General features: G+C 41.3%; 3 pseudogenes; 1 reads left to right on the top strand and 2 right to left on the bottom strand.

Moving 5' to 3' along the window:
• Positions 1-9,643: 9,643 nt before the first annotated feature.
• LOC113196554 (constitutive coactivator of PPAR-gamma-like protein 1 pseudogene) lies at positions 9,644-23,017 on the bottom strand (annotated as a pseudogene).
• A 183-nt stretch (positions 23,018-23,200) lies between these two features.
• Positions 23,201-42,627, top strand: LOC113196553 (protein transport protein Sec61 subunit alpha-like; annotated as a pseudogene).
• Positions 42,628-43,343: 716 nt separating this feature from the next.
• LOC113196552 (ruvB-like 1) lies at positions 43,344-188,677 on the bottom strand (annotated as a pseudogene).
• Positions 188,678-229,042: the final 40,365 nt, after the last annotated feature.

Here is a 229,042-nt window from a genome sequence, read left to right as displayed (position 1 = left end):
CTGGGGACAAATTGCAGACATGGAGGCCCTAGAGTATGGCAGAGCCACTAGCTGGAAGCAGCCTGGGTCCCTGATCCCCACGTGGAGGACCCTGCTGCCAGACATGCACACCTACATGGGATCTGAGCAAGAAGTCCTCTTAGGTGGTGCTGAGCCACAGGTCGAGCAGTCACAGCAATCAGTGAGAAACCACCACATGCCATCACGTGGTCTGGTTGTATGTTGACATTCATAATCAGGCCCCTAATAAAAAGACTAAAACCTATCTGAGTCCAGCTCCTGCAGGGGTTTCAGGAGATGAATGGATGGTGAGGAGTCAGTGAAAGGCGGTGAAGAAACAACACAGACACAAAAGTGAAGGTGCTGAATCCCAATCTTTACTTGTGAAGTTAATCATATATACTTTTCATTTTGGCAGGCTCACAGTGTTTTGTGGTTACAACACAGGAATCATTATTCAAAGAAACAAAATGTTACATAGCTACAATTAGATAAGAATATGGGCTGGGGATGTGGCTCAAGCGGTCGTGCGCTCGCCTGGCATGCGTGCGGCCTGGGTTCGATCCTCAGCACCACATACCAACAAAGATGTTGTGTCCGCGGAGAACTAAAAACAAATAAATATTAAAAATTCTCTCTCTCTCTCTCTCCTCTCTCACTCTCTCTTTAAAAAAAAAAGAATGTATCTTAGCTTATGCATAAGCAAGCATTTTTACTTTCAGTTCACATTTTGCTTTGAGCTGTTTCTGCTTAGCTTTTAATAATAGTTAGTAATGTCGCAGACTAGTGGCCTACACCTTGACTATTCTTTCTTGACTTAGTGACTAGAACCGGTGCTGTGGTTATGGCAAGTGTTTAACTTGAAAGAGAGGCTACTAATTTTAATCAAACAAGAGTAAGAGCACAAACCATTGTGCACAGGAACAAGAACAAGTTACCTAGTACCAAGCACTAATCTGTCTTTTTAACATTAATTTTTCTTCTCTAGATTTTAATTTAATGTCTCAAAAACTTCCTTGACTGTTTTTCCTACGGGTTTTTTTTATTATTATTAAACATTAACAATTTACGTTCCACAGCTGAATCATTGCATTTGGAGCAAACAGATTTATTCTTTAGAAATAGTTGCATTAATTGGAAAAGTCATATTTTTTCCTTCATACTTAATGGTCATATGAGAAGTCGAAACTATACTTATCAACAGGAATACAAAAACAAACCAGCCCATTCCCAGAAACATACTGCACTCCTCCAAAGGATGGATGCCTTGTACCATCCACCTCAGTAGGGCCTTGCCTTTGCCTGAGTCAGGGGAAGGGTGCAGCAAAACCCTCTGCACACTTCCTTCTCAATGTAAATTGCTTTGTTATCAAGGAGGAAATAATGACAGAAAAACAACAATGAAGAACTACTGAGCCAATGGGAAGGATTTCTGATGCACCCCAGATGTAGAATGTGCATTATTAAATGGATTATACGGACCTCTTAGTAACAGTAATTTTGAGCTCCAATAGGCACTATCAGCTGTTAAACAGCAGGAAATTTTGATGATCTTGTTCTAATTTCTATTTATATTTATTCTAAATTGGACACCTGGGAGGTTGTTTATATAAGAGAGGGAAATTCACTAAGTAATCCTGCCAGCTCTGCTGCCATCTGTTGGGAAGGCAGCTGAGCTCAGCAGAGACAGGAAGACACCTGGTTGTAGCCAGACTGCCAGGTTATTTCTCAAAACTAATCACTTCATCCCCCCTTGAGAATCAAATTCACTGTGTGTCAAGTGGGGTGTTACTTCCTATCACCTGCCAAGGCCACTCCATGAGGCCAGCAATATGGCTCATTACTATGCAACTGAATGTACAGGAATTTCAGTCACTCGGGAAGCCCCTTGCCTTTGGACCTCTCACTAATTAAGATGAGACTTTCTTCATCAGCTCACTATGGAAATAAAAGATGATTCCTTCAACATGAAGAGCACTCAAACCATGTAAGTCTACACAAACCTGGAATTGAATGGCAGATATATTTGTTGGTGAGTTTACAGGTTGGCTAAACTTCAGGCCTGTCTGGATTTTGCATTTAAACAAGGTGCATGTTCACAAATGTCCTTCTGGTGGATGCATGCAAAAGAAACTGTGTGCATCCATGGAGTGGATTATCTGGCAATAAAGTAGAGCGAATGATGGACACCTACAATGACAAAGATAAATCTCAAATACATTGTGCTGAGCAGAAGAGGGTGACCTCAAAAAGCTGCCTAATGTATATTCCCCTTAGTACTGCTCTTGAAAACTTAAAGCTGCATGGGTGGAGAATGGGTCGGCTGTTGCAGGAGAGCAGGGCTGGGGAGGCTCTGGCTACAAAAAGTCAGAGCACAGAACAGGGGTGTGGGAATGGAGCTGCTGTGTTTTCTGATAGAGTTATACAACAGAAAGTGGATTTGAGTGAAGAATAAAGTGATTTTTAAGATGCTTCATCATCATGCTCTTCACTATCGTCCATGAAGATGACTTTATTCTCAACTTCCACATGAGGGTGGAACCAGCAACTCCAGGCTCACATTTTGCTTCCTTGAAGTCTAAGTGGAAGTCAACGGAAAACTTTCAGTTCCCCAAAGTCTCAGGGAAAACTACTATCAGGGCTTCTCATTGGCTCTGAGGGCCATGTGCCCAATCCCTGGGCTAATCTCTATGGTCAGGAAATGACTTCTTTTGATTGGCTCAGCCTTGATCATCTGCCTATCTTTGAACCATCACTATGGACAAAATTGGCCTTTTCTGATTGGCTCAGCCTGGATCATATGCCCATCCCTGAGTCAATCACTATGGTCAGGGAATTGTCTCTTCAGTTTGGCTCAACTGCAGTAATGGTCCATCCTCATTAGCCTGGAGATGGAGTCACTCTTGGCTGAAACTTTGGGAGGGGCCCCCAAAGCATCACCAAGGTGCTATTCTGACAAGGATAACAAGGAGGTTCAAGGTACCGAACAACACAAAGTCCACTGTCTCCGGCTGCTCCTGTTCATCCTATGTCCAGGCCTGTTTTCCAGGCAGTACTGCTCTTTCCAGGGGTGCGCGCTTTCTTCTCTTGTTCCTGTCTTTTCATTATGAGTAAACTGCTGAAGGAAGAATCCTGTGTCGTTTTTTCCCTCGCCGGCGAGGGGTCGCGACAGTTGGTGGCCAGAACGGGGAGGAATATTCCTCGAACCCAGGATCCAGAACTTTCAGCGGTAAGGGTGGTGCACCGGTAAGTTCCCAGGTAAAGTGGGAATCCGCAAGCAAATAGCGGGATGCTCCTCTGTGAATAAAGAGAGAGCGGGAAAAAATAATAAAATAGGACGCTCCTCTGCAAATAAAGAGAGAGCAGGAATAAGTCCCAGGTGAGTGGGATCCGCGATTAAAGCGGGGCAGCTCCTCTGTGAATAAAGAGAGAGTGGGAAAAAATAATAAAATAGGACGCTCCTCTGGAGATAAAGAGAGAGCGGGGCTTTTGTATTTTCATTTTCTACATAATTTTGAAAATATTATGGGTGTTACCTCTTCAAGCCCAATTTTTTTGGCCCTGGATGGGCTGCTGCGTTCAAAAGGACTTGGGGTGGAACAGAGTACTTTGTGGATGTTTTTAAGAGAAGCTGATATAGCGGCTCCTTGGTTTGTTTTTTCAGGGAGTCTTACAATACCCAGCTGGGACAAATTAGGGAGAGATCTGGATTTTGCTTATGAGCAAGGTACTTTGGAGAATGCTGTTATACCACTTTGGAAATTGGTTAGAGAATATATAGTAGACAGTAAATGCCAGGAAGCTGTGGGTGAGGGTCAGGCTGTTCTTGAACAACTACATGAGGAAAAATCTGAGGGGTCACATAGCGAAGTGGCAGAGAGTTTTAGGAGTAAGAGTAGTAAAAAGGCAAAAGAGCCTGAAAATAAAAATAGGAGAAGGCTCTATCCAGATTTGACCGAATTAAAAACACCTGAGGACACAAGCGGCTCGGAGAGTTCTGAGGACCTGGACGTATTGTTACAACAACTACGTAAAATAAAAATGAAAAGGAAAAAAAGGAAGACACAGAGCATGAAAGCCTACCATGAGAAGGGGGATAAATCTAATTTTGATAAATCTAATTTTGAAGAAGGGGTTGAGAGTTTAGAAGAAGATGCAGTGCCTGTTGCATCGCCCCCATATGTGAGGGGAGTCCAAAGCTCCGGGAGAACTTTTCATACACAGGTTTGGAGAACAGTTAATACAGACATGGGACTAGCATACCCGGTTTTTCAGGACGCTGATAGGGGAAGATACCATGAGCCTTTAGATTTTAAAATAATTAAAACCTTGACAGAATCTGTTCACACTTATGGTGTAGATGCTTCTTTCACTCTTACTCAGGTGGAGCGGCTTGCGCTGATTTGGTGCATTTGCTACAATTAAAGGGCTTGCTTGTTTCACCTGATAAAGTACAGACAGGAGACTCTATTGATTATCTTGGTGCTAGTATCTCTTGTAAAACTATTACACCCCAAAAGATAACTCTTAGGACTGATAATTTACATACGTTAAATGATTTTCAGAAATTATTGGGTGACATAAACTGGATTAGGGGTTACTTACATATTCCCAATGTTGAATTAAAATCCTTGTATGAAATTCTTAAAGGTGATTCAGATCTTACTTCCCCTCGACATCTTACTGAGGAAGCCAGGTCAGTGTTGCTTAAAGTGGAAAAGGCTATACAACATGCTAGCCTTTGCAGGCTTCAAGAGTTGCTTCTTTAGCTATGTTAGGGATACAACAAAGTATACAATTTTTTGGCTTTTCTCCAACGTCTGTGATTGTTCCTTATACGTTTCAACAAATTCAAGTTTTGTGTGCTAACCTGGATAATTGGGCTATATTATGATGTTCTTTTTCAGGAGAGATAGATAATCACTATCCTTCACATCCTCTTATTACATTTGTTAAGGAACATCCTATCATTTTCCCTAAAATCACTTCTTCTACGCCTATCCCAGGAGCTGCAAATATCTTTACAGATGGATCTAAAACTGGTATTGGAGCCTATGTGGTAAATGATCAACCTCCTATCCAACATCAGTTTGCTCCTGGCAATCCACAATGGGTGGAGCTGCAAATTGTCATAAAAGTATTTGAACAATGTCCGTTTCCTTTTAATTTAATCTCAGATTCTGTTTATGTAGTTCAAGCTTTAAGGGTGTTGGAAGTAGTGGGTCCCATACACACATCAGGAGTAATGTCTTCCCTTTTTCTTCATCTTCAAACATTGATTTGGAATCGCTCCGCCTGTTTTTACCCCTTGCATATTCGAGCCCACACAGGTTTACCGGGTGCTCTTTCTGCTGGCAATGCCCAAGCTGATCTTGCTACTCGTTCTTCTTGGGTCTTCCCTGTTTCCTCCTTGGATCAAGCTAGAAACTTTCATGGTAAGTTTCATGTTAATGCACGAGCACTCCAGAAGCGCTTTACTATCTCCCATGCTGATGCTCGGCAGATTGTATTGGATTGTCCTAATTGTATCATTTTGCATCATCCCTTTTCTGTAGGCGTAAATCCTCGTGGTTTGCGGCCTTTAACTGTATGGCAGATGGATGTCACTCATGTTCCCGACTTTGGCAAACTTAAATATGTCCATGTGTCTGTAGATACTTGTTCTGGCATTATCCATGCTTCTGCTTTGTCTGGTGAAAAGGCTGGAAATGTTATCACACATTGCTTGGAAGCCTGGGCAGCCTGGGGATTACCACAGACTATTAAGACGGACAATGGTCCAGCGAATACTGGACGCCAATTTTCTTCCTTTTGCAACCAAATGGGTGTCCAGCTTGTCCATGGTTTACCCTACAATCCACAAGGTCAGGGTATTGTAGAGCGCGCTCATAAGACTCTAAAAGAGATGTTAATAAAACAAAAAGGGGGAATTGGCTTAGGCCACACCCCGAAAGAGCGCCTCTCCCTGGCTCTATTCACTATTAATTTTTTGAATCTGGACATACAAGGGCGCTCTGCTGCGACTAGGCACTGTTCGCCCTCTGCCCCGAACTTTGGGCATGTTAAGTGGAAAGATGTACTTTCTGGACAATGGTGTGGGCCTGATCCCGTGCTGGCATGGGCACGAGGTGCTGTCTGTGTTTTCCCACAGGATCGAGCGGAACCGTTGTGGGTGCCCGAGCGCCTCGTGCGGAGAGTTCCTCAAGCCCCGTCAGGAGGGAGGAATGAAGATGAACAAGATGAGGTGCTTGATGCTTCTCCTGATGGTGATCGGACATGAGGTCATCTGGACTGCAGAACGACTCCTCTGGGCGGTGATAGAGACGTGGCCATATCCATTGCCCATTATTTCTCGGACTGGTGTGCTTTCATTTTTCTTCACTACTAATGACTCTGCCACCCTGGATTGGCCGACCTTGCCTATGGATACTGTAGCAGCTATTGATAACTTTTCTATTGTTTCATTATTTGACACATTGTGTTTCTCTGTACATGTTGATCTTTCCTCTGTGCATATCTTTCCTCCCTGCCTTTCTGCACTAGGATCTTTGCTAGCTAATCTTATGGTCCAACTACACCTGCCATTTGATGGTGATGGTCATGGGTCCTGTATTTGGAGGCGGTTGAGCATTTACCATAACAATGTCCTCTTGGCCACAACACCCTGAGCTGATCTTGTAGTACCCAGTGACGGGCAACTTCCACGCTTGCACTGCAACCTAAGCCAGGGGAATGGGGCCTCCCCAGAGACGGGTAAGCAGTGCAGGGACAGTGGACGACCTAAGACAGGGACTACTTGATTCCCCTTGACATGCAAGAGAGGTTGACTTGCTGGAAGCAGGCCTTCCCTGGCCCCCGGGGCCCAGCCCCCAATTCCTTGTTCTGCATGTCAAGGTGGCCAGCTCACAAGGCCACGACATATGTGCTCCACGGGAACGTCTTGACCTTTATCTAACAATAGCGGATGTTACAACCGAATTTCTCCCCTTCTCTGCTGTCCGTGCCTTTCTCTTGGGATGTTGCCAGCTTAATTTTGTCTGCATTACGAAGGCAGCCTCAGCTGTCCCCCTTCATTCACCATCGTCACAATACAGGATTCGAGGCAAGGCACTGCACTTGGGAGCTCTAGGTTTGAGTCCCAAGAAAAGCATGTCCTATTGTTTGTGGGTTTGATGTCGACGTCCCACCTCCATGAAAAAGGCATCAGTCGAAATGGTGGCTCGCCTGGGGAGGCGCCCCTCAGGAGTGTGCCATTATTTGCGGCTACTTTTGCACAATGGAGATAGGACCTCTAATTTTACCTGTTGCTTGTAAAACAGAAAGGGGGAACTGTTGGGAGCCGACGACCGCACCCTGAAAATGGCGCTGGCTTCCTGCTTCTGATGACTCAGCGGTTAGAGTTGTTAAACAACTCCTTGCTGGGCTGTGGGCTGGGCTCTGGCCTGCTTCCACTGCGCTGCACCTATTGGACTCTTCCACGTGGTGCTGATTCATTGGCAAGGCTGGGTACTTAAGCAAGGGCAGACCGACCGCTGCTGGGGCGCGCGCTTTCTTCTCTTGTTCCTGTCTTTTCATTATGAGTAAACTGCTGAAGGAAGAATCCTGTGTCGTTTTTTCCCTCGCCGGCGAGGGATCGCGACAATGAGTTAGGGCAGAACTCCCTTCAACTTACAGTAAGATCTTACTGAAGCCAGATTTAAAGATAGGTAGTTTGTGTAGTTAGGTAAATGGGGTCTAATATTGAGTAAAATAAAAAATGAAGGCCTTGTTGAGAATGGAGCTTGGGAAAGCAGAGCAACACTTGGGGAAATTGTAATGTTAATGTTCCCAAGGCCCAGAGCCCATTCTAAAGAAATGTTAATGAAGCAGCTCCCAGCAAATGGGGAGATGCTAATCAAAAGCAGGCCCAAGGCCCTTCTTGCCCAGATTACACCTCCAGCCCATCTGCCTGTACCCTTTTGGGCTTCTCCACCTACATTCTATCATTTCAAGATAACAGAACAAAGGACAGAAATTGGGGAAAGCTGAAATAAGACCTCAGCTGTAAAAGAGGGAAGACCTTTCCCCTTCCATGGATTCCACCTCTTGGGTCCCCTTCTTCCTTTGGGAGAAATCTCAATAAAGCTTCTACTTTCCACTCTAACCTTTCCTTGGCATGCTTCTCTGGTATTATACTTTAGTATTGGGGAAGCAAGGATTCCTCATGGGTAAAGAGCGGTACACTACTTAGCTCTTTGGGGCAGGGGTTGGGGATTTACACCTCATTTCTGATCATTAATGTGATGAAGAGCATCAGAAGTATATGAAAATGATAAGAAAATGATAAGAAGTGATTTCAAAGTACATTGTTTGGAAACATTAGCAAAAACAACAAAATGATAGAAGTATACCTGCTTGTACTAAATTCTTGATGGAAAAGTTTTCAAGAACAAGCAATTTGTTTCCTGTACAGAAGGGGGGGTAATTTTTTTTCTTTTTTGAGGTCAAAGGTTTTTATTTTTTTTCTTCACAGAATTTCATATTTTGCTAATCCGAAGGCATAAAACAGCAACAGAGAACAATAATGCATACAGCAGTGAATACACCAGGGTAATGTTAATATTTGAAAATGGCTAGATAATTTTGGGGGGATTTTAGAATAAATGCAACAGAGGTCAATAATCACAAAATTTTAATGTTAGAGCAAGTTCAGTCAATGACTAAATAGAGTTAACATCTTTTATAGGTCCATTACTGATTATTAGCATTTTTGTTTTGCAAATGGGCACATACTGGTAAGAATCAAGAAAGGACAATAACATGAATAATATTAACTACACACTTTAAAAATTATGAACCATGCAGAAGTTTAGCTCAAGTAGTATACTAATGGACTAGGTCTGATTCAAAACCGAATAGTTCATTGATCACAGATGCATGGTATTAATCAGGAAGTTTCAGAACAAATTATGTTGATTTTGAAAGGTCATTTGCATCTCAATGATTTCAACTTTATCTCCATTTAATTTTCCTGTAAAGTATGTATGATGTACTGTGTATTTACAAACAGCAGAATGGCAATATTACTCTATAATTTTTTTAGTTTTGATAGTTGCACTTTTTATTAACACAAAAGAACCACATCAACAATGATAAAATTTAAGTAAGAAAGAAAAACTGTGGTTGTGTCTTATTTCTTCATAATCATAAAAATCAAAGCCTTAAACAAAGCTTCATTGTGAAACAGTAATGCAAAATCAAAAATAATGGCATACATATAATGCCAAATGCTGAAATTTATACTTTAAGCTATATATAAAAACTGCCAAAATTTGTTTTCTTTATAGTTCAAGAAATACAACTGTAGGCTTTTGTTATAACCAGTTTAAACTTTGTGTGTACTTCATTTTAAATGCGGGAGTCAAATGACCTTCATTTTCTTTCTCTCTTTTTTGTTATATTGTAGCACTTTGACTACAACTGGTTAAGACTAAAAATATATTGTTTAAATCTCTGATATCAAAGAGGGATCTGAATTCCCAAAGTCTTCATTTTTCTTTTACGGAAAGGAAAAAAAGTGTACATAACTGCAGGCTCTCTTTCTCTCCAGATATTCCTAAATCCTTACCCTTCCAGCATCCTTCGCCCTCTATAAAAAATAAGTTTACTCTTCTTTATTTAAGACATCTGCCTCCAGAGCAGCCTCGCTGTGGCAGGTGCTATATTTACTTAGTTAATTTCAATGAGGATTTGTATTGCACAGTTTAGAGTCATTGTTCAAGGCACTTTCAGAGTGGCTGGGGGCCCTGGTGTCTCCCGCACTTTCATTCATCTGGGGAACTAGCTTCTCCTTGGCCATCACTCAATTTTCAGCCAGGGACCCGTGTGAAGACACAGCAGACGATTTTGATTCCCTGGACTTTGACTTCAGCTCTTTGGACACTTCTTAAGCTGAAGCAGCATAAGGAGGTGTGCCCTGAATTGCTCCCTGGCTTTTATAACTTCGGCCATAGTGCCTTCCACCTCTACAAAACCTCCATTTCCCTAGGGTGAAAATAACTCCTCTTGGATGCCCTCTTGCTGGTCCTCCCACAGAGACCACTTACAATGGGAAGGGCCTTCAGCTTCCATGGTCCTGCCTGCTTCCTGCCGGTGGCCAAACACAGTGCCAGGGATATCTACTTTCCCTCCCTGAGAAGGTATAGTTAGGACTCCACCCTGGGACTTGCTAGTCCTGCTGCTGTCACTGCCCGAGAAGGCTCCACAGTGTTCCCATGCTGCTGCCACCCAGAAGGCATGGTAAGGGCCTGTTGCAACCCTTTCCCCTTAGGGGCCGCCAAGGCCACAGACTCCTGCCAAGCCTCTGCTCCTGCCCTGAGGCGAGGTTTGAGGAGATTGCTCTTATAAACTGCCCATTCCTTCATGATCACTGGGGAGAATTCTGGTGGAAGTCTGTTTTTTTCTAAAAGCAAGTCTCTCAGTTTTATTTCTGCTTTCTGCCAAACTAAACAGGACTCTGTAAACATACTGATGAACTGGGCTATTGAGCAGGAAAGCCAGAAGCAGGTCTTTGTTGGCTTCATCTTCAATAGAAACAGCAACTTTGATTTCACCCTTCATCAGGATGTAGAAGATATAGGGGTACATCAGCCACTTCTTGTGCCTGTGCTCGGCCACTCAGCACCTCAGGTGTGATGGGGGACAGGGGAGGTGTGGTGATGTCCATGTGGTTCCTGGTGGGCATCGACAGGAGGCAGGAGATTGGCTGGACTGTTCCCATCTGGCTCCCTTTGCCTTCTACTAGCTGGCTTTCTGAAGAGGCAGTGGCGGAACCTTCTACCTTTGCACAACTTTCATCGTTGTCTGACGATGATGATGTAGAAGAGCCAGGGAAGCAGGCAGAATCCACGTGATTGGGGCTGCCACTCTGGGCTGGGTTGATGGGTGAGGACCGCTCATACACCAGCGTGTGCTTCCCCTCATGAGGAATGAAGCTGTAGTTGTTCTGCTCTGTCAGGTTCTTCCCGTTTGTGTCCAGTGTGAGGGCCGGCTATGTGAGGCTGTATGGGTATAGACCCTGGCCCTGAGCCCCACAGGGCTAGGCTATTTATTTTTATGTGGTATTGATGATATAACCCAACACCTTGCATGTGCTAGGCAAGCATTTTCCCACTGAGCCACAAACCAGCCTACATTTAATCTTATTTTAATAAAAGTTTTTTCTTTCTTTCTACCAATCCTCCTTTTTTTTATTTACCCTCCAATCTATGTAACTAGAAAGGCCTGAAAAATGATATTACCTTATATTAATTCTGTTGTTTGGGGCACTAGATTTTGGAAGATTCCCACCCTTTGCCAAGTTTTGCAGTATTCTTCTGTATACTTTCATTTCTTTATGAGAGCCTGTAACATTTTCATAAAACAATGCAATCAGTTTCCCAACATATAGCACTATTTTTGAAAGTTTTGGGGAATGACATGATGAGAAAAGCACCTGGCATAGTGTGGTTGTGTGAGGTCACACATGGTGTTCTTACCTAGAATGACCTTTTTTTTTTGCTCTTTAGCAAATTTCTACTCATCCTTCAATGCCTAGTTGAATGAGAATAATTCATATTTCCAGCCAGTACCTATGCCCAGCCAACTGCACCACTTCTTTGAAGGCTTAGAATCTGAACAGTGACAAAGTGACAGCAAAAAGGCTTACAGTGTGCTCATATAGCATCAGGGTCCAGGAAGGACTATAAAGGGGTTTTGTGCACTGGGATCATGTGGCAAAACCCAGCTCCTGGTTTGATTAAACTTTGCCATCAGTTTCCCTTGACCTCCTCAGTGTCATCTAGTGCATTTTTTTTTAAAGCACCCAGTTCAGTTTCTGCAGTTTGAAACCCAAGTCCCCAACAGCTTCCCTGTCTCTAGAGCACTGAGTCAGGCTATCAGAATTAACCATAGTTATACAGAAGTCATAATAAAGAGGCTTTTTTTTCTGAGACTGAACCTTGAGAAAGATGACCATGGTCAGACACCTATGTTCCCTCATTCTGAGATGCCCCAGGCTGGCTGGAGAAGAGATCACAGATGACTCTTGTTTGCCAAGTAGCAGTGCCCATCCTGTGCTGAAAGGATAAGAGAAATTGCTGAAGGCCACAGAGCTAAATAAAAGCAAAAGGCCATGCCCTTTGGAAACATGCTTTTTAAATTCTGTCTGGGCTCTTTCACATATAGGGAAGAGACCTCGTTAGTTGCTTGCCAGTGCCTCTTCTGTATCCATAATACACAGACAGTGCTGAAAACATTTTCACCTTTATGCAAATGAAGTATTATCATCAGCTATATTTTGTAAATGGATATTCTCTCATTTGGGTTAGCAGAGTGGTTCAAGGTGAACCATTGGAGATGTGGGGTCCAAACTTGACCACAGCCCAAAGGTAATTGTCCCTTAAACTCAGTGGTGTTACAACCATGGGCATCTCTGCAAGATACCTTTCATTATTTCAGATGGAGTTTTCTTTTTCTTTTTTTTTTAAGAGAGAGTGAGAGAGGAGAGAGAGAGAGAGAGAGAGAGAGAGAGAGAGAGAGAGAGAGAGAGAGAGAATTTTTAATATTTATTTTTTAGTTCTCGGCAGACACAACATTTTTTGTTGGTATGTGGTGCTGAGGATCGAACCTGGGCCGCACGCATGCCAGGCGAGCGCACTACCACTTGAGCCACATCCCCAGCCCTCAGATGGAGTTTTCAAGGAGCAGTTGAGAGGCCAGGCAACACAGGGTGGCTGGTGTAGGAGTGAACTTGTTGGAAAAGCATAGCTAACAAAGCTAACAAAGAAGAGCAGAATCATTTGGTATGCTATTAGAAATTGGTGGAATTGGGCCAAGCAAGACTTCTAAAGGTTCCAGAGCTAGAGGAAAAAACCTGCAATTCCAGATTGTTAAATAGGTCAGTGGAGTATGAGCCACATGGACAAAATGCAGAGGATCAAGTGGGTGAAGTGGACGTGGCTCTGCAGAACAGTGTAGGTAAGAGGCCAGATGATGAGTGGAGTCCATGAAAGAAAGTGGAGAGGACCAAGTGGGGCTTAAGTATTTGGCAGAGCTGGTGAGGCAGAGTTAGGCTGAGTGAGGGAATCCCAACCCATAAGAACAGTGGGTGGGGAGGAGTTTGCCCTGCCTTGGGGTGTGGGAAGAATTTTCTGCCAAGAAACAGGAGGGGGATAAGGGAATCATATCTGGAGGGAAGGTGGTTAGGGTGCTGCTGGGGTCCTAGAGCAGTTCCCAGAGAACCTCAGGGGAGCCGGTTGGGGTGCTGCTGGGGTCCTAGAGCAGTTCTGAGGGACCTCAGGGGAGGTGGTTGGGATTCTGCTGGGGTCCTAGAGCCATTCTCAGGGACCTCAGGGTAGGTGGTTCAGGTGCTGCTGGGGTTCTAGAGCAGCTCCCAGGGAACCTCAGGGGAGGTAATTGGGTGCTGACTGGGGTTCTAGAGCAGCTCCCAGGGACCTTACCAGGTGGGATCCAGTGCTGAGTTTGTCCTCGCTGGGGAGTATCTAGTGGTTCATGTTCAGAAAGTAACAGTAATTAACATGGATCAGTTTCCAATACTCTATGTGGAGCACATGTGGGGCTCATTTAACATTCACCATGGCAAGGAGGATGAGTGTCATCACCCACTATTCATGTACATGGATGCCAAGTCCCAGCAGCTCAGGGACACTGCCCAGGTCTCACTGGGAGTCAGCTGAACCCCAACCTGCTCCCAGTGCCTCTGCGATTCTCTCTGGCCCAACTGCCTCCTTCATCCTGCATGACTCCTGCTGTCCTGGGGGCTGGTGGATGGCGTGCTTAGTGCTTCTTAAGCCTGCACAGCAAACTCATAGCATTCATTCCTCCTCACCTGCCATGTTGTATTATTTACATAGCTGTTGTCCCCTAGATATTCTTGACACCTCCTCTGCGCATCATATGTATAATAACATGCATGCCAGGACCTGCCCTCTACCTGCCCCACACCTGCCCTGCCCACATCTGCCCTCTTTCTGCTCTGCGCCTGCATCCCACTCCAACATCGTAGGACTTCATGAAACAGCCCTGCACAAGTGTCCTTCAGCTGCCACACCAATGACCAGGGAGGTGGTGGTTAGAACAGTGGGGATCTGTGCTCTGGGCGTGGGGTGCCCAAGCTCACAGTGCAAATGCTGTAGGGTAAAGGTGCTCCAGCCTCTGCTCTTCATCTTCTCCATGACTCTGTGTCTTTTCCTGTTTTGTCTCAAAAAGACACAACTCCCTGGACTCAGCACCCACACTAAAACAAGAAGCCTCCTCTCAAGATCCTTAAGGAACCCCGGGGGTGGAGGACCCTCCTCTACACAAAGCCACATTCTGGGTGCTGTATGGATGTGGGGTTGGGGAGCCCTCCAGACACCACTGCATTTTCCTCTCAGAACTTTCCATTACAGTCTTAGCTGCTGGCAGAGCCGGGGCCTGGGCCTGGCCCCTGGGTGGCCAGCCATGCTCTGCCTCTCAGGGGCAGTGTCTGGGCTCTGGCCTGCCCTGCAGTCGGTTCACCTTCTGATCATGTTGCTTGGCTCCACAGGCTTCTCATCTTGTAGGTCAGATAATGAGACCTGTTGCTGTGCTGGAGGCATCAGCATGGTTCAGGCAAGACCTGAGGTAGTCTGTGCAGAGCCTGCTGGTGTGACCATGGCCCCCATGGATTTTGGTCCTGGAAGCTACAAAGACCCTTTAGAGCCCTGTGGGCCTTCAGCTGCTGCTGTCCTGTTCACACCTGACATGGTGTGCTCTGGTGTGGCCTGGTTTGGTCTTGGTGCCTTTGCATTTGGATCATGAATGTTGTTCCCAGGGGTCATGGGGCCATAAGCTAGTGGACACACTGACCTCACTCTCCTGCCTCTTGGCTACCAGTAGAGACGTGGCATCTGCTCTCCAAATATGAGCCATCTTTACTTCTGCTGGCTGAAGTGGACAGTTTCCTTCCTTGGCCACCCACACAAAAGCCTGTCAAGTGACACCTCAGCAGCATCTTTACATGGAAAATGGGAGCAGAAAGCATGGCTGCCACCCTGTGGGACGGGGGTGCCATGGATCTATGAGAGGCTTCAGGCTGAGTGGCCTGCAGCAGGAGGCCAGAGGCATCTTGGTGTTGGTTACTAAGTCCTTTTCCTACTGTTAAATGGGTCCTGGGAAAGTGTGTCCATGGTATTGGCCTGTGGCCCATGCAATCTTAGACTCACAGTCCATCCTGAGCTGTGACTTCCTTATTTCCTTGGGCTTTGTGCACAGCACTTGATCCCAAGCAGTTCTTAAGTGTCAGGGGATGTTGGAAACAGTGAGTGGGAGAAGGTGCTTGGCAGCCTTGAGGATCTGTGAGTCCTGGTCACAGGCTTCCTTAGCGGTCCCTACCCATAGCACACAGGGACCACTGTACTCACCCATTGGGAAGTTTGGAGTTCTTACCACCTGTGCACATTATAATAAAAGCCAACAGGATCCAGAAAGAGGGACAGCAGAGTCAGGGAAAGACTGTGAGTGTCTCCAGTGGATGTCATCTCTCCTGGCTGAGGTTTCTCAGGAAATGCCAGGAACAAGAGATGGCAGCCAAGCAGCTGAGAGTCTGGGGACAGACTTGTCAGAGAGAGAGGGGGATGCAGAAGAGGGGGCAGCAGGAGGAGGGGGGTAGAAAACGAGGGCATCTGGGGAGGGATCCATGTCAGGAAGGGGAGAGCAACAGGAGTGCAGGGCAGCAGGACAGGGAGCAGCAGGAGGGGACAACACTGCATTTCCTTTTTTTTTAGTTAGAGAGGCACACCCAGGTCCTCAGTCCCACTGCAGGGTTCCCTGGGCAGGCAGCAGCAGGAGCTTCACACCACCCTCACATCCCATCCTTCAGTGCCTCAAATTCTGCTACAAGAGCATTGCTCGCTTGGGCCATAAAGGGGTTAGGATTTTGACAAATCCTTTTAGACATTTTTTAAAGTTTTAGCCACATGGAATCATGATGAGTCATTTACCTGTCCCCACCCCACACTTTTTCCTTTTTTAAAAGATTGAGTTAGTATTCATGTAACATAAAATTAACAATTTCAAAGCCATCAATTCAGTGGCACTTAGCACATCACCCCAAAAAGAAATTTGGTACCCACTAGCTAAGCAGTACCTCAACATTACCCTGCTGTTTCTAGACCCTGGAGACCACTGACCTGCATTTCTGTCTCTATGGTTCACCTTCTGTATGAATTATACCACTCAATATGTTCACTTTCCCACACTTCATAGAATAGTGTTTTGATGGGCACTGTTGGAGCACGCATCTTTCTTCAGCCATTTGTACAGCTCAGTAATACTCCAAGGTCATGAATAGATCATGCTTTAGTTTTTCCTCAACAGTCAATGGGCATTTGAGTTCTTGCCACCTGTCCACATTATAAACAGCACTGGCCAGGTGGTGATGTACAGCTTTAATCCGGGTGGCTTGGGAGGCTGGGGAGGAAGATTGCAAGTTCATAGCCAGCCTTAGCAATTTAGCAAGTCCCCAAGCAATTTAGCAACCCCTGTCTCTAAACAAAATTTAAGAAGGGCTGGAGATGTGGCTCAGTGACTAAGTGCCCCTAGGTTCAATCACTGGTACCAAAACAAAACAAACAAACAAAAGTGCTGTTGTGCACGTTTGTATGTGTATTTTACTGAGTTCCTATATTCAATTCTTTGGAGTCTAAGCCTAGGGGAGGGAATGCTGGTTCTTGGAGTCATTTTATAAGAAATTAATTGTTATACATATCAGGGGATCTCTTGCATCCATAAGTACACCAACACAATTTGGTCCACTTCATTCCTGCCCTTACACTCCCTCCTCCCTGCTGCCACTCCCTCCTCTTCTGGTTTCTCATCTATGTTCTTGAGACCCTCCCCAGATTTTTTTTTTTTTTTTTGCTTTTTGCTTTCTAGTTTCCTCACAAGGGAAAGCATATGTGGGTCCTACAGTAGTTCTAGGTTAACATTTTGAGAAATTGGCAAACCATTTCCATAGCAGCTGTGCACTTTATATCCCCACCAGCAACATGTGAGGATCTGATCTCTCCAGGACCTCGCCACCTCCTTTATGTCATATTTTAACCAGTGAGTGAGTGTGGAGTGGTGGCTCACTGTGGTCTTGATTTGCATTTCCCAGGGACTGACAATGCTGAGCATCTTCTCATGCACCTGTTGGCCATCTGTATGTCTTCTTTGGAGAATTGTGTAGTCAAGACATTTGCCTATTTTTTAATTGCATGATTTGTCTTTTTGTTACTGATTTGAAAGAACTCTTTGCATATTCTGGATTTTAGACCTTATCAGACAGATGATCTGTATATCATTCCTCCCATGTCACTGTCTACTGTATCTTTACTTTTGCTCATCTTGTTTTAACCACCAGCACCTTGGACCGTGTGTGGTCTGATGATTAATCTTGAGGGGATCTTGGCTCCTCAGGTCTCAGCAGTGCTGGGCATGGCCTCCCTATGCCTGTCTTTGCTCTCTGACTCCTGCACATGGGCCTCGTCTGCCTTTGGTATTCCTTTTGTGTGTTCATGGGAAAGACTGGGAGAGCCTTTCTGATCATTCCCCATCACTGTTTGCTCAGTGCAGTGGCCTCCTGGGTCCCTGATGTGGCAGTTCCTGGCCTTGCCCAAGCCATGGTGACTCTTCCCCACTTGCAGGTGAGGGGCAGAGTCCATCTACTTCCCCACATGCCCATCACACCCCATGAATCACAGTGGGAGGAAGTGACCTGTTCAAACTCAGACTAAACTGAAAATTAATGGAAATGGCCAACGCTTTGGGCTCTGATTTTCAGGCACTCGTAAAAATAACAGCACACTTTGTTTTCAGAGGAAAGCCACTCACAGTGTTCTTCCTGTCTCCTGGGGGGAGGACAGTATGCCCACACTCCCCACTATGGGGTCATGTTGGCTTGCAGAGTTGACGTGAGATGTTTTCTTATACATGTTGTTTCCTACCTCACAGAATTAAGATGGCAGAAGGTCTGAAAATCATAGCCTTGAGAACCAGCAATGGAGACCAGTCAGCAGTGGACCACAGCAGCACCCAGATGATGGCCACCCTGGCCTGCTTGGGCCACCAGACACCCAGAGCAAGTGAATGCTGAGAGGCTCAAGGCACAAGGCAGTCAAGGGACTGGGTACTGTGTGGGAACACAGGGCTGGATGTGGCATCTAGACAGATGCAGCTTCAGTGAGGAGATGTGCTCTTCCCAGCCCAGTAGCCTGGCTTCTGAAGGGCTGTGGTGAAGAACACATGGGGCAGAGCTTGGTCCTTCTGCTCTTCATGCACAAAGGCCGAATAAGGTGGACGGTGTCCAGAGCCGCTTAGTTCACATTTACCATAGTGCAGGGTTTGATATCTAGTTTCAGATTATCTTTATTATTGTGGTTATTTTTGTTTTTAACTAAGGGTTGAAGAAGGTAGTGGGAAAATCAGAAATGACATAAGAGGCAAGAGGAAAGTGGACATTTTATGGCAGACAGAGGGAAGCTCTGGCTTTGGGTCATTGTTCCTTACCACCTAAATAGTCATTTTTCTGATGTCACACCTGGGGACTGGTGCATGTCTTTGGTCTTAAGCTTGGTCCCTGACACTGCTGGCTTGCAGCCTCTCTTCTCCTACTGGGGCTTGAGCCTCAGGTATGTGGGCTGTTCTCAGCTATACCTCAGAGATAGGTCCTCACTGATGATGTTGCATCGGGACACCTGGTGGGTGACAGGATACCTTGCCCGAAGTCTCAGCCCATGCCCCCTCCCATGTGTGGAGCAAGCATCTTCAGTGGTTATTCAGGTTAATGACTGCACAGCTGTGCAGCCACCATTGCGGCTCAGGCCTCACCCTGGGTGAGGCACCAGCTCCTCATCTGGACACACGAGCCCCTCGGGCAACTGTTCTGTCACACTGCATTGTCATAGTCTTTTCTCTTTCCTTTCTTTTCTGTTAGACTCTTTGAGGACCACAGGTACAGGAGCTTTAGTGGGTGTGTGGGTGGGGCAGACAGCCTGTTCCCTGGAGTGGCATGGTGTGGCTGCCTCTTCCTGGTGACCCTGACAGTATCAGCTGGAGTTTCCCTCTTCCTGCTCTTTCAGGGGCAAGAGGGGCTCAGATGAGTGCTGGTCAGAAGCCTGTTAGGAACCCCTGTCTGGGTGATCTGGACACCTCTCCCTTCAAACTCATTCCAGCAGCCTCAGGTGACCACAATGTGCCTGGAAATCTATGTCTATCTGCTGAGCACCCCCAAATTCTGGGCACCCCAAATCCAGAGCATCCCCAAATCCTGAACATATCCAAATACTGAGCACCCCAAGTCTTGAGCACACCAAATTCCTGAGTTGTTAATATTAGCTCAGGGGATTCAGTTGCAAGTAATAGATCATGTGCCCACAGATGGCTGCTACAAAAAAATTTGGTCATCTCACATCAAAGCAATTCATAGCTGGTTGATCCTGTTATTGACGACACAGTGGTACCACATGTCTGCTCAGTGTTTCTGTTCTTCTACTCCATTCCAGCCAGAGAACTTACCAACATCCTCTACCTTATCTCCTCTTGGTCACAAGATGGCTGCAGCTCTTCCAGGCATTGAAAACTCACCCAGAAATATTCACTGGTTGAAAAGGAGAAGGACTTGTCCTAAGTGTCTTCTTCTACGATCAGCCTCCAGGAGAGTCTTCCCTTCAGAGCTCATCAGTAAGCTGTGGGATCTCTGCCTTTGCCCAAGAAGCAGGTGCTCTTGGGAAGTACCTGTTGGGTCATATTTTGGGCTTTGTAGTGGGAGATGGTCTCTGCCATCAGGGAATGAAGAGGGGAGAGTGGCAAATAGGACTCTTCAGAGTTGGTGTCTGTCAAGGGCTGTGGCTTTATTCTGTTCTGCACAGTGTGTGATGCAGCTTTTCTTTACTGTGACCAAGATACCTGACCCCTACAGCTCTGAGGAAAGAAGGTTTACTTTGTCTGACCATTTCAGAGGCTTCAGTTCATGGTTGGTCAAATAGATTTCTCTGTGCCTGAGGTGAGGCAGAACATAATGGCTGGAGGGTGTGGTGGGGAGAGCTGCTCAGCCCCAGGCCTTGGGAGTGGAGAAGGCAGGAGCTGGGATGAGAGAACCTTCTCAGGCCACATCCCCAGTGATAACCTTCCTCCAACGGGGTCCCACTCCCAATAATCCATTCCCATCTTCAATCTGTCTGGTGCATTATTCCACTGAGGAGGTCAGCACCTGGGGATAGAGTCATTTCCTATGAGCTCCACCTCTAGTCATTGCTGCACTGGGGACTAAGCCTTTAGGTGCATGAGACTTTGGGGGACTTTCCAGACCCAAACCATAACACAGAGTACTGCTGTGTGTATTCCTCTCAGGTCTTGGTTTATCAGTTGGTTTTGTCCATTTGGTCCTGTAACAATGAAGGTCTTCAGGCAGGTTGAGTTCATGGTGGACGGGCACCAGGAGTGTTGGATTGGGGCTCCAACCTTCTCCTCAGAGCCTGTCCCCCTCTTCCCATGGTTGTATTCCTCTCAGGTGCTCTCCATCCTAGAGGAGGATGGTGGACACTGACTACATCTGCATCCATTTGCTGATGTGGTCACTCTGATAGAAGCTTTTCTTCCAAGACAGGCCCAGCACAGGTCCTGGTCATCCCTGGCCCTGGGGAATATAACTATGATCATGTGATCCTCTAAGCAACTGACATAGCCAGCCCTGAAGTCAGGGGTTCCCATCAACCTCAGCTGAAGGCCTTGAGATGGAAGGTGGGAGGGGGTCTGGGGGCCATGGACACTGCTGGGGACTTGAGTGAGAGTGAGCCAGACAGTCACCACAGTGTCTGTGGTTCTGATACCCCCAGAACATGCTGTGGGTGACATCTGGTTATGCATTCTGGGACACTGGGTAGGTGATGGTATCCAGGTTCCATTCAGAGGTAATTTTGTTAAAATATTTGGTCAAACAGTAATGTTTCAAATGCAGAGAACAACACAAGTTCTTGGAGGTGATTGTCACTGTTATTTTCTGAGAGCAGAGTCTGCAGTTCTTACAAGTGTCTGAGAAAGAGCTGTGTGATTGACAGCTCCTGGATTCTCCCTCCTCCCCAGGACTGAAGAAGGGCAGGGATTATGGCTGCGGTGTGATAATTTATGCTTATCTAGTATCCCTCTAGAATCCATTCCACAATGTAAATAAATAACTGCTTCTTTTTATGCCTTCTGTTGCATTGTGATATCAAATGAGGTGTGAAACACAGGCCTGTGGAGGGAACTTTCTGCTAACAGAAATGTGTGAATATATCTCAGCACATTGTCTGGCAGGAAGCTGTGATCCCTGGGTTGTGACAACCTTGAGTGGAACTAAGTTTTTAATAGAATATAATGTACAAACTGCCTGAAATCCTGTAATAAGAATTACACGTATTGTGTGGGGAGCCCCGAAGCACACAACTAGGAGGACAGTGTAGGTCTTAATTTAAAATATTGTAATGAATACTTATACTGAGGGAATGGGAGTAATAAAGATGAAACCAGAAGATAAAGAGTTGTGTTGCTAAAAGAGAAAAGATTAGAAAAAGAAGCAAATTGGAATGGTTCAGAAAAGATAAGCTGAAGCCAAGGGAACAAGACACAGGACATGGCTCTCTGCATGGAAGCCATGTGCCTTTGGCCAGTGGGGGCAAGCATTTCCCTGCCTTGTCTGGCTGTTGGTCCTAGACTTCAGGAGGTGAGCCACCAGGACCCTTAGTTCAAAGCCCTCCTCTTCTGAACACTGTGGTTGGGGCAGAGGGAGGCTCTGTTGTCCACAGGGAAGAGGGGAGCAAAGCCCAGGCTTTCTGCAGAGGACAGGCCCTCCCCATGCTGTTGCCCTGGTCCAACGTGTGCTGGGAACTGTGACCATGTTTGAAACATGGAATCCATCCCCAGCTCCCTTCTGGGATTTTTCTTTGCAGCTGTAGTCCAGACAACATGGTGACAGTTCGCTGGCTTCCATTACTGGAGCAAACACTTGAGACATCAACTTGAAGAGTGAAGGGGTTTGTTGGCATATAGTTTTAGAGGATTCAGACTGTGGTCAGGTTTGGGGGCTTGTGGTGAGTTAGCACCCTGTGTCAGGGAGCGTGGGGTAGACAAAATGTCCACTCACTCTTTCCCTGAACAAAGGAGAAAGAGGAGGGAGCTGACTTCATGCAGCCTCCCTCAAGGTCCATGATCTAGAGCCTTCTGCAAAGTCCCCAAAGGTTCCCCACCTCATCAACACCAGACTAGAAACCACATCATCACCTGGCCTCTGGGGACCACCCAGATCCAAACGGAATCAATCACTAATAAAAGAGGGGAGGCCCACCCTGTCAATCAATTTGACAAACCCAGTTGCTTTTTGATAATATTTAACCATTGGCCATGAAACCAAAACAGAGTGCTGATTAAGACAGCCAGCACATCATGGGTCATGGGGCATGAATCAGGCTGTGTCTCCCAGTGGGCTGACACTTCACACCTGAGCTGAGAAGAAGGAGGCAGCTGCCAGCCGGTCCTCACCAGGCCACGCAGCATCTCTGTAACTAGCCAGTGCAGGTGCCCCTCCTTGCCGCTGTTTGGTGTTAGCTTCTCCTCTTCTTCTGTTAAAGGGTTAACTGAAAAGTGAAAGAACACAGGGAAGGTTTAGTCTGTCTTTAAGGAACACCTTGTGTGATTCGGTCATCTATACCTTACTTTATGTAAAGATTTTGTTAAAATCACACACACACACAAACACATATATAGACAGACTTATTTAAAATCATATAAATCATATATATGATATATATATATATATATATATATATATATATATAGAGAGAGAGAGAGAGAGAGAGAGAGAGAGAGAGAGGAATCATTTTTAAAGTCTTTCAGGAGAACAACATTTCAAAAATTAGAAACCTGAGTTTTTGAAGTGGACACCTGTCATTATTCCCACTTGACAGCTGTTTGAGTGGAAGCCCAATTCAGCAACTCTCATAGTCCCACAGCCAGTTTGTGGTCAAAGCCATTGACTCCAAAGTCTGTGCTTGGACCACTGCCCGAGGCTCTGAAGATGCTTGTCAAGGGGTCCCTCCATGTGTCCCCATCCTGCAGTTCTCTGTCCCTCTAGATGGAATGCTCAGTAGCAGCAGCACCTACAGTGCCAGTGGCCATCTAGCACATGGACCTAGGCAACAGAGGCCCCTTCAAAGACAGGCCCACATTCTCATCTCCAGAACTTGTTAGCCTGATCTTTGATCAATGGGCCTTTGAAGAGGTGGTTGATGTGGGCTATAAGGTGGCCTTCACATAGGAACTGGCCCCTCCCTCCTTGACTGGACAGGGGAGGGAATTGGCACCATGTTCTGGGAAGGAATCCATTGTAACTTTCCATTCAGTGAGGAGCAGCCTTCTGTCTACAGAGGATCCTGAAAGCTCATCCTGAGATGTGGCCACAGACAGGCAGCTATGGGCCAGGTTCTGTGAACACTGCCATGTGTGGGTCGAAGGTAGCAATTGTTTCCTTGGTTGACAAAGGGGAATGGGCCATTTACTGTGTTCTTGAAATTATGCTGAGTTATGTGCTTCAAAATGAACTTTAATATGTGTTTGTTTTCCAAAGCACATAGCTCAGTCTATGAGATTCTACAAGTGGGCTTTGGCATTTGACAACAGCAGTGGTCTGGCTGAGACACAGCAAATCAGCTGGCAAGTGCTGTACCAAATCAAGGACTTCATGAGTGAGCTGGTCATTTCTGAGATCTTTATCATCCAGACAACCTTTGTGGGCATCGTCCCTCTTGCAATGGTGTGCAATTATGGCTTTAGGAGAAGAGGTACAGAGAAGTTTTCTTTGAATACTTTGATTACTCCAATGTGATGAAGCAGAATGTCATCTGTTATCTCCCATGCACTTGGTACATGTTGTTTAAACAAGAAAAATATGCTTAAATTGAATTTCACTTACCTGCTTTCCATAGTTCCTCCTGGAAACTATGTAGGTCTACTGTGTAAATCCCTTTTCATTTTTGGAGACTGTGGAATGGTTTCTTGGGGAGCCCTCATTCTTTATTGTCTCCATCTTTGCACATGTCAGGACCAAGTGCTGTGCTGAGGGAAGATAGTTTTATTGAAATGTATGGTAGGGTTTGTGTTGGGACAGAGTTCTGTGTACCCAGTTACCAGCCCCTCATCAATTGGCTTTGCTTTGAGAGTCCCCAGGTGGCCTGGGATTGGAAAACTTGGAAGTGCAGATTGACCAAAAGAATCTTGTTGGCAACTGCACAGATGAACTTAGACAGGATCCCAGAGCCCACTAAACTGCCTGTGGTTTTGCTTCATGGGGCAGAAGGCAGCTGGGGTTCTTTCCCTGTGTTAGGCTGAAACTCTGTCCACAACAAAGGCCCAGGAGCCACACTTGAGAATGGAGTCATGGATGATATTCCAGTTCATAAAAAGGAGGGTGCTGTGGGTCTGTGGGAGGGCCATGCACTCCATGCTCTTCTGTCCTGTAAATGATCAGGTACCTTCTGCACTGAGTTGAATTTACTGCTAGCACCTCACACACAGGTGTTCTGGGAAATCTGTGGCTGCTTTGGATCATTTGTCACTCAAGTTGGATATCAGAGTTGAGCCAATTGCAGATGAAAACCCTGTTCATTAATTAATCTACCATTACTCCCCCCATCTTGAGATCCTAGAATGTGACCTTTTCCTGGAACACATGTTCCCTGCCTCTCCCTGAGGTGGTTCCTTTCCTGCGCCTTGGCTGTAAGAGAGGCAACTTCCCTGACCACGCTGGTTTGTGCAGCCCTCAGCCCCTCCCTGATCTTCTGTTTCTGTCCATGTCTTCCTATTTCATGATCCTCACAGATGTCACCGCTGGCCATTGCTGGAAGATGAGATCCTGGTCAGTTTCATCCACCCCTGTCTCCGTGGCACCCATAGCAAGGCCTGGCACAGTTGATGGTTGTTTAATGAATTAATGGACCATGTGCTTGAATACAAGTTCCAGGGCATTTAGGTTTTGAAAATTATGTTATCCTGTCTGCAGTGATCCACATTTTGGTGTAGTAGAGGCATGACTTTGTAGGAAAGCAGCTGCTAAGGAACAGAGGTGGCTGGTGTGTGTTTCAGGCAGAGATGAGGCATCCTTGCACTCCTTCTCCCTGGGAGCTCCCCTGCAGATTCTCCAGCTCAACCTAGCTTGGGACACAGTTGGGGAATATCTTCACTCAAGTCCATGCCCTTTGTCCCATGCTTCATCTCCAGCCCTCAATTTCCTATTGGTACCAAAGCCTCCTGACACTTATGAGGGTGTAATTCAGCAGAGAGCTTCAAGCTCTCTTCTTGGGAATGCACCAGTTTCTAGTTTCTGGGAAAGCAAGATGTGTTTACCTGTCAGGACCTGGGACCAGAGCAGGAGTGGAGAACAGGGCTGGGAAAGTGCAGAACACAGGCTGAATCCAGCCTGGTGCCTGGTTTGTACATAAAGTTGTATTAAAATCCTGCAATGATAATTGTCAGTCTATGGCTGCTTGGATGGTGATGCTGATGAATTTGAGTATTTGCAACAGAGAGTATCTTTGGCTGAACTTCAATCTTAGCACCTTGTAATAATGTGTGAGGAGGTGAGTGAAGAGAGGGCTGCTGTCCTGTTGCTGTTAGGGAACATTGTTCTTGATTCTGAGCATTTCTCATGAGGAAACAAGACTTTGCCAAAAGCACTCCAGGCCTCTTTGACCAGTGGTGACATTGTCTTTCATCGGGCCACATGACTCACGTGCTGGGCTAAATGAGATATCATTCACAGGGTCAGGTCCCAGGGTGGTGACAGAGCAGAATTGGGGGGAAGAGGTGCCAACAACTTCATGGCTGTGAATGAAGGGCTGGGTGACAGTATGTGGCCTGTGGTCAAGATGCAGGTCAGCTGGACAGTCTTTTATAAGCATTGCCACTGTCTCCAGGGGGCTATCAGTTTCTTGGTGACTGGAGCAGAGGCCAGTGGATAGAGCTGGGTGCTGCCCCCATGGGTGGCTGCCTGCAGCTTGGGTGAGGTGCACGCTCTGTCACCAACCACATCATCCTGTTTCCTCCCTGCTGGTGCAGGCTGAGCATCTTGAGGCCACACAAGGCCATGATCCTGTTGTGTGCTCTCCGTCTAGTGGGCCATGAGCACCCCCACCTGGCTGATCTTCACTCAGGGGCACTCATGGTGTAGCCATCTGCAGTTGGAAAGTGCTGTGGAGGGAGGGCAGTGGTGTCAGGTGTGATCACACTCAGGACCCCAGTCATTTAGTGGAGTTTCCTGAGGATTAAGTAAGACATTACAGCAGTCTTTGTACACTGGCCTGCATATTGCATGCAGTTAATAATATTTAGTTTTTATTATTTTCATCCAATATTGTCATCACACTCATACCCACTCACAGGTAAAAGGAGCCATTTCAAACTGTCAAGGACAATGTATGTTCAGTGAGCTCACTTTACACATAGCCAGAAATAACCACTCTTCTTGGTGGAGCCACAAGCTTGAGCAGCTGGTTTCACACTTGCAGCAGAGTGGGTGCCACTTGGGTGCCACATAGGTGCCACACTGGTGCCCAGCTGAGCATCTTTCCAGGACGTGGCCGAAGTGAGGGTGCTTCCTGAGCCCACCTCTGTGGTGGCCCCAGCTGGAATTAGACACCATGCCTCTGCCCAGCATATGTTAAAAGACACCAGTGTGCAAGGCTGCCTCCTAGAGGGCCAGCTGGGGTCAGCCGAGTGCAAGAGAAGGGACAGGCCATCAAGGTGTTTTGTTCAGCCGAACGGCATCTTTGTTGAGAACCTTCATCGATTTCTAATTTCTGAAGGTGAAAAGAAGGAATCGACTCAGAGGAGGGAGTTCAGGAGAGAGAGAAGTGGGTGGTGGCAGTCAGAGGCAGCACCCAGAAGGATTTGGGCACTCATGTGCAGAGATGCGAGGACGTGTTCCTCAGGGCTGTGTCAATAGCAGTAATATTTATGACCCACCCACAAAACAGCCATCGTGGGGCACATCCATCAAGGGCTTCTACCCTGGGGGCATTCAGTTTTGTGGGCGATGAGGCCTGAGTGACAACTTTAGGAGCGATTATGTGAGGGACTCTAGGTTCTGTCTCACACCACCTTTAAGGTGGTGAATCATCAGGAGAGTTTGTCTGGAGAAAATGATTTTCTTAAAAACCAAAAGACTTATTTGACTGTTGGCAGGTGAATTAGGCTGTTTATCATGGCATGGAGCCGTGGCTGTGGGAGCTGTCCATGGGCACCGTGGCTTCTAGAAGCCTTCCTCAAGCCTTCTATTTCTGTTTAGAAATGACAGAGAGTTCCTGCCAACAAATAGCCTTGCCAGTCTCTGTGCTGGCCCTTGGGGGAGAGCCCTTTCCCATAGCTGGGGACCAGGGAGATGTCTGTGCTCACACTAAGACAAGCTGATCAGTTGCTGTCTGACTCACTCTCTGCTGAAACTGTGCCTTCAGCAGGTCTGCGTGGGTTGTCTCATCTGCAAAAGGGTCACATCGACTCCGCAGTGTTGTGTTACCAGTTATTGTGAAGGTGAGACACAGGAACATACCCACACAAATGACACATAATGCACATATGGGAAATGCTAATGCTATGTTTCCTTTTTATTTTTGCTTAAAGAGGAAAAACACAAGAACAGTGGTGGCATTCAGAATGCTTCCTAATGGGCAGCACTGGCTTGGACCAGCTGGAATAGGTGCAACTTGTAAATAATCACAATGGGCTCTGCCCTTTCCTGGGCCCACCAGCTGCACACCAGCTTCAAAGCATACAGCAAGTGCCCTCATGCCCCATGCTTGACTGGCTCACTGCAGAGCCCACAGAATTCAATTCTAAATTCCAGTGGTGAAGATGGCATTTTTAAAAATCTGCTTTGATTTTTTCTTTTCCCGGAAGGGAATCAAGGGTGACTGTCCCTAACATACCCACTAGATAGTGCTGACATGCCAGGTTGTGGCCACAGAAGTGCCCTTCTCCCCTCCCTCAGAGGGCTCCAGAACACCTGAGGCCAACTGCCTTTGCCTAGTCTCCCCTGAGAGTGAGCAGAAAGGCTCTCTTCTGTCACCCACCTGGTCCAGCCAGCACCTGGCACCTGGCAGGCTGGAAAGGTACTGCCTCCCTTCTCCACCCTACTGCAGGCCCCATGACTAAATGGATGCCTAGTGGACTTTTCCCCTCAAATGTCTTTAATATTTTTATTTCTAAGGATTGGTGCTCATTATAAAAAAATTAAGCTACATATGGAAATATCAAAATCCCAGCACCCCCAGTATGACTCTCATTCCAAATGGCTCATCTAAGTCAACACTGTGCAGAGACAGTTGGCTGGACAGAGAGTTGGGAGTGAACATCACACCCTATAGCCCTGAGCTCCTGCTCTGCATGCTAGGATTCCAAAGAATGTCAAGTCCCCCATTCTCTTCTACTTAAGAGGAGCCAAAAAATCTAATGTGAGATCCTTGCACTTCAAAAAGCATCAACCACCACAAGGTACTGATTTTTGATAGAAGAAAAACCATCTATATTTTGCCTAGGAGAATCTCAGTTTGCCTCAAAAAAAAAAAAAACAACAAAAAAACACATTGTACAAAAGTGAAGAATAAGAGAAAGTTTTCTCAAGCAAATGGAAACAAAAACTAAAAAAAAGTAGCTATTCTTATATCACAAAAATTACACCTTAATACCAAGTGATTCTCCTACCTTAGCCACCTGAAGTGCTGGGACTACAGGTGTTCACCACTACACCCAGCTGACTTTAGTTTTTAATGCAGTTGAAATTCAATCAAATTATGCAAAAGTTTTTTTAACTGTTCAATCATATACAGTTACCCCAATAACCAAAACGTTCATTTCTTCTGATTTTAATGTTATTGTTTTGATATATAAAGCTTTAAAATCAGATTTTTCTTATTTCAAGTGATTTATAGGTTAGTGTTATGATCCCTAAATAAGCACTGTTATTTATTTATAATATATTTAAAAATAAATGTGTATTTCTCTAAAGCATAGTATTAAGATGTATAAAGATTAATAAAATGATAATAATAATAATATGCAAAGAAAAAAGCAAACATAAAAGAGTAAATAGTATTTGTAAGGAGGGTAGATATTGTCACAGGTAAGAAACCTAAACCTCTTCAGACCTTTTAATTATTTGATTCTGCACATGCTATATCAATTAGATTTACATATTCATTTAATTTTCAACTCTCAAAAAGTTGTGGTACAAATCTACGTAGTACAAGATATCAAAAATAGAAGACAGTAAGAGAGGAAGAAAGGTCAGACAGCACAATTAGTAAACAATAACCAAAATGGCACTAGTAAATATTCACCTGCCAAGAACCATCTTATTGGGGTAAATTCTCCAGTAAAAAGACATAAAGTTCTATAATAGATAGAACAAAACAACATCTATATTTTGCCTAGAAGAATCTCATTTCACCTCTAAGAAAACACATAGCATAAAAGTGAGGAATAAGAGAAAGATATCTCAAGAAAATGGAAATAAAAATTAGGAGTAGCTTTACTTATATCGCAAAAAATAGACCTTAATACAAAACGTAAAAATAGACATAAGTCATTATATAATGACAAATGGTTTTAATTAAGCAAGAAACTATCATAAGTATAAATATAAAATCGCATAATACTATAACACATAGACATAAGACAGACACTACTTCATCTAAAGGGAGAGAGAGACTTCAATGCATATTAATAGAGGACTTCTAATAAGAGAGTTTAAAAAATGGATAAATCTTTCATCCAAAAACATCAAAAAAGAGACACAGGATTGTAAGTGTTTTGACCATAGAAATATAAGGACAGCATTCTTCTGGTGAGCAAACTCCCAGGAGGTAACAGGCACCCTGTTTCCTGTGTTTGGAATATTCTGCAGTTTCTTTCAGAAACCAGCAAGATAACTAATACATGTGCAAACCTAACTGTTGTGGCAGTGTATTGCATGAAGAAGCTCTTTGCTAGAATCTTATCAGCCTCTCCTTGACCTTAGGCACTTAGCTCCTGGGGGGCGGGGGGACTCTCTTTTTAGACAGCCACAGTGTTTTGCCAAGCTCTGCTGCACCTCAAGCTGTCCATATAATAGTAACTTTAAACAATGGACTTACTTGAGAGCCACACAAATCTCCTAACATTGCACATTGCAACCTTGCATAATGTTGCATAATGTTGCTTAATCTGTAGCCTAATGGCACAATGAACAATAATGTACTACCGATGCCAGTGACCAAACGTAAGCTACTACTATAAGTAAAGCTGGCAGCTTGGACAAGGAGAATTTCTGCCATTCTGTCATTCTGCCTCTGCACCTTGCTTCTGTCTCTTCTTTTTTCTTTACAAAGGATTTAAAGTACACTGCAGAGCAGGTGGATTTAACAGATCTTTTCAACAAAAACCAGAAGAAGACAAATTCTTCACAACAGTACCAACAACATTCTCCAGAATAGACAATAGGTTAAGTCATAAAACAAACCTTGACAAGTTTTAGAAGTTAAAAATCATTTCAAATAACTTTTTTTTTTCTGAACAAAATGTAATAAAACTGGAAATCTACAACAGGAGAAACTTTAGAAACATCCTGCATGTCTGCAAATGTAACAACAAGCTCTCAAATAGCCAAGAGACAATAAATAAATAGAATGGACATTTTTAAAAATTCTTGAGAAAAATGATGATAGAAACACAAAATAAAAAAACTCTATAGCATAGAGCAGAGGGAATTTTAAGAAGATTAGATCAGTACATACCTACATCAAAAAAGAAAACAACCAAGACTTCCACTTCAAGGAGGTAAAAAATCAACAACAAGCCAGACCCAAAACTAGTAGAAGAAAAAATACTAAACATCAGAGAAGAGGTAAATAAAATAAAGACTAAAATATTATTTTAAAAATATCAACAACAGAAAGAATTTATTTATCCCTAGGATTTAACTTAGAAGCAACTACTCACTGAGAGATGTCTCCAGCCCTAGTTTTTTTTTTTTTTTTTTTTTTTTTTTTTTTTTTTTTTTTTTTTTTTTTTTTTTTTTTTTTTTTATGGAGAGACAGGGTCACTTAGAGTGGCTCAGTGCCTTACTTTTGCTGAGGCTGGCTTTAAACTTGCCTTCCTCTTGCCTCACCTTGAGGATCTAAACTGTCCATGTCAATGGTTAAGAGGACAGCTTTGCCATTGAACTCACTTAAGCAGTGGGAAGTTCATGATTCTGTATCATATGAGGATTCCCAGACGTGACACCTACGGACATCTTCGCATTGGCTTTTTCCAAAGAAAGCATGAGACTCACCTTTCAGGACACTGCTTGGTGCATGGTTTGGCTTCTTCTCTTTTTGGGGGGAGGGTCCTGCTGGTGACTAAACCCAGAGCATCATGCATGCTAGGCAAATACTTCCCCATGGAGCTGTGCCCCCAGCCCTCCTTGGCTTTCCTTGGTGATCAGAGAAAGGGTCTGTGGGACTCCATTTTTATTGACTTATTGGGAAACTTCGTGTCCTCTGATTCTGACTCTTCTGCAGATTCAATTGAAGGAGAAGGTGCTGTGGATGGTCATCCCCCTCTTCATCTTCTTAGTCTGCTGTCAGGTCAATCCGGTCTCCTGTGCTGGCATTGGGGCAGGGGGGAGAAGGGGGACACTTGCACCAGTCCTTTGGTTTCTGCTTGTTTCCAGATCCTCTATTTGGTATTATAGCCTTAGATTCTGCGGAACCTTTCTACTGGATGTGAGGGTTTCTGGCCTCCAACAGAGGGAGGCTCAGACTCACTCTGCCTCTTTTCTGCTGGACCAGCACCATTTAGTTGAATGGCAGCCTTTCTGTGGAACTCAGAGAATGGGCAGCTCCATGGAAAAGTCTGGAAAATCTGCGTGTATCAAGTCAAACAGCCTGATCAACAGTGCTTTCAGCCTGGGCAAAAGCATCTTCTTTGGAGTTGGGTTTGAATGCAATACAAAACCTGGAAGAGCAAGATAAGTCTCTGCTTGAGAATTTCTGAAAACTTAAGAAAACTAGAGTGTTTGAAATCCCTGAAACGAAATGGTGAGTGCACCTAGAACATTCTCTAGAACTTTCCATTGGTTTCTCAGCTGCATCTTTTTCATACCTACAGGTGAAATATATGGATCAAAACCACAAGTGACAGTGGAGGGTCAACTCTAACCAGTCACCTGTGGGTCTGGAAATGATTTTCTTGTGTATGTTGATAGTGCATTTGATGGACACGGTTTAAAAATGGGGTTCCAATGAGGTTCCAGTCACTCAGAATCAGAGCTCATCTGAACATGATGGAAAGGGAAGGTTGATTCCCAACTAGATCCAATTGTGCCAGCCCCATCTGCAGATTCAGGGAAATGATTGGAATGTTCTCCAGTTTTATGAACTGATGAAGGATGGGCCTCTCTGACCTCTGTACAGCAAGAATAGATCTGTCCATGGGGATGGGAATGCAGCAGGCTGTTGAGGGGTATGTGACTTCCCAAACAGAATGACACATGGGCTTGACAGAGGGACTCAGTTGTGTTCTAATATTTGGTTTGGGGGGTTATTCTATAATTGCTGCCAGCAACCTGAAGCCCATCCAATGTGGAGAAGGGGTAGCATGCAATTCTGTAGGTTCATTTTATTAAATGATGTCTTGCTTTCCTGAGCTCACAGGGGCTTTGTGGCTGCCCCTTTCCTTAGGCACACTCATAGAGCTGGGTATCTCTGCAATTGTCACCTTGGGCCTCATCATGCAGCTCTTGGCTGCATCTTGCTGGCGCCAAGATGATTAAAGTGGGTGACACCCCAAAATACCAAGCCCTCTTCAACGGAGCCCGGAAGTGTAACAAAGATCATGGGTACAGTTCTGGTGTCTAGTTGAGAATTTGAATTGGCTCTAAAATTGGGGGCATTAAAACAGCCCAGTTTGGCCTGTGGGCTTGGCCTGCCAACCCTGTTGGTGCTCCATGGCCTGTTAGTGAGAGAGCACTTCTGGGAGGTGCTGGGTATGGGGGAAGGCCAGGCAGGGCAGGGGAGAGCAGGAATGCCCCAGAGGATGGACTTGAAGGATCAGGGCATGGAGGTCACCCCTTAACCAGCCATGATTTACGTACCTCACAAAGGAGGTACATCTACTTCAGAACTGTCATTAGAATTAAATCAAAGCCAGGTGCTGTGGAGTATGCCTGTAATTGCAGCAGCTCTGGAGGCTGAGGCAGGAGCATCACCAGTTGGAGGCCAGCCTCAGCAACTTAGTGAGGCCCCAAGGAAATCAGTGAGACCCTGTCTCTAAAAAAAATTAAAAATGGCTGGGGATGGGGCTCAGGGATGAAGTACCTCTGCTCAGTCCTCAGTACTAAAAAAAAAAAAAAAAAGGGGGGATTAAATTGAATAATCACTCTCACATGGTAGTTATTTACCAAGTGCTATTTTTCTTCTGCATTTAAAAGGATTTAATCAGCAAAAAGTTGATCCTCTCAGTCCAGCTCTGCTATTGATTAGTTTTTTGATGTGGAAGAAATTTAGATAATAGTCTGGAGTCTCAGTTTCTATATGCTGTTAAACTAGGTTAAGAGTATTGGCAGTATCAAATGATAAACAGCCCCAATAATGGGGACCAGCCTCAGAGTCAGCCAAGCCTAGCCTCTGTTAATGGTAATGTATTATTTAGAAAACAATATTTACAATTTTCTACTCTGCCTTCTTCCATACAGCATGTCTTAGAGATCTTAAGTTAGAAGGTAAAATAATTGAGTGAGAAATCCATCTAACTTAAATTTGTGAGTTTCAGACACAAATCAAGATTGTAGAATACATTTATGTATTAATGCATTAATCATTAATGAATTAAGTAATGCATTATTAAATATTAAGTAATAAATTTATTATTTAATGCCTTAAATTAATGCATTATTCTTCTAAAGCACTAATAGGTGGTTTTATTGTTTTAATTTTTATTTTGGACATTTTAACATATACTTGGCTTAGTGCAGTGGTGCACGCCTCTAATCCCAGCAGCTCGGGAAGCTGAGGCAGGAGGATTGTGAGTTCAAAGCCAACTTTATCAACAGCGAGGCTCTAAGCAGCTCAGTGAGACCCTGTCTCTAAATAAAAGACAAAATAGGCCTGTGGATGGCGCCCAGTGGTTGAGTGCCCCTGAGTTCAATCCCCGGTACCAAAAGCAAAACAAACAAACAAACAAAATTTGCATTATTTTTCTAAAGCCCAAATTGGGTGTTTTTTTTTTTCTCTTTCTCTCTTTGTTTTTAACATTAATTTTTTGCAGACCTGGAAATGGAACTCAGTGCCTCTACCACTGAGCTACAGCCCCAGAAGTTTTCTCCTTACCCTTGACAATTTTTTAAAATGTTTTTCCATCTTAAGAATTCAAGATAATTTTTAAAAAAAGAATTTAGGATGACTTGGCTGAGGTTTAGTAGAGCACTTGCCTACCTTCCACAAAGCCCTGGGTTCAATCCCTAAAGCCACAAAAAAAGACCAAAGGTGCTTTCACTAGATGGCCTCTGAGTTCTCATGCACTTTGACATGTGACAGTTGGACACTCCTCACCAAGTCCCCGGGGGCAGTGTCAGTATTTGTCATCTGTGTTCCTGCCTCACTCTGCTCAGGGTTTTCTTGGGATCCTAGTGTTAGGCATGATCATCACCTTTGGCCAGTCCAACGTGGATGTGATGACAGGCATGAAAAGGGACCCCTCAGAGACGGGGGCTGGGATCTGCCTGCTGATCACCACTCAGGTGAACCCCCACTCGCACCCCGCTTCCTAAGTGAACCCGCCATCCCTCTTCCTCCTCAGCAGTACTCAGCCAGAGCTGGAACCAGGCCAGGCTCAGTGCTGGGCTCAGGGCTAAACACTGGCCTGAGCATTGTGAGGTCCCAGGTTGGAGGCTGGGCACCGCCCCAAAAGAAATCAATCAAATAAAGACACTGCACCCATCTACAATGAGAAATATTGAAATCAATAAAGGCATGTTGTCCACCTGCAAACCCCAAAACAATTAAGAAACAAAAACAAAAATGTAGGGGCTGGGGCTGGGGCTCAGTGGTAGAGGCTAACCTGGCACGCGTGAGGCCTTGGGCTCCATCCTCAGCACTCCATAAAAATAAAATAAAGATGTTGTGTCCACCTCCAACTAAAAAATACATTTTAAAAAAAATTAGAGAATTGAAAGACCCTGGCTTTGGCTTCTGAATTCCCGTGAGGCAGATTGAGAAGGGTCTCTTATTTGGCCTTCATAGCAGAGAGCCCAGTCATTGAAGATGGAAGGAACTAGGGCCCTGAGGCCAGTAATGCAGAGTCCACTTTTATTAATTTATTTATTTTAATTCTGCAGTTCTTTGTGGTGGGCTTGATCGTCCTCCTTTAGGATGAACTTCTTTAGAAAGGGCATGGCCTGGGTTCTGGCTTCTCCCTCTCCATCTCAAGCAACATCTGTGAAACCATCCTGGGGAAGGCCTTCAACCCCACCACCATCAACACCGACCAAGGTAAGGGCCCTGCCTCCCATGCGGCACCTCTACAGGAAGTTTTCATGCATGCAGAGTATTCCTCTGGGGGAAAATGTCTGTTTCAGAAATATTTCTTCTGAATTTTCAGTGTGCAAAGTTTTAAAAATATAGCTGAGTGCAGAGGTTCAAGCCTGTCATCCCAGCAGCTCAGGAGGCTGAGGCAGGAGGATCACAAGTTGGAGGCCAGCCTCAGCAACTTAATGAGGCCCTAAGCAACTCAGTGAGACCCTATTTCTAAATAAAATATAAAAAGGGCTGGGGACAGGGCTCAGAGGTTAAGTGGTCCTGGGTTAAATCCCTAGTACCAAATAATAATAATAATAATAATAACAACAACAACAACACTTACATTCAAAATGATATCTAAACTTTCACGTCTTATAAGAATATTTCAAGGACAATTAACATGCCACAGAGTAATCCTGCCTCATATTTCTTAGCAGGAACCTGCACTGCAAGGATAAAGAAATGTTGATTTTCACCAATTGTCTTCTGGTGGACATTTCATTCCTTTCCCAGTCACAATTAGTATCAAAGTAAATATCCTCTGGCAATCATCTGCACATATTTTAGCAGTTGTTCTTAGTGAATAAGATTCTAAAAATGAAATTGCTACACCAAACCACTTGTTCAGAAAAGGAGCAGTTATTTCGGTGATTACAAGTTCAAGGACAGCCTTGGCAAATAAGTGAGACCCTGTCTCAAAAAGGGCTGGGGTAGAATGACCTTTCCTGGGTTCAATCCATAGTATTGCTAATTTGGGGCAGAAGGCACTCGGGATTGAACTCAGGGACAGTTAACCCCTGAGCCTCGTCCCCAACCCTCTTTTGTATTTTATTCAGAGACAGGGTCTCGCTGAGTTCTTAGAGCCCCAATTTGGCTGAGGTTAGCTTCCAATTTGCAATCCTCCTGCCTTAGCCTCCAGAGCCATTGGCATTACAGGCATGCACCATGACACTTGGTTTACAAATCTTAATAAAATAAAAATTGCAAAACTTGTGAGACTTCTTAGGAGAGGGAAATTAACTTTTTTTTTCTTATTTTTTTCTTTTGGCCTCTGAACCCTGAATCTGCTATTTGCTGGGAAGTCTCTCATGGAAAATATTTGTGTGCATTTTCGTGTTTTCTTGGAATTGACTGTGATGCTCGTTCTCGGCCTCCAGTGCCACGTCATCAAATTGAGGAAACTGCAGACGGGTCCCTACAGGGTGCCTGAGGAATCCCATGGGAAAGACTGAACCTCAGGAAGGAGGGTCAGGGACACTTACAGAACAGTAGGCAAAGTGACACCAGACTCTTCCTAGAATTTCAGAAAATCTAAGGTGAATTGAGCATCTGGGTTTCCAAAGCAGCTGGGCCCCAGCCGTGAAGGTGGGGGCGAAAGCTGGGTAGGAGTTGTGGTGTCTGCCAAGACCTCCTGCCTTTGGGGGGGCCTGCCTTCGAAAGGAGTGGGAGCAGTGATGGCCACTGGGGGCCAGTCAGTGAAGGCTTGGACTGCGGCAGCCAGCCAGAGGATCACTTTGCTCTGGAGCATGATGGTGAGTGAGGGGACAGTTTTGGAAGGAATGATTTGCTGTCCCTGGGAGACAGGTTGAAAAAATGGCTGGGGAAGTGGCATCCAGCCATTCAGCCTGAGCCAGCCAGTGTGACATCAGAGCGAGGGCCTTAGGACTTAGAGATGAAGGCCACAGAGAATTGAGACATGGAGGTGGCTGCCCTTGGCCACCTCTGAGACCTGGATGGGGCAGAGAGGCTACCTGGAGGGCTTTAAGTGGTGCTGTAAGGAGCCAAAATGGTGGAGCCATAGGGACACCCCCCAAGATGGGTAAGAAGAGGGTGGAGAAGGCACAGGTAGCTTGCAGTGGGAAGGGCCACCTGTTACCAGGAGTGCCACCATGGCTCAGCTTGCGACCAGGAAAGTAGGGTGTGGAAGGGCCCCTAGAGTGGAGAGTGCAGTTGGTCCTTCTTCCCTGAGGTGGGGGACAGTCCAGGCTGAGAGGGAGGTAGACAGTACAAACACAGCTCTTGCCCCCGGGTGACACTAGTGCATGAAACAACCCAGTTCCCAGAGATCAGCAGGTAGTGACTTGCAAGAAATGACCACGTTAAACATTCAGGGCCCTCACCCTGCCATTGCTGTCACCCACCTTTCATTCCAGACACTTGTCAGGCAGGTGCTGTTAAGCACCAGGCACTTCTGTGGGTGCTAAGAATACAAAGGAATATAATGTACCATAAGATGTGTGAGCATTAGTGTCATTCCAGGGCCCCGGGTCAGAGTAAAGCAGAGAAGGAAGATGGGGCGATTGGGGAAGAGTGTTATGGGTCTGTCTAGAGAACCTGGCAGGTGCAAAGGCCTTGGGGCAGAGATGAGATGATGGGTTTGAGCATTGGTGCGTGGCTCAGTGGAGCAAGTGAGAGGAGTTAAGAGAGGTCATTGGTGGCAAGAGGGAGCCAGGACAAGTCCCTGCTTTCTCCCTTGGGATTGCTGAACTTCCTCCTTTGCAGAATGCTCAAGCTTTCATGTCTCCAGATTCTTGACCACAGGGACATCAGCTGTTGTCCCACATAGCCAGTGGCAGCAGGGAGAGGGGCTGCAGAAGACCACCACCGGGATGCCAGGGGGCCAGGGAAACCTAGGACAGCGTTTCTGTCACAGATATTTCATCCATGTGGTCTACAGGACAGATGGTCCATCTCAGTGGCCGCCTAGAAGATGATGGAAGTCTTGCTGTCCCAACTCTGGGATGACATGAAAATGCTTTCCCAGGGAGAGACTGGGACATCTTAGTTCCCAGCCATTAGCCACTCTGCCCACAGATGCCACGTTTAGGGAAGCACCGACCTGGCAGCAGGGGCCATGGTGACAGTGTTTCCCACTGTGCTTTTGTCCTAAAGTCAGTCTTAGGCCATTTCTGAAGTGCTTGGACCTTGGCGCCCTATGCTGCAGTGTCCCTGGCTGGTCTGTTGCCTATTTCTCATGCCAGGCCCCTTTCTGCCTGTTGCTGAGGCTGAGGCAGGAGGATATCAACTTGGAGGCCAGCCTCAGCAACAGCAAGGCCTCAGCAACTCAACGAGATGCTATCTATGAATGAAATACAAATAGGCTGGGGGTGGGGTTCAGTTGGCCAGGGCCCCTGGGTTCCATCCCTGGTGCCAAAAAAATCCAGACCATGACCCCGTGACTGTGGGTGCTGTGAGTCCCCTGGCTGAGTCTCCTGGCTGATTCTATTCTCCTGCTTCTGCTTTGGCCAGGAGGAGGCCTAAGATCCAGCGGAGTCCAGCCCCTTGTGCTTCCCTTCACGTTTGTGTCCTCCTCTGCCAACAGGCATGTAATTGGAGGGCGCCATCTTGCACTGTTCCATCTCTGGGCCACGTGCACAGACAAAGTCTGAGCCCTTAGAGAGGCTTTCTCCCGCCAGGATCTCCCCGATCTCATGAACCTCATCGTCACCATCTTTATCTTTGCTGTGGTCATCCATTTCCAGGTGTGTCCAGCATAAGCACAGGAAGTCTGCATTTCTTTTTCTTTATATTTTGGTAGCAGGGATGGAACCCAGGGGCACTTAACCACTGAGCCCCATCTCCAGCCCTTTTTATATTTTATTTAGAGACAGAGTGTCTCTGAGTTGCTGAGGCTGGCCTCCAGTTTGCAGTCCTCCTGCCTCAGCCTTCAGAGCTGCTGGTGATGACAGGCCTGTGCCACTGTCTCTGGCTGCAGTATAAATGTTTTTTCTTTTTTTTCTGTTTAGATATGAATGGCTGTAGAGTGGACTTTAGTACATTTTGAAACCAGCTTTTCTGTTTTTTTTTTTTTTTTCTGTGTGTGCCCCAAGCACAGTGGGAGTGAGGGAAGGAGCAGGTGCTCTCCAGCACTTTCAGAAGTTGGGTCCCTAGAGCTGGTGCCACCTCTCATGTCTCTGGACCATAGTGGGCAGTGATGCAGTGAAGGGCACCCTGTTCTGTGTCCTCAGGGCTTCTGGGTGGACCTGCCCATCAAGACTGTGCACTACCAGGGCCAGTACCACACCTACCCCATCGAGCTCTTCTTCACCTCCAACGTCCCGATCATCCTGCAGTCTGCCCTGGTCCCCACCTCTACATTATCTCCCAGATGCTGTTGGCCCGCTTCAGCAGGCACCTGCTCGTCAGCCTGTTGGGCACCTGGTCTGTCAGTCAGATGTTCCCAATGAGCCTCTCCTGGCCACAGAGCGGGTGGCGCTGCTCAGCGTCTGTGCGTCTTGCTCCTGACCAAGTGTCTCACCCACAGATCTCCTCCCTTGTGTCCTTTCCTAAATTCTATGCAAGATGTTTTTTGTAATAGGGACTGAACCCAGGGGCCCTTGACCCCTGAGCCCTGTTCCACACTTATTTAGAGCCAGGGTCTCACTGAGCTGCTTAGGGTCTTTCTAAGTTGCCAAGGCTGGCCTCCAACTTGCCATCCTCCTGCCTCAGCCTCCTGAGCTGTGGGGTGACAGGCATGTGTCACTGTGCCCGGCTGCAATCATAGTCTTTGATCTGCTCTGGGTTCATCTTGAAGCTCAGGTTCAGTAGACACAGGGTCCCAGAGCTTCTGTTCCTTCTTCCCAGGACACGTCTTCTGGAAAACCCAACCACGCCTACCCAGTTGGTTGCCTGTGTTACTACCTATCTCCGCCAGAGTCCTTTGGCTCCATGTTGGAGGACCCTGTCCATGCGATAGTGTACCTTGTGTTCATGCTGGGCTCCTGCACCTTCTTCTCTAAGACCTGGGTCAAGGTCTCGGGCTCCTCTGCCAAGGACATAAGTATGAACGGATGTTCTTAAATTGTTACTCAGCTTGTTGCTTTGTCACAGTGGTGGTTTGTGACATGCAGATGGGCCACCCACCTTGGTGAGACAGTTCAGAGCATTAAGGACAGACGGACAGAACTCAGCCATCAGCAGCAGGTCTGAGAACCTGAAGTCAGAGTGGAAAATCACACCTTGTCTGATCTTCTCCTTATGGCACCTTGTTGGTCCAGGGACACTTAACCCCTGAGCCACCTCCCAGCCATTGTTAAATTTCAACTGGAGAAACGGTCTCGCTGAGCTGCTCAGGGCCTTGCTAAATGGCTAAGGCTAACCTCCAACTTGCGATCCTCCTGCCTCAGCCTCTCAAGCCGCTGGAATGACAGGGGTGCACCCCGGCCCTTAGGGCATTTTTAAAATCTGTGTAAAGATGTAGAGCTGCAAAAAGAGCCCTTTAAGTGTCCAGCAGCTCGAGACCTTTCCCTCTGAACCCACTTCTGAGCCCATCCTCTGCTCTGGGCATCATGCAGGTGGCTAAGTAGCTGAAGGAGCAGCAGATGGTGATTTGGGGCCAACAGGAGACATACATGATGCAGGAGCTCAACCCATGTGTGCAGTACCCGCCCCTAACTGGCAGGTGCAGCTCTCGGGCTTCAAGCACTGGTGGGCCTTAGGGTCTCCAGTGTCCATGGGTCTCATTCTCGGATCACAGGGTAGACAAGGTCCCTGTGTCATTGGATATTCATGAACCTGCTAAGTGCTGGATGCTGGGGCCATGGAAAATGATGTCTGCCACCCTCAGCAGGGAGCCAGAAGCAAACAGCCTGACGACCCAGCATGGGGCTCTGTAGGGACGGTGCTGGCAGCAGGGAAACCTTACCTCTGCTCATGCTGGTGGGATGCTGCCCTAGGCATCCAGGAGCAGGTGCCCAGGCTCTGAGCATAGAGTGGGCCTCCGGATGGACCTGAGCTGAAGCGCGGGGCTCTGTGGGGCATGCCTGGAGGCCAAGGCAGAAGGATGGCAAGGTGGAGGCCAACCTCAGCAACTTAGTGATGCCCTAAGCAACTCAGTGAGACCCTGTCTCTAAGTAAAATACCAAGCAAGGGCTGGGGACAGGGCTCAGGGGTGGAGCACCCCTTGGTTTAATCCCCAAGACTGAAAAAAGACAGATGGTGGATGTGGCTGAGAGGCCAGCAGAGCCGCAGAGGGCTGGTGGTGTTTGAAGTGGGGAGGTCAGTTCCAGCAGACAAGGCCACAGCAGAGAGGAGGCCAGAGACCAGCTGGGCTACGGCCAGGTGGCCTATGTGGCCATCACCTTGGGGCGGAAGGAGGGAGGGTGGGAGAGGCCCCAGGGTGCAGGTGCCCAGGGCAGAAGGAGTGCCCGCTGCAGCTGCGCCTAGTCCTGGATTTAGGGCTGCCCCCGGCCTCCCTGGTGCCCTCTTCCATTTTTTAACTCTTCGTCTGCCACTCAGCAGCAGCCACAGTGAGAAGGGCTGTGTCTACAAAGTCAGGTGGCTGGCCAGGTTGTCCTGTGGGTTCTCACTTGGTGACCTTTCCTGAAAGAAGCAACCAAGGTAAAAGCCACAGTTGCAAATTTTAGGTTGCTTTTGAGTCCTTGGTAGGGACAGTGGCCATTTTGAGAGACATATTCATCATTTGAGTCTTGTCCCCAGCCCCCCAGCCCCCTTACTGAGGACCAAACCGAGTGTCACTTGACCCCTAAGCCATGTCCCCAGCCCCTTTTATATTTTATTTACAGACAGGGTCTCGCTGAGCTGCTTAGGGCCTTGCAAATTAGCTGAGGCTGGCCTCCACCTTGTGATCCTCCTGCCTCAGTCTTCCGAGATACTGGGGTGACAGGTGTGGACCACTGCATCCAGCAGCCTTTCAGTTTGGAGTAGTAACAGTCCCCTAGCAGGGGCTAGGTTCCATAGCATTAGTGGGACGCACAGGTGTGTTAGCAGATGATGCTTCAGGGAGGTGGTGGGGCCTCCTGAGGTTCTTGTCATGGGCAAGTCTAGTGACCAGCTTGGGGCCTCTGTGATGGCGGAGGGCTGACCACTTGCCCTCCCCCAGGTTCATCCCCATGGCGGTGGCCTCTGTGGACCTGTGCCTTGGGGCCTCTCAGTCCTGGGTGCCTTCCTGGGCGCCATCGGCTTGGGGACAGAGATCCTATTGGCAGTCACCAACATCTCCCAGTCCTTTGAGATCTTTGTCAAGGAGCCGAGCGAGGTGGGCAGCATGGGCACCCTGCTCTTCTGAGAGCCACGCCTACCCGAGGACCAGGGAGGACGCCAGACAGTGCCTCAGAAGGCAGTGGTGGCCGGGGGCAGCGGTGCTGTGGCGCGTGGGGACGTCATCATCTGGCTGACATCTGCCCCTCCTCTCCACCATGGGGCGGCCACCCTCGGCGGGGCTCCTCTCCTCCTCTGGCTTTGGCAGCTGCAGCCATGACAGGGATGGGGAGCGCTGTTCCCATTTTCTGTCTGACTTTGGTTTTGGCCTCCCCTTCCCCCCTCAGTGATGGGTGCAGCCACCGTGTCGTCCCTGGTCCCCACAAAGGTGGCTTTTTGACTCTAGTTGGAAGCATAAAATATCTGTGTGTGGCCTTAGGGTGGTCCGGCATTGGATCGCACCTCCTCTGGGGACATGGACAGCGTCACCAGCATGTCTCCATCGCCACCAGCGGTGGCACTCTCTGGGTACAGACTGTTCCTGTGGGGGGCATTGGGTCCTCTGGGCTCAGGATGACACAGCTCCCTGCCCAGCCGTGGGCAGCTGCTCTCCCACCAAGTGTCCAGGTGGGCCTCATGCTGGGGCAGAGCCAAGACTGCCATCCCTGCCACCTCGTGGCCACCTTATGGCCAGGCAGCTTTGTCCTTGTCCAGGGGAGGCCAGAGTTGCCACCTCCACCCTCGCCTGGCCGAGCTTGGTGCCCTGGGGGACCACTCCGCCACATCCACGTGTCCAGACTCCAGTCAGCCGTGGTGCATCCTCACTGTGCAGCTGTCCCCGCACCCCTGGAAAGGGACATCTTCTGTCTCTCCCTGTGTTTCTAGAATGTTCTGACTGCACTTAGGGACCAAATGCTGGCGGGTATGGCTGAGAGGTGGTGGCGGAGCCACTGAGAATCGTGAGGAGGGGACAGTGCATCTCCGCTGTGGGTCGCCTGAGGCCCAGACGACCAGTCCGAGGTCCCCACCTGTCACCACTTGAAGTTCGGCTCCTCTAGGGAGGGAGGGGCTATCCCGCGCCTGGTGGCCAGCGCTGCATCTGCCGGATGTCCCCGGCCTCTGTGGCCCTGGCAGGTCGTGCAGCCGCGGGGCTGCTGGTTTGCACGGTGCCCAGGGGACAGTCACCTCAGCGGTCTCCCCGGTTGCCTGGAGGAACGCACTGTAGTCGGGCAGGATGTGCGGGAGCCCGGGACCCTGGCAGCTTTTCACCACCTTGTCCTGAGTGTGACAAGTTCCTGATTAGGGTGAAGAGTGCAGGCAGCAGGTGGCCAGAGCTGACCCTAGGCTGCCGAGAGCCGGTGCCCTGGGTATGGGATTCGCCCCTGCGGTGGAGACCCCTGCAACAGGGTTCGGGGTGCGGAGGACTGAACCTAGGGGGCTGGCCACCGCGCCACGTCCCAGCCCTTTTCGATTTTTAAGGCAGGGTCTCACTAAGTTCGGAGGCTGGCCTCAACCTCCATCTTGGGTTGACAGGCGCCCGGCTGGGATCTGGGGTTCTCCAATGGCTGGGGCAATGGGGAAAGTGGTCCACAAGGGACAAGGATGGTGATTGAGTCTGGCACAGGCAGGGGTGGAGTCGGGAATCCTGCTTGGTTGTCATGCGCTCCCGCCCCCGCCCCTGCTGAAGACCCTTGGGTTCTTGGATGAGCGGGGTGCAGGTGCCGAGCTCTAGGGGTCCTCCTGCGTGTCCCCAGACCCACAGCCACCCCGCATCCCCTGAATGCAGCACAGGGTCCCATGACTTCCCTCCCCACGGCCCCCGGAGTCCCCATGTATCATGCAAAGCTGATGGCGCCAATCTGCCTGCGGGGGCTTGACGGTGCTGGCGATGGCAGGTGATGGAGCAGGCAATTGGCGGGAGCCCATGCGTCCTTTTTATCACGCTGGCCCGGCTGCCTCTGCCCATTGACCTCGCTGGACAAGATCAGGGTTCAAGGAAGCTGGTCGCAGTGAAAGCCTCACGCATCACCCACCCCGCCACCAGCAGCCTCCTGCCCAGGGTCTTTCTCCCAGTGGGGACACTGGGTGGAGCAGGTAACTTCGCCTGGTCTGATCCTCTCGGCTATGAGGCCCTCTGCAGGCCTTGGGTTCTTACTCCCCAAATGGAGATTTTTCTTCTAAGAACCGGCCAGGGGGTTCTCCTTATTGACAGACTGTCAGGTTCTCTTCCTGGAGGGACCCAGATTGGGGGCTCCTCTCCATCCGGGCTGCTTGGGTGCCTGATCACACATCATCTCTCAAGTCCATGGGATATGGTCACACACCTCCAGCCCATCTTACAGATGAGGAAACTGAGGCTCAAGAACAGAAAGGAGCCAGGCTGGGTGGCAAATACCTGACATCCCAGCATTTTGGGAGGCTGAAGGGGGAGGATTGAAAGTTGGAGGCCAGCCTCAGCAACTTATAGAGGTCCTGAGCAACTCAGAGAGACCCTGGCTCTAAATAAAATATATAAAGGGTTGGGGATGGGGGTCAGTGGGTAAGGGACCCTGGGTTCAGTCAGTGGTGCCCATAAAAATCCCTTTCTGTCCTGGCTTTTCACTCCCACAGAGGTCCCTGGGAGCTGGCAGGAAGCTGGGATTGATGGGCCACCCAATCCTGCACTGGGAGGCACCCCAGAGCCTGGGCCCAGCTGTGACCAATTCAAACACTTCAGGGGACCAGCACCCCCCTTCATCTAAACATCACAACCATTTTTCAGGCTCGAGCTGAAATAGCGCAAAAAATGGGGGTGCTGTCATGGCCGCTAGGTGTTGTGTCAGCGCGATAAGATGTGACAAATCCCCTGCTCCCTCCCGGGCTGTGTCCCGCCTATAATGGAGGGAGACACTTCCCCCGTGGGCAAGGGATCGCTCAGAAAAACTGCCTCTGGGAGATGAATGTGACCATGAAGCCCAGCGGCCGGGGTGTCAGAGGAGATCCAGGCCACCCAACCTGCCCACCCAGGGTCATCTCTGCTCAGAGCCAGTTGGCCGCCTCCCCAACACCTGAGGAGCAGGAATGAGAAGACTACACACCCCTCTGGTCGCCGGGGCACCTCTATCCCAAACCACAACTGGGGACTGCTGTCACTGCGGCCTCTGGTCTGTTCCTGGGAAAGGTTGGGGCCTGGGTCAGAGGAGGGGCCTGGAGGAAACCTGCCCTTAGGGGTCAGATCTGAAGACACACAGTGACCTCCAAATACCCAGGACTCAAGTGAGGCCAGTTCCATGCACTGGAGGGGGTGTGGCCCAGGGCACTCTGGGCTCTCAGGGCCAGTCGGCTTTCATTTTTTGGGGGGGTATCAGGGATGAAACCCAGGGTCACTCAACCCTGAGCTCCATCCCCAGCCCTATTTCATATTATATTTAGAGACAAGGTCTCGCTGAGTTGTTTAGGACCTGGATAAATTGTTGAGGCTGGCCTCCAATTGCAATCCTCCTGCCTCAGCCTCTGGAGCTGCTGGGATGACAGGCCGGCCCCACTGCAAGGGCTTCTTGGAACTTTTTACAACCATGTAGGACCTGTGTTCTATGCCCAGTTGTAGTTGGCACCCAGTCACTACCTGCACCCACTGCCTTCCCGTTTTACCTGATGCCCCTTTTTTCTGTCCTAAAATCCTAGCCAGGGGCATTGGTGTCCCATCTCTAGAGGCTTCTCTGGGCTGTGACCTTTTCTTCGATGGCCCTTGTTCTTGGTGACCTCAACAGTTTGGGGGAGGACTAGTAAAGTGCTCTGCTTGTGTCCCTCAGCTGAGCTCATGGCCTGACTGGGACCCTGGGTGTGGGGAGTCCACCGTACCCTTGTGTCTTCAGAAGTGCTCGCTGTGGATGCATCCAGTTGGCATTTAGTGCCAACTCCTGGCTGCGTTGAGGGGATGCTTCAGAACGACATGTCCTTCCTCTCCTGTCCACCTGTGGAGGACGGTGTCCTGGGCTCAGTGGCTGCACATTTACCTCAGTGACTTGAAACCCACAGGTGGCCCAGCCCAGCCCCCTGTTGACCAAGTTCCTCTGATGTCAGCGTGACTCAGGGACATCACTCTGCACTGGGTGACAACCCAGAACAACTCTCTCTGGTTGCTCAGGCTGGTCCAGCTGGGCCGTTGAGAGCCTTCTGTTGGCTCCTGGTCCCTTCAGCATATCCCCATCACTGACCACCTCAGGGTTAGAGGGACACTGAGTGAGTGGGAGGGAGCAGCCCCTGACAGCTGGCCATTCCAGAAGTTTCCTCCCCAATAGGCCAGGCACAGTGTGCATGAGCACATGAGGCACTCTCCACATGGGCAGGACCTCAGATGCCAGGGTGTAGGGACATGGGACTGAGTGGACGAGGAGATGATGGGTAGAGGTGGAGGTAAATCTCGGGATTCACCCTGGCCCTGCTGTCCCCTGTGCCACAGTGAGCTTGTCCCAGGGCCTGACCTGAGAGATATCCCAACAGTGCACAGAGCGGGACATGGAGGCACCCTTCCTGGGGACAGTGCCCAGAACCCACACCTTTGGCCTTGAGCACAAGCCATGTTGGAAGAAATATATAAAACAATAGTAGATAATTAAGATATAGCCAGCTGGGTATTGTGGCACACACCTGTCATCCCAGTGGCTTGGGAGTCTTAGGCAGGAGGATCACAGGTTGGAGGCCGGCCTCAGCAAGGCCCTGAGCAACTCAGTGAGACCCTGTCTCTGAATTAAAATGTCCTTGGGTTTAATCCCAGTTATTCCTTGCCCTTCCCCCCAAAAAAAAAGTTTAAAAGAGGGAGATAGAGGGAGGGAGGGAGGGAGATGGAGGGGCAGCGGTGGTGTCTTCCAAATAACATTTAAGATTTTATTTAAAAATACCTCAGAGGAGGGAGGATTCCACCAAAGCAATCTCAAAAGTTATAATTTAAAACAAAAAAAAAAGCTCTTCAGACAGAACTAACCACACCACTGAGCTCACGGGAGAGGGGAGGCCCGGCCCAGGCCATGCACGCTGCCTTCCTGGGGACGCAGCCTCCATGGAGTGCCGTCCAGGTCCCTTCTTGGACTTGTCCTGATGGTCATCCATGATCTTGGCCTAGCATTTGGTGTTGTGAACAGCTCGCTGGTCTCCTCCATGGGCTCTTGCTCGATGCTGTCCTTCTTGGTGATTTTGGCCAGCAGGTTGGCTGGAATCAGCAGCTGCACCAAGGATCTGCAGTGGACAGGTGGGCCAGGAGTCCAGCCGGGCCCAGAGGGAGTCCCCCCAGGTTCTCGGGTGGCAGGACTCTGCCAGCTGGGCCCCCTCCAGGCTCTGGCTGGTTGTTGTGGAGCCAGCAATGAACAGAGCTTCCATGACTGGGAACATCACAGTCACAGCCCCATCAGGGAGGCCAGCAGTATAACATAAGTTCTGGTCCTCACATCTTAACCCTAGTCTAGAAATTCCTCAAACTGGGCACAGTGGCTTCCAAAGGGCTCTGGAGGCTGAGGCAGGAGGATGGCAAGTTGGAGGCCAGCCTCAGCAACTTATCGAGGTCCTGAGCAACTCAGCAAGATCCTATCTCTTAATAAAATGCAAAAGAAGGATGGGGATGGGGCTCAGTGGTAGGGTGCCTGCCTAGCGCTGGCGAGGCCCTGGATTTTCTCCTCAGCCCCATGTTACAATAAATCAACAAAATCAAGGCCCCGTGCATCTCCAGCTCAGAGAGGTTAAAAGTCAGTGAAGCCACCACCCAGCCAAGGCGGCTTCAGCTGTAGGCTCAGCTGGACCCCAGGGACACGTGGTGGGCAATGAAATGGGTCACAGGGCCTTGCAGACTATCGGGGACACCTTTCCTGGTCTGGAGAGTCCACTGTCCTCGTGCATCTGTACAGAAGCCAGGGCCCAGGGGAGGGGCTGGGCTGGCGAGGCCCCCATGGAGCCCAGGCTCTGGTTCTGTCCATCTCCTGTCCCAGAGGTGACCTCCTGCAGAGGGAGTGTCAGCTGTAGGACAAGGGGGACCTCTCTTGTCAATCTAACTTTCACAAGCCACCTCAGATTCTCAGCAGTCTAAGCCACCATGTCCCAGGACTTGTCACTCCTGGAAGCCCAGAGACAGCCTGAGCCCTGGGCAGCCTCCACCTGGGCCCGGGAGGCCACTGCCTCACCTCAGAATGGTCTTGGTGCGGATCTCCCTCAGGTGGTTGAGTGCCTCCTCACTGATGTGGATCCCCTCCATCTGGGCTCGGATCTTAATGATCCTTCAGAGGAGAAAAAACATGATCCACAGTGACCGGGCACCAGACACAGTGGCGCATGCTTGTAATCTCAGCTCAGGAGGCTGAGGCAGGAGAATTGAAAGGTGGAGGTCAGCCTCTGCAACTTAGCGAGGCCCTGAGCAACTCAATGAGAAACTGTCTCTAAATAAAATAGAAAAAAGGCTGGGGAGGGGGCTCAGGAGTTAAGTGACCCTGGGTTCAATCCCTGGTATGAAGAAAAAAAGTGACAGGGCCCAAATGTCCCCTTTATACAGTGCTCTAAAATGACACTGTTCAGCATCTCGTGTGGCTGGACTGGGGAGCAAGCAGGAGGCTGGCTGCACCCTCTAGGGGACCCGGGCCACCTGCATGGCCAGTGTCCTGCTCACTGACTAAAGAGTACCTAGTGTGCCCCTCTGTCCCTGCACCCTGGCCCCCAAGGTTCCAGCCTCCCTCCGCAGCCTGGGACTGAGAGGAGCCATTTTTATTTGCGAAGTGAATGTGACAGTCCAATAAATCAGAAGGTGTCCCCAGAATCCAGCAGCCTGCACAGCATCAGCAGGGCTGTGTCATCTGTCACAATGACATCTGTTGCCGGTCCCATGAGCGCTGGGTGATAAGGGCCGGTGGATGAAGTGGTCTGTGGTGTGGCCAAGATCACCTGGGCCTGGCGCCTCATCCACCATAGGATTGTTCACTCTGACAGCTTCGTGAACAAAGTCTCAAGGATCCCTGGCTCCAATTAATGCCATCAAAACACTCCAGGGGTGGATTCGCAGGGACCAGGGAAACCCAGTCCTCCCTGCAGCTTTCGGGAGAGGTGCTGGGACAGCGGTGTCCAAGCCCGCCCACCGGCTGTCCAGAGGGACAGAGCCAGGGATCCAGGGAGGCCGGGCATGCTGGTGCCTGCACACAGAAGAGGCCCTGAGAGGCCAGCAGGGTGGGGTCCAGGTGACCAGGCCAGCAGGCACCCTAGGAAGTTACCCTCTATACAGGCCACCACTGCTTCAAGGTGCCCCAGCAAAGCCCTTCAGCTGGGCTCAGAGAACAGGCCTGTCATTCCAGCATTTGGGAGGCCTGGGTAGGAGGATCACGAGTTCTAAGCCAGCCTCAGCAAAAGTGAGGTCCTGAGTAGCTCAGTGAGACCCTCTCTCTGAATCAAAGGCAGAACAGGGCTGGGGACGGGCTCCGAGTCAAAATCTCTGGTTCGGTCCCTGGTTGTTGTCAGGTCCCTGTTTTTTATTCTCTCCCTCAAACTTAACCAAAGGGGGTTAAAGGTGAGAACAGGCAAGACCCAGGGGAATGGAGGCTCTGGGACACTGGACAATGTCCCTGTAAACAACCCACCCTGCAGATGAGAGGACAGATCCTCTGGGTAATAGGAGCTGCCCAGGGTGGTGAGGGGCTGGAAGTGAAGGTGGGAGGGGAGGGCAGCAGGGGCACCTGCTTCATCTCCTGCGGGGGAGCAGAGCATGGTGCAGAGGATCATCCCTCGGTCCAGCAGGTCTAGGGGGATTCTGTGGGGAGAGGGGATGTCCTCGGTGCCCCTGTGAAGGCCAAGAGGAGTCCTGTCACCTACGCTTGTCTGAGACAAGACACTAGACACTGGGAACTGGGAAGGGGGCATTGACAGTCACAGAGAGCTAGGCGGTGACCCAAGGAAAGCAGAACTTGGGACAGGTAATAAATTGACCCTCAGGTGGCCCCAGAGAACCCCTATTTTGTTGATTTTGTTTGGTGCTGGGAGGCTCCACCAAGAAGCCCCTCAACCAGCCCTTTGTAATTTTTGTTTAGAGACAGGATCTCGCTGGGTTGCTTAGGGCATTGCTGAGGCTGGCTCCAACTCATGATCCTCCTGTCTCAGCCTCCTCAGCCTCCTCAGCCTCTGGAATTACAGGTGTGCACCACTGCTTCTGGCTGGACAATGATATCTTATCTGCTTTTTCTTTTTCAAAAGAAAAAGCAGATAAACTGCAATTCTTTGTTTTTTGTATGTGTATGTGATGCTGGATCTGGAACCCAGGGCCTTGGGCATGCTGGGCAAGCACTCTACCACTGAGCCACATACACCTCTAGCACAATCAACTGGGACTTTAAATCAAAATTCAAAACTTGTTTATGTCAAAGACCCTGTTCAAACACTGAGAAGACTACTCAAAGAATAAAAAAATACTCATGAATCACACATGTGAAAAAGTCTAGTATCCACAATATATAAAGAGCTCCTACAATTCAATAATAAAAAGATAACATAATAAAAAAAGGCCAAGGATACAACAGATATTTCTACAAAGATACACAAATAGCCAGTAAAACACAAAAAAATGCAGTCTCACTGGCCCTTGGCAAATGCAAATCAAGTGAGAGGCCACTGCACACCCACTAGGACATCTACGGTGGACAGTAACAGATGTCAAGTGGCACGTGGAAAAACCAAGACCCTCAGACATTCCTGGTAGGAGTGGTGCAATAAAGCCATCCTACTGGAAGTTCCTTGGAAGGTCAGAGGTGCCGTGTGACACAGCAGCTCCACTCCTCCACACATATCCAAAAGAAAGAAAGGGAAGTGCCCACATGTCTGCCGCAGCATCACTCCCATAGCCAAACCCCCCGACGGGCTCGGGCTGATGAGTGCACAGATCAATGAGCTGGTGAAGGCCTCACACAGTGGGTGCTCCTCAGCCACGGGGGATTCAAGGGCCTGGAGGACAGGGGTGAAACTTGTCAGTCACACCCCACACACAGTCACAGAAGACTAAGGGACAGAAAGCAGCCTCCCACTTCCTGAGGTCGGGGTGATGGACGGATGCAGCAGCAGAGGAGCTGTGGACGGCTGACGGGGATGGGGTTGGCAGCATTCTAACACCGACTGTGGTGATAGTTTTGCAGTTTTGTGGACACACTAAGCACTACTGGAGTTTTCCAGGGTGCAGGAGCTGCATCTCCAGAGGGCTGTTCAAAGCCCCACCTGGGACCGGCCACAGGCTCCCACTGGGACCAGGCCACACCACTGCCTACGGCCTGACGCCTGTGGCCTGGAGCTGGCCTGGCATGTGTGGTGCTGGGCTCTCTCCTTAGCCCCACACAGAAGTAAATGAGGAGGCCAAGGCCGCCACCTAAGACTTTTTTTTTTCTTTATGTCTTTCATATTTTTATTTTTCCATAATGAACATTCATACTTTCATATTAAACAAATAAAATTATTTTAAAGTATAGGTTAGAATGTAATAAACTATTTGATATTTTTATTGCAGTAGTTTAAAATTATTGTGGGTTCCTTTTGATTCTATAATCACTCTTTTTTTATCCCTATGACTTATTTTTATTTTTTTTAGTCATACATGACAGCAGAATGTATTTGACATATAATACATACGTGGAATGTACATACATCAATTATATTGTCTATTCTGCTGCCCTTCCTATTCTCCCTACTCCTCCCCTCCTCTCCTATCCTTTCTCTCTATCCAATCCAATGTGACACACTTTTTTTTCTTTTTCTCAACACAACATCATACATGTATTCTGTATGACAATGAGGTTCTCCTTCCATCTTTTGTGCAACTCCCCTTCTGCCTCTTTCCCTCCCACATCCCTTCCCTATTTAGTGGTAGTCTTCTTCTCATGCTCTTCCTCCCTATCCCATTTTGAGTCACACCCCTTATATCAGAGAAGATATTTGGCATTTGTTTTTTTTAGGGATTGGCTAACTTCACTTAGCATAATTTGCTCTAATGCCATCCATTTGCCTGCAAATGACATGATCTTGTTATTTTTTAGTGCTGAGTAATATTCCATTGTGTATAAATGCCACATTTTTTTATCCATTCATCTATTGAAGGGCATTTAGGTTGCTTCCACATTCTAGTTATTGTGAATTGTGCTGCTATAAACATTGATGTGACTGTGTCTCTCCAGTATACTCTTTTTAGGATTTTCGGGTATAGTCCGAGAAGGGGAATAGCTGGGTCAAATGGTGGTTCCATTCCCAGCTTTCCAAGGAATCTCCATACTGCTTTCCAAATTGGCTGTACCAATTTGCAGTCCCACCAGCAATGTATGAGTGTACCTTTTTCCCTGCATCCTCTCCATCACTTATTGTTATTTGACATCATAATGGCTGCCATTCTTATTGGAGTGAGATGGTATCTTAGTGTAGTTTTAATTTGCATTTCTTTGATTGCTAGAGACACCACCTAAGACTTTTTTAAAAGACTGGATGCTGCAGAGGCCTACGCCTGTCATCTCAGCAGCTTGGGAGGCTGAGGCAGAAGGATCGTAGCTGGAAGCCAGCCTCAGCAAAAGTGAGGTGCTAAATAAGCAGCTCAGTGAGACTCTGTCTCTAAATGCAGTGGGTGGGGGTGTTCCTTGAAGCCAGGTGCTGCTGGGGTGGACACATGCTGCTCTGGCCTGGGCAGGTCCCCAAGTCAGGACAGCACCACAGGCTCTCAACATGTCAAGACATTCCACTGCTCCTGAGGGCCCACGTGGAAAGCCAGTAGAAGAAGCCCTCAGCCAATGCCACCCCTTCTCCCCCTGTTCCTCGTGAGCCCCAGGAGCTGGATGGTCCCCTTGGGATCAGCCCATGGGCAGGGGTCAGGAGTCGCCCACAGTGTGCTCATGTCATAGAAACTCCTCAGCCCCCGCCCCAACCCCATCTTGCCCAGAGCCCTGGCTCCTGGCCCAGTCCAGCCCCGGCCATAGCCCAGCCTGCCTCTGGGCTGCGCGATCCCTGGACACCAGGTCACAGCACCTGCATCTGGGCTCTGGAGGCAGCAGCTATGTCCCTCAGTGCTGCTCCACTATGACCTTGGGACTGGGCACCAGAGTCCTGTTCTGGAGACCACATGGCTCCATCCCCACGGGCAGGTTCTTGAATCAGAGCCACCTTCCTGTGAAGCTTTCTCTGGGGTTCAGGATGAACATAGCAGCACCTTCTGAAGACAACTGCTGGCCAGGCCAGAGACCCTGGGGGGACTGTGAGCAGGGCTTCCCAGCAGGGGTGCCATGTATCCATGTGGATCCTTCGGCCAGCCAGGTGGGACCCAGTGAGGGGACCCAGTGTGAGGGACCAAGTGAGGGGCTCCTGCAGTATCAGGTGGGGGCTGCAGGGCTCCTAGTCCCCAGTGCCACCCAGGATGCCCCGAACTCCCCCAGCAGCTGGCCAGGCTGAAACCAGCTGCCCCCCAAGCTGCAGGAGGCACTTTTGCCCTGATCTTGTTCAGTCACATCAGGGGACTTGGGGGGACAACACAATGCTGCCCATGAGCCTGGGTTATTTGCTCAGATCCAAAGGGCAAGGGAGCAGCCAGTGGAGGGACCAGCAAATGGCCTGGTGCTGTGGTCCCCTAGCTCCTGAGACGGGGCTTCTCCATCGAGAGCCACTGAATTCCCCACTGTCCATCGCTCAGCAGCCAGTCTGGGCAAATGGGGCGTCACTTCTGGCTCTAGTCATCCTGAGACACTTGGACCACGGGGTCCTTTTCTAATTCCCACCCCGGCATGAATTCTCAGGGACTCATCCCCATGGCTCTCGGCTGCTGGCAGGAAAAAGGCCCTCCTGTCACCTGTTTTGAGCAGGCCCAGGCCCAGCTCCTGTTCAACCAGGAAGACAGAAAACCCTGAGGGTGTGACCTGCCCACTGAGGCCACTGGGTCTGAGGGGAGGCAGGGAGGCCTCCAGTGCAGGGGCCCAGGGAGGGCGCAGGAGCCAAGGAACTCACCCAGCTGTGGCACAGGTGGCAGGGCCACTGTACTAAAGATGTGTCCAAGGCATTCTGCACCAGGCCCCCTGTCCCCATGGCCTGGAGCAGCTATACTCAAAGGCTGCCTGAGGCCAGGCAGGGGCCAGAGGCACCACTGTATCTCAAAAAAGTTCTGGGAGAAAAGCACTACTCTCCTTACTGGTTTTGTTACTGCAGAGACCTGCGTTCTCCTCAGTGTTTAGAGCAGCTCAACTCACAGTAGCCTAGCGACAGAACCAGCCTAGGTGCCCCTCAGCAGATGGACGGATAAAGAATCTGTGGTCCCTATACACAGTGGAATATTACTCAGCCATAGAGAAGAATGAAATGATGGCATTTGAAGGTCAATGGATGGAGCTGGAGAGGATCATGCTGAGTAAGTAAGCCAATTCCAAAAACCAAAGGCTGAGTGTCCTCTCTGACATGCAGATGCTGACTCACAATAGGGGAGAAGAGAATAGAATTTCATTGGATGAGACAAAGGGAAGGGAGGGGAGGGACTAGGAGACACAGGGGAATGAATGGACAGCACTTTCCCATGTTCATATAGGAACACAACAAGGGACACCCCACAGCAGGGCCAGCCACAGGAATGAAAATCACACCCCGTGTAGGTGACATGGCAGGATGCACGCTGCTGTCATGGGGAGCAAAAAAGAACAAATTCAGAAACAAACCTGCGTTCCCACCTATGACAAGGGACAAGATGCGATGTCATTCAGTGTCCTCATTAAAGATGAAGCAGGCTCTGCTGGCCTCTGGGAGCTGACTCTCAGATCACCAGAGTGGCCCCACCTCCTCAGGCCTTTGCTCCCCACAGGAATGTCAAGCCTCAGAGGCCCTCGGAGACCCTGCCCATCAGGGACAGGGCAGCTGCGGCCTTCAGTCCCCCTGCTGTCTCCTCCCAGGGGCAATATGCACTCCCTTTGTCTCATCCTGACTTGTGATGTCATGGGTGGGGACAGACGCGGGGAGCAGGGACAGTCGGCAGCACCTACCTGATAACACAGTGGCCTCAGTTGGAGGCAAAAATCACCATGGGGGCAATGGAAGATTCCAGAGCTTGGTGCAGGGAGGTGAAGCCCCCGATGTCCAGCATGTGCACCTCATCCACAAACAGCACACTGGGGACCTGCTCAGCCATGCCCTGGTTGATGTACTTGTTCACCACCTTGTTGATCTCGCATCGGACAGGGTCCCAGCCAGTGGCGAAAATGTCACCTGCTCTCTTCTCCACACCTCAATTCCCTCCAGACCCAACCCTGCAGCCTGGTTCTCCTACTGGCTCTCTGACCCCAGGCTGGGTACTAGACCCATTCAAGGTTTGGTGTCATCATTTGAAAACAAGAATCATGCCAGGTGTGGTGGCTCACGCATATAACCCCAGCAGCCTGGGAGGTTGAGACAGGAGGATCGCAAATTGGAGGCCAGCCTCAGCAACTTAGTAAGGCTCTGAGCAACTCAGTTGAGACCCTGTCTCTGAATAAAATACAGAATAGGGCTGGGGACAGGGCTCAGGGGTCAAGAACCCCTGAGTTGAATACCTGTACCCTCATCTAAATAAAGGAAAACAGTCATCATGACCCCCAAATGACACAAAAAGCCTTCCATGGAGCTGTGCGGGGTGCAGTGTCCAGGACCTGCCCCATAGAGCCCCAAGCCTGATGCCAAGACACCCCACTTGAGAGCCCCAGGGAGATGCGACTTCATATGCAGATTCTCCTCTGCTACACTCAGTCTAGGAGCCCTTTTGGGGGCCCTGCGTGACAATGCTCAGGTTCATTAACTTTCCATCAAGTGCAGTTAGAATCCTCTCCCCAGGAAACCTGAGAAAAGAGGGTGAGAGCCAGCCCAGCCTCGGCCGCAGAACCATCAGCCCCTGCAGAATGGCAGACCCACCTCAGGTCCCAGCCCTCACCTTCCAAACCAGCGCCCCCTGTCATCTGGATGGAGCAGTTCCCAAAGAACCGGGATCTGAGGCCTGTCCTCACCCAGAGCCATGATGTGGGGCTGTCAAAACCAAGTTTAGAGACGGATCTGCTCTTGGTCACTCATGGAGGAGCTTAGGCTGCTGTGAAGCCTCAAGGCAACAGTGGATTCATGATGAGCTTACATTTTCAGGGAGTAAAGTGCTAATGGGCCTGAGAAGGACATAAAATTGGGGAAGAGACAGGCACAGTGGCACACGCCTGTCATCCCCAGCAGCTGGAGAGGCTGAGGCAGGAGGATCACAAGTTGGAGGCCAGCCTCAGCAACCTAACAAGGGCCTAAGCAACTCATCTAGGCCCTGTCTCTAAATAAAAAATAAAAGTGCTGGGATGGGGCTCAGTGGTTTAGGGCCCCCGAGTTCAATCACCAGCATCAAAAAAAAAAAAAAGTCCACAAAAGAAGCAAGGGAGACCTATTGCCTGGTATCAAAGTCGGCACCTTTCTGGGACCTCAAAGGAAGCAGATGCTGACCTCAGTGGGGCCAGAGCATACAGTGTGGCCACGACTTCTAAAGGGAGTGAAGACTCAGAACTGCACAGTGGGGGGTGCTCAGAGCAGGGAGCATGTAAGAGGCAGTGCCTCAACTCAGTTCCAGGCTCAGGCTTTGCCATGCATCCTCCCTGTGATCTCTGTCTTCTTTGGCTTCATCAACTGGCCCACATGGACAGGATGTCTTGTCGCCCCTGTAGGAGAGAGGACTTTCTAAAGCAGCTATCAAAGCCCATCCTCCTGCCTCCTGCAGGTCCCTGATGTCACTAAACTTGCAAGCCTGAGGTGGACAGGCCCAGCACAGCTCCCCTGGGAAGGATGAGGGGCTCCTGAACTCAGAGGGATCCACTCGAGGTTTCCCCTGACCTGCAAAAATCAAGTAGAGTCGTGCATGGTGGCACGTGTCTTTAAAAATCCTGGCAATTTGGGAGGCTGAGACAGGAGGACTGCAAGTTGGAGGCCAGCCTCAGAAACTTACTGAGGTCCTGAGCACCTCAGCAAGAGCCTGTCTCTAAATAAAATATAAAAAAGGGCTACAGACAGGGCTACATGGGTAAGCCCCTGGGGTTTAAGCTTCAGTAAAAACAAAACAAAAACCTCTGGCCAGGTAGAAAGAAACTGCAATCCCAAGAGTCTCTGGCCTCTCCTGGGCAAAGCTCCAAGGGACAAAAAGCAAAACCAAATTCCCAGCAGAAAGCCCATTCATGGTGAGAAGAAGGAGGCCCCCTTCAGGATAAAGAGCAAACCTGTCTCTCTGTCCAGGGGCCCAGAGCAGCGCCAGCTGGGAGCTAGAGGACTCGGGGCTCAGGCTCTGTAGAGGCTGGAGCCTCCATGAGGCTGTCTGAAGCCCTGTGAAGGCTCCCGCCAGGAACCCCCAGCCCGGGGTGGAGAGCAGCCCCCAGCAGGCTGGCAGGCGGCCAGGGGCAGACAATGCTCAGAGATCAGCGGTGACGGCATCTGGACATTGGGACAAAGGGGCTGAAGCTCATGTCGTGCTCATGGCTGAGCCTCCCAGAGGGCCTCCAGGAGTACAGCATGGCCCTGACCACTGGTTTCCAGGGCCTTGGGCATGCACTGAACCAGCAAGGCCTGTCCCTGGAGCCTGGCATGAGCCACGTCCAGGTCATGCAATGTCCAATCCTAGATGACCTCCTTTTTCTTGTGCACATCGCCCTTGGGCAGGGCATGTCCTCCTCGGCCTCCAGGGTGAACTCCGTGGTCTAGGAGTCGCACCTGCCCTGCCTCTGCCAGCAGACCATGGGGCACCAGAACCACACAGAGCTCAGTGACAGAAAGGTCCCTGCTGCCCACCGAGGGCCCCCAATGGTGCCCTCTGCCTGCACCCTGTGGCCTGGTGCCACGCTGGGCTCCCAGACCCGCCTGGGCAACACCTGAGACTTTCTAGAAGATTCTCTCCCCTTTCTTTTCACTCCTGATAAAAAAGCATCCAGGGGACTCACTGGAGCCTGGGGCCCAGGCTCTTCTAGGTGGTGATTTATGGGTGACAAGAGGCCTTAGGCTCATCCATGAACCAGGGAGGTGCAGCCACCATGAGATACAGCAACAGATAGAGGAGGAGCCACCTGGTGCAGTCCCCAGGCTCAGGACTCAGGGAGGGTTACCTGGGAGATAAAGGAAGATGGAAGATGCCACCTGGTTCAGCTGTAAGGGACTAAGGCTGTCTGATCCCTTTCCCCCACAGGGTTTGGGTCTTGAACACTCTGCCTGCTGAAGTCACCAGGAGAGGAAGAAAGAGAAAAGTCAAGGTGACTTAGTTAAAGGGACAGCTGCTGACCTTCCCCAACCCACCCCCGCTGGGCAAAGTGATGCTCTGATCACCCAGGTCACTCCCTGGAAGACCTTCAGGTGTGGCGCTCTCCCCAGAGAGCATACCTTCAGAGCCCCGCTGTTGGCCTCCATGTAGATGACATCCCTGCCCTCCACTCGCTTCTTCTGCAGACTTTCAAAAATGCTGGGGTTCAGCTAAAAGCAAACCAAACCAGACAAAGGGGGACTCAGACAACAGTGATGCATTTTCCAGTCCCTTCTGACCCTGAGGGAAGGCACCTTTCCATAAGAGACCTGAGGGGCCAGGCACAGCGGTGCACACCTGTCATGAGGCAGGAGGATCACCAAGTTGGAGCCCAGCCTCAGCAACTTAGCAAGGGAAGACTCTCTCTCAAAACAATACAAAGCAAAATAAAAAAGGGCAGGCTTCTGGCTCCCTGCTTAAGCACTATTGGTTCAGTTCACAGGACTAAACATGAGAGAGAGACGGACAGACAGACACCTGAGGTAGCCAGCAACCCTAGGAGTGGGTGGTATGAGGGTATGTGGCAGGGTACAAGAGCCTGGACTGGGGGCTTAGCACACCAGGAGGTGAACCTGAGGGTTACCATGTCTGCCTGCAGGAGACAAGAGAACGTCATCATTACTCTTCCTTGCCTTGCCTTCAGGGGTTGCAAAGTGGTAGGAGTATTCTCACAGGGACCCAGCTGCCTTTAGAGGGAACAAGTGTCCATGGCCACCGCCCATAGCACCCCCCAGTATCACCACTACAGCTCCAGGCCTTGGGTTAGGGTCACCAGAGCTTCCTGCTTAGCCACCTGTGGCTGCATTTAACATGGCCTGTGATTCCGGCTCTCTGGGCCTTGGTCTCCTCCTCTATGTGACAGAACCCAGAAGCATCCACAGAGAAGTCCAGCTCAGAAGGGGAAACACAAGTTGGAATCCCCCCAAACTGTCTGGATCAGGAGGCTGAGGAAGGAGGATCACCAAGGTGGAGGCCAGTCTAGACCACATAGCTAGGCCCTGGTGCTGGGGCACAGCTCAGTGGCAGAGCGCTAGTTCACTATGGCCAGGCCCTGGGATTGAGCCCCCGGACCACAAAAAAGCAAATCCCCCGGGGCTGTGCACACACATCTCAGGGTGACGATGCTCTACGGGGCCTTGCTCTTCCCCAGGGATGTGCACTGGGCAAGGAATCTGCATAACCCAGCTGGCAAACAGGTCCTGAGGCTGAGCTTCCAGGGCAGCTTCTACAGACAGCCACCCTGTGGAAATACACCTGAGCTTGTCCCAGACAGAGTCCAGAGTCAAAGGAGGGTGGCGGTGGGCACGACACAGACTAACACCCAGTGCAGGGCTCCCTTGGCAGGAGGGGGCCCCAAAAGGCCAATCCAGAAACAAAGTCAGTATGTGGTAGCCAAAGGCCAGGGAGAGGGACAGCAGGTGGCCATTCATGGGAATGAGGTCCCTTGGAAGGTCATGACAATGTTCTAGAATTAGATGGGGTGTTTAAACTATGTCATACATCAAAATCCTGTGGGCCACACCCACTTAAAATGGGTGGATCTTGTTCACAACTGCACCCCAACAGAGCTGCCAGGAGCTCGCCAGGGCCCAGCCTCTCTGTCCTCCTTGGGGCAATTTGCAAACAGGACCAGGGCTGGGGAGTCCCCAGGCCAAGATTCGTAAGCCTCCTTCAAACTCAGACACTTCAGAACTCCACACAACGCACCTGAGGTCCTTCTGTCCCAATATCTCATCCATGTGGGGAAACTGCCCATAAGGACTTGAGTTTCGGGGGGACTGGGGGTACCAGGGATTGGACTCAGGGGCCCTCGACCACCAAGCCCAATCCCCAGCCCTGTTTGGCATTTTATTTATAGTCAGGGTCTCACTGAGTTGCTTACGGCCTCTTTGGCTGAGGCTGGCTTTGAACTTGCAATGTTTCTGCCTCAGCCTCCTGAGCTGCTGATATCCTGAGCTGCTGGGATCAGAGGTGGGTACCACCTTTGTTTAGGAAGAAAATTTTCCTTTTCTCCGTTAGGCTCTTTTCTTTAAGAAGCTGGATGAAGCAGACCGATGAATGGCTCAAATGTCCACTGTGATCCTGTGTCCTCTCTCCTACGTGGAAGAGGACAATTTTTCTCCTTTCATCTCAGGCACTTTCATGTGGTTGATTTTCCAGATAAACTTGCTCAAGGTGTCATTCCTGAGAAGGGGCCACCTTCTCAGAACCTCATTAATCCAGGGTGGACAGGATGTGATGTGGGATTAAAGAGAGAGAGAAAGGTTTGCTGAGCCAAGCTCCTGAGATGAAGTTCCCATTAAAAAACAGAAAAAATGGCCCTTGGAAGAAGTGACATTTTCATGATCTCCATAAAGCAGTAACCAAGAAACCACCTCAGAGAATCAAAGAACCATCAAATTATAAAAGGGGGAAAGATGGAGAGATTCTATGGTGAATGGAGAGTGGTCTAGAGATGAGAAACTGAGCCCCAGAGAGTTCAGAGGACTCGCAGGGGTCACCCAGCACCAGAGGACTCCCAGTCACCCTGCCCCTCAGCCAGCACTGGACGCAGGATGACTTGGAGCCTCTTTCTGAGCCTGAGGCCTTGATCTGGAAAACAGGGGAAATGAGATTCATGGTGCCTGCACACACGGGTACACAGTTGTGAGGAGCCACAGGTAAAATACCTCCCCAAGCCCGCAGCAGGGGACCTGGCTATGCAGCAGGGGAGAGGTACAAAGTTAGTGTCAGTCAATCATAACAACAATGGATGAGTAAAAACATTATGAAAAAAAAAGAAAAAAGAAAACAAAATTATGTCCACTTTGACTTTTTGGGGAGGTGAAGGGGCAGGATTGGGAATTGAACCCAGGAGTGACTTATACCTGAGCCCTGTCCCCTGCCCCATTTTTTAAAATTTTATTTAGAAACAGGCTCTCCCTGAGATGCTCAGGGCCTTGACTAAGTTGATGAGGCTGACCTCCACCTTGTGATCCCCCTGCCTCAGCCTCCTGAGCAGCTGGGATGACAGGCATGCTTCACTGTGCCTGGCTGGCCAATGGGGGACGAGATGGCAGAAGCAATATTGTGACTTAACCACACAACTCCCAGGAGCAATGAGAAAAGAAACAGCTACCTCATGAAGTGTCCTTTTATACGATACCGTGTTATCCTGAGTTCCCATATGGCATCAACAGTGCAGAGGCCAAGGAAAGAGGGACACAGAGGTCACACCACCTACCCGGTGCCACAGTGCTAAGGACAGGGCTCAGGACGGACTCCCCGTGAGCTGCTTGGTGCCCTTGGCTGTCTTGAGCCCTATTATCATGTGGCTGATGGTCTTGCCATAGCTGTCCATGGGGTTCTCGGTCTCACAACGGTCAGCTCGGTCACCTCCCCCTCATAGACCTCCTTGACCTCCTTTATCTGCAGCCCTGGGAGGGATGGCTGATGGGGACACAGTGATAAGCGGGACCATCCTTCTTTCCACATCCATCTCCTCCCCACCATGACCCTTCTTACCTCAAACTGCCACAGCACAAGAACTGACAAGTCACCTTACAGTACAACCCAGAGACATCATGGGTGGAGAGCAACATTACAGAGATCGGTGGCCCAGGCCTGTCATCCAAGCTTGGGAGACCGAGGCAGGAGGATGGCAAGCTGGAGGCCAGCCTCAGCAACTCAGTGAGGCCCTGATCAACTCAGTGATACCCTGTCTCCAAATAAATTCAAAACAGGCCTGGGAGGTGGCTCCGTTGTTAGTGCCCTGGGTTCAATCCCTGATGCCCCCCCCCCTCAAAGAAGAAGAAGAAGAAGAAGAAGAAGAAGAAGAAGAAGAAGAAGAAGAAGAAGAGGAGGAGGAGGAGGAGGAGGAGGAGGAGGAGGAGGAGGAGGAGGAGGAGGAGGAGGAGGAGAAGGAGGATATGATGAGGGTCACTGCTCTCCTGACAAATGGGGAGGCCACAGAGGACTTCTGCTGGCAGGTGGCCATCAGGCTCCCTCTGAGCTGATATGGAAATGTCCCAAAGGCACAGACACATGGCCACAGCATCAGACACTCTGGCCACTTCCCACTGTTCCAGGGGTGCGTTATCTTATCACGCCATCCCTTGCCTTCTCTTCTCCAGAAACCCAACCAGGACAAGGACACTCAAGACAGGAAGCTAAGGGCCAGCTCTCCTTTGCCTGTGATCCACCTGAGAGCCTATAAATGGGGCTTTTGGAAAACACTCATAAGAGAAGCCACATTCTGTGGTTGATGAACCAAATTCCCAGCTCCTCAACCCCAAGACAAACTTCCCAAACAATGCCCAGAGCAGCTGTGTACACCTCGAGTCTCAGCAGTTCTGGAGGCTGAGGCTGGAGGATCATGGGTTAGAGACCAGCCTCCACAACACTGAGGTCCTGAGCAGCTCATGGAGACTGTGTCTCTAAATAAAATGCAAACTAGGGCTGGGACAGGGCTCAGGGTCAAGGGCCCCTGGGTTCAATTCCTGGTACAAAAAAAAAAAAAAAAAAGAAAGAAATTTCCATACAACATGAAGGTATCAGAAAACTCTCTCAAGCTTGGAAAATTCTGGGCTTTTAAGCCTACTTTGATTTTTTAAAATAGAACCTTTTCTATTCTGCAAAAAGAAAATTTCTCCAAATGGAATGTCTGCCCATACTCACTGTGAGGGGACAGTGACATGAAATTCCTCCAGGAGGGGAAGAAAGGCATTCCCATCTCTCAGCCACTCATATTTGTCTAGAAGTTTCTTGGTGGTTATAAGTAGATAGGGGAAGGCCCAGTGGACCATGGGCCCAGCTGGTGGCCAGGAGAGGGGCTGTGGGTACTGTCTCTGGCCACGAAAGCACAAAGGACATGGGTTTAATCTGCTGGCTTAGGTTTTTAAGTCCCTGACAGGGACCTTTATCACATCCAGAAAGCAGCACAGATGGGGAGAGATGACTCTCTCTCCCTCCGTCTGCAGCTTCGCAGGAATTCAAAGGTGCAAGGACAGAAGACTCCTGTCTGAGGGGAGGCCATGGCTTGCCCTTTCATTCTGTGGCAGAATCTAGAAATTTCTCCTCACCTGCTGCCATCAAAACCTCCTGCTGTGTCCCCGCACCCCCCAGGGGTGACTCCCATCAAATGTGCCTGGTCACCTCTACTTTTTCAAATTTTAAAGCATTTCAGTTCCCGCTGAGCCACTGAAACACAAGCAACTGCGTGAAGGCCAGTTTTATCAGGTTTTTGTCTCACAAAAATGTGTTTTTTATTTTTTTTTAAGTTGTACATGGACAAAATTCCTTTATTTATTTATTTATTTTTACTTTTTATGTGGTGCTGAGGATTGAACCCGGGGCCCCACACATGCTAGGTGGGTGTTCTACCACTGAGCCCCTGCCCCAGCGCAGAAAAATGGCATTTTTAAAATTTAAGTTCTTAAAAATTTTAATATTCAGTATTAATATTTTATTAATGTTTCAAATATGAATATTTGAAAGGTTGTCATATCTTACTGGTCACATTTTTTTTTTGCTTCTTTTTGGTACCAGGAGTGGCATTCAGGGGCCCTCAACCCCTGAGCCCCATCCCCAGCCCCTTTTATATTTTATTTAGAGACAAGGTCTCACTAAGTTGCTCAGGGTCTGGCTAAGTTGCTGAGGCTGGACTCCAACTTGCTATCCTCCAGCCTCAGCCTCCTGAGCTGTTGGAATATGGTTCATATGATTAATTAATCAGTTAAATAAAATCACTGGCACATGTTTAAACAAGAAAAAGTAAGCCAGGCACCATATCACACATCTGTAGCCATAGTTACTGAGCATACTGAGGTAAGAGGATGATTTGAACCCAGGAATTCCAGGACTGCCTGGGAAACATAGTGAGTCCCTGAAAAATAGGAGATGAAAAGGAAAAAGAAAAGGAGAAATGAAGAAAAAACAATAGAGAGAAAAATTTTAAACATAAAACCCAGGTGTGGTTGTACAAACGTATAATCCCAGCAGCTCAGGAGGCTAAGCCAGGAGGAACAAGAGTTGGAGACCAGCCTCGGCAACTGGGTGAGACCCTGTCTCTAAATAAAATATAAAATGTGCTGGGGATGGGGCTCAGGGGTAAGTGCCCCTGGGTTCAAACCCTGGTACCAAAAGATAAAAATAAAAAGCCTAAGTTCAATGTGACACAAAGCTTAGCTTCTGGACAGAAGTTCAGAATTAGAACTCTTCAGTTCAGCATTAGTGTCACACAGGGGTTGCGGGTGGCTTAGCGGCCATGGTCCCAAAAGAGAGAGAGAGAGAGAGAGAGAGAGAGAGAGAGAGAGAGAGAGAGAGAGACAGACATAGGGGGGGAGAGAAAGAGAGAGAGAGAGAGAGAGAGAGAGAGAGAGAGAGAGAGAGAGAGAGAGAGAAAGCAGAAAATTGAGATGAGGTCCCTGCTGACGTTGGCTCTGATCACCTTGCTGAGGTGTCTGTCACAAATCTCCACTGAAAGTGACTCTTTTATTCCTTCATTGACCACAGGTATGCCAGTCAGGGCAATTGAGGGCAAAGCATTCTTGTGAGAATTCTTTGGCATGGGAATTGGGGCTTTTCTCTACATTTGACTATTCACTCAGTCATTTGTTTACACAAAAATGGACTTAAGACTGTTCATTTAGACTCTTGGCCTCAATCCACCATAACTTCATTTGTTATTCAGTTGCCCAATTGTTTCAGCTTTGGCCAATGGGAGCATGTCCAGGTGCCTCCTGTGTTCCAGGGAGCAAGGTGCCTTACTCTGTGCTTTTCTCTTTAAGCTCTGCCATACACTGGGGAATACTGACACACTCCAGGACCAGTAGTGTATCTCCTGCTGCAGTCCTTTATCCAAGAAGCCCCATTCCTTTGATGTGAGGAGGCTTATAGGAACCAAGAGCTGGCTCTGGGATCCTCAGGCTCCTTGCTGTGCATTATCACTTCTAGGCCCAACACACTCTAACCCAAAAAGCAAATTCATTCACCACATTTTCAAAGTATACCCCATCTGGTGAGAAAAAGGCAGATCTGGCAGTCATGCTGTCCTCTCCTTCAGTCCTACAACTGGGTCCTTAAGGAAGCTTGCTCAATATTCACTTTCCCTTGTCCATTTCCAGTGTGCAGAGCCACAGGGCCAGGGTGGCACACAGCCACCACAGGAACAACCAGGGAGCAGTTGCATGTGGGCTCCTTTGTTGCTGCCAACTTTGCTAATGTCCAGCGACATGGAGGTCAATGCCTTTATTTCCTGGCCCTAGATGTTAGGCAGCCCTGTGGCATAGGGAAAACCTACATAAAAGAAACCCATCTAACTTTGATAGACTTCAGTATTTCTTAAATTTTGCAAACACAATCTTGGTTTTATTCATCTAGTATCAGTGAATATAACATGAATTACAGAGTATAATTTATTCAGCTATTTGATTTTATACACCCCTTTTGATAAAGATAGAACCCCTTTTCAACTAGTACCAAAACCATAAAATATTCAGAAGCATGAAAATATATTTTTTAATTGTGCAAGCTTTTTCACACATTAAACTCAGAACTTCAATTTGTTCTTAAACATGCTGGACTGCTAAAATTTGAAGGTATGTCACCTTAAAATTCACTTGTATGGACATGACTTTATTATACCCACTCTCTTTAAGGTAAGAAGATTAAAAAAGTAGATTTTGAATGAGTCAAGAACATAAAGATTTGGGCTGCACTGCACCCTGCACTCAAAGCAAGACAGTGAGGAATGTAAAGATTGAAGCTCAAGGGTAAGACATGGGACAAATCAAGAAAATCATCAAGGACAAGAGGAGTCACGAGACAAGAGCCATTCACGAGAAAGCAAGTGAAAAAAAAGTCTAAAGGCTTTACCTAGTAAATGGTTCATCTGAATAGAAAGCTAAATAAAAATATAACAGTGAATCCACTCTCATATATAACATTAATACACCAATAAAAATCTGAATACATTAAGAAAATCACAAAGGAAAGAAGGCAGGGAAGAAGGAAGAATGTATTTTAGACAAATGCAATAATCATCTCAAAAGGCAGGAACCATCCAAAAGCTCACTAGAATTTGGGAAAAGAAGGATTCCACTGCTTTGTATGGTGGGATAACCATTACCTTTCAATATGCCCATTTAAAAAAATAATTCGATTTTCTATTAAGTGTTTCTAAATCAGTACATTTTTTGTGATTATTTTTCTATTCATTATATGTATCTAAAATATACACAGTAGAAACACTATGCTTTATACTAAATACATCATGCATTTATCATTAATTTAATTCATAAAAATATTTTAAAAATTATTAGTTGTTGATGGATCTTTATTTTATTCATTTATATGCAATGTGGAGAATCAAACCCAGTGCTTCACACATGCTAGGGAAGTGCTCTATCACTGAGCCACAACCCTAGACCTTGTAAAAATAACTTGAATGGTTAAAAATATGCATCAACTTTCAATGTTGACCTTGAAAGTGAAATATATTTTGCTGGTAATATAGAGCTTATTTTGTTAATTTTTATAATATGTTTTTTAGTTTTTTAAATTGTAATTTTCACTTCCAATATGATAATGAAATCATTGGTTAAATATTGTGTTATGGCTTCTTTTTCTTTTATATTAGAAGATTGATTTTAGAAAATAGGATTCAAATTAAATAATACACAATAATCACAAATTTGTAGGATCAAAATTATGACAACTCTATCAGGATTACAAGCTGCTTTTAAAAAGCCAAACACAATTGGAATAGAAGTTTACTTAATAATTACGTGTAATTCTTGGGAGTGTCTTGGTAAAAGAAAGAAACTCATTTATTAGTGAAGCGAAGCAGGACTTAGAGGTTGGAGTGTTTGTCCTCACTGGTGACAAGGCAGCTTCACACTCTCCCTCAATTCCTGGTAAGGCATCAGATTTCCTTGGAGATGCAGCCAGGGTTACACTGCTCTGTGAGCTGACACCATCTGAGTTCACTTTGAAATGAAGAAACACAGAAGCAACAGCCATATGAGGTGGAGCCTCCTGGAGTTCTTGATAGTTTTCTCTGTCATATACTAATGCATTTATTATGAATAATTTGAAGTTTTTGAGGAACCATGATAGGAAATGTATTTACTATTGTTCCAGAGCTGTAATAATGTTTGAAAGCTCCCTACCCCTTGAATCCTCTTACTGAGTGACCATTTTTTTTTCAAAAAAATTCAAATTAATTCTTGATTCTCCTTTCCTTTAACTCAATCTCTATAATTATGACATCCTTTATTATTAGTAAAAAATTAAATTGGGTTGGGGTTGTGGCTCAGAGGTAAAGTGCTCGCCTAGCATGTGTGAGGCATTGGGTTCAATCTTCAACACCACATAAAGTAAAATAAAGACATTGTGACCACCTGTGACTAAAAAATGAAAATATTTTTAAAAGAATTAAATCTAATTGATTACAATTAAATCTAAATCTAATCATTTAAGCATATTACATAAAAGTTTTTAAAAAATCATTTTGTATTATATAACAAGAGATGGGAAAAAGGTATAGTATGGTTACAGCCAATTTATTATCCAGCAAAGACAAATTTCTTCTTCATTCATATTTCTGCTCAAATTCCTTTCAAAATCTTCAATACCTAATTTCTGGTTGTTATCCAAACTCATGAATATTTGTGAAAGACTGAAATATTTGTAAATGAATAGAAGAACTATTCAGAAATACAACCTCTATTGAGTGTTCTTCAAATAATTTTAAAAATATCTAGTCACATTTTTTAAGCCTCATCTTTGACTAAGTAATTATCTTCACCAAAAGGGAATAGCATTATACTTTCTAAAAAATGAAGAGGAAGAGGAGGGGGAGGAGAGGCAGGAGTGTGGACTTCAAAAATTTTGGAACTGGATTGAAAGAGAACATTGAAAAAGAGAAGAAATTATTGTTGAAATTTTCGATACCAATGTAAATAGAGTTTGCTAATAGGTACTATACGAATATAAGTTTTTAAGTGAAAATGTAAAGAGGAACAGAAAGACACGCAAATAATGAAAATCAGTTTGCGAGTTCACCAAATTACAGATACAAATACTTTTATGATACATTTTTCAATTACATTTTTGCTGGGTCTTTTTATGTTCTCTGTTAATATTTGAGAATCATGGTTGAAAATGTCAGCTTTTAGCTTAAGCATCCTAAATAAATAAATGATGTACAGTTTTATTTATTCTGTTATCAATTAAAGAAAACAATGGTCTTCCTTATGGGAAAACAGCCACCTTTCCTTGTGTTAAAGTGCACAGTTTTCCCTTTGTATTCATGAAAGGGTGGCTCCAAGCTCATCCCAACCCCCATACACAGAAAAACCTGCTGAATTTCAAGTTCCTTATGTACAATAGTGTTATATGTTTATATGACTTACTGCACATCCTCTTGTATGCTTTCAGTCATTTTTACATTCATCATAACATCCCAATACATTTTATTGGGATGTTATATTTTATTGGGATGTTCAATATTGTTTAGGAACTAGTGTCTAGAATAAAGGTATGTCCATGTATAGTAATGATTGCATTTATTTCCAGATATCTTCAAACTCATCATTGACTGAATCTACTCATATATAACATGAAGGTATTTAGGACTGAATGTACTTCAAACAACATATAGGATTATAATTATGATATTAAATGTTATAACTTCCTCCATAAATACAGTATTTTAATAATCCCAAGTTACTGTATCACATTTTTTTATCCTAAATCATACAATATTTTATTTATCTGATCAAATTACTATAGAGAATGTTATTAGTACATGGCCAAGACTGCTAGATGCTTTGTATATGATGCCACATATTAAAGTTGATGCTAACATCTAACACACACACAGTTAAAGACTAAACAGTTTCTTAGTAAAATTTTATTAATTGTTAATGATACAAATGTACAAACAGCTGTCAAGTTATACTTTTAATAAGAATCTTAATGAAGAATGCTCAGTGTCAGTTACAGCATAGAATAAATGAAGTCAGAAAAATTAAAAAAAATTACTAGAAAAAATGCAAAGAAATTAAGAACTTCATAGATGAGGAAGAACTTTTGGAAAAGAGGGACAGGAAGTACATTTCATTTAGAGGGAAAAGCAACCTTAAAGGCCTCGAGAGAAGATGAATAAGGATAGGTGTCAGAGATTGAAGTCAGTATACCTGCAATCAAGAGGTAGAGAAAATGTGTGGAGTTGAGGAGGCTGGAGAATACAGTAGGCAGGAGCCCAGTGAGGACACCATGCTAGTGTTCTCAAAGCAGGGCGATTATAGGATGAGAGTGAGATGAGGAAATATAGAATCACATAAATATTTCCACTTAAACAAACAAACAACAACAACAACAACAAAAAAAAAAAAACAGAGAGGAGAAAAGTTCCCCAACTCAGCAAAAGGAAGCTGTTGCAAAGCTGAGAGAGAGGTGCTGATGGTTCTGAAAAAGATAAAGAAAATACTGGCCTCTGGGGTGATTCAGGAAGTGAAAGTTTTGTTTTTTTTTTTTTGTTTAAAAAAACTTGTCATTATTTGGATATAGTATGTGAAAGGAAAAGTAAAATAAAAGCCAACCCTTTAGCTTTCAATTGACTGTTTGGATTGTGGAATATAATATTCAGTGACAGAGGGATTTGGAAATAATCATAAAAATTGGGGGAAATAGAAATAATCCTCCAAATGTGACCCTCTCTCTTTCTGTGTCTTTATCCCCCACCTTTCTCTCTCATTTGTAATCAAGAATTAAATCTACAATGATGCCACAGACACTATGGAAATTCACACTAACCCTACACAAATTTTAAAAAAAATTCTGTTTACTATATATGTCCCATTTTTGTTTTGGTTTTCACCTTAACATTTTTGAAATTGGGACATGTCTAACATCAGATAATCAACATTATTATCCTAATATTTGTTTTCTGTTGTATTCATTGTTTTCTTTTTCCCCTGCTTTTTTCCTGAAAAATTGACATCAAAGGATAAAATATCTTAAAAAATGAGTCAATTGCAAACCAAGAAAATATGTGATTCATCAAATCATTCAAATAAAAACTGATGGCAATAGAAATTTCCTACTATATTTTTAGATGCCATTTTGAAAAATAAATTTAATATTAACATCTACAGTATTACAAAATACATGTTATTGTAAGGTATGGTAATATTTGGAAAATTTAGAAAACTACCCATATGTTCATTACTGTACATTGTGTTTAGTAATATGTTTTAAAATATTTTAATCTCAAGAAAGTGGTTCTAAATTTATTCTACTATTCAGGTAATGTCCAACTTCTTTAAATTTTTCTGATACGTAATATTTCCCCAGAGGTTAGACCCAATACTTCTCTAATAACATACTTTTAGTGCAGACGTGGTCCTGTAGCTAGACTGTTTTGCTTTGCTTTTATTTCAATGTTCAGAATGCCTTTCATCTTGTGGAGTCATTTTCTTTAATATTATATTTTGACTAATGATTATAGAAAAGTTCTATGTGTCAGGCATCAACCTAAGAGTTTTCCATTAATTAGGTCATTTAAAATACAGCATCCCTATTTTTCTTACTCCTGCCTTATAGAACCAAGGCAGAGGGAGGTCAAGGAATGTTTTCATTTTTATGTAGATAATAATACCAGAGTCAAGTAAGAGAAAAGAAAAATAATCTCCTGTAGATGAAGCTTATTGCTTGACATATGCAGGAATTCTGATGTTCACTGATGTTTTCTCTAAATTTAGTAATTTGTGCAATATTCTTGAGCAGATTTTCTTCCACACCAATTCATGTCCCATTAACCAGCATCTTATCTTTCCAACTTTCTATCAGTATCAGTAGTCAGCCCAATAAACAATGCTTCATCTGCATTCTCCACAATACAGTTTTTCCAAAGTGAATTCAAACTTAATCAATGAAATCTCATCCTCACCCATTTTAAAACACAGGAGTAAGTAAAAGTAAATGAAACAATGTTTTAGATTTACAACTGCTCTCTGTTATCCAGTTTTGTCCCATGGCTTCAGTTGATATTCTTTGTATTTGCATTCTTAAGTTTCCAATGATTCATTAGCTTTGGAAATTGTTTAAATCTGCTTTCTTTCTTCTGTATTTAACATTTATGCTAGAATTGCTTCCAATTTTTATGAACATGTTGTATTCTATTTTTCTTGGCCTGCCTCTAACATTTATGTTTGCAGATCACTTTTTCTTTCCAAGACATACATTATCCTCTCACCTTTGTTCCCATAATGTTCACTGCTGTAATCCAAAGTGCCATCACTACTTTCTGCAATGGCTTTGTAACTAGTCTCCTTTACATTACATGAGATCACTGTTTTATAATTTTTTCTAAAATTGTAGGATAAAGTTCTTTATACCAAACATCTCAGAATGCCTCCTATTTCTTCAAAAGCCATTTGGATACATGTACCATTCTTAGTTTAAACTTAGCAAGTGTTCTGAGTTCCTCCTGCCTCTGGAAGGTGATTATGTTAATAAATCCTTTCCTAAAAGGTCTTCTAGCAACCTGCTGTTGTCATTTATACACTGAGAGAGAATTTCTAACTTTTCTCTCAAGAATGCATAGTAGATTTAGTGATTCACTTCTAAAGAACAGTAAGTAGTGAAAGAAGAGTGGATGGTTTATAAGATGGGTTATAAAAGGCAAAACATACCAATAGTCCACTTCTAAGTGCCTTCTTCCCATAGCCCCCAATTTGCACTAGAATTCCATTCTTTTACCTTAACGTCAAATATAACTCATGCTTTATTAATGTGAAAATAGATTAATGGTCTGTAAGTATAGTTTATGCAATTAACACATACAATCTACTAAAATATGATCACCAAAATAATGTAATGTATTTGTTACATTTCTAAGAAAAATCAGCCTTGAAAACTTAATTTAAAGTTAAATTTAAAATTTAAGTCAAATTTAATTCTTGCATTTCTCTGTCTCTCTCTCTCTCTCTCTCTCTCTCTCTCTCTCTCTCTCTCTGTTGTGTGTGTGTGTGTGTGTGTGTGTGTGTGAGTGTGTGTGTGTGTGTGTATTCTCAATTTCACAGGGCTGTGAATTAAACCCAAGTTTCACACATGCTAGACAGGCATTCTACCAAAGAGGTAAATATCCAGCCCTTTTAAAATCTTGATACAGGGTCTGAGCTTGAACTTGAACTTGCAAGGATCCTTCCTCAGCCTCCTGATAACTGGGATTAAAGGAATGTGCCCCCATGTACTGATTATGTCTAAGTTTTAAAAATTTGTTTTAATTAGTTAAATGTGTCTAATTATTGATGTTTTTTACTTTTAATAATTAATTTGTGAAATTATATATAAAAATAACCTCATTAATATTGATTTATATGAACAAGCACACTAAAAAGTCCCTGTAGTGAAAGTTGAATTTTCTGCTTCTCTTGGTGAGTGGGTTCCTAGTAAGTGGCAGGCCTCAGCATCCAAGGTGCTCTTGATAGGAGACTCTACTCACTGGCACTTCAGCAGACCACAGAAGCTCACCACCAACTTTTTTTTCCCAGGATTTCCAGCTTCTGAATTTAAAAGATGCAAACTACCTCCAAGCATTTCACAACAATTCTCCTGTTGAGTGTTCTCGGCTAGTGGTATGTATACTTCTTGGTTCAATGCTATTGGTTCATGTTCATGCTAATAAGGGTTTGGAAAAAGTAGCAACCCCATTGGTCCAAACTTAAAAATTGCTCATGGCCCCACCCCCCCCAGGAAATGATTTGATGAATAACATATTTTCTTAGTTTGCACATTGACTCATTTTTAAAGATATTTTATCTTTTGATGTCAATTTTTAAGGAAAAAAGCAGGGGAAAAAGAAAACAATGAATACAACAGAAAACAAATATTAGGATAATAATGTTGATTATCTGATGTTAGACATGTCCCAATTTCAAAAATGTTAAGGTGAAAACCAAAACAAAAATGGGACATATATAGTAAACAGAATATTTTTTTAAATTTATGTAGGGTTAGTGTGAATTTTATATTTTATAAACATCCACATGCAAAATTGGTATTAAGTTTAACATAAAATTTCACTCAAAAATTATGAAGACTAAGTTAGATTACCAACTCAAGTAGTGTATTTGCTCTCACAACTGTTTGGCTGCCAAACATAGGTTAAATAAATTTCTTTACTTAAACTCTTTGTATTGTAATGAAATAAACTCTGACTGCTTGAAAAGTCATGATCTACTAGAAATTTGCCTGTAAAATAATTTGTAAACATTAAATATAAGATTCTTTAAAATTGATATAAATTATTTTGTATGTACATTGTATAACATCAGTGTTGATTTTTAATGTTTATCATTATTTTCTGTGATTTGTCTAATACATATTTGGTGATTTTCATTAAATAATTGGGTACTTTCTCCAAGACTGAAATGTCAATATAAAGTGTACTTGATTGTATTAAAAATGTGTTGCAGGAATTGAGCAAGCAAAGAAAAACATAAAGGCTTTTTATGGTCTTTTTCTAAACCTAGTGTAGGTTCTGCCTATCTGTAGCTCTTTATTGGTGCTATAGATAAGATGGTGCTGCTATGTTAGTGAAAGATAAAATACAAAACATTTCACTTACTTCAAAACTTGAACAGAAAGGCTATTTTATTTTTTTTAATTTATGCATTTAAAGTCCAAGTTTGTTTTCTCTTTTTTAAAAATCCCTGAGTGACACTTGAAATATCTCAACAATTTTCATACTTCCTGATGATGGACTATTTGTGGCAGTTTTAAGAAAAATCTATTTTATAGGTAGCATAAAACATTTTTAAGATTGTGTCTCTAGCACAACTTGTGATACAGGAGAAGAAGAGTATCTTAAAGACAAAAGACTTAGGATTATACAGACCTTACTGGGTAGATATAATCTTCTTTCAACTTCAGATTTGAATACTTGCAGTGTGGTATATCATAAATGGGGGTTTTTAAAGAGATTTTCTTACTAGAAATCAAATCCTTGGTGACACACATTTGTATCAGTCTTTTCAACAGTGGGTTGAAGTTCAGCCGTAGCCTGAGGGAGAATTTCCTGATCTTTGTAAACTGCAATAGTAAAGACTCTGTTCTTGACAGGTGCAAACCATAAAAATTATCCTGTCATTTTTCCTGAATTAATAAAGCTTAAAGACCAATCATATCTAAGTTGTTTTCTGGTGTTTTAATATTTACCATTTTAAAATAGAAAATGGTTCCTTTGGGCAAATTTTATGGGGTTAATGCATTGTCAGATTCTAAGAACTCACTTAAATAAACAAGATTAGCACTAGCAATCTTATTTTTTTTCACAAGCAGTAATTCTGACAATAATAATAGTATGTCTATCAGTTAGGTAAGAACTAGCCAGTGCAGTACCACTGTGAATTCTAGCAAGAAAGATAATGTGAGATGTTTTGGTTTTATGTTTCTCAAGCTAAAAGACAAAGGAGTGTTAGTGAACTAGACTTGGACTCCTTTAGCCCTGGTACTTGTGTTCAGTGAGCTTCCAGTATACAATTATTTGGTTTAATGTCTAATTATATTTTCATATAAGTGCCAATAGCACAGTATTTTATAGTAATTGCTTTCAATTATTTCATCAATAAAGCGAAGTGTCTAGATATCCTGGGAAAAAAATTTCTATACTTTATAAATTCTTGTTTGTGGGTGATTCAAAAGATAGACATTATAAAACTGTGTTTTCTAATTTTTACATTTTATTCTCATAATTTTGTCTTTTTTCAGAAGAACTTAAATTATCACTATTTGCAGATGATATGATTCTATACCTAGCAGACCCAAAAGGGTCCACAAAGAAGCTATTAGAGCTAATAAATGAATTCAGCAAAGTGGCAGGATATAAGATCAACATGCATAAATCAAAGGCATTCCTGTATATGAGCGACAAATCCTCTGAAACGGAAATGAGGACAACTACTCCATTCACAATATCCCCCCAAAAAATAAAATACTTGGGAATCAACCTAACAAAAGAGGTGAAAGATTTATACAATGAAAATTACAGAACCCTAAAGAAAGACATAGAAGAAGACCTTAGAAGATGGAAAAATATACCCTGCTCATGGATAGGCAGAACTAACATCATCAAAATGGCGATATTACCAAAAGTCCTATATAAGTTCAATGCAATGCCAATCAAAATCCCAACAGCATATCTTGTAGAAATAGATAAAAGAATCATGAAATTCATATGGAATAATAAAAGACCCAGAATAGCAAAAACAATACTAAGCAGGAAGTGTGAATCAGGCGGTATAGCTATACCAGACTTCAAACTATACTACAGAGCAATAGTAACAAAAACAGCATGGTACTGGTACCAAAACAGGCGGGTGGACCAATGGTACAGAATAGAGGACACAGTAACCAATCCACAAAACTACAACTATCTTATTTTTGATAAAGGGGCTAAAAGCATGCAATGGAGGAAGGATAGCATCTTCAACAAATGGTGCTGGGAAAACTGGAAATCCATTTGCACCAAAATGAATCTGAATCCCTATCTCTCGCCGTGCACAAAAGTTAACTCAAAATGGATCAAGGAGCTTGATATTAAATCAGAGACATGGCATCTGATAGAAGAAAAAGTTGGTTATGATCTACACGCTGTGGGATCGGGCTCCAAATTCCTCAATAGGACACCCATAGCACTAGAGTTAACAAATAGAATCAACAAATGGGACTTACTCAAACTAAAAAGTTTTTTCTCAGCAAAAGAAACAATAAGAGAGATAAACAGGGAGCCTACATCCTGGGAACAAATCTTTACTCCACACACTTCAGACAGAGCCCTAATAACCAGAATATACAAAGAACTCAAAAAATTAGACAATAAGATAACAAATAACCCAATCAATAAATGGGCCAAGGACCTGAACAGACACTTCTCAGAGGAGGACATACAATCAATCAACACGTACATGAAAAAATGCTCACCATCGCTAGCAGTCAGAGAAATGCAAATCAAAACTACCCTAAGATACCATCTCACTCCAGTAAGAATGGCAGCCATTAGGAAGTCAAACAACAACAAGTGCTGGAGAGGATGCGGGGAAAAGGGCACTCTTGTTCATTACTGGTGGGACTGCAAATTGGTGCAGCCAATTTGGAAAGCAGTATGGAGATTTCTCGGAAAGCTGGGAATGGAACCACCATTCGACCCAGCTATTCCCCTTCTCGGTCTATTCCCTAAAGCCCTAACAAGAGCATGCTACAGGGACACTGCTACATTGATGTTCATAGCAGCTCAATTCACGATAGCAAGACTGTGGAACCAGCCAAGATGCCCTTCAAGAGATGAATGGATAAAAAAAATGTGGCATTTATATACTATGGAGTATTATTCTGCATTAAAAAATGACAAAATCATAGAATTTGGAGGGAAATGGATGGCATTAGAGCAGATTATGCTAAGTGAAGCTACTCAATCTTTAAAAAACAAATACCAAATGACTCCTTTGATATAAGGGGAGTAAACAAGGACAGGGTAGGGATGAAGAGCTTGATAAGAAGATTTACATTAAACAGGGATGAGAGGTGGGAGGGAAAGGGAGTGAGAAGGGAAATTGCATGGAAATGGAAGGCGATCCTCAGGGATATACAAAATGTCATATAAGAGGAAAGGAGGGGTAAGACAAGAGAATACAAATGGAAGAAATGATTTACAGTAGAAGGGGTAGGGAGAGAAAAGGGGAGGGGAGGGGAGGGGAGGGGAGGGGGGATAGTAGAGAATAGGACAGACATCAGAATACATCAGACATTAGAAAGGCAATATGTCAATCAATGGAAGGGAAACTGATGTGATACAGCAATTTGTATACGGGGTAAAAGGGGGAGTTCATAATCCACGTGAATCAAACCGTGTAATATGATGTATTAAGAACTATGTAATGTTATGAATGACCAAAAAAAATTGTCTTTTTTCTAATTTATTGAATATATCAAGATTTATTTACAAAAACTTATCTAGAAAATAATTTTTTAAATTGATAATTTCAAATTAGAAAGAATGTTTAGTTCCTCTCACAGTCACCACAAACGTTTACTTGTGAGTCTGCTTAATCTGTTTTTACTACATATGCATACTCTAATAAAATCGTGTCAAGAAATAACATAGTTAACACCTATGAACAATTTTTTGGCAGTCTGTAACTTTTGTAGCATATTATTTGGGAATGTACCTTTTCTGCACTTCCACAAAGGCTAATTTGTTATTTATTAACGGAAAAAAATCATAGAGATACAAGTGATCTTTGAAATCATTTGGAGAATTTACACCCCTTGATTTAATAAAGGAGTTGCTTTGTGATACCTATCAAAGATAACAATACATGTCCTGCTTGAACATGGATATTGACAAAGAGTACACTACTTCACCAAGATAGTAACTTTAATTCATGAACATCTCTTCTTTTGTTGAGCAAAATTAATTTTTTCCTGTTTTTTAAAATCTTCTGATACCAATGTGGCTATAGAAATTTTTTACTCTATTACATTTGAGCTTGAAAATCTCATGTGCCTTGGTTTCCAAAGCCTATACATTCCCAGTTACCCTCACCTAAATAGTTTTTTTCATATTAATCTTTATGTGTGGTATACATCTGAATGTGATCCACTTTATTGTCCTACTATGAAAAGACATCTCTCTCTCTTTTAAAAAGATGTTCTACTTGTCTAAATATTTCAGGATTATGCTATTTTTTAATATGGAATTTACACTTGTCTTTTATGAATTTAGAATTTGCACACTTCCCTTTTTGAGGCTTATGATGGGTTAACTTGCTCCTTGTTGTCAGTGTTTACTCTTTCAGCTGCTTAAGATTTTCTAATCTAATGAAGCCTGGCATGTGTAAGTACAGGTTAAAAATTTTGTCTTCAGCCCTGTTGCATATGCATTTTAAACATTTATTTATTTATTGTTATTTATTTATTTATCTATCCATCTATCTATTTATTTATATGTGGTACTGTGGATTGAACCCAGTGCCTCACACATGAGCATCAAGTGCACTACCACTGATCTACAACTCTAGCCCATATATATTTTAAAGACCTCTTGACACCATTTAATGTAATTGAAAAACACTATCAAACAACAAAAACAACAAAACACTATTAAACAATTTTTTTAAAGAGAGAGTGAGAGAGGAGAGAGAGAGAGAGAGAGAGAGAGAGAGAGAGAGAGAGAGAGAGAGAGAATTTTTAATATTTATTTTTTAGTTCTCGGCGGACACAACATCTTTGTTGGTATGTGGTGCTGAGAATCGAACCCGGGCCGCACGCATGCCAGGCGAGCGCGCTACCGCTTGAGCCACATCCCCAGCCCCTAAACAAATCTTAAAGATAGCTAGTGTACTTGTTTCTTTTAGATATTTTGAATAATTTTGCTCATCAATAATTTATGTAGATTCGTCATTTTTATGCTTAAATGAGTCTTGCTTCTACATACCCTCCCACTTTTCCAAACACCACACCCTTCTCTCAGAGGAAAGAAATGCATAATTGCAAATTTTCATATTACAATGGGAAATCCAGAGTTACTGAGAATTCCAAGCATTTAACTTGACATTTAGCATATTTAGGTGAGACCTTTGTGGAGCCATATTTGGGGCAGGATTAGGAATAAGAAAGAACTTAGTTATTTGTGTTAATATCTTTATTGCAGGTGAAGAGTTAAGAATTATATGCATTGTGCATTATATTTAAAATTGAAGTGGCAGCCATTGTGTATTGCTATGTATTGTGTTATAGATCTTCAAAGCTGTGAGAAATAGGTGGAATAAACCTGATATTCTTGAGGAATGCATACATAAAGACGTTCCTGAGTAATTAAGTTTCAAAAGTACTCAATTCATTTTCAATCACCTTGAAAGTTGAAAATATCATAAGTCAAAAATGCATTTAGTACACCTACTCCACAGTCCAGCGTACCAGTGCAGTACAATGTAGAATGTTGGTTGTTTATTCTTATAATGATGTGATTCACTGGGATTTGCTGCCACTGGACAAAAAGATTATCATACCACATATGATTAATCTTGGAAAAGAATAAAATTCAGAATTGGAAGTTTGTTTACTACTCAATGCATATCACTTTCACACTAACGTAAAGTTTAAAAACAAGTCAAACTATCATTATGTCAGTGCCCATTTGTATATTAATTTTTTTTGAGCACCAGGGATTAAACTCAGGGAACTTGAACACTGAGCCACATCTCCACCCCTATTTTTTTTTTAATATTTTCTAGTTGTTGTTGGACATTTATTTATTTATTTGTATGAGGTGCTGAGAATTGAACCCAATGCCTCACACATGCTAGGCAAGCATGCTTCCACTGAATCACAACCCCAGCCCCAGCCCTATCTTAGATTTTATTTCAAGAAAAAGCTTCACTGAATTTCTTAGTGCCTCACTTTTGCTGAGACTGACTTTGAACTCAAGATCCTCCTGTCTCAGCCTCCAGAACAGCAAGGATTAGAAGTGCATGCCACTGCATTCAGCTTATATTAAGTTTGAAATGTTCAGCAGTTACTTACTATTATATGTCAGGCATAACTCTCATGAGTATGAGGAATGTAGACTTGTATCCATTCAGAAAGACTCTTATTCATCTCCCATACAATTTTTATCCATAAATAATTAAATTGTTTATTTTATTCTTGTGAAAATCTACAACCAAGAAATATAAGTTAAATTAAATTTTGTTTACTGTAATTTTAGTATTGATGATGGATGTAAGGGCAATGAAAACATTACAGAAGAAAACGTATATGGAATAAATGAGGAGAAATAAGTTGGAGATAAGTACCAAATTTCAAAGTGCATATCATACAGCATGGAAAATGAAGTTTATGCTTTAAACTTAATGGTATTCTTTTGAACAAAGATAAGAACACCATGCTTAATTTTGGATAAGGAACAATTTATTATTTAGAGGCTTTATATCATATAAGTGTTTACATATTGATTTCCAAAAAGCAATAAATTGGTCCCAGACCACAGGATAAAATCTTACTTTAAAATAAAATGATTTTGTTTCCACTTGATGCTGAAATATTTTTCGCTGAAATAACTTTCTATGATGAAGGTACCTATTATTCTTATCCACATTCTTTTACATTTATCATATGCTAAGACAAGAACATACCTGTTGAGGGCCACAGCTGAGTCAGGATGATGCATGGCATTTTTGCCAGAAGTAGTGGTTGAGAGGTGATGCCAGCGAGCCATTAAGATGATGACTTTTGAGTTCTCCCAGAGTTTCCGTTGAGTTCTGGTTTCACTCTTGTGGGGATTCCTGAAGAGATTGTGTTAGTTGGTGAAGTTCCGGGGTTGGGAGTTCTGGTTGGTGTGTGGTGTGTTCCTGGAGGAGCAGAGTGGGTGGTATTGGGAGAGTTCCTGGGGAGTGTGTGTGGAGTGTGCTGGTGGAGTTCAGAAATAAAGTTTGTTCCTGCTTGAGTGGCTTGTGATTTGTGCCCAGTAAGATTGCAGGCACATAACCAACTTGTTTTGAGAGTGTTTCTTAGAATTTTGGTTGAGAAGTGAAAAAAAGTCCTTCAATAAGGAAAATATAAATAAAACTAATTTAAATCTTAATATCATGCATCAGATACTCTCAATTTCACATGATTTATTTCTAATTTAAAATTTGCTGCTTTAGCTTAGTTAAATAAAATACTATTTAATGAGTGCAACTGTGAAAGTGCTAAGCACCTTGCATGATGTTTTCTCAAGTCTATAAAATAAAATCTTCTCCCTGTTTACACATAAGTACATCCAGAAACATAAAAGTTAATTAACTTTTCAGTTTAATGTATCAAGTAATAAGTGAAGTCTACATTCAAACTCAGGGACACCTGATTTCAAAGCACTTAACTTCTCTAATTCATTTTTATTTTTATTGATTTTTGGCTATTTTATGCTATCAGTTAGGTAATATTTTACTAGGGTTAGAAGAAACAGAAAGATGATGGATGTGAAAGCTTTTTTGGATTAAGTGGTGGTAGTACACAAAGAAATTGGACATCTTGTATGCTGTCAAGTGGTAGAGTTTTAGGGAAATATTGAGAAATTTTTGTTTACTTGCTGATATAATATTGGTATTACATTCTGATGTTTTCATAGTTTCTTAAAGCATTATTCCACCTTCATTGGTTACCCACCTGCTTCCCTCATGGCAATTATCCACCATGGACATTGCTGGAGCTGCTGTGTTCCCTTTAGCACATCCCCACTCAGTATGTTTAGTACTTTCTTGTGACACTATTACCTCATTGCTTAACTGTGTGCAAGAAATCAAAGGAAAAAAAACTCTAAATTTATTAGGTTTTTAAAAAATTTCTGCCCTAGCAATTTATTGCAAATGAATGGCTAAAACATCACAAATGTATTACATTTTTTAGTCATAAGTTTGGTATTGGTCTCAACAGTCTAAAATCAATGTGTCTGCAGCACTGAGACTGTATAGGAGAATCTGTTTTCTGCTCATTACTATCATTGATCACATTCAGTGCTCTCTGACTGTAGTACTGAGGTCCCTTTCTTCTTGCTAACTCTAAGCTGACAAACAGTCTCAGCTTCCAGAAGCAGTCTGCATTCCTTGGCTTTTGGTTCTCTTCTTCTTCTTCTTCAAAGCCCATAAGAGCTAAATGAATCCTTTTCAGATTTTCTTCTGACCCATTCTTCTTTCACTTTTATGGATTCAGGTGATTAGATTGTTCCATCTGTATAATATGAAATACTCTCCCCAAATCAAGGTCCTTAACCTTAATCAAATATGCAATATCTCCTTTGCCATGTAATAACATATCCATAGTTTCCTTGGATTAAGATATGGGTATCTTTGGGAGGCCATTGTTCTGTTTAATGAACTCTTCATCAAACACAATCATTTTAGCCTTACACAAGCACTTTAAGAAATTTTTCTAATTAATTGAAGCAGTTCTATAAATTTTACTTTCTTATAATTAAACTATATTTATTTATCTCTTGGCTTCTAGTTTTGTTCTTGCAAATCACAGTAGTTTAACTATTAAAAAGGCATTTCTCAAACCCTTGCAACAATGATTTCCTGGAAAACCTTTTATTAGTTCATTTAATTTATACATAATATTAGAGTTAATTTTGACATAAAGATAGAAGATGGAATATAATTTGCTCCAGTGCAGCCCCAGAATTTCCCTTTCCCTTCCTTCCTTTCTCCCCCTTTTCTCTTTCCTCTACTGTATGGGATCTTTTTTCTATTTATTTATAGTTGTTTTTTAAAAAGTTTTAAATCCTTGTAAATATATATAAAGCTGATATGATCCAAGTATTTTTAAGTTAATAAGTTGTAGTACCACATTTTTAGTATAATCATGGAATTCTTTTTCTTAATACACTGTGGTATATTCACATATGTACATAGGATGGTTTGGTCAGCTTCATTCCACCATTCTTTTCTTTTTCTGTCTCTTTCCTCTCCATCTCTCCCTCAATTTCTATCCTCTACTGATCTCTCTTCTATTTTACTGGTATTCCCCCATCACTTTTACTTTTTTGAGGGGGTAGGAGTACCAGGGATTGAACCCAGGGGCACTTTAACCCTGAGCCACATCCTCAGCCCTTTATATTTTGTAGTTTGAGACAGGGTCTCATTGAGATGCTTAGGGACTCGCTAAGTTGCTTAGGCTGGCTTTGAACTTGTGATCATCCTGCCTCAGTCTCCTGAGCTGCTGAGAGTAAAGGCATTCACCACTTGTTCCCAGGAAGTACATTGATTTTGCCTAATCACATAAAATGCAGATATAAGTAAATACTATGATGCTAGTCATTAAATAAAGGTTTCTTATTTATTTGCTTTTTAAAATGTAGATTGTTTTATGATAATTTGTACAATCCAAATCTTTTTAAAGTTAATAAGTAGTAGTGTCACATTTTTAATAAAATCATGGAATTCTTTTTCTTAATAAAACTTGATGTAAAAAATAGAATTAAAAATGACTCCATTGACATCAGGACTGTCAAAAAGTACAAAAGTGGCCTGGGAATGTGCCTTAAGTGGTAACATGCTCTCCTGGCATGCGCAGGGTGCTGGGTTCGATCCTCAGCACCACATAAAAAAAAAAAAAATAAAAGATGTTGTGTCCACCAAAAACTGAAAAATAAATATTAAAAAGAATTCTCTCTTTCTCTCACTTCTCTCTCTCTTAAAAAATGTACAAAAGTGAGTGCATAATATAAGTTGGTCAGTGTTAATTACATTGAACTATTGAAGGACTCAGCTGGGTGTAGTGGAACACACAAGGAATCCTAGTGACTCAGGAGTCTATCACAGGAAGATCATAAGTTTAAGGCCTACCTCATCAACTTAGTGAGTCCCTGTGTCAAAATAAAGATGGATAATGGTGATGCAGATGTAGCTCAATGATAGAGTACCCCTCTCTTCATTTTTTGTTTTTATCTTAAAACATTTTCAGTTTGTTCAAAGGAGTTCAACATCAGATAAAATATAAAGGCTGCTATGTAAATTACAATAGCCAAATTATGGAACCACCGTAGGTGCCCATCAATGGAAGAATGGATAAAAATATGTAGTATATATACACAATAGAATTCTACTCAACCATAAAGAAAAATGAAATTATGATATTTGTTGGCAAAGGAATGGAACTGGAGAATATTAGGCTAAACAAAACTAACCAGACTCATAAAGTCAAGTGTTAGATATTTTCTTTTATGATGAGCTAGAGAGAGAAAAAAAATTAGTAAAGAGGGATCTTATGAAAATAGAAGTGAGACCAATAGATAAAGGTTCTTAAGAGGGAGGGAGAAGGAGAGAGTATGGGGAAATACTGGTGAAGAAAATCTACAAAATTTTGCTTTGTTTGTATAAGTGTACCACAGTAAGGGCTGGAGTTGTGGCTCAGTGGTAGAGCACTTGCCTAGCATGTGGAAGGCACTGGGTTCCAGCCTCAGCAACACATAAAAATAAATAAACAAAATAAGAGTATTTTTAAAAGGTATCATAGTAAATCCTGCATGTATACATGAAATTGGTGCATTATATATGCATATATAATGCATACATATATGTATAATGTATTATTTTAAATAATAATGATAGAAGGGACATCAATAGGGGAGAGCAAGCAGACCAGGGGTACTTCAGAATGAGATTGATCAATTTATGGAAGTATGAATGTGGCATAATGAATTCCACCATTATACATAATTATAATGCATCAATAAATAATTTTAAAGAAACAAAGGCCACCATAAAATAATACTTTACAACTGGAAGGTCCTCACATGTCTCTGAAAAGTCAAATGGCATAGATTGTTGAGAACCCTTTAAAAATCTTCATATGTGTCAGTTTAAAAATAAATGTATTTTAATTTGAAAATAAAAGAAATTTAATAATCTTAAAAATATTACAGAATTAGGGTCTGGGATATTGCTTAGAGGTACAGTGCTCACCTAGCATGTGTGAGACACTGGGTTCAATCCTCAGCACCACATAAAAGTAAAATACAATATTGTGTCCACCTATAACTAAAAAATAAATTATTAATAAAAAAATCATTGACTTTTGTTTTAAATTATAGAATTAGGTGATAGTGTCAAACAATTATGTGGTTCTTGGCTTTGCTAATGCTGTTCAATACTTGGTCTTTGGCAGATGAGTGGGGAGAATATTAAAATTTGGATTGTTTCTTAGTTAATGTTACATAAAATAGGAGCTGTAAAATAACAAGTGATGAGCAACTATGCTACTGTTTCTGAGCCTTTAAATCTGATTCACCAGAAAGTGACTCTAGCCTGAAAAGTGGCATTTCTAAACTTGGAGTTGAATGTACAAAAGTTCTGAACTCAGTTTGAATTATATAACACTCTAGACACTGTTTCTAATTGTGGAAAGTGCATGGGTTGATTATAATTGCAAAAAGTTCAAATGCTGTATTTTTGAGCACCAAAAATTTAAGAACTAAACATGAGGAGAATTATGGAGGGAGTGGCAAGCTGATTCTAACATATGTTGACAGCTGTGCTCAACTAGTGCTTATGCTCTCCCTCAGTCTCTTCTCTCCCTTCTTGCTTCCCACATTTAAATTTCTCACTGCAGGTGTTTTAAAAATTTTAGATATTATTTTTAATCATGATTTTCATGGTTTCTTGTATCATATCCTATTTTAAATTTTTATCTTTCTGGTTTCAAAAATGGAGTGTTTCACTGATCAGTAAGACCCTGAAATCTTGAAAAGTTTATAATAATCTTGTTAAGAATTCCTTAAATCCCAAGAGCTCAAAGAGACTTTAGAAATCACTTTTTTTTAGTTGTATCATGTACTTTGAAATGCCTAATCAATTTTCTTCCACCTAGGTATAATGTTCGTTTATATTTAATTAGTTTATATATTCTTAAAAAAAACCCTTCTATTTCATCAACTGTATTACAAATTAATGGTAAATATAACTTTACTGTAAGATTCAACCAGGTCTCTCTTCAAGGTTTTATTACATCAGAAATTTCCTCATGTTCTATGGTGAAATATGTTCCTAAATATTAGGTTGATCTAGCTAAAGATACAAAATATTCAAAATGGAAATTTGAAAATTCTGTGGATGTAATAGGTTGCTAATACATGATACAGTAGATAATTCCTTAGCATCACCTGGATTAATCAATTTTTAATTTATTATTGACATTTTTCCTACAGAGAGGATGTGTGCCTAATCATTTCTGAATGATTCACAGATAAACAGAAATATGGGTAACTGGAACCAAAATTTTGATCTTAAGTAGATCAGAGACCTGGCTCATTAAAATATTTTTTCATAGATAAGTTGCTGAAGTATATAAATAGATGCAATTAAACACTGCTTTTTTTGGAATCATCATAATTTTTTAAAATTTAATTTAATTTTTTATTAGTTGTTTAAGACATTACATAGCTCTTGACATATCATATTTCATACATTTGATTAAAGTGGGTTATGAACTCCCATTTTTCCCCCATATACAGATTGCAGAATCACATCGGTTACACATGCACACTTTACATACTAGTGTCTGTTGTATTCTGCTGTCTTTTCTATCCTCTACTATCCCCCTCCCCTCTCCTCCCCTCCCATCTTCTCTCTTTACCCCATCTACTGTATTTCATTTCTATCCCTTGTTTTTTTCCCCCTTTCCCTTCAGGTCCTCTTATATGTAATTTTGTATAATGATTTTTAGGGTCTCCTTCCATTTCCATGCAATTTCCCTTCTCTCTCCCTTTCCCTCCCACCTCTCATCCCTGTTTAATATTAATCTTATTCTCATGCTCTTCCTCCCTGCTCTGCTCTTAGTTCCTCACATTATATCAAAGATGACATTTGATTTTTAGGGATTGGCTAGCTTCACTTAGCATAATCTGCTCTAGTGCCATCCATTTCCCTGCAAATTCCATGATTTTGTCATTTTTTAGTGCTGAGTAGTACTCCATTGTGTATAAATGCCACATTTTTTTTTTATCCACTCATTTTATTAAAGGGCATCTAGGTTAGTTCCACAATCTAGCTATTGTGAATTGTGCTACTATGAATATCGATGTAGCAGTATCCCTAAAGTATGCTCTTTTAAGGTCTTTAAGGAATAGTCCAAGAAGGGGAATAGCTGGGTCAAATGGTGGTTCTATTCCCAGCTTTCCCAGGAATCTCCGTATTGCTTTCCAAATTGGCCGCACCAATTGGCCCACCAGCAATGTACAAGAGTACCCTTTTCCCCACATCCTCGCCAGCACTTGACGTTGTTTGACTTCATAATGGCTGCCAATCTTACTGGAGGGAGATGATATCTTAGGGTGGTTTTGATTTGCATTTCTCTGACTGCTACAGATGGTGAGCATTTTTTCATGCACTTGTTGATTGATTGTACGTCCTCCTCTGAGAAGTGTCTGTACAGTCATTGGCCCATTTGTTGATTGGGTTATTTGTTATCTTATTGTTTAATTTTTTGAGTTCTTTGTATACTCTGTATATTAGGGCTCTATCTGAAGTGTGAGGAGTAAAAATTTGTTCCCAGGATGTAGGCTCCCTATTTACTTCTCTTATTGTTTCTCTTGCTGAGAAAAAAAATCTTTTAGTTTAAGTAAGTCCCATTTGTAGATTCTTGTTATTAACTCTTGTGCTATGGGTGTCCTATTAAGGAATTTGGAGCCCAACCCCACAATATGTAGATTGGAGCCAACTTTTTCTTCTATCAAATACAGAGTCTCTGATTTTATATCAAGCTCCTTGATCCATTTTGAGTTAACTTTTGTGCATGGCGAGAGAAAGGGATTCAGTTTCATTTTCTTGCATATGGATTTCCAGTTTTCCCAGCACCATTTGTTGAAGATGCTATCCTTCCTCCATTGCATGCTTTTAGCTCCTTTATCAAATATAAGACAGTTGTAATTTTGTGGATTGGTCTCTGTGTCCTCTATTCTGTACCATTCGTCCACCTGCCTGTTTTGGTATCAGTACCATGCTGTTTTTTGTTACTATTGCTGTGTAGTATAGTTTGAAATCTGGTATCACTATACCACCTGATTCACACTTCCTGCTAAGAATTGCTTTTGTTATTCTGGGTCTTTTATTTTTCCATATGAATTTCATGATTGCTTTATCTATTTCTACAAGATATGCCATTGGGATTTTGATTGGCATTGCATTAAATCTATAAAGAACTTTTGGTAATATTGCCATTTTGATGATGTTAGTTCTGCCTATTCATGAATAGGGTATATTTTTCCATCTTCTAAGATCTTCTTCTATTTCTCTCTTTAGGGTTCTGTAGTTTTCATTGTATAAATCTTTCACCTCTTTTTTTAGGTTAATTCCCAAGTATTTTATTTTATTTTTTTGAGGATATCGTGAATGGGGTGGTTGTCCTCATTTCCATTTCAGAAGATTTGTCGCTGACATACAGGAATGCCTTTGATTTATGTATGTTGATTTTATATCCTGCCACTTTTCTGAATTCATTTATTAACTCTAGTAGTTTCTTATGTAGACCCGTTTGGGTCTGCTAGGTATAGAATCATGTCACTGCAAATAGTGATAATTTAAGTTCTTCTTTTCCTATTTTTAATGCCTTTAATTTCTTTTGTCTATCTAATTGCTCTGGCCAGTATTTCAGTACTAAATTGAATAGAAGTGGTGAGAGAGGGCATCCCTGTCTTGTTCCAGATTTTAGAGGGAATGCCTTCAGTCTTTATCCATTTAGAATGATGCTTATCATACATAGCTTTTACAATGTTGAGGTAAGTTTCTGTTATTCCTAGTTTTTCTAGTGTTTTGAACATAAAGGGATGCTGTATTTTATTGAATGCTTTTTCTGCATCTATCGAGATGATCATGTGGTACTTATCTTTAAGTCTATTGATGTGGTGAACAACATTTATTGATTTCTGTACATTGAACCAGCCTTGCATCCCAGGGATGAATCCTACTTGATCATGGTGCACACTTTTTTTGATATGCTTTGTATCCAATTTGCCAGAATTTTTTTTAGGATTTTTGCATCTAGGTTCACTAGAGATATTGGTCTATAGTTTTCTTTCTTTGGAGTGTCTTTGGTTTTGGAATCAGGGTGATGTTGGGCTCATAGAATGAATTTGGAAGAGCTCCTTCTTTTTCTATTTTCTTAAATAACTTGAGAAGTATTGGTATTAATTCTTCTTAAAAGGCTTTTGTAAAACTCCGCTGTATACACATCCAGTCCAGGGCTTTTCTTGGTTGGTAGTCTTTTGATGGCTTCTTCTATTTCCTCCTTTGTTATTGGTCTGTTTAAATTGTGTGTATCTTCCTGGCTAAATCTGGGCAAATCATATGACTTAAGAAATTTATTGATATCTTCACTATCTTCTATTTTATTGGAATATAGGGTTTCAAAATAATTTCTAATTATCTACAGTATTTCTGTAGTGTCTGTTGTGATATTGCCTTTTGCAAACCCGTATGTTAGTAACTTGAGTTCTCTCTCTTCTTCTCTTCATTAGCATTGGTAAGGGTCTGTCGATGTTATTTATTTTTTCGAAGAACCAACTTTTAGTTTTATCAATTTTTTTTCAATGGTTTCTTTTGCTTCAATTTCGTTGATTTCTGCACTGATTTTAATTATTTCTTGCCTTCTGCTACATTTGCTGTTATTTTGCTCTTCTTTTTCTAGGGTTTTGAGATGAAGTGTGAGCTCATTTATTTGTTGCTTTTTTTTTTCTTTTCTTTTCTTTTGTTCTGAGGAATGAACTCCAGGCAATGAATTTCCCTCTTAAAACCTCTTTCATTGTGTCCCATAGAATCTGATATGTTGTGTCTGTATTTTAATTTATCTCTAAGAATTTTTTTATTTCCTCCTTTATGTATTCTGTAACCCATTGATCATTCAGTAACATATTGTTCATTTTCCAGGTGATGCAGGATTTTTCCTTCCTTCTTTTATCATTGATTTCCAATTTCATTCCATTATGATCAGATAATATACATGGTATTATCTCCAAACCTGTATATTTACTAAGGGTTGCCCTATGACATAATATATGGTCTATCTTTGAGAAGGATCCATGTGCTGCTGAGAAGAACGTATATCCACTTGATGATGGTTGATATATTCTATATATGTCGGTTAAGTCTAGGTTATTGATTGTGTTATTGAGTTCTATAGTTTCTTTATTCAACTTTTGTCTGGGGGATCTGTCCAATGGTGAGAGCAGTGTGTTGAAGTCATTCATAATTATTGTGTTGTGGTTTATTTGATTCTTGAACTTGAGGAGAATTTGTTTTATGAACGTTGCAGCACCATTATTTGGTGCATACATAATGATAATTGTTATGTCTTGTTGGTGAATGGTTCCTTTTAACAGTACATAGCGTCCTTCTTTATACCTTTTGATTAACTTAGGTTTGAAGTTGATTTTATTCGATATGAGTATGGCCTCTCCTGCTTGTTTCAGAGGACCATATGAGTGGTATGATTTTTCCCAACCTTTCACCTTCAGCCTGTGTATGTCTTTTCCTATCATATGAGTCTCCTGAAGGCAGCATATTGTTGGATCTGTTTTTTTTAATCCAAGTTACTAGCCTATGTCGCTTGATTGGTGAGTTTAATCCATTAACGTTTAAGGTTACTATTGATATATGGTTTGTACTTCCAGTCATGTTTATTTATTTATTTATTTTAATTTGGCTTCTTTTTTCTCTTTGGTTATTCCCCCCCTTTATTTTGGGTGCTGTTTTTTATTTCCTCTTCTTGTAGTGTTTTGCTCAAAATGCTTTGCAGTGCTGGTTTTATGACTGCAAATTCTTTTAACTTTTATTTATCGTGAAATATTTTAATTACATTGTCAAACCTGAAGCTTAATTTTGCTAGATACAGTATTCTTGGTTGGAATCCATTATTTTTCAGCGTTTGAAATACGTTGTTCCATGATCTTCATGCTTTCAACGTTTGTGATGAAAAATCAGCCGTTCACCTATTTTGTTTACCCCTGAATGTAATCTTCCTTCTTTCTCTTGTAGCTTTTAATATTCTTTCCTTGTTCTGTATCATCTTCATAATAATGTGTCTTGGAGTTGGTCTATTATGGTTTTATATGTTTGTGGTCCTCTAGGCTACCAGGATTTGGCAATCCATTCCATCTTTCATATCTGGAAAGTTTTCTAAGAGTATTTCATTCAACAGATTGTTCATTCCTTTGGTTTGGACTTCTATACCTTCTTCTATCCCAAAGATTCTTAAATTTGTTTTTTTATGACATCCCATATCTCTTGGATGTTTTGCTCATGGTTTCTTACCAGCCTTTCTGCATTGAATATATTCTTTTCGAGTTGATAAACTTTGTCATCATTATCTGATGTTCTGACTTCTATTTGATCTAGTCTATATGTAATATTCTCATTTGAGTTTTTGATTTGGTTTATGGTTTCCTGCATTTCTAGGATTACTGTTTGATTTTTTTTAAATCTCTATCTCTTCGTAGAGTTCAATTTTTGCTTCTTGAATCTGCTTATGCAATTAATTTTCAAAATATTCTTTCATTGTTTGGACTTGCTGTCTAATGACTTCTTTAAGATTCCATTCCATCTGAGTCAGGTATGCCTTGAGTTCTTTCTCTGTCCATTTTTCTGATGCCTCTAGGTTCTCCTGTAAATTTAAGTTGTCCTGCATTGTTTGTAATCCTTTTTTCCTTTTTTTTTATGGTGTTCACATTACTTTCCAACTCTTTTAATTGCTGTGTTTCTGTTTTCTCCTATAAATTTGTTTTGGTTTTGTATATCTCTTTGGTCTCTCCTTTGTGGTGGGAGACTATGCCTAGAGATTTTGGGCTTTATTGTAATCTAAATCTGATTCATTCAATTCATAAAAGGCTATGGATTCTGTAGGCATATAGTGATTTGTTGTTTGGCCTTACGACTTTATATTTAGGTTGGGTGCTGTGATGGTATGAAGGTTAGTATGTCTTGGCTACTTTGGAAGATTGGTCTACTGAAGGGGGATATTAACAGGCAAATGGATCAGGGTATTTGGTAATAGCTAGGTATTTAGGAGCCCTATAGACAGCCTCGAAATAGTCACCTACTTGCATTTAGAAAATTACATGTAATGAAATTCGTAATGCTTGGGATGAAAGTTAGGGGGAAGGGGAAGGAAAGAGTCCTTAAAGAGAAAGAGGGAGAGAAAGATAGGTAGAATGGGGGAGAATGGAAAGAACAATTAAACTTGAAAAGCGACAAGAAAAAAAGCAAAAAACAGATAAATGAAGTCTTAGAGTTCTATTTTCTTCTCTTCCAGTAGGCAGAGCTGTGCCCTCCGAGCCAAGCTTCTGCCCTCTATGTTCCAGCAGCAATCCCTATAAGGTGACTCCTCTTCCCCTACTGGTTGTCTCTCTTGTCCTGTTAGTCCAGAACTGTTTCTCTTCTCCGGCCACTCCCCACTTTCTTCTGCCAGCCAGCCAGGCCCCGCTCCCCGGAGGTGATCTCCAAGGATCTGGTTACACTTGCAGCCCCACTGCATGCCCTATTTTTCAAATGACTGAGCACTCTCTAGTCAATTATCCCAGATCCCAGGGATGTGGAGCAGTGATCTGGGAAGCGACAGTTTAATTTGTCCAGACCCCCTTTGGTGGCCATGTCCCCAGGAACTAGCAGGTAAGGCCTTGGGTGTCACCGCTGGTGGTAGGGGGAGTTGGGGATCGGGAGTCCCCTCTGCTTCCCTGGGCCCCTACATTCATGTCCATGAAGCTCTGGAGGGAGATTTTTGAGGTTTCCCAGCTTTATGTATCTGTTGGGGGTGGGAGTCACACACCTGCTAAAGCCAATTCCACTTGGAAGGGATCTCGTCTGATGAATTCTGGTGACATCAGCTCTGCAATGGCGAACCCCAGACTCCTTGACAGAGTGTCCGATGGGAGCGGTGGGTCTGGCCTATCTCTGGTCTGTCCCAGTCTCAGATTCAGTTCTGGTTTGCTTTTTCATGAAAGCTTGGTTAGCAGCCTCTTCATAAGTTCTCTTCGCTGCACAGTGCTGAACCGCCTCCTGCTGTGCTGGTCGCCAGGCAGTGGCGGGACCTCTGTGCCGCGTGGCCAAAATTCACCCATCTGGGGCTAGCTGTCACCTCCAATAATCCCAAAATTTTCAGCAGGTCTCACTTCAGCAGAATTTTTCTGGCAGTAGAATCTAAACGTTCTAATGCATCTCTCTGTCCACATGGTTGAGGAGGTACTGAAAGTGCTGCCTCCCTGCCCACCACCATGTTGAGTCTCAAAAACAGAGTAAATTGTGGCAATTTGAACTTGCATGCCTCATCTGATAGAGAAAAGGAGGCTTTGTAGATGTAACTAGTAGGAATACTCCCTCTCTGAGTGTGTTAGAGGACCCTTCTTCAGTTGTTCTCCTCAGAAATCACCATTTCTGTGACCTTGCCTGGAGGCTCTGGGCCTCAGCATTCAAGTAGGACGCCCGGCTCCAGCAGTACCTAAAGCCAGAAATTCCAGCCACGCAAGACTCACAGGAGCACCTTAGCAGAATCACCTATCAACACATCTGCAGATCGCCAAGACTTTGCTTCAATTCCACACAAGTCACTCAGCTGCTGCCTACCCACAGCACAATGCAATCACCCAACTCCCTCCTCCTCACCAGACACCCTGGCGCTGAAAGCAGACCACTGCCATCTTGACTCAACCTCATCATAAATTTTGTCTATATTTAATATAAGTGTAGTTGCAGTTTATTTTTTGAATAGTAGATATTGTTTGATTGCTAATCCAAACTTACAGATAGTCTGATCCAGAGGAAAATAATCCTTTAATATTATAGTAAGGGAAATCTGTGACTTTGTTGCTTAATGTTCTGCTCAAAACCATCAGTAAACTTCTAATATGGCACACTAAAATGAGTTTTTCTAGTATCATTCCCCTTTCCACATGGTGGGAATTCTATTTCTTCTTGCTTAAATAAATAAATTTTATTCTTCAAAACTTCTGAGACAAGCATCCAGATACAATTGGCAAAGTGAGAAATTTTGTTTCATCTCAAAATTCCACTTTCAACATAATCAATTATTTTTTTTTCAAGTTTCTTAAAAATAGGCTTCAGAAAAAGCATCCTGACTATTATATGGATTCACTTTCATTTTTTCTGGAATCACCCCAAGAACAAAGGACTTTGTTGGAGGTGTTCTCCCAAATGGGTTTCAAGGGTTTTTACATTTGAAATAGGCCTTAAAAGTGCTGATTAACATATCTTCCAGTTAGCCTTGAGGTGTGGTACAATGAAGCCCATTATCCTCATTACAGGGTCATTTCACTATCTATTGTATTTTATACTTATTCACTGTGAACAGAGAAAAACATTACAAACAGATATGTGAAGAAAGATCTAGAAAACCAGGGATTTATTCTCAGACATATGAAGACCTAAGCTGAAGTTCTGGATTTCAATTATTATTTTTTTTGGGGGGGGGATTTGAGATAAAGCTTCCCTTTCATTTAAAAAGCTCTGGCATCATGAGGAGCATGAGTTAAAAGCCAGCATCAGGAATTTAGTAAGGACCTAAAAATCTCAAAGGGACCCTGTCTGTAAATAAAAATACAAAAAAGGGCTGGGGATATAAATCAGTGGATAAACACTTCTGGGTTGCATTTCTGGTACCAAAAAGAAAACAAAACACAAATCAAAACAAAACAGAAAGTCATGACTAACAAGCCCTAAAATCCACAGTCTCTCTCATGCATGAATACAACAAATGGAGTTGGGGTTCTCTCCTGATAATCATCCCAGGCTTCACCACTGGGATAATAATCTGGAGACATACTAGACTTGTGGCATATGGATACCCACAAAGGGTTTAAAAAGAAGCTGAAAACTCCATACAATCATGGAACAAAATGTTCTGGTTTTCAACTGCTTATCTAAGCTTCACTGGACTTGTCAGAGGCAGGTGAACCCTGAGCTGCCACAGAGAGTTCCTCTGGCCCCAGAATCTGGAGAGAACCATAAGGAGCCCCTAGCTACAATTTCCAGTTTCCACCATTGCCCTTTCCACCAGCTTCAAACAACCTTTCTACCCAGTCTCAAGATAACAAGCCCACTTACAATTTCCTGGCTTTCAGGTTTCTTAGCGTTTTCCCTGTGATTTGTTTTCAGCTTCTGTGTAACAGAGAAATCTGGGCTCCTTATCCAGGATAGAAAGACTACAAAAAGATTGAAACAATGGTGGGCTCCAGACAGGAAGAGAACAGAAAATTGTGGAATCCCACCCCCTCATCAGTGGTTGTGTGAGGATTGGACAGAGACTGGTTGGAAAAGGCTTCAGCACTTCCCCATTTTCATTGTTGAAAGATTAAGTATCAGAGTTGGGGATATAGCTTAGTCAGTAGAGTGCTTTTTTTGCTTATTTAAGGAAATGGATTCAATTTCCTACACACATACACACACACACACAAATAAATAAATAAATAAATAAATAAATAAAATTAAAAAAAAATAAGTGAAGGACTGTGGGGACTGTGGTTGTCATTAATTGGTAGAGTGCTTTTCTAGTATGTATGTGGTACTGGGTTGAACACCCAGCACCACATTAAAAAAACAACAAAGAAACAAACTAATAATGATATTGTATCTATCTACAGCAACAAATTACAATTCAAGAAAAAAGGACTTTGTATTAGACTTGTGTACCCTCATTACTTGTGTGCCCATAATATATATATATATATATATATATATATATATATATATATATATATCTTCAGAAAGGGTATACATTTTTCCTGTGATGCCTTTTCAAGTAACTTATAGGTGTGCTTCACAAATCTAGAATCCCCCTACCCTTCTTTTTATTATTATTATTTTGAGTAGCTGTGAATTTCATTAAATGCCTTGGGTGGAGTTACTTTGAGGGAGAATTTCCTTCCAATAATAGGACCTAACCCAGACAGAAGTGCATTGACACTTATAAGGTTAAAGCAATTTTGAATATATATATATATATATATATATATATATATATATATATATATATAATATCACAGTTAGTTTAAAATTTTATCTAACTTTTGTATTCTCTGATCTTATGAAAAACAGCTTGAGATTTAAACTCATTAGCAATTTCCTTAGGCATCAATATCCCCATATCTCTCACCCCTAAAAAGAGACTCACAAGTATAATTTTAAAGCTTTTACTATTCAAATTAAAAATGAAAAACAAAAGCCAGGCACAGTGACATACACCTGTAATCCAAGTGGCTCAGGAGGTGGAGGGAGGAGAACTGTGAGTTCAATGTAACCTTCTGCAAAAAGTAAGGCACTAAGAAAGTCAGTAAGACTCTGTCCTTAAATGAAAAAAAAAAAAAAAAAAAAGAAGGAGAAGGAAAAGGAGGAGAAGGAGAAGAAGAAAATAAGATCTTAAACAAATTGTAACTAAAAACTCTATATTCAATATATTATCATGGCTTGACATTATGAATTTATTAATACATATATGTACTTTTGGAAAATCATCTTAATATTTACTATTTACCTGAAGTCTCAGGAATATCTCACTTTACTATATCCAAATTTCACATTTGAGAGCTATGGATTCATTGACATCAGCAAGATGAAAGGCCTGAACCACTCATTTTTATGTCCTAGGTGATGGAATACACTTCCTGGACATATTCTTAACAGGGCCAAAGAACAGGAGAGACAATGCACATTGAGACAGCTGGCAGCTCCAACCCAAATCTGTACAAATGTGGGTATTGTTTTTCACTAGATTCTAAGAACAGATTCATTCCCATTTCAGATCCCTCATGGTAAACATAAAGAACTGGTGTCCCAGGAGGTGGATGGTGCCATGTCTTCAGATTTTTCAGTAGCCCAGATTCTACAGTATAAATACATTAAAGAGAAACTTATTTGCCATTTTACCTTGAGCCTAGAGGCAGGATTGAGATATTTGGTTTTTATAATTGTGCTAATATTTATACCAAATTTATTAGGTACTGGGAGAATATTTGCATATTTAGAGGCATATATGTCTATAAATATTTTTCTATAGTTCAATACAATTTATTAAGAGAGTCAGCAAAATTTTAAGGAAGAAAGTTACATCACTGTCTTTAAGATGACTGCTGTTTTTCATACAACCTCTGCATATCATGTGATTGAATCATGGCATCCAGCCTATAGTGAGTAAATTAATTAATTATCTGTCACTAGTTAACTCTAAAACTTATTAGCTTATATTTGGGATGGTCATCAATTTAGGCTAGGTTCACTTGGAATCTTTGCTGCATATGATTATCTGATGGTTGGTAAGTACACTTAACTTTAGAGTGTGATCAGGCTGCCAATAAAACACCCTGATTTTCTTTTCCAGGATAACTCATTATCAAAAAAAAATATTGTGGGCTTGTTCTCATGGATGTAACTGTGTTCTGAAAGCAAAAACAAAAATATTCAAAATATTTATTGAACAGATACCTAATACTTTTTCATAGCCACAGTAATACATAATCGATAAAAAATAATAAGAGACCATATTTAAAGTTTTTGATACACATTCTACATTTTTCTAGAGTAGGAGTAAAAACATATCATCAACTTTCTGTATATAGATGAAGCTGAAGAATTGTTACATGTTGGCACTTATGATTATTATGCCTTTTGTAATAGATGAGGTTTACATAGGTGTTCAGTGTAAAAGAATATTTGCTGTCTCACAACTACTAAGTAACTTTACTGGAATTCAGGGTCAACTCTACCTTATCTCAAAGTCAAAACTAACCTCCTCTAAGCTACATGAGTTATCAATATTTTCATATTCTCTTGGATGTTAGATAGTGATACTTATTCAAAAGTGCAGAATTTTTGTTTGTTTTGTACCAGGGATTGTACCCAGGGGCATTTAAGCACAAAGTCACACCTCCAGACCCATTTTATTTTATTTTATTTTATTGTACCTGGGATTGAAGCCAGAGGCACTTGACCATTGGCCACACCCAGCCTTATTTTGTATTATAGTTAGAGACAGAGTCTATCTGAGTTATCTAGGGTGTCACTTTGGCTGAGGGTGACTTTGAATTTATGATCTTCCTGCCTCATTATCCCATCCTTCTGGGATTATGGTTGTATGCACCTTGCCCAACACAGTCATTTTTTTTTGTTTGCTTTGGTACTTACTCAGTTGCTGAACCTGGGCTTGAATGTGAAATCTCCCTGCCTAAGTCTCCTGAGTCACTGAAATTACAGAAACATATCACCATCCTGGTTCTTTTCAGGTTCATACACAGGCATAATTGGGATGTCAAACAGAAAGAGAGCTGTGATAATCAATCCATCTTAAATGGTGTCTTATTTCCTAAGGCTTAAACATTGAACTTGTTTTGACATATAATGAGGAAATATTATCTACTTTAATCAGGAGTCTGTTGATTAAAATTTTATCTACACAATTGGTTACAGTATAAAACTTAATATAATTTGAAAATATAATTCATCCTGTAAAATTTCTGTGCTTTCTCTGCACTCTGTTAGAACACTGGTTTCAATGCCCATGCAAAATTATGATGAATTTACAGCTAGAGAGAAGTATATATAATAAATAAAATATTAATATTATTTATTTTAATATTTTTTCATATTTCTTAGTTATAATTGAACTCATAACTACTCTATCACTGAGTTACACCCCCAGTTCTTTTTCTTTTTTGTTTAATGAAAGGGTATTTCTCAGTTGTCAAGGCTAATCTCAAACTTTTGATCCTCATGTATCAGAAACCTGTATCACCAGTATTGAAGTGCATGACCCTGCAAATGGCTACTTTTTTTTTTATTGGTCGTTCATAACATTACATAGTTCTTAATACATCATATTACACAGTTTGATTCAAGTGGATTAAGAACTCCCCCTTTTACCCCGTATACAAATTGCTGTATCACATCAGTTACCCTTCCATTGATTGACATATTGCTTTCTAGTGTCTGATGTATTCTGCTGTCTGTCCTATTGTCTACTATCCCCCCTCCCCTCCCCTCCCCTCCCCTCCCCTCCCCTTTTCTCTCTCTACCCCTTCTACTGTAAATCATGTCTTCCATTTGTATTCTCTTGACTTACCCCTCCTTACCTCTTATATGACATTTTGTATAACCCTGAGGATCGCCTTCCATTTCCATGCAATTTCCCTTCTCACTCCCTTTCCCTCCCACCTCTCATCCCTGTTTACTGTAAATATTCTTCTCAAGCTCTTCGTCCCTACCCTGTCCTTGTTTACACCCCTTATATCAAAGGAGTCATTTGGTATTTGTTTTTTAAAGATTGAGTAGCTTCACTTAGCATAATCTGCTCTAATGCCATCCATTTCCCTCCAAATTCTATAATTTTGTCATTTTTTAATGCAGAGTAATACTCCATAGTGTATAAATGCCACATTTTTTTTATCCATTCATCTCTTGAAGGGCATCTTGGCTGGTTCCACAGTCTTGCTATCGTGAATTGAGCTGCTATGAACATCGATGTAGCAGTGTCCCTGTAGCATGCTCTTGTTAGGGCTTTAGGGAATAGACCGAGAAGGGGAATAGCTGGGTCGAATGGTGGTTCCATTCCCAGCTTTCCAAGAAATCTCCATACTGCTTTCCAAATTGGCTGCACCAATTTGCAGTCCCACCAGCAATGAACAAGAGTGCCCTTTTCCCCGCATCCTCTCCAGCACTTATTGTTGTTTGACTTCCTAATGGCTGCCAGTCTTACTGGAGTGAGATGGTATCTTAGGGTAGTTTTGATTTGCATTTCTCTGACTGCTAGCGATGGTGAGCATTTTTTCATGTACGTGTTGATTGATTGTATGTCCTCCTCTGAGAAGTGTCTGTTCAGGTCCTTGGCCCATTTATTGATTGGGTTATTTGTTATCTTATTGTCTAATTTTTTGAGTTCTTTGTATATTCTGGTTATTAGGGCTCTATCTGAAGTGTGTGGAGTAAAGATTTGTTCCCAGGATGTAGGCTCCCTGTTTATCTCTCTTATTGTTTCTTTTGCTGAGAAGAAACTTTTTAGTTTGAGTAAGTCCCATTTGTTGATTCTATTTGTTAACTCTAGCGCTATGGGTGTCCTATTGAGGAATTTGGAGCCCGATCCCACAGCGAGTAGATCATAACCAACTTTTTCTTCTATCAGATGCCGTGTCTCTGATTTAATATCAAGCTCCTTGATCCATTTTGAGTTAACTTTTGTGCACGGCGAGAGATAGGGATTCAGATTCATTTTGGTGCAAATGGATTTCCAGTTTTCCCAGCACCATTTGTTGAAGATGCTATCCTTCCTCCATTGCATGCTTTTAGCCCCTTTATCAAAAATAAGATAGTTGTAGTTTTGTGGATTGGTTACTGTGTCCTCTATTCTGTACCATTGGTCCACCCGCCTGTTTTGGTACCAGTACCATGCTGTTTTTGTTACTATTGCTCTGTAGTATAGTTTGAAGTCTGGTATCGCTATACCACCTGATTCACACTTCCTGCTTAGTATTGTTTTTGGTATTCTGGGTCTTTTATTATTCCATATGAATTTCATGATTCTTTTATCTATTTCTACAAGATATGCTGTTGGGATTTTGATTGGCATTGCATTGAACTTATAGAGAACTTTTGGTAATATCGCCATTTTGATGATGTTAGTTCTGCCTATCCATGAGCAGGGTATGTTTTTCCATCTTCTAAGGTCTTCTTCTATGTCCTTCTTTAGGGTTCTGTAATTTTCATTGTATAAATCTTTCACCTCTTTTGTTAGGTTGATTCCCAAGTATTTTATTTTTGGGGGGGATATTGTGAATGGAGTAGTTGTCCTCATTTCCGTTTCAGAGGATTTGTCGCTCATATACAGGAACGCCTTTGATTTATGCGTGTTGATCTTATATCCTGCCACTTTGCTGAATTCATTTATTAGCTCTAATAGCTTCTTTGTAGACCCTTTTGGGTCTGCTAGGTATAGAATCATATCATCTGCAAATAGTGATAATTTAAGTTTTTCTTTTCCTATTTTTATGCCTTTAATTTCTTTTGACTGTCTAATTGCTCTGGCCAGTGTTTCGAGGACTATGTTGAACAGAAGTGGTGAGAGAGGGCATCCCTGTCTTGTACCAGATCTTAGAGGGAATGCCTTCAATTTTTCTCCATTCAGAATGATGCTGGCCTGTGGCTTATCATAGATTGCTTTTACAATGTTGAGGTATGATCCTGTTATCCCTAATTTTTCTAGCGTTTTGAACATAAAGGGATGCTGTACTTTGTCGAATGCTTTTTCTGCATCTATTGAGATGATCATATGGTTCTTATTTTTAAGTCTATTGATGTGGTGAATAACATTTATTGATTTCCGTATATTAAACCAGCCTTGCATCCCAGGGATGAATCCTACTTGATCATGATGTATAATTTTTTTTATATGTATTTGAATCCGATTCGCCAGAATTTTATTGAGGATTTTTGCGTCAAGGTTCATTAGAGATATTGGTCTGTAGTTTTCCTTCTTTGATGTGTCTTTGTCTGGTTTCGGAATCAGGGTGATGTTGGCCTCGTAGAATGAATTTGGAAGTTCTCCCTCTTTTTCTATTTCCTGAAGTAGCTTGAAAAGTATTGGTGTTAGTTCCTCTTTAAAGGTTTTGTAAAACTCTGCTGTATACCCATCCGGTCCTGGGCTTTTCTTAGTTGGTAGTCTTTTGATGGTTTCTTCTATTTCCTCTATTGTTATTGGTCTGTTTAGGTTGTCTATATCCTCCTGGCTCAATCTGGGCAGATCATAGGACTCAAGGAATTTATCTATGCCTTCACTATCTTCTATTTTATTGGAGTATAAGGATTCAAAGTAATTTCTGATTATCTTCTGTATTTCTGAAGTGTCTGTTGTGATATTGTCTTTTTCATCCCGTATGCTAGTAATTTGGGTTCTCTCTCTTCTTCTCTTCGTTAGCATGGCTAAGGGTCTGTCAATTTTATTTATTTTTTCAAAGAACCAGCTTTTAGTTTTGTCAATTTTTTCAATTGTTTCTTTTGTTTCAATTTCATTAATTTCAGCTCTGATTTTAATTATTTCTTGCCTTCTACTTCTTTTGCTGTTGTTTTGCTCTTCTTTTTCTAGGATTTTGAGATGAAGTATGAGATCATTTATTTGTTGGTTTTTTCTTTTTTTGAGGAATGAACTCCAAGCAATGAATTTTCCTCTTAGAACTGCTTTCAATGTGTCCCATAGATTCCGATATGTTGTGTCTGTGTTTTCATTTAACTCTAGGAATTTTTTAATTTCATCACTCAGCAACCTATTGTTCATTCTCCAGGTGATGCTTGCTTTTTCCTTTCTTCTTTTATCATTGATTTTCAGTTTCATTCCATTATGATCAGATAAGAAGCATGGTATTATCTCTACCCCTTTGTATTGTCTAAGAGTTGCCCTGTGACATAGTATATGGTCTATTTTTGAGAAGGTTCCATGTGCTGCTGAGAAAAAAGTGTAGCTACTTGATGTTGGGTGGTATAGTCTATATATGTCAATTAAGTCTAGGTTGTTAATTGTGTTATTGAGTTCTATAGTTTCCTTATTTAACTTTTGTTTGGAAGATCTGTCCAGTGGTGAGAGAGGTGTGTTGAAGTCTCCCATGATTATTGTATGTTGGTCTATTAGACTCTTGAACTTGAGAAGAGTTTGCTTGATGAATACAGCTGCACCATTATGTGGGGCACATATATTTATGATTGTTATGTCTTGTTGGTGTATGGTTCCCTTGAGCAGTATGAAGTGTCCTTCTATATCCCTTTTGATTAGCTTTGGCTTGAAATCTATTTTATTAGATATGAGTATGGACACTCCTGCTTGTTTCCGCGGTCCATATGAGTGATATGATTTTTCCCAACCTTTCACCTTCAGTCTATGTATATCTTTTCCTATCAAATGCGTCTCCTGTAGACAGCATATTGTTGGGTCTTGTTTTGTGATCCATTCTACTAGCCTGTGTCTCTTAATTGGTGAGTTTAAGCCATTAACATTTAGGGTTATTATTGAGATATGGTTTGTTCTTCTATCCATATTTGTTTATTGATGTTACTAAACCTGATTTGTTATCCTCTTTGACTACTTTCCCCCCTTTACTGTCCTACCTCCCATTGTTGGTTTTCAATGTTGTTTTCCATTTCCTCTTCCTGTAATGTTTTGCCAAGGATTTTTTGAAGAGATGGTTTTCTAGCTGCGAATTCTTTTAACTTTTGTTTATTGTGGAAGGTTTTAATTTCATCTTCTAACCTGAAGCTTAATTTCGCTGGATACACGATTCTTGGTTGGAGCCCATTGTCTTTCAGTGTTTGAAATATGTTATTCCAGGATCTTCTAGCTTTCAGAGTCTGTGTTGAGAGATCAGCTGTTATCCTGATTGGTTTACCCCTAAATGTAATCTGCTTTCTTTCTCTTGCAGCTTTTAAAATTCTCTCCTTATTCTGTATGTTGGACATCTTCATTATAATGTGTCTAGGTGTGGATCTCTTATGATTTTGCACATTCGGCGTCCTGTAGGCTTCTAGGATTTGGGATTCTGTCTCAATCTTCAATTCTGGGAAGTTTTCTCGTATTATTTCACTGAATAGACTGTTTATTCCTTTGGAATGGAGCTCTGTGCCTTCCTGTATCCCAATGACTCTTAAATTTGGTCTTTTGATATTGTCCCATAATTCTTGGATGTTCTGCTCATGGTTTCTTAGCAGACTTGCTGAGCTGTCTATGTTCTTTTCCAGTTGAAATACTTTGTCTTCATTGTCTGATGTTCTCTCTTCTAAGTGATCTACTCTGCTGGTAGTATTCTCAATTGAGTTTTTAAGTTGGTTTATTGTTTCCTGCATTTCTAGAATTTCAATTTGTTTGTTTTTTATTACCTCTATCTCCCTGTGAAATTGATCTTTTACTTCCTGGATTTGTTTGTCAATGTGATCTTTCATTGTCTGATTTTGCTGTCTCATGTCTTCCTTGAGACTCCAGATCATCTGAAGCATATATATCCTGAACTCTTTATCTGAAATTCCATCTGTTGCAGCTATTACCTCTTCTAAAGTTGAGTTGACCTGCATTGCTTGTGGTCCTTTCTTTCCTTGTCTTTTCATACTGCTCGCGTTTCTTTCTGCTTGGTGCAACTGTTGTGTTTTGAAATTTACCCCCTATTTATTTATGTTGCTCTTGTATACTTGAAAAGTCTCCCTTGCAGGTGCGGGCGGCGGCTGTGCCCCTACTCCAATTGGGGTGACGTGTCTACCATGCTGGCGGCTCTCTGGGCCTGTTCCGGGAGTGGAAGGCTGCTCTGCTCTGTCCCTATTCCAATTGGGGTGTCGTGACTACAATGCTGGCAGATCGCTGGGCCTGTTCCGGGCGTGGGCGGTGGGCTTGGCTGGCGGGATTCCACCTAATGGCAGTCCCTAACCTCCCTGCTTGCTAATTAATGGCTTCTCTGAGGCGCCACGCCTTCTGTAGCTGCGGGGCAGGCCGCGCGAATCAGTTGTCCTGGATCTCCGGGGTCCTGCTGCTGGCTGTTTTGATGTTGCAAGCTGTTGGAGAGTAGTGGTGTATTCTTCAGCTTTCCCGGATGGTGGCCACTGACTGCCTCGGTGGAGTGTCCGCTGTGGGGGATGGGACTGTACCGCTTCCTTCCCCTTCTGAGAACCCGTGCTCGTGCTCGGCCCAAGGGTCCGTGTGGGCTTGGCTGGTGGGATTCCACCTAATGGCCTTCCCTAACCTCCCTGCTTGCCAATTATTGGCTTCACTGAGGCGCCACGCCTTCTGTAGCCGCAGGGCAGGCCACGCGAATCAGTTGGCCTGGCTCTCCGGGCCCTGCTGCAGGCTGCTGGGATCCCTGGCACTCTATCACTTTGATTTTTTCTGCTTGCCCCTCCCCCAGCGCTGGCTAGCCAGGTTTCCTTTTGGCTGCTACTGGGAGGAGGGGTTGGAGGTCAGGTGTCTCTGGTTTCCCCCTAGCCTGTATGGAGGCTCAGCTTGATACTCCCTCTCCCGGCAAGCCTAGGAGAGATTTTATGCGAATTCCCGCTGTCTGGGGGGTGAGCTGAATGACACCGACCTGTTTTGATGTCGCACTCTGAAGGAGAGTGGCGGTGTATCCTTCAGCTTTCCCGGATGGTGGCCGCTGACTGCCTCGGCGGAGTGTCCGCTGTGGGGGATGGGACTGTACCGCTTCCTTCCCCTTCTGAGAACCCGTGCTCGGCCCAAGGGTCCATGTGGGCTTGGCTGGTGGGATTCCACCTAATGGCCTTCCCTAACCTCCCTGCTTGCCAATTAATGGCTTCACTGAGGCGCCACGCCTTCTGTAGCCGCAGGGCAGGCCACGCAAATCAGTTGGCCTGGATCTCCGGGCCCTGCTGCAGGCTGCTGGGATCCCTGGCACTCTATCACTTTGATTTTTTCTGCTTGCCCCTCCGCAAATGGCTATTTTGTAACATTCTTAAAGGTGAGTATACAAACTCACCTAATGGTGCCTTCCTATAAATCTAGTTACTCCCAAGGACGAGGTATTTACTCTTTTTTAAAATTCTTCCATGGTAACTAAGATGCAGATAATTTTTTTGAGAGAGCATACAGCACAAGCCTTAAGTCATAGACTTCAGGAGCTATTTTTAGTGACTGAAAAAAGTATCAGATATATAATATTGTGTTGCATAATCACATGACATTTTGTTTGTTAACAGCAGCACAGTAATGAGTATGTAACATATTTAGTTGTGTATGTATTTTAGATAACTAAAAGAATATTAGCATGGCTTCAGCACATATGCTTTTTTTTATAGCCACACAGCAACTAATCAATGATCATTTGCATGAATGATGAGCTTGTCTGGGTACCACCTGAAGGTGACTTTTAGTAATCCTAGGCAGGATTCTTGTATTCTGGTCACATGACTTTGCAGCATATATTTTTTTGGACTAAAGATGCAGAACTCTGGCCTTCTTGCTAAGGGATTATAACAGAAGACTTCAGATGTTTGGATTTCATGATGAGGGATCCTAAATATGTGGATTAATAGGGAGGCCCATGATGGCTATAGATATGCCATCTTGCTGATGCTTCTAGAAGTTTGGTTTTTATTCTGTATTCAAGGTAATAAACACCCTGATTCAGTATATATATTCAAGGTCATAAATATTTATTTTTCAGCATGTATTCACTATGGAAAATTTTGAAATTGGCATATATATATATATATATATATATATATCTCCTATGCAATGATGCAGGAGGCTATTGCCACCTCTGCATAAGCATGGCTACTATGCCTAATGTGCCTCATATATTTCAGCTGCTAGAGACCCAGCCCTTGCTTCCTGGATATGATCTGCCACAAAGCAACTGGCATAATCTGTAGGATCTTTTGCAGGTGAGAGATATCTGAGCCCTGATATATTAGTGGTGATGGTTTGGGGAGCGGAGAGCATCTATGGCAATCAAGAAACATATAGCACTCAGTGTTCACAATCCTATTAGAATGAACTCCTCTGAAGAGTTAAGATATAATGGGATGCATTTCCTGTAAACTTAAGGGAGGCTTATGATTGCACTGTGTGTTTATAAGAACCCAGCAAGTTTAACTGTCAAGAACTAGTGGAAGCAAAGGCCTTAGTCCCTGGCTATGGAAAAAAGTGGCAGGAGTAGCATTGATGACTTGTAGAAATAGCCTAAGGACAATGTGCAGGTGCTAGGGCCATGGTATTAGTGGTTTCTATTTGTGTGACAGAAATAACTGACAAAAAGCTAGATGTGGTGGTTCACACCTGTAATCCCATCTGCTCAGGAGGCTGAGGCAGGAGGAACCCATGTTCAAAGCCACCCTCAGTAAAAGTGAAGTGCTAAGCAACTCAGTGAGACCACACTTCTATATAAAATACAAACCAGGGCTGGAGGTATGGCATAGGGGTTAAGTGCCTGAGTTCAATCCCCATTATCAACAAAACAAAACAAAACAAATGAACAACAACAACAAGGAAAAAAAATGACAAAAATATATGAGAGACTGACAGAATTAGAAAATTGTAAGACAAACAAGAAGCCTATAAAGCCAGGGCACAATCATAGAGGAGAATCTCTGTACTTTGAAAATACCCATCAACTTTCCCCATAGTGTTGATTGAGTCAGGGAAGAAGAAGGAGGATAAAGGGCAGCAAATCCAGTCAATGGTGATGCATTAAATGATACAAGAGCAGCCAATGGCTCCAGTGAACTACTGGCAGGGCTGGCCCAGGTATCCAATTCCATCACATTTTACCTATCAAGTAGAATTTTTATACTTATGACAATAAGTTAAACATGAGGCAAGAGATTCCCTGACTGATTTGTTTTTATGTCTGTATGGTTTAAAGATGAATAGCATTCTGTGTAGTGCCATGAAAATGGAAGTTAGCACTGCTCTTTACAGCCGAAGTTGTAAAATATTCAATACCATGAGGTTTTTATAGAGCCAATGTGACTGAGTGTGTTACAAGGTGACAGGGCTTCCAGAGGGCTATGGTTTTAGTAGATAGCCAAGGTCATAAACACATTTATTCAGTGTATATATATAGGTCATAAACATTTGCTTGAGTTTATGTACTTACTTCAGTAAAATACTGGCAATGTGACTTCTTTTTCTGACCTGCAGGAAAAAAAATAAAAAGTTATATGGAATAATTTAGGGGACTGAGGGTTAGAAGCTAGAGGCTGGCTAGAGAAACTGTTGCCTTCAAATAAAGCAACCCTACTATCGCACCTGCTCCTCACATCTTCTTTAAACTCCTGGAGCCCTAAAACTTATTTACTGGGTCTCAACCCCTGCACAGTCAAAGACCTGAAAACCATTTGTAATTTGAAGCTAATACATATCCTCTAATTTAAAGCAACTTCCAAGGAGTATCATGTTTTTTTTTTCCTATTTTTGTCATTGTTGTTGTTGTTATACTCCCAGATGATATTATTTTTATAATAGTTTTTTTAAATGTTTATTTTTTAGTTATAACATGGACACCATGTCTTTATATTATATTTATGTGGTTCTGACAATTAAATCCAGTGCCTCACACATGCTATTCTAGCACTCTACCTCTGAGCCACAATCCCAGCCCCAGATGATATTCTTATAGTGAAGATTTGTGTATCATTTTTTTTAATATATCACAAACATTGCTGTATTTACTTCTCCCTTTATTTTCTTATGTGGAATTCATATTTTTAATCTGAAAAATGCTTTTTTTGGGACTAGGGATTTAACTCAGGGGAACTTGAACCCTTAGTCATATCTGAAGACCAATTTTTTAAATTTTATTTAGAGACAGATCCTCGATGAGTTTCTTAGGACCTCACTCTTGCTGAGACTGGCTTTGAATTTACAATTCTGTTGCCTCAGCCTCCAGAGCCACTGATATTGAAAGCATATGCCACTGCACCCAGCTTCAATTTACAAAAATGTTGAAATACAGATAAAGTTTTCTGGTTGCAGTATTCATAGCATGTTGCATTATTAACATGCCTGTAATAAAACTTATCCATTTTAAAATTTCTTCTCTGATGAGAAATTAAAAATATATTTTTGTTTCTTAATTCCTTAAATTCATTTCTCAGCCTTTTTCCTAGTTTACTTTAAGTTCATGCTAGAAGTTTTGTAAGTCTTTGCTCAAACATATTATTCCTACGAGGTGTGTGTGTGTGTGTGAATAACAGTATAAGATGAATAGGAATTCTGCTTTTATCTTATTTATTTGTTTTTCTTAAATAATATTGAGTATTTAATTCAGGGATGTTTATCTACTGAGCTACATCCCCAGCTTTTGTGTGTGTGTGTGTGTGTGTGTGTGTGTGTGTGTGAGAGAGAGAGAGAGAGAAGAGAGAGAGAGAGAGAGAGAGAGAGAGAGAGAGAGAGAGAGAGACTGTGTGCTTCTTCTGGGTATTGAACCCAGGGCCCTGTGCACATGAGGCAAGCACTATACTAATGTTGCTCTATTCCCACCCCTTTTCCTCTTTTCTCTTTTTTTTCACAAGTTTTAAAATTTCTTTTTTTTTATTAATTTTGAGACAAGTTGTTGCTGAGGTTCTTAGAGTCTTTGTAAGCTGATAAGACCAGAGAAAAATGCCACCAAAACTGTAGCTTTGTGGTTTTTCTCTTTTTAAACCCTGCCCTAATGTCAGTAGGGGCCACTCTCCTTTGTTCTGTATCGAGCCCTGGCCAGTAATAAAGACTTCCTATTGGAATACTGCTGACTTTGCGTAGATTATTTTATTATTGAGGGATGTACTCAGCTGGCGGGATATAACAGAACAAAATTGATGTCATCATAGCCTGATTATAAAATATCATTAGGTACATTCAAATATATCTGAATCTCTATGCAAGTGGAGGTCCCCAAAGCTGTCAAAGACTGAGAATAAGGTAGAGGTGCAGGGTGCTGCAAAAAAGAAAAGTAAGGACTTCACACTTCATCTTCATTTATGCAAGGAAAAGGGATCTCAAGAAACAGGAATTCTCAAGTCCTCTCATGTTTAATTAGGGCAAATAGAAGCAGGATGCATTTTAGTGAATTAGTAAGAGTCCTGATAGATTTATTTATTGTCAAGTCTATGGAGTTTTTTGCAAAATGATAAAATCTGGGATCAGCTTTCTTGGACTCACAGTGAATGCCATTTTTTTTTCCTTAAAGTGAGAGACCGTTGAGAGTCTCTCTCTCTCTCTCTCTCTCTCTCTCTCTCTCTCTCTCTCTCTCTCTCTCTCCCTCCCCCTCTCCCTCTCCCTCTCCCTCTCACTCTCTCACTCTTTTAATACACAAATCTTTCTGTATATAATTTATTTTTGTCTTATGCAATAATAACTAACACTTATTGATTTTTTTACTATATGTCAAAGACCAGGCCAGTTGTTTTATGTGCACCATTTTATTTAATAATTAAATGGACTATTATGAAAAAAAAATTTGGAAGTTATTTTGTTAATCGTAAGACTGTGCTCTCCTTCCAACCTAAAATGTTAATTTTATGAGCTATCAAAAGGTTACCCAACAATATTAGCCCCAAACTCCCCAAATGTTCATTGGCTGAATGGATAAATAAATTGGGTATATTCACCCAGACAAATAAAAAAGAATTGTTGCTATTTTTTAATCAATTTGGACACATGACATAGCATTATATTTAGCTAAAGAAGACACCAAAAATGACATCTTATGTTTGACTGAATTTAAATTTAGTCCAACAACAGATAAACCTATGACATTAGCAGTCAGAATAGTTGTCAACCTTGGGACAAGGACTATGACCATACAGTGAGTTTTTTTGTTCCTTTACTTGGATGCTAATTACTTAAATGTGATCACTTTGTGCTGTGTGCTTCTGACTTGTTGATTTTCAAGCTATATGTAATAGTTCAAACACAAATTTGAAGAAATAAAATAAGGAGTACCCACCCTCAGGAGGAAGAAGAAGAAGAAGAAGAAGAAGAAGAAGAAGAAGAAGAAGAAGAAGAAGAAGGAGAAGAAGAGTAGAAGAAGGAGAAGAACAAGGAGGATAAGAAGAAGAAGGAGGAGAAGGAGAAGAAGGAGGAGGAGGAGGAGAAGAAGGAGGAGGAAGAGCAGAAGTAGCAGGAGAAGAAGGAGGAGGAGGAGGAGAAGAAAAAGAAGGAGGAGGAGGAGGAGGAGGAGGAGGAGGAGGAGGAGGAGGAGGAGATCTACTGAAATGATATATCACAAATACTGCTTCCTGTGGGGAGAAAATTCATTATGTATCATTTAATGTGACCAGAAAGAAAGCCACCTAGAAAGCTAACAATGCATCTTCAATTCATTTCTTAAAATCTTCTTCCAGAATTCATTCTTACAGTGAATTATTCTCTCACATAAAACTATGGCTATCAATTAATATAAGGTGTTATTTTATATAAAATTAAAAAAAAACAGGAAAACATCTGAAAATACCTGGAATACTAAGGATCTAAATATCATCTCAATTATCACCACATTAATGCAAAGACCTCAGTAATGAGCCAATCTCTACCAAGTTTCCTGTTGTAGAGATTGTACTCTACTAGTAAGGCCATAGGTGGGGAAAGACATTCAAGAAAATGTTATAAAACTCATAGGAATGTCCAGAAAAGCACTGCCTTCTTCTTAGGTCTATAGTGGGTTCATATGGAAATCTCTTTAGAATATTTTTATCTTGATAAGGTAATATGACCAATTGTCAGATCAGTTGATTCTTTGCTATTCTCTGTATGATTGCTCAATATGATTTATATAAAAAGTGATAGTATACAAACTTGCATCAGAAATAATTATACACTAAATTAAATAAGATAATGAGAAATAGAGATTGCTAATTTTTACTCAAAACTTTATAACTTCAGCTGTTACTGCTGTAGAGTCCCTTTTGTCCCACAGCATAGGAGGGAGGCATTGGCAGCTTCCCCAAATGCTGGGGGGACTAATTAAATATTTGTATTTATTTCATAATTATCTCTTAGACAAAATATGTTCCCAATCTTTGTAACAGAAACTGGCTTTTGGTACAGGTAGGGGACAGAAATAAGCACCCAGTCTCTGTACATTATTTAACATCAAACTAGTGATTCAACACAACACTGAGGCAGACAAGGTTTCCAAGGCAAAAATCAATCAGAAGACATATTCCATGCTGATAGGCAGCTCAATTCCAATCATTTAGTACTTTTTCCTCAACTAAAGAAGATATCAATCTTTAATTCCCACATCTAAATTAAAATTTCTCCCTACCTCAGCCTTGTTTTAAATACTTATCCTTCTAAGTTTAAATCTTCCTTGCAACACAATGCCCAATATTCTACTTCTTCCTTCATCTCAAATTACCTCTTTAACTTGTTTTTACTTATTTTTAAAGCCTCCCTAAGTCTCTACCCCAGGATAAGGTATAATTTAAAAAGACTACCCCCTACATTGAAATTTAACCAAAGAGGCCCACAATACCATTTTCCTTGCTTAGGTTTAGGAAAAATATATTTTAACTAAAATTTCATTATCATAAATTCCTTCCCTACATTTATCCTATTTCTCCTTCTGTTTTACACAAAATCACAATGTAGCAAACCCTCAAAATGTGTAATATATATATATATATATATATATATATATATATATATATATATTTTCATACAAAGACTTCCTAAAAATATATAACTGCAAGTATGCCACAAATACTACTTAAAATTTCAATGATAGGGATACAGATTAAAAAATACACTGAAGTTTTCTTATAAGTTGTGTTTGATGTTTGTTTTCATTGATAAAAATGCCATAGAGCATTGAGGGCCTTCATACAAGAATCAATTGCTTCACCTGAAACTACAAACTGTATTGCAGCAGAATTCCACTGAAGACTAAAACTTTTTTTTCTGTAAAAGAAAAAAGTTGAAATTGCAAAAATAAAAAAGAAAGTCTCTATACCTTGCCAATAAGGATACAAAATATTAAATAACTCATTTTCTCACTTGAGAAACAGGCTTCACATACCAAACTAGAGCATTATGAAGTATGTATTAATGAATAGTAGAAAAAAATCATCTTGACTTTATGCCTTTTAAAGACTTAAAACTGTGGTAAAATGGTTTTAGAGAATGCCTATGAATTTTGTTATCAATTCAGAATAGAACATTAGGGATAATTTGTGAGTGCCAACTGGGATTCAGGAAGCCTCATCAACAAAAATAAAACTTGTTGAGATCATGCAAATTTAAAATTCACATACGTTTTTACATCTGGATTGAATTAATCTTTTCTTGGTACTGGTTTCCATGTAATAAAATAATTATTTGCAGGTTTTTATAAAAAATAAACCCACATCTTTAGAAATTAAAATATGCAATATTCAAGTTGAAAACCACAAAAAAAGAATTCCTTTATCAAAAAAGTTAGCTGTGAGACAGGTTTTATTTTCATTAAACTCTAAAACTGACAGCTCAGTCAAAATCAATTCTGTTTGAAACTCTCATTCCAAGTATCTGCCACAAAAGAGTACACAGTCTATTATGTCATAAGTTCTGAAATCCAAAAGCTTTATAAACATAGTTAAAGGTGGAAACAGGATGCAGAATCTAGAAAAAGCTCTAATTCACCTCTAATTCAGCTAGCCCAGTCTAATGACAGTTTTTAAGAAACTTTTAGCTAAGAACTGTGACCTGTCACACTGGAATTTGTTTTCAAAAGCAGTGTCTGTATCATAGCCATGTTGTTTTCAGGCATTTTCCAGCGGCATCCTAAATTTGCAAGTTCAAATTGTGTACTTACCCCTGATACACACCAAAAGGAGGAACTGGATATATAGAAGGATTTCCTGTCCCCTAAAATATTTTGAGCACTGCAAAACTGCTGATTACTGAGTCCTATCAATGTCAAATATCAAGAATTCTTATAAGCAATTCAAAGGGGGATAGGGCAGGGTGGGTTAATTCATATTATAGCCAGTCTGCTTTCTGAAGAAGATATCCTGCAGATAACCTGATATGAGATATCCCCATCAGGGACCCTTTACATCTAATAATTCTACAAAAAAATCATTCTAATATGAAATATGAATCCAGTATATTTACAAACATACTCAAAAGGCATTCAAATGTCAATTGTCTCATATTGTGAAGTATTTCCTCTTAAACATAAACCTTTTATTTCCCAAAACGAAATGCAAAGAGAATAATAAGTGCTACAATTTTATACTACAATGGACAAAAGCAAAGGCATCTGTTTCGCTGCCCTTTTCTGGTCTTCTCCCGTCCCCCACTCTACAGGTCTTGGTTGTTAACATTTATTTCTACAGTAGTCTTATAATGCTCTAGATGCTGAAAAACTTCTTATCCTTTAACATTGCTTGGCTTAAATTTATGCACTGCTCTTAAGAAGGAAACCCAAAAGCCTTTTTAATGACAGATGTATTACGGAAAATTGTCCCCCAAAAGTTCAGATGCTGTGTAATATCAACTCCCTGAAATCACAGAAAGGAAAAGACTTACATTCTTAGAAAATGAAGCCACTGTCTGCTTTCTCCGACAGCACTTTCTAATCCTCAAACTACACCCTGTGGCAACTGGGAGTATTTCATAAAAAACTACATTTAAATAGATGCTTATAAAACAAATAAATATCACCAGGAGCTTGAGGATAAGGGAAGGAATCACACATGGAAAATACAGCAAGAAATGATTTCCCTCTACATTTAGAAGTGCTAGAGCCAGACTTGAAGTCAAAAGCAATCTGAGATTTGTAAGTTTGTCTTCCCTGCTGTGGCTAATGCTCAGCTCCTGAGGAAAATGCTGGCAAAACCAATTCTTTGCTAAAATAAAATAAAAACTAAAAGGGTAGAAGGGAGTCAATGACCTGATATTTCTTTAGGTACAAGGTATACAACTGTATGGTCCCAAAATTTTTCAAGCTTTCATTTCAACTTTAAAATATACTAGTTGCGACCATTTTCCATCTCTTCATATCTTTTAGAAAATACCTCTCTGTTAGGCTCTGCCATTCTGGGACTCCAGGTGTTGTTTTTAACCTTTGATCTCCCATGGGTGGCCCCAGGTTACCCTACCTGACAGTGCCTGGCCGGCCTTTCCGGAAGCCAGGCAGCCCAGCCTCCAGGGCACACAGCAGGCACCCACAGCTGCCAGGAATTTGGGCTCCAACGCTGGTCCATTCATAGTGATGGAGGCGACAGGTAAGAGCCCTAGAACAGTGTGCCAGAGACACCACCAAGCCCTGGAACCTGCAGAGCCCAGTGATCTGGGAGACGACGCTCGGCACACGGAGCCCGGAGTGCAGCCTGCAATCGCTACAGGCCTCCTGCTCTTGCCGCAGAGGTGGCCTGGGAGCTCTGGCCTCCCTTGCTGCCAGGCTCTGCTGCCCAAGGTCATCCTCCCGCCCTGGCTTGTGCCCCTAGACATGAGCGAGCTAGAAGAAGAAGAAAGACCGAGAGGGGGACACTGCCTTCGCTGGGACTGGTGACCTCGAGAAACGCTCCAGAAACCTGTCCAGTCCGGCTGACAGGGGACCCAGCCGGCGCCTGGGCACGGTTCCCAGGGAGGCGCTGGGTTCCTTTTCTTCCCTCTAGAAAGTCCTGAGCGCCAGGAGTCAGAACCTCCTCAGCTTTTTTCTTCCTGCCGGCGCCCCCTGCCGGCTCCTTCCTTGGGTCTCTCTTAATGAAAAGTCTTCTCTGGATTATGTGACTTTTTTCACCACTGAAATTTGAGGAACAAGACAGAACACTTAGCCTCTTTTTAAAATATAATTTTTTAGTTGTTGATGAACACAATACATTTACTTATTTATCTAATGTGATGCTGAGGATCAAAATCAGGACCTCACAGATACCAGGTAAGTGCTCTACCACTGAGCCTCAATCCCAGCCCCACTTAGAACAAGCAGGCTGGGGTGAGCAGTCATGATACTGTTATTTATTTATTTATTTATTTATTTATTTATTTATTTATTTATTTATCTATCTATCTATTTATTTATTTATTCATTCATTCATTCATTCATTCATTCATTCACCTTGAAAATCAAACAGTGTTCAGCTACTATTAAGAATGAACACTGGGTAGTGGCTTTGCAGGTTTTGTAGGAAGGCAAGTGAATTCCCAATGCCTGGGATCCAGGTGACTTACCTGGAAACTGGGCAAGCCCCAAGGTTGATCTTTCTTTGTGCAAGGCTGCCATCATGAGGCCACTGCAGATATTTCTGACCAGTCAACCACTGAGCCCAAGTGCCCGACTGGGTTCTACACATTTCTGAGTTTACTCAACTCTTCTGTAATGATTGCTATTTTCTGCCTCCAGCCAGAAACTAATCTCAAGATATTGATTAATTTCAGATGGAAGAAAATAAGGTTCTAATGCTGCCATCCAGGTCCAAGTCTTCTCCAGGGCACCTGCTAGGGCTGCTGTGAGCCTCCATCAAAATGGTCAGGAATTCATTGAAAAATTTCAAAGGGGCTGAAATGTCATTACTGTTTGTATAATTTTGGATTAATTAACATTATCATAAGTGACACAAACATGACAAAGGTGGAAGATAAAAAGCAGACCTCTCGTTGGCAATATTTTCTTCATTCGGTATTCAGAAGTAGGGTCAAGCAGTGCTTTACCTAGAATGACTTATTTTGGGGGCAGAAAATTCCTTAAGTAAGGATCTGGGTTATATATGCTTCTTTCACCATATCAATTTTCTTTCAGAAGCTTAAACCATTCTTGTCCTGGGCATTCATGTCATCCACATCTCCAAATACAATATGTCAAATCTTTCTTTTCTGAAATCTAGATTCTTTTTTTAATGTTTCATAGTCCTGCCAGTAATTATATTTCCCACCTTGGTCTCTCTTTTCCTCTATGTGCTTTCTATAAAAAAAATAAGAAAAAAAAATTCTTCTGCATGGCTATATAGCTCACATTTCCTTTTGTTTTGAAAACATAGGACTTGGTGATACTTTACATCTCACTAGAGCAGCCTGTTCTCTAATTAATAAACCTTGATTAAACTTTCAACATGTTAAATGTCAACCTATATTTTGTATGTAAAGGGGTGTTGAGGTAAATTCTAGCTGGTGTTTGTCCTTGATGTAAACTGAGAAGGGTATGGAAAATAAGTCCAAGCATATTACTCTAATTCTTTTGTCATTTAAAATTATACTCAGCCAGAGCAAAGTAACACACACAAAACTACTTGCACCTGCCTGGTTTCAGACCCCCCACCCTAATGGGGCAGTTGACCCCAAAACAATAAGCCCAGGAAATACTATATTTACATTCCTGTTCCATGCTAATGAGTCAGCCATACTCCAATACAATATATCCCAGGAATTGCTTTCCAACCCTAAAAAAAACCAATATAACCCAGACCTTTGCCTCAGCCCACCAGCATTTTTTGTCCCCCAAATTAGTTTACCAGGGTTACATCTATTGACTCCACTGCAAAATAATGAATAAAGTAAAGCTTGCTGATCCCAGATTTGCTTTTCCTTTTGTGTATTTGTCAGGTGTGCATCATTTTTTTCTAAAAATTTAAACCAGAATTTCCTGGATACTGAAATGGGAGCCCCAAGATGATATAGATAAATAAGAATAATTTATTTTCATTTTTCTATGTAATTCATAGGAATAGATTTACATACACATTTCACAAATTATGCTCTTTTGAATAATGTTTACTTTCCAAATCTGAGGAGTATAAGAAATGTTGCAAGAGTCTTGTGATCTTGTGGAGATGTTTTGGCTTTTGAGTCAGATGCAGCTCATTCTGAGTCCCAGCCCACCTACTTATTAGTTGTGGGAATTTGTCCATAGGAGAAAAGATATTCTACAGCCTGGACATTATATCTAAGCACAAATTGCCAAATAAGTTGCATTTCATATATTTAAGATTCAAGGCTAGGGAAGATTAAAGGTATGTGTCTCTAAGGTCCTTGGACCCCATTTTTAATTTTTTTTTCTCTGATATCTACAATAAAAACAAACCACTGTAATCAGTATGAAATGGGAAAGAATAATCTGTTTTTGGACACTTCCTGGCTGGAGCTTCCTCCTCTAAGGGCATTTTTCTCCTGTTTTGAGCTTGAGAAAAAATAGTGTTAGAAAATAGTATCTGTCAACTCTAGCATATAAAGAGATAACCTAGGTCTTTTAAATTCCTGACATCAGGTGACATAGCTCTCACATCTGGAATGTGGGTACTGAGAACTGAGATATGATAAAGAGAGGCAAATTTGAGGGAGTAGTATTTTAGTAACAATGAAACTATTCAAGATAGGCTGTGTTATGCTATTAATATAAGTTTTTTATGTTCTTAATGTAAATACTAGAAATGTTTAAATTACTATAGTGTATTATGTGTTTCATTGGGCATTGTTGCTTTAGGAAGTTGTTTTTCCAGTTAAGAGTTCAATCTGTTCCCTAATAAAAACACAGAGCATCTTGTTGCACATGCCTATAATTCCAGCAGCTCAGGAGGCTGAGCCAGGATAATTGCAAGTTCAAAACCAGTTCACAGACAGAATGAGGTTCTAAGAAATTCTGTGACACATTGTCTTTAACTAAAATACAATGAAAAAAGAAGGAGGGGGTGGTGGATTGGTATTTAGTTCAGTGGCCATTGCCTCTGAGTTCAATTTTCAGTACCAGCTTAAAAAAAATGGAACACAGAACAGAAAATGTCTGGGATTTTAGCCCCCCTCCCCCACTCCCTCCTGACCTACAGGAGAGATTAGGGAGAGCATGCCTTGACCAGGAAGAACCAAGAAAGAAAAGGCTGACTGACTGCCTGCACCCAGCCCTCCCTCACCTGAGGACAATCAGACCCATCAGGGAGACCAGTCAAAGCAATATCTCAGTTTATTGAGAAAACACACATAGCTAATATAATGTACAGGAGCCAATTAGGATAAAGGTCAGCAGGGTGAGAGAATTCACAAGTACACCCATCCTACAGGCAGTAATAGGAGACATGAGCTGTCCAGGAGGGCAGAAGGGTTCTGAGCCTATCCTAGAAGTCATCTGATTTTTTGTCAAAACCCAGGCAATGCCTTCTGGCTGATTGCCAGGCACTATCTTAGCCACATGTGGCCCCAGGACCAGGAAGCGGGTAGCAAGTTAGGTTTCCTCTTTTCTGATGCAACATGCCCAATATGTTACATCATGCCCTACAAGAAAATGTTAAATAAAATTTTATACTAAGTGCTATTATATTATTGTTGTTCTTGAATCATATACAGGCTTATATAACCCATAAATTGAAATGACTTCCTATGAAAGATTAAATGCAAATCTTCTGCTATTTGGACTGGATTCCACTTCTTGAATTAAATTTTACCTTAAGATAGAAGTAGCCTGAGGCTCTGGGGTGCAAAATCCAGTTGGGGGGGGGTGAAACCAACAATTTTCATAACATTATTCATGCTTGGAGTGGATGATATTTTTGTCAATTAAAAAATGGTTTATTGGTCTCAGATTTGAGGGCCAATGTTTGAATCTCTGGCAAGTAGACCATATTTAATGAGAACTGTCCAATTCTGTGTGCAGCCAGAGAGGAGAGAACAGGCTTCAAAAATCGCTTCTTTACTCCTGAGTGCACCATTACTGCCACTCAGCTCTGGACTTTACTCTCATGCTTGGAGTCAAAGATTGCTCTGCTGTCCAGGTGCTGAAGCTCCCTAGGGTGTAGGCCTGGCTCTTGAGCACCAGGAAATGGTGAGTGTGAAGTGTCCTGGGGATGGAGACTATGAGAGGGATATAGTTGGAAGCAAAACTGACTGTGGTAGAAACAGGAGCTAGCACATGTGGACTCTTGGTAGTCTCTGGAATCTGCGGCCTAAACCATGCATTGGGACAGTATGCCCTAAGTCCTAATGGCAATCCAGGAGTGGAGCACATCAGTAGAAGAGATTCCTTGCTTCCTTCCATATCTTCAAAGAGCATCCTCAGCCCCTGCCTGAAATGCCAGCTGGCAGAGGTGTGACTGTAGCCTAGTGTACATTCAGATGCTGATGATTGACATGTGGGACAATTAACATAATAAATTTTGTGATTCATATTTAGCTAAAGAGCTAAATTGAGCAATGTACCTTTGATGGACTACTAATTCTGATTAAAGTTGATGTAGTTCCAATAGGAGCAATGAACTAACTTGCCTAGGTCTATGGCAGTGTTAATTAGTTGAGATGAGATCAAAATCAATTACAGTTGACCTTAAATTTAAATATTGGTATTCTTATAAGAAGAGGAGGCAACATACTTAAAGTTGCAGAAAAGGCCAGAGAAAGCAAAGTCAGAGATTGGAGTGGTACAATCACAAGCCAGGGAACATCAATGACTGCTTATAGTCACCAGAAGCTAGGAGGGAAGCATTGGACAGGTTCACCCTCAGGACACCCAGAAAAAAACACTGTTATCTGAAAACTACTTCTTTTGTACTTATTTTTACATGAAATTTGATAAAAATTAACTATTCTTTTGAGCTACTGGGTGTTTGGTCATCTATTATGTCAATTCTAGGAAAACAATAAAACACTTATTACAATACTTCTGATTCAGTATAAAATTTGGTGCTTGATTTTATGAGTAAATGTGACAATGTTAAAAAATACACCTATAGCTGGCAAAGCATTAATTTGGAAGTGTCTGTGAGAGTGTTTCCAGAAAAGATTAGCAATTGAATAAGTAGACTGAATAAAAATCTTGTGTCTCCTCAGGGATGGAAACACAGAGGCCAGTTAAGAAATAATGTACATTTTCAGGGCTAAAATGATGGGAAAATTCATTTGTTTGTTAAGGGAGTGGAGGGAATAGGAAGATACGAAGGATACTAGAATGAATAAGACATTAATATTCTACATGCATATATGATTACATGATCAGCATAATTCCACAACATGTAGAACCATAAGAAGGAGAAGTTATACTCCATTTATGTACAATGTATAAAAATGTGTTCTACTGTCATGTGTAACTAATTTGAACAAATAAAAGAAAATTTAAAAAATTCATTTGTCTGTAATTCCATGAAAGCCTTTTTTAAAACCTTCATCTGAATCAGTTAGTGTTTTTGATAAGGGAGCAGTATCAAACAAGATGATATTTTTTTTTCAGTGTTTAATACACTGCAGAGATACCTGAGGTGTAATAAATTGCATTTCCATGAATAAATGAGGGAAAGTGTCACCTAGAAACAGATATTAGCTCCTGAGAAGGGCTTATGCCCTCCATGCCTGACCCCTCTAATTAGTCTGGGCAAGCTTAACAGGGATGCCCCCCCCCCAAATATCATGGCTCTAATGGGAGTTTCGCCAGATCATTCCATGTTTTCTAAAGTTAGAAAAAACAATTATTGAAGTATTTGGCTAAAATAAAATGGTTAAAAAGACCTGGGGGGGGGATGGACACTGAGGTTGTGGCTAAGTGGTAGAGCACTCAGCTAGCATGGGTTTGATACTGGTTTTGTTTCTAAGTACCACATAATGACAAATAAAAGTGTTGTGTCCATCTACAACTAAAAATATTTTTTAAAGGGCACTACAAAAGACTTTAATGTGTTTTTGAAGAAAAATCTAACCCTTTTAAGATTTGCTGCCTTCTGTTTGAAATTTAGAACAGGTAGCCCCAGGTAGTTCCCATTTAGGAATTGTCTATAGCTGTCTCCAGTCACAGGTGAATAAAGAAAGGTTTTGACAGTATGCCAAGCCCAAAGGTAGTGATTAACCACTAAACTGGTAATGATAGTCCAACCATTCTGCATTCAAGACCCTTCTTTTAGCATAAAAATGAAATGACCCTACATGTCTACATAGCCCTCCATAACCATCACACCACATTGTAAAATAAAAAGGAGGTTAGCACCTTCCCCTTAACAACCACTGGACACCCAAGTAATGTGTTGCTGCTTGTACACAGAGAATGTCTTGCACCAGAACACCACCTAGTATAAAATATCTGAGAACCTACTGTTATTCAGCAGCCACAGTGAAATACATTGCAGATGCAATGATTAACAACAAAGTGATGTGTGACTGCTCTCCTAGAACTCATTTTTCAGCAAAAGAAACTTGAGAAAAAAAAGTCTCCAGGAATAATTGCATACCAGCTTTTATTCACAGCCCCTGTGTATATCATGTGATGAAATAAACACATGATAACTCCTCTGACACAATTTATGAGGATATATCCTGAACATCCCCTCCCCCTATACTGACTTAACTCTGCACTCTGTCTAGAAAAAGAAGCTACTGCTAACCTTACTTATCATCCTTATGGGTTTGTTCCCCAAATAGCTAATACTTGTCAAAATTATCTCCAAATTTCATAGTCCTTTGGCCCACCTAGATGTTGCTTAATTCAGTGTTCCCCAGGCCCACTCTGCCAGTTTCTGACAGGACATAAAAAATCTCAGGAATTACAATGTCCTCCACTTGTGCTTACATTATATAATTTTTGGTATTTGAATATCACTTATCTGTACTTGACCATAATGACTTTTTAAAATTTTTCTTCATTGCTTAAAATATTTGCAATTTGTTTATGATTTTTATTTTCCTTTTTAACAATAATTCTTTTCCAAAATGCAATTAAAATATGTACCTCCATTTTCACAGAGTATCTCAAATCTGTCTACATATTTGAAACACATATTGCATATTATAATGTAATGATTTTTTGGCTACCTTTCACTAATTCAGACTGCTGGGGGTAAGAGAATCCAGGATTATTTCAATGCTTCAAAAATTATTTAATATGCACCAAACTACAGAACAACATCATGAAAATCCCAGATGTAATAAGTGAAGAGTGAGGGCTACAAGAAATTCTGGATACAGACTAGTCATGGATTCCAAAAGTAGGCCAGAGAAGAGGTTGTGTGGTTCTCAAGATCGGTTGCAACAATTTGCAATCTCCCAGCAAAGTATGAGTGTGCCTTTTTCCCTACATTCTCACCAACATATATTGTTGTTTATATTCTTCATAACTACCATTCTGACTGGCATGAGATGAAATCTTAGACTAATTTTAATTTGAGTTTCTCCAATTAGTAGAGATGTTGAACATTTTTTCATATATTTGTAGATTAAATGCATATCTTCTTCTGAGAAGTGTCTGTTCTGCTTGGTTTGTTTGTTTTTTAAGCAAAAAGTTTTTTTGGGGGGTTATTTATATATTGTGGAGTTTAGTTTTCTATCTTGCATGTGTGTAGCAAAAATTTGCCCCAAAAATGTAGGCTCTCTATTCACCTCATTGTTTCTTTTGCTGAGAAGCTTTTTAGTTTGAGTCCATCCCATTTATTAATTCTTGATTTTATTTCTTGTGACTTAGAAATCTTGTTAAGAAAGCTGGGGCCTTCTCTGATAAGTGGATGCTAATCTATTACAGTAATGGGGGCATGGAAAAATGGAGAAACTTTAATTGAGCAAAGGGGAGGCAGGTTAGAGAGGGTTCATGGAGGCAGGGAAGATGGTGGAATGAGATAAACATCATTACCCTAGGTACATGTCAGACTGCACATACAGTGTGATGCTACATTGTGTACAACGAGAGAAATAAATAGTTGTGCTGCAATTGTATACAATGACTCAAAATGCATTTTGCTGTCATATATTCCTAATTAAAATATATATATATTTTTTTAAATTTACTTCATTCGTATACTTCAGAGAAAAATATGAAGCATATTTGTTCCAACTTTTTTCTCTTTGTGAGGATGGACATTATCCTGTGTGGAAGTTGATGCACTTAACGGTCACATTCTTTTTTGATAATCATTTGCTTGGCCCACAACTTTAACTTATCCCTGCACTGCTGAACTGTCCCCCAGAGTCTTTCTCAGCTTCTTGTTGGTGCCTTCCATTTGGCACAAAGTGGTTGCCATGACCAAGCAAGTGTCAGGGGTGGCAAAACACTCTACAATAATTTTTAATCCAATGGAGTAGAGTTACTGCCACACATCCCTATTTCTATACGATCAGGGGCCTTCTTTAAATCATTATCCCTAGCACCCTATACAGATGATTAGAAAAAAGCAAATCAAGGAGTTTATGAGTCCCCTGGAACCCAACACCTCTCATCTAAGAAATAAAAGAATTAATTATTTTTTAATTTCTACTTTTTAGTTGTACACAATAGCTTTATTTATTTATTTATTTATTTATTTATTTATTTATTTATTCTTATGTGGTGCTGCGGATTGAACCCAGGGCCTCTCACGTACTGAGTGAGCACTCTATTGCTGAGCCACAACCTCCATCCCTGAATTTTTTTCTTAGTGAGAGAGAATTAAAAAAAATAATAATAATTCTACCTCTCATATAATGTTTATTCTCAGACGAGTAGAAGAAGTGTCCTTTGATTAATTTGGCAAAATTATGTGAGTTTATACATTTATTTGCCAGTAAATGTTGATGATGACTGATGGGATCCTGAGTCTCTTGTAAAAAGTTATTCCCCACTGTATTCTCTTCGGGGTGATCAGATCCACTCACTGAGAAAGTGACAGCCTATTCTAAAGCTCTAGATGGTAATTGTGGCAACATCCAGGCAGAGACCCAGCAGCAATGTGAGCACATATCTGAAGACATCCACCTACTCGGGTCTTCTGATGCAGCAGTGTGATCTACACTGAGTCAATACTGACTTCCAGAGCCCTGCGGTTAATCAGTCTGGGTGCTGCCTACTCTAAACTGGATTACAGAGTCTGATGCCCAAGTGCCCCAACCCTCCAAAACTGCAGATCAGCTTTTCTCCTTTCATACCTTGGTTCTTCCTTAGCGACACAATGTTGGTTTAATACTCAATGAATGATGTGGAAAATGTCTACACCACAGACTCGAATGCATGGATGAGAAAGTTAAGAATAATATAAATAAATGTAGACATAAGTTTACTTAGAAGACTTAATATTTTAAGAAGTGCATTTTTTTTCAGAATGATCCATTGATTCTTTCTTAATCAATCCAGCAGAATATTTTTCAATAGGATATTGACTAGATGATCCTAACACTTGTATGGAAATGAGGTAACTAGAAGTCTCAATGTCACCTTGAAGAACAAAGAAAAGTAACTTAATGAACAGAGAAGAGAACTCAGGAATTGATACCAATATAAATATTAACTATTTTTTTTAAATATCACTATGGCAATACAGTAGAAAAAGAAAAATTCTTTTGAATAAATGGAGGTGGTGATAGAATATCTATGTAAGGAAAAATCAGATACTTGATTCCACCTTGGATTATGCAAAAATTATGAAATGACTCATAAAATTAAATGTGGAAAATGAATCTGTGAGTTTTGTCTTTGTCATCTATCACTCCAGAGGAATAATAATAAAAAAGTGAAGGTGTGGGTTAGAAATCAGGACATGGAAAAGTGGGTTTTTTTTTCTTTTTCTGGATGCCTAGGGCCTCTGCAAGAATGGCCTGAGAAGTTGCTTCAGCTCATGAAGGCCACATGTCAGGACTTTATTTCTTTACCACATAGCATTTAGAGAAAAAAAATATCTTCCAGATGGTTTTCCTCTCATGGATGATGCTTGGTGTAAGATGATTGAAAGAACAAGGTTCTTTCAGGACTACTCCTTCTCTTTCACGGTGGTCTTAGGGTAAATATCTCATGGGATACCTGTCTTCCTGCAGCTGGAGTGTTTCAGGAAACTGATGGATTTCTAAGGCTTCCTATATCCAATTGCATCACCCATAAAGAGAAGGAATGAAGGGATTCCGGTTCCCCTGAAATGGACCCTTTAACACATAAGGACTTAGCCCAGCCCAGAGAAATGACAGGAGCTCAGGCTGAAACACACAGGTGAATTTTATCCAGAGCACTGGCTTTCTCTCATTCATGTTGGGGGCTAGGAAAAGTTAGGGCTTTCTGTAGAAAATTTATTTCTGATGAGCATGCCAAGACAGATGTTTTTTGGGCTCTGCTGGTCACAAAGGGAACAAAGCAAACTAAGCAAATTAATGGTGACACTGCTTCTTCAGCCCACTTGACAAATCTCTCTCCCTGTGGTAATCAGTGTAGATCAGAGGCCATGCTTATCTAGGCAATGGCCCCTGGATGAAGCAGGAGGTGCTGTTTGTGTCCACACACATTGGTGCTGTGAGCAGCAATGATGAAACTGTTCAAGTTGTTGTTGCTGGGTTCCTTGAAAAAGAACACATGCAGCCTGTCATGGATGGAGGTCCTCAAGCATTTTACAGAAAGTCTGTGCTTCACTCCCTCATCTCAGGGCATCTTCTCGGCCATGAGGCAAGCTTTGGCACTACTGAAGCACAATTACAGTGTGGAAGTTCTTTCAAGCCACCCATGTTACAGATTATCAAAATACTACCTTCCACGGATTCAGCCACTAACATCAGTCAGCCCAAATTCAGGAGGAAAGAAAGGATATATTCTTTCTCTTAGGTTAAACTAGCAATATGTATGCAGAGAACGAAGAATTTTGAAGAAACCTGTTGAAGATAATCTACTCTAAGCAAGAAAAGACAAACATGTTTTTAGAGTTTCAAATACTCCACTGTGGGTAGGGTCTGGACCCTGATTGCCATCTTTGCTTTGGGCTGTATGTGTGTCAGTCTGGTCCATTTTTCTCCTTGGTTCACATAACACATTTTGTGGGATTTTCTTTTGTTATCTTTCCTGATAACACCTTTAGGTGGCATGGAAACTATGTCTTGCTTTGGCCCTATAACTTCCTAAACTTGCTTCCTGTTTTCTGAAATCTGGGTGCACAGGAGTGTTTTTGCACCCAATAGTGTAGTTTTTTTTTCTTTTACAAGTGGTAGAGACTTTGCAAAAGAAAGTTCTCATAAACTTTGTGAGATTCTTATTAAATAAATCTAGTCAATGACAAATCCTATAGACTATGCCTACAATTTTTAATAGTGTCTCTCTTCTGTTTTAGTCCTGGTACTACATACTTGTGAACCCATACACTTTCAATGAGCCATCACATGCACACCAAAAGTAAACATCAACTTAGTGCCTTTCAAATACTAAAGTGAATGTAAGCTGTTTCTTTCTTGTCCAAGCTGCACTGACTTTTCTACTTTCCATGAAGCAAGTCTTTTATATAAATAATGATAACCAACTTTATTCAGTGTCCAATCATGCAAAACCTGAAATTTCTGATCTTTTCATATATCTTCTAAATTTTAATTTTGAATCAATTAGTTCTTTTCTAACCTCATGTTCTTCTTCTAACAGTTTATCAAATATAGCTGGCAAAAACCCCACATGATGTTATTAACATTCTTTTCAAAATATCCTCACCTGACTCTCAATTTCTGACTAAAAAGTGCAGACTTGACAAGAGCATCACTCACAACTTAGTAAAAATTAAACAAACAGAAAAACAAAGAAACAAACAAAAAAAAATAGACAAAGAAAATACTCAAATCCCTCCTTAAACCAGTCAGACCTGCAGGAAGTTTGAAGCCTGAGCACTGTTCTACCAAGGAAAGATCATCAGAACACAGGTTAGAGTAGCCAGTAGTCTGATGGATGAGAGGGTCTAGGTAGGTGAGTGTGAAGTTGAGGGGGAAGAAGAAAGTTTGGGGAGAGTTGGCACATTGCTAGACTGTGTCTCTGAATAGGCCATCTGCACCTGCTCACATGACACATCTGGATAGTCCAAAGACAGAGATTAGCTGCTGCCTGAGGCAGGAAATATATGACATACCCTCTGACCATCTCCTATACCCAACAAGTGCCTTAGATGGTGGGGAAAGGCAACAGATACTGCCAAAACCAGCAAAGTGCCATGGCAAACTCCCATTTCAGCTAGGATGAGAGAAAGGGGCAGAACACCTATTCCTGCAGCAGGAGCAGGAATGTGTTCCAGGTTCCCAGAGATGCGGGAAAGGAAAAGACCACAAAGTCCAGGATCAAAAGAGGCAGTGCTTTCAGGGTTGGAGGCTTTCTGAAAATATTTCAGAATGCCTTTCTTTCCTCCCTCCTCTCCCAGTCTAGAAAATATCAAATAAAAATCAACCTGCAAGAAGCTGATTCTCTCTGAGGCAGAGAAAAAATGAAGACAAAAGGCAGGAAGTGGAGCAGACACTGGGGGAAACAATCCTCCAGTAAATAATGAGTCTGCCCATGAGGCCTTGCTGGATTGCTCAGAGTTTCTGGCCCACAGCAGCATTATGTCCAGAAACCTTAAAGCTAGCCCAACTCTGGGGCATGTTGTCAAAACCTTACCTTGATATTTCAACAGAAGAAAATGCCCTCTTTTTTTTCTCTACCCTCTTTTCTTCTCTACTGACACAAGATTTAGTTTCCAAAAAATTTGAGTCATACAAAATATTAAGATAAAACACTGCCCTCCCAGACACACAATAATTGTCAATATCACCTCACATGTGACTTTGATGCTGAAGATCTGTGATTTACAAAAAAATAAACAAAATAGCTAAGATTGATAGGTTAAAACCTGCAACAGAAAAGAAGGGCAACATGCCAAGTCAGATGGGCAAACCCAGCAGAGAAGAAAAGTGTTTGGAAAAATAGTGGAAAGGTCAGAAAGGACTAAATGTTTTTCCTGATGTTTGTATCCTTATTTTCTCTCAGGCTGGAGAAAGAGGGAATTGAATGTAGGTCTGCCTGAATTTTTGTTGCTGTTGTGACAAACAACCACAAGCTTAGTTCTTAGCAACTCAAGTTTGCTCATAGGGTTGTTGAGGTTGGAATGCCCTAGGGAGGCCAAGATGGTACAGGAGAAAATTTGCCTTCTGTTCCTGTGTTCTCCTCAGGCAAGATCACTGAGAGCACATATGTGTACCAGCAGTGCATCAACCAAGTGTGTCCTGATGGTGACAGAAGAGAAACATATTGATCCCTCCCCAGAGTGAGAATAGTGCCATGTTCCCAGGGGGGCCTGGCTACACACCTCCATATTGTCTGACTTTATCAGGCCTGCAGAAATAAGTGAGATGAGTCAAGTGGTTGAGATTTAAATGTCTCTTTTAATGCTCAGTCTGAATGGAGATGTTACTGATTGTTTTGTTTTAAGTTCTGTTTTGCAAGTGAGAAAAAGGGGATTCTTATTGTACTCTTGTGGTGCATACGCCCCATTCAATGGGCTAAAAAATACTGGTCTCTTGCACATCCTGAGTCCTTGAGTAAGTTGGTTTGACTCTCTGTGGCCTCCCACCCTTCCCATTCATTTCTGTCCATCAAGGAGTCATCTAAGTATAAGGGGTGTTTTTTTTTGTTTGTTTGTTTTTGTTTGTTTGTTATCTCTGCTTTCAGCTGTAAAGACCTACTATGGAAGGCAGAAACATTTACTCCCCCTCCCAGACAAATCTGAGAGGAGGGTTGTGTGTGCACAGTAAAGAAGCAAAGAGAAGGGCTAAGGCCAAACTCCCATGCCCCAACTCCTGTGCTGCAGCCTCTCTTCCCCTCCCAGCTCTGCTATGTGGGAGAGATTATCTCTTGACTCTCCCAATCTTTACTGTGAGCACCCAGAAGTGCTTGTGGAGAACAGGCCTGTGAGAGGGCAAGGCTGCTAAGTGTTTCTCTCAGCCAGCCTGACCAACCTGGTACATGGCTGATCTGCTTCCAGAGGCAGGATGCCTTGCCCAGGGAGTGAGACTTTCTCCTGTCTTTGCAGACCCCCCGCTCTTTCTTAGAATGATGGACTGCTCATACCCTGGAGAACTGGGCACTCAGATTTCTGTTCTTCCAGTATTCCTGCATTTTGAAATTGAAAATGATTACTTTTCAAGCTCTATATCTTTGAGCACAGAGAAGATGTATATTTTTAAATTTCATTTACTTTGCTTTTTTTCTTTTGTAAATTGTTTTTACAAAATCAAGAAAATGACTTTGTCTCTCTTCATTTCTAAACTGTGTGTGGGACTATGGGTTTCTTTCTAAGATTTCTTGTATACAGGACTTATATAGAAGTGTGTTTTTTAACTCTAGATTTATGAGATTTTTATTTACTTTCTTATTATTGAACAATAAGAAAAAAACTTAGTTTGGGACTCAAAGTTTCAGAGGTGTCAGTCCATAGATGGTTGACCCTATTTCTCAGGGCCTGAAGTGAGAAATAATGTTATGGTGGAAGAGTGTGGAGGAGGGAATTATATTAGGACTAAGCAACAGAAGGGGGGGGACAGAGAGAGAGAGAGAGAGAGAGAGAGAGAGAGAGAGAATGTTTTACTTATCACAGACAAAATATGAACAACAAAACAATGCCCCCAAGGACCCATCTCTACTATCCACACCTTACTTCTCTACAGTTACAAGCCACATAATCCCTATCAGGGGATTAATGTACATTTCACTTCTGATTTTTTTTTCATTGTCTCACTCATGAGTTTTTGGGAATCTTCATGTCTAAACCTTGACAGCCTGAATGTGCTTACCTGCCTCATCCTTCCTAGTATCTGGAATTACCAGAAGGCACCACCAGGTCTAGCTGAGAGAGAGAGAGGTTTGTTTGTTTGTTTGTTTTAAAGCATTATAGTTACACATAGTAGTTGGGTTCATTTTGACAAAATCATACTTGCAGGGAAATTTTTACTCCATTGTAGACTATTCACCGTCCCCCTTTTCTTCTTTCTCTAATATTATTCCATTTATTTATTTATTTATTTATTTATTTATTTATTTATTTATATTTTGTTGGTACTTTCTACATATACATAAGGGTGGAATATACCATGGTGTATGTGTGTGTGTGTGTGTGTGTGTGTATACATATATATGTATATATATATATATATATATATATATATATATGCACACAGCATGATTTTGTTGAATTCATTCTGAATTTTCTCCTCTTTTTCATGCCTTCTCATTCCACTTCAATCTTCTTCTACTTCACTGATATCCATTTTGTCTTTATGATATCTGATTTCTGCACCTTTTCCCCTTAGTTTGGACAAACTTTTGCAAAGGAGAGATAACATTTAAACTTTAGATTTTCTAAGTGTGGCTTATTTCACTTAGAATGATATTCTCTATTTTTATCCATTTACCAACAAAAGTCATAATTTCATTCTTCTTTATAGCTGAGTAGAAGAGCTATATTGTGTATGTATACCACATATTCTTTATTCAATTATCTATTGAAGAACCTCTGGGTGGTTTCATAGCTTGGTAATTGTGAATTTTTCTGCTACCTTTATCACTACAGAATGCTAATTTTAGTTTTTTGGATACACACCATGTAGTGGAATAACTTCGTCATGAGGTGGTTCCATTTCTAGCATTTTGAAGAATCCCCATACCATTTTCCAAAGTGTTTGTATTAGTTTGCAGTTCCACCATTGTTGTATGAATATACATTTACCCACACATTCTCCCCAACATTTATTTATTCATTTTTACTTTTGATTATTGCCTTTCTGACTGGACTAAGATAAAATCTTCATGTAGTTTTTATTTGCAGTTTTCTGATTGCTAAAGATGTTGTACAATTTTTATATATTTGTCTATAATCCATGTTTTGTTTTTTGATAAATGTCTGTTAAGTACTTTTGCCCAATTATTGGTCAGGTTATTTTGTTGTTAGTGGTAGTGATGGGGATGATGTTAAACTTTTTGACTAATTTATATATATATATATATATATATTAGATATTAATACCCTGTCTGAGGTGTAGCTGGAAAAACTTTTCTCCAGTTCTATAGGCTCTCATCACACTCTTATTTTCTTTTCTGTGCACAAGTTTTTAATCTAATTACATCCACTTATTTTGAGACTTAGAGTTCTTGTTAATGATAGACCCAACATAATCTTTTCTTAAAATTGGGATCCATCTCGCCACAAAGCCATAAAAAGATAATTTTGGCTTTACTATAAATTACTGCAAATTCTGAACCTGCTTGGATTGCCTGCCTATGCCTTGAACTCACCCATGCCTGCCGTCTCTGAATCTTTAGTGATGCCTCACAAATCTTAGCCTTCCCTGGCCAGATAACGACCCTCTCTTAGGCTCTAATGATCCTCATAAATTCTTATGTCAGGGCCAGCAAAAATGTAAACTACCATTAGTGTTATGCTCCTCAGAGTTTTGTTATCTGTAACCCCTCATTGTGTAACTTTCTGGGCTATAAAGCTGGTCTGCAGGAAAGATGCAGCTACCGTCTTGTTTCCATGGTTTTTGGTGGGAGAGGCAGCCTGGCCAGTTGAAATAATAAGCTTGCTTTAATTTGATTTTAATTGGAGTCAGTGGTCTTTTCTTGCAACCTGGTCTAACATTTTGGAGTTCCCCAGTGAGATGACCCTGCCAGACCAGACCACAAGACCAGACTTCTGGAAATTCTATAGCTGGCCTTCGCTCCAGGGCTCTGGGCTGGAGAGTCACTCTAGGGGCTGCACACCTTAGGTGTTCCAAGGCCCCAGGGTGAGCCTTTGGTCCTCGGAGAGCTTAGCAAGAACCTGGTGGAGGAGGCCTCCATAGGTAAGTGGTGCCTTTATAACATCTGGTATCTGGTTAAGGGAGATCTCTTCTGATGACAGAGAGGTGGGCTGGCGAGGCTCACATATACTCCTGTCTGGGACAGTAATGAGAAATCATTCTGTCATCTGTTCTGTTCTGTAGAGAATTCCTCTGGAAGGGTAGAGAGGTGCTTACAGGCACGTACACGCTCCTACCCCGGGAGCTTTAGCAAGACATTGCATTGCTCTTCTGCTTTTCTGTTTCACCACTGGGTTTCTGTTTTCTTGTGTTTTTTTTTTTTTCTGTATTCTATATGTTTTTTGTTTGTTTGTTTTTGTGACTTTTGTTGTGTGATTTCTGTGGTAAAAACTTAAGGATATTGGACATGAAAATGGGTAATAAAGCAAATAAGCCTGACACCCATTTGGACTGTGTTTTAAGAAACTGCGATGAATTTTAATCCCTTTGTTAAGCAGGATGAGAGAAGCCCCTAGACGGCTGCCTGGAACACACCCACTGCAGAGGGCAATGCCTGCTGCAGATCTAAGAGCTGAGTAGCTCCCAGATTAACAAGTGAAACTCCTTTAAAACCACTAGTCCCTCCAGATTTAGATAGTCACAACATTTGGGGCGAAGTTCCCTGTGTTTCTCCTTTTTTAGCAAAGCATTAAAACTCCTTTTTTCTTTTTTTTTCAAAACCCTGTCCTCATTATTAAATTGGCATTAATTGGTTCAAGGTCAGGAACCAAACTTTCAGTTACAAATTTTGACACCCCCCCCAGAACTATTTGAGAGCTGACTACTGAAATGTTAGGAAATGGAGCATGCCTGGGGGTGAACCGAACCAGAGGAGCTACTGCTATAAGTAAAAGGAGGGACTGAGGGACTCCCAGAGCTGCAGAAGCCTTTTTTTTGCTTGGGGAACACCTGTTTTCCTTCCCTGCACTGCAAGGATTATGCGACCTCTCTCTACTTAAAAAAGAGAAAAAGAAAAAGGGGACACTAAATGCAGTAAAGTCACCACCTAGACCCTTGATTTTACATTTCAGGTTGCCCCTCTGTGAAAACATCTGGTCCCCTTGGGTGAACACCTATGGTGCCAGTGGTGTAGGAGATTTTTCTCTTATCTGCTCTGTTTTAAAGGTTCCTGTCTGTCAGCCATAGTCTGGAGCACCTTTCTGTCTGTCTGTCCTGTTTCTTTGTTTCTGGCCCTTTAAGACATGTGCAACAATGTTTTGATATTATAAATTGTTTCTTGGGAATGATCTTGGCTGAATGTGTGTCTAAAAGATGATGTTTTATTGTAACAATCTGGCATCTGAATGGGTTTCTGAAACATTGCACAATGTTGCAGTTAAAAGTTGGGTTTAGGTAATTGTTTAGTTTAAGATTTCAGATAATTCATGCCAGAGAACTTAAATATTTAGGATGAAAAACTAAAGAACTCTACTTCCAAGTTGGAAAGTAACTCCCAATCATTCAGTTTTTTTTTTTTCACCAATTTTTGAATTTGGTAGCCTGGAAAATGTTATTTTGTTGTCCAGTGCATTAATTTGGACAAGCATAGTAAATCATAGTATGGTATCTGTTGATAAAACAAGATGTAAAGATATAAAATTTTGTGAATTGTATCTTAAACTTGTATCATAATTTTCAACATCTGAACCTGAAAATTATGACTTATGGTTAAAATGCCTTAGGCCTGAGGTGTCTGCTCAGAATAGCAGATTTTTCCTGCTCCTTCCAGACCTCAGCCAGGACTTATGCTGAAATGCAATGAAAGAAGCCTGCAAGTTCAGTAGGAGATGGATCTGAGGCCTAAGGGGGAAAAAAAGTAAATTTTATGGTATTTACTAATTACTGGCTCTAATGATTTTGATCCTACATACCTAGGTTAATGTTTTTTCTGATCAGATCTATCTTTGATCAATTGTGGAGTTTTTAAACATTGGAATGGAGATTTCACCTTCGAAAAGCTACAAGGCGTTTACTATTGTGTTACGTGTGCACACTTGTGTTATGTGTTGTATGTCTATATGTCCATATGTCCATATATCATATATATGATATACAAATTAACATATATGAGGAGAGCTCATAAAAACAATTTTTAAAAAATGGATCCAAAGATCTTTAATTAATGTGATTTAAATGGTTCAATTTTAATAAACAGATAAAAATAAATGTCTTTAAATTTAAGCTTACAAGTTTTTCTAGTTGTTCAAAAAACTAATAAAATATTAAGGTCTATAAAATGTATAATATTCCTTGGTTCTAGGACTTTTCCTTCAACAAAAAAATGGCTAGCCCTGATCAATAAACTTGTCTAATATTTTGATAAAATAATTAAAGTAAATTTAAAATGGGATTACTCATTCATGAGTACTTTTGTTAGATATCTGATTGATTTACTAAAGTATGTATATGTTTTTACATTCAGTCATGTGTTAAAAAGACAAAAATTTCTTAAAAGGTAAGTTTACTCATAACATTGTGTTTATTAAGTTTTATTTTATTCTACAGCAAGCAACCATAAAAATTAAACAACTGGTTAAGTAAGAACTATTATTTTAGAGCATTGTACTGTCATTTCTTTAAAAGCTAAACTTGGTTAATATAAAAACATCAATGTAATTGTGATGCTATTAATGTGCTCATATCTTCCACGTATACAAGTCTGTAAGGTATAAGCTTTAAATGAGCATTATATCAAGCTGGTATTCTAAAGTTGTATGGTAAAAAATATATTGGGGATTTATTTACTTGTTATCAATAAGATATGTAAAGTTTTATGTTACTTTTTACATTGGGGAACAATTTAAATGTATTTTTAAGTTAATGAGAGCCTAATCTATGTAAAGGTAAATATTGTAAAGCACAAAGTATTTTGCTACCTTTCCACAAAAGGTTAAAAACTTTCAGGCTTTCTTTAATTCATGTTTTAAATGTGAAATCATATTGTTTTAGCTAATGTTCATGTGACCACAAACAATTTATGTAAACTTTGTAAAATGATATTTTAAAAGGAAAGATCAACTTTAGAACTAGAACACTTAAGATTTATAAAGAGCCCTGCCTTACCTGAGATAAGGCTCTGTGTCCCATCTTATTACATGTGAGAATGACTACGAAAGCCATAGGCCAGATTTTAGTTCATTTAAAGTTATATTCAATTTTTTTTTGTCAAGATTGCTAGGATCTCAAACAGGGGATATAATGTATAACTCAGCCAAAATTCAGGATAGCTATTACAAGAACTAAATGTTTTTACTCTTGTTAATTTTATTTTGTAATTTCCTTATAAGTGATCTAAAGATTCCCTGTTACTGTTTTACAAAAGTGTTGCTTTAATAACACAACATTCTGAGATGTCTATGGTCTGTTAGAATGCAATATGGTTGTTTGACCCATTGCATTTCTATCCAAAACAGCCAAAGGATGAGCCAGAGTCAATGAGAAGCAAATGCCTTAAAATATCCCTTTGTCTGTAGGCATGGAGGCAAAGCTGGATACAAGTGAGAAATCAAAACAAGCAGGATAGTAGAATATGAGAGCAGAAGGTTGGGTTCAGCAGAAGTCCAAGTGTCAAAGTTGGTTCCAATGGCCTCTTTAGCTGCAGCTCTGGCCACAGAGAATGGTACTCAAAGAACAGGCGAACACTTACAAGCTGCTGAAGATACTTGTGCTCACACAGCTGGCAACACCAACAGCATCATCTCCAGTGACAAATGCTTCACAAATGAGTGTCTCAGCCAGAGATCAAAGGTTCTCTTAAATCAAGAGCAGAGAAGAGTAATGAGCAAGTTTATTAGCCACACTTTTATTTGTCAAAGCCAATCCTTTAATGCTAAATAATTTCATTATTCCTTAATGAAAGTTATAATTGTCTATTGTTAAATGAAAATGTGTGGGTGTTCTCAAAGCTGTAGGCTAACCTTATATATTTTATCATTTCACATCAGGATTCCACTGAGATTATATTTCTATAATTAACCCAAACATAAGATGAATAAAATACCTTTCACAGCAGAAGTCAAAGTATCAATTACTCATTGATTTTTTTCAATGCTTTCTCTTTCACAATTTGTCAGTTTACTGAATGTTTTTGTTAGCTGTTAGATGTAGATGTTAGCAGCTATTTCATCTCTGAATATAACCTTTTTGCAAACCTCAAGCAAGTGACCAACAGGGTAATCTGTTTTGAATCAAACTGATGAATGTAACCAGATTGTCCAATCCAAGAATATTAAAAAAAAAGTAAATATGATGGAGCTGACTGTAAAACGAAACAAAACAAAACAAAAGAACACAACCTGGGTTAATTTAAGAAAATAAGCCATCACCTATATGACAGATAGTATAATACAGATCCCAATTAATAAAAAAGATAAATAATTGTAAAGTTATAGACATTAAAGCCCAGTAGTCTTAATATAAAGCTCTTAAATTTTATTCGTTGGATGTTTAATATTATGTTTTAAAATTAAAGTTAAATTAAAAGTGCCAGAAAAACCAATATTTGGCTCTTGCCTTCAGAGTCAGTCTGAATTCAGGGAACATGGGACTTCTCTAAAGAGCTTTGTAACTCTGGACCACATAAGCTCCCAATCAGGGAGATTAATGAGACCACCGGAGAACAGAAATCCAATCAGTGCATTTGCTATGCAGAGGAGGGTTATCAGAGAAGGGAGACATCCCTGATGCTTCTGAGGGAAGCCACATGGTGAAGCAAGACCTGGACCCATCCTAGCACAAATGGCACTAGCAGAACTGAGAAGCTGCTCTCAAGTTTCCCCAGGAAATACTCCCATAAAAACTCAGCTGACTACTAACAATAGATAGAAACAAATGTCAGTTTGACTGCTTCATCTTAAACACTTAGAAAAGACAGTTAAAACCAAAATACAGCCATTCCTGGATATTTTAAATAATAATAATAATAACATTTAATAATAATAATATTTTAAGGTATATACTTTATGTTATCCTCCCAAAATAAGTAAGACTGGAGACTACAAAAAAGGATTCTCAGACAGAAATGCCTGATAACTATAAAAAGGGACTATCAAGAGGAGCTGCCAGAGACAGACGTTTTTAGTTTAAGTCCTACAGTTATTCCTAACCTACACAGATAGGATTGGTGTTTGCTAGTGTGATTATCCAGCCCTGAGTAACAGAATTAAAGGACTGTCTATTAGAAACAGAGGTCATACTAATAAAATGATTTTACAAAATCAGATGACATTAAGTTATTAAACTGTATCTTATGGAAAAGGACATCTGTAACACTAAAACTTTAATGTTGTGTTTACATTCCTGATAACTTTAGGCCTTGTCCAATTTGGCCTTATTATAGAAACAGCTTCTCCATATATATATAAATTTCTCAGCCCTCACACCTCCTGGTGACAGGACTTCTATATGCAGTGACATGTTTCAGCTGCTGCAACAATTATTCAGTACTCACGGTTTTTGTTTTTCTCATAGACACACCCATCCCCAGATGACTTTACAACTTGTTCTTCCCTAACCAGAGTTCAAACCAAACTGACTTCTAAAAGGAAACTCACATCCCTCATGGCACTCCCTCTCAGCTCAGAAGAAGCCAAAATGAGTAACATCCCTCTTCTTACAACAATGGAGCCAAAAATAAATAGACTGTCAATATAAGTAATTAATTAAGTCAGGTCAAATCAGGGAGACTGGTTTTATGTGAGTTCTAAAAAGTTGGAGACTTGTTACCTGAGGGATTAAAATTCCCTCATTGCTCTTTCCCTACCCTATCAAATTTTTGAAAGGGACACATAAGAAAAGGGGGGAATGATAGACCCAACCTGATCTTTTCTTAAAATTGGAAGCCATCTTTCCACAAAGCCATGAAAAGATAATTTTGGCTTTACTATAAATCACTGCAAATTCTGAACCTGCTTGGAGTGCCTGCCCGTGACTTGAACTTACCCATGCCTGGCTTTCTGACCAGATAGCAGCCCTCTCTGAAACTATAGTGACACCTCATAAATATTGGCCTTTCCTGGCCAGATAATGACCCTTTCTGAGGCTAATGATCCTCATAAATTCTTATTTTGGGTCCAGCAAAAATTTAAACTACCAATTGTGTTATACTCATCAGAGTTTTGTTATCTGTAACCCCCCTTTGTGTAACATTCTGGGCTATAAAGCTGGGCTGCAGGAAAGCTGCAGTGCTGTCATTTCCCCATGGTTTTGAGTTGGAGAGGCAGCCTGGCTGGTCGAAATAATAAGCTTGCTTTAATTTGATTTTAATTGGAGTCAGAGGTCTTATCTTGCATCCTGGTCTAACATTAAGAAAGTAAATTCCTGTACCAATATGATGGAAAGTTGACCATATGTTTGTTTGAGTTATTGTTTGTTTTGTAACAGTTGCAAAGTTTATGGTCTAACTCCTAAGATATTTGATCCATTTTGATTTGACTAGATATATGGATATAGCTTCTTTCTTCAACATATATATGTCTAGTTTTCCCAGAACCATTTATTTAAAAGGCTCTTTTCCCAAACATATATTTTGGCACTTTTCTTGAGTATTAGATAACTGTAAGTATTCCACCAAATACTCTGAATATTCATAAATTAAAAAAAAATAAAATAAATTTAGACTTATAAAAGCATTACATATCAAAGGTACATAATACAACCAAATCTAAGAAAAAAATTATAGTGCTGAGAACTTACATTAAGAAATTTTAAAAACACTCAATTATCAAAACTAACAACCAAGTCTGCATTTTAAAATGTAAAATTATTTTCTGTCTTAGGAAGATGGCATAAACCAGCCAGGCAGCACTCCCAATCTCCTCATAGTGCAGAGAGAAGGCCGTAAACGAGAAGCAGAATTAAGAGGTGGGTAATGAAAAATAATGCTCTAAGGTTTGATGTTACATAGTCTGAGATCTGGAGAGACTGAAAGATTGGGCACCAGAAATGAAAACAAAGCAGACCACCCCCAACATAAACCATGGATAAGGAGGGAGTGCATTGGTAGTGGCAAGCAGACATTCTTACAAGTTTGCCCACTTAAGAATGGTTGGACAAACAGACAAAATGTAAAGTACAACAGTATCAGAATGCTCCTTAAAGTAGAATAAAAAGATGGGGGTTACAAGAGTGTTATGGTTGGTTTTGGGTACAGGACAACTTGAAGTGGGGTATGGCAACCACCAGTCCTGTGGTGGTGGTTGCCATACCCCAAGCATCTCTTTTGGCATCTGCTTCTGTGATCTGGGTGCTGGGACTCATCTTCTTATCTTCCCTGGGGACTTCCCAGTTCCTGCTCTCTAAATTAGTATCTGAAGTGTGTCTCCTTCCTTCTCTCACTCTCTACTTTCTAATTAGGAAGGCTTCTCTCTGAGGGTCTTGTGTGTTGCACTCTGGTGTATTTGCACCTGTTACAGGGGACTGCTTGGAATTGAGTAATCACTTTGCCAAATTAGCAGCTGTTGGGAATTAGGGGGGATTAGAAAACTATGGATAACTTGCTATCTGGTGTTCCAAACTGGTAGTTGCCCTGACTAAAGATATCTGATTCATAGTGAGGTTGTGAGGGGGAACATGAGAGGATTAGACCAACTTTAGGTAGGGCAAAGGAGTGGGAAAAAAAAAAAAAGAAGCGGAAGAGGGTTAAAAAGTGGTGGAATGAGATAGACATAATTACCCTAAGTACACGTATGAAGGAATAAATTGTGTGAATATACTTTATGTACAACCAGAGATATGAAAAATGAAGCTCTATGTCTGTAATATGAGATGTAATGATTTCTGCTTTCATATATAACAATTTAGACTTAAAAAATAAAAGATAACATAAAGAGCTTAACAAATGTTTTTGAGCAGAAAGCTGAGGAGGGGGTCCATGACCTTATTTTGGAACTGCTATGGGAGAAGAGATGTCTCTAGAGCAGGGTCTAAAGAGTTTCTGGAGAAGATGTGGAACACAACTCAGGTTGGCAGGTGGCATATGTAATAAAAAATAATTTTATCACTAGCGAAACAAAGGCATAGAAGAGGTTTATTTATCATACAAATATATACTCAAGGGAAAATAGGGCTGCCTTGAGACTGAGAAACAGAACTGATGTGGGCTGGGGGTTCAATATTTATAAGAGGGCTCTATCAGGGGCTGGACTGGAGGTAGATTCAAGGTGAAGCTTCAAAATTCAGGCCAGTTTTTCTTCAAAGTGTTTTTGCTTCATTTTACAAAGGCATGGCCAAGGCTTACAACTACATTTTCTGCATTTCAATGGCTTAATTCTACATTTTAATGACCTGTGGATGTTTCCTTTAAGATTGTATATTTCTCTCTTCTTATACTAAATCCCTATATCTGAAACTTGAGCTGCCCAGTTAATTTCTTAAATTCACGTGGTGTCTTCTCACATCCAGACAGCTGCATGTTAAGCCAGAGGGAAGCCTCCTACAGTGAAACCCTTAAAATTAGAACCAGAAAGAACTTCTAAAAGGACCACTATTAGCCCTAAATTGCTGAAGCTGTTCTCTTCCTCTCCCTTCACCACCAATAAGGGGAATCAAGTGAGCTCAAGTTTACCTGCCCTGGGAAGTACAGCAAACTCTGCTCAGCCTCTGTGACACAGACAAGGATAAAAAGCTCTGTACACTTTTTTTCCTAGCTCACTTGACTCTGACAGAGGAAACAAAGAATTATCTTTTGCCCCCGACAAAGAAAGGAGGGTTCAATATACTCCTGGACACTGAAATTAAGGTGAGGGGGCACAACAAAGGAAGGAAGACTAGGGAGAGTCCCTGGGATCCAGGATGTTGAGTGGAGATCCCAAAACCAATCAGAGGGAAGCTACCTCCATATCCAGCAGTATAGAGACCAGTAGGAAGTTCCCTGAGGCTATTCAGAAAAAAGACAGATGACACCAGCCACAAGAGTTGCACACCCTGAACTATGACCCTAAGTGGAAAATAACAGGGAATTCTTTGGATAATGGGGGGGGGGGCTTTGTATGCGGTATCATCACAGGCCATTTACCACCTGAGGTAGTAGAAACTGGAGTTCAATTAAACAACTGGAGACCCTTCACTGCCCTAACAAAATCCACAGAATTTCTGTGCCCACAGACAAGTACTAGGACATTTATTACTATGAAAATGATCCAATAGAGATTTCCTGACAGAAATTGCAGGTCCACCCCAGAACCTACATCCCAAACTACTCTACACAATATAAACGCTACACCATCTGGGCAGTCAGCAGAAGGCCTTTGATTTGACAAAGCAGAAGCTATTGTTAGGATAATCAAAGAAAGTATAAAATTGGTCTCCGTCCCCCAGCAAGTCAGAAGAAACCCATGTCCTAAGGTTGAAGAATATTTACTAAATATCCAAAATCCAATGAAATCTAAAGAGTCAAGAAGAATTTTCTTAACCTGGATATGTTATAATATAAAAAACTCTAACCTCTACTTTGATCATTTAAATGACTCCTTCCCTTGAATAATAATTGCAAAACCAATTGCCAACTTTGTATCTTAAATTTTATTTTATTTTATCTAATATTTTAAAGCATCAACTGGAATCAATATTTTTGCCTTTGTTTTCCTAGTTGTAGTTTATATTTGCTTCTCTTACTTCCTACTCACCTCAATGCACTGTCTGATACAAACTCAAAAAACACCAATCCATCTCTTTGTCCTTTTTATATTTATGGAAATTGCTCCTTTACAGCTTCTTCTCTCTCTCCCTCTCTCTTCTTTTCTTTGTTTCTCTTTTTTTCTTTCCTATTTGTCCAATCTTATTTATTTCTCCTTTATCTGTCACTTAATGATATAGTAAGTTAACTAAACTTAACAATAGATTTTTTTGACCTGTTCTAGAATTTTATTATTAGTATATATTTGAATTTGATCAACAACAGATAACAAGTGTAAAAAAGTTTTTTTTTTGTTCTTATAAGATTGAATGGAACAAGGTCTGGCTCAGAAATTATTATAGCAGATAGAGTAAATGGCAATATTTTAAGTGAGGCCTTTTTTGGGATGAGCATATGTCACATAATGAATTAAAATATTATTATTTGAATATTCACCCAATATAAGGCTCTTAAAAAGTTCACAAAGTAGTTATTCATTTAAAAGTAAAAGACTGGACCATGTTGATAGATTGGTAGATATAAAAACTGTGTTAAAAAATTTTTAAAAAATTTAAAAAAACAAACCATTTCAAAAAATCCAAAATTGAGTTTTTTTAGTTTCCTGTTGACCTTAATAATGGGAGCATGTAATATCAAAAGATGCAGTAAGGGATCTACTGCAATTTTGGAGAATGCTTTCTTACATCCATTGTGGAGTAAAACTGTCCAATTCCCTCTTGGTAATCTGGATCAGTCACACCAACAACACCTTAACTTCCTTCTTTGCTAGTTGACTCAGAGACATGAGGAGCCCAAAGTGGCCAGGAGGAAGTAATAAGTTTCAATTTAATTAAATCATTGCTTTACTTCCAGACAGAAAGATTCATTTTTCTGGAACTAAGACTTCCAGGGCTCTAGAGCATAAGGTTGCAGGAACAGAAAGCAAAAACTTTCCTACTGTGTTACTAGGAGTAATCATTAGGAGTACCATTCCTGTCTCCACACCTTGATTTCTAGACATGTGAATTCCATAATAGAAGAGACAGCACCATATAGTTGATGCTGATTCAGAGACCATAGAAAGCTTTCTGAAGAACCTTGCCCCAGCCCTTCAATGTACTGACACCTAGCTGATGCTGTAATTACATCTTCAACAGTCCACTAAATTATTCTATCAAACAACCTGCTTCTTGGTGGTGGGGGATTCGGTAGGACCAGTGAATTTCTTAATCATGAGTTCACTACCTCACTTCTTTGGCCATGAATTTAGTTTTTTGGTCCAAAGCAATGTTGTTTGGAATACCATGATGATGGATAATGCATTCTGTACATCCACAGATGGTGGTTTTGGGTGAAACACTATGTGCAGGGAAGGCAAATCAATACCCAGAATAAGGGTCTGTTCCAATAAAGACAAACTGTTGCCCCTTTCATCATGGGAGTGGTCCAATATAGTCAACCTGCCAAAAGGTTGCTGCCAGGTTTTCTTGGGGAATGATGCCATATCAGGGACTCAGTGTTGGTCTCTAATGCTGGAAAATTGGGCACTCAGAAGTGGCATTATCCAAATCAGCTTTGATGAGTGGAATTTCATGCTACTGTGCCCATGCATAACCACCACCATTGCCACCATGACCACTTTGTTCATGAACTCATTGGGCAATGACAGGGGTGGCTGGGAAAAGAGGTGGACTGCTATCCATAGATTTGGTTAGACCATCTACCTGATTATTAAAATTCTTCTCTGCTGAGGTCAAATTTTGGAGGGCATTTTCATGAAACACAAATATCTTCACATCCTTTGCTCATTCAGAGTAGTCTATAAATATACCTCTTCCCCAAATGTCCTTGTTGCCAATTCTCCAATTATTTTCTTTCCACTTCTCTGACCAGTTGGCCAACTCATAGCCATGACCTAAGGATAGGTGTACAGTCACACATCTGACCAATTTCCTTTCACAAAAAAAATGCACAACCAGATGCATTGCTTGAAGTTTTGCCCCTTGTGAAGATTTTACTTTAACACTTTCCTTCATGATCATTAAAGAAAGGACAAAAGGGCCTTATCTGTCCACTTCCAGATGATACCTGTGTAATCTGTAGAAACATCTTTGAAGCAAGCCCTAATCTTCTCTTTCTCTATTAACTGATAATAAGGTACACTTCATTAAGTCATAGGTTCATACTGAGAAACAGAAGATACTGCAGCAAGAGTAGGAGCCACGGACAAATTGACAACATCTTTATGCAATCCTCTTATTCCTTTAGGTCCCACCCATGCCTGATCATGTGTATACCACTTCCACTGAATGACAGAGTGATAATGCACATGCACAACTCTATGGCTTTGGAGGTCAGATAACACCCAGTTTATAATGGGCAGCTCAGGTCACATAGTGCCATGGTGGCCCATGGACAAGCATTCAGTTTACATTAAGGCCCAGTAGTAGACCAAGGGCTATTTTTCTCAGGAAGAGAATTTGTCTACAGATTATGGCAGGGCCTTGCTCCAAAATCTCAATGGCTCTATCTGTAATTCACCAATGGGGGCCACAGACAGTGTCTTTATCTGCCACTGACACTTCAAAAACCATTGATTCTACTGGATCATATCACCTGAATGGCAGAGCAGCCTGCACAGCAGCCTGGACCTGTGTCAGTGCCTTTTACTGTTTTAAACACCACTAAAAAGAAGAAGCTTTCCTAGTAACTTCATAGATGAGCTGAAGTAACACACCCAAGAGAGTAATGTGCTGTTTCCAAAGTTCGAATAGACCCACCAGGCATTGAGTTTCTCTCTAATTTGTAGAAAGGGAGAGATGCAACAATGAATTCTTTACTCTGGAAGAAATATCTCAGAAGGCCCCACAACAGTGGACTGCTAGAAATTTTACTGAAGTTGAAAGGCCCTTGAATTTTTGTGATATTTATTTCTCATCCTCTGATACACAAATTCTTCAATAGCAAGTTCTAAGTGTTTGCTATCTCTTGCTCAGCTGGTCCAACCAACATAATGTCATTGATATAATGGATCGATGTAATACCTTGTGGAAGAGAAAAAAGATCAAGGTTTCTGTGAGCTAAGCTGTGACACAATGCTAGAGTGTTGACATACCTCTGAGAAGAGACAGTGAAGGTATATTGCTGGCCTTGAGAGTTTAAAGCAAATTTATACTTTTGGTTGTTTTACGCTAGAATGGAGGGGGGAAAAGCCAAATCAATAGCCACATACCAGGTACCAGGAAATGTATTAACATACTCAAGCAAAGAAACTACATCTTGTACATCAGCTGCAATTAAAATCATAACCTGATTAACCTTATGATTATCAACTGTCATTCTCCAAGACCCATCTGTCTTCTGCACAATCCAGATAGGAGAGTTTAAATGGGGATTTTGTGGGAAACACTATTTTTTCATCTTTAAAATTCTTGATTGTGGCATTAATCTTTGAAATTGCTCCAGGGATGTGACATTGCTTTAGATCAGTATTTTCCAAGGTATAGGCAACATCATGTACTTTCATTTATTCGTATCCACCATAATAACCTCACTCCATAGGTCAGAGAACCAGGATGGGAGTTTTGGCAAGTGTTAAGTGTATCTTTCTTGACTATACATTCCAGGACTCATAAAATAACCACAGGATGTTTAGGAACCCACTGAAAAAACCGTAAGTCAGACCTTGCATAATATTCCATTGATCTCCTGATTTCCATACATTTGGAGGGCAACAATATCATTCTTGGTCTCCTGGAATTAAGGTAAATTCGGAACCTGTGTCTACTGGTCCCTGAAAAATCTGATCAATGCATTTTCCCCAATGCAGTTACTCTGCTAAAAGGCCCTAGGTCCTTTTGGAAAAAGATGGGAGAAAGATTAACAGAAAGATTTTTGGTAGTGTACCAGTGTCCTTCTTCAATGGGACATCATCTCCCTTTCATTAAAGGGGTTCAGGATTTGTAAATTGACTTAAATCTGGAAAGTAATTGAGGAATTATTATTCTCTGTTATTGTGATCTGGAGGATATTTGTACATTTGCTCTGATTTTTTTTTTTCTGTTTATATAAGTCAAGTAAGAATTTAGTGGGTTTCCCATTTATTTGGCTTTTATAAACACCATGACAAATTAGCCAATGCCAGTGTAAGAGGGGTCCGGCGGAGCGTCAGAGGGAGAGGTCTCCCCTCCCTGGAAGGGGGGGTGCTCCGGCGGAGCGTCTGAGGGAGAGACCACACAAGACACTTACTCCATGCAATTGGCAAAAGGGGATTTATTGGGGATCCATTCCAGCGCGCTGGGACTCTGTGCTCACTCAAGAAGGGAGAGCAGCCCAGAGCCCAGAACAGAAGTCAGGTGGAGCTTAAGTACACTTTTTGGAGAGGGCGGTTGGCTTTGCATACATCAGAACAAATCATCATGAGGCGTGGGGAAATTGAACAACAACTCTGAGATGTGATTGGCGGGAACAGGTCAGGCGGGGGGTGATTGGTCATTCTTAAGCGGGTTACACGTTCAAACTGATTGGTTCGGGCCCTGTGACGAACTGCACAGGGCCCTAGGCTAAATGGCCAGTAGGGCGTTGTTTTAACTATCTCAGGAATCTGGGTGTAACAGAGGAACTTAATAATACCTAATCTTTTACATTCAAGCTTTCCAGCTTAGAAACTTTACCCTTTCAGCCAGAAGTCAACAGAAGTCAGAATATTGTGTTCATTTCTTCCCCTTTACTTTACATTTTGTTAACCACAAACACTCTGGTTTTGGTAATTAAGGGCAACCACTTGGCTTCATTATCCTCTAAATTCTATCATGCGCAACACATTGAAATTTTCTAATTGACTGGCCACATCTCTCACAGTGAGGTCTGGCCTGCAAAGAAGAGCAACCATAGAGTTTTTCAAGGATCCTTGTGCTTCCCTCACAAACTTGTTTCTTATAGTTTTGGTGAGGCACACTGCCAAATGCCAATGTCTCGGCTTGGCACAGAATCACGAGCCACCACACAGCTTTGTAGGTTCAAACAGCAATTCTTTATTCCAGATCTCACACCAGCCTCCACACACGTTCAGGGGCAAATCCATCTGCCCGCACAATTCACCTACTCCAAGAGGCTATTTCCAAATCCCATTTGAATCTCACGAGAACTCAACGGGAACAAGCAGCAGGAACACCCTAATCCCAGCAGCAATAATCTTCAACCTCCAACTTCCCTAAAACTCCTATTGTCACGCCCTAAACCCAAGGACTGGGATACTTCCTGCAGGAATACACCCTAATCCTGGATCCACCCTGGTGATTGAGCAGGGTCACCTTTCTCAAACACACAAGCAAGGTCGCAGCAAATTTCCAAGGCAAGTCCATTTAACATGGGGTACTCTGGCAAGGATTACGATGCGTCATTCCTACTTGGTAATGGCTCTCAGCAGCACACATCTTCTGAACCCCCAGAGTGTGGAGGAGAAGGTCACACATGACAGATCCACTTCCACATTTCAATCTCTGTGAGCCTCTGAATTCTGGTCAATCAGTACAAAATGTTTGATATCTACACTTTGGTTAAACTGGTGTCTTCAGGGATCTAAACTCTGCCATCTCTTGCCCTGAGCTATTATACAATCCTTCTTAGGCTAGCTAGCCCCAGGGCAAAACAGTCTCTAAATTTTGAATTTATCTAGCATGGGCAACAAAAGAGATGACCCCTTTTCTGTCTATCACAAAGCATATAGGCTGACATGTCCATAAGAAAATGCTGGTTTATAAGAGAAGATAAAAAAGTTCTCTGATATAACTTTTACTTGGCATGATAACATTCAGATCTGTTCTGAAAATCCCAGGGTGAACTATCATTATTTTTTTTTTTTGGATGAAGCATGAACAGGCATGTAGAAGTGTAATTGTACAAAGAAAAAGAATGAGCTGATATGAGCAAACTGAAGGAGTAACCCAGTGAGGCCTATCTAGGCTCTTGCCTCTCTGTGTGGCATCCTTCCTCCCTGGCATGTGGCATGACCACTTCCAGAAAGAGTGTGCTAAAATCTTATGTCGGTTTATGTAACTCAGAGAATTTCTCTATGGCTTACCCTCAGGGGAGTGGAAAGCAGGAGTGATATTTTGTTGTGGTTGTTATTGTTGTTTTTTGTTGTTGTTGTTGTGGTGGTGGTGGTTTTGTTTTGCTTTTATGACTATCTTTGAGAGATGAAGCCTAATATACATGCCCCAACTCCAATTAAAAAAAAAAAGAAATTATTTTCTACAGCCTGCCCTTGTGGAGAAGAAGAGCAGGAGGAGGAAGGACTAAAGACATCAAAAAGACTGCTTCCGAGGTCCTTTAGAAGTTCTTCAGCTCAAAGCACTGAAGCCAAGGCACCATAATTTAGAAAATGATGTTCAAAGCCCCAGGAATAGACTGCAGAGGAGGTCTGTCTGTATGTCTGGTGAGCATATATACATGTTTTCTAGTTTTCTCTTTGAGAGGGCTTAGGGTAGAAGCAATGAGAATACTTTTCACCCAGCCATACCTAAGGTTCTAAGTAACACTTTTTAGTAGAAGTGCTGCATTCTAGGAAAAAGGCAGGGAGAATAAAAGTTGAGCATAGAACATGTAGACATGAAAAAATAGGGAAAGTAAAAAGGGGTTGGATGTATTAAAATGATATGGGAGACAACTGAAAGATCTCTCAATGACCAAACATTATTAGCTGAATTAACAAAATAAATCATGATTGCATTTGACTATAGCCCAATTAATGAAATATCTTTTCATCCACAATAACTTAAACTTATGATTGGATAATATAAAAGAATTTTAATTAATAAAAAAAAGAAGGAATAAGAGAAATAGTCTTCATCAGAACATTATAATCAGGAAAAATCTATTAAAAACCAAACTTGGTCTGAAAACTTCAAGGAAAAAATGAATACTTGTGCAGCCTCAAAATGCCCTCCCTAAAATATTCTAGTTGCTGTGATGGTACGACAGCAGGTACCTGGATATCCACCCTGTAAAAAGTGAGGTATAATTCAAATTCTCCTTACTGTAGGCTGGACCTAGAGATGCTTTCTACAAAACAGAGAACAGGAGAGGAAAGAGGCAATGTGGGGGAAACCGAGTTGAGGTTAACATCACCAATAGTCCAACAAGGTGTTCGGCCTGAGCTACAAATCAAACTGATGTAAGACAGCAATAAAAAAAAAAAAACCTAGTGAAATTATATTTGCATATAGAGAGTCCTACACAGAAAGAAGTCTCCCAGTACAACAGGGCAAGCCAGGAAAAATTCTGTAACTTCTTCTACTGTTTGTTACTTGCTTATGGCTCAAATTTTTTAAGTCACCCAGCTGAGCAGTGTGCACCAATAGTTTGCTGAAACATCTAACAATAGGATCACAATAGTAGTGGTCACTATTTTTGTTTCCAAAGAATGTGGAGGAAACATCATCTATTGATCCTTCACTGGGCCTTCACAACTGTCTGATAGTGCCCAAGTTCCACCCTTAGTGCATGCTGAGCCCACCATTATCTGAATGTTTGGCATATAAAAATCCAAGTTTGATGAAGCAGGTGCAACCCCCAGTTATTTCACTTTCCCTACTCCAGTCTGTTCCCATGCCTCAAACTACTGGCTTCCTTATCCTACAAATGCTCCTCAACCATATGCTCAGGAACGAGGGTTTGACTAGGAGTTTCCACCGCTCCTTGAGTGGTGAACAATCCCTTTTTATTCTACAGAACCCATTGGTCCAATGATTGGCATCTTGCTCAGTTCAACAAATAAATTAACCTTTTGATTCTGTTTTTTTTTAAATGCAAAAATTCTAAATTAAAATAATATTTTAATTGCCAAAAGTTTTTGTTAAGTATTCAAAGAGAAAGTTACTTCCATGAGTAATAAAGCTAGAGTAGCTAAAGCCAATGAATAAGCCCATTCAGATTATACAATGTGAATAGATGACAACCCACTACAGCTTCTGGGGTAGAAAGAAAAACTTGAAATTAATGGTTATGAGTGTGTTCCTTGAAAGTAGAATTTTTTACCTTTATCTTATGCAGTAATTTTGTTGAAAAAATATCCAAGTGGATTTCACTTACCTGAAAGGGCCTTTTCCAATTATATATATACATATATATTTTCTTTTTTTTCCTAAAGTCCAATAGTATACATGAGACATTGAAAGAATTCTTTATGTAATGATGAGATTGCTGGATGTGAGAGTGCCAGAGAATGTGAGAAAGCAGATTCTAAAATAACATAAAGTTTTTAAAATGTGGTGTTTGAAGATTTTCAAGGCATCTTTAAAGAGGTATTCTGGAGAACTTGTTACCAGGACTGAAAGAAGATGGATTATGCATTGTGAAAAAAACAACAGAGATGCTTGCAGGGCAGCTGCAAACTTTACAGCTCCACACTTTCCAGGGTCATTTATGACCAATCATGTTTAAATGGAATATGTCTCTCTTTTTCTGACAAAGAATGATGATTGGACTTATCTAGAAAATGGAGACATAGGTTGTTCCTCGCCCTAGTGGAACAATAATGTAAAACTGAAAAATCGTGAGGAGACTGTATCACTATGTACAGTAAGTACTGATAGAAAGTAGTTGTTAATGGGCAATAAAATGCTTACAAAGGTACAGGGTTACTTGAAATTACTCTTAAAGTTCTTCAAGTTACAGCCAAAACACTTTAAAGAAGAAGATGTATTACAGGGTCTCTCTCTCTCTCTCTCTCTCTCTCTCTCTCTTTCTCTCTCTCTCTCTCTCTCTATATATATATATGAAATTATTATATATTATAAAATGTATATATTATATAATGTATATTATTATATAAATATATATTATTTATTATCATTATTATCTTTAGCACTTAGGGAATGCAAATTAAAACAACACTAAGAATCCAATCCACTTCAATCAGAAGAGTAATTATCAATAAATAAAATCAATAAAATCAATAAAATACAAGGAAACTTTAAAAAAATGTTTATTGGCTGGGCATGGTGGCACAAACCAGTAATCCCAGTGGTTCTGGCGGATCAGGCAAAAGTATTATGAGTTCAATATCAACCTCAGCAACTTAGAAAGGATGTAAGCAACTCAGTGAAACCCTGTCTGTAATATAATATAAAAAAGGGTTAGGGATGTGGCTCAGTGGTTAAGTGTCTCTAGATTTTATTCCCAAAAGAGAAAAAGAAAAAGATGTCCACTGAAACTTCATGAAAGAACGTGCTAACTTCTCAAGTAGATGCATAATTAAGCCTCTTAATGTTAAAAGAAGAAAATGTGTATACAACAAATAAAATTGTGAAGAATTTTATTTTACTTAATAATTTTTATTAGCTCTCTCTCTCTCTCTCTCTCTCTCTCTCTCTCAGCTTAGAAATATTTACCTGTAATCACCTAAATGTGTGTGTGTGTGTGGGGAAATTCTCTCATTTAGTAGAAAATGCCCACTCAGCATTCTATAATTTCATTCAGATATGGCAGTCACTACCTGGAGAATAAAAAATCACAATGCATACACAGATCAATCAGGATTCAGAAGCTGCCTGATGGTTCTGTTACTGCCACTGAGGACACTCAGCAAGGCTTCAGTCATGTTTTTTAGCAGTTTCATTCACTCCTTTGACAGATATCACTTACTGTTCATCGCATTATTATGATTTAAATTTGATGACATAACCTAGTGGTGCACTTCTATAAATTCAGAAACATAGAAACTGAGGGAGGAGGATCACGAGTTAAAAGCCAGACTCAAAAATTTAGCAAAGCTCTGAGAAACTCAGTGAATCCCTGTGTCTAAAGAAAATAGAGAGAGAAGATGGGAGGGGAGGGGAGGGGGGATAGTAGAGGATAGGAAAGGTACCAGAATACAATAGTTACTAATATGGCATTATGTAAAAATGTGGATGTGTAACCTATGTGACTCTGCGATCTGTATTTGGGGTAAAAATGGGAGTTCATAGCCCACTTGAATCTAATGTTTGAAATATGATATGTCAAGAGCTTTGTAATGTTTTGAACAATCAATAAAAAAAGGAAAAAAATAAAGAAAATATATAAGAAAATAGGTTGGAAATGTGGTTCGGTTTTTAAGCACCACTGGGTTTTGTTTCCAGTAACCTCCCCCCAAAATGTCAAATTTGATATTATAGAATATATAAGCTGCAAGAAAGTCTAATTTGTGAGGTTTGGGTTGTGGTTCAGTGGTAGAGTGTTTGACTGGTATGTATAAAGCACTGATTTTGTTCTCAGCATCACATAAAAATGAATAAGATAAAATAATTTGTTCAGCTACAACTACAGATACTTTTTGAAAGTCTGGTTTTATATTGTTGCTAAAGAGAGAGAGAGAGAGAGAGAGAGAGAGAGAGAGAGAGAGAGAGAGAGAGGTTTCTCTTGAACTTTGGGGTGTTATAAGTCCAACCTCTTAAATGTGAGTTTGTGAAAATAGTCTAGTGTCATAGTAGTTTCAAGGCCATACTACCTGTGAAGGCTCTAAGAGAGAATCATTCTTTGTAGCTTTGCAAATATGATGGCTTTAGGTTTTCTTTAGCTTGTAGCCACAAAAGCTCAAAAAATAGAGCACTGACACTCTATCTTTTAGTCACAGGCAACAACTTTCTCAATAGGATGCCTAAAGCTCAAGTAATAATGCTCAGACTTAAAACATGAGACAACATGTAATTAAAAAGCTTCTGCACAGGAAAGCAAACAATTAGGAATGTGAAGATAGAACACAAAGGATTGGTAAAAATTATTTGCTAGCTAAACTTTTGCCTCTATGTCTAGAGTATTTAAAGACCCAATAAACTTTACACAAAATATTAAGTAGCACATTAATAAATGAGCAAATTAACTAAACTAACACTTCTCATAAAAATAAAGACAAATGGTTAGGGGCTGTAGTTGTGGCTCAGAGGTAGAGTTCACACCTAGCATAGGCAAGGCACTGGGTTTCATTATCAACAGCACATAATAAATACATAAAGATATTTTAAAATAAGTAAACAAACAAAAAAGTTCAAAATTATCATCATCAAACTTAGTTTACAACCTATGCTGAGTACAAAAAATCTGACTACTTCAATAACTTAAGAAATTGGTGAAAAAAAAAACACCCAATATAGAAGAACCTTTTCAAAATATGCAGATGATCTTAGGGGTCCATAGAAAAAATGAGCCACTGAAATTATTTATTTTTATACAGGGGAAAAATAAGGGGAGGTTCCATGAAACATTTTATCCAAAAATGGTCAGAAGTAGTACTACAAAGGAACAAGAAGGCAGCTCCACTCCAGTTGAGTAACACCCACTCCCAGAGCTGTACCTTTCTATCCAAAAAGAGGCAAGTGCACTTGCACTGCAATAGGTGCAATATCAGTCAAGCACATCTTTACTCGGGTCTTAAAGGTGTGTGCATGGCTCCTTTCTAGAGTGGCCCCTGACACAACATCATTATCAATAAGGAAAATACAAATAAAAACTATAGTATAATTTTATCTTATACCAGTCAGAATGGCAGTCATAAATGATAAATATAATGATAAATACTGAAGAGGACGTGGAGAAAAAGAGATGCTTATACATTTTTAGAGATACTGTAAATTTGAACAAACACTATGAAATCAGTATGGAGGTTCCTCAAGAAGACTATTCATGGAATGAGTATATGATTCAGTGATACTTCTCATCAGTATTTATTCTGAAGAATGTTATTTTACTATACATATCCATGTTTAAGATACATACATATCAGCATAACTCACAATACTCAGACTATGGAATTAGCCTTTATGTCCCACTATAAATGAAAAAAAAATTTAAAAATGTGCTATATATACACTATTAAATTTTATTTAACCATAAAAAATATGACTTTTGCAGGAAAATCAATGGTACTAGAGAAAGCAAAATAAGGGTCTTTTTTTTTTCTTTCATATATGGAAGCTAGATATCAAAAACATAAAATAAAAGGTGAGGGTGGATTGCTTGAAAATCAAAAGTAGATCAGTCAAGAAAAAGGACCAAGGAGTGGGAGGTGGGGGAGTGCTGGGGAGTCAAATTGAGAAAATTCTATTATATGTATGTATGAATATTTTATAACAAATCTCAATATCATGTACAACTATAATACACCAATAAAATGTAGAAAAAATAAAGTACTGAAAAAATGATTACAAAATATTCTTCAATAAGGTATTTCTTCCAAACAAAGATTTAGATAAGTCAGATATTTTCCCAGAATGACAGATGATTCCTTAGGTCTGCAGAGTGAAAAAGATGATAAATCTGCCACAAATGTGAGATGGGATAAGATATTAAAAGACATCACCTTTAATATCCTGAACAAAGAAAATTCATAAATCACCAAACCCAAAATCAATTTTAGGTAGAGAGTAAAGAGGTACATTCAGAGAGTTTAACTATGTTATTTTCTATACCACTGTTATCATCTCCTAGAATTGTAGAACCATGCATCAACCTCAATAACTTATTATTTGCATGTTATCATTATATTTCACCAACAATTCTTGTGGGCCACTGGCTTTACCCTCACATTTGTGCAAATATATATATTTCTTTGTGTATGTACAGTTGTTCTTCCCACATTTCTATGATTGTGTTCTGAAAATTTCTATGATATCATTTCCCTTAAATTCACTTTAAAATTTTTTTTTATAATTAGTTGTTCAAAACATTACAAAGATCTTGACATAACATATTTCATACATTTGATTCAAGCAGATTATGAACTCCCATTTTTACCCTGTATACATATTGTAGATTCACATTGGTTCCACATCCACTTTTTATATACTGCCATACTAGTGTCTGTTGTATTCTGCTGCCCTTCCTATCCTCTATTATCCCCCATCCCCTCCCCTCCCCTCCCATCTTCTCTTTACCCCATCTACTCCGATTCATTTCTTGCTCTCGTTTTTTTTCCCCTTTCTCCTCACTTTCTCTTATATGTAATTTTGTATAACAATGAGGCTCTCCTTCCTTTACCATGCAATTTCCCTTCTCTCTCTCTTTCCCTCCCCCCTCTCGACACTGTTTAATGGTGATCTTCTTCTCATGCTCTTCCTCCCTATTCTGTTCTTAGTTGCTCTCCTTATATCAAAAATGACATTTGGCATTTGTTTTTAAGGGATTGGCTAGCTTCACTTAGCATAATCTGCTCCAGTGCCATCCATTTCCCTGCAAATTCCATGATTTTGTCATTTTTTAGTGCAGAGAAATACTCCATTGTGTATAAATACCACATTTTTTTTTATCCATTTGTCTATTGAAGGGCATCTAGGTTGGTTCCACAGTCTAACTATTGTGAATTGTGCTGCTATGAACATCGATGTAGCAGTATCCTTATAGTACGCTCTTTTAAGGTCTTCAGAGAATAGTCTGAGAAGGGCAATAGCTAGGTCAAATTGTGGTTCCATTCCCAGCTTTCGCAGGAGTCTCCATACTGCTTTCCAAATTGGCCGCACCAATTTGCAGTCCCACCAACAATGTACAAGTGTACCCTTTTCCCCACATCCTCGCTAGCACTTGTTGTTGTTTGACTTCATAATGGCTGCCAATCTTACTGGAGTGAGATGGTATCTTAGGGTGGTTTTGATTTGCTTAAATTCACTTTTAACACTTGAAGTCAGTGTATAAATGCTCCATTTTATGTGGTTGAAAAACATGAGAAAATAGGATGTCCCACCGACTTGACTAATTATACATTAAAAATTAAAACCAATCTCAGTGCTACTAAAGGACTTATTTTTCACTCACCTTCTCATATATGGTGTTTCAGAGATTCTCAAATATATAGATTTGTGGTGCTGAATCATCTGGATAACATTCCAGGTTGACCAATTTTATGTCTGCTTTGATTGAATGTACTTTATTGGTCCTGAATATTGTCATGTTCCTCCCTGCAAAGAGCTTGGAAATGTGGATATTATATAGAATGCTTAGAATCATCATTTTCGTCACACTTCACAAGACTAATTTTTAAGACGTATTCTCATTTTGAAAACAGGGAAATTTACCAGCCCTATGCAAGTGAGGAAATAATTCTCTATTTTTTTAAAAAATGTAGTCATTAATTAAATTGGTTTTCAAAAGATATTGAGCAGTAACATATTAGTGCATTAGAAAAAAAAAGAGTGAGGTGAACTAAACTTCAACTATAACAGAGTTGACTGATTATCTTAAAGAAGGTACAAAACAAAACAGAAGATGACCAGAAACCCAATATTGTTAAAGAGGTAGACAATTTTAAATAGGATGTGGGTTGGTCAATGGGAAAGTCATCTGGATTAATTAACTGCTACTTTGGTAACTTAGGCTCCTGCTCTCCACTAAATGGAAGAGAGACATGTGTCCTATCTTATGGTATTCATGGGAAAAAAAAGCAGAAATTTCTATACATTCTTCAGTTTACTCAAATATTCACTTTAATAGGTGTTTGAGTCAAGCCTACATGATAGAGCTGTATGAACAATATAAGGGTTTTTTTAAATTAAATCTTCTTAGGCCATAGTTATAACCTAGTACAAATCAGGCTTAGAGGAGTCAGGCTATAATTTCATAAAAAAGAGAAAATTTCTAAATCACACGATACATGACACATATACAATTTGAGCATGCAAAGAGGCAACCAAAAGCCTTATATTCATCATAAATTGGCAATATTTCTAAATGTGGCTCCTCTAAATTTGGAATCAAAAGGGAGCTATATTGACACCTAATTTATTACTCTTTCCTTCTTATCTTGAAGACAAATCATCTACTCTTTCTGCTGAGATGAACTTTTAGTGAAGTTCAGCTCTTTCCAAACCAACAATCTTTAGGGTCACATCATGAGAAATAGTAGTAGGAACAAGCAAGTTGGGGTCAAGCATATATGAAAGAGCCCAAGAACCCCAAAATAATAGAGAGATCCAGAAAATAACATATAAATATCTTCTGAAAGTTTCTGGTACCATCTTATATTTCTTGGATCCACAGGGTCTCATGTAATCACATATTTGTAACAGATCCAGGGATAAAGGTGGGAGTGTTTAGTTTTTAAGACAGGCTTTAAGAGAGTTATGGTGAAGATGTGTGGGAAAAAATGAAAAAAAAAGTTATTATAAAGATCATGCTCATGCTATGGAGGGTGTGAGCATTTTCTGTTCGACATTTGGTTTTACCCTACTTTCCACTGCATTTCCAGGTACATGAGTCTTCTCAGGCCATCATCTCATTGTTTACTTTATATTTGGTGGTAATATAAGCCCCAATAATTTGATTTGAATAATATATAATTGAACATTTATGTTGAGATCTTTATTCCAGGTCTGGTGTCATGAAGTAGTGGGCAACTGCAGTACAATACACACATACACACACACACACACACACACACACACACATACACACACAAACTTAATACATAAAGGCACAAAAATTTAATTGTTCTTAAAATAAATATTTTATTTTCTAATAGGAGACGTGTATAATACATAAATTATAAATAAGAGGCAATATATTGAAAACTATTCACAGGTAAAATAAGTAAGTATAATGTGAGATTTTTAAATCCTTATGGAATTTATCCAATAGTAAGAAATTCATTTTTGTTATATTTACCTAAACACCTAAACACATAAAAACTTACAATGTGTGATGGTGTTTGATGTATTATTTCAAATTATATTCCAATTAATTATAAGTAAATTCACCAAGTTTTATTGAATTTACTCTCCCGATAATGTTAAAAATATTCACATAGAAGACAAATTAACAAAATTTTCAGACACTGCCTTTTACATTTCTACCTGGCACAGAATGTGATGCTGAGATCCTTAAGCTATCCCCAACTTCTCCTCTGGAATGTATAGTGAATGGCACTGTGAAATTTTTTTCTCAAAAACATTCCTATTTGGATATCATAACTTTGATTTTCAAAAAAGATTTTTTAATTCTATTGAAGACTTTAATGATGCTTCCCTGGAAGTGACTCACATTTTTTCAGTAAATTTACTTTTGATTCATATAAAAATCAATTCTAAGGCCAATCTATTTTGGAGTTCTCCCACTAATACAAAGTAGTTATCTGTTCTATTTTAGGTTTTTATCAATCAATATTGTATTAATGTGTTTGCTGAATATTTTCCCTCAGCATTTGTTAGGTATTTCTACTTTGCTTTTTGTGTCACATTTGCTCAGGAAATGAGAATCTTCACATTTGAATCAAAAACCCCATAGGGAGAATCTGTGAATGTCATTCACTGAGTCTACAGACTCTTTGTTTGTTTTGTACTGTTTGTTTTGTATTGTTGTATTTTTTTTTTGTATTGCTCTATTGTTTTGTTTTGTTTTTGGTACTGGGAATTGAACTCAGGGCACTCAGCAATATTTTGCATTTTATTTGGAGTCAGGGTCTCACTGATTTGCTTAGTGCCTCACGATTTTTGAGACTGGCTTTGAATTTGCAATTTTTCTGCTTCAGCTTTCCCAGCTACTGAGAAAACAAGTTTGCATCACTTTACCTGGAAACACATTTTTTGATAAGTAATTATTATTGGTGGATAACATGCTAAGTTCTAAGAATGTCATTTTTAATTTCTAAATTAAGATAAGTACTCATACTTTACTAAACTTGCAAAAGTACAATGAGTTGTGTATATGCAAATCCTGATATGATAGAAATGTGATGTAAAATATAGTTTTTGCTGTTTTACATCATTACCAATATTCCAAACAGAGCTGATGAGTCAAATATATATATTCCACCAAAAGTAGCTGTACCCACCATTAATTTCAGTGATTTGGGAGGCTGAGCCAGAAGGATTACAAGTTCAAAACCAGACTTAGCTACTTTGTGAGGCCCTAAGAAACTTAGTGACACCCTGTCTGTAAATAAAAAATAAAAAGAGTTGGGGATTTAACTCAGTGGTAAAGTATGTCTGAATTTAATCTCTTGTGCCCCATGCAAAAATAAATAAATAAATAAATAAAATAAACAAACAAAACATATAATCTCTATAATCTCATTTTATACAGAAAATCAATAGATTCAAATTCAAAAAATTAATTTTGCATAAAAAATATTGTGTTACTGCAAAAATATTCTTATATTGATTATGAAAATTAAATAAAATTAAAAAAAACAAGTACAACGAACTCATGTTAAACTTAATCAGAATTGGGATAATGTAGACCAAATAATGTTATTAAGACTATATGAGGAAAAAAGCGTCACTGCAGTTTTCTACAACAAATTCACTCAAAATTTAGTAAAGAGGAAAAAAAAGCACTTCAACTCTACGAGTTGTTTCAAGAGGTAATCCCTGTAAATGAAGTGAATAGTGTACAACACAGTAAAAACCTATTAACAATAATGATAGCTGGAATAGGAGTACAAAAAAAAGACTATATGAAAGTAAGACATTGAAATAGAGATAATGTTTGTATCACCCATTTTTAGTAAAAGGCTTGTAGTGAAGAATACTGGAAATAGTACATATGGCTAAGAAAAAAATCTCAAAAAAGAAATACAACAGTCTCTAATCCCAGCAGCTTGGGAGGTTGAGACAGAAGCATCATGAATTCAATGGCAGCCTCAACAATGGTGATAAAATAATTAAGAACAACTCAGTGAGACCCTTCCTCTAAATAAATATACCAAAATAATAGACATGGCAATGTTTCTCAGTGGTTGAGTGCCCCTGAGATCAATCCCAGGTACCTCAATCCCACAAAAAGAGAGGTTTTAAAAAGCACTTAACAGTGAGAAAACATTGCAAATAATGAGTGTATATATATATATATATATATATATATATATATATGATGAGAGATAAGTTAACATTCAGAATGCAGATAGTATTGTATACTCAGCAGAATGTTAAAAACAATGACAATAAAGGCATACACATATTAATGAAGACCTAACAATTACAAAATATTAAATGACTAGAATTTTCAAACACTGCTTGCAGCCACATAACTTTATAAAACTACCTTGTAAAATGGTTTGGCACTATCTAATCAGGCATGCTCTATGAACCACCACATCTACTTCAGGGAAAAACAGGTATGCACCAATAAGATTCTACAAAATTTTTTAGTAGGCCCCTTACCCTCATCTAAAGCTGAGCTTAAAAAGAAAACATAAAATCTTAATTAGATTTCTAAAAGTATCTAGATTTCTAAAAGTATCTAAACTTTATTAGCTAATTGTGAGAATCTGTATAGTTTAGAAAAGGCAAATTTTACAAAAAAAAAATAAATAAAGGGAGAGAGAGAGAGAGAGAGAGAGAGAGAGAGAGAGAAAGAGAATATATAGCAAATCCTAAGTAAAATAACAAAATTAAAAGATATTCAAGATGAACTAATGCCCAGCTTGTCAGTAATGTCAGATATTTGTGCTTTAATATGATAAATAAAATTGAAAGAGCTCTGGTAAATGTGAAACATAATAATCACATACTAATTATATCCCTACTTGTAGTATACAGTATGTGTACAATGTTGTCTCTTTAAGTGATAGGCATACATTCTGAGAAATACATTCAAAAGTGATTTTGTTATTTTTGCAAACATCATACTGTGTACTTATATGTAGATTTTATATTACTGCAAGCTTAGGCTATAGGTTGTGGCTATCATTATACATAGTTTTTATCACTGACCAAAAGACCATTATGCCACAAATTAATGTATATTATAAACTTAGAGAAATCAGTGTATACCTTAAAATATTATGAATAAATAGACCTGTGAAACTAAAGTGAGAATCTTTAAAAACACACCAACTACACAATGATAAATGAGAGTTTCCACTACTGATAATATAATATCCTTTCTAAAGGAAGCTGCTGGAACAATGGCATGCCTGTGTGATTATAAATCCCCTGTCTCAAAAAAATAATAATACTGGGGTCTAATTTTGAATGACATGACACAATTGTTTTCAAACCTAAGAATAACAAAGAAAAAAATTTTTTTTCAAAGTTACACAAAACAAAATGTCAAAAAATCATAAATTGAAGATGGGTCTGTGTTTCAGTGGTGGAGCAATTGCCAGACACATGTGAGACACTTGATTTGTCCTCAGCAACACATAAAAATTAATGAACAAAATTGAGATGTTGTGTCCATCTACAAATAAAAAAATTAAAAAAAAAATAAATGTATTGTGCATTAAAATAATCAATTCATGAAATAGCACCATTAAAGATACAAAGTGACAGATGAGGTGAAATAATTACCTCACCTATAACCAAATACTTAATAAAAAATATGACACCAAGAGGAGAAGAGCAAGCATCTTGAATAGCCTCCTTATATAGGTGATATCTAATTAGAGAATTATAGAATAAAATAACAAATATATAAAATTAAACAGTATTGATGATGATGCAAAATAAAAATTTATCATGAACTACCGATGGAGTATAAGTTGGTAACTCTTTGTAAAAATTATGTGACTATTGAATATACATCATCATTTCCCACCAGTAGCATTGACTTATTGAAATATATGTCTCTGTAAAACATAGTAACATATAAAAATACACTAGTATTGTTCTATACAGCTAAAATCTGGTAGGTAGTTAAAAAAGTACATTTAAAAAGAGACAAATAGTAAGTTGAAGGAAGAATTTTGCTAAAGCTTAGACATATTTTTTCCACAGAACATCTAGTATAACAGTGCAAATCACCAAATCAGTATTCTATAAATGTCACATATGCATACTACTTCACACATTACATAGAAGTTTTAAAGAAAAAATATGTACACTTTACAGAGGAAGAAAAACTTACAGAAACACATAAAATATTCAATTATGCACATAATGTGTTTAGATAAAACTCAGCATTACAAAAACAAGAATTTTCTCTCAATGGAATTTATAATATTTTCCATCAAATTTGAGCATTCTTGCCTTTTAATGAAAGCAGAAACTTAAAGCAAAATAAATAAATAAATAAATAAATAAATAAATAAATAAAATTCATCTGTGAAGAAAAGTATGTTTAAAATACCCGAAAATTTATGCTGTAGAGAAGCAAATGAAGTAGCAGTATCATTAAGTGACACTGATGTATATTCTAAAACTATAATACAATAACAAAGATAAAAAGTCATAATATGAACCAAACACAAAGATGACTTACTAAACATGTAATTTTTTGTATTGTGAAGTGCAATAAAGTGGTCTACAACTAGCCCTATGAAAAGTAACTCTATATCTAAATGGATAATAAATACAATCTAAAATCAGTGGTTAGGGCTTGAAAAACAGTTCCCTGAGAGTTTGTGTACAGAGTATGTTAAAATACTGGGTTCAAACTCAAAACAAAAAGTAGATTTTAAGGTTAGGACTTGTAAGGTTAGAAGATGGAATTTGTTTTAAATAGGATTCTCACCGCTGTGATTAAGACCCAACACTAAATTTTAGAGAGGAAAAGTTTATTTGGAGGTTTACAGTTTCTTCAAGACTCAAGGTGAGAAAGAACATCAAGGTAGAAGTGTGTGACAGAGGGAAGTAGCTCACATAGTAATCATGAATCAGTGAAAGAGCCTCTGAATTTGGGGTATATGCAAATATAATCCCAAAACCACACCCTGGATTCCAACCTTCTCCAGCCACAACTCACTATTTCAGTTACCATACTGTTAAGCCCTTCATGGATAAATTCAATAATTATGTTAAGGTTATAACCCAATCCTTTCTCCTACAAACTTTCCTGCATTGTCTCACAGATAAACTTTTGGGGAATGTGTCACATCAAAATCATGACAGAAATAAAGCAGAATATGAGACTTCTGACTCTCCTTCAATCTACTGATACACTGAATCAACATCCACTCATGTTATGTGTTTCTCTTTGACAAAGTCATAAGTGAGTTGAGAGACTTAGACACATTAGACAACTGAGAAAATGCCCCCCTTCCAAATGGGTAGAAAAAGTTAGGGTATACCTGGGCATTAGAATTGCTGAGTGAAGTGCCACATATTTGGAACAAATTTCCCTAAAGTCTGGGTCACCTTGAATAAAGATGATTAGTATTAGAACTGTAGAATGTTCTGTGATTTTCATTTTAATTTATCTAGTGGTTAGAGAAGAAGTGATATGCAAGTATCAAAATGACAAAGTGGTAATCTTCTATGGCTAAGCAAGTCTCTCCATGTGTTTCATTATCTGAAAGCAGGGCAGAGAAATTACATCTCAAAGGTGTTAGTTTATCCCTAGAAGCATTTTTGCCAACTTCCACTGCCAAAACATCAGTATCTCTCTTGCTTCAATTACATTTTTAATAGGGCAAAATTCAGCAAACCATTGATAGAATGCATAATTGACAGCTCAGCACTTCCTGAGCCATGACAACCCTTGCTCACTGCAGTAATAATTTCAAGCCTACATAATTTTCACAAAATGTATTTGTCTATGTACTGAGTGTCTAAATTTAGCTCCTCTGCTCAAGGGAGTACATCCTAAACTTCCAAGCTTTAGAAGCAAAGGTGACTGACCATGTGCAAATCTCCATAGATTGCAAACAATTGGATTTTCATTGTTTATAACTACTTCCAAGACCTAAAATTCAAAGCAGTATTGCAGAAAATGGATTAGAAACCACATTACCTGTTTTAACCCAGAATACATTTAGAACACACTATTCCTCTGGCTACTTGACAGCCTAAAATCTAACAAAATTATATCCAAAATTTAATACATCAGTTAGATAGCTAATTTCCTGAAGCCTGTACAGTTCTGTCAGAATGGCTAAGATAAAAATATGAGATTTAGGGGCTAGGGTTGTGGCTCAGTGGTGGAGTGCTCACCTAGCATGTGTGAGACAATGGGTTTGATCCTCAGCACCACATTTAGACATAAATAAAAATAAAATAAAGGCATTGTCATCACCTGCAACTAAACATAAGTAAATAAAAAGAATAATTAAGAGTAAAACAACCTAAAAAAAGATAGTAGGTACTCCAGATCATATTACATGGACGTTGTAAAATGTCAGTGAGAGCATAAATAGAATAAAGATGTTATTGAAAATGGTGTTTTGGTTCTGCAAAAAAATTCAAAATTAAAATGCTAATGATTCAGTGTTAGTAATTCAGTTAATGTACCTAAGGAAATTGGAGTCATTACATCATAGAAAACAATGTACTTCAATTTTCATTGTAGAATTATTCACAAACCTGGTAAAAGAACTGAAGCACCTTCAGGTTAAAGGGTAGGCTGGGAATTTTCACCAGCTTTAAAGGCTAAAAGTGGAGGGTCATAGGTTAAAAACAAGCCTCAAGAGAGGGGCTACAAGATGGCGGCGAAGGGAGTGCATCACCCCAGCGTGCTGTGTCACTAAGCGGGAGAAAGACGATGTGAATCGCCTGAAGGCTATCTTGTTGGGAATTTCCAGTGAAATTGAGGTGCTCCAGAATCTAGTGGACAGTTTTCCATCGTGTGAAGTTCGGCCGTGAGAGCTCCATTTCTCCGCACAGAGGGTTGCATAGCCTGACAGGTGATCGCCCTGCGGCTGAAGTCTGGGGCGCGCGCTGGGGAGCAGCAAGGTGCCGGAGCCAGGAAACAGCGATAAGGATTCGGGCGGCTCCCGCCAGTGGTACATTGGCAGCCCTTAGTGCTGAGTTCCGGCTTTGAGACAGAGGAGAGAGGCAGTCCAGTTCGGTTCCAGACACCGTTCGGACCACTGAAGAGGTCAGCAGCCACCATTTCGGAGAGATGATGTAATCATCCCCATGTTCTACTGATCTCAGCTCATTCAGCTACGGAACAGGTGATTTCAGGCTGGTATTTGCCTGCGTCTAGCAGACAGATTTCTTGCTCAGGCTCGGGACTGGGGATCTTGTGGAGAATACTCCTAAAGGCTCGTTCGTGCCTGGCAAGGCGTGCGCCGGGCACTGAGCAGCTGGATTCTGGTTCGCAGAGCTAACCTGGCCCAGGTCTGAGGAAACTGCTGGGTGCGGTGGGGGCAGAGTGGAGCTTCCACCTGCACCCAGAGCAGGCCAAGTGACCTGCCGGTGTGGTATCATGACACCCCAAATGCAGCTGGGCCTGAAGAGAGTAGCCGCCCACGCCTAGAATAGGACCAGCGACCTCACGGCGTGGTAGTCAAGTAACCTCATTTGGAGTAGGGGCTGTGCAGAGCTGCCATCTGAGCAAGCAGGACAGGCAGACCTGCCGCCCACTGGCAAGAAAGGCCAGGTAGCTTGCCAGCGTGGTGGACACGTAACACCAAGGCAGTCGCGTCACACTGGTTGGAGTGGGGGTGGAGCAGGGTCGCCGCCCGGGTCCAGAGGGGGCTCAGCGACCCGTTGGAGAGGTAGTCAGGTACCCCCATTGGGAGTGGGGGCTGTGCAGAACGGCGACCCACCGGCCTAGAGGTCTGCCAACATGGTAGACACGTCACACCAATTGGAGTGGGGACCCAGCAGAGCCGCCACCCACATCCAGATCAGGACCAACGCCCCCAGGACGTGGTAGTTACGTTACCACATTTGGAGTGGGGGCAAAGCAGAGCCGCCACCCGTGTCCGCAAGGGGGGCAGACCTTCGACCGATCAGCGTGGTAGACAGACCACCATAATTAGAGGAGGAGCAGAGCCACTACCCGCCCTGCAGGGGAGACTTCCGAACTATACAAGAGCAATATAAATAAATAGGGGGTAAATTTCAAAAACACAACAGTTGCACCAAGCAGAAAGAAATGTGAGCAGTATGAAAAGACAAGGAAAGAAAGGACCACAAGCAATGCAGGTCAACTCAACTTTAGAAGAGGTAATAGCTGCAACATATGGAATGTCAGATAAAGAGTTCAGGATATATATGCTTCAGATGATCTGGAGTCTCAAGGAAGACATGAGACAGCAAAATCAGACAATGAAAGATCACATTGACAAACAAATCCAGGAAGTAAAAGATCAATTTCACAGGGAGATGGAGGTAATAAAAAACAAACAAATAGAAATCCTAGAAATGAAGGAAACAATAAACCAACTTAAAAACTCAATTGAGAATACTACCAGCAGAGTAGATCACTTAGAAGAGAGAACATCAGACAATGAAGACAAAGTATTTCAACTGGAAAAGAACATAGACAGCTCAGCAAGTCTGCTAAGAAACCATGAGCAGAACATCCAAGAATTATGGGAAAATATCAAAAGACCAAACTTAAGAGTCATTGGGATACAGGAAGGCACAGAGCTCCATACCAAAGGAATAAACAGTCTATTCAGTGAAATAATAAGAGAAAACTTCCCAGACTTGAAGAATGAGACAGAATCCCAACTCCTAGAAGCCTACAGGACGCCAAATGTGCAAAATCATAAGAGATCCACACCTAGACACATTATAATGAAGATGTCAAACATACAGAATAAGGAGAGAATTTTAAAAGCTGCAAGAGAAAGAAAGCAGATTACATTTAGGGGTAAACCAATCAGGATAACAGCTGATGTCTCAACACAGACTCTGAAAGCTAGAAGATCCTGGAATAACATATTTCAAACACTGAAAGAAAATGGGTTCCAACCAAGAATCGTGTATCCGGCGAAATTAAGCTTCAGGATAGAAGATGAAATTAAAACCTTCCACGATAAACAAAAGTTAAAAGAATTCGCAGCTAGAAAACCATCTCTTCAAAAAATCCTTGGCAAAACATTACAGGAAGAGGAAATGGTAAATAACATGGAAAACCAACAATGGGAGGTAGGACAGTAAAGGGGGGAAAGTAGTCAAAGAGGATAACAAATCAGGTTTAGTAACATCAATAAACAAATATGGATAGAAGAACAAACCATATCTCAATAATAACCCTAAATGTTAATGGCTTAAACTCACCAATTAAGAGACACAGGCTAGTAGAATGGATCACAAAACAAGACCCAACAATATGCTGCCTACAGGAGACACATCTGATAGGAGAAGATGTTCATAGACTGAAGGTGAAAGGTTGGGAAAAATCATACCACTCATATGGACTGCGGAAACAAGCAGGAGTGTCCATACTCATATCTAATAAAATAGATTTCAAGCCAAAGTTAATCAAAAGGGATAAAGAAGGACACTTCATACTGCTCAAGGGAACCATACACCAACAAGACATAACAATCATAAATATATATGCCCCACATAATGGTGCAGCTGTGTTCATCAAGCAAACTCTTCTCAAGTTCAAGAGTCTAATAGACCACCATACAATAATCATGGGAGACTTCAACACACCTCTCTCACCACTGGACTGATCTTCCAAACAAAAGTTAAATAAGGAAACTATAGAACTCAATAACACAATTAACAACCTAGACTTAATTGACATATATAGACTATACCACCCAACATCAAGTAGTTACACTTTTTTCTCAGCAGCACATGGAACCTTCTCAAAAATAGACCATATATTATGTCACAGGGCAACTCTTAGACAATATAAAGGGGTAGAGATAATACCATGCATCTTATCTGATCATAATGGAATGAAACTGAAAATCAATGATAAAAGAAGGAAGGAAAAATCAAGCATCACTTGGAGAATGAACAATAGGTTGCTGAATGATCAATGGGTTTTAGAAGACATCAAGGAGGAAATTAAAAACTTCCTAGAGTTAAATGAAAACACAGACAGAACATATCGGAATCTATGGGGCACATTGAAAGCAGTTCTAAGAGGAAAATTCATTGCTTGGAGTTCATTCCTCAAAAAAAGAAAAAAAAAAAACAACAAATAAATGATCTCATACTTCATCTCAAAATCCTAGAAAAAGAAGAGCAAAACAACAGCAAAAGAAGTAGAAGGCAAGAAATAATTAAAATCAGAGCTGAAATTAATGAAATTGAAACAAAAGAAACAATTGAAATTGTATTATCATGACTTACCCCTCCTTTCCTCTTATATGTCATTTTGTATAACCCTGAGGATAGCCTTCCGTTTCCATGCGATTTCTCTTCTCACTCCCTTTCCCTCCCACCTCTCAACCCTGTTAATGTAAATCTTGGTCACAAGCTCTTCGTCCCTACCCTGTCCTTGTTTCCTCCCCTTATATCAAAGGAGTCATTTGGTATTTGTTTTTTAAAGATTGACTAGGTTCACTTAGCATAATCTGCTCTAATGCCATCCATTTCCCTCCAAATTCTATGATTTTGTCATTTCTTAATGCAGATTAATACTCCATTGTGTATAAATGCCACATTTTTTTATCCATTCATCTATTGAAGGGCATCTAGGCTGATTCCACAATCTTGCTATCGTGAATTGTGCTGCTATGAACATCGATGTAGCAGTGTCCCTGTAGCATGCTCTTATTAGGTCTTTGGGGAATAGACCGAGAAGGGGAATAGCTGGGTCAAATGGTGGTTCCATTCCCAGCTTTCCAAGAAATCTCCATACTGCTCTCCAAATTGGCTGCACCAATTTACAGTCCTACCAGCAATGAACAAGAGTGCCCTTTTCCCCGCATCCTCTCCAGCATTTATTGTTGTTTGACTTCCTAATGGCTGCCAAACTTACTGGAGTGATATGGTATCTTAGGGTGGTTTTGATTTGCATTTCTCTGACTGCTAGCGATGGTGAGCATTTTTTCATGTACTTATTGATTGATTGTATGTCCTCCTCTGAGAAGTGTCTGTTCAGGTCCTTTGCCCATTTATTGATTGGGTTATTTGTTATCTTATTGTCTAATTTTTTTGAGTTCTTTGTATATTCTGGTTATTAGGGCTCTATCTGAAGTGTGTGAAGTAAAGATTTGTTCCCAGGATGTAGGCTCCCTGTTTATCTCTCTTATTGTTTCTTTTGCTGAGAAAAATCTTTTTAGTTTGAGTAAGTCCCATTTGTTGATTCTAGTTGTTAACTCTTGCGCTATGGGTGTCCTATTGAGGAATTTGGAGCCCGATCCCACAGCGTGTAGATCATAACCAACGTTTTCTTCTACCGGATGCTGTGTCTCTGATTTAATATCAAGCTCCTTGATCCATTTTGAGTTAACTTTTGTGCATGGCGAGAGATAGGGATTCAGATTCATTTTGATGCAAATGAATTTCCAGTTTTCCCAGCACCATTTGTTGAAGATGCTATCCTTCCTCCATTGCATGCTTTTAGCCCCTTTATCAAATATAAGATAGTTGTAGTTTTGTGGATTGGTTACTGTGTCCTCTATTCTGTACCATGGGTCCACCCGCCTGTTTTGGTACCAGGACCATGCTGTTTTTGTTACTATTGCTCTGTAGTATAGTTTGAAGTCTGGTATCCCTATACTGCCTGATTCACACTTCCTGCTTAGCATTGTTTTTGCTATTCTGGGTCTTTTGTTATTCCATATGAATTTCATGATTCTTTTATCTATTTCTATAAGAAATGCTGTTGGGATTTTGATTGGCATTGCATTGAACTTATAGAGAACTTTTGGTAATATCGCCATTTTGATGATGTTGGTTCTGCCTATCCATGAGCAGGGTATATTTTTCCATCTTCTAAGGTCTTCTTCTATATCTTTATCTTTACGGTTCTGTAATTTTTATTGTATAAATCTTTCACCACTTTTGTTAGGTTGATTCCCAAGTATTTTATTTTTTGGGGGGATATTGTGAATGGAGTAGTTCTCCTCATTTCCGTTTCAGAGGATTTGTCGCTGATGTACAGGAATGCCTTTGATTTATGCGTGTTGATCTTATATCCTGCCACTTTGCTGAATTCATTTATTAGCTCTAATAGCTTCTTTGTAGACCCTTTTGGGTCTGCTAGGTATAGAATCATATCATCTGCAAATAGTGATAATTTAAGTTCTTCTTTTCCTATTTTTATGCCTTTGATTTCTTTTGTCTGTCTAATTGCTCTGGCCAGTGTTTTGAGGACTATGTTGAACAGAAGTGGTGAGAGAGGGCATCCCTGTCTTGTACCAGATCTTAGAGTGAATGCCTTCAATTTTTCTCCATTCAGAATGATGCTGGCCTGTGGCTTATCATAGATTGCTTTTACAATGTTGAGGTATGATCCTGTTATCCCTAATTTTTCTAGAGTTTTGAACATAAAGGGATGCTGTACTTTGTCGAATGCTTTTTCTGCATCTATGGAGATGATCAAATGGTTCTTATTTTTAAGTCTATTGATGTGGTGAATAAATTTATTGATTTCCGTATATTGAACCAGCCTTGCATTCCAGTGATGAATCCTACTTGATCATGGTGTATAATTTTTTTGATATGTATTTGAATCCGATTGGCCAGAATTTTATTGAGGATTTTTGCGTCAAGGTTCATTAGAGATATTGGTCTGTAGTTTTCTTTCTTTGATGTGTCTTTGTCTGGTTTTGGAATCAGGGTGATGTTGGCCTCGTAGAATGAATTTGGAAGTTCTCCCTCTTTTTCTATTTCCTGAAATAGCTTGAAAAGTATTGGTGTTAGTTCCTCTTTAAAGGTTTTGTAAAACTCTGCTGTATACCCATCCGGTCCTGGGCTTTTCTTAGTTGGTAGTCTTTTGATGGTTTCTTCAATTTCCTCTATTGTTATTGGTCTGTTTAGGTTGTCTATATCCTCCTGATTCAATCTGGGCAGATCATAAGACTTAAGGAATTTATCTATGCCCTCACTATCTTCTATTTAATTGGAGTATAAGGATTCAAAATAATTTCTGATTATCTTCTGTATTTCTGAAGTGTCTGTTGTGATATTGCCTTTTTCATCCCGTATGCTAGTAATTTGGGTTCTCTCTCTTCTTCTCTTCGTTAGCATGGCTAAGGGTCTGTCAATTTTATTTATTTTTTCAAAGAACCAACTTTTAGTTTTGTCAATTTTTTCAATTGTTTCTTTTGTTTCAATTTCATTAATTTCAGCTCTGATTTTAATTATTTCTTGCCTTCTACTTCTTTTGCTATTGTTTTGCTCTTCTTTTTCTAGATTTTTGTGATGAAGTATGAGATCATTTATTTGTTGGTTTTTTCTTTTTTTGAGGAATGAACTCCAAGCAATGAATTTTCCTCTTAGAACTGCTTTCAATGTGTCCCATAGATTCCGATATGTTGTGTCTGTGTTTTCATTTGACTCTAGGAAGTTTTAATTTCCTCCTTGATGTCTTCTAAAACCCATTGATCATTCAGCAACCTATTGTTCATTCTCCAAGTGATGCTTGATTTTTCCTTCCTTCTTTTATCATTGATTTTCAGTTTCATTCCATTATGATCAGATAAGATGCATGGTATTATCTCTACCCTTTTATATTGTCTAAGAGTTGCCCTGTGACATAATATATGGTCTATTTTTGAGAAGGTTCCATGTGCTGCTGAGAAAAAAGTGTAACTACTTGATGTTGGGTGGTATAGTCTATATATGTCAATTAAGTCTAGGTTGTTGATTGTGTTGTTGAGTTCTATAGTTTCCTTATTTAACTATTGTTTGGTAGATCTGTGGAGTGGTGAGAGAGGTGAGTTGAAGTCTCCCATGATTATTGTATGGTGGTCTATTAGACTCTTGAACTTGAGAAGAATTTGCTTGATGAACACAGCTGCTCCATTATGTGGGGCACATATATTTATGATTGTTATGTCTTGTTGGTGTATGGTTCCCTTGAGCAGTATGAGGTGTCCTTCTTTATCCCTTTTGATTAACTTTGGCTTGAAATCTATTTTATTGGATATGAGTATGGACACTCCTGCTTGTTTCCGCAGTCCATATGAGTGGTATGATTTTTCCCAACCTTTCACCTTCAGTCTATGAATATCTTTTCCTAACTGATGCGTCTCCTGTAGGCAGCATATTGTTGGGTCTTGTTTTGTGATCCATTCTACTAGCCTGTGTCTCTTAATTGGTGAGTTTAAGCCATTAACATTTAGGGTTATTATTGAGATATGGTTTGTTCTTCTATCCATATTTGTTTATTGATGTTACTAAACCTGATTTGTTATCCTCTTTGACTACTTTCCCCCCTTTACTGTCCTACCTCCCATTGTTGGTTTTCATTATTGTTTTCCATTTCCTCTTCCTGTAGTGTTTTGCCAAGGATTTTTTGAAGAGATTTTTTTCTAGCTGCAAATTCTTTTAACTTTTGTTTATCATGGAATGTTTTAATTTCATCTTCCATCCTGAAGCTTAATTTCGCCGGATACACGATTCTTGGTTGGAACCCATTTTCTTTCAGTGTTTGAAATATGTTATTCCAGGATCTTCTAGCTTTTAGAGTCTGTGTTGAGAGATCAGCTGTTATCCTGATTGGTTTACCCCTAAATGTAATCTGCTTTCTTTCTCTTGCAGCTTTTAAAATTCTCTCCTTATTCTGTATGTTTGACATCTTCATTATAATGTGTCTAGGTGTGGATCTCTTATGATTTTGCACATTCGTTGTCCTGTAGGCTTCTGAGATTTGGGATTCTGTCTCATTCTTCAAGTCTGGGAAGTTTTCTCTTATTATTTCACTGAACAGATTGTTTATTCCTTTGGAATGGAGCTCTGTGCCTTCCTGTATCCCAATGACTCTTAAGTTTGGTCTTTTGATTTTATCCCATAGTTCTTGGATGTTCTGCTCATGGTTTCTTAGCAGACTTGCTGAGCTATCTATGTTCTTTTCCAGTTGAAATACTTTGTCTTCATTGTCTGATGTTCTCTCTTCTAGGTGATCTACTCTGCTGGTAGTATTCTCAATTGAGCTTTTAAGTTGGTTTATTGTTTCCTGCATTTCTAGGATTTCTATTTGTTTGTTTTTTATTACCTCTATCTCCCTGTGAAATTGATCTTTTACTTCCTGGATTTGTTTGTCAATGTGGTCTTTCATTATCTGATTTTGCTGTCTGATGTCTTCCTTGAGACTCCAGATCATCTGAAGCATGTATATCCTGACCTCTCTATCTGACATTCCATCTGTTGCACCTATTACCTCTTCTAAAGTTGAGTTGACCTGCATTGCCTGTGGTCCTTTCTTTCCTTGTCTTTTCTTACTGCTGGCGTTTCTTTCTGCTTGGTGAAACTGTTGTGTTTTTGAAATTTTCCCTCTAATTATTTATATTGCTCTTGTATGGTTGAAAGATCACCTTGCAGGGCAGGTAGTGGCTGTGATCCTCCTCCAATTTGTGTGATCCGTCTGTTACGCTGGCAGGCCCTAGGTCTGCTCTTCTGGTCGGTCAAAGTCCGCCTACCCAGCAGGCAAGAGGGGCACTTCTGTCACTCCGCAGGTCACTGGGCCTGACCTCCCGATGGGTTGAAGGTTCGCTTAGCTTGCAGGCACTGGGGGAGGGGCCGGTTCCACCCCTCAGCAGCCCGCTCGGCCCGATCTGCCAGTGGTCATAGCCCTGCCTAACTTGTAGACACTGGGGGAGGGGACGGGCCTGCCCTTCAGCAAGCCGCCGGCCCTGTCCTACTTGTGGGTCTTATCCGAGTTCCCTGCAGGCGTGCGTAGCTGTTCTCTCACTCGGCAGGTTGCTGGACCTGACCCTCTCGTGGGTTGCAGGTTCGCCTAGCTTTCAGGCACTGGGGGAGGGGCCGGTTCCACCCCTTAGCAGGCTGCTGGGGCCATCCGCCGCTGGTCTGGGTCCCGCCTACCTTGCAGACACTGGGGGAGGGGACGGGCCTGCCCTTCAGCAAGCCGCCTGCCCTGTCCTACTTGTGGGTCCTGTCCGAGTTCCCTGCAGGCGTGCGTAGCTGTTCTCTCACTCGGCAGGTTGCTGGACCTGACCCGCCCGTGGGTTGCAGGTTCCCTTCACATATTTCTAAATAATTAAAAACCATAGATTGAGTGACTCAACTTGAATCTTAAGCTAGAAAAATTAAGTTATTATATATAAGATATCTTCTGTTTTCCAAATAATTTCCTTAGGACATGTGATTTAATCTTGACATTTGGCATACAGTGAGTATATTTTTTATCACTGTAAACACATGAAATCATATTTTTTTTTGTTCACCAGTTAGACTGACTTCATGTAGGATGCTTTTGCTGCATATGTTTAGCTGATGGTTAATAAGATTACCTAACTTTAGAAGGTGATCTCACTGTGAAAAAAAATCACCCTGATTCTATTAAACAGAATATTTCATTATCAAACTAATGTGGGCTTGTTATCATGAAGGTGTCAGTGTTCTTAAAGTAAAAGCAAAATCTTTCAAATCGTTTCTTAATGGGTACTTGATAAATAAGTTTTCATACCACAGCTTAACATATGCCATAAAAAACAAGAAGAGCACAGATTTAAAGTTTGGGAAACACATTCTGCATTTTTGCTAGAATAGGAGAAAAAGCGCAATGCCAACTGTCTGTATACAGATAAGGGTAAAGAACAGCCAATATTTGGGCAGTCAGTATCATTCTGCCTTTTGTAGTAAATGGGCCAATACAGCTGTTCAGTGTCAAAGAACATTTTCAAAACACCACCAGAAGTGTGTGTGGGCAGGTACTGGCAATTAAACTGAAGAGATTATTACTCCTGACTTATATTTTTGGTTCTTCCTTTCTTTATTTTTTTTTTAAATTTTTATTTTGAGATAAGGTCTTCCTAAGTTGCTGAAGCTCTTATCAAACTTGCAATATTACTGCCTCAATCTCACAAATCACTGGAATTTCAGGTGTGTGCCACCACAATCAGCAGTCTCACAATTATTAAGAAGCTTGAATTGGATTCAGGATTATATATGCCTGACCCCACAGGAGAACCTACCTTATCTAGACCACAAGACTCATCATTCTTTTATTATTCTATTTGAAGGTAAATAATAATATTTATTTTAAAAGATAGGATTAGCCACATGTGGTGGCTCATGGCTATAATCCTAGAAAATTGAGTGCCTGAAGTAGGAGGATCACAAGTTTAAAACTAGTCTCAATTATGTTGAAAGACTCTAAGAACCTTAGCAAGATCTTGTCTCAAAATTAATTTTGAAAAAAGAATAAAAAAGAAAAACTTGTGAAAATAAAAAAAAAGAAAAAGGGGTGGGAATAGAGCTACATTAGTATAGTGCTTGCCTCATGTGCACAGGGCCCTGGATTCAATACCTAGAATAAGCACAGTCACACACACACACACACACACACACACACACACACACAAACTCACACAAACACACAAAAGCTGGGGATACAGGTCAGTAGTTAAACACCCCTGAATTAAATACTCAATATTATTTGAGTAATATGTTTGGGCAAAGACTTAAACAACTTCTAGCATGAACTTGAAGTAATCTAGGAAAAAGGCTCAGAACTGAATTGAAGAAATTAAGAAACAAAAGTATATTTTTAATTTCTCATCAGAGAAGTAATTTTAAAATGGATATGTTTTATTACAGGTATGTTAATAATGCAAATTTCTGTGGATACCGAAACCAGAAGACTGTATCTGTGTTTCAACATTTTTGTAAATTGAAGCTGGGTGAAGTATCACATGCTTCCAATCCCATTGGCTCTGGAGGCTGAGACAACACATTGTGAATTCAAAGCCAGTCTCAGCAAGAGTGAGGTGCTAAAAAACTCATTGAAAATCTGTTTCTAAATAAAAGAAAACATTGGTCTTCAGATATGACTCAGTGTTCAAGTGCTCCTGAGTTAAATCCCTGGTCCAAAAAAAATAAAAGAGTTTTTCAAATTGAAAATATGAAATTCCACATAAAAAAATGAAGGAGAGAAGGAAATATGATAATGTTTGTAATCTATAAAACAAATGATACACAAATCTCCACTATAAGACTATCATCTGGGAGTATACCAACAACAACAACAACAACAAAAAAAAAATACAAAAAAATTGATACTCCTTGGAATTTGCTTTAAATCAGAGGATTTGTTTTAGCACCAAATTACAAATGGTTTTCAGGTCTTAGGCTGCTGTGCAGGGGCTGAGACCCAGTAAACAAGGATTAGGGCTCCTGGAGTTTAAAGAAGATGTGAGGAGCAGGTGTGATAGTAGCATTGCTTTATTTGAAGGCAACAGTTGTCTCTAGCCATCCTCTAGCTTCTAGCCCTCAGTCCCCTAAATTATTTCATAGAACTTTTTTTTTTTTTTAAATGCAGGTCAGACAAAGAAGACATATTGCCAATATTTTACCAAAGTAAGTTCATAAACTCAAGTAAATGTTTTTGACCTTGAGTATATACACTGAATAAATGTGTTTATAACCTTTGTTATCTACTAAAACCATAGCCCTCAGAAAGCCCTGCCACCTTGTAACACTCTCACTTACATTTGGCCCTATAAAAATCTCATGGCATTGAGTATTTTACAACTTCTACTGTAAAGAGCTGTGCTAATTTCTCCATTTTCAAGGCAATACACAGAATGCGATTCATCTCTAAACCATACAGACATAAAAACAAACCAGTTAGGGGATCTCTTGCCCCATGTTTAACTTATATTATAATTTCACAAATTCTCCTTGATAGATAAAATGTGATGAAATTTGATACCTGGACCAGCCCTGCCAGTAGTTCACTGGAGCCATTGGCTGCTCTTGTTTCATTTTATGCACCATCATTGACTGGATTTGCTTGATTTAATCCTTCTCCTCCTCCCCAGACTTAATCAGCACTATGGGAAAGTTGATGGACATTTTTAAAGTACAGAGATACTCCTCTACTGATTGTGCTCTGGCTTTATAGGCTTCTTGTTTGTCTCAAAATTTTCTAACTCTGTTAGTCTCTCATATATTTTTGTCAGTTTTTGTCTTGTTGTTGTACTTGTTGTTGTTCATTTGTTTTGTTTTGTTTTGTTTTGTTGGTAATGAGGATTAAACTCAGGCACTAAGCCCCTATGCCATATAACAGCCCTGCTTTGTATTTAATATAGAAGTGTGGTCTCACTGAGTTGCTTAGCACTTCACTTTTACTGAAGGTGGCTTTAAACTCAGGTTCCTCCTGCCTCAGCCTCCTGAGCAGGTGGGATTACAGGTGTGAACAACCACATCTAGCTTTATGTCAGTTTTTTCTTTCACATAAATATAAACCACTCATACCATGGCCCTAGCACCTGCACATGGTCCTTAGGCTATTTCTACAAGTCATCAGTGCTACTCCTGCCACTTTTTTTTCCATAGCCAGCGACTAAGGTCTTTGCTTAAACTAGTCCTTGACAGTTAAACTTGCTGGGTTCTTGTAAACACACAGTGCAATCAGAAGCCTTCCTTAAGTTTACAAGAAATGCATCCCATCATATCTTAACTCTTCAAAGAGGTACATTCTAATAGGATTGTGGACACTGAGTGCTATTTGTTTCTTGAGTGCCATAGGTGCTCTCTGCTCCCCAAACCATCACCACTAATATATCAAAGTTCAAGTATCTTTCACCTGCAAATGATCTTACAGACTATGCCAGTTGTTTTGTGGCAGATCAGATCCAGGAAGCAAGGGTTGGGTCTCTAGCAGTTGAAATACATGAGGCACAGTAGGCATAGTAGTCATTCTTATGCAGAGGTGACCATAGCCTCCTTCATCATTCTATAGGATATATATATATATATATATATATATAAAGGCCAATTTCAAAAAAAATTATATAGTGAATACATGCTGAAGAATAAATATTTATGACCTTGAATACATTAAATCAGGGTGTTTATTCCTGCTGGAAGCATCAGCAAGACAGCATATATTTAGCCATCATTGGTCTGCCCAACTATCCACATTTTTAGGATCCCTCATCATAAAACCCAAACATCTGAAGTCTTCTGTAATAATCCCTTAGCAAGAAGGCCAGCGCTCTGCATCTCCAGTAAAAAACAATGTATGCTGCAAAGTCATGTGACCAGAACTCAAGACCCCTGCCTAGGATTACTAAAAGCCACCTCCAGGTGGTACCCAGACAAGCTCATCTTTCAAGCAAATGATCATTTGTCAGTTGCTGTGTGGCTGCAACTTCAGAAAGCATATGTGCTAAAGCCATACTAATTTTTTTAGCCTCCTTTTTAATTGTATTTCCACAATCTTCTGTTCTCTTTCTTTGTGGAGCCAACCATTCTTTCAATATTTTTATAGGATTTCTGTCCTGGATCAGGAGCCCAGCACAGATAATATTTTGAAAATACTGTTTTTAGTTGTTACAATTTGTTTAAGCTCTTATTTTCTTCTCCTTTTTTTTTTTTTCATTTAAAGACAGGGTTTCACTGAGTTTCTTAGTGCTTAACATTTTTCTTAAGGTAACATTGAACCCACAGTTCTTTTGCTGATAAACCCAGCCTGATTCCCTTTTAAAATTGGGAACCATCTCACCACAAAGATGTAAACAGCTGATTTCAGCTTTACTATAAATTACTGCAAATTCTGAACTTGCTTGAAATGCCTGTCTGTGCCTTGAACTCACCCATGCTGGGCTTTTCCTGACCAGATAGCAGCCCTCTCTGAAACTTTAGTGATGCCTGACAAATATTGGCCTTCCCTGGCCAGATAATGATCCTCTCTGAGGTTCTAATGACCTTCATAAATTCTGATGCTGGGGCCAGCAAAACATAACTAGCATTTGTGTTATGCTTGTCAGGTTTTTGTTATCTGTAACCCTCACTTTGTGTAACTTTCTGGGCTATAAAGCTGGGCTGAAAGAAAGTTACAGAGCTGTCTTATTCTTGAGGTTTTTCTTGGAAGGGGCCATGTGGCTGGTCGAAATAATAAGTTTGCTTTAACTTGGTTTTAATAGGAGTCAGTGGTGTTCTTTTTGCTTCCTGGTTTAACACTGTCTCCAGTTCCTGAGCCACTTGGATTACAGGTGTGAGTCACTTTGCCTGACTTTTGTCTTTTATTTTTAATGTGAATAGTAGAAATTTTAAAATTATACTCGTGAGTCATTTTTTGGGGGGCAATATGGGGTTATTGATGTCTCAGGGAATTGCTAATGAGTTTAAAGCTCAAGCTGTTTTTCATAAGACCAGAGAATAGAAAAGTTAAATAAAAATTTAAAGTAACTATGATATCATTTCCATAAATAAAAATATATACATATTTATTCACTAATTGCTTTAACTATATATGCAGTGATAAGTGTCAATGCACTTCTGTCTGGGTTAGGTTCTAACTATTTGGAGGAAACTCTGCCTTAAAATAACTCCATCCAGAGGTACTTGATGCAATCCTCAGCCACTCAAACTAATAACAAGCAGGGTAGGGGGATTTCAGGTTTGTGAAGCACACCTGTAATATAAATTACTTGAAAAGGCATCACAGTAAAAATGTAAACTCTCTCTGAAGACATATATCTATATATTATACATAAAAAAGTGTTTATGGGGTCCTGTAGTGAGCATGCCCAAGTCTAATAAACAGTTTTTTCTTTTGAAATTCTATTTGTTGTTGTAGATGGATACAATATTATTATTATTATTATTATTATTATTATTATTATTATTTTGTTTAACCACAAAGAAAAAATAAATTATGACATTTGCAGTAAAACCAATGGTACTAGAGACCATCATGTTAAGCAAAATAAGAGTCATTTGTTTTCTTTCATATATGGAAGCTAGGTAGCAAAATATTGAAATATAAGGTGAGGATGGATTGCCTGAAAATCAAAAGGAGATGAGCGAAAAAAAAAGGACCAAGAAGTGGGAGGTGGGGAGTGCCTGGGAGTCAAATTGAAAAAAATTCTATTGTGTGTATGTGTGAATACTTTACAACAAATCTCAATATTATGTATAAATATAATACACCAATAAAATGTAGAAAAAATAAAGTACTGAAAAATGATTATGAAATATTCTTCAATAAGGTATTTTATCCAAACCAAGATTTATGTAAGTGAGATTTTTTTCCCAGAATACGTGAGATAATTTTTTAAGTCTGCAGACTGAAAAAGATAGTAAATTTGCCTCAAAGGTAATATGGGATAAGATATTAGAGGACATAACCTTTGATATTCTGAACAGAGAAAATTCATAAATCACCAAACCCAAAATCAATTTTAGGTAGAGAGTAAAGAGGCACATTCAGAGAGTTTAACTATGTTATTTACTCTACCCCTGTTATCATCTCCTAGAATTGTAGAACCATGCATCAACTTCAATAATTTATTATTTGCACATTATCATTATATTTCACCAACAATTCTTGTGGGCCACTGACTTTACCCTCACATTTGTGTGTGTGTGTGTGTGTGTGTGTGTGTGTGTGTATCCATCTCTCTCTCTCTCTCTCTCTCTATATATATATATATATATATATATATATATAATATATATATATATATATATATATATATATATATATATATATTTCTTTGTGTATGTGCAGGTGTTCTTCCCACATTTTTATAATTTTGTTCTGAAAATTTTTGTGATATTATTTCCCTTAAATTCACTTTTTTCACTTGAAGTCAGTGTCTAAATGCTCCATTTCATGTGGTTGAAAAAGATGAGGAAATTGCAAGCCCCACCTGATTTGACTAATTAAACATTAAATATTAAAACAAAAAAATATTTTGTTGTTGTTGTTATTGTTTTTTCATGTTGTGCTGGGTGTCCAAACAGTACCTCACACATACTAGGAAAGCACACTACCACTTAACCACAACCCCAGGCCCCACAGTTCTTCACTTAATCTTTCTTTTTGTGTGTCTGTGGTGCAGAGAATTGAATTCCTGGCTTTATATAAGCAAAGCAAGCACTCCACTGACTAAGCTATATCCCCATCCCTCATCCTTAATCTTTCAACAATGAAAATGGGGCAATGCTTGAAGCCTTATATAATTAGTCTCTTTGGTGAGAACTGTCCAATCATCACACAGCCACTGATAAGGGGGCGAGATTCCACAATCTTCTGTTCTCTTTCTGTCTGGAGCCCACCATTCTTTCAATATTTTTGTAGGCTTTCTATCCTGGATCAGGAGCCCCGTTTCTTTACTACACAGAACCTGAAAACAAATCACAGGGAAAACGTTGAGAATCCTGAGAGTCAGGAAATGGTAAGTGTTTGTTACCCTGGGTCTGGGTAGAAAGGCTGTTTGAAGCTGGTAGAAGTGGCAATGGCAGAAACTGGAAATTGTGGCTAGGATCTCCTCATGGTTCTCTCCAGATTCTGGGGCCAGAGGGACTCTCAGTGATAGCTCAGGGTTTACCCACCTCTGACTAGTCTTGTGAAGCTTAGATAAGCAGTTAAAACCTGAGAATTTTGTTCCATCATTGTGTGGAGTTTCAGCTTCTTTCTTAAGCCCTTTGGGGGCATCCATGTGCCACAAGTCCAGCATGTCCTTAAATTATTATCTCAGTGGTGAAGCCTGGGATAATTATAATAAGAGAACCCAAACTCCATTTGTTGTATTCATGCATGAGAGAGACTGTGGATTTTAGGGCTTGTTAACATGAGTTTTTGTTTTGTTTTGATTTGTGTTTTGTTTTCTTTTTGGTATCAGAAATGCAACCCAGAGGTGTTCATCCACTGATTCACATCCCCAGCCCTTTTTTATATTTTTGTTTAAATACAGGGTCCCTTTGAGTTTCTTAGGTCCTCACTAAATGGCTGATTCTGGCTTTTAACTCATGTTCCTCATGACTCCAGAGCTTTTTAAATGAAAGGAAAGCTTTATCTTAAATCCAAAACTGTTGGGGTGCAGCAGAGTGTCGGAGGGAGAGACCACACAAGAGACTCACTTCATGCAATCGCAGGGGGGAAATTTATTGGGGATCCGTTCCAGCATGCTGGGACTCTGTGCCCACTCAAGAAGGGAGAGTGGCTCCAGAGCCCAGAGCAGAGGTCAAGTGGAGCTTAAGTACACTTTTTGGAGAGGGTGGGGGGCTTTGCATACATCAGAACAAATCATCATGAGGCACGGGAAAATTGAACAACATCTCTGAGTCATGATTAGTACATACATTGGCAGGAACAATCTGGGCAGGGGTGATTGGTGCTCCTAAGTGGGGTACACATTCAAACTGATTGGTTCTGGGGCCTAGATGCTTATGTGCCATGTTACCTAGAGCCCTTAGCTATTAAACAACCAGGGAATCAATGGAGATATTTACTAGGCAGTTCCCGCATTGTCCTAACAACTTTACAGAGATTACAGGTTCCAGGGATAGTAGAAGAATTTTCACAATACCTAGTCTTTACTTTTTAGCCCAGGCCTTGCCATTTAGAAGCTTTACAATGCCCAGTCTTTTACACTTTAACTCAAGCCTTTGCAGCTTAGAATCAGCTTAGAAATTTTACCTTTACAAAAAAAAATTTGAAATCCAGAACTTCAGCTTTGGTCTTCATACATCTGAAGACAAACCCCTAGTTTTCCACTTCTTTGTTCACATATCTCTTTGTAATGTTTTGCTCTGTTAACAGTGAATAAGTATAAAATAGAGTGGATAGTAAAATGACCATGTAATAAGGATAATATGCCTCATTCACCCACACTTGGAGGCTAACTGGAAGATATGTTAATGAACACCATTAAGGCGTATTTCAAATGTAAAAATCCTTGAAACCCACTTGGGGGAACACCTCCAACAAAGTCCTTTGTTCCAGGGGTGATTCCTGATGGAAGTTGCAGAAAGGAGTATGGGTCACAGAAAGAAAGAAAGTGAACCCATATGATAGTCAGGATGCCTTTTCTGAAGCCTATTTTAAATAAATGTTGCTAAATGTTCTGCCCAAAACCATCTGTATACTTCTAAGATGGCACACCAAAATGAGTTTTTCTTGTATCATTCCCCTTCTCACATGGTGGTCAGAAACTTATGTGACTTCATTTTTTGAGAAACCAGGTTCTACCTCAATGGCCGTCAAGAGGGAGGGGGTGTGACCCTTGTCTTTGGAAAAACTCACAGAGTGCTCCTAGGCACATATCTACCCTGCTGAGTGTCTCACTGGAGACATCTGCAGTGCCAGGTGTTCCTGACTCCATTACTAGGTGAGGACTCAAAGCAACCCCCTAACAACCACCAAACATCATGAGACAGGGAAAATATCTGAAATTCCAGGTGACCCTTCCAGTAGTTTCAGTGATTAATAACATGCTTAGGCCACCCTGCAGTTCAGCATGTAACCTCTTGCAACCCCCCTCACAGCCTAAACCAATCAGTTCAAATATATCCACCACTTTACCTAACCAATCACACTTACCAAACTTGTTTCCACCAGTGAATGTGCTAATCAATATTAAGAGTTGTTGCTTGATTTTCCTGCAGTATGAAATAATTTGCTGTGTGATGTTGTGATGCATAGAGTATTCCCCCCAAACCTATAAATCCTCTGAACTAAGGGTCAGAACTCACTCCACGGGACCACTGCATTGGAAATGGTTGTGAGTCCGGGCTGTAGCTTGCAATAAAGACTCTTCTGTGATTTGGATCCGGGAGGTCTTTTGGGGTCTCAAGAATCTGGCATTACATAAGAAGTTCTATTTCTTCTTGCTTAAATAAATAAATTTTATTCTTTAAAATTTGTGAGACAAGCATCCAGATGCAATTGGCAAAGTGAGAAATTTTACTTCATCTCAAAACTCCACTTTCAACATAATCAATTATTACTTTCCTATGTCTCATTTTGAATTAATGCATTTTTTGTAATGTTTTTCTTCAAGAACTGGGGGCATTTTTTTCTTCTTCTTTTTCTCTTCTTTCTTTCTTTCTTTCTTTCTGTTCTTTTTATTTTTTGTAATGGGGATTAAAATCAGGGGCACTCAACTATTGAGCCATATCCTCAGCCCTATTTTGTAATTTATTTAGAGACAGTGTCTCACTGAGTTGCATAGACCTCACTTTTTGTTAAGATTGGCTTTGAACTTGACAATCCTCATTTCTCAGCCTTCCGAGCTGCTGGAACTACAGGCATGTTCCACCACACGTGGCCTAAGCTGGAGGGGATTTTTAAAAGATTTGATTAATCATGCTGAGCTTTTCACATCAGAATAAACGCAGAATGAAGTTATGTGACATAAGACAGAATGAATCTCTTCTAAATAAGTATACTTTATGTATCCTATTTAAGAAATTTTAAAGACTACAATGGGTCCTCAATTGAGGTTTTTTTTTTCTTTTTTTTAATATGTTAAACCATTTTATTAAAATGAACAATAGAAATATTTGGAACATTTCAGTAATTATTTTGTCCTGGTATGGCAGGAAAATAAAAGTGGACTGACTTGAATTTAAATTTAATGCAAGTTCAATCTCTCTCTCTCTCTCTCTCTCTCTCTCTCTCTCTCTCTCTCTCTCTCTCTCTCTCTCTTCTCGGTACTGTGTATTGAACCAAGATCCTTATGTTTAGGGGGCAAGCACTCTAGCAGCTGAGCTATATCCCCTGCCTAATTTTTTTTGGGGGGGAGAGGAAACCAGGGATGTCAGGGAAACTGTATAACTGAACCACATCCCCACCCATATATTAAATTTAATTTAGAAACAGGGTTTCACTGAGTTGCTTAGCACTTCACCATTGCTGAGACTGGCTTCAGACTCATAATCCTCATATATCAGCCTCTAAAGCAGCTGATACTACAGGTGTGCACCATCCTTCCCTAGCCAACTTCAACCTCAAGGGCTAATGTACACAGGGAATTAGGTCAAAGTCCATGTCAATAACTTGGTAATTTTATAATTGTTGATAGAAATTTATTTTATTTACTTATATGTGGTACTGAGAATTGAACCCAGTGACTCCCATGTGTTAGACAAGTGAGCTATGTCTCAACCACAGCCACAGCTCCATGGTACCTTTTTTCGGGGGGGGGGGAGTACTGGGAATTGAATTTAGGAACAATTGACTACTGACACACATCCCCAGGCTTATTTTTTACTTTATTTAGAAACAGGGTCTCATTGAGTTGTTTAGCACCACACTTTTTCCTGAGGCTTGCTTTGAACTTGTGGTCCTTCTTCCTCAAACTTTCCAGCAACTAGGATTACAGACCTGCACCACCACACCAAACTTCTGGTACTTTTTTTTTGAGAAGGAGAGATAGAGAGAGAGAGTGGGAGGGAATTTTTAAATATTTATTTTATAGTGGTTTTTTTTTTTTTTTTTTTTTTTTTTTTTTTTTTTTTTTTTTTTTTTTTTTTTTTTTTTTTTTTCCGGCAGACACAACATCTTTATTTGTACGTGGTGCTGAGGATCAAACCCAGGGCTTCGTGCATGCCAGGCCAGCGCACTACTGCTTGAGCCACATCCCCAGCCCCTCTGGTACTTTTTAATATCAGTTTTACACAGACTTTAACCAGTAGCATTAGCTCTTTTCTAATATTTGTTTGGATTGAATTTTTAACCCAGAAATCAGTGAAACATAGAATATATTTTTATTTCCAACACTGGTTTCAGTTATAAAGTGTCTGAATTAAGATTACCCATTGAAGAATTTACTGTGTCTTGTGTTTTCATTCTAACCTTTCATATGTACCTAGTTCTGAATTTTAGAACAGTCTGACACAAGGTACCTATATATACTAAAATATTTTACCCACTGAAGTATTTACTGTGTGTTGTGTTCTCATTCTAACCTCTTATATGTACCTAGTTCTGAGTTGAAGAACAGTCTGACACAAGGTACCCATAGATAACAAAATATCTTGGAGTATTTAGAAAACACCAGTATCTAAGTCTTGCTTCTTGGGACAAGTTTGAATTTTAAATGTGTAGCCTCTCAAGAAATTAGTTGGATGCTTTGCAGCTGGAAGGCATTTTCTGATATACATCATTTATTTCATTTTATTAGATACTGTGAATAAAGATACAATACGTACAAGTATGTACAAACTTGTCCTGCTACACCAAATTATCACTAGTGAATTATCTAGCATTTTTGAGCTTTTAAAGAACCTTAGCACTTTTGTAAAAAAAATATATTTTTTAAATTTATATTGTCTCTAACATTTTTACATATTTATATACCAAAGAATCCCTATTATTTTTCAGATTTTTTTTTTTTTTGGTTTAGTGCTGAGTATTAAACCTAGGGGTGCTTTCTACTGAGCCACATTCACAGTCCTTTTTATGTTAAATTGTGAGGCAGGCTTTTATGTTACATTTTGAGACAGGCTCTCACTAAGTTGCTTGGAGCCTTGCTAAGTTGATGAGGCTGTCTTTGAACTCACAATTCTCCTGCCTCATTTTTCTGAGCTTTTAGGATTTCAGGCATATGCCACCACACATAACAATTTTAGATTGTTATCATAGCCATTCCAACAGTATTGCCCAGGCTGCAGAAAATCTATTTGATTGATGCATTAAATCCCTGAGGCAAGTTTATCTGCAGTAGCTGGTATAGGGATGTTGTGTAAAGATATCCCAGGAATAAAAATGTATCTTTTGTTTCTAACCCCTTTTATGAATGACTATTTAGAATGAGAGTCAATAACCATCCTGGTAAAAAAATGTAAATTTATTTGTTTGCAATTGAGATTGGCACATGCTCAGTCACCTGTGCATCCAAAGCTTGGAACTTCAGAACATAATAACTTCAACAAAATTTGTTAAACTTAAGACACTCAGTGCACAAACAAATTTATTTAGGAGTAATTGGTAGTTATGGAGTTATTACTATGGTTAACAGTGTTGAGAAAGAGCTCTTGAAGTGCTAAAATCTCAATCAGGCTATTGGTAATTTATGTATTTTACACTATTACATGCATAATACAACACTGCCAGCAACAGCAGTTTAGAAAATACGCTGATAAATGTCTTCAGATAAACTTACACATTTGATGTTTGATTATTTCTCTCCATTGATTTCAGCTCATGTAATAGTTGGAAATACATTCATGATATCTAGAAAATCTCCACATTTTTTGTGACTTAGATACCTGTGTATAAATTTACCCATATTTCTTTTTACTGAAGGTAATTCTGGTCACTGGGGACTTGTTCCCACATGTGGTCTTTTGCTCAACATAGAACTAATGCCCAGTGAAACCCAGCTTTTCTTGCTTATTGAAGGTAGATATTTTCCAAATTTTTCAATATATCTTAGTCTTTCTACTAATTTATGTCTTTGAAAAGAGATACTCATAACATGAATAGCTTTTTATTACATGGACATATAGATGGAAGGAGGATCCATACATTTAATATTCTGCTTATTTTCAACATCATTCCCCCTTAACATCTGCCCTTTTTTGTGTTGCTAAGGTTGGAACCCCGTACCCTGCACATCATGCACACATGCTTTACCATTTATCTGTGCCATCAGTCCCAAATTCTAACTTCAGATTGGTCAGTTTCAGCATCCATGTCTAAGATTAATTTTTATACAGTTGAATTTAGTTAGACCTTTCTGTTGCTCTTAACAATACCAAAAGTGAAAATAAATATGGATTCAGATTTTGTTCATGTTATGATTCTTTGGTCTGTATTATTGTAATATAGTTTACAATATACATTAGTGTCACATAAAAATCACTACTTTATTGGTTCTTCTAAAATTAAAGGTTTGGGAGTATTTTGCATACTTTATTTCCCAGATAAATTTTAGTAAAATATATATATATATATATATATATATATATATATATATATATATATATATTTTCTCTTATTAAAACAAAATTGTCCTAAAAGTTTTATGGGAAAATATATTTAAATTTAATAAAAAAATGCTGTCTTTGCAATGATGAGGTTTATTTACACACATGGAATTTATTTACACAAATGAGTATTTTATGTGTTTCTAAACATTTCTATTTTTTAATAAGTTCTACATAATTCTATTAAAAACCTCTGTACATATGATATGTTACAAAGATATCACTTTTATATAATATTTATGTGATATTTTGTTTAAATAAAATGTAATAAAACCAAATATGTTTCTAGGCTCTAAAATTCATTTTTTTTCAAAGTTTAGTATTTCTTTATTCTTGAACATACCTCCTCTATCATCCCTCTCCCCATATTTCAACTGTATGAAGTAATATAGCAGCAGCCCTGTGCTATCATGTAACTATTCCTATAATGTCTCACTATGATACTTATTGAAGAGCATCATGAATAACAGTTGTTTACAACTCCATCTTTAGTTCATGAAGATTTATTTCACGTCCTCCTAAATACTATGTAATTTTTTTGTATCTTATGTTATTTTTTAATTTAACCAATTTGTTATTTTTTTTATTTTTGAACATTTCTTTTTATATAAAGTCATAATTCAAGTCCCTACCTGCTTTTCTCTTGGTGTGTCATTCACTTCCTTTTTAATAAAAGGTCTAGTTCTCTCCCTCTCACTTCTCTTTGTACCTTTCAATGGTATAATTTATGAATAAAATTTTTATCATAATGTTGCCCATTTTATGAATTTTTAACATTTTTGTAATTTTTTTGAGAAGAAATAACACCTTTTTGTGATAATTAGGATTGAATTCAAGGGTGCCATTTCACTGAATTACATTCCTAGCAATTTTTTTTTTTTAATTTAATGTTGAGAGGAGATGTTAGTAAGTTGCCCAAGCTGGCCTTAAAATTTGAATCATAATGCCTTATCTTCCCAAATAGATGGTATTAAAGGCATGTATTATGATATTAACACTATATATCTCCATTTTTATTTTGGTGAGCCACATCTCAGCCCATGTACCCAGCTTTTAATACTCTCTTTGAAGTAATCAGTCATGACTTTTAAAATTTAAATTACATTTATATCACTTCTCCTAGTACAGTAATGTATTACTAACTAAAATTATTTTGAGTACATTTAAAACTAATTTAATGAATGACTGCAGGGTTTTTTTTCTCTTACTTTTTAATTTTTTGTTTGTTTTTTTGATTATTTTCCAGAGATTATTTTTTCACCTCTTTAGGGCTTGATGAAGAGTAGTCGTCGTCGTGGTCGTCGTCGTCTTCTTCTTCTTCTTCTTCTTCTTCTTTTTCAGAATAATTATGTCTCCTATTATCAAATGGGTCCATGTTAAGTCTGTTGAGAATAATAATTCTAAAAATTTCATTCAATCCTCACATTTCCAAGGCTATTGAAGGCAGGGAAAGAACAATATTAATACCAAGAAACCATTACCAGTAGAAGCACAGTACCATCGTCTCATGGGAAGTATAATATAGATGTTTCAGTGGTAAGATGGTGTGAGAACCACCACCATAGGTTTTGGAGATCCTATAAAACACCATGAATGGCTTTAAATTTTACTCTTCTTCAAAATAAAATTTCTACTACTTGCTTGAAAAATAAAGCCCTAAGTATGAGAAAGGTGAGTAAGACTTTAGTTCTCTGGGGGTGCTGAGGTTGATATTCAATTTTAGTGTATAAATAGTCTAATCAGGAGGGTCTTAGAATTTTCTCATCTTTTCCAACTATATGTAATGGAACATTCAGATGTACTAATCTGAAATAACAAACAATGCATTTTAGGGAGGTGATATCAGATAAGATTTTAGGGCGGAATCTTGGAAATGTGAGGAAAATATGTGCATATATATGCATATCTATAGAAAATAAAAAAAAATTGAGTGCAAACACTGAAAAGTGTTTCTTAAACTAACTCCATTGGGATCATATTAAAATGAAAAAAATAGCTCATTTATTTTTAGTTACAACAAAGCTACACAATTTTTAAATGTGTAGGATATTAAACACTTTCAAGGATATTAAACTAAACTAATGATATATCATGTACTTAATTTAGTAAGTAATACTGAAAAATCATAAACATACCACAAAACTTTTGTGACCACATCAATAGGTACCTACTCTGTAGCAATATATCTTATCTCAATGCAATTTAGTTGCATGTGCAAGTATTCCATAACATAAGACCTAGGTTGGCATGGTGGCATATGCCTAAAATGTCAGCAGCTGGGGGTGGTGAGGAAGGAGAATTAAAATTTCAAAGCCAGACTCAGCAAAAGCAAGGTGCTAAGGAAATTAGTGAGGGCCTGTATCTAAATAAAATACAAAGATAAGAGCTGAGTATATGACTGAGTGTTTAAGTGCCCCTGAGTTCAATCTTCAGTACCCCCTAGAAGAAAAAGATATAAATAAATAAATAAAATACAAAATAGGGCTGGGGATGTGACACAGTGGTCAGGTAACCCTGAGTAAGAATACTAATTTTAACCTTAAAAGCAGTTGAAGAAGCATGAATTATTATTTTTTATACTGAAAATTCTATTTTAACTTTTTTGAGATTTTACTTCTCATTGTGCCTTATATAGTTAAGGAAAATAGCAACTAAAAGTCTAATTTTAATTTATTTGAACACTGCTAAGGAACAAGTAAACATAAACTTGGGTGACTCTGGCTACACCCAAAAGCCTAGAAGACAAAATTTATGTGGGGACACAGCACAGAATGTGTGTGTGTGTGTGTGTGTGTGTGTGTGTGTGTGTTAATATATTTTACTTCTTTAGCCTTGAAATTCAGGTTTAGAGCACTGTAATTTTTTTTCAAATCTAAAATCACACCCTTGGTTTATTTGAAGAACAGTTATACAGTTGATGGCAAACTTTTACAAGAAAAATAAAAGTGTCACATTTCCATGGTTCTCCTGAAAATTGAATAACATAAAATGCAGTCCCTTAGTAAATATTTCACCAGGGGCTGTGTGTGTAAGTCATTGGTAAAGTACTTGTCTAACATGCATGAGGCCCTAGTTTCAATTTCTGGAGCTATAAAAAATATAAGAAAACACAAAGAAAAAGCTCAGATTTCTCATAGTGGTCACCATCACAGTCTCAAAACCTCTGTTAACTCTCACTATTTTCCTTTCTTTTGATTCAGTTTCTCACATTTGCATTGGTGTTTACTTTACAAATATCTTCATGAAACAAAATTTTACCTCATGGAAAGTACGATGATGACAAAAAAAAAAAAAAACTAAGAATGCAAATAACACAAGATATTCTCAGTGTCCCTTCCTTTATGAAATCACAAGTCAAAGACTTCTGTAATTCTAGTGGCTATGAAGAATGAGCCAGGAGGTTAACAAATTCAAAACCAGCCTCAGCAATGAGCAGAGTGCTAAGCAACTTAGTGAGACCCTGTCCCTAAATAAATTACAAGATAGAGCTGAAGTTAAATCATCAAGTGCTTCTGAGTGTAATCCCCAGTATCCCCTGCAATAAGGTCAAAGGTTTTGATGTAAAACTTAGGAGACACAAATATGTATGTGCTGGAAAAGTAGATGGGACTCTAATCCTTGCCAAATCACATCCATTCAATATGAGATGTCAGAAAAAACATTCAACAAAATGCTCATGTTTCCAACTGACAAAGTGTGGAGCCAACCTAGATGCTCTTCTTTAGGAAAATAAAGACACTGATACACATGCACACACACACACACACACACACACACACACACACACTCACACACACACAGTGGAATATTACTGAGCATGAAAAGAGAATAAAATTATGGCATTTGTAGGTAAATGGATAAAGTTGGAGAACATCATGCTAAGTGAAGGAAATCAATTACCACTCCCCCCCAAAAAAGACAAATTCATTCTCTGATAAGTGGATGCTAATTCATAACTTGAATAAGCATGGGAGCAGTGGATAAATTTTGGATTTGTTCATGGGGACTAGGAGAAAGGGAGGGTCAATGAGGACAAGAAATATGGTGAAATGAGATCAACATCATTACCCTGGGAAATTTTATGAATGCATGAATGGTGTAACCCTACTTTGTGTACAACCACAGAAGTAAAACTGTGTGCTCTAGGTGTGTACAACAAATCAAAGAATATTCTACTGTCCTTTATAACTGATTAGAACAACATCAAAAAATAAATATAATAAATTGCCCATATTAGTTCACATCACAAGGAAGCTTGTAGTAAGAATCAAAACTACACATAAATATAAATTAGAAATTAAGAGCTGCCTAATTAAGCTATTGCTGAAACTCAGAAAATTCAGTGAAGCTTTTATCATATTTTCTAGCAGCTTTATGGCCACGTTCTGTTTATTTTTGATAAAATATATTTGAAGCAAAAATAACAAATTCATGAAGGTCCTCAAAAATACTATAAAGTGAATAGCATTTCTACACAAGCATATAATTTTTTATGATATTATGTAAATTTTTAGACATATATGTAGAAGCTAAATACACTAATATTCTTTCTCAAGGCACATTTATTTTGAAGCATAGTTCCATAAATCTGCAAATGCAATTAAATTTTACTTATTATACACAGATCAGTACCTCAAAAATGATCAAATACCTGGAAATAATTCCTTTGGCATATTTCCTAGATAATAGGGTCAGCTTTAATATAATATATCTTCTACCTTTTCATTGACAGAATTTTTAAATTTTAAGTAACTTCTCCTGTAGGCTCAAAGTTCACCATATAACTATGGTACTAATACAATTAGTGATGGATGTTACAAAAAAATTAGTACTTTATGAGAGTTGTTTCAAATGAAACACTAGATCAACACATGATCCTTCAAATAAATTATAGTAATGTATGCACATCAATAAATTTTGAATAAATAAGGTATAGGTATTAATTAGCTACAGTACTTTGAAAACACATGCTTTGGACCTAAAAGAAAATTAAGAGAGGGCTGTGAAACTCCATGGTATTTCCCCAGCACCACCTGAGCTATGCCAGAAATGCCTGAAAACCTGGATATACCCTAGACACCCTTTTAAGCAGAGACCACCAGTGAAATCAAGGGGAAATATTCTCTCTCTCTCTCTCTCTCTCTCTCTCTCTCTCTCTCTCTCTCTCTCTCTCTCCTGTGGTTTGAACACCAACCTCTGGCTTTTAGTACCTCTTTAAGGTTCTTCCTTTTATTTATCGACCTGATCAATAAGACTTCTTGTTTTGTTAGTGTAGAAATTATATGCTTTCTGAAGTGTATACAGTAGAAAAAATCCTTCCTCATTCAATTTTGATTTTAAAGCACTAAACCTTGGAAAAAAAGAACTAAACTTCATGTCATGAATAAAAACCTGTGTGTGTGTGTGCATGTGTACACCTTCATGAATTTGCTGTGCCATACCCAGTGTTTTAGTGAGCTTTTGCATCACTGTGACCAAAATACCCAATTAGAACAACTTAAAGGAATGGAATTTTAGCTGGGGCTCATGGTTTCAGAGGTCCTGGTCCCTAGATGGCAAACTTCATTTCTCCAGGCCTGAGATGAGACTGGAGGATATCTTGGGGGAAGGATTCAGGAGAAAAATATCTTCTAAGATTTTGGTGGGGTCAGGAAACACAGAGACAGAGAGGGAGGGGAAGAGGCTGTAGGAAGACCCAGCTCATTCAGCCATGCCCCGCCTGCCAACAGCTACCACCCAGCCTGTCCATTCCAACTGGGATGGACTGATTAGGTTCCAGCTCTAAGAGTCCAATCACTTCACTTCTTAATATTGCTGCTTTAACCCAGGAGCTTTGGGAAGACACCTCACATCCAAACCATAACACCCATAATCATCTCCATCAGGGCAGAGGGGAGAGAGAAAAGGGTGTGGCTGACTGGTGATCTTGCCCCCTTGGCCCCTCCAAACTTTGGATCAGAGTTGCCTAGAGTGCCTGGAATAGAGGCATCCTCATGCTGAAGAATGCTGTGCCCACCATCTAGCTTTAAAGCTGCACCTGGAGGCTTTAATTCTATTGGGAACTTTTTCAGAAACTTTATATTTAAAGCCAATCTCTAAGTTCTATTTTATTATTACTTTTTTAAATCAATTTGTGTAATGGTGCTAGGGACAGAAACCAGGGCCTTGGGAATACTGGACCAATGACCTACCTGAGCTAAGTCCCTGCTCTCAAATGTCTCTGTTTACTCTTCACAGGAAGAGCCTCCACTTTGGTTAAACGTGGTGCCAATCCCAGAAATTTCATTTACAATGCCCTTGTGAGGCAGACACAGGTCCTGGTGCCCTGGAGAGCAGCCTGGAGCTTCAGTCACTAGGCTCCCTCTCACCTGTGGCAAAAGTCCTTATGTCTTTTTGTGAAGACCCTGGTCACTCTTTGAGTACTATCTGACAATCACACTCCAGTGTCTCTTTGTTTGGCCTGAGGCTCTGGGGTAGAATAAAGAGAAAAAACAACCAGAAAATTGTGCAAGTCCTCTCTGTCCCATCAATGTGTCTGGCTCTTACTCCATTGGCCCCAGATAGCAGAAGAGCTCAGCCACCCTGGGCAGTCTCCAGGCAGGGTACTGGCATTAAGAGACTGGCCTAATGTGTGAGGTTACAAGCATAGCTGCTTGCCTCATGTGGTCCCAGCTGTCCCTCACTCAAATCTCTTTGGTCTGGGAAGCAGATGCCATGTTGGGATGTAGTGGGATCATCACCTCTTATTAAACAAGAGACACTGGAGACTCTGGGTATCCCTCCATAGAAGGGGCCACCTGCTGCTCTCTCTGCCTGGACCTGGGACTCAGTCTCTTGCTCTTTGGCCACACCAGAGGTCTCTCTGAATACCTATAGTGCCCACCTTTGCTTCTGACATTCTCACTTCCCTGGCCTGCTTGGTTTCTACCCACAGGTCTCATAAACATCTGATATCATGTGTATGCATCTATCATCTCTCCATTTACTAGGATTCCACCCCATGGCAGAAGAGACTTGGATTGATTTTACTTGTTGCTGTCTGCCTGGAGCCCAGGAGAGTTACTGGCATACAGTAGGTGGGCAATAAAAATTAATGAGCTACTTAATGAATTATGAGATTGTTGTGAAAAAGAGAGGGAGATGTGTCTGTCAAGGATTTCACAGGGTACCAGGCCTGTGGCAGGTCCTCCATACAAATAAGCTATTTGTATTCCTGTCATCAGACTCCCAGGGAAAGACTGAGCTTGTGACTATACTCAAACCTTAGCTCTGTAGGATGCCTCTCAGGTAACAGAATAGATGCACACACCACCCAAGGCATTTGCCATGGCTGTAGTCTCAGTATTTCTAAGATCAGCACACGGAGTGGTAAACCAAACAGTTTGAATTACACTTCGTTCCAAGTGTGTCCCCCAAGTTTCATGTATAGGGAACTTGGTTATCATTTTCACAATGTTCAGAGGCATGGCCTTTGAGAAACAGAGCCCTCATGCATTGATTAATCCATTCCTGAATTAGTCGATGAAACCATTTCTGAATTAATGGTTTAATGGGTTAGCCTTGGAGTGAGCTCTCTCTAGCACCTGTCTTGCCTGGGAAGCCATCTGCCATGTTGTGTTGCAGCCAGAGATGTACCAGATACCACACCTTGGAATTTCTGGCCACTGGAACTCTGAGAAAAATCAACTACTGTTTTCTATAAAGTTCTCAGTCTGTGGTATTTAGTTACAGCCACAGAAAACCAAGTCAGACATGCTTGAAGAGTCTTTAAGAAAAACTTACTGTGAAGACTCTCCTGCTAGTTTTCTTTAATACCAGCCCAGGTGTTCCACTATATTAAGAGACTCATTGTTCTTCTGTTGACTAACAGATGGAGCAGTGGGCCTGTGTTAGGAACATGGATGTACCAAAAGTGGTGACAATAGTTGAAGCCATTCTCATGGTTATAGTGGTCTGTTTAAGTGTCAGAATGGTTCTCAGGTGGGCAAAATGTGGTCTTGGACCCAAAGTGGGAGATGAGCAATCTGTGTCTTCTAAGGCACTTTTGGTTGGTGTGCTCTCATAGATGTCAGGCCCAGTGGAATGCTTGCTTCACTTGTGCTCATTTTGCCAGGTGTGTCCCTCTCCACCTTCCCTACCCTTTATATTTTCTGCCACACATGTGGTTAAAGTGCTTGTGTTTGTGGAGTCATAGAAGTGACATGAGACTGTCCTGCTCAGACTGTTCCCCAGCTGGAAGAATCTTTAACACCTTCCTATCCAAACTTCCTGTTTTGCACTGGGTGTGTAAGGAAAGCAAAGGTGGCCTGTCTCTAGCATGCAGTTAAAAAGCTGCAGAACTAAAACCCAGCAGGGTGGCCTCTGGTCCAGTGATTTTTCTGAACTTTACTCAGCTGCCTTCCAAGTCTCCAAAGTCACATTGCCATTCTCCTGTCTTCTTTTCCTGCTCCTAAAGCCAGAGAAGAGGACTGTGTCCTTCAGTACCCCTACTCTGAGTGTAAGACCCAAGCATCCTCTAAGGAAGGCAGTGCTGTCCTCCACTCTGGCCCTGCCTCAGTTCTACCCCAATGCTTCCCCAGGAGTGGCTAGATTTCCTCATGGCCTGCAGGAACTTTCTCACTGCTCTGTCAAGGAACCAGTGTCCCCTTTTCCCATCCTCCTGCAGTCACCATCATGCTTGGTATGGAACATCACCCTGGAAGCCCCTGTCATGGGAATCAGGAAAACACAGGCCATGGGAGTCTCCTATTTTCTTTTGGAGTGGGATTGAGCAGGGGCAGCTTCCTCAGAGACTAGGAAACACATCCATACAGAAAGCACAAGTGGGTTAGGAGAAGGACTCTGAGACTCCAGCCATGTAAACACAAGTGCATTTTTGAAAAAAAATAAGCATTCACATGGTAGATGGTAGATGATTGTGGTAGATTAGATTGTGGTAGTTTAGATTGTGGCTAGGAATGGTCTCATATCACAGAGTTGCCCAGAGGAGACTTCTCACAAGGCAAGACATAATACAGAGCAACAGTGTGTTGCTGGAGAGCCAGCAGAGTTCTAGAAAATGTGTGGCCACTGATGAATTGGATTCTGCATTTCTGTTTAGATTAGGGCCATTTGACCACTTTCCCAGTCCTTCAAGCACAAACCCACCAAGGCCACCACCATCCACCTCACTCCCCCCATTCACAACTGCCACAGGCCACCCACACACATATGCATGTGTGTGCAAACACACACACAACAAACACAAGCATTTTCTTTCCTTCTCCTCTGGTTTTGGCCTCTTCAGTCTTCTCAAGGGTTATGACCATGTAGGAAATGACAGTGACTAAGAAGGAGACACTGAGAAGTGAGAACCAGTTGGAACAGGGCTGCTCATGGATTTCCCCCAGGTCCTTTCATGGTGCTGGGTGTTAGTTACCCAGCATCCTCTGCCCCCCAAGTTCTCTTTCCTGGGGATCCCATTGGAGACAAGACCTCCACATTTCACTTACAGCTTCCCTGGTTCACCATGAGAGTCATTCAAGTAGGGAAGCAGGGAGAAGGACAAGGGAACCTTACAAGGTTTGTATCTGTCTGAATCTTTGTCTTCTAAGGCCTGAGGTGGCTGTTCTCACCACCTTGAGGTTGAAAGTAAAGTCAGTGTGTTTCAGTAGGTCCCTCTCCAGGGTGACTGACAATGACATTTTGTGTTTTGAATGAATTCGGCTCCAGGGGTTTCTTCTCCAGCCATGGCATTGGAAAATCTTGATGATAAAGAGCAGGGACACAGACAGCTATAGAAATCCCCTGTGCATGGTTCTATGAGAGCATCATGATATAATTTGTATTAGAAGCATTTATTAGTGTGAGGAGCTGAGGCTCCACCATGATTTACTGACACCACAGGGTACATATGTGACTTTCTAGTTTTCAAAATGACATGACATAGAAACCCTTGCTTATTTCCTCCCTTTTTAGTTTCTTACTGGATTACTGCACCAAACCAAAAATCTACCATATATTCTCCCTGGTACCCTGCTATCCCTGATCAAAGGCTTGGAGCCTGGGTTGTACATGATCTATTGCCGCAGTCTGGATGGGCACAATTCAGGAGCCACGTGTCAAAAGAAACTAACTTTATTTTTAGAACTACAAACGCCAAACAAAACAGCTCCTCAGGAAAAACTCTTAGAGCCCAACTGCCACCACTGGCTTCCACAAGCCTCTCCCCACACCAACCTCACCACCTCCCACAATCCTCCTGCTCTTGAGGCCGATTGTCTGGGTTGTGTGGGCGGAGCCAAAGAAGTCCCCCAATGAGCAGCTCCGTGGTCTGAATGGGCAGGGAAACAGCCCAATGAACAGCTCCGTGGAGGAGCCAATCAGCTTGATGTTGCTTGGGCCGCTGTGAGCCAATCATCAGCTGGCAGTCTGAAGGGCAGGTAAACAGCCCAATGAACATCACCGCAGAGGAGCCAATCAGCTAGATGTTGCTGGGGCCACTGTGAGCCAATCATCAGCCGGCAGCTGGAAGTTTGCTGGCAGCTGGAAGTTTGCTGGGGCCCCTTTGGCTGTGGCTCTCAACAATCTATGAACCAAGATTCTGTTCTAACAGAGACAAATTAGGTCCCAACATCTGAGAGTCATCATGTCTATTCATATGTGGCAATTTTCAGAAAAATCACAAGAGGATAAAAAGCAAAATTAAACCACATCTATTTGGGTTTAAACGACATTGTCTGTGTAGTTAGTTCTTTCTGTGCGTGTGTGTGTGTGTAAACCTGTCCAGCTATTTTTTTTATCTTAAATCTTTAGACTTTATTAAAGAAGTGTTTCCATTGTCTAGCCAGTGTTATTTCTTAAAGTAAAAGTATTGAGGAAAGGGGGCTAAGGAAAAATTCCTATCCCAGGAGTCCTTTCTGGCCTCACAGAAAACTGACACAGAAGTTTCACTGAATTCTAAACAGAAAGGATTTTCTCAACTGTGTGTCTTCGGAGATAAATTAGATCCTTCCACCTTTTTTGTCAAGTGACTGATTACAGTTGATGTTAATAAGAAACTGAAAGCATAAAAAAAAATAATAATCCCCAAAGACACACATGATATAATAAAAAACATTTATGTAAACGTGTGTGCCATTGCATGGGAATAGATTGCTTTTGAAAACTGCCAAATATCAGTAAATAATCTCATTTAACAGGGGTAGTGGTGTGAATACCCTACACAGTGTTTCTTTTGGACATCTGACACCTCCATCTATTAAGAAATCACATCTGATTACAAAATCCTCTGATTTTTTTTTTTTTTTTAAGAATACATCAGCTGCTCTCTGGAGCTATACTAGTTGGTTAATTAGACTGACACTCAAAATCAAAAAAGAAAAGAATGAATCAAAGGAATGTGACACAACAACCAGACCCTTCTAAGCCCTTGGTCAGCCGCTTACTGGGAGATGGTCATTTGGTGCAGCTTCTAGCTGTTTGGAAAAGCCACCAAAAGGTTTACACGCATGCATGCCCACCCGCCTACACACACATGCACAAACTCACACAAACAAAGTCATCGACTGTTGTTCTCACCAAATGTCAACCAGCAGCAGGCAATGGGAAAGCGGATGTTATCATCAAATAAATAAGTGTTCATTGTGGTGCCTGCAATCGGTTCTCTGTTGGACACAAGCTGGGGGTTTGCTTTCTCTTTCATACAAGGATGTCTTAGAATTTTGGTGCTTGGTTCATGTGCTTCCCCCTGCTAGGAGGCAAAAAGAAGTGGTTCCACTCCTCCTCAATTTTGATGGCCATAAAATTCTATGTTTGAAAATAAGTGACTATTAAGCCTTGGATTTCAATTCAGAGTCCATTGCATTTTTAATTCTCAGGGGGCTTATGTACTAATTGTGTCTTTCATGTGTTCAGAAGGCTCCATGTGGGTAGTGCTGGGCTTGGCCATTCTACCTGCCTCACCTCCATGACTGAGGAACGTGGCTGCCTTGGCTCATTTTTCTATTCATAGGCTAAGGTTGTGCTGTGGCTAACATCACAATAATACAGTAAGGATTAAATGAGAAAGGACATGAACACGGCTCACAGTGTGCCTGCCACAGGAGAAGGGTTCAAGAAATATTTGTAATTGGTATGTTTGGATCTTGAGTGTATCTCCAAGGCCCATGTGTTGATGGCTTCATCCCAGTGTAGGGGGATCTGGGAGGGGGGTAGAACCTGTGAAAGCTGGGGCCTGCTGAGAGGCTTTAAGTCAATGGGGCATGCCCCAATGAAGACTGTGGGGCCCTGATGTCTTTCTCCCTTGTGATTAACCATGAAGTGAAAGGATCTTTTTTTGCATGTTCCTGCCATGACTTGCTGCCCCCTGATAGGGGGCTAAAAGCAAGAAGTCCAATCAGCAGCTGACTAAAACCTTCAAAACGATATGCTAAACTAAACCTTTCCTCTTTGTAAGTTGATTATCTCAGGTATTTTGTTACAGAAATTGGCCATCAGCTAACACAATTAACATGATTCTTTGGAGACTGGCCTAAATCTGTCTGATCTTCACCTGATATTGCTCCATTCTATCCTGTATGCTCAGGTCAGAGGCCAGGTTTCTTTTCTGAAAATGGAATTGAGAGTATCTGGTCTTTTCATCTTGAGATTTCTCACTCCATTTCCTCTCTTTATCTTTTTTAGTTGCCACTCCTGGAAAACCCATGATCTTCCCCTCTGGAACCTATCTCTTCTAGAAAGAGCACATGGTGGTGCCAAGGGTCGGTCAAAGGCAGTGACCCTGGCAGAGCTCACTCAGTGGAAAAGACTTCAATGTCTCGGTCATCCTATCCTCCTTGGCCCAGGGCAAAGCACTGAGCAGAGTGGGCAGTAGATATGTTAGAACAAATCCTGTGTTCTTGTCCTGGATTTTCTGGCCTTGCCTGAGCCTGCTGTGATTTCTCAGTGGCCCTTTACATGCCTGCCCTTGGGGGTGAATAAAATACTGCCTTTCCTGAGCTTCCTAGCAATGGCCTCCCCTACTTGTCTTCTTTTCCAGGTTCATTTTTCAGTCACTCCTGTTCAGGAACCTCCATGGCTCCTGTTACAGCTTGGTTAGAGACAGTCAGGGGGAGTCCATTATTTTTAAAGAAGAAAGAGAAGATATCAGGATATTACTGTCTATTGAGGAAGAAAAATTTAAATTGTCTTCTAAAACACAGATAAAATTTACAGAGCTTACTGTGTGCCAGACATGGGGTTCGATGCTTTGTCCACCCATATCTCTGTCTTCCTAAAATTACATGAGGTGGGTCCTATTGTTCCCATTTGTTAATAAGGAATCAGCATAAAGAAGTTAACCTTGCTAAGACATGTGGTCTGGGTGTGTACCATGGCCTAATCATTTTTCTTGCCCCTTTCTTTATCTATGAGTTCATTGGCATCAGAACAATCATGTTAAATGCAGAGTAGGTTCCCTGCTAAATTCCCCCATAAGCCTATCAGGACACACACTGCAAACTAATGTCTCTCAGGCCCAAAGTGCATCCCCATGGCTCCTGGGTGTACCTTGGTTTTACAGGGTTTCCAGTTTTGTGGAGTCTCCCATTCATCCCCATAGCCTGGTCTTTGATCCTCAAAACAACCCTAGGATCCAAACTTGCATAAGTCTCACTTTGCAGATGTGGAATGAGCAGGGGTTTGCCAGAGCAATTAGCCAAAGCAGTGGAGTGTGTATGTGGCTGGACTGGAAAACAGACTCATGTTCTCCCAATTTCTGAAAGCCTGCAAGAGTCACTCACAGGCTACAAAACACTGGAAAGTCACATTATTTTTTCAGCACAAATAGCCATTGAAGATCTAAATCCTGAGCTTATAACAGAATGGTGAGAACTCCACCTTTTGTTTTTCTGCCCACATCTTGCCCAGTTAGTGACTTCAGGACAGAGTCCGGCTTAACAAGGAATGTCTTTTTTTTTTCTGAATTTATTTCACAACCTGGATGTTATTTCAACACAGTTTATCTTCCTATGCCCTCATATGTGCCTTTATAATTTATAGCAGACAGATGTGGACTGGGACATTTGAGGTTTCTGAACAAAGATGGCACTGAGTCAGATTCAAGGGGTTTAAATTTCATGTGGACAGAGGAGGGCTTGGCCACTAGCCAGCTTGCAGCCCTTGGACAGAAATACCAGCAGACTATAGTTCATGCTGCTCCTGTGCTTGGCTCATCTGCAGCCAAGGAAAGAATAAGGATGCTCAGAGATGCTTCTCAGAGTAAATGATGTGGTCATGCAATGGCTATTAGGAGCATTTTGGTTTATTGGTTCAAGAACGATTTGGTTAAGTGGATTTTTAAAAGAGAAATCATGAAAGAGACAGGCCTCAGGATTTAATCAGAAGCTTGGAACAGGCTTTGTGGGGATATTTCAATCCTGTACAGAAGATTCGCTGGGAGTCAAACTTGCCCTGCTTTGGTTAAGTCTCCAGTGGATTCTGTATTCATGTGGTAAATCTGGGGCATGTAACCTCCTTTGCAGATTCAGCTACAACTATCTGTCATCTAAAGAAGAAGAAGAAAATTTGGCACACAGTAAATCAAAAGCATAGATTTGTTTGTTTTTTTCCTTAAGAACAAATTTTATATACGCTAAATATTTTACAGAAAAAAATCAGAATTGATTTTGAGGAATACACTTTTTTTTCCTATAGCTCATAAACCTTTTTATTTGTTCAAAAATCACAAACACCAGGCACAGTGGTGCACACCTGTAATCCTAACAGCTTGGGAGTCTGAGGCAAGAGGATCACAAGTTCAACACCAGCCTCAGTAACTTAGTGAGGCCCTATGTCAAAAAATGAAAAGTTCTGGAGATGTGGCTCACAAGTTAAGTGCCCTGGGTTCTATCCCCAGCACCAAAGAAACAAACAAATAAATATCACAAACAAAAATGAATAAATTTTGTGTTGTCTTGTTTATCCCAATGACTGCGTTGCTTTCTCACCCACATGTCATTAAAATGTGCATCTTCCCATGGACCTTTCCTCAAACCTCCAAACCTGAAATATTACCAAGTTAGGAAGTTGTCTTTAGGTGTTATCATAGTAGTGTGGTTTTGTATAATAAGAGAAAAAAAATTGGCTCTTTTTTCTTTGGAAATACTTAATGAAATACTTATAAATCAAATAATCAGAGTTGGTGGGAATCCAGATAAAATAAAATTGGCCATGTGTTGACATTGTTGACAGGGTATACAGTTACATGCATTTCATTTGCCCATTTTTTTGCATGTTTGAATTTTTCTATAACAAAGAAAATTTTTAGTCTTAAAATAACCATGAAACACCGTTCTTCACCCCACAGTCTCTCTTGCTTTGACCATTTGATATTTTTTTCCCCAGGTTTTTCAGAGCAGCTTGAATTCAGGTCTGTCTTCCTCCCTGTTATTTCCCTGCAATGGACCTGGAGATCCCCTCAGAGGCCCAGGAATTGAATCAAGATGGCCATCAGTTGAGCACTATTGAAAGGGGGTGAGATCTTGAGGGGACAGAGCCTATTGAGAGTGTTTAGGTCACTGGAGCTGCATCTCCAAAAGGGATTGTGAGATATGGGTCTCTCTTCCTCTCTCTCTTCTGTTCCCAGCCATGAGCTGAATGGGTCTGTCTGCCCTTTGCTGCCCTCCATGAATCTGCTTCTCCACAGGCTAAACGTCACAAGGTCCACTGACCATGGGTTGACACCTCTGTAAATGTAAGTCAAAATAAACCCATTCTCATTTATTAGTCAGGGTCCTCTAGAGGAATCAACAGGAGGTATAATTATAAAAAGGGGACTTATTAGGTTGGCTAAGGTGACCAGAAGTTGGAGAGTGGCTGTCTGCAGGCTTGAGAGCTCTAGAATCAAGCAACTGCACAGTCCAAGAGGATGAAGCCCCATAACAAGAGGGAGAAATGGTGCTACCATAGTAGGAGACCAAAGGCTGCTGAAGGATCAGTGGCAGAATTCACTTTGGAAGAGTGAAGAAGTGAGAGTCCCCATATCCTCAGAGGATCACAGGAATAATCAAGAACCCCCTCAAAAAGAGTCAAGCTTTAATCTGCTGCTGCTTCCTTGTTCTTCCAACTTTTATTCCATCCAAGCCACCATCTTATTGGACTGTGCTGCCCATGCTTGCAGAGCGTCTTCATTTCAGTTGGCTATCCCACATGCCAATCATTCCTACACACACACTAACTGACACACCCAGAAGCCTCTTAATTATTGACATCTTTTAATGCAATCAAGTTGAGAATTCAAATTAACCATTATACTCTTTATTAGCTGATTAACTCAGGTATCTATTACAGTAACAGAAAACTGACATTTCCTGCCATAGCATGAACAGACCTGTCCAAATTATTCACATCTTTGGTAGTAAGTCTTGTGGTACTGTGACCAGGATGTCCAACAAGAACAACTCAGGGGAGAAAAAGGTTATTTTGCGGCTCAGAGTTTCAAAGGTGTCAGCCCATGCTCAGCCAGCTCCATTGTTCCCAGCCCTAGCTGGGGCAGAGCATTATGGTGGAAGGTTTGTGGAAGAATGCTGCTCAGCTCATGGCAGCCTGGAAGCAGAGGGGGAAGGAGCCAAATTACAAGGCATAATTTCCAAGGACAGGCCCCCACTGACCAACTTCCTGCAGCCACATCCTGCGTACCTACAGCAACCACCTTGTCATTCATTAAAATTATAATTCATCCAATGAATTAATCCATTTATGAGATTCTCATAATCTAAACATTTCACCTTTTAACATTGCTGCTTTAAAACATGGGCTTTGAGGGACACCATATATCCACACTATAACTGTCGTAGTGGATAAGAGATGGAACATTTAGATGTGGGTTTTCATCTCAGCCTCACTGTCTTTTAGCTGGAAGACCTGGAGGAAGGTGCTTCACCTTCTACCATTTTCACACCTACCAGGAAATATCTCTCTTTTGCAGGAATTTTGTAAGCAAGAATAAAAACACCTACATGGGCCAATTGTGGAACTTTTCATTTTATAGATTTTTTTTTAAAATTATTTGTTCTTTATAGTTATACACAACAATGGAATATCATAGACACATGGAATATAACTTCCCATTCTTGTGGTGGTACATGATGTGGAGTTTCACAGGTCGTATATTCATATGGACATAGGAAAGTGATGTCTGATTCATTCTACTGTCTTTCTGATTCCAATCTCCCCATCCATCCCTTAATTACCCTTTGTCTATTTCAGTAAACTTTTATTCTCCCTGCTGGTCCCCCCACCATTGTGAGTTAGAATCTGCATATCAGAGAGAATGTCCCACCTTTGGCTTTTGGGGATTGGCTTATTTCACTTAGCATGATATTCTCTAATTTCATCCATTTACCAGCAAATGCCATAATCTTTGTCCATCTTCTTTATGGCTAGTAATATTCCATTTTGTGTGTGTGTGTGTGTGTGTGTGTGTGTGTGTGTATCTCACATTTTCTTTATCCATTCACATGTTGAAGGGAACATAAGTTGATTCCATAGCTTACCTATTGTGAATTGAGTTGCTATAAATGTTGAAATGGCCATGTCATTGTAGTAAGCTGATTTTAAGGCTTTTGGGAATATATGAGGAGTGGGATTACTGGGTCAAATGGTAGTTCTATTTCAAGTTTTTTGAGGAATCTCCATAATGCTTTCCAGAGTGGTTGCACCAATTTGCAGTTCCACCAGCAGTGTATGAATGTACCTTTTCCCTCACAACCTCATCAACATTTATTACTTGTTTTTATGATAACTGCCATTCTGACTGGAGTGAGATAAAATCTCAGTGTAGTTTTCACTTGTGTTTCTATAATTACCAGAGATGTTGAACATATTTTATATATTTGTTGACCAATCATATTTCTTCTATGAGGTCTCTGTTCAATTCCTTTCCCCATTTACTGATCAGGTTATATATTTTTTGGTGTTTAGTTTTTGAGATTTTTTTATATCAATGCTCTATCTGATTTAATGGACTTTTAACAAATCCTTTCAGCTCTTTCTTTATTGTAAAAGTAGGATAATCATTAATTTTTGCATTCTAATTGTTAAGGACTTGGGAGGGTTTAATGATTAAAAGTATTTCTCCTCACTTTATAAATACTGGCTTTGGAAAGCAGAATCTATTTTTGGCTTTACCAGTTCTGACTTGAACTGCAAAACGGAAACTCAGGAGTAGGTACATTGGGGAGATCATTAATCAGACAGAGAAAAAAACTATTTGGAACCCCATATAAATGCCAAGGCCAATTGTATAAAAATCCAAAGCACACTTGAGATATTCAGTAATTTTCCCAAAGCTTGATAATAGATGTGATGTCCTTAATATTTCTATAATAAATAATTCTCTGTTATCGTATTCTACAAAATGATGTGGTGTGGTATGAGTTATCAATGCCAGCAATTTTTCATGTATTTTTCTATAATTTGAATTTGATATTTTGAAGTCATGTGAAGCACTTTATACAGAAAACAAAGAGACTTCTTCTATTTAAGGCAACATACCCTTGAAAGGCTGGGCAGAACAGACTGCTGCTTAACTGAATCCATAAAACAATTTTCTTCAGCTTTTTGGACAGATTGCAAGGTATCCAATACCTGTAATCCCAGCAACTTGGGAGGATGATCCAGAAAAATCATAAATTTGAGGCAAGTCTCTAACAGCTTAGTAAAGGACTACACAACTTATTAAAATACTGTCTCAAAACAAAAATGAATAAATAAATAAATAAATAAGGCTAGGTATGGTGCTCAGTGGTTAATCAATGCTAGGTTCAATCTATGGGGTAAAACAAAAGGATTTGGACCCAATTCAATAAAATGTCTTAAAACATTTAGATAGATATATTTTGATATTTTTAGAATTTTGACATATAGATTCTAATATTTTATAGAATTTTTTACAACTCCTTTTAAGGTCACTAGAAATGCTTTGTAAAGATTTTTTAAAATATTTCTAGTTGTAGATGGACACAATATTTTTATTTTTTTTACTTATTTGTTTTTATGTGGTGATGAAGACTGAACCCAGGGTCTCACACTTGTGAGGCAAATGGTCTACCACTTAGCTACATCTCAGCACCTAAAGATGTGTTTTTAAATGTCCATTTTTTTGTGGGGTACTTTGTGGTTATTCAATACATGTACATAAATCATAGTAATCAGACCATAGGAATAAGTATTTTAATCTCTTCAAATATTAAACATTTTTATGTGACAGGATTTTATTTTGAAGCACACTTTAGGTCATTTTAACCAATCATTTTCCTAATGTGCAAAATAAGTACCAGAAGTGATTCCTTCACTCTGATCTTTGTGTCCTTTTGAACTATTGACATCTGTCCTCTCTCTTCTTTTTTGATTCTCTAGTGACAACTTTTTATTTTTTTAAATGAGTGAGAACATGTGGTGTTTGTTCTTCTGTAGCTAGTATGTTTCACTTAACATAATAAAGGCCATTGGGCACTTTTTATTATGGTAATGTTACATAAACAAATTTTTACCATTTGTATGCTTTCTAAAAGCACAGGTAAGATTCAGTAAGCACATTCATACTATTGTGAGAACATTCACCATCCATATACAGCACTTTTTAATTGTACTACACTGTCATGTAGCTATCAAATAAGAATTCCTCACTGATCCTCTTTCTCAGCCCCTGGTGACTGCTATTCCCTTCTGTCTATATAAATTTATGCTCTCTCAATTCCCCCTTCTATATTAGACTCTTAAAGCATTGGTTTTATATATATATATATATATATATATATATATATATATATATATATATATATTCTATTCATCTTACCTACCTGTTATAATAGTCACCTGAAAAACTACCATATATTAGTCATGTCCACTTATCAAATATATTAGTAGAAATATAATATAACATTTTCTACTCAGTGATCTGAAATTAGGGTAGTTATAAAAACTCATAGTTAAAACAGATTCACAGTAATTTCACTGTAATGTAATGCATTTTTATTAAAGAAAAAGTATTTGATCCTAGACTGAAAGATGAACCACCACAAGAGTCCCAATTTTCTTCTTCAGAAAGTAAGCAATTCTTCAGTTCAGAGGCCTAAGCATAAAGTTGACACAAAAAAATTTGATGTTGACCAAGTGATGGAATATTTTTAATTCTAGCCATGTTTATGCTTTAATTCAAGTGTCTGAAATAATAGATACTTGCTTAACATCACTTATAGCCACAAAAATCTCATCATAAAATTATGAATGTGAAGCTAAATTATTTCATGACTCTTTAGAATATGTAGATACACAAGGCAAGACACTAAGAGAAACTGAAAAGTTAAATATTCATGAAATGGGATACTATTAAAAAACCCAAGGTGATATAGCTCCTTGGTTAAAAAATTGAAGGCTTAATTTTTGTTAACTTTAATTTTTAATTGAAATCTAGTGTTTTCCCCTGGTTATGGAATGCAGTACTGCAGTTCCACATGTGTAAACAGTGTGTAGTCTTTTAATAAGTGCAATTTCTGTCTTCTCAAATATTATCATTTTTATGTTTGAAGCTGGAGATATCTTCTCTGGTTATATTGAATTGTATAAGTAATTATTATATTATAATAACCCTATGTGCTGTAAAACCTAAGAGTTACATTTATTTTTTCCTCTTTTCTGTTTTTGGCCTTCATCACCCTCTGTCAGTTTCATTGGCTTTTTTACAATCTAGGAAGCTTTACTGCTTTGGGACTTTAAAAATTGTTTTAGGACAGTTACAGTTGCACATACCTGTAATTCCACTGGCTCAGGAATCTGAGAGATGAGGATCACAATTTCAAAGCCAGCCTCAGTAACTTAAAAATAGCCTAAAGCAATGTATACAGAAACTGCCTCAAAATAAAATATAAAATTAATGAAAACGTTGCTCAGTGATTAAGCACTCTGGATTCAATTTTTTCTAAATTGTCTTTTCTCAATGAAAAAATAGTTTGTTATGGAACACAGCAAAACAAATTTTGCATTCTCCCACACCATTTCTGTGACATAAAAGGATTTGCTTTAATTTATTTTATACATTTGAAAAAGCTTATAAAACCAAGCATTATACCACTCAATGAATGACATGTTTTACTCACCTGTGGCTAAAGGCTGTTGGATGACAATGTTAAGTTCAGTCTGACCACGAAATATGGTATCCTAGAAACCAGAGTAATGAAAAACAGGATATAGGTGCTGTAAATTTGCAATAATATTCAGAAACTCATATATTTGTTTGTTCACTGCCTTAAAACAATTGGGAAATTGTTTTCTGAAAGTAAATTACTATTACTCTCAGTAAAACTTAGGCTGTTTTCTGATATTGTGCATTAAAGAAGGGGACAAAATTTTATGTAATCCACAACTAATTTCCTTCATTTAGTGAGAGGAGAAACTACAGAAAAATATATTTTCTAGTTATCCTGTTATCTCCAGTTTGCAACCAAAAACAATCCTATTACTAAATGATGCAAATTAAGTATATATGATTAAAATTATTTACATATATTATAGTAGTATTGTAAGGAAAAATCTATAGTAATGGCCATGCTTCTGAACCATTATTGTTAGAAAGCATCCTGGGGAATGGGTAACATAGATAAAGATAAACTAAGTGAAATCCTGGGGCATGTCCCTTCCCAGCTTGTGCCCATCAAGTTCACTCCTAGCACAGCACATTCTAGGAGATCAGAGGAAAGAATATAATCACTTCCCCATCAGTGGGGTGATCTGTGAAACAGATTAGGTCTATGGAGCAATGATTCTGGTTTGGCACCTGAATACTATCTTGTACCAGGCATTAAGCTGCCTCTGGACTAGAAATTCTCTGTGTGAGAATGTATAAATCATACTGAGTCTAACATAAATTTTTGAAATAGATCACATTTCAAGAATTTATATTTGGTGAGAGGAAAGAAAGACCAATGGAGTACATTAGATAAAAAGATCATACATGAAAAAAATGTCCAAAAAATCAGAACTTTTGTTCGCTAGATTTGATAGGTAGATTTGATAGACTGGAAGACCCTCATTGTTAAGATTTGCCTTATAATTTGGATCAAGGAATCATGAACATCTTGAGGGACTGCATGATACATGCATCATCATCCATGTTCCCACAAACTAGTTAGAACTTCTTGGGTAGTGGACATGAACTGAAGGTCAGGAATAAAGTATAGAGAATTACAGAAGGAGAAAAGCCCTCTGAAAACCCCTTTGCAAGGTTGGGTTTTTAGAACTCTCTGGGTGGGCAGATTCTACTGTAAAGCAGTGAAGGGAGGCCACTTATGTTCTCTCATCTATAGTGTGAGAATCATCCTGACTGTGTTTTAGGGGTGAAATGACTGATAAATCTTAGTGTTTACTCACCACTTAGCTATGTATGTGCATACTCACATGCTTTGTTTTGTAATTCTCATACAGCTCAACTTCACCACTATTGCCAACCCTCCCTATCCTCTCCTTCTATTCACTGAGGTAAAAATGGACAAAGGGAATCAGAGAGGTGAAATTAGTTTGGATTCAAGCAAAGGGTTTGAGACCATAGTTCATGGAGGCAGCATCCTCTACCACATGGCACTACCCACTACTTTTGCTAAAAATCTATGAAGAACACTAGAGAGAATGGCTGACACCTCAAGGAGGGAAAAATCAATCATTCAACAGATATCAGTCCTGTGTGCACATCTGCTGTGAAATTCCTTAATTCCAGGGAGAAAACTCCTTAATTCATGATGAGCAAAACCCTGGACAATATTTGGACAAATGTATGGCAGCTATTTCTGAGAAATAAAGGTGAGAATCATCAATATTGGCAGAGTAGTAAATACAGTTTAGCAATCACACTCATAGCTATGATATTTGTATTACGCTATTTAAAATTTCTCATGAGAAAAGCCACCAGAAGAGAAAATTTTATTTTAAAGTAAAGAAATAGGAAGCCAGAGAGGAATATATAGGAAATAGGAAGCCAACTTTTTCTCCCTAGCCTGGGATCCTCAAAGGGGTCCTGGCTCCCCACTGACCAGGCCCCAAATTCCAGATGCAAGGTATCCCCTCACAGTTCCCTCCTTTGGCCCTCCTTTGGTCCTGGTCTCTCTGTGAGGTTCTACTCACCTGGGGCAGAGTAGTGGAATTGGCTGGCCTCTGGGCTCTGAAGGCTCCCTATGAAGGCTCCTCGCCTGGGGCCCCTTTGCCTTCCAAACCTTGACACCTGGCAAGGGACTTGGGCCTTCCAATGACCTTGCCCTGCGTGATCATCTCCCTTCCCTCCCCTACCATTTAGCCTTCCATGATGCCCCTACCCCAACCCAGCCCTCCCTAACCCTGACATTTTGCACTCCAGTTTCTGAACCTGGCTGCTTGCCTGAGCCCTGGACCACATCCCTCGTGTTCCATGGCATCACAAGGTGTCACTTAGTGTTGAGGATTACCTGGGGTTCCTTGTTTGGGCCCCTTAGTGCACTCCACTGGGTGCCCTTTGCTATGCCCTCTGTTTTCATATCCTAGAGCCAACCCTTCCTCTCCTTCCACTTACACTTGCCCCTGGAGTGCTGGCCTTCTGATTCTTGGAATTTTAATGCTCTGTTGGTGGGATTGATCCCTTGCCTGAGATCCTGGCTTGGATCCTGGCTCTTGCCCCACTCCGCACCCACCGCAACCCCTCGCCCTGCCCTCCCATCATCCTCCTCATGGCTCCCATCCCTTGCAGGCCCCTGTCTGGGAAGAGCACTTCATGGAAATGAGAGCCCTAACCTGGGCCTCTTGCTCTCCCTGGGCCCTTGGTCCTACTCTTGGAAACCTGAGTCCTGGCAATGGCCCTGGGCCTGGAGCCTACCTCCCCTCTGCCATATCCCTTGCCTTCCCTCTTCTGCTATGTTCATTGTCCTGATCCCCTGGCCCCAGGCCTAGCCCTTGTCTTTTGATTCCCTGGCCTATCTCCTCACTTAAGCCTCTGATGGCTTTTCTTGCTCTGTGATTCCCTGTGCTGGTACCCTGGGCCCCTCTTTTGGGCTGCTTCCCTGCTCCCCTTGGCTTCCCTTCATGGAAGAACCCTAGTGCTTCCTGGTATCCCTGCTTGGGTCCTGGCCCCCACATCATCATCAGACGTCCTCTGGCACTTACTGCTCTGCCCTCCTTGGAACCTCCTGTTGTCACTGTCTCTGTGGTGTCCCTTTTTCTGATCCCTTTACCAGGATGCTCTCCAGTGCCAGGGGACTAGACCTGGCCTTTGGCCCTGCAGGCTCTTTTTGGGAAAATGTAGCCCTTTCCCTTTTTCTGATCCCTTTGGCCTCCCTCAGCCTGGGCCCTGCTCCCCAAACCTGATACCCATCAGTTGACTTGGGCCTTGAGCACTCCTCTCCCTGCATCACTGGTGCCTCTTTCTCCCCTTCCTCCCCTCTCTAGCCCTGTCTGTTTTCATGGGACCCCGGCCTGGTCCACGTGCTTGTATCTTCATTCCTGGGCTTAGCTCATTGCTTGACACCACCCTTGTCCAGGACACTGTTCCTTTCCCTTGATTCCAAGCCCCTTTGTTGAGCCCCCTCCTGTGCCTCCCCTCTGTTCTTCTTGTATTGAAGTGTCACCCCCTTTCTCCACAGAAAAGTCTTATTTGGGCTTTTCCAGAATTCTTTACCATGGATGATTTTAGGACTGTCAGCATAGAGTCTCTGCAAAAGAGTTCAATGTTGATTAACTTCCTGTTTTCCTATTGCCCTGTTTTACTTGGCCACTGGCCAAGAAGATACCAGCACTCCAGGTGCTGGGCACCCCTTACTAGTTTTTCAAACATATTCAGTATACTAGTTTGTAGAAATGTGCAAACAAGGCTGGTGGCCTTGAGCTGGGCTTCTCAGAGATGTCTACATTTTTAAGATATATTACCAAATGGGATCCATGTAACAACTGGCTGGGAGAGGAAAAATGGGGAAAAGAAGATCTCCCCCTTTTCAGGAGTTGTCCTTGAAGAGTTAACTTTCGTAAAACAGTGAAAAAACAAAGCTACTTTTATGTGAACTTTTTCAGACTGTGAACTTCTGGACCCCTCCCCTTACATGCTGGGTATAAAATTCTGAAACTATCTGAACTCGGGTTTCATGGGATTGATTTATTATCACAAAAACTGTGCACTCTGAGCCTTGCTGCTGCCAAATAAAATGGTTTCCTGTTATGTTTGGTGCCTTGCCTCATTTATCTAGATAACATTTGCAGGTACCAAGATGGGAAAGAGGAGGTAGGGAAGGATATTTTGTTCTCTTGTCTCTGGGGACCCACTTCCCTGGGGTCATGGGGGGACAGCGTTCCCCTTGGCACACACAAGCAAGGCTTGGCCTGAAGGAGGATCAACTCATCTAGCACCCTGGGGCTCCTACCCCAGACCACAAAGGGACCCACAGGCAGCAGGAACCAGAATTAGGGTTTTGTAGCACTGCCCAAGTGAACAGTTAGGACCTGGGTCCATTTGATTTTGAAGACCACCTCACTTCCCCTTTGAGGCCTAAGTAGTTGGAAGAGAGGCTTGATCAACCTCTATTGGGTCCTGAGTATTCTCCAATATGGTTGGAGCTGAAACAGACCCAGGGATTTGGAGACTGTTCTGGGGGTCAGTGAACAGAGGAAAAACATGACAACCTTTTTGTTTGGTTTGGAATTGTTGAAATTTGGGCAGCATAGAAATTTTCTTCTGACCATGTCTGTGGGAAAATTATGTGAATGAGACGGACAAAGGGAAGGTTTTCTACCCAACCCCAGGGCCAGAGTGAATGTAGAGTCCTGATCTGAGTTTCCAGGGCTCCTCATACTGCCTATGGTGGAATTTCACCAACCAACATCTAGATGAAAGCTCCAGGTCGGGTGTTGATGCTAACCTACAAGTCTAAGAGGGACTTAAGTCCCCACAATGGGAACAGCTGTAGATAGACAAATTGAGTCTTGTCCTAAATGTGTGACAACAATGTAGATGGAACATGGGAAGCACACAAAGTGAGTCTTGTCCTAAAGGTGTGAAGATCATGCAGGCTGAAACATGGGAGACACAAAAGAAAACTGTGCCTTTTGAAATATTTGTTAGAAACCTTTAGGAAGGTGTTCCTGGTAACTGTGGGATGAAACTCACTCAACAAAGGTGGAATACTCTCTGAAATAGAATGGCCCACCCAAGATGTGGGCTTGCCCCAAGAAGGATCTTTAGATAAGAGAGTCATTGCTGAGGTTCTTTTGATTATTGTTGGAGTCCCTGAACCATCTCTCTTACATTGATTGCTGTCAAGAGATAGTACAGACATAACCCCCTTGGTTGAGAGCCTGTTTAGAAGGACAGTCCAAGCTGATGTTAGCTAGGAGACTAGTGGTCTCTAAGACCCAGCTAACCAGAATACCTGATGGAGGAAAAACAGGAAGAGAAACAGTTTTCCCCATGAGCCAGAAGAGGACCATCCAACTTATGTGCCACTCTACCTAACTTTGCCAGAACTACTGGGACAGCAAACTCTCTCCTTACCCCCATCATCCTCAGAAGCAACAAATGATGCCTGCCAATACTGGCTATTCCTTCCTCTTTGGTATCCTCAGAGCCAAAGACTTCCTAGAACCAAAGACTCTTTCACCTCTCAAGATTAAGATGGGAGATTTGTCCCAAGATCAGAGCCACAACCCAGATGAGCACACTCTAGATGCCCCTGCAAGGGACTAAAGGACCTACCCATATCGATCAGAGGGAACCACCTGAGGGAGACAAGGCAGTTTTGTGTGCCAGCCTTTCACCACCATTGCACTCATAAGCTGGAAAAATCACACTTCCTCCTACATGGAGAAACCATGGACCATGACTGATCTGATGAAGCCCATTATCCAGACCTAGGATGGGATCTCAGCAAAGAAGAAGGGCTAAAAATAAAGAGATATCAAGAAGTTCTCGTCCAAAGTCTAAGAAGAAAAAAAAAAACAAAGAAACTGTGCCCAAGTGTTAGAAGGAATTGGAGCCAGCCCTAGGCCCTAGCCTAAGCCAGAGTGTATATACAGACACACAGATCTGAGTAAAGCCTCCTGCTACTCCAGCATCTCCCCTCTTGCACCTTTTATAGCCCTGAACATTTCCCTGGACCCCACATCTGTCTAAGGTCCCTCTGCCTTATGTAACTGGAAGTAATGATCAAAAGAGTTGTGCCCAACTGACTCAGAGCTGAGTGTCTGGACCACTCCTGCTGTTGCCCCTCTCCCTACCAGAGGTGCCCAGGAGAGGAGGGGCACCATACAAGCATAGCTCCCAAAATGCAAGTTTGTCAGGGAAGAGATGCAGAGGCTAAAGCAACAGGTGACTAATGCAGCCTTTGTAGAACAGGCTCAGAGTGACATTTGCTAAAAATTACAAACTGGCTTTACCGAGAAGTGTTCCAGAGAGCTGATGAAGATGGCCACCACAGTTTTTCTCAGTGGAGACCCAGAGGCTCAAAGACAGACAGACTAAAATATAAATAGGAGGACAGATCTCCTTACAGCTGCCCTCAACACAAACCCAGAGGTCACTCAAAGCCAGGGTCTCACTAGAACAAAGCCAATAGTCCAAATGTTTATAAGGGGGAAAAAAGCATGGCCAGACAAAACAGGAAGGCTCCGTTGACCCCCAAAGACAAGCACCCACTGCCATGCTCAAATACTAACCCTTGAATAGAGAAGGAATGAATGCTTTCCCCCAGGCTTTGGCCCCAACCCCTCCTTTCAGTTTCTTCCCACTTGCTCAGAAGTTGATGATTGACGAATATGGCAGGGGTCCCATAGAAACACACAATTGCATCTGATGCACGGGATCCAGTGCCTCAGGAGGACTTAGCTGCTGCGAGCTCCATAATGAATGGATATATATTCATGTTAATACCCTATAGTGGGCCATAGGGTGCACACTCCAAAAGGATATGCCTCCCTGGCTCTAAGCCACATGCTGTGAGCCACTAACAGGAAAGGACACAGAGATCCATGCACCAAGGCATAGCAAACAAAAACACAAGTGGGGCAGCTGCTATATACAATTAGAGAAGGCTCCCACCTGTCAGGAGGAGAAAACCACGCAGACAAAGATCAACACGTAAGTGAGCATAATGTGGCTGCCACACCAGGACAGCAGGGAACCTGCCCTCCAACCTTGGCAGATGGCCAAAAGCAAGATTGACATAGGTGCCTTTTATACAAATGATATCCCAGGTCATCAATCTCTGCAAAGATTTACATTTGATTTGAGAGTTGGAGAATCCCAGCAGCCAAGATCCTACACTGGAAGATAACAAAAAATTGCAGCATCTTATAGCACCAGAGGATCTATGTATCCTCCCCTTGCCCAAAGGACAGTTCCTCCAAGGGGTGTGAGGACACCATCTTTGGGACAGTACTGGATTCTGGCTTGAAAGCCCATATCTATCAAGAAAGGTCACATACTTCGGTTATGATCTGACTCAGCAACAGAACAGACAATAGCCACTGGGCCTCAAAAGAAACAGGAAATCTGCCAAATTACATTCCTTTCAACCCGCCATCAGACTAGAGAATTCTTGGAGGCTATCAGATTCAGCCATGTATGGATCCCCAACTTTCAGTTATAGCAAACCCCTCTGTGGAAAAACAAAGGGGGAAGAATGGGATCCTCTAATATGGGGGCCACCTAAGCAAAAGATCTTTGGAGATATTAATCAAGCTCTCTCAGTGCATCTGGACTAGGGCTCCCTAACCTCACAAAGCTTTACTTTCTGTGCATCCAGGAACAGTATGGAATAGCTGTAGGAGTCTTGATATGGACATCTGTCCAAAGAACTGGGCTCTGTAGCCCAAGAATGGCCACCTTGTTTACGGGCCCTTGCAGCCACAGATCTTCTGGTGTTGGAAGCTGATAAACTGGCTATGGGATAAAAATTACTTTTCAGGGTTCCTCATTCAGTGTTGACATTTGCAGGGTACAAAGGACAATATTGCTTGACCATGTATTCATGTGGAAGTTATCAAGACTCTGAATCCAGCAACCTTGCTGCCCATTGGACCTGGACAACCTGATCACAACTGTATTGAAGTCATGGATGAAATGTTCTCCAGCAGATCCCACCTGGCAGACCAGCCCTCCGGGACCCGGATGTGGAGTACTTCACAGATGGAAGCAGTTTTATAAAATTTAGGGTATGTTACGCTGGATATGCAATGGCCACTCTGGACTCCACTCTCAAGGCAGAACCTCTGTCTCAGGGAACCTCAGCACATAAAGCAAAACTTATTGCTTTGACTCAAGCACCTCAGTTGACAGCAGGAGTGTGTTTGGATATTTACATAGACTCAAAATATGTGTTTTCTACCCTTCATGTTCATAGGGCCTTATGCAAGAAAAAGGGGCTCATTAACTCAGGAGAAAAAAAAAGCCAAGGTGTATGGGCAAGAAATTCATAAGCTTTTGGATGCACTGTGGTCTCCCAGGAAAGTTGTGATTATATATTGCCAAGGTCATCGAAAGGGAAATACTGTGGTTTCTCATGGAAAATGGAGAGCTGACAGAGAGGCAATGTTAGCTTTCTGTAAGAAATGTGAAGAAAATCTAGTCCCAGGTTTAAAGGCTACCCACTTGCCTGGCTGATTATTTAACAGAATGGGAGCCAACATACTCCCAATATGAGTGTAAATGGTTAAAGATTGAAAAAGAAAATTTTCTCCCAGGAGTATGATGGAGATATTGTGAGGGCTGGCATAGCCATCCCAGAGATTCTATCCTCAGCCTTTATCAAATAATTCCACAGGAGAACACGTTGGACATACTGCACTTGATACAGTTCTGAGTCAACATTTCTATGTTCCATGGCTCACAAACTTCACCTGGATATTTTGAAATCAATGTGAGTTTTTTGTACTCACAAGAATCCTTGTCAGGGGCCATAGCTCCCACCAGGAATTCAAACTATTGAAGGAGCACCTTTTGAAGACTTGGAAGTAGACTTCACGGAACTACCATGCTCACTCGGCTATAAGTAACATTTGGTTTTTGTGTGTTCCTAATCTGACTGGGTGGGAGCCTTTCCCACCATTCTGAAAAGGCTAGGGAGATAATCAGGGTGCTTCTCTGGGAAATGATTCTAGATTTTTTATCCCAATCATTATTGTCTCAGACATGGGCCAGCTTTTGGGAAGAGGTGACATGATTACTGACCAAGAGTTTAAACACCAGATGGAAGATACATACTGCCTATAGGCTGCGGAGTTCTGGTAAAGTTCAAAGGATTAACAGGACTTTAAATGTCAAATTGGGTAAGCTGTGGCAGGAGACTCACTTACATTGTGAGGAACTTCTCCCTACTACACTGTAGAGGATTAGATCCACTTCCACTAGGAGGACAGGATTCTCTCCTTATAAGATAATGTATGTGAGGCCCCCCTCTTATTAGGGCACCATTGGGAGACCTAATAGAGAAAGGATAATTCATCCTGAGAAAACAGCTTCAGGTTTTAGGGAAAGCATTACAGGTTCTCAAGTAATGGGTTAGAGAAAGATTGCCACTAAGTTTGGCCACAGGTGCACACCCCTTTAAGCCTGAAGTTTGATTCTAGGTCAAAGAATGGAATATTCAAACACTGAAACATCTTTGGATGGGCCCTTTCCCTGTTATTTTCTCCACTCCAACTGCAGTCAAGTTTGCAGAAATAGGTCCCTTGATTGACTACACCAGAATCAAGCCTGCAGCTACAGACTGGGCGTGAACTCTATAATGGCTATGCTCTTGAAGCTGGCTCTCTAGAAAAAAAAAGGAGCACCAGAGAAGCTTGAGGGTCAGAAGGACAACAGCCCTACTCCAGTCACTCTGGAAGCTGACTGGTGTATGCACAGCTGAAGCTTGAAGAGACTATGGACCTGCTTCAGCCACATGGGAGGGACTGGCTAATCATTGCACCATGAAAGATAAACTTCCCATGAGGACTAATGAATGCTTTCAATCCCTAAGATAGTTCTTATACTATAATGCATTGCCACCCCTTGCTTCTAAATATATATATATATATATATATATATATATATATATATATATATATAATTCTTTGGGTTTTGCTACTGGTTTGATAACAGTAACTTCTACTGACTGAACACTGGGTAAAAATTCATTTATACTTTTTTATTTTGCTTATATAAATTTTCTAGGATTTGTTTGGTGTTACTAATTTAGCTTTGTTATTTTATGCTGTTTAACCTATGCTAGCTAAAATATTAGTCTATTATTTAGTTTGGTTTTCTTTGATAACCTTAAGAGACTGTTCTACTCCTATTCCAACCGTGAAGATCATGTGAACCATATGTCAAGACAAGCCACTGGTATGAAAGATGATATATCATGAGCTCTGTAATGTTTTGAACAATCAATAAAAAAAAGAGAGAAAAAAAGAAAAAAAAAGACAAGCCACTGTAACCAAAAGGTGGTAAAACATATAATTAGGACCTGTCCTGCTAGAGGAATGCAATGGATGGATGACTGTTTAGAAAGACAAAAGAGGTCCATTGGGAAGTAACTTAATTTAGTAGGTCACCGATCTTTGGGTGAAGATAATTGGCCACTCCAAAGGATCATTGTCACTTATGGTCCCAGTACCTGGGTACAAAATGGCAGTTGGGGTTATAGAACTCCAATTTACATGATAAATAGAATAATTCACTTACAAGCTGTACTAGAATTTATTATTAATCAGACTGTCACAGCCTTAGACCTCCTAATCACAAAACAGTCCCCTCATGAGTGTCTCACTATTAAAAACCGCTTTGCATTAAATTACCTACTGGCTGAGGAAAGAGTTTTTTATGTGGAGATCAACCACTCAGATTGTTGCATCCAATTGGATGACAATAGACAAACAGTTAAGAATATAGCCAACAACACATGAGAACTAGCACTTGTTCTAATGCAGTCCTAGAAGGGCATTTGACTTTGGATCTCAAAGACAATTTTGGGAGACGGTTATCCACCTTTGGTAGATTTAAAAGCTTAACTGCTCTTGTGGGTATTCTGCTGTTAACCTGTTTATTGCTCCCATATTTGGCTGCACTGTGCATTAAAACTCATGGGTCCAGTATGGAAACTGCTCTTGAAAAGGTGACAACTAAGGTTTTGACATTATATAAGGCCTTAAGCCAATATAATGATAATGATGGTCTTAAATTTAAAGGATTAATTTATGGGGAGCATCATTATATGGGGGAATTTAAGTTCCACCCCCTTTCTCCACAGAAAAGTCTTACCTGGGATTCTAAAACATCTCCACCATGGCTGATTTTAAGACTGTCAGCAAAAAAGAGTTCAATGTAGATAAACTTTCTATTTTCTTATAACCTGTTTTACTTTGCCACTGGCCAAGAAGATACCAGCACTCCAGGTGCTAGGCAGCCCTTACTAGTTTTTTACATACATATCTTGTATAATAGTTTGTAGAAATGTGCAAACAAGGCCTGTGGTCTTATGCTGGGCTTCACAGATATGTATACATTTGGGCTCCATGTTAACAACTGGCAGGGAGAGGAAAAATGGGGAAAAGAAGCTATCCCCATCTCAGGTGTTGTCCTTAAAGAGTTAACTTGCCCAAAACAGTGAAAGAAAAAGCTGCTTTTATGTGAACTTCTGCAGACTGTGAAATTGTGAGCCCCTCCCCTTACATGCTGGGTATAAAATTCTGAAACTGCTGAAATCACGGTTCAGGGGACTGATTGATTACAGAAAAAACTGTTCCCTTTGAGCCTGGCTGCAGCCAAATGAAACTGATTTCTTCTATGTTCTTTGCCTTGCTTCATTTGACCCTATAACAATACTGTGCTATCCCGGCATTGCCTGGACTCTCCCCTCCCACTGCTTCTAACATGGCTGTGCTCCAGGAATGGGTCCTGGCTCCCCACTGAACCCCCCAATTCTGGACACATGTTATCCCCTCACAGTGCCCTCCTTTGGCACTCCTTTGATCCAAGTCTCTCTCTCTGAGGATCTATACATCTGGGGCATAGGAGTGGAATTGGCTGTCCTCTGCCCACTGAAGGCCTAGTGCTGACATTGCCCTGCCCAATGTACTCCCTTCAATCCCCTGCTGTCTAGCCTTGTATTCTGCCCCTGCCCCAACCCATCCTGCCTAACCCTGATATTTCGTGCTTCAATTCTAGGACCAGGCCACTCACCTGAGACCCTGATAGAGTTCCTTATGTCCTGAGGCTTCCTATCTCTTGTGGGGACAGACCTTGCTTGGGCCCCCTATTGAGCTCCCCTCCTTGCCCTTTGCACTGCCCTCTCACCACATTCTAGCACAGCCCCTTCCTCTCCATCCCCTAGTGTTTTCCTGTTCAGAGCAGGCCTCCTGCTCCTTGGGTTCATAATCCTATTTTGGGCAGGCAGGTTGCTTACCTAAAATCCTTGCTTGGATCCTGGCTCTTGCCCCTCTTCAAACCAACCATGACCCTGTGCCATGCCTTGTGGTATCTGTTCCCTTGACTTGTCTCTTGCCAAGCCTGCTTGGCCTGGTCCCTGGTTCTTGATTCTCATCAGTGCCAGGGCATATTGTGGGAAACAAAGCCCTGCCCCTCACGTGGACCCCCTGCTCTCCCTAGGTCCTTGGTCCTGCACTCAGAACCATGACACCTGTCAGTGGTGCTGGCACTCAAAACTGGCTCCCACCGATTGGGTACCAGCCTTCTCACCCCAGCCCTGTCCATTGTCCTGTACCCCCTATTGCAGCCCTGGCCCTTAGCTCTCCATTTCAAGGACTGACTCCTCATTTGAGCCTCTGATGGCCATTCTTGCTCAGTGCTTTTCTGGGCATTGTATGACAGACCTTTGCTGGGGCTGCTTCTTTCCTCCCCTTGGCTTTCCTGTACTACAGTACCCTAGTGCGGTCCTGTCTTACTGAGCTGGCGTTCCCTGTTCTACCCTGGCCTGGGCCTTCATCTAGGTCCTTTGCCTGGGATAATTGCTTGGGTCCTGGTTCCCACCCCACCCACACCCATCCTGTGGCACTTCAGGCTGTGCCCTCCTTTGGCCCTCATGTCCTTTCTATCTCTGCCATGCCCACTTTCCTGATCCCCTTCTCAGGATGCTCACCCATGCCAGGTTACTTTGCCTGGCCTCTTGGCCCTGTGTGCTCCCTTTGAAAAAACATAGCCCTGCCCTTTGCCTGGGCCCTTTGGGCTCCCTCAGCCTGGGCCCTGCTCCCAAAACCTGACACTCTGCAGAGGTGTCTTGAGCCCTCTTCCTCCTGTGCCAGCCGCTTCACTTTCTCCCCTCCCTCCCCTCCCTATCCATGTTTCTTTTCATTCACCCAGGCCCAGGTGCTAGCACTTGGCTCTCCATTACTGGGCCCGGCTCCTAGCTTGAGCCTCTGGCCTCACTTCTCAAGGAACCTTTCTCTTTGTTTCAGGCCCCTTTTGCCAGCCCATACCTGTGCCTTCCCTCTGATCTCCTCATGCTGTTACATCCTGGCACTGCCCAGACACTCCGCTACCACTGCTTTGCTCAAGCATAGGCTCCTCAAATAGGTCCTGCAGCCCACCGACACCCCCCACTAACCACTACATGTGAATATCACGTCACAGTATCATACCATCTTTTACCCCTGATCGGTCCAGGTTCCTCTCTGAGGATCTACTCATGTGGGAAAGAGGAGCGAAAAAGGCTGGTCTCTGCACCATAAATGCTCCCTATGGGAAACAGCCCTGCCAGTCACCTGAGACCCCTTAATAGCCTTTACCTTCAGGCCTGGCAATTAACATGGGAATTGCTCCAACCAGTCTTGAGTGATCCCCTCCCTTCCCTCCTCTGCACTCTGGCCTTGCATGTTGTCCCTACCTCAACACAGCCCTCCCTAACCCTGACCCTTTGTGCTTCAGTCTCTGGGCCTGGGCGCTCCCCTTAGCCTCTGACCTTGTTCCTCATATCCCTTGGCATAGCATGGAGTGTCTTCATGTTGGGTCTGATCTGGGGGCTGCTTAATTGGGCCCCCCATTGGGCTCACTTAGGTGCCATTTGCACTTCCTGTTGTTATCTGGTCTTTATGCTGCCCCTAACTCCCTTCCCCTCCCGCTTTTTTCTGGAGCTTGAAGGTCTCCGGCACCTTGGGTGCCTCATCACAATCAGATGAGTGGGTCCCTTGCCTGGGGGCTGATCTTGGGTAAAGGCTTTAGTCCTACAGTGCACCCAACATGATCCCATACTGTGCCCTCCCTTCACCCTCCTTCTGGCCCCTTCCCTTTTCTGGCCTCCTTTGCCTGGTCCCTGGCCCTGGATTCAAATCTGAGCCAGAGAGCCTTATGGGAAACAGAACTCTGCCACCTACCTGGGCCCCTTGCTCTCTCTGGGTGCTTGGACCTCCACCAGGAATCCTGATACCTGGTAGTGGCCCCGGTTCTAAAGACTGACTGCCAACTGCTATATCCCCTGCCTTCTCTTCCAAACCTTGTCCACTGTTTTCAGTCCCCTGCCCAAGCCCCGGCCATTGGCTCTCAGTTCCCTGGCCTGACTTCTCGCTTGAGACTCTGGTGGCCCTTCTTGCTCACTGCTTTACTGAGCATTGTCTGAGAGCCCCTCAACTGGGGCTACATCCCTGCTCCCCTTGGCATTCCTGGGTTGCAGTACCCTAGTTCAGCCCTGCCTTCCTGGCCTGGCATTCCCTGCTCTTCCCTGGCCTGGGCCCTCTTCTAGGTACCTTGCCTGGTCTCCTTGCTGGGGTCCTGGCCCACAGCCCATGCACAACCATTCTGAGGCCCTTCAGGCTGTGCCCCTGCTTCAGCCCTCCTGTCTTTTCTATGTCTACCACACCCACTTTCCTGATCCCCTTCCCAGGATGCTCAGTCTGGCCTTTTATTCACCCAGGCCCAGGTGCTAGCACTTGGCTCTCCATTATTGAGCCCAGCTCCTTGCTTGAGACCCTGGCTACCCTTCATGAGTACACTTTTTTTTTTTCTAGTCCGCTTTTGCCAGGCCCCTCCTGTGCCGTTCTTCTGATCCTCTCAAGTTGTGGAACCCTGGGAGTGCACAGACACTCCACTCCCCCTGCTTCACCCTAGCCTATGCTGCTAGAATGGGTCCAGGCACCCCGACCCCCACCCCCCCCCCGCCACTTCCACACACCAGTTATCCCCTCACAGTTCCCTGTTTGGCCCCTTCTTTGGTCCAGGTCCCTCTCTGAGGATCTACTCACCTGGGGAAGAGGAGCAGAATTGATCCTCTCTGTTCCCTGAATTCCCTTTGGGAAACATGGCCCTGCCATTCCCCTGAGTCCCCTTCACCACCTGAACCTTGAGGCCTGGCAGTTAACATTGTATGTATCCAACCCAGACCCGAGCATCCACTCCCTTTCCTCCCCTGCCCTCTGGCCTTGCCTGCTTCCCCTACTGCAACCTAGCCCTCCCTATCTCTGACTCTTTGCACTCTACTCCCTGAGACTGGGCATTTGCCTGAGCCCCTGACCACATTCTTCATGTCCCTTGGCAAAACAAGGAGTCTCTTTGGGTTGGGTCTGACACTGGGGCCCCTTGCTTATGGCTGCCAGCGGACTCCCCGAGGTGCCCCTTGGCTTTTCCTTATCCTCATGCAACCCCTTCCTCCCATTCTTCTCATGCTTTGTTCTGGCACTCACATGTCTTCTGCTCCTTGGTTCTCCCATCACCATTGATCATGTGGGTCCCTTGCCTGGGAACCTGGCTTGGGTCCTTGGTCTTGCCCCTATGCACACCCATCCTGACCCCCTGTCATGCCCTCCCATTGCCCTCCTTCTGGCCCCCTTCCTTTTCCTGGTCTCCTATGCCAAGTCCCTGGACGTAGATTTTCATCTGATCCAGGGTGCCTTATGGGAAACAATGCCCTGGCCCTCATGTGGGCTCCTTGCTCTCCCTGGGTTCTTAGTCCTGACCAGGAACCCTGAAAACTGGAGGTGACCCTTGACCTGGATCCTGAATCCCCCTTTATGGATCCCCTGCCTTTCTTCCCAAATCTTGTCCACTGTCCTGAGCCCCCTGCCCAAGTGTTGGCCCTTGGCTCTCCCTTCCTTCACCTGGCTTCTCAATTGAACCTCTGGTGGCCATTCTTGCTCAGTGCATTTCTGGGAATTGTCTCAGGGCCCCTCGCTGGGGCCACTTCCCTGCTCCCCTTGGCTTTCCTGTACTACAGTATCCTAGTGCAGGCCCACCTTCCAGGCCCTGTGTTCCCTGATCTCCCCTGGCCTGAGCCTTAATCTAGGTCCCTTGCCTGGGTTCCTTGCTTGGATCCTGGTTACCACCCCACCCACACCAGTCCTGAAGCCCTTCAGCATATGCTTTCCTTCAGCCCTCCAGACATTTGTGTCTCTGCCAGGCCCGCTTTCCTAATCCCCTTCCCAGGATGCTCATCTGAGTCAGTGGATATGACCTTTGAAAAAATGAAACCCTGCCCCTTGCCTGGGCACTTTTGCCTCCCTTGTTGGGCCCTGTTCCTGAACCCTGACATCCTGCAGTGGACCTTGGACTTGAGCCCTCCTTCCCCTATTGCAGCTTCTCCCCTTTTTCCCTTCCCGACCCTACCTAATCCATGGTTTTTTTTTTTCATTCACCCAGGCCCAATAGCTAGCACTTGGCTCTCCATTGCTGGGCCCAGCTACTTGCTTGAGGCCCTTGCCGCCCTTTTTGAGGACCCTTTTCCTGTCCCTTGGTTTCAGGCCCCTGTTGCCAACCCCCTCCTATGCTTCCTGTCTGTTACTCTCATGCTGTAGTATACTGGCACAGTCCAGACCCTCTGCTACCTCTGTTTCACTCTAGCATATGCTCCTCAAAAGGACCTGCAGCCCACCGACCACCAGCCACCCTCTGCATGACAGGTATCTCCTCACAGTACCCTCTTTTGCCTCTCATTGGTCCAGTTTCCTCTCTGAGGATATAATCACCTGGGGCAGAGGAACAGAATTGGATTGTCTCTACACGCTAAATGCTCCCTATGGGAAACACAGCCCTGCCAGGAACCTGAGTCCCCTTCACTGCCTGAAACTTGAGGCCTGGCAGTTAACATTGGACTTGTTCAAACCCAGTCCTGAGCAATAACCACCCTTCCTTCCCTTGCCATTTGGCCTTGCATGCTGCCCCTATCCCAACCCAGCTCTCCCTAACCCTGATCATTTGTACTTCAGTCTCCGGGCCTGGAAGCTCTCCTGAGCCCTTGATTGCATTCCTCATGTCCCTTGGCATAGCATGGGGTCTCTTCCTGTTGGGTCTGACTTTACTGGGGCTGGCCAGTGGGCTCCTCTAGGTGCCCCTTGGCTTCGCCTGGTCCTCATGCAGCTCCTTCCTCCCATTCCCCTTGTGCTTTTTTCTGACGCTCACAGGTCTCCTGATATTCAGGTCTACCATCACCATTGATTGGATGGGTCACTTGCCTGAGCGCCTGGCTTGGGTCCTGGGTCTGGGCCCTATGCACACCCACCCTGAGCCCCTTCCATGCCTCCCATCGCCTGCCTTCTGGCCCCCTTCCTTTTCCTGGCCTCCTTTTCCAGGACCCTGGCTGTAGATTCTCATCTGATCCAGGGCGACTTATGGGAAACAATGCCTTATTCCTCCCCTGGGCCCTTTGTTCTCCCTGGGTGCTTGGTCCTCCACCAGGAACCTTGACACTTAGAGTTGGCCCTGGGCCTAGAACCTTATTGCCTCTTGCTGGATTCCTGCCTTCCTTCCCAAATTGTCCTGGGCCCTCTGCCAAAGCCCTGGCCCTTTGCTCTCTGTTCCTTGCCTGGCTCCTAACTTGAGCCTCTGGTGGTCCTTCTTGCTCACTGATTTTCTGGGCATTATCAGAGGCCCCCTGGCTGGGCCCACTTCCCTGCTCCCATTAGCTTTCCTGTATCTCAGTACCTAGGGCAGCCTGCCTTCCTGGCGCACCATTCCCTGCTCTCCCCTGGCCTTGCCCTTCTCTAAGTCCCTTTCCAGGTATCTTTGTTGGGATCCAGGTTTCCATCCCACCCACACCAGTCCTGCAGCCCTTCAGGCTATACCCTCCTTGAGCCCTCCTCTCCTTTCTGTCTCTGCCACGCCCACTTCCCTGATCCCCTTCCCAGGATGCTCACCCAGGCCAGGAGAATTGATTTGGCCACTTGGCCCTGGGAGCTCCCTTTAGGAAAACGTAGCCATGCCACTTGCATGGGCCCTTTGGCCTCCCTTATCCCGGGTCCTACTCCCAACCCCTGACACTCTGCAGTGGACCCGGGCCTTGAGCCCTTCTCCCTCTGTGACACCCACTCCAATTACTCCCCTCCTGCTGCTCCCCCTCCATGTTTCTTTTCATTCAACCAGGCCCAGGTGTTAGCACTTGGTCTCCATTACTGGGCCCAGCTCCTTGCTTGAGACCCTGGCTACCCTTTTTAAGGATCTTTTCCCTGTCCCTTGGTTTCAGGCCCCATTTGCTGGCCCCCTCCTGTGCCTCCCCTCTGATACCCTCATGCTGTGGTATCCTGGTCCTGGCTGGACTCCCCTCTTCCCCTGCTTCTCTATAGTCTTTTCTGCTTGAATGGGTCCTGGCAGCCCAAACCCCCCTACACTTCCATACACCAAGTATCCCCTTACAGTTCCATCTTTGGCCCCTCCTTTGGTCCAGGTCCCTCTTTGAGGATCTACTTACCTGGGGCAGAGGAGCAGAATTGGCTTGTCTCTGTGCCCTGAATTCTCCCTATGGGAAACATAGCCCTGCCACTCACCTGAGTCCCATTCACTGCCTGAACCCTGAGGCCTGACAGTTAACATGGGACTTGCTCCAACCAAGCCCTCACTTCTCTCCCCTGCCCTCTGGCCTTGCATGCTGCCCACACCCCAACCCAGCCTTCCTTAACCCAGACCCTTGGTGGTCTTGTCCCCATCTTGTGTGCTCCCTTGAGCCCGTGACACTTTCCTAAGGTCTCTTTGAATAGCATAGTCTCTTTATGTTGGGCCTGTACTGGGGGCCACTGTTTGGGCCCACCAGAAGGCTCCCCTAGGTGCCCCTTGAGTTTCCCTCTGTCTCATGGTCCTTGTGCAGCTCATCCTCCCAATCCCCTCAAAAATTCCCCTGGTGCTCATGAGTCTCCTGCTCCTTGGGTCACTCATCCTAGGTTCATTGGGTGGGAACCATGTGTGAGCACCTGGCTATGGTCCTGGCTCTCCTCCCACCATGCACCTACTGCAACCCCCAGTTGTGCCCTCCCATATTCATCCTTCTGGCCCCCTTCCATTGCCAAGCCTACTTTGCCAGGTCCCTCTCCATGAATTCTCCTTTAGGAAGACCACCCTATGAAAAACAGAGTACTGCCTCTTGTCTGGGCCACTTACTCTTTATGGGTGCTTGCTTCTGCACCAGGATTCCTGACCCCTGCTAGTGTCCATTGGCCTGGAGCCTGATTGGCCCCTGCTGGATCTGCTGCCTTCCCTCCCAAATCTTGTCCACTAACATAAGACCCTGTCCAAGCCCTGGCCTTTGGCACTGCATTCCCTTGCCTCTCTCCTCGTTTGAGCCTCTGGTGTCCCTTCTTGTTACTTTATTTTCTGGGTTTTTCTGAGGGTCACTCACTGGAGCCGCTTCTCTCTTCCTCCTGGCTTCCCTGTACTGTAGTACCATAGTACAGCCAAGCCTTACTGGTTGAGCCCTTCCTGCTCTACCCTGGCCTGGGGCCTCCTCTAGATCACTTGTCTTAACAGCTTGCTGAGATCCTTACCACCCAGATCTGTTCCGTGGTCCTTGAGGCTGTGCCCTCCTTCAGTGCTCTTGTTGTTTCTGTCTCTCCCAGGCCGACTGTCCTGATCCCCTTCCCAGGATGCTCACATGGACCAGGTAACTTGGCTGGGCCTCTTTCCCCTGTGGGCTCCCTTGGGGAAAACATAGCCCTATCCCTTGCCTGGGCCCTTTGGTCTCCCTCAGCCCGGGCCCTGCTCCTAACCCCTGACACCCCGCAGTGGATCTGGGCCTTCAGCCTTTCTCCCCATGTGCCACCTGTTCCTCTTTTTCCTCTCTCTCACCTCCCCATCCATGTCCCTTTTCATTCATCCAACCTCAGGTACTAGCACTTGGCTCTCCATTACTGGGCCCAGTTCCTTGCTTGAGTGCCTGGCTGCCCTTTTCGAGAACCCTTTCCCTTCCCTTGGTTTCAGGCCCCTTTTCACAGGCCCTATCCTGTATCTCCCCTCTGTTCCACTGGTGTTATAGTATCCTGGTACTGCCTGGACCCTTTACTTTCCCTTCTCCTTCCTAGTCTGGACTCCTAGAATGGGTCCTGGCTGCCAACCAACAACCATCACAATCTCTGTACAGCAGGTATCCCCTCAAAATGCCCTCTTTTTACCCTCCTTTGGTCCAGGTCCCTCTCTGAGGATCTACTCACCTGGCAGAGGAGCCAAATTGGTTGGCCTCTGTGTACTTAAGGTTTCCTATGGGAAACACAGCCCTGCATCCTGCCTGAGTACTCATTGCTGCCTGAATTTTGAGGCCTGGAATTTCACATGCGACTTGCTTCAACCCAGCCCTGAGAGATCCACTTTCTTCCTCCCCTGCCCTCTGGCCTTGCATGCTGCCCCTACCCCAACCCAGCCCTTTCTAACCCTGACCATTTGCACTTCAGTCCCTGGGCCTGGCACTCACGTGAGCCCCTGACAGTGCTCCTCATGTCACTTGGCATAGCATGGAGTCTCTTCCTGTTGGGTCTGACCTGGGGGCCCCTTGCTTGGGACTGCCATCTTGTTCCCCTATGTGCCCATTGCACTTGTCTC

This window comes from Urocitellus parryii, chromosome 9 (assembly GCF_045843805.1).
Source record: "Urocitellus parryii isolate mUroPar1 chromosome 9, mUroPar1.hap1, whole genome shotgun sequence".
NCBI lineage: Eukaryota > Metazoa > Chordata > Mammalia > Rodentia > Sciuridae > Urocitellus > Urocitellus parryii.
The sequence above is the reverse complement of the archived record's forward strand: the minus strand, read 5'-3'. Positions and strand labels throughout refer to the sequence as shown.